We start from the raw sequence: 243,793 nt of genomic DNA on the forward strand, positions 1-243,793 counted from the left end.
AATGTCACGCATTGGTCATTTGGTTCACTGAAAAATGCAGAAATTTAAATGTTGACACATTTTATTGTGCTATATTGAGAAATCATATTGTTAACATTACTAATGAACTTTTCAGAAAATTCATTAAGTTTTCAGAAACAATCAAGCTCAGAATGCTGAATAAAATTTTCCCAAAATTCTGATCTTTGAAAATTTGATTTTTTTCATTGGCAACAAACATTGTCACTGATCTTCTTTGATGTGACAGGCTCACTTGACTCATTTTCAAGAAAATATCTGCCAAATGCTCAAATCTGTAAAACTTCAGTTTCTCTGTCAGTTATTCCTTTCATGTAAAGATGGTATTCCATGAACAAGGAGCTTATTTTCTTTGAAATAGCCATCATAGATTCATATTCAGTGGAAGTGCTTTATATGTAATTCCCATTTCATTGCATAGAATATTATAAAGACATGTAATCAAGGAAATAGATTCAAGTAAAATTAACAATGATTTCTGTTGTATTAAGATCATTCTTACAGAAAACTAAAACTGAGAACTTTTTTAAACTGTAAGTTTGTGGCTATGAAGATGACAATGATACCAGTACATTTTGGTGCCTTAATTCATGTTAAGGCACAAGCAGTTTTGGTCACCATTGTTTTTGTACCATCAATACAAATGTCAAAGCAATGAAAAAGCAAATAAGGCTTTAGCATTGTTATCAAAATAGTTTTCACCTTGCAGAACCCCTATAAAAATTCTCCAGGACCACCAAGATTCTGCAAATCACACGGAGACACATTATATTCCCTATAAAATTAAAAATAAACAGGTATAGTATGTATACCAATATATTATTACAAAAGAGAAAAAGGAAAGTGTATGGACTGAATATTAGCTCCCATTACCCTCAGATTTGTATGTTGAAGCCCTAATCCCCATTGTGATGGTATTTGGAGACAGGGCATTTTGGAGGTAATTAGGTTTAGATGAGGTCCTGAGGATGGCCCCTTATGATGAGATTAACACCCTTATAAGAGACATCACAGTGCTCTCTCTCTCTCTCTCTCTCTCTCTCTCTCTCTCTCTCTCTCTCTCTCTCACATCTTCTATGTGAAGATACAGAGGAAGGTGGCTCTCTGCAAGCCAGGAAGAGAGTCCTCATTAGAACACAAACATGCTGGCACCCTGATCTTAGACTTCCAGACTCCAGAATTGTTTCAAAGTAGAGAAAATAGTTTGAGTTAACTAATACAAAAAGGAACAGAAAAAAAAAAGGGTAGATGAATATTCACTAATCAAAATTATATATCCAAGCAGCAGATCAAAACTATAAACATATTATTATGAACTTAAAAAAAAACTTACACTATCGCCTCTATAAAACAAGATATCAAAACTGAGATAACAGAGTTTAGAAAATTAAAAGGTGAAATAAAACTCAAGACAAGGGAAATCAACGGAGAACAAAACTAACCCTAAAAGGAAGCCCATTCTAGAGCAACATGAAGGAAAATGCAGTAAAACACAGAGAACAAAGGACGGAGAAAGAAACAAGCAAAACAAAATTAAGATGCAGACAAAGTGTAAAAAGTTTAACTGGTGTCTCCAAAGATGAGAGCCAATATGATGAAAGAGGAAAAATAATGTTTAAAGATATGTTTAAAGAAAACTTCCCCAAATATAAAATAAATGTCTCTACAGACTAAAGGGGTTGATTATGTACAAGTAACCACTGGAATACAAGTTTAACATTGAAACTAAGGGTATTGAACATAAGTTATTTATCTTTGTGATAAGGAAACATTTAGGCAGCCAATATAAAAATCACATCAGCATAAGGGGAGAAATCTGGCAGGCCACATACTATCTTATCATTTCATATGAGGTCTAGAAGACGATCAGTGCAAGCAGGCAGTTGAATACTCTTTACAAAGTCCTAGGGAAAGAAAACATTAAACACAAATTATATACCAAGATATACTGCTAGTATTCAAGAATAAAGGTAAGAAACATTCTGGACATGTAAGGATTCAGAGACTAACATGCTCATTGGCTCTTCTTTAAGAAATTTCTTGATTTAAAAAAAAAAAGAAAACTCAGGAAAATAGTATATGTAGACAGAAAAAAATGACAGAAAAATGATTCAAGGTAAGCTTTAATTTATACTGAAGTACAGAAATTTACCAAAGACAAGCTATGAATGTAGAACAATCTGTACATATAATAAACCTCAACAATACAAAATTAAAAAAGAAGCCAAGAGGGAAAGTTGGAGAGAAGGTAGGATGGATATTTGAATACGCTGCTTTCCAATTATTTCATAGTTTGTGGTCAAAAAAGAATACTTAAAACCAGTAAGTCAAAAATAGGGGTATAAGTATAGATTTAAAGATATGAAGTTAAGCACTAAGAAAAACAATATATTTAGTTAAAATTAGATTGTGAAAGAAGGGAGGAAAAGGAGGAAGAATCAAATATTTACAAATTTCATTATTGTTCAATAGAAGGAATAAATTTTGTCTAACAAAATAGAGAATTAAGCGTATTAGAGAATAATATGTATTAAAGTAACCAATAGAAGAAAAATATAAACACATCACAAAAATATACAAAACAACAACAACAAAATTTTAAACTGACAAATTGTGTATCTGATAACATGTCACAACAATAGGAAATAATTGGATTTAGATTGGTAGGTTAACTAGTATCCAAGTAGGAAAAATTAAAATGGATCCCCACCTCATATTTTATACAAAAATGAAATCTAATGTAAGGAAGGTTTGTGTATAAAAAATAATAGTACTAAAAACAAAGAGCTTGGGGAATTTTCTATTTAATTATTTTTGCTGAGGATGACCCTGCAGGGGAAAAGCCAGGGGAATTAATACACTGTCATCAGCCTCTCTCACCACCCAGTTTCTGGCCAGTGCTCCCCATCAGCTGAAACCAGATGCTGCCAGAGGGCAAATGAGCCAGATGGATGTAATCTTCACTCCAGGGAAGGCTGGGGAGTGGATCAGGAGAGGTAACAATGTTCCACAAAGTCGCCAAGAAAACACAGTGGGGAAAGGATAGTCTCTTCAACAAGTGGTGTTGGGAAAACTATATATATATCCTCATGCAAAAGGATGAAATTAAACCCATTTTTGACACTACACATCAAAATCACCTCAAAGTTGATAAAAGACTTAAACATAAGAAGTGAAACTGTGAAACTCCTAGAAGAAAACATAGGAAAAATTCTTCATGACGTTGGTCTTAGCAGTGATTTCATAGATATGAAACCCAAAGCACAGGCAACAAAAACACAAATAAACAAGTGGGAGTACATCAGACTGAAAGCTTCTGTGCAACAAAGGAAACAACAGAATGAAAAAGGCAACCTATGGAATAGGAGAAAATATCTGCAAACAATATATCTGATAAGGGATTAATCTCCAAAATATATAAGAAACTGCCACAATTCAATGGAGATTCTTAAAAATAGTTTTTCCAAATCCTGTCTCAGATAGATGGAGGGAATTTTAGGGGAATTGTTTGTTTTTGTTTGTTTGTTTGCATTCACTACTAGGATACTCAGAGCCAAATATCAAGTCTACACTTAGTAAAGTGTTTAAAGATTTTTGGTATGGATCTTATTCATCGATTTTCCCTTCCTTTTATTTATTCACATATTTTTTATGTTATAATGTGTTCATCTGTAAGAGACTTCAAATTCTTTTGGAACAGGAGTAATATATAAACAAATAAACAAAAAAGATGAGTCCACTTTGCACAGACGGTTGTCTCTAAACCAAGACAGCACAAACTCTGGAGCCAGATTGCCTGGCTTCGAATCTTAGCTCTGCTACTTAGAATCTATGAAACTTGGGTACGACATGCAAGATTTTGGGCTGTCAGTTTCCCCATCTGTAAAATGAGAGTAAATAATTAATAGTGTTTCCCATAAACTCACAGTGAGGATTAAATCCATTACTGTATGTGTCTAGTACATTGTAATGTAAGTGCGACTTAATGTTGCATTAATGTTGCATAATATTGCATTTTGTAGTACAGGACTTGGATTTACAAATGATATCCAAGGAATCACAACTTGGGAAGAGCAGAGGGTTGGTAAAAAATAAGACATGATATGCAATTCAATGATACGTCAGACATTATCTTACATGGCCCATTATTCTACATGTGGGAAATCAAAGCCTAAAATCCCAAAAGGTTAAGTAGCTGGCCAGTTCACCCTTCCTCTAGGTGGCAAAGCATATGAGTGAGTGGTTCCAGGCATATAAGGAGCAGACTTACTATCATAAGAAGCAGGAGTCTAGACAGATGGAAATAATGCTGGAGTCCAGACCTGACCCTGTCACTAGTCCAGGAATTGAGGGCAAGTCACTGGATTTCTCTAGGTCTCCATCTGGGGAAAAAGTGTTAAAACCAATTTCTAAGGCCTTTCCTAGTTCTTGAAACTTGTAATTCTAGTTATTACTGTTCTCTTTGGGCACATGCCTGTAACTAAACTGGAAACATTTGCAATGTGGTAGAAACAAAGTTTCATAAAGTCAGAACAGAAGATTTAACGTTTCCTACATCCAGGCTTTGACCCTCCTCTGTAGTCTTGCCCAATCTTTCCCATGAAGAAATCTCTTTGAAGTCATTCTGGCTCTGTTGATTAAGGAATCAGTTGTTCTAATCCCCAGACTTTGATCCCTTCACAACCCAGATAGTTTCAAACAGATGAAATCCCCGTTCCACAGTCACGGACCATGCCTGCACCGCAGCCAGCAAAGCACGTGACCGCCCCCCAGCCCAGCCCTTGCTACTTACAAACTAGCGGTGAATCTCAGCAAGGTGGCCCAATGCCACAGCCACCACTACTCTAAAGCCAAATCATTAATTCATCCAGGAACTATTCATGGGCCCCCTCTACCTGAGGTTGTCCTAGGCACTTAGGGAACTTACAGTCTAGCAGAGACTCGACAGCCATTATTCATATAACACCCCAGTGAAAACCCAATTACAACTATGATACATGCTAGGGGGAAATACTCATGGTGCTACACAAGTAGAGTACAGTGTGGGGCTTTTGACCACCCTTTCAACAGCTGAAGATGTATTATCTATGTCATGAGGGATGGGTTAGGGATGGGGGACTGAGGACAGGAAGCTGGCACTGCTCCAGGCAGAAGAGACAATATGTATAAAGGAACCAGAAGGTGACCAGGACACTGAGGCACAGAAAACAATGGGACCACGATCAGCTCATCACGGATTTATTCCAGGATAACTCTAAGAAACTGTCTTCTCAGTTATATTAAGACCCAAGTCTCCCGTTACCCCTCTGTCTGCATTGTATTTAGCACTTGGTAACAGCACATTGTCTTGGTTCAGTTTCTCTGCACGAAGCAGTTGCCAGAAAATTTTACCAAAGGCTATCCATAATGGTTATTTCCAAATGCTCCTTCATTCCCTACTAAAAAACTGCTTTGATGATGCAGTTACCATCATCATTAACCTAGGAGAACACAGTCATACTGAAATGCGTTTTCACAAATTGTTTTCCCTCCAGATGGTATATTTTCCAGCAGAAATGGCTTTGTGTACTACCTGTTGTTAGTGAATATCTCATGCCATAGTGTGTCTTCTGGGAAGAATTTTCACCAGGGAAACCCACATTGCATTTGTTTTTGTTGTTGTTTTTCAGAAATTAAAAAGCCACAGAAGCAATTTTTCAATTACATGTATGGAATTCCATGTTCATTAACAAACATGAGAAAAATTTTGAAAGGAACTATGATTCCCAAATGAAATCAACACGAGAAGGTCGTTCTTGATATGATAATGTATTGAGATTACTACTTTCTTTTTTCTGTGTTATAAATATGTTTTCTTAGATTATAAAATACAGTTATAGAAGGGAATGCCACAGAACAAAGGCAGAGCTCTGATATCTCCTCACACCCCAGAAAAACAACCTGGTGGCAAATATCAACATCCTCTTTTAAAATTGGGAAACCAAAGATAAAATACTGAAGAGGAGATTATACCGAAGAACCAGAGGGCGTTCTCAGGCTGATATGTACGAAAATGCTGATGGCAGATAGATATAATAAGTCCTGAAAATTGTAGGTTTTCAAAAACTGAACAATAATTATGACACAATGGCCTACATTTTTAGTGAAGTTATGAAAATCAGCATCATATCTTTCAAGATTCATTGGAGTAAATGGTGTACGTTTGATTAAATGGCAGTGCATTTATAATAATGAAAGAGTCTGGGAAACAACCAAAGATCCAAGTATTAAGATCTAACTATGCCCAGTAGAGTTTTGGTTCTTTAAAAACAAAACAAAACAAACAAACAAACTATATATATATTCTAATTATTTGGATAGTAACACTAGACAGAGTGTACATATGGTAGCTCCCTTTGCCTAGAGCCCCTGATTCACGGTGGAGTCTACATTTCCACTATTGAACTCCCAGACAAAATATCAATATTTTAAGGAAACATCAAAAGAATGGTATATATTAGATACCCATAACCCCAATAATTTAGAGATACTCTCTTTCGTGTCACAGAAGATGCCACCCATACAGAGAATCGGGAGGAAGGAGCACCTTGAGTCTCAGTCTAAGTTTGTATAAAGTGGGAGAAATCATTTGATTTGGGGATGTCTCAGTACTTTGATCTAAAAAATTTTAACATCACCTGGTATTAAAATAGGTAAAGATGTCCAAGACTTTGGTAGATATTTCCTCTCTATCTTTTGTCCCTTAAAGTGGGCTCCAAAGGCATAATTTATTTTACCAAGAAGAAAGGTGCTGGCTTGACAAAGGTGCTGGCTTAGGAGAGAGCAAGGCTGCAGAAACATCCTTGTGACTTACCTGGATTGAGGCAGACCCTGGGCCAAGGGGGTTTGTTCACTTGAGCTGCTGGATAAGACGTGCAGGCTCAGGAGTCAAGCCACTTCCCTAGGATGAGGACACTTAGCAAATAGCTTAACTTCCTTCTACTATAAAATAAAGATAATAGTAGTTCTTTTTGTATATGGGCTTTGCAAAGCCCATAAAATTAGAAAATGACAGTAAAAACTTAAAGTCTGATACATGGTAAACACTCAGTAAACACTTGCTTCTAGTTTTACCTCATTTACATCTCACAGGATTCAGGTTTCAGATTCCTGATGTGCAGGGAAGAAAAGGAGGAGTGAAATGTATTTTCTGATCGGACCAGGGAAATACATTTGGGTGCCACAGCAGGGACTAAAAACAACCCTCAAAATTGTCCAGGGCAAGTTAAGCATCGTGCCTTTGTGAAAGGGGGCCCTATTGGGGAGGAACCATTCTGGGGTGTCACTGGCAGCACGGTGCTGGGGTGACGCTTTGAAAAGTCACTGATGGCTGGTCCATCAATAGCTACAAGACAGTCACTAAATTCTCAGGTCTGGACCCAAGCATGAGGCGCTCTAGTCTGCTGGAAAAGTTCGGGACCCAATCTGGGAGACCTAAAGGCCACGTGGTTGGACTGCAACCAGGTGGGAGTGAGTCAGGACTGTCCTTGGAACATGGAGATAAATCACAGGCTTTGGAATCAGACTGTTCCCAGTTCAGTCCTAGCTCTGCTTCCTAGTAACTGTGGGCTTCAGCCAAGTGCCTTAAGCGTTTTCAAAGTCAACTCTTCATCCATAACAAGGGAATCATAATTCCAACCATGTAAAGTTCTGTGAGGACTAAAGGAGACGATGCCTTTAAAGCACCTTACACCTCACATATGCTCAGAGGCGTTAGCTCTTCTGTCTTTAACCTCCACCCTCAGCCTCTGCCTATGGTGGAGTGCTTGGTGCAGCAAATGGGCAGTGTTGAACATGAATGAAATAACCTTAATCAGCATCATGCCCTTCACTGTCCCTCCAGGAACAAATTCAGGAAGAGCCTGCAAATGTGCTTTCCTGAGTTTCTTTTCTAGGATATTTTGATCCTAAAACAGAAATCCTAGAACACATTGCTTCCAATCCCATGTCTTAATGTTTAAATGTCTCCTGAAACAGCCCCCAAAGAGACTGGATATGTTATGATGTCAGTCAGATTTGCCTAAAAACAGAAAAGAAACTTTGGCGCTACCCAAACTATTAAGTTGAAAGCAATTGCAAAGCTTATTAACTTTTCAGAGAAAAGAAGAAAGAAAAAGTTTTCCAAGTCCTCTGATGGTAGCCCTTTGTGGAGAAAAAGGTGATTTCTAAAAAGGAAACTTTAATCATAATGTAACAAAGCCTGACCTTTAAAAGACAGAATTGAATAATCAGCCTGGAAAATAATTTTTAGAAATAAATTCTCCCAGCTGCACAGAATTACTTTGGTTGCTGGCCAATCAAATACTGTTATGGGTTTATCTTAACCGAGTGGCACTTGGGGTGCTATTTAAATGCTGGGGCAAGATGTGCCTCTCCACAAACAGGAGAGGAGTCTGATTCTTCAGTGTGGTACAGAGAACACACTGACGAGACAAAGCGAGACACAACCACATCACCTAGAGCTGCAGACATAACCACGCACCACAATCCCTGACTTATTGGCAAATCCCAACTTCTGGTCTTCAAAGGCTCCTTCTGTTTGTGATGTGGGGATTTTGGTTGCATCATACTAAGATGCCTGGAAAACACCAAATCCCAAGGAAAAGAACAAGGGGTTCCAAGAAAGGACTTGTGGGCATTGGCGTAGACCAGGGTTGGCCCAGCCTGGGAAACTTGGCTTTGAGAGTTGGCTAATGTCACACACAGAAATGGCCATCCTGCCTGCTTTGAACTTCCTATTTCTTTAGTTCTCAGACTGCTTTTCCCTCACAATCTCATTTCCCTCAGCAGACAACTCAAACCCGTGATTACCAGACACCAATGCAATAAAAGGAAACAACTATAATGGAGAAATGAAAGACAGGAAAAGGGCAAATCCAGAATTGTATCTCCTTGAAATGCATGTGTATTTAAGGACCATGTTAATTTTATTTCATAAGGAAATTCAAGAACTTAAATGAAAATATACTTCAAAGAACTGTCTGCTCTGACCTTGATAACCCAAACACAACTCTCGCTAGCCCAGAAAAACCAAGCCCAGACAAAGGAGGACTCCCCACAGAGGCAGGGGCAGAGAGCTTGATGAATTTGGAATTGAACTTTGAAGGAAAGCCCTGCTCTGCCCTTCTAAGCCATGAGCCCTGAAGTATGACTCAACATTACTACTTGCCTTATCATTATGGATGGAATTACAGCCCCACAAATTCATATGTTGAGGTTTTAATACCCAGTCTCTCAGAATGTAACCTTATTTAGAGCTAGGGTCATTCAGGTATAATTAGTTAAGATGAGGTCCTAATCAAATATGACTGATATCATTATAGAAGGGGTAATTTGGGGACAGAAACACACACACACACACACACACACACACACACACACACACACGAGAAGACCACATGAACATGAAGGCAGAGAGCAAGGTGATGGAACGGTAGCCAAAGAACACCAATGATTGCCAGCAAACCACTGAAAGCTAGGGGACAGCGTTCAAAGAGATTCTTCCTCACATCCTCAGGAGGTACCAACACTGCCAACACCTGACCTCAGCCTTCTAGCTTCCAGGAACTGTGAGGTCCCAGTTGCTTAAATCACCCAGTTTGTGGTACTTTGTTACAACAGCCCTGGCAAACTAATATGCTGACATCCCTGATGGAGCTGTTCGTGTCCACCATTTTATTCACCACACAAGCATTTTCCAGTCCCTCTTATGTGTCAGCCACTAGATGGGCTCTATAGGTGCAGAGAGAACAGGCCACAGTTGTCAACCCTGGGCTGTGCAGTCTTATACAGTAACACGAGTCAGATGTGGCTATCAAGCCCTTGATGTGTTAGAGAGTCTAAAACCTATACGAGATTTCAATGCATTTATACAACAATGTGAAATAGCTCATTAACGTATTTTGTATTGAGGTGTTGAAATGATAATATTTTAGATATTTGGGTTAAATAAAGGTTATTATTAAAATTCATTTCTTCTGTTTCTTTTTCATTTTTCCATTTGGCTGCTAGAAAATTTAAAATTCCACATGTGCTTGGTGGTATAGATATGCAGGAAAGCATAGCAATAGGAGCTCTCAGACCAGGGGTGGTCAACTTAGAAGCAAATCATAGCCTTGTGTCAAGGCAGCACTGCAGGTGTCTTTACAAGTCTGTGGGAGCTTCGGAGAAGGAGCCTGATCTTTAAAAGACAGAATTAAATAATTAGCTTAGAAAATAATTCTTAGTAATAAATTATCTCAGCTGCACAGAATTATTTTGGTTGCTGACCAGTCGAATGCTGTTACGGGCTTATCTTAAGAGAGTGGCACTAGAGATGCTATTTAAAAGCTGGGGAAAGATGTGCCGCTCCATAAAGAGGAGAGGAGTCTGATTCTTCAGTGTGGCACAGAGAACACACTGACGAGACAAAGCGAGACACAACCACATGACCTGGAGCTGCGGACGCAGTCATGCACCAAAACCTCTGCCTTATTGGCAAATCCCACCCTCATGGCGGACCAGGGAAGACAAGGCCCCGAGTCTGGCCTTTTTGGGGAACTGCAAAGAACTCTTTAGGCTACCCTATAAGTCCCTGTGAAGGAGTGAGAGGAGAAAGTGAAAACCCAATTTGGTGGCATTAACTAAACACTCTCAAGGTGACAGCTCTGAGCTAAGTGCTTTACATGTATTCACATGTTTAATTCTCAGTGCAGCTCTGTGAGTTAGCACATCTTATTCTCATTTTACAGATGAGGAAACTAAGGTCTGCGATGCTAAGTTCTTTGCCAAGGGCAATGCAGGAGAAGGGATTAAACCTGAGCCTGAAATAACAGGTGAGAGACAGATTTCAAAGGAGCTTATATATCATGCTAACATAAAATTAAAGAAGGAAGGCAGGAAGAAAGGGAGGGAGGACATTAATTAGTTTCTCTTGCACACAATGAGGACGCCATGGAAATATTTTAAGCAAGAGTCTGGCATAATCACGTTTGAGTTTTAGAACAATAGGAGGCCATGAAGAGTGGTGAGGCTGGAGACTCTGTGTTCACAAAAGAAGCTGATTCTCTTCCTCATTGGGAAATAGGTGAATAATCGGGAGAACTTCCTGTTCCTTTGGACTTTCAAGGATGCTGTGCTCTCAGGAGGCACTTAGCAGACAAAAGACAAAGTGATCTGAGGACACAGCTGGTCTGACTGAAGCCAAATTGTGGGTGATACCAAGTCTTCCCTCCTTTCTTCAGGAGCAACTGTTTCTTGACATCAACCCACTCCTGCCATGACACTTGCAGGCATGGGAAAGTCTTGGTGTCAATCGCAGGACTGAGACAGCAGGAGAAATAAGACTTCTGCCATGGAAGTCCACCTCGGGGGTGAGACTGATGCCAGGTTTTACCTTCAGTTTCCAGAGCATTTTGGCATCCCTCAGGCCCCCAGAATGAATTTTTATTACATTTTATGAGGCTGCCTAATATGTGGGACTCATCACACCTTCCCTTCGAGTGTAATAGAGAAGAAATGGCTCCAAGAAAATAATGATTTTGATTCTTTAAAACAATTTTTTATACAATAGCACGTAGAATGTGATGATTCAAAACTCATAATTGTTTTAGTCCTAAATCTGAAAGTTAGGCAAGTTTAGATTAGATGGCTCTTCTCCAAAATATGACGTTGGAGTTATCAATGGTCCCTCGAAGTTCTCTGGTGGTCCCCAGGTGCCCTGTTTTGGTTTGTGAAACATGTGGTGTCGTGTCCATCATCTCATATTTCATGTCTGAAAAATATACATTAAGAACCAAGATATGGGTAAAACTCAGAGCTGCTATTTTAAGGTGCATTGTGAAGAAGTTTCTACCCTGATAGAAACATGATCTACCTTCTAGAAAGATAATTATACAAAGTCACCTCTCTTGGCCAATGGATTACAAAAAGGTGCCCCTTCCTCAGGACCGACACCACTCCTGCTGCCAAGACACACGCTCTGCTGGAGGAGCAGGGACTGGTTTCCAGCGCAGCCTGCTTGGACCTCTCTCGCATGTGCACTTGGGCAGGACACAAGCTCCACTCTGTGTAGTCACTCTCAGAATCGCATAACACTCAGATGGAGCTAGCAGGATGGTCAGATTGCTAGTGGATCGCTGCAAATCAACCACACATTCACAGATCTGAAAAATTATAAAATGTAAAATTCTAAATACAAAAGAGGCCACTAAATGTAATGGACTTGTTATGTGATCTTAATGAGGCACAGAGCTTCTTACAGTGATCCATGATAACTTAGTGTCTTGATGATTTAAGGAAAAAGAAAACTAGTAGCAATGAGAAATTTACTAAATCTGGATGATCAGAAAACTAGTTTTAATTATTTTAATAGCTATGTTTCTAGGAGAAACAGAGTAAGTCACTTGAAGTTTTTGTTTTTGTTTTTGGTGGGTGGCAGTGGTTAAGAAGACCAAACATGTATACTAACTGAAGGGAAAAATGTATGTAAATGTTAAGTATTTTTTTTAAGGAATTTTATTACCTCCAACGGCTCTGAATCTGAGAATTGCATTAAACATCTGTTGCTTATCGGAGAAACCACTTTAATAAATAAAGAAGAATGGCTTGAAACCAGCACATCAGAGCCTCAATTTCAGTTGTACCAGCTTCTACTTACACTGAAATTACAATATGCCTAGTAAATTGTTATTTTAATATGCAGACGCAGTATTTTCCCAAGTAGGCAAACACTTCCAATAACAGTGTTATTCATTCCACTTATTTGCTTATTAAAAATAAGCATAAAATTGAGCTTTACAAGGCCAAACCCACAAGCTCCTAATTAGTTCTAAAATAATGAGGTTTTACTGTACTAATTTCTAGAAGAGTAGTACTAAATTCTAGGAAAAGCCAGGGCCTTTAAAATAGAGAAAGGCAGTAAGATATTTGGCAAAGTCTGAATTAAAGGCCTAATTCCATCCTAAGTCCCCAATTAAAATATTTTTATACCCATAATAGCATCTATATTCAGATAATCTAATTTTGAATATAATGAAAATTATTATTAGATTTGGTTTGCTGGGAAAAAATCAGAACCAGAGCCACTATGCTCATATTTATGATGAGCTTGGTTTTGGTTGATCGCAAATTTACATTAAAAAGTGACCCTGGACTGCAGTCAACTCTTGACTCTTCTTTATAAGTGAGTGCTTCCTTAAGTGTTTAAGCTTTGCCTCCAAAGGACAAAGAATATTCTGGCATGGCAACCAGGACCACATAATGACAGGTTTGAAAACAAGCATCACATTTTACTTCACAAATCTCATAGCGTTTTCCAGCGACCCAATGCCGGTCTAATATGTATGTTTAGATAAAGGGATAAAAACACTTTTATTAAGACAGCAGTTGTTCTATGAAGTAGAGACATGAAAGCATTGATTATTATCTATAATTTGATATGAAGGGGTTGAAAATATGCGTCCATTTTTGGATCACATCAGTACCTTCTTACAGGAAACTCTAAGCCAAGCTACTGAACTTAATAGGAACTCAAAACTATTTTTAAGTGAAAGTCCTAAGTTTCCTAAGCAAAAACTCTTCAGGTTCTTTTTTAATGACCAATTTTGGGTGCATAAGTAAAACCCAAGACACTGTTACTAGGACATTCCAAGAGAAACATTTCCCCCAAATCTCTTTGTGAATGTCAGCTTTAGTCAAGCATCCAAGAGTACGTCTTAGGTTCATTTTCAGCAAATTTAGTTTATTTGTAAATGTCCAAAATAAGATGGTTAAGATTTTTCTTCCTCTTAGCAATTTGCTTTAACTCATCCCGTTGTTTTTCTTTCTAAACTCAGGTTTTTGTGCTATACATAGTTCTCTTCTGGTGACTATTATCAGCTGGCACCTCTCTTCAAAAAAAGCACCCAAAGTTCTTATGTTGAACACTGCATCCCAAAAGCCAAATCTTGGCATCTCACAAGAAGTTTCTTGAAGATCAATATATGAATTTAGCAATAATGGGGGTCTTCATCTTCACTCCAGTTCAGTCCAGGGTATCTAGGAGAGGAGAAGACAGCACATTTTGGAATGCTCAAGAAATAGTAAGCTATGAAGAATCAAATTGTCACCATGCCCCATCTGACAAAAATAATAAAAAATAGGAGCAATTTAGGATTACCTGCAGTGTCCAACAATCTTGTTAAAATTTGTGCCAATGGATCATGAACCAAAACGTGATCTCAGACGTAGAGCATATATGCTCTTCTTTGCTAAAATCAGAGAAAGTGCAGAATGGTGTCATGTAAACAATTAAATAGTTAAGTTAGGAAAGGAGGGAAGGAGGAGGAAAGGGAAAGTGGAAAATAGCAGAAGAGAAGAGAAAGAAAATAATGTTTTTTAAAGTATAAATTTTGGGGGAAACCAGTCCAATTCATATGCTTCAGACAGAAAATAAAAATGCTCTGCCCCTTCACTCTCCCCTCTTCTTTTTCAGCAGCAGAAAGAAACAGAAACAAATGTATGACAAGAATTTGCAATCTACTAAATGCAGGCGTCTTAAAATACATTATCTGTTTCCTTCCAAGGGATCACGTTTGTTCTATTTTGATCAGGAAGCTGACATTGAACATTATTCTCCGTTCCATAAGAAGCCACCAAATCTTTCTGGAATTAGGTAAGGGATGATGTTTTCCTTCAGTAAAAAGCCATTACTCACCTTTAAAGAAAGTGTGCAAGAAGTCTCTACAGTTCCTTCCAGGGGTCTCGGATTCTGTGCCAGAGTTTGCAAATCAAAGGTTCACGTAGTGATTTTTCCTTCCATCTGTCTGTCCATCCTGCTAATAGAAACTTACTGGATTTTCCGTATGTGCCTGGTTCTGTGATAGAAACTGGGGATAAAATGTGAACCCAGGGGGCAAAATCCCCATCTTAAAGACGCTTTCTCCCGAGAAGCTTAAATAGATATTTCCATAATTATGCAAATAAATATATAATTGTAAACTACAATGAACGACATGAGGGGAAATACAGGCTGCGAAGGAATCCTTTAATAGAAGGATTTGAGTCAGAGTTTTAACTTGTCCTGAGAAAAACAAAATAAAACAGGCATCTTGGTTCTTAGGGGTGGAGAGAGTATTTTGTCCATTAATCACAGCCAACACAATACTTAAGCAAAATCTCATATGATTTGTGCTCAAATAAAACTTCCCGAGCCTTTGTTTGCTTATAAAATTATTTCTATAGCTATCAAAACTACTTCAAAAATGAATAGCAAAGGTTGTTTATTTATAGTGGTTTAGTATGTTCCTTTAAAATAAGCTAGAGGGTTTTAAGAGGAATAAAAATTTTTAAAAAATATCCTAAAGAGGTGGGTGTTGACCAAACAGAGCAACAGCCCTGGACCAGAATTCCAGGGGTTCTACTCTCCATCCCACACTTCCTTGCCATGCTGCCTTGGCCGAGGTAGGCAACCTCTCTGAACCTCAGTTTCCTTATCCCTAAAGTAACTGCCACACCCACCTATTGGATCCTTCTGAGTCAATGTATATGACAGTGCTTTGTGACTGACAGTATAGAAAGTACCCGTATAGTATAGAAAGGGAGAGAAAAAAGCATCAAAATATAATAAGACAGGTCTGAATCCACCCTCAGAGGGGATTTAGGATTGGCTCTTTCAAAAGACTTCATTAGCTTTTTGAAAGATGTCATTGTGTATTTATCCTTAAATTGTTTACTAATCATCTCAATTAAAAGCTCCTGCCAATATTATCAGAGCCAATTACTTAGCACGTTACAGTAAGTGCCCTGAAAAAAATACTGATGCCTGCTTTCTGCAATGTATTACCATATGTACTCTTGGGATTCAACTTTTACTGAGAGAGAAAATGGCCTTGTTTGGAAATATGTACCAGATGGGTTCTTTATTTCTTTTCCTTTTCTCTCCCTCTTAGAAGCATATTCAAGGACAATGGAGTAAAACCAAAATTGGAAAAAGTTCAACTTGAGAGAAAATGCCATTTTTATCAGAGGAGAAGGTAGTAATTCTTATTAGAGTTCATCTCCTCAGCAGGCACCCATATTTCCACTGCAGAAGCCCTTCTATTTGTTACTGATTCCATGAAGGGCATTGCTCAAGGCACACAGGCTCCATGGCCACCTGCCTCATTCGATTAATGGGGATTTCCTGAAAAATCATGACCTGGAGGAGACATTTTTAACGAGTGTTGTCAGACGGAATCACTCTGTGTTTACCTTCCAGGATTTCAGTGCAGGTTCTCTGAAGATGGAGGTGAGATTTTATAAATACCAATCATTTGCAAAATGTTCCAGAAGACTCACCTCCAAAATCAGTTGAACACACTAAATAACTCTTCCCATTGTTGACACATTACCATCTCAGTTAAGGTGCAGTAATTAAATATAAATTGAGTGTTAGAAAATAAAATACCATTTTTAAACACAATCAAGGAATGGGTTATTTGTGACCAAGTTTGAACATATTTTTAGATAGAATTTCCTACCTACTCAATTTGATCTATTTTTGTCCTTCAGGTTTTCATTACTTAAAAAAAGGAAAGACAAAGTACGAAACTCCTCAGCTTTATTAATGCAAACATATGTTTTATTAAAGAATGAATGCATTTATGCTAAAGAATAGTTTACATGTGTCGGAAAGCAGCAAGCGTATCTCCAAGAGGCGTGTTCTCCTCGATATGACTCCATGCTTATTCCACATGCCTTAAACCCGACCCACACGTGGGGGCACACACACACACACACACAAACGCATACAGGGACACACAGATACACAGACCAAAACACCAACACCATTGCTCTCCGGATGCGATTAGCTGTCACATAAGGCTGCTGTAAGGTGCCCCAGCACCCCTAATATTACCAGGGATAAGAACAGACTTTATAAACGAGCAGCATTACCTGGAAAACTAACCATCTGCTCTCGGCCTTAAATGTATGTATTTTAACAAATACTTTCAACTTCATTTAACATTGACTCGTATTGCTTACGACATTAAAAGAGCTATGAAACTGAAAAATCTCAGGTTCTCTCAGTGAGAACTTCTCATTACAAATAGTGAACACACTAGCAACCCTGCCCCTGAGATGTTACCAATTTTAAGATAACAAGGTCAGATTTCTCTTTAGATTAAGACGAACATAGGTGCTTTAGACAAGCCAAGTTGATTGAACTCATTCCCTCTTTGAGTGCGACATTGAGTGATGGGGGCAAGTCTTCCTTGGTGATACCAAACCAGATTTGAAGCTTGCTATGAAAGATTCATCAGAAAGGGCCATCAACTCAATAAGTTACCATATATCAGGGTTGAAAAAAGGACAGCCAGCATAGAGTTTGTTCAGTTGCTGATAACTCATTCCCTTTTTCCAAGGTTTCTGTTGTGGTGGTGGTTGTGTTAAACAGCTAGCTGGATTGATGGTTCATTTCATCCGCTTGGTTTTTTCCTTTCTTTTGGTGTCCTGCAGTGTATGTTAAGAGTCTGTCCTTGTGGGGATGTTGGCACGGGTTGGAAGGGGAAAGACGGTGGATGGGGGAGGAGAAGGGAACTACCATTTATTAGTAGTAGTTGCAAGGATTCTAAGAAAATAGATGAAGTGAATACACTAAGAGGGTACTACTTGATATATTTATGCAAATAAAAGCATTATCTTTAACTGTGAATTAATTGTCAACTATCAGGCTGTTAGTTGTAAAGCTCAATGAAGGCTGTGCTGATTTGCTTACTGAGGAGAGAATCTAAAACATGCCATAGGAGAGGAACTCTCAGGACCAGATCCACCTGAGGTTTTCCTTTAGCCCCGAGACTGCCACACTCCCCAACCCCTGCCATGATTATGGATCCAATAGATGCATCTAACATTCTTGTTGGGTCGCATAAGGCAAACTGGAATGGCCCATCAAATTACAGCCTCAGTGTATTTGCCTGAGAGTGGTGAAAATCAGCATGGAGATCTTCTACAGGGAGGCAATGGGAAATGAGGGGGGGGGGAAGAAGAGAGTCTAGAACTTTCCTCCCCATCCACACCCCCCCCTCCTCACAGTCACAGCAGCAGCAGATTTCAATGTAACGTAATTACTTTAATAATACATTTCTTTAGATTTAGAATCGCTCTTCTGAATTTAAAAAGCTTGGTCAGCCAATAGTTTGGCAGTCTTTCATCCCAAATTTGAATCATTGCTTATTCATCTATCGTCTGGAATCCCTTGACCAATGCTGCCTTTTCTGAAGCACCCTAAGTTCATTCAGCCATCATCGGATTCCAATTCCTGGGAAACCTCTTCGGATGAGCTGTTCCTGTGGATCCGACCATCACTCTTCATACTGTGGAAAGTCTTCTTGAAGGCCTCCATCATGGCGTGGGCCAGCTTCTTGGCCTCCAGCTTGCTCTCGCATTCGACAGCGTGGCAGTCCATCTGGAAGGACAGGTCATCATTGATCTCCCTGTAAACCCAGGCGAAGATATTGGGGCTCACATTATGGTCAGCAGTGCAGTAGGCAATGCGGGCCACCTGGAAGGTATCCATGTGGACTGTGGCCTCTCCTTTGTGGTCCAGGTGATGGAGCCACACTTGGAATGGTCGGATTTCCAGGAGGGCGTTGGCTGGAAAGATGTCTTCGCGGGCTAGTGTGTGCTTCTTCCAGAGCTCAATGACTGGCTTTTCTGTGCAGCCTGACAAAAACTGCATGCCTGTGGTGGGCACTTTACCCAGATAGGTAACCTGCAGAGGGAAGAGAGGAAGAAAAATGGGATGGTCAACCATAAGCTCTTCATCCCAGTTGCTCATTCGGATGTTCTCAGTCAGGATGTCACACTGGGAAGGTGGAGAGACATCTTTCTTGCTCCCTAAACAAATAACTGTCATCAGCATTTTTACCTTTTCTCCTTAACAAGTTGCCTGCTTGGCAAAGGTATTGAAATTCTTTCAATAGAGTTGGATTTTAAAAATCCAGTTTGTAGAAAACTACTCTTCCTCTTCCTACCACCCTGTTAAACCCAAATGAGAGTGACCAATTATGATCTTTTGCATAATTCAGCATTTCTTTAAAATTATAGAGCCCCTTGAAGTTTATTTGCAACCAAACAACACGCAGAATTTAATGATAGGAAGGAGTCAAAAGGATGGTAGTCTGAAAAGCAAAATCTTTATTAAACGTATCTCTTAGCGTGGTTCTCTTTCCAATATCTCTCAGTGCTTGATTTCACTTAAGCTACTTGCTTCTAGCAAATGTCACACATAAAAAAATGATTCGTTTAAATTATGGCCTAAAACATAACTATTTTCCATCTAAGATAATCTTTGAAAATATAGGTTTTACAACCTAAACAGTTTTTGAACTGATGGGACATCTGGTTATAGGGATAATATATGGAAGACCTACAGATGGGGTAAGACTAACATGCTGGCTTATCAAACAGCTAGACAGGCCATACTAAAACTAAGAAATGTAATTCCAAATTATTCAAATAGTGTCTTTTTAGAAGCCTGCTTATGATCTACCAAGATCATAAAAGCCCAAGAAGGGCTTTTCATTCTTTCACTCTTTTTTTCATTCATCAAAATAGATGTAACTGCTATCATTATGGAAATGCATAACATTGAAGAAATCATTTAAGAAACAATACAAAATAGTATATAATTAAGTTCAAAATTAGTAGAACAGATATAAATACTACAAATTTGAGGAAGAAAGGCTTGGAAAAAGGCCCATGGAAATGGTGATAACTGAGAAAGGATACTTGGCCGTAGGGATTCCAAATAAATATTTATATTTAGTGGGACTGTAAAGGCCATGTAGAAAAATTTCAGAACACAGAAGTTAAACACTGCTGCACATTCTTGTGCTTTGTCTCTTAAACAAGAGTTAATTGGATAATCCCTTGAAAAAGACAACTTCTTAGGAAAGAGTCATAAGTGCTGCACATTCTAGAAATATTTACTGGGAACCTATTATATACAATGGCTGTGTGCCAGGTGGGCACGTGGGAGGGGAAGAATGAAGATAGAGAAGACCAAAAATCAATAGGAAGGAAGTAATTGGATATTTGTTTCTGAGGCGGGGAAAATCGAGAATTAAACCCTAGCTCCTCAGGTCACCAGGTGTGTGGTTCTAGCCACAGCATTAACCCTTTACAAACACACAGACAGAACTATGATGCAAGGCAGACCATGAAAAAGGCAGGCAAAGGGTACCACAAAGCATCCTGAGCATTCATCAGAGGGAGTGATGGCACCCTGCTGGCACAAGACTGAAGGGAGGACAGTCTCTGGATTTCAAGGCACTGGGGCCTCAACACCTAGATAGGGGCCCGGCAAGTCAAGGTGGTGAGAAAAGGAGGCAACAGAAAGGGAAGGGCTGCAGCGGGGAAAGCCCCCACCTCTTCGGCAAATAGGCTACTTTGGCCTGACCACACATTCGGCTGTGGCAGGGCATCCCTGGAGAAGAGACAGAAGGTCCATGACCACTGGATAAAAACAGGCTGGACACTGGGATGGCCCTGCATGCAGTCTGTCTGAGAAGTGGGGACTTCTCTGCTCTTGATGGAATGCCACTGAAAATCTATAGTCCAAGCAGTACCTGGATTTGATCAAGGTTGTGAGCTCAGAGGACTTGAGTGATGCCATGAGGAAAGATGGGTGGGGAAGGCTGACTGAGAGCAGAGTGCTCGGGCAACCAGGTGTTGCAACAACACAGCCAGGAGGCAAGGGGGGCCTGCATTAGGAGTGGAAGGAGTGAGGAAGGACAGGATGAGACAGATGGGAGCCATACAACAGAGATAAAACTGACGACACTTGTCAATACATTGAAGGGGAAAATGACTCAGACAGACACTGTGAGCCTGTCCTCCCTGACAAGGACAACTGGTTGGCTCCTGGTCTGGATTAGAGTCAGATAATAAAGATGGCTTTGTGGGAAAATGCACAGTCCAGGGTCCTTGAATATAGTTACTGAAAATGCACTTTCTGTATACGGTACTTTATGATACCTTCATTATTTTTAACAGCTTTGTTTCCTTTTATTGAAGTGAAATTCACACCACGTATAATTTACCAATTCAAAGTATATCATTCAGTAGCATTTAGTAGTCAAAATGTTGTACAACTATCAGCTCTATTAGTTTCAAAATATTTTCATCACCCCCCCCAAAAGTGACATAGTACCCATTAAGCGGGTACTCTCCACGTCCTCTCTACCGGGGCCCTGGCAATCACCCATCTGCTTTCCATCTCTATGGATTTACTTGCCTTCATATTTCATATAACTGGAGTCACATAATATGTGACCTTTTCTGGCTGGCTTCTTTCACTTAGCATAATGCTTTCAAGTTCCATCCAAGTTGTACCATGTGTCAATACCTCATTCCTTTCAATGACATATTAACTTCTGGAAGTTTAAAAGCAAATGGGAAAAATTAGTTTCAGTATTGAAATGGAAGTATATTCTTTTTTACTATCCACTGAAACCAGAAGTAATTTTACATTTGATATAAAAATCCTTTGCAGGGAGGGACTCTCCTTTGATTTGCCCAAAGTTTGCATGCACTTCCCCTCACATACAATTTTTTAAAACTTATGCAGTGCCTTCTATTGTGACAAAACTAAAGGGTAAGTTTAAAGAATGTTATTAGAAGTTGTAAATGATTCACTGCCATGGAAAGCAACTTCATAGTAGTAAAATTTTGACAACAAAGACGAAAGGTATCCCTCTCTTATAAATATTTATTACTTAAGAACTAAAGATTTTAAGAGATAAAAAGTTGTATTTTAGAAGTGTGCTTGAGAGAAGAATGGAGCAGAGATTAGTAGCTCAAAAACTTAATAGAAAATGATAAAAGCTACTTAATAATATGTAGATTTCCATAAAAACAATTTTAAAATGCTGAAGTACAACATAACAGAGAGACGTCATCTCTTGGTATTAAACTTATTATGAAAGTAGTCTTTATTCAGTGGTCCAGTTTCACTGGTGTCACCTGAATAGCACACCACACCTCAAGCATAAAGCCAAGTCACCATTTGTGCATATGTCCACAGCCAAATCAAGCCACACAGATACTAAATAGTAATATTTGCAAAAGCACTTTGTATCTATTAGATCCATTGACAACCCTGTGAGTCAGGATGGAGTATTCTTATCACTAACCCATTTTTAAAGACAAGAACCTTAGGTCACTAGGTGGCCCTGGGATATGTAGTTTATACTGCAAAGGGTTGGGATTTCGGGAACATTTGACTATTTGTGAAGAAAATTGCATAGAAAAGACAGCCTAAAAAGACATCTATGGAATTCCTGAGCCATTTTGCCATTAGATGAGAGCTATTTACATTTGATTTCACTTTCCAGCCATTTATTTATTCATTTTCCCCCATCTTTGGACTGCAAAAGAAATTTTGGATTCATATGAGCATCAAAATACAGTGGGTACTTCCAAAGAATGAGCAGCATTCCTTTGTCTGGTACTTTTATAAACGACACCCTTTTCCATGACAATGTAGGCCTAAGCATTTCTTTAAATTTGTATTCTCGTTTCATAACTGCAGAAATTAAGATTCAGAAACCTAAAATTCTCAGGTAAAATAGAGCACAAATAATAAAATATTATTATAAATTATACATATTTAATATATAATATGTATATTACCTCTTTATAATATATGTTTTCTAGAACTAAAAATTAAATGCATAATAGATTTAAAATGAAATCAAAGAAAATAAAACTTAATCTCAAGAACTCCAGACGTTTAGCATTTTTCCAAAAGCTTTCTGGGAAAACAGAAGTATAAACATAGTTTACAGTACTGATTCTGAATATTCCATGAGCTTCATCTTGCAAAACATCACCAAGCCTGAAGATGGAGGAGAACTAACAGTGGGTTATGTGTCGACTCCTCTCCACTGAGATACTGACGAGGGCCGACAATTACACCAAATGTTCACCGGGGGGACCCACCATGTTCGTCTGCTCTCAACTGGAATTTGCAGTGGAGGCCACAGAGGCTGTGGTGGACAGAAGAGCCCTTCCTGCCAACACGGAACTAGCACATGTGCTCCTGAAATGCCAGAGAAGGGCCGATTCTCTCATGACAGCAGCTCCAGTCCTGCTGCCTGACTGCACTGAGGTCTCTCCACCAATGGCCTTGACAAGGCTCTTGTCTGAGTCTTCTGTTTGATTAAAAGGACCTTAGCCTTCCAAAACAGTCCCAATAATGAACCATTCTCTGGTTCCTGCAGGATCTGGTCAACACGAAGCAGGAGTCTGAGGCTCTAACTCACGCCACTGGGTGAACCTTGCAACTCAATGACATTCTTGTTTTGTTACCTTTGTGGAGTTGATAATGTTGCCTAAAATCCCATGAGATTGCATAAATACAAAGAAATAATGTTAACAAGTTGGCACTTCTTAAAGAAATATAGGAAAAAAAATATTTGAATAGAGTTTCTCTAGAAATGAAACAAAAATTGTACACCTGAAACCTATGTAACTTTATTAACAATTGTCACCCTAATGTGCTTTAACTAAAAACAAAACACTTATCTAAATAGTTTCCTTAAATATGGAATGCAAAATGATAAAATGATGTACCAAGCCAGTTTCCCCTAAGAATGAACCCTTTAAATCAGCTCCGCAACCATCCCTAATGGCCCGTGTTCTGGAATCCTGACTGTGCCTGTGTACTTTCCCTTAATAAGTCAATCATTTACTACCTGTCTGCATATTTTCTAAATCTCCCATTAAGTTCTCCAGAGCCTGGCATTAACCCAGATTGTTGACTATAAGTCACTGAAAAAAAAGAAATAAAACAAAAAAACTATTCACACACACAAAAAAAGGTGAGTGTGTACATATATGAATGAGGCTCAGAAGGGCCTTATTGAACCAGAAGACATTCACCTCTTTCACAGATGGGCAGGAGAGTAACGTTCTCATTAACTAGACCTGACATCGGTGTATAGCTACGCTGGTGGTGGGACCTCCTGAAGCAGCCTGTCTGTCTGTCTGTCTGTCTATCTATCTATTATCTATATTCTATCTATCTATTTTATCTAGCTATCATCTATCTATCTAGCTACCTGTCTCAGTAGAAATATAGTCTATGGCTCTGCTTTTCCAGGCAGATAGAGTAAGACCTTTTTTAAAATTAGTTGTCTCAAAATAACACAGATTCAGTTATGCTGTGCGTGCAGCCATGCTCTCTGTGGATATGGGACCACAGAGTACATGTGTCTCAATAAACAGAAACCCTGAAATAGGGACATTATTCCTGTATCTTTCTATGTCAACACTTTCAGGAATTTACTCTCAATATGCAGAGAGAGAGAGACCACTTTGCCAGAGTCTTCCTCATGTGGGAGACTTCCTTCCACAGCGCTCTGTGGGTACTTCCCCCGCTGTGAGTAAGAACACAGGACTCAATGTGCAAGGCTGCTTCGGGAGGTTCCACCACCAAGAGAGCTGGGCACCGATGTTGGGTCTGGCTAACGAGGGGTCGTTCTCTGCCCATCTATGAAAGAGGTGAATGTCTTCTAGATGAATGAGTCCCTCTGAGACTCATCCTTAAGAGCTGCAATCTTCCAGCACCACAAAGGAGACAAGAGACAGCGAGTCAAGAAACCGGTCACTAAATATCCAAAATCATACACAGATTTTATTTTAAGCTGTCACCACCCAGGGTGTCAGAACAAAGGGACTTGGAAGAAGACAAAAAGAGTCTTCAGAAGGAGTAACAACCAGTTGGAAATATGCAGTCAATAAATACTAGCATCTTTTCTATGGTTGCAGAAACAGGCATTGGGCAAGAAACTTATTAAGAATGAATCATTCTGAAAGAAATAAACAGAGCAAAAAAATGGAAGTTTTTCCCCATATGTCATTCAATGGCATAAAGATGCCCCAGACACAGAAGTTTGCAATATGTGTGAATGGGCTTTACCCAAATCCCAGTGGAAAAAAACTATTTGAGAATATTCACAGCGTGTGAAAATACATGGAGGCCATGGAACCAATGGGCCCGCCAGACTCAGCAGCATTAACACCATCAGGTCAGGAGAGACTAGTGTCCTCAGAATCTCTCCTTCCCACCCACAATTTTTCCAACACCCGAGCCAGCATCCCATGCCTGAGTCACCATTCCCTGCTCCTGTGTGGCAAAACAAACCTGCATTGCCTGACATGTGTCCTTCTGGCTAAGCTGGTGCCATTCCATTCCTTCCTCTTGGCGGCTCTTCCATATTTCATTCTGACCTGAAAAACCCTTATTTAGGACCATGGCTCACCTCACCCTAGAAAGGGCAGTGGGATGGAATGACTGGGGTCCCTAAACAAGGATGTGAGATGGGATGGATGATGACAGAAGACCCTCAGCACCCAGTTTCCTAGGGAGTTTCAACCTTCCCAGCTGGATAAAAACCTCTCCAACCTCACTAGCTCCGCTTTGGTTCAGTTTACTGTGGGGTTTCTCCAGGACAACTCATCAAGAACAAAGTCTCTCCAGAGGCATTTTTTGGGATATAAAAGGTCTTGGTGTTCTTTCATTATCTGTAAGAGACTTCCTTTCCCCAGCTGACATAAAATAACATGATATGAACACAGGATGGACAATTTAACTGGGAATCCTAAGAGCCTTCGGGTTACAAGGCAGAAGATGAGCAAAAAACTGCTATTAACCTGGGGCCAGATACCCCAGTCATGCTCTTCTGCTCCCTTATTAATTCCCACCTGCACATTTCAGAGAAAGGGGAAATGACAAAACCCTGAGATTTATGATCCCAGCTTGAAGCTACTCCTCCCTTTCCAGCTACAGAGGAACACAAACTCACTAGTCACTTTGGAGAGTGGGGATGAATCCACATGCCAAGTACCTGACCAGCCACAACGCAGACACAAATGTAACGCTAATCATGACCTTTAACCTCTATTACATCCTTTAAGCCATGAAGTATTGAATGCTGTTCACAGTGAAATCTATGAAGTCATTATGTGAAATGTAAACAGGATATAAGCTTTGGGCTTGAAAATTAAATGTCCTTAGCTGTACATTCATTTGATAAGAGTTTGTTGAGCACCTATGAGGAACCAGGTATATTAATGAACAAAATCGGTAAAGCTCTCTGCCCTCGTGGCACTTACATTCCAAGTGTACAGACGATGCCCACCATTAAATTTACAGAACTCAACATTACATAGGCAAGGCTGCCCTTAGGGAGATGGGCACACACGTGCTTCTGTGAGTACTTTCGATGAATTGGAAAACTTCTCTTGGGTTCAAAAGGTCTTTCCCCTCATAGGGCACAACTAGGACAAAAGTCAAATCCTCATTTGGAGTTTATTCTTTGGATCAAGCTGTGGCCCATGAAGGCTCATTTGTCTTTACACTCACTGTGGTTTGGCTTCCTGAGACGCTCCTGAAGCAGAAGGCCAGGCAGTTGAAGGGTTCTGGAAGAGGACAAAGGGAGAGGGAGGGACATGGGAGCTAAGAAGACATGGAGATAAGAGCTGAAAGCAGACACTGCCTCCCAAACAAGATGGACTGGCAGCTAGTATGTCATCGGTGACTTTACATTTGCCCTGTGACCGGACAGATGGAGTACCTGGCCACACTCGACACACGCATTTTCATTCTCAGGATGTTCCATGCACATCAAACCAATATGTCTTCTTTGTCATCTTGTAACAAAACTATAAATTGTTTTAGGCTGCCAGCATCTATTCCACTTTTCTTCCGGGTCTTGGTTCTTTATTTTGGGAATCTGATGAGCAAATGTTTCCAGCGTTTAAACTCAAAGTACTGATAATTACATTGCCATTAATTCCTGATGATTCAAAGGTCTATCATCAGCATTACAGGCTTTTAGAGCTAAGGGGTGCCATCCATGCCCAACGAAAACCATGTCTTTGATGCAGAGATGGTGATTCTGATATCCAAGGAGATGAGGGCACTTACCCCGAATCAGCTTGCTCAGAGAGCAAGACATGGAACAAAAGGGGGTCAAATATATGGTGATGGAAGGAGAACTGACTCTGGATGGTGAACACACAGTGCAATATATAGATGATATACACCTGAAACCTATATAGTTTTACTAACCAATGTCATCCCAATACATTTAATAAAAATAAATAAATATTTTTCGAAGAAAAGGAAAAATAAAACAGTCTTCCACCTCAAGACCAAGGCTCTTTCCACTACTGCAATATATCCCCCTGAAGAGTATCATCCAGACCCCTTACTTTTCATTTTTTTATCATCTACCTTCTCTTTGGCCATTTCTTCAAGTGTCCACCCTGAGATCATGGCCTGGTCAAGGACGGGGACCTGACAGACACTCTACCAGGGCTTGTTAAACATTTTGAAAAGGATTTTGAGTCAGAGTTAAAGTGTCCTTATCCTGAGATGTGTGCGCATAGCCCAAAGATTTAAATTCTGCTGCTAGCATCAATAATTAAAAGAGGGAGATAAGAATGCATGCTTAATAATCAGACATCACATTCCTAAAGAACTTGGAAATGGTGCTTTACAGAGCAAACAGTCCCTACTTCAAACAACAATTCAAAAGAGCAAACATTAAACATGTGCTAAGTTGGCCCCAACCCTGCTCTTTCGGGTCGTGTACCAACATGCCAGACAACATGGGATACAGAATTGCTCTTGGTGCCAAATGCCATGGTGGGCAGGATTGTCCCACCATGGTGGGCAGGACTTTGCACATTCCTGACAAAGGCAGTTGTGAGCCTTCAAGGCGAGCCTAAGAGGTCTAGACTCATCTTTCAGCAGACCTGGGCATCCTTTCTGGTTACAAGAGCTCCACAGTAATACTCCTTAGCCCCTCAGGCTTCTGGGGGTCATACCCAAGAAGTCCAGGTGATTCTGAACCGAAACTTGGTTTGTTATTTTTTTCCAGAGTGATTCATCAGGGTGAGACCTGACCCAGCTTTTCAGCGGCTAGACTGGATTAAGGACCAATTTTATTGTTCACTGTAAGGCTACCCGTCAAAGTCTTCTGCCTCATATCTGCTTGGCCTGGCTTGGTTGGCTGACCAAGGGGCAGCAGGTGAGCCTGGCTGCCTGAGGTAAGTCTGCTTGAACTTTAACAGCATACTTTTGTTAACCCCAAAGGAGATGGTAAGGCCCAGAAAGGCTTATAGGCTTAATTCTTAAAGTTTTGCTTTTTGGTTTTGGGTTTTTTTTTAAGTAGTAGCAACAATTTTGGCAGTAGAATGCAGATTTTCTAAAGTGCATATTTTCTGGGGCACATTTACACATATGCCTTTGCTTAATGATATATTTTTAAAATTCCAGTAACTTTCTGAAGGCCACAGATATTGAGAATATTTGTTATTGTTTAGTAGTTCTTTCCAAGTATTTGCATGGGCTATATTGATAACATCTATAAAATATTAATAGAAATATAACTAAGGGATACATTTTCTTTTTATGTAAATGTATATCATGGGGGGAAAAGCAAATTTATTACGACCCAATATTGAGGAATAATTAAGTACTATCTGCACTCTAACAGAGAGTAACATTGCTTCAGCTGTTAAATACAGCATGTGTCTCACAGTTGGGTATTTATGTGACAGATTTGTACCTGTTATTCATATTATAACTTAGTTCTAATGATGCAGAGTGATTTGAAATGGTGCGTCCCATCTTAAGCTTATCAAAGCAGTCCCAATGGGCAATTTGTCCTGTCAATTGGCTCTTAGCTGTGTGAAGCTTGAAAATATTGTCTTTGTCACTGTCAAAGACAGAAGTGATTTATCTGAAAGGCACCGAAGTATGCCCCTGAAGACAAAGTCACTTAATAAAAATGACACCACAATGAAACATACATTCCCTCATCTGGCCCCTTTTGGTGAGCTGGCCCAATGATGGCTAAATTTGGCATTCTTCCATTCAATGGCACAAGGATAATTTATTTCATGCTAAGTCTGATGTCTTCCCTTCTGCTTTCTAATCAGTAGAATATACTGGAAAAGTAAAGAAATTCAGTGGCGCTGTCTACATCATAAAATGTCCACAGTGAGAAAATTCTCTACATGATAAATCGATAGCAAGCACACTGCTTGAGCATTATCCTAACAAATGGATTTAAGGGACAAACAATGTGGTGGGGCAAAATGGTAACCAATTTTTGTCCTTATAGAACTTTATCAATTCATTTTCCTTAGTGCACAACTTGTTAGCAACAGATGAGCGAAGACACTAAACATTTAGAAAAAATAATATTGAGACAACCTTTGGTTGGAAGTAATAAAATATTGGCTACAAGTCTAGAGCTCTTAATAGAAGGTCAATAGAGGTTTGAAATGAGAAAGGTAACCTGGAGACTAACGAAACATGAAATTACTAAGTATTCCAGAGAAATGAAGACTTGCATTCAAACAAAAACTTTTACATAAATGTTTACAGCAGCCTTATTTGTAACAGCCCCAAACTGGAATCATTCCAGATGTCCTTCAACAGGTGAATGGTTAAATAAACTGTGGTACATGCAGTCCATGGAATACTACTCAGCAATAAAAAGAAATGATCCATCAATACAGGAAACATAATTGGATGAATCTCCAGGGAATTCTGCTGAGTGAACAATAAACAAACAAACAAAAAAACCCAACCCCAAGAGGTTACATACTGACTCCATTTACACACCATTTTTGAAATGACAAAATTTTGGAAACAGAGAACTGATTAGTGATTGCCAGGGGGTAATATGGATGGGAGTGACGGATGGGAAAGAGGTGGGTGTGGTTATAAAAGGGCAACAAGAGGGGTCATTTTTGTGAGAAACATGTTTAGTATCAACGGTGGGATGGAAACATGAATCTACACGTGTGAAAATTGTATAGAACTAAATATACACATGCATAAGCGAGTACAAGTAAAATGACAAATCTTAGTAAGATTGGTGGATTGTATGGCTGTGATGCTGTACTATAGTTTTGTAAAGTGTTACCATTGGAGAAAACTTGATAAAGTGTCTATGGGACCTCTCTGCATTATTTCTTAACACCTGCGTGCAAATCAATTGTCTCAAAAATTTCAATTAAAAAATTCATCTCATCCATCTCATTCAGAGTTATTTTTCTCTAATAAAACTGCCTTTTATTTATAATTATTTATCAAAATGTGTGATATATTTATATTGTTCTGATCAACGGGTATGTATACTAATTGTACAAATAATTCAAATCAGAGACATATCTAAACTTAATGACATACGGTCACAGAAAATAATTTTTGAAAATGTCAATTATTTATATTGTTTCCTTGCAGAGAAAATATGATCAGGTGGGACATAAATGATTAAATAACAGTTCTAGAATCCATTTCCTCCCTTCACTGGGGAAAAGGAACGTGATCCAGAAAGGAAAGAAATGGTCTGTGGTCTAATCTCCTTGTCAACTTGTTAATGGCAGACCCTCTGCTGTTTGCTAGCAAGTAAGTCCTTATCGAGAGAATGCTTTTTACAGGAAGTACCTGCTTACTTAGAATTGCTCATGGTCAACAAGCCTGAAATCTGTGGAGTTATGCAGCACATGGCTTCCAGCAAAACGTCTCATAGGCTATGTAAATAAGTAAAAAATAAAGGTGTTTCAAGATTAAAAGGGTTCTCTTCTGCATGACTAACAGAACTACATACAGTAGTAGGTATCTTCTGTGTTAATTTGGACTAGACCACTTATGACGCTGCAAGAAAGACCTATACTCACAGCCCTAGATCTCACCATGTTTTGCTGGTGCCTTCTGATTATTCGTTTCTCTGAAATTATTAGTAAAGTTTGGTATTCGATGAGATTTCTGATTTGAGAATCTAATTCCTTGGGTAATCTCATAGGGTAATCAATAGAAGACTTTCAAGCATACATTTATATTAATTTATATTAGGATGACTCTTTTTTTTTTTTTTTTTTTGGTGGGGGTGGCGTGGAAGGGAAACAGAAAGGCTCTTAGAGACCAGGAAAAAAAGGTAAAAGTTATAAAATTTATGGTTGTTAAAGAAAAGCTTGTTTGTGATTTTTTTAAAAAGGGCTGCTAGTTTGATATTTAGATTATACTGACTACATTTAAAAGATTAATGTAACAATGTTATTTAAAATTACAGTATTTAAAATACAATAGCATAGTCTTTGCAACTCTTTTAAACGTATGAGGGAAGTATTTGCTGTAGACTTAAAAAAATGTGTGGTCAACTAGACTACTGATATATTTTGTAGAAAACGAAAATGAAACTCCCAGAATGTGTCTTACCTGATTCTTACTTATAAGATCTACTTATAATTAGAGAAATGCAAATTAAAGTTATACTGACACACCTTTTTCACCCATCAGATTCGTGAAAATTAAAAAGTATGGCACATGTTGTGTTAGCAAGGCTATGGGGAGACAGATACTCTCATATATTCACCGTTTGGAGGGGAATTGGAAATATATAACAAAACTAGGCATGCCTTTTCACCCAGCAATGCCCGTCCTAGGAATTTACCCTGAAAAACCCTTCCATCAATATGAAAATATATAATTACAAGTTTATCCATTATAGCACTATGTATCATTATAACATGTGCAAAACAATCTAAATGCTTATACAGGAGAGCAGCTGAATAAATTACACATCCATCTCATGTACTATTACAGATGTGAATAAAAGAATGAGAAAAAAGTGTATGTGCTTATGTGGCGTGAATTATAGGGTATGTTATGTGAAAAGAAGCAAATTGAAAAAAACCTATCTATTTTACATAAGCAAAAAAGGTAAGTAAAAAAAAAAAATATATATATATATATATATATATATATATATATATATATATATTATGTCTGCCCCTTTGTGAAGAAAGAAACACAAGAGGGAAAACCAGGGATCGGTTACCAACAGGAGGTGGTTGGGAACAGGGCTGAAATGACGGCGGTGAGGGAATAGGGTAAAAAGATTGGAAAAGTGACATTTTTCCAAGTATATCTTTTCGTATAGTTATGATTTATAATCATATCAACAAAAGTAATGTAATCCAGAGGGATGGGAAGAAAAATTTAGAATGGAACAAACATAAAAATGAGTAAATCTAACCCACTGCAAATTAAAAACATAACTATAGTGAAGAGAGGAAAAAGAAACGCAAGTAACATTTTAACACAGTATTTTGACTATATGCTCTCAGGCTAAAAACAGAAAGAACTCTAAACCAATATTGAGATTTAGTTAGTAAACTTGTTTTCCAAAGTGGTATCAATTTGCAATTCTGAACCTACTTCATGTGTACTAAAGGATTAAGCTAAAAAATAACTCTGTTGTAAATATTGAGAACCAGCTTTCACACTGTTGGAGAAGGGAATTACAAATGTATATAAAAAGGAAGAAGGCTAGAAAGAATCCTGTGGCATTAGACTGGAATGGGAGTAATTGAAAGAAGTTATGGTTTTAAATATAGAGATAGGCAGACATTGACACGGACATAAAGGTGTGTTTTGTGTATAAATGCATTCATACACCCACATACATATATTTCTTAGCAGTGCCCACGGAGAGATTCTGTAAGCAGTGACATGTCAGTAGTAACGAGCATACCAAAGCTCAAATCCTGGTTTCTAAATATCATTCCCCACTGAAAGGAACCTGCTGTCCTTGGAGAAATAGTTGATTCCAGGGCTGGCACATGAAAAGTATGAGATGATCCCACAACACTGTGCTGTGACACAGTAGGAAAGTGTTCAAAGAGTGACAGAAACTTGTCCAAAGGACGGAGCATCGGCTTGAATGAGGCCCTGTTAGCCTAATTGGGGACAATTGAACACCAAAATAAATAATGATAGTAACGATTACAACCCCCAAATAAGAAAGAACCCATGAGTTATCGTTGATATAAGTAGGTAAACGGATAAAGTAATGGAAGGAAAATTTCTTAGACTGCAAAGCAATAAAGCTGGAAGAAATGATGAGATTAGAAAACCACCACTTGGCAACTACCAAAGTAATAGATATGTGGAGCAAAAGAAGCATCAATGAATGCTAACACCAAATGTTTCATAAAAAATTGGATTTTTATACAGCTTCAAAGTATCGCCCCACAAGACACCTATTAATTACAAATGGAGAATGATAAATCTCCAGTGGAGAAACCTAGAAGACTCTATCACAACCACATGATAAAGTCGTGAGGACCGTGAAGGATATGGCATCACTTCTGTGACCTCCCTGCCAATCACCTGAACCTAATTATGGAGGAACCCAAATGGAGGGGCATTTTTTTAAACTTCAAAAACATAAAGGCCAGAAAGACAGAGAAAGAGCAAGGATCTATTCTAGGTTAACACACACGAAAGACATGCGTGTAATCCTTGACTGGACGCTGGGCTAGCATTTATTTTTCTTTTGATTAAAGTCCATTATTTTATAATTGTGAAAATATATTTAAGGTCTATAGATTAGATAACAGTATTTTATAAATGTTAATTTTCTGATTTTGATAATTATATAGGAGAATATCCTCATATAAGAATACATAAGAATGGTTCCACAAAAGAATATCCTAGTTTGTAGGAATTATACTCCAAAACAAAGGGGCATAATAAATACTTAGGAAATATGGGTGAAAGGTACACATGGAAATATTTTAAATAGCGTTTCAACATTTTTTCTGTCTGACATTATTTCATACTAAAAAGTTAAAAAGAAGATCAATGAATAAATACATTTGCCCTTGGCTCCATGCTAATTTAAATGGAAAATAAAAAGATTTCCATGAGCATATGCAACTGACTAAATAATGTTCATATACTGAAGAGTAAATTTAGTTTTAAGATACATCCAGCCAAGATCCTGTTTGTGATCAAATCCACGACTTTACGCTGATTGGATCAATCTGTGTTAGTGATATGTGAAAAATCCTAGTCTAATTGTCCTGGTGCAGCTATACCCAAGAATTTAAGAGGAAGTGTGACAGGTTATATTACCCTCCATATGCAAGCAGCAGCTCTTATGAAGTAACACTGTTGGCAATTAAATTTGTCATCATTCAAGAGCTATACGTGTCATATTTACCTTTTATTTCTAAATAGAAACCAGTGCATGATGTGAAAGTAATTTGTAATGACTAGTCCCATCACATTTTTATATTCTTAGTTAAAAGTTATCTTGGGAGCATAGCTCTCTTGCTACCTAACTACTAAGCTCAGCCCAAGGAAATATTGTGACGATTTGATAATAGGTCACTATTTGTCTCCATATCAGAATTATCACATTGAAAAAATATCCTACAGGGTTCTCCTACTAGATTTAAGAAAATAAAATGATATCAAATATTTAGAATATACAGAAGCAGGTACTTAAAATATAGAGGCTTGTGTATCCTAGCTGTGAAGGATGTCTAGTTAAAGTCACAGCTGATAACTGTATTCTTTTTTTTAGCGTTTAGGTTTTATTTTTAATTTTTATTAAATTTATTGGGTGACATTTGTTCGTAAAATTATATAGGTTTCATGATGAGTGTATTCTTAGAAGAAGAAAAAAGAAGGAGGTTTCTTTCTCTTTGAATATTGGGAAAATAAGAATAAGAAATACAGCAGACTCAGGATTATTTTGAAATGAATGATCACTTGAGCAAGTGTATTTATTTTTAGGAAAAGGGCACTTGCTTTGGAGCAAAGGTTTCAAATGTTGATAGATTAAGGAAAAGCAAGACGTTCTTCCCTTATTTTTCAAGAAGCACCTGCTCAGCAGTCAAGAGAGTCTTACTTTCAGCCAAGTACAGCACTACTAGCAGTGAAAAGTGTGCAATTACTGTCCAGTAGAAAGATTCAGAATCGCCTCTCTGTGATTTGCTCAGCAGAAGGATAGAGCCATGGAGGCCATCAGCCCAGGTAAGCAGAAAATGCATCACAGGGTGCAGACCTGTGAATAGCATCCGAAAGGAGGTTCGTGTGGCCAGCAAAGGAACAAGAAAATGTCCAATCCATATCCTATAAAACCCTTTGAAAGATGACTGCCTGATGCTCTAGACCCTGGCGACTCATGCACCTAAAACAAAGATTCAGAAACCATGACTCACAGATTCAGACTAGGAAAGCACATCCCTTTTAAAGAGCAACTTATTGTCATTGTTTTAGGAAATCCCTCCTTACAAAGGTGAAAATCTTCCCTATAAATTCACTGGATCTTACATACAGGTCTTTGTAGGTTGACTTCTTTGAGCTTACCTGCTATCCTCCCAATAGCCTTCTGGTATACTTCCACATTTTCACTTTCTCTCCATCACCAGCCTCACAGGGAGGCTGAGATGCTTAATGGGATAAGATCTCCAAGGGCCTAAAGGACCTATATGGATCTGTCAGTGGCAGAGCTGATGCTGGTTCAGCTCATTCCTCCTTATTCTATCAAAGTGGCGTGACAGTTAATTCTGTGTCACTTTACTAAGCCATGGAATTTCCAGATCCTTACTCAAACATTCTGGGCCTGTCTGTGAGTATGTATCTGGATGAGATTAACATTTGAATCATGAGATGGAATAAAGCAGATTGCCCTGGCCAATGTGGGTGAGCCCATCCAACGGAGGGGCTGAATAGAATAATAGGTGGAATAAGGGAGAATTTCCTCTCCCTGCCTGACTGTCTTCAGCTGCGGCATTGGTCTTCTCCTATCTGTGAACTTGGACTCAGGCTGGAACTACACAAATGTCTGAAGCCCAAGCTCTGCCTCCCCAGCACTCTCCCTCATGGATTAGCTCTTCTCATCCAGCTCCTATCACCTTTTCTCTCAGTCACTGTCTGCCTAGCATGCCTTGATTGTGCAATCACAGAACTGGCAGATGAAGCTGCTTCTGTGCCAGGAAGTCCTCCACTGCCTGCCTCAAGTGTCCACAGACCCACTCAGACTTGAGAGATGTTGCCCATCTCTGTCCAGCTATTCTTCTCTGCTTGGTGGCAATTCAATCCAGTAGCTAAAGGAAAAATATGGCCCTTGAAGCTTCTCATTGATTCCATCAAAGAACTCACCCACCTTACCAGGAACCACACTGCAGCAAGACAATATTTCCTTCCATTGAACAAACAGATTCAGTTAAGAAATAAATAAGCTGGGAGAGATGCTACATTTTCCCAACAATCAAACCTTAGTCCTAATATATAGATATACAACTCCACCAACTGCCTAAAATTCTTTGTCTGCAAAGTTTGTGTCTGTGTGTATGTGTGTGTGTGTGTGTGTGTGTGTGTGTATGAGCACATGCACACAAATATGAGAGAGAGAAACATACACACTAAGAAAATGCACTTTGTGACACAAGGAAACATGTTCTACTTTTTCTTTTTGTACAAGTATAAAATGAGAAAATTAATAGATCTGGCTAAATCTCATGGAAAACACACCTTATTTCTTCTCTTTAATTTCTTTCAGAAAAATATGAAATAAAAACATAATAGAAGCCCTAGACAATGAAAAATTATTCCTAAACTAATTAAACTCACCACTACCCCTAATTATCCTCCAAAAGCAGAAGACTGCTGCAATATTTATTCTTTCAATGCTGGGAAAATCAGAAGGCAGCAGGAAAAGAGGAAGATCAAATATGAGATGGATTGACTCCAGGAAAGAAGCCACAGGTATGAATCTGTGCAGGAGCTGAGCAGGATAGGACCCTGTGGATGTCAGTCATTCACAGGGTGGCCATGAATCAGAGCGGAGTCAATGGCACATAACACACACAACTAGAATCCTAGATTCAAAGAAAGACTCAAAACAGAGTCGCCCCCGAAATACTTGATTCTTCTGTTTGATTTTGGTCTAGACAAAAAATTTACAATTTGATGATGTCATCTTGCTTTCAAAATGTAGAGGACATCCCACCAATTTAAGCCTTTCGATTTATTGTCTGATGTCTACTCACTCTTGACTTCCCATGAAACTTAAATCTCTCAATCCTCTCCAGCCTGTGGTTATAAAAAAAAGACAAACTCAGCTTATATATACCTAAATTAATTCAGTAACATCTCTATCATCCTGATCGCTGCAAAGTTGTTCCCAATAAAAGATTTTTGGTGCCCTCAAAAGATACCTCACAGATTCTGCAATTGACCACGTGGCAACCCTGTGTGCTTCCACCCCAGATCTGGCTCTCACGTCTTCCTGTGTGCCCTGACCATGGCTTTGTGTCCATGAGGCTAACTCCAATGTTCACGCCAATGGTACTACCGGGAGCTTCTAGAACCATGTGGGATTAGAATCAACTTGGGAGAAAAGGCTCACTTGGACCTACACAGCTGCATTCTGGGCTCAGAGAAGTGCAGTTGCTCTTGACTTGATCCTTCTATCAGGCCCTCACTTTTCCAGCAAAAGGAATTCAAATTCAGGCCAAAAGTCTGGACTGGATGAAGACATCATGTCATCCTCCTCCATTTCCTTCTGAGCCAAAATGCCCAAAGCAAATCTCTCCACCCAACTCCAGTTACAAACCAGAAGCCCACAGACACTGGACTGGGCAGGCAAGAGAGTGATTTCTGTACTGATCACATATGGGCCCCAGTTCAGCCAGGTATGGGTGACCTATTGACCCCACGATAAGATTAAAAACAAAACAAAGCATAACCTTCTTCACTTAAAGTCAGTGCTGCACTAAGCAATGATCAGATTAGGAAAAAAGGGGGGAATAAACACAAAATAAAATTTTAAAAAGACGATATGTCTTTTTATGTCACTAGGAAAGTAAATTAAAACAAATTTATCAAGACTTCTAATTCCAAAATGTAAAAATAATAGCACTAACGTTTATGGAGTGATAAGTATAGGGAAGTTTTATGTGTCTAACATATGAATTCAGTACATTCTCACAGCAGCCTTGTGAGATAAGCACGCTCATCATTCCTAGTGTAGAGAGAAGGAACTGAGGCACAGAGAGATTAAGTCACTGTGTCAGAAGTCACACAGGCAGTTTGGATTCAAAACCCAGCTCTTATGCACCTCTCACATCACTTCTTTGAATCAAAACGGGATCTGCATTCAAACACTCTCCATGTTTACTCAACAGCCTAAAGAAAAGTTTTGAAAGGCAGGGCTTTAAGACTCTGCTCTACTTCTTGGAGCAGGATCTCAACTAAAGATGGTACCACCCTACGAGGAAAATTTTAAGAAGCACTAGACTAGACTCTACATACTAAGATTGGGGATACAAAGAAACCAAAAGGCCCCTTATAATACATACTGTTGACCTAATCAGATTTTGCATTTCAGGGTGAGCCCTAGGGTGACAGGTTACATTTTGCTCGAGACACCAGGAATAATCACTCTAGAACTCTAAGATAGCTTCTTCCTATGTGTGAATAAATGAGTTGAAGCCACATGGAATAAGATCTAGCAATTTCCCCATCATTCACAAAGCCCTTCTAATTGGCCTAAGTCATAGAGTCTCCTAACCTAAGAGTGAGACCCTTTTGGGAGAGCACCAACAATGTATCTCAAACTCTTTAGTACTAAGCTTTGCTCCTACTTGTGTCATCTTGCCAATTTTCTTGCTTTTTTTTTTAATTAAAGTTTATTGGGGCGGCGATTGTTAGTAAAGTTACATAGGTTTCACACATAAAATTCTGTAATACATCATCTACACATCACCACCTAGAGTCAGTTAGTTCTCTTTCCATCTCCATATATTTGATACCCTTTACCCTCTTGCCAATTTTCATTGTAGCCTTCACTCCCTAAAAAATTAATCAAAGACTGCACCTGGCACTGGTGGGAGGGCCTCATGAAGGTCTCTCTCTTACAAAGGGAGTTAGAATCCTCATGGGCAGGCATTTATCTATTGTCTCACAAGTACTTTTCCTTGGTAGAAAAGAGGGAACAAAGCAAAACTTGTGGCTCTGAGGTGCTGGCCAGCGCAGAGCAGTGGCCCCTAGATTTGTCCTGAAAGCTCCACTGAGGGGCACTAACCAGGGCAGGAAGGAGCGGACAGCCAACAAGCTCTATGGAGGCTGCAGCTCAGGCAGGTGGAAGTCAGAGGGAAGAGCAGAAGCAGTGGCTAATAATGTGCATTAAACTGATAATATATGCTACACTTTTTTTATTTTTATAAAGGTAAGATTTTACTTTATGCTTAATTCTGGTAATTTTATGCATGAAATATATTAAAGATGTTTCACAGATTTTATTTTATGACTTCTTTATAATGTTTAAAGTAACAGTATTTGGGGTGTTATAAAAATTAATATTGCAGTATAAGGTATTGCCATTTTGCTGGAGTTTGGCAATCACAATACGACTTGAAAAAGTCAATGCAAACCTGACCGTACATTGGCATTTTTCCTAGAAAGGAGTCATCACTTTAATCAGATTCTCAAAGGGATTAGAAAGCAAAGAAGAGGCACTGCCCACAGTAAAGTCTTAGAAGTAGAACTATGAACTATGAAAGCAATGAATATGAACACTTTTTAAGATTTTGATGTATACATTGTTTTTCTTTTTTTAATTTATTGGGGTGACATTTGTTAGTAAAATTACATAGATTTCAGGTGTACAATTCTGTATTACATCATCTGTAAATCCCAAATTGCCTTTCAGAAACATTTTGCCAATTTTTATTCCCAATAGCTACTCATGAGACTCTTTTCACACACCAAACATTTTTTAATGCACATCTTTATTTCTTCCGTAGTAAATGACCTGTTCAATTTCTTTGCCCCTTTCTGTTGCTGCACAGGGTTACCTTCTTTCCAATATCTGTATCTCACCTTGTTTTACACATCACTCCATTGGCCAATAAATCCATAACGATGATAGATAATACCTGTGGTAATGGTAATCCTGGTCTGTAGCTTGAATTTATTTGAAATGCAGGGTAATTCCAGAACACCAAAAAACACAGCCCTGAGCAAATGTAAGCAGCCAAATGCATTTCAACAACTTCTGTGTTACCTAGTGATTGATTGTCAGTAGCTCACATAGCTGATAGCCAAGGGCTTACTACAGTATAAGAAAATACAAGAGGCATGTTTTAATTTCTTTCCCAAGTTTAACATCTCAGAAGTCCCGATGTTAATTTTCTAGCACTCAAAAGATCATAAGAAATTTTCTGACTGTGTTCATGCTGTTTTAAAATTCAAGGGGCAGTGTGAGGGGGAATCCGAAAAAGTCATCTACAAAGAACACACATAACTCTGGGAATGATTTGCTGCGTTAGAGTGTCATTATATTGAACAGCATTTCCCCAGAAGTATCTAATTAGAATCAACTTAGTTTATCACTATCTTAGGAAAAAATTTATACGCTGAAGTACATGCATATATACACATATAAGTATTTATACATACATATTCATATCTACATGCACACATTCATGTATAATTAACCTTGTGCAGTCAAAATCCTATAAATATTGATTATGGAAGAGGAAAACTATGAAAGAATGTCAAAACAATAAATCATTAGGCTATAGAATTTGTGCAAAATGATGGCTCCTGATTCTTTAGGTTATCTCTTTGTGAATCTCAACAGAAGTTCATTTCCTGAAGCAAGACGAGACTGTGAAAACATAACTAACCATACAAAAGTTACTGCGGCCATATCTGTGAACTCCCTATCTGTGAATGCCTGTAGCTCAGGCAGCCATTCGCTTCCCATCTCCCTCACATATTACAATGGAAAATGAGGGTCATGACTGATGGAAAACCTTGGAGATTTCTCTAGCTGTCAAAATGTAGAGCCTATCCGGCAGAGTTCTTAAGCTGCATCCATTCTAAACTGGGGAATCAAGGGCTCGGGACTGCTGTGGCAGCATATTCATTATGCTGAGATGAAACAGACTATACACATCAGGAGAGGCTATGCTGAATTGAGTCATGGGTCCTTAACAACATTTCGTACTAAACTCTCAGTTCACAGCACGGTAACTGCCAAATAATGGTGGATTTGGAAACTTCAGGAAGCCGTGGCCACTCTACATCAATTCCAGGTGTATAGGGGTTCATACAGTACACAGACGCTCCTAGACGTATGATGGGGTTACTTCCCGATCAACCCATTATAAGTTGAAAATATCTTGTCAAAAATAGTTAATATTCCCTACCTACAAAACATCATAGCATGGCCTAGCCTACCTTAAACGTGCTCAGAACACAATCTCTAAAAACCACTGGCAACACAACACACTGAAGAGTATCGGCTGCCTCGTGGTCACCTGCCTGACTGGTTGCTGAAGCGCTGTCACTGGCCAGCATCATGGGAGAGGACCATACCACATACCACCAGTCCGGGAAAAGATCTAAATTAAAACTCAAAATACGCTTTCTACTGCACCCGCATAGCTTTCACCTAAACTGAACCACTGCAAGCCAGAAACTGTCTGTACTTCTACAGGACTCTTTCAGAGACATACCTGTCCTGCCATTAGTCATGAAGCCACCCAGAGTCCCACCTCAAACGAGTAGTGAAGCTGAATGTAGTCACTGCAGGCCCTCTCATGAATAAGCGACGATACCCCCACTAGTTTGGCAGTGGGCTCAGGGCTGTAATTTAAGACCCCAAAAAAATCACATACTGAAATGCCAATCACTGCTCTTCAAATGATACGTCTTTGAGCATCTCCTGAGATTTGCTATGAAGAAAATAACCATTTTCTATCCAAAATAGATTAGAAAACTGTCAGGTGAGCAATGCATTCAATATACCGTAAGTCTAAACAGAAATTGGCAGGAGGGCCAATTGAAAAAGTGGTCTCACTCTAGTGTCTCTGAGTTTCTAACTTTCCTTTAGAGTTCTCTGCGTGCACTCCTTTCCAACTGTCACCACAATTCCTGGATACCTCAGGAACCGTAGTTCCACTGGGGGACTATTTCACATGCAAATCCTTTTTTTTCCCCCTTTTTCTTACTGCATGTAGGAAATACAATCAAACTGTCTATAGACTTTTATAAAAAAGAAAGGAATAGAAAGAAATCTTTAATCCGTTTAAACAGATAAATATACAAAAAACAACAGCTTTTGGATCCTAAGATATCTGAATCCTTATTGTTATCTTAATTGTGGACTTTATAACAAGTAGTTGGGCTAAATAACTGATGCATAGTCTTAGGCAAATAACTCCATCTTGGCTTCCTCATCTTCAAAATGAGGATGAATTCAACAAATGTTCATATGTCGACTCTGTCAGACTCTGAGAACACAGCAGTGGACAAAAAAAGACAATTGATGCTAACAATCCATTACGTAATAAAAATATCAATACTTATGGTATAGGATTGTTACAGAGAGGAAATTAAATGAGGTGACGTGAATACATGCCCAGGACACTGTAAAGTCTCAATAAAAACAACCGGCTGGAGCCAGTAGCTTTACGATTATTACAAATTGGTATGCTGTGGCTCAGCTTGCTGTCCAGCTCGGATTCTTCTCCAATTCCCAAATTCTCTTTCTCTTTGCCTTCTAGGCCATTTGGTAGCTAACATTTTCCTCCTGTAACATTGGCCTAAATTCTTCCCATCCTGTCTACAGACAGACTTCGACCAAATAGCTCCCTTCGGAAAAGCGCTGGCTGCCTAGTGTTAGCTCAGGAGTGTCCTTTAGTCTCCAGCTCAACTGAAGGGCAGAGAAATGTGTGGGCTCAGAATCCCACAAAGGCCCAGACTCTTCCTGACTCAGAATGCTGCTGTTGATCACATCTGGAGGATACTGGTTAGTTCCTGCCCACCATGCTCTACTTCTAAAAGATAATTTTGCTAAAATGGCTTAACATTCTTATAATGCCAAATATTCAGTGATAGGAATAAGCATAATTTATATATGTAAGCATCTGTGGATCCCAAGGTTACAACTGCCCAGAAGAATGTACAGACAGGAAGTCTTCTTCTCGAGGGTACTGGAAAAGTCACATAGAAATATTCGTATACATGTGAGAGTACTCATGTTTGAGCGCTTCTGTCAATGAATTTTTAGACACTTTTACAATGCTGGATATAGGAGAAAACTCTCCAGTTAAACTTTCTCTCTTAAAGATAGTTCTATTTTAACGAATGTATTTAGCAAAAATCATCTACATTAAGTTTGTATTCCTCTAAAGAGCTACCTGATCATTTCTACTTGCGACCAATGGCCTTTCTACCTAATTGCTGTTTTAGATGGAACTGGGCTCAGAGAGCCTTTTTTTCAACACATGGCAATCAAAAAAGCACTTGCTGCTTCGAAGACAAATTTGTATGTTGAGCCATCTTCTCCTCCAGAAGCCCTCATGCATGAAATAAATTTATTTGGCTCCCTGTTGTCTAATTTGACCTGTGGGAAATGCTCATTTCAAGCAGGAAAGAAAAATATCAGCCTGAAAATTACCTGGAGGCTCCTGGCATCTAGCTCACATGAGGGAAAAGGTATTCAGTAATAATTCCAAGCAGATATTGACAGTGGACTAAGAATAAGAAAACACAGAATTTTACTGTAAGCCACTGAAAGTTTCCTTGCTAAGTAGGAACTGTATTTAATGAAAGGATCTAATACTAAAACACATCTTCGTGTCAAACAATTTTTATTCTTTTATGTGTGCCAAATATAATTGTTGTGAAAATTGTATGTCAATAAGTAAATGATTTCAAGGGATATTTTAGTCAACTATGAGTAGGAGGAATAAAAGTCCATGCCACAAAAATCTGATAGAACATGCATTAGTAAACATGAACAAAATATTAATATAACCACTTCTGGGTAGAAGCCAGATTTCTATCAATTAAAAGATCTGTGAGTGTATCAATGTATACAAATGTGTAATACACACATGCCACAAATTGGTTCAAATTATATTAACTTCCCTTTTTCTTGTCCGGATATTTCTCATAAAACTGGGATTCTCTTTTGAGTTTCTATATCTATTAAGGGAAATAGATTAATTTGAACACCACCAAGATAGGATTTGCAAAAACTGTAAATTCAGAAACTATAAATATGTTACACTGATTAGAGGATGAAAAACAAGCATTTGTTCATTCAACATCAAACATTTTCTGAGCATCTAAAATATGCCAGAGGCAGTTATAGGCATGTGGAGTAAACAAGTGAATAAAACAGACAAAACATCTCTGCCTTCACTAAGGAAGAGAAAAATTGTACCTTATTTGCTGTAGACCAAACTAAAACTGGTGGCACCTGCCACCCCAGAGGCTGACGGGATGTCTACCACAACAAGCCCAGAGAGCACACCCTCTCATCCTCATGGAGTCCAAATTCACTTTATTTTATACCAAAAAAGTTGACTTTTTACTTTCTAAATTGGACTATCACTTTTGGACATAATGTAAAATGCAATTTTGTGGATAACAGTTACCTTGAACTGTTGCTCTGAATGGGGCTTAATAACAAAATATTAAGTGAATGCTCCTAAGAAATGCAGTCTTTCCAAGGTTAAACCAGTAGGGGCAACCCAAGCGAAAAGTCAAGGCACACCCGTGACCAAGGTTTCGGGATCTCCTGGGGGAAGGCTTAAGGCTTAAGGAAGATTCAGAAAATACCCTTAAATCTAAGAACAACTCTAAGAAATGGAAAATGTCTTCATCTCTCCCCATTTAATCAATTCTCATTGAAATCACACAAATGAATGGTAACCAGGATAGGATAATTACAGATCACTAGGTATATCATACATGGTCTTATATGCTCGTAGTGGTGCTAGGCAGGGTGGGGTCTAATCAAAGAAAGAAATGAGTTTATCATCAAGCTGGCCGGGGAAAACACGAAGTGATCCTCAACAGTACACGGTGATTAAGTGAGTGGTGGCTGTTTAGTAGAAACCATATACCTGACAGGAGGTCAGACGAGACAAGGTTTAACAAAGTTGAGGTGAACTCGCCTTCAACAAGGACTGGAGAAGTTAAAAAGGAGAGATTCTATCTAAGGCTCGGCTGAGGAATTAAACATATGCACATGTGGAGGGCAGAGGGTCGTTCGGCTAAAGTAAGGTTTGTATTTTGGAGAAAAGCGACATGTAATGATGGAGATGTAAAAGATTATAAAAGAACCTGATGACTAGGAAGGGATCAGACCAGACAGAATCAATGACAAGTAGCCAAGGAAAATTTGGTGGGGGTGAGTCAAATGAAGAAAGCGGTATTTATGGACATTTAATCTGGTGGAGGTGGCCAAAGTCAACCACAGTGCGACCAGGCAGTTATAGAGAAAAATGTGCCTCAGTGGAAAACTATGCATTGTCTAGACTCTAGAGAACAGCCCCCTGAGTTACTGGATTCTGGTTCTACGGAAGTACTTAACAACTCTGTAAGTTTATGAAAGTCATAGGAATGCGAAATAATTCTTGTGCATAGATGTGCAAATTCTGTCCTTTCCAGAAGCAGTTTGTATTCCCCTTCCACCCCACCCCAGCAGGGAAGATGATTTGCTGCTGTTTGTAGATTCATTTCAATAGTCCTGATCTACCAATGACCCCGATCTTCAGAATATCTCTGGCTATAACATCTGCCTGGTTCCCTCAATGATTGACGAGTAGCACGCAATCTGAACCCATGTTCATTTCCTGTCTGTATGAAAATCAGAATTTTGCCTTTTGTGGAAATTTCTACTTGAAGATAAAATCATATAACCCTGGATACCTTGACAGAGATCAGAGTCATTGAAAATGGTGAGAACAGAAAAAGCAGAGAACCCTATGATGTCACTGATATGTGGGATATAAACCAAAAACAAGACAAACAAATGAGAAACAAAAACTTATAGACACAGACAAGAGTTCAGTGGTTACCAGAGGGTAAGGGGGTGGGGGGTGGGAGATGAGGGTAAGGGGGATCAAATCTATGGTGATGGAAGAAGAACTGACTCTGGGTGGCGAACACACAATGGGATTTATAGATGATGTCATACAGAATTGTACACCTGGAATTATGTAATTTCATTAACAGTTGTCACCCCAATAAATTTAAAAAAATGTATTTGAAAAACCTGGAGCTAAAGACAAAAAAACTTGCAATACTCTTTAAAAAAAATGGTGAGAAGGGAAGAAACCAGACTCTTTGAAGCAAATGATAGACAAGACATGGTGACTGAATGGATACTGTGAATGATTCCCAACTCCTCATCGTGGTCTTTTATGCTTATCATTCATGATGCTCACAAAATGTACACATCTTCAATAGTGAGACCCTGCAGAGGTGCTTGATGTGTGGAGAGAGGCAAAGCTATTCAAGCTCCTCAGCTTCCTGCCATGTGTTCCTTTTGCCCCTGCTCCTCATACACCATACACCTCCAACAATTGATGTCAAACACCAGTCTCTACCTGTGAGTTATTCCTCTGTTTCAACCTACCTCAAGGAAGAACAGGGTGAGAAAAACAAGGGTAACTGAACATGTTCCCTTGTGTCCTAAGTCACAATTTGAAAGAGGGAATTAAAATATAAGCAGAGGAGAAAATATTGTCAGGAAAAAGATCAAAGGTAGAATTGCCTGAGGTATGCCCTTACTTGATGAATCTACATGTGGATAATCAGAAACCGACTCAGACCATAACTGTGACTCCTCCTAATCATAGAATCAAACTAAAAGAAAACAAAATATTGGTGTCTTTCAAATTATCTGTACATGTAATGAATTTTTGTTTCAATAGACAAAATACAGCATGTCATAAATTGAAAACAACAACATGCTCATCTAAACAAACAAACTGACCATTTTATCTACCAATTTTGTTCTAAAACCCAGGATGAGGCCTGAGAATATAGCCACCGATGCTGGATTTGAACTTTAATAAGCACACGGCCTGATTTCAATCATGACCACTCATTGGTAACACTTTAAAAGTTTGCAAAACATTTCCACAGAGGGTATTACACTCAGCTCTAATCTTGTGAGTCCAGGTTCCCATTTCACAAATAAGCAAGCTGAGGCTAAGAGGTTGGGTGGCTTGCCCAAGTGGCTACAACTAGTTGGCAAGACCTGGAATTTAAATCCAGAAAAATCTGAAATTCCAGTGAACTCTTAATTAACCAGAAATGGCAGGTTATCTGTGTACTGTACATAATTTTGAGTGGTCGGGCACTTCTATTCATAGATACCGTTCCTTATTCTCACGTGAAATCCTAGTGGTTGCTCTGAGGAATCTTTCTCAAAGTTGAATTCAGATCGGCCAGAGAATGTTGTGGTAGAATGAAAGCCACAGAGAAAGAACACCCTGTGGGAGACTGACTGGCTCATGGCTCGAAGTAGTGGCCAAACCCATTGTAGGTCCACGATATTGCTGTATAACCAGCCCATGAGTTTTGGGTGATTTGTTATGTGGTAACGACTTGATAGACTCTGTCCTTTGTTAGGCATGCTACCTGCCTGTCTTTGACCTCCGGACATACCTCTCTGGGAAGAAGGAGGCGTTTGTATGAGTAATTGGTCTCTTTTTAGGAAACTGGACTCTGAAATGCTCAGTGTAGCACATTAATAGGCCTCAGACTAATACAATATAAATGACTGTTTAGAAAAATAAAAATCTAGCCCTGACTACAGCCCAGAATGAAATTAATTCTTTTCCTCTGATTTGCCTCTTTTTTTTTCCTTTCCTGGTACAATGAACATGCCATCTGATCGTCAAAGATATTCACATACTTCTTGCTAAAATCAATTTCCTGGGTAATAAATTGCACTGCCAGCATGATTCAAATAAATTCACATCAGTGTCCCTAGCGGTCCATCCTCTAATGTACTCTAATATTAGAGACCTTTTTTTCCCGGATGTTCATGACCTGAAGGAAAGAAAAGACGGTAGAATCACCTGTTCCCTAAGTAGCAGAGAAGGAGCCATTTCTTCCTTTGTAGGAAGGAGAGACAAGTTGTCTATTCAGCCCAAGGACTGCCAGCTTCACTGGACACAGTATTTTTCCAAGAATTTTTTTTTTCCAAATAAGAAGGAATATACACAACTTTAACATAACAGACAGAGATTGTTATTTTTGCTGACCTCCAGATGTGCTGAACACCACTGTGGCAATACCACAAAGAGACAAACACAAACAAACCAGAAGAACACAAAAGTTAATAAAAACACTCATTTTTCATCTTTGGTTCTGGCTCCTTCCTCCTGAAAACTAGCTGCTGCTTTTTGCTTCATTGAAATAAAGGTAAATGCAGAAAACAGTTAAATCTGACAAAAGCCCCGACACCACGATAACTAAAATCATCTATGAAAAACGTAAGAATTCAGCAGGTAAAATTCTTAAACATTGTGTTAGAAATACCACCAATGAATGAGTCTGGTAAAAATGATAGGGCAGATTCTGTTGCTTGGTAGAATTGGTCAGCCTTATGAACTATCTGTGGACCTTTGTTTTAATTTTCCAGGGAGAGGTTGTGAAGGCATTGGAGAATTCACACATAGAATAATGCTCTCCTCAAAATTATCATTGCGTAATAGGCATAACCTTTTCCACCCACATTCATTAAGAACTGGATAGGAGAAGATATTTTAAATTAGTATTCAAAATGCATTGGAAAAGGGACAGTGATATTTTATTGACCCAAATGTTTACAAAATAATTAAAAGGCAATTGGAAATGCAAAGTCTTTCATCCTCTGTGGCAGGATACAATTAGCAAAGTCAATTATGCCTTGGTGAATGGGTATGTATCCCCTTGGTAAAGAGTAGCCAGAATAAATACAATTCCCATGGGCTTTTAAGGGCCGCTTCTTTGCAGGGACACCTAAATACTAGAAAACTATTTCCCAATCCTACTCTCCATTACATCATCTGAGGATGAATACACAATAGACTATTGTTGAATGTCTCCTTAGAAAATCAACAAAAACACATCCAGCATCTTTACCCACTACCTTTAAAGTGTTCTATTTCTTTAGTGGAAAATACCACATTTTGAAAAGAAAAAAAAGAGATGAGTTCACAGCAGAAACTCTCCAATGCTCTTCCTTTGTTTGTTTGGTTTGGCTTCTGGCGGTAGTTGTTTGTTTTCCAGCAGACAAGGCACCAAGTTGTATCATTACTAAATACAACTCAGGAGAGTGCTAGTGTGGAGAAAAAGGCTCCTCTTCTGGTTAAATGGATGTTCAAATTTATGAACTGGTTACATTGAGAAGATGCCCCTTTGCCAGACTCCCCTGCTGACTTACATTCCATAACTCTTTGCGTAGTTCTCTTGAGTGCATGTTTAAGAGCTACAGCTCTTTGCCAGCCATTGACCTTCTTTCGACCTTAGTGTCACTGGACTTTCAAAGAGACTTAATAAGAACGCCAAGTCAACAGAGGTGTCTTTGATCCTATTCATTAAGTTAATTAAGTTGAGAGTAAGTTTTAAAAAAAGGAGCTCCATGAGGGCAGAGACTGAATCTGTTTTTTATTCCTCCCATTGATGGGATCATATCCTTAAGATATATTCGTCAACCATATTCTCTGCCTACAGAGAATAAGGCTCCATTACTACTGATTCAAAAATCCATGAGAAGTGATATAGTAAAAACCAAAAAATGTGTGATAATAAAGGAGACAACATATAAAATTACCTGTAGGGTAATAACACTAATGTCTTTCGTTAGTGTCAATATAACTTTTTAAATATAAATTTGAGTCAGTCAAGATTCCTTAGCTCAAAACAAAGCTAACTTAGAAGCAGTTATTCCTCTCCTTGAGGCTAAACTGTACATTTTCAACAGGATACTATACAAAGGGAGAAATGGATGAGAAATGAAGAAATGGATAAGAAACAATAGAATTGATGAAAATGGTGGGGCTGTGTGTGTGTGTGTGTGTGTGTGTGTGTAAATTGGTTAAGACGGATTATTAATATTTAAAGTAAAATGAGGACACTACAAGAACATTGGTATAAATTATCACACAGTAACTTGAATTCATGTAATGAATACTGAAACATCTTGAACAAATGAAATATATTTCTTAGTTCTCATTCATTATGATACATGAAACTAACATTTACTGAATACCTACTATGTTCCAGGCACCAAGTTAGGTATTTTCACATATGAACACACAGGATCATTATCACCTCCATTTAACAAAGGAGGAAACTGAGTCTCAGATATGTCAATTGATTTGTCCAGTTACACAGTCTAAGGGATATCGCTAGGGCTCGAACTGAAGCATTTTTTAAATCTAATTTCAGTGTGCCTTATATCCAACCATGTTAAAGGACTTAAGAACCAAAGACTAAATCAAATTGTCCCAGCTAACAAGTTTACTATATAAGTGCCATACATGATGCTTTAACTTCACATGGGGATTCCAGCAAACATAATTTGATAAACCAACTGCAAAATCTTTTGAATGACATTTTTCATCTCACCATGTATCACCTTCCAAAAGAGAGATTTCCTTCATTTAACAGATATTTAGTGAGAATACCATGTGCCACACATTTTCCTAAGCGCTAAAGATGTAACAGGAAGCGAAGGCCCTGGTTTCATGGAGCTTACAGTCCAGTGGATGATAAGGAGACACACATATACACTTAACCACTTACAATCAGTGTGTTAGGTGCTGTGTTCTGGGAAACACTGGGTACCATGGAGCTCAGAGAAGGGCTCCAAACCGCAACTCAAGGAAATAGGGAGGCATCCCAGAAGAAGAGATTCAAAGGTGAGACCTGAAGAACTGCAAGGGATGAAAGAAAAAGTGGAGGCTAGAGAAGAAAACGGTGTGTAAGTCACATGAAGAAGTTTGCAATCCATCCTGAACTCAATGGTGTACCCATTGAAGGATTTCAAGCAGGCAAACAGCATTCACAGATATTTTTATTTGAGAAGTATCCTTCTGATTGCAATGGGGTGAACAGTTTGGGAATGGCAGCAGACAGACAAGGTAAGAGGTTACTGCAGTAGTCAAAGTAGTAGAGAGCACTGGTAAGAATTAAGGGGGTGGGGATGAGAAGAAATTGGTGGGAAGTAAAATCAAGTTGATTCACAAGTGACTAAGATGGTGGTGATCATGAGACTGATGACATTGGAAGAGATGTCCTCTAGGACACCTGACTGAGGGGGAGGTAGTGCCACTCACAGAAGACAACTTGGGAAGGGAAATGATGAATTCAATCTTGGATAAGTTGACTCTGTTTATCTACCAGGAAGTCTAGAGAACAGGAGGATGGTCTGGGCTGCATATAAATGATTAAGTTTTTCAAGAAATGCTTTTGAATAGCAGTAAACATTGCACTTTCTTTCAACTTCCTCAAAACATGAGTCATTAATACTCTCAGGGTTAATTCTTTAAATCTGTAAATTCTCCAATTTTTGACAAAGAGAAGTTGCCACATCAGAGAGAGGGGGAGAAAAAACCTTATTTTTTGGTGTTTTTAAGGAGCAATGCTGCAACTTCCCACTACTTATTAATGGCTTAAAATTATTTAGACTGAGGCCATTCTCTCTTTGATAAAGAGAAATTTTGGAAAGTCACAGGACATAATGATACTAGAATCTTCTACACTAATCTTTTACTTCTTAGATTAAAAACATGAAGACAAATAAAACCTACTTTACTTAGATGCTGACTGCAAAGAGAGCCCATATAATACCGTAGACTTTATAAAGCTAGCATAATGGAAAATGTGTGGGAGTCATGAAATGGTATGGTAATTCCGTGTAGTGAACAGATGGTGACTACGAAAACTGTGAAATGTAATGAGTCAAGAGTAGCCTTTCAAGTGAGCCGGGCTCCAGAGAGCCATAACCAGATGCCAATCACTGGCCCCATATCGATAGTTTACTTTTTGCTTTAACAGCTTGCACAGATGAACAGCACATTCCTCAAGGTGCTCGGAAAAAAAGACTTTGGCTGAGTGGTAAGTACTAGGGGCATTCAGAAACTGATTTCAGTTTAAACTACTCATTTGAGTATCCTAGGGGGGACTCTTTCAATGCCAGCAAGAACCCAGGATTCCAGAGTTGCTTTCCTGTAACAAACGGTGTTAAGTTCTAGAACACTCTTTAGTTGAGGCAGGACAAGAAAATATATATATCCAATCCTTTTTCCAAAGCAGAGTAGATATAACATACGTGACAAATAATAGTGGTGACTAGTTTTCTCCCTTTTGTGGCCAATTAGATCTTGCACAAAGATTCCTTAAAAAGTAGAAATGGTTGGCTTTGTTGTGAGTGGGTGGTATCTGCTGTCATGAGGATTATTAACTACATATGTGTTACAATATCTTAACTCCTTCCCCACGGTACACCCCCATCCAAGTAAAACACAAATACACACACATGCAATGACACAGATACACAAATACACAGCAATTTTTAAATCAAAAGAATGAAAACCATAAGGAGACTTTTCTAAGGTTTACTGAGGTCATTATTTCCCCTTGAGAAAAGATCATTTACATTATATTTCTTTTTAAACTAAAGTTACAAATGGGCTTTTTGTGATTAAAAAAATAAACAGCAAAAGTTAGAAAAATCAGAGAATTGCAGAAGGCATTAATCTGAATGATCAATTCAAGAGGCTGGAGCTACCTTCTCATGAACACCTCATAGTCTCTTCCAAAACGTTTCCAAGGATTCTGCTCTAGTGGTCACATGTATTCACCACTGGTGGATGAAAGGAATTTGCATGCTTCATGGTAAGCTATTAATGTAAGGATAGGCCCCAACTGAAATATTTCACGACTACAGAAACAGCATAATTTGCATTTTCTTCATGTAACCCAAAGAAATCCTCATGATTCACAAGCAAATTTACTTCCTCTAACTCCACTGCAGCTGAAGGGAAACAATCATATAGAACTATGTGTTAAGCCACACACACCCACAAAGGAAAAAACAACAACAACACATAAACAGAACTCAATGATCAAAATGAGCACAACAAGAGCTGGCATAGAGTGGAATCCAAGATTCTATCCATCCATTCATTTACGAACACCTAACCTATGCCAGGCACTATGTAAGCGATAAAAGCACAAAAATTAAACAGTTCCTGCCTTCAGAGACCTCGTGATTTTTCAGAAAAACAGGTGAATTCCAATTCCATCCACCACGTGTTATGTGACTGAGGGGAAGTGTTTCAGTGGGACTGGAGAGGTCGAAGGAAGCCGCTCGGAGGGGTAATACCTGAGCTAAGATTTAAAGGATACCCAGGAACTAGCCGAGGAGTTAGAACAGTCACTTCTTGAAACCCATTCTCGTTTTTAGACATAGAAGAATTCTCTAAACACTGGCAAAGTGACGGTGGCCTGGGTATCCTGGCTGAAGTCATAGGCACCATGACTGTTTCACTATGTTGAGTCATTTTTACAAAATGTGATGACACTTGGGCTAGATTTGAACAGACTCAGAATTTTCCACCCCTGCTCCTCTGGCCCTTCAGAGACAGACATTTGAAAAAGAGCAAGTTTCTGTTGGGGGATATATTACATGCCTACTGAAGACTCTTTCCTGAATATTAAATGATAATCCCTTCTCCATTAAGTTATCAAATGGCTGAAGTTTCATCATCGCCACACTGTGGGAAAATTACGGTCTCCATACCAACTGAGGTTTACCTGGCTCACCCTGGTTAGGCCCATTAACACCCAGAAACCTCTCTATAGGTTTTCTTCTAACTCCATAGAAGCCAATTATAACCAAATTTTAATATATATATATATATATATATATATATATATATATATATATATATATATATATATGTTAATTACCTTTAAATAACTCCTTTTTTTGTTTTAGGTTTAAAATTATTGCTGAAATGACAGGCTTACAAAAAACTTGCAAGGTTTTTAATTTCATGTGTCAGGAGCTGATGGGGGTTTTGGGAGGGGAGGAATATCAACTTTGTACTCAGTTGTTCTTCAAATGCAAAGTCCGGGCAACTGACTTCCTGTCTCTAGAGCATGCACCGTCCCCCTGCCCCCTCTGCCCTACCGCAGGCCCTCAGTGTCCCTCATGTGGAGGACAGAAATCATTTACTAGCTGGACACTGGTCTCCTTGCCTCTTTCCAACCTTCCCCCTTCTTCCCCCTTTTCCAGTCAATCCTCCATGAAGTCAGTGAGAGACCTAAAATGGCCCCCCTATCTATAGGGTAACGTCTGAGCTCCGTGACCTGGCGAACAAGAACTTCCTTAACCTGCATTCATTTCCTCTCTTGGTTGGGACCTCAGCCTGAAGTTCCATGATGCTCTCCCAGCCCCACCTCACTCCTGGGCATGCACTGTACCAGGTCCCACCTTCTGGGCCTTGGATCAGGCTGTTAGATCTGCTGGAAGGGCCTTCCTCACTCTGTGCAATGGGCTCTCTCTACTCACCCTTTTGAAGCCAACGTCAGTTCCAAAGCCTGCCCTGAAATCCCCAGTGGGACTCAATCAATCGTCTGTGCTCATGTAAATTCCCAGGCGAAACACTCCCACTGCACTTAGGCCACTTCATGAACACTCTTGCTGTCTTGCAAGTCTATATGTCTTGCTTCCACATTTTAGAGGGAGCATTTGGATAGCAGGATGTGGTCCTTTGTCACAGGTGAAGCTGCCTACCACATATGCTTACACTGCCATGTCACGTGCTTACAGAGCCAAGCCAACTGCTGCCCTGGTGCTGAGAAAGGGAGCGGTGCTAGAGAGGACTGCCAGAGAGGATGTGAGTGTGACCAAGGGAGGTACAGTGCGTCAGGCAGAGGATGACTTTAAGGTTTGTCTTGAATGCTTGGCACGTGAGGCTTTCCCTGGCTTTTCCACCTTTACCTGTCAGAGTGACACACAGCAAAAAACAAAATATTTTACAAAATTACATTTTCCAGCTGTAATACACACAGCAACTTCTCTTTGATTCAATATGGTTTCCTCTGCAAGACAAACATCCTTTATAAAAAGTGACAAGTAATTAAAGCAGGGTGTCAACCTTCCTTTCCACCGTGTTATTTTGTCAGTTATAGGTATCAAGATTGAATGGGTTTTTTTGTTGTTGTTGTTTCTCTTTCATTGCTGGGGAAACTGAGTAACAGAGGTTTCTATCTTAGTTGAGGTCAAAAGTGTGCCTGGGTCTGAATGTGGGCTAGCTCTTGTGACATCAGGCGTTGAAAGGGCGAGAGAGAGTTACGTTTCGTGGACACAGGGACCTGCTCTATTGGAAGGACTGCTGGCAGAGGGGCTGCTTCTGTGAAAATCAGGGGCTACATAGTACTATCCACTTCCCTCCTCACAACAACGCTGCAAGTAAGAATCCAGCTCTCCATTTTACAGGTGAAGAGAAAGAGGCCCACAGAGGTCAAGTAACTTGACCACAAAAGGACCTACTGCTTTCAGTAAAATACAGGCTGAGAGTCCAACCCAGGAATGACTGTCTGGCCCCAGAGTCTCAGCACTTTCCATGGTGTGGGCAGCCCGTACCAGCACCTGCCTCTGACAATTACTGGAAATTCTGCCTGAAAGCCCACTGTCTTCTGCCCTTTCCCTCCTCAGGCAGAGACATCTTTCTCACACTAACCATCCCACTTATGGTTTTAAAATGTTTTTTTTTAAATGCTATTCCCTAAATAACCATAATCAAAATTTGTTCCCTTCCTTGAACGAGAGTGGTTTCCATGAGATAGGGGGGAAAGTAGGTCAGGTGAGGAAATTATATAATCTTCTCCCATAGTGCATCTTTTCAAAAACAAAGCATTTTCAGGTAAGTTTACAATAAATGCAGCTGAATCCATGTAAAAAATCTTTCTCTCAAGAGATAGTAAGTGTCTCAAGACTTCAACTTTAGGTAGCAAGACGGAGTGGTGGCAGGCACAGCAGAGGGTATGGCTGTTGAACGACACTGATGGCTGGGAGTGAATCACAGTTCTAGAACTTACTACCTATGAAACCGCAGGCAATGAAGAAAACAGTCCTACCTTGTTGTAAGGACCAAAGTTGATTAGCACAAAGAAAATGGAATTGAAGGGTTGCTGTTGGCTATTTCTCCCAGGTACAATGTAAGCATTTTAGACACAGTTTGATAGTTCTTTAACAACCTAACCACAGTCACTGAGAATGGCCATGTGTGAAGGTCTGTGAGTGCAGTGGGTGACTGAGACTTCAGTAAGATGCTGTCCTTATATTCTCTGAGTTCACCATCTGAATGGGAAACCCGACACATACACAAATAGGTATAATTCCAGTGGCCTGCAATGCAAGCGACCATGGAAGTGCCAAACACCAAAATATCATTCCTGCTTTATGAGGCAAGGGATATATTGCTTTCGGTATATAATTGAAAAAAAAAAAAAGAGGCAGCTCTATTATTCAAACTGATTTCTGTGAGACCAACATTTCACTCATGAGCATAAATCAATAATTTGCTTGGTCAAATCAAGATAAATTTTTCAGAGTGGTCAAGAGGAAAAACAGAACACAGAAAGCACTTATACCTAAACTTCTCCATATTATTTCACTTCAAGAAACATCTGTTGGCCACCTGCCAGGCATAGGACCAGAGTCTGCAAGGAAGGACACCGGCCAGTTAAGCCAGGTCTTGCCCTTGGCACACGAGGATTTGCTTGAGACCCCTATATGTATAGAGCTTCAGATATGTGCTGTAATCTTTTTATAAATATGTGAGAGAGGGCTGAAAAAAAGGAAATGCAGGTATGACTTCCCCAGTGAAGTATTTCATAAAACTTGTATACGAGTTTTATACGAAAAGGAAGGCAACATGGCACAGGGCCTGGGTTTAAATCCTAACTCGGCTACTTACAAGTTATGTGACACTGAAATCGTTATTTAGTCACTCTAAACTTCTATTCTATTTTTGAAATTGGGATAATAAGGATTAAGTGGTTGTCATGGGGATTAAATGAGACAATTAATCCGTACGTAAAGGCTTACTGTGACACTTAGCAGAAAGTAAAGACTTTATTATTATTATTGTTACTTCCTTCTGACACTAATTAGAACACACAAATAGCATCAAATGCAGATGTGAAGCTCTGAAAAGAAACCTTATACCCAGTATTGTGGCCACTTGGCAGGAAGAAGATGGGCTTTCATCCAAAACTGGCTTTCAATGTCAAGACTGATAAGGCCCCACCCACACCAAGAGGGTAGGAAAGGCCTCTGGGAGAGATAGGGAGGCTTCTGGAGAAGGTCCAGCAACACCCAAGAGAGAAGGAAAAGAGACTGGCTTGGGATTTTAAAGTGGTGATGGGGTAAGACTGGGTGAGGATTCTGAGTGTGGTTTCTTGGTGGTGCCAAGGGAGGGGGCACCCAGGCTTTCTTACCAGCTCAGCCAGAAGGGGGCAGAAGACTTAAAAGCTGTTAGCAAACATCAAAAAATGGAGTCAGACACCTCATTACATGCTATACCAACCTTCCAAACAGCCCATATCAGGCTCAGTGAAAAGAAGTCTGCACATGTTTCAGACGTTGTGATTTTCAGAAATCTCCACCTACATTTAGACACATCTCTTCCATGAATGGAAGCAAATGTCCACTTTAATGTTTGATTTTCTTGGGGTCCTTTTGTTAAATAAATATTACTAAAAGTAAAGAAGAGAAGAAAATGATGTTCTTTAACTGCATCTTCACTGTGGTTTGAAAACACGAATCCTGGAGCAAGAGGCACCTGTGAGTTGGTCACTTTCATCCACAGACTTCCAGGTGGACTGTCTGCAAACTGGAAGAAAAGCCACCATTCCCACCTGCAACAGCCTAATCGATCACCTCAGAATCCTTGAAGCAACAGAATATATAAGAGACTACACCACACTCACTTCAAGTGAGAATATTTCTCCTTGTTGAGATTTTGTTGGGTTGTTGTCACTATTGCTTTTGTTGTGGTTATTGTTGAATATTTTCTGAGTGCTCACTGAGCTCCAGGCCCTCCGTTAAGGACTCTACACACATTATGTCATTTACCAACAACCCTATGAAGTCAAGACTGTATCATCCCATTTTACAGATGGAGGAAACGAGAAGCAGATGGAGCCCTGCAGGCTATTCTTTAACAGCTTCTGTATGTATATAAAACCAGGAATGTTTTGGTTTGTTTTTTAAACATTTTTTTCCTGCTTTACATGGATTCAGAGACATTTTAAGTTGTATTTTGTGTGATTACGCCCCCACCCCAGAGGAAATTATAATTCTGACTTTGAAATACTATAGAAAAGAAGAGCCTATTTATTGGGGAAAGGCCACAGTAAGAGAAAACTCTTCAGCATTTCTTAGTTTATAACTATATCCAGCGTTGTGAAACTACTGGAATCTATGGAGCAAAGGATGTTATGGTGAAAAATAAATGATGGCCCATTATAGGAAGCCTGTGTTTTATTTCTAAACATCATTTCTCAATGAATGGAAACATTTTCCCACACCCTCCATACAAACATAATTTAATTTCTGTAACTGCCGAGATACTGAAATTTTTCATTTGATAGTTTCAAATGGTCAGGATCTCTCTTTATCATTTAGAACACCCATGGGATCATACACAAATCTACACAAACAATGATGACATTTTTCTCTGAACTGGCATTTTCGAAGTCACAATAGGACTGAGTCCATCCGTACAGCGCTAAGTATGTCAAGGAATCAAATAACGCAACTCTATTTCATTCTGAACCAGACATTTTTTCTATACTTTTAAATGTTCATAAACAATAATAGGCTAAGAGAAAGTAATATGTATATGGAAATTGGAGCTTTAAAAAGTCTTACAAGCTTTACAATTATAATTGTAGTATCCAGATGTCTATAAACTTTGTATAAAACCACAAATGTTGGCTCAAATCTAGTGACAGTCTTTAAGGTTCACTGATGTTTTAGTAGCGGCTTTCCTTTAAAGTTGGCACATTAAAAACATGTACTCTTGAGGATTTGGCAGTTGTGCTTCTGCTGTTTTCAACCTAATGTACTCCCAAACTTAATGCAAGCTTTGCATACACCCGTGAGCACAGAGATGGGAGTTTAATCAGGTGGGAAAGATCATAACTGAGTGCAAAAAGATGTTCTGGGAAAATAAGGAGCTTCTAAAAGGTATCAGAGTACTTTCAACACTGGAATCCAAGCTTAAAAGCTCTCTCCATCATCCTAGTGCTGTAATATGAACAGCAAGATGCTTAAACTAAAATTGCAGGGCCTAACATGAGGTCATCTTCACAAATTGGGGAATTGCTGCCATCTCTAAATTGGCATTTGGTGAAATAACTAAAGGTGGCCTAAGAGACAATTTATTGTGAAAACTAACTTTTATCAAAAAATGGGAGGATTAGGCTGTGGTTTCATGAACTGCCCTGCTTCTGTTGCTGGAGTTTGGAGGAAGCATGTCTCCACAGGAGATCCAAACTCTATCCTGTCTTTAACAGAGCTAACACCATGCCTTCATGGTAGGCAGGGGGCTTGCCCTGTCCTAACTTGTAAATATTCAGTAGGAAGTACAAGAGAATCAGAATCCCACCTTTTAAAGAAATCAACAGCCCTATGGCAGATCCAAACAAACCTCTGCTGGATTTAAGCAAAACTGAAGTTAACATTACTCACCCCAAGTTGGTGAATACATTTTTATCATTTAAGGCAATTTTGAAGGAAGCCAGAACATATGCATTCTTAAAGACTTTGGCTATTGGAAAAAAAGCTGAAAGAAAGTTTATATAAAAAATAAGCCTCATTTTCTTCTTTCAGGGGCTGCAGAATAATCCAGGGGAGTTAGTATGTGTAAGCACATATAAACAATATCATTTATGGCTATTGTAAGAAAGCTCATGTCCCTCTATCATGAGGCCACACCGTGTTTCCCCGAAAATAAGACCGGGTCTTACATTAATTTTTGCTCCAAAAGACTCATTAGGGCTTATGTTCAGGGGATGTCATCCAGAAAAATCATGCTAGGGCTTATTTTCTGGTTAGGTCTTATTTTAGGGGAAATACGGTATTAACTCCCTCATCATACAGGTATTGTAGTGAAGGCTTTAATAGCATAGAAAGCATTGGAGCATAAATCAATGGCTACACACTCACAAACTAAGCTTTACATTTAGGTCTTACAGGGCTTGTCAATGGCAAATATGATGGTAAAACCTGTTTATAAAAACAGAACGAGAAGCTTCAGCAAGTGCTATAGTTTGTTCAGTTAAGGAGGTTTAAGATATCTGATTTCCGTCAAGGGCTATTCATTCTTCTAGGATTTGGGGGACACAGACCCATTCCTGAAAATCCAGAGCAAAGTACACCTCAAGGGATTCACTTAGAGGAGAAATAATAACAACAACAACAAAAGGGGGTGGAACAGCAGCAATAGGATGGACTTAAAATTAAAGGAAAGTGCAAATTCGAAAAAGAGAAAGGGAGAAAAGGGAGAGAGAATGGGTAGCAAGCAACACAAAATCAACAAACATGAGGGCATTTTTTTTTTAAATATGGTAGTGTTTATTAGTAAACCTAATATACATTTGTACAAAGAACTAATGAATTCAGGAGATGATTATTTTCTCCATTAATTACAAATCACCTGACTTTTCATAATTAAGGTACCTCGATGGATAGATGCCAAGGGTTAGAAAGCATTTTCCTATTTTTAATTATTTAAGGTACAAATGACTTGAGTAGCCTGGTTTAAAACATGTCCAGGATGTCACCTAGCTTGTAGGAATAGAATTTTGATGATAAACTATGTAAATGAGTTGTGAAACACAAAACCCAACAAGTCTATTTTCTGTAAATGACCAATAACCTGTAAACTGATGGCAAAATACTGAGATTTCAAGGTGATTTGAGCTTTCAGTTTAAGAAATCTCAGAAAAGCCAGGGACAAAACTAGTCCAATCACAATTTGCTTATGTTTTTAATGTTTTTCCGCCCATATAGCTAGGTATAGAATGTATAATTACATAATATATATGCACTGGGAGATTTTATCTATATTAATATTCTAGTAAAATATACTAGTACAATTTTTAGTCACTTCACATTTTTCAGAAAAGCCTGGCCCATCTGTCATGCCTACCACGAATTAGTGAACACTGATGGATTGCTTTTATCGAAAAGAACACCATACTCTTAAATGTTGGAATTTTGAAGTATAAATGCAATGAAATTCTAAAGACTGGCTTGAAACATGTCTGCAATCAAAATAGACACAAGGCTGTGCAAAACGTACAAAGAAGGAGAGAGACTGAACGCCTGCTGTATACAGAGCAAGGTTGCAAAGACAACAATCACAGGGAAATAGGTCACCATTCACTACAATTTTTGATGCTCTGTTCCATTCACTGTCACTCAAACTGGGCCCCAATCCTTAATAAGGATCAATGCAACGCCTCAGTCCTTCCTCTTTTCCTGAGAAGTATCTTTAGCACTCATACTTGTCCCTACCCTCCCTGGTGTCTTCCTTGCCTTCCACCACTGGTCCCTTTCCCTTCGTGATTAGATCAGCATCATTTCACCTGGTGTGTGTGTGTGAGGGGGGGGCACTGCATCTTGCATCACCTTGCTGTTATTTCCACCCACCACTTTGTTTCTTGCCTTCCTTTCCCTGCCTCACTTCCGGAAGCAGCAGGTTATACCAGTTGCACCTGCAGTAGCATTTCTCAAAAAGGGGTCTGCAGACCACCTACACTCCAGAATCAGGAGGGATGCTTAGTTAGAAATGCAGCTTCATTAATCCATGCCACACTTCATGAAGCAGAATTTCCTGGAGTAAAACCCAGGAACCTATGTTTTTAATAAGCTTCCAAGATGAGTCTTAAGTAAATTTTGAGAACCACTGCTCTCTTTTTAAGCCTCCCAGGTAGGGCTTCTGTTTCTGAAAATCCTTTGACTCTTTCCCTTGATCCTCAATAACTTTCCCATTATCAAATCCCAAATCATTTTTACCATTTTCTCTCTTGGACCACTTTGCTGCTCTTCGTGAAACTCTTATTTTTATAGATGATACACACCATTCTCGTTAATTCTCTCTTGTTCTGCCCTTGATTCCTACTTGTTCTTCCATTGTGGGTGGTCTCTGTGGCTGAATACTCCTTTTCTTTCATCCTGTTTCCCATTTTTCTTGAAATCTAAAATTTCTTCCTCAAGGAATTCATCCTCTTATGACTCCAAGACTTTCACATTGCCAACTGACAACTGTATATTTCCAGTACATACATACCTTTCCCTTAAACTCTAGCCCTGGACACCAAATGACCTATTTGACATTCACTTGCTCTGATTTATCTGCCATCCCCTCCCACTTCGTAAGTCCAAAATATATTGTAACTCCCTTTTTCCTTAAGCTAGTTTCTCCTCTTTGTAATTGAGAATTGTATGTCTGCAATTCTGGGCAATTACATTTATGAATTCCTTGAAGCAGTATTCCTGAATACCTACTTGACACAGAGTACCATTCAGGGTGCAGCCAGGTACCCAAAGAGCCTTAGATCTTGCCCTTGACAACCTAGGGTTAGAGTAGGAGATGCAACATGTAACATGAAGACAACATATTAATAGATAGTGGTACATAATCCAAGACCTGTACAAATACAATGATATGATTTTCAAAGGCAATAGACATAGATCCAACCAAATAGCCCTATTCATGTGGCATAATATGAAATGTGGTGATACTAAAGTTCTTCCAGGGAGGTAAAATTTAAAAATCCATCTTATTGGCTGATTGCTAAATTAAATGTACACTGATATCAAGTCATAATGAATTTTTACTCTGTTCCCCAACTCCTCTGCAGAGAAAAAAAAGTCACTTTGCAGAGCATAATAAGGAAAATTGATGAAAATGCTGAGGTAAGTGTAGTTTAAATAAAAATGCTTTTATAACATCAATTAAACAAAACAAGCAATGAATGCTAAGTTTCCAAGGTGAAATTGTTTGCAATATCAAGTACCTGTGGGAACACCGGTTTAAAATACAATAGGAGAAGATAAATTTAAAATAACAAAAAGGAGTTTATTTAAACTACATCTGTTTTTCTTTCTAAGTTATTGTAAATCAGAAAGCAAAACAAATTTATAAATCAAAGCCCAGGGGGAGCATGAGCATGAGGGGTGGCAGGACTGGCCCTAGAATTGTATTAAAAGCTCCAGAAAGGTTTCTTTGGAAGATTTCTTATTTGCCATGACAGCTATGAGGTTTGTTTTATTAAAAATATTTATTCATTATCTCTGTTTTTCTTTATTTAACAGGACTCTTCAATGATTAAAGGGTGTTTTCCTTTCCAAATAATAATAAAAAAAATTCTGTTAAATCGTTTTTCAACTTTTCAAAAATATATATCCTTTGATGAGCAAAAGATGGGAAAACTCTAAAAAGATTTCATGAAAGCACGTCCTTTGAGTCCCTTTACTTCTGTCACTCTATTACCCGTCATTTTATCTTCCTTAGCTCCATTGTGGTTTTTATAATTTGTTCCTCAAGTTCTCCATTCAGGCCCTTACAGTGCCTCTTATACTCAAGGCATGTGAGGGAAGGCTGAGTACTAGATGTTTCTTCCCTGAAGTTCAAAGACGGGATTTTTAGCATCTCGTTATTACATTTGAGGAAATAAACAGTGGCATGGAAGGAAATCAGATTTATTAATTCCAAAAATTAATAAATCCAGAAGTTGAAAGAACAGAGCCATGGATCAAATTATCAAATCTATCAACTATTTATTTTTCCCCAAACATAATGTGGAGGCGGGGCAGGGTGGGAAGAAGAGGACTTTTAAGCAGAAACAGAATTAGATACTCTGGAGCTGGGCAGTGAGCGTGAAGCATAGGAGACAGAGGAAGGAAGTGGATAATTTGAGATATTATCATAGAATTATCTAATCTATGTAATTATTCAGGTACCCAGGATCTTCTCAAGGCCAGAAGTCACACTGTATTCATCTTATATCTTTCAGCCACTAGCATAGTATGGGAATATAATAGGGGCTCAATCAATATTTATTAAATAAACTGTTGATAGGTACATGCAAGTAAATTTAGCCACCGTTTTCTGAGTACTTACTACATGGCAGACCTAGACCTACACAAAGCTCAAGGTTATAAAGAGAGGTGAGACATGGTTACTATGTTTAAGAAGCTCAAGTTCTCGCAGGGAAGAACAAATATGTACAGCCGTAATAATAATACAACATAAAATGTACAGTGCTAAGACACATAATAGGTTCAGAAGTAGTATATGAGAGAAAATTTGGAGATATAACCAGACGACAGCAGTTAATCTAGGGAACAGGGAGAAATGAATTTGACCAGGAGGCTTTGGGCTGATTTGGCAGCCAGCAGTGAGCCACTGAGGAGCCCGGGAAAGGAATGGCATACTGATGCGAATGGTGTTTTAGGAAGAACCATTTGGCAGTAACACGAGGAACCCACTGGAGCAAAGAGACGGTGCAATATGAGATCCCCTAAGCTTCTTTGTCCTGAATTACAAAATAAGACATTCTACTTTATAAAGCCACCTCAATTCCTGCTATTAAAGGTGTTTATTTCATCAAGGGGATGGCATGCTCCATAAAGTTACATGCTGGGCAAACCAAAGGAGGTGGTACATGCAGAAGGTGGTGCATGTCGGCACTTACTGGGCAAAACAGCTAAAAGCAGAAGAATTTGCCAAATGGCTCAGAAAAATACCATTGAATTCTGAAAGCCAGGAGAGATGGGTGAGAGCAAAGTACGCCAGAAGCACTTTCAGACTATAGTCCCATCTGGCTTTTCAAAGACACTTTTTAATCTTAGCAATACTTAGGGCAAATGAGGAAAACACAAAATCATCAGCTTAACCTCACAGAAAATGTGCACATGAAACCGCAGTATCTTTTAATACACCCCAAAATTTTATTTCCAAGTTTGGAGCTGCCACAGAGTCAAGATCAGGAGCTTCTGAAATACCGCTATGGCACTCTGAGCAACTGCTGGTACCTGTAAGCAACTCGGAGTCTCCTTTGGACTCTAAAAACAAAGAGGATGAAGATGAAAGGTGTGCGAGGTCGAAAAGGAGGAGATAACTCACACCGCAGCCAGTGAGTTAAAAAGACAAAACCTGCTAGGCAGAGTTAACCTGGTATTTACTGTCCCTCACCTCCTGTGCTAAGTAACACGAGCAAAATTCTAATTCTGATATGGAACCCCTGACTTCACGCTATGGCACTACTCCAGCGATGATGTTACATTACAGGGCAGAAGGGATTTTGCCAGTGTCATTAAGGTGACTTATCAGTTGACTTTCTTAAAAAGGGAAATTATCCAGGTGGATCTTATCATGTAAGTCCTTTCACAGAGAATATTCTCCCACTGTGACAGAGGGAAAAGTCAGTGAGATTTGAAACGAGAAAAGGATTCCAAGACTGCTGCTGTTTTGAAGATGATCCCCCCAAAACTGTTATTAAATTGATATGCATTAATTGATATACATGACGGTCTTAAAACCAAGCAAATACACCATCCTAAGGTGATTTCACAAAGCAGGTGAATGGTACAAAAAAAAAAAACCCAAAACACCCACAAAAATAATGAGGGAAAAGGAAAAGAGTACTGAGGATGGCAAATTTGGGAAAAGCACATAGGAGGAAATGTGGCCATGGGCACAATCTCTGCCCTGCTGTTCAGAGAACCCATTCCTTTCCATGGTCTAAACTAATACCATATTTTCTGATAATATGGGCCCCATCCACTTCATCATTCATTCATCCAATGTGCATTTGAGGGGTGACTTCATACCTAGCTAGGGAGGTAACACGACACTCATGCTAAGAGTTCCTGCCCATGAAAGCCCTTGCTATGCTTCAGTTTGTCACGGCCCAGGCTGGGTAAAAAAAAAAAAACAAAAACAAAAAAAACACACACACAAGATTCACTGTTACCAGCAAAGAGGATGTTAAATTAGATAAGGGAAAGGAGTCTCGGAGTCTGCCCAAAAGTTGAATCAATGTTGGCATAAACATTAGTGTGAAGGCAGAGAACTTGAGGCAATCACAATCAAAATGAAGGGCAAATATTTATTATTTAAAATACAAGTGAAAAGCATGATATCAGCAAACACATACTTGATTCAGAACCCTCTTTGGTGAAGCAGTCAAAATATGTGGGTGTTTGATCATCCTTTGGCGATGATCAGAAGTGATTCTGCTATGAAAAGATCTCTTGGTCCAAGGAAAGTAAAATTGACCCAGGGGAGATATTGGGATCCAAAGGTTATCTCTTCAGAGCCAACGTGTTTGTTCCAAGTTGAATCACTGCCTATAAACCCCAGTGAGCAGTCAAAGGTATTTCAGATTGCAACACCCTCGGTCACATGCATTTGCTCAAAGAGCCAGCGCCACATGGGACCTGCCACGAGGGACAACCCTTGTGGCAGAACGATGTGAAGGGTTGGCTGCATATTGAAGAAGATGTTCAACGGCTGCCAGATTTTTACATTCTTCATGTTACTTTAGCCAGGCAGAGAAGTTCAGTAACCTACCACATGCTGTCTGTATAATAGGAAACATTTACTTCAGTGACTGATTATAAACAAAAGGCTCTTGAAACAGCTCACTGCCACTCGGACCCTTTAAATATTTACATTCTGCTGGCTGGCATGGACCCAGTGTTTATCACTGTGGTTGCTCCAAGCAAGTCCCAAACGAGGTCTACAAAACTGAAGGTATCTGGATTTCCTGCTCGTGACACTGGCTGTCTTGGGGTTAAGAAGGCACAAGGTCAGACTGAAAGGCAAGGAATACTCGTCTTCCTGCGATCGGCCGCCTCTTCTGTTATTTATGATCATCATCATTATTTATTAAATGCCCACATGGCCATCACTGCATTTGAAGTGAAAATATTCTTTTGGCATATCTGTATGGGACATTTTTACTGTTCATCACGCCACTAAGTAGGAAAAAATATTTTCTTGCTAGCTGGTAATGGTGTTGACAGTTCTCTGCTTTGCCTTCAGGTTAACCTAAAATGATTGAGCTGGCAATAATGATTTGATTCAGCTGGTAGGTTTACAGCCGTATGAATTGGGACTGTCTCATCCTGGCCTGCCACAGTAAATGATTCCTTTCCCTTGCTCCAAACATAATTATGTTCCTGATTAATAACAAATGTGGAGACGCAGACTCTGAAGCAAGATTAAGGCAACCAATTCCCAACCATCACCACATTTGTTTTATAACCATTAAAAAGGGGTTCACCAAATTCAGAGCAGACATGGCAAACATTTCAACAGAGTATGATGGGGACTTGGAGGTAAACTCTAACACAACATCACATGTCAGATGAAATGCAAAGCATTGACTCTCAAGTCATCTTGCGAGAAGCACAGATTCTCTCTTTAGTGCATTAAAGCTGCATAATTTACAGCTAGCGAGCAGTTCACGTCTCTCTTAGGTGACAGCCCAAGAAAAATATTGCTTTATTTCCCTTCATAGTTCAAAGGAGGTGGTTCATGCTAGTAGGAAACCAAGTCATCTCTTCTTTTAAAAGATGTTTTCTTCTTCCACTTTCCTCTTTCTTTATCATTTCTGGATTCTGAATATCTCTCTTTAAAGAACTTAAGACAAAGCTCCCTAACTAGTAAAATGGAATAAAATAACATACCACATTTTCTTTATAAATAAACTATGCTAATTGCATCTATTTTGTTGTGATTATTTTAATGATATGGATAGGTTAAAAAGAAACACCATAATAAGCCAACTGCATATACATCTCTTTCATCCTCACACTATATATGCTTGCAAAAAAACAAAGAGCAAGCATTGTCTTCATGCAAATGAAGGAAACTTAATCACACAGTTTTGATGTGATTTCCTCAGTCCTTCCGGAAGTTCATGAACTATCTAATGGACTGATTCTGGATTTCTCTGCTCTCCATGAGAGTGTAAGTCTTTAAAGGCAGGAAAGCTATCTCATTCATCTTTGCATTCCTGCCATCAATTTCATGCCTTGTACTTTTAAGAAGTACTCAACTGAGGTGTGTTAAATTGAATTAAACCAAGAGAACACTGACGGGCCAACTAATCATGGCATTCAGGTTCTGAAATATTTTAGAAGCTTTAGGATCACATGACTAACTGTTGTGGAAACATCAGCCAAATGGTATTTAGAAGACACGCATGAACAAACATTACTTCAACTATATATTTTGTGATATCTTGATAACACAAGTAACCTGTGACATAAATGGAAAAGCAAATTTCACCAATCAGGCATGCTCCTTTGTCCTTTAATTAGTCAGATACATGGTTCATCAGACCACAAAATTCCTCTCAATTTGAGTTGATCTGCATTATACCAAATTGTATTAATCCATATGACACTGTAAATTGAGCAAACTTGAAATTACTGGAAGCAGGAGGAGGCCTTCAGAAGAGACTGATTATAGCTTCTGAAAATCAATTTAGGGTAAAATTGCCTTTTATTTCAAAAACACAAATTATATTCAGATCAACAACATTAAAAATAAGAGCCAATATTTTATAGACTCTATAATCCATATATTTTTGAGATGCTTAATTATATTTAAATTTAAGACCTATTGAAAAATAGAGTGGACATGGAAAAAAGCAATACATCTTTATTTTTTTAAGATAATTCGTTTTAGATGATTTCTTATTTGCATTTTCTAGGTATTAGTCTAAGTTTCTATTATTTTCAAAGATTTTGTAAAAGTAAAACAAACAGAGAATTTAAGTGACATCATTGTTAATGCAGCAAAAACTGATAGTTCATCTCTGTAAAAATACTTAACTGAGGCCTTACTGGGAGATGGAAGTCTAGGTAACAATTAAGGAAGATATACTAGCTAACAATGCCAATTAAAGCCCGGTGGTGGGAATGGCAAGACGGAGATAGTGATTTACACATAATATTTGTAAAGCTTACTCTTTGAAACAGAAATACCATCTTTCAGGGGAGCATATTTCCTATTTGCATACCATCTGTATGCACATGATATCCTTTCCATCACAACACCAAAACATACGCATGCATGTGTGCACATTCACACATACACATACACACACACGTGCACGCATGCGTGCATACAAATGCATGTTGAGAAGACAGCCAGTGATTACCATGCAACTTCCAACCATAAACTGTCAGAATGAATACTGTTTTAGCTTTCTATATAACTACAAATAATACCAGGTTAAGTAAAGAAGACAGTTTACGCATTTAAGTTTTCTCCGTTGTAAGCACTCACTGTTGATCAAATTCACTAGATAACTGCTTATCAAATTACATTAGATGTTTTTCCCCTGTGGGAAGAGTCAAAGATCATGATATGGTTATCACTCCAGATATTTGCTACAAAAAAAAGAAAAAAGTCTATCATGATCTAGGGAATGCATGCATTCTTTAAATTAGGTGCCGTGGAACTCAGCATAATTTTAAGAGTCACTGTTGAGGACATGATGGTAAAGAAAAGAAACCAGACACAAAAGAGGACTTGCTGTGGGATCCCATTTATATTAGTTCCAAAACAGGCAAACCAATGTCTGCTGTTGGAGATCCGGAAGTGAATACAAAGGGGTTTTGTCCTTTACACTCTGATTCTCAAATGTCTGTCATGACCTTAAACATTTACAACAGAGATCCATTCACAAGCCAAGTTTTTACTCCTTATTTAAATGTTTCAGTTATCATAACAATAGCTGTGCAGCCACAGGAGGCAGAGTCAGAAGGTTTAGTCGGAAAGTGGCCCTGGCCTCACAGCCAAGAGGAAGAAGAAGGTTTGGATGTCCCTGACCTCAAAGCCATTTTATGTGACAGCCCAATGGAAGCACAGAGGGAAAGTCAACACCTGCTCCAAAGGCGAGAATTAGGGAATCCTGTGGCCATTGGTCTAATCTCACTCAGTGCAGGATCCCAGAGTGGGAGCTATGGAGGGGTCTTCCCCTTCCATGACGTCTATGACAATGGCCAAGAGCAGGAACTACCCTCCAAGAGACAAAACTTGGTTCCTTTCACTAACAGCCTCTTACAAATACTTCTGGGAGTTTCTAAGCATCATATACTCTAAAGGTTACAAAGATTCTTAATGAAACAGGTGGGCCTCTATGAGAGGAAAGGCATCTGGGGAAGGTCAGCACTTACTCTTTTTTTTTTTTTTTTGCTTCTGTACATGTCTTGAGCAATTATTATATGATATGCCAGGCCCTAAGGATAGGATGTGGAAGGAAGCAATGCCTTGGACCCAAGGAATTGTCGCTAGTAAGGAGAGGAAAGGAATGCAAAGAAATAAGAATACTTGTGATGGAATAAAGGTGTGGACAAAACACAGGCCCCTAGTAGAAAGGAGAGCCCTAGAACAATAAGTACTCTTTTATTCTCAACTGTCCATCATTAGAGAAAGGGATTTGGTACCATGGAGCTGAAAGGGAGCCTAAATACATATAATGTAAGTGGCTAAATACATAGGAATTTGGCTGTAGTTTTCAAAATCACACCAATCCCTTAATTCCAGTTGTGTCTATTGTCCTAAACTACAAAATGGAAAAAAGCATATATATAGATATATAGATATATATATATATCAGGGGCAACAAATACACTGGAGCCTCATCCTTCCAAGAGCCTGAGTAATTGCCAAAAGCCAGTTCAATGGTTCCCATGAATACTGACGGAGACTGTTTTCTTATCTTCACAGACATTTATCTTTGTCAAGGTTCTCTTCTGCTTATATTTATAAGCCACATAATAACTTACAATATTAGAACCACCAAAATAAATCCTTTGCTTTTAAGATCAAAGTTTTGTTGGCGTTGGCAACTTCCATAATTTCCTCAGGAGACTCATAATCTTGGCTCTTGAAAGTCTGTTTGATATCTCAATTCTAACTTCAAATTGACACACGGAAGACAGAGGGGGAAAATAGCTTTGATTTTCATGCTAGAAGACATTCAAAAGTAAAATAAAGGAGTGAAGGGGAGAGAGAAGAGATTTTCTATTCCATCAGTAACCATAGTTGGTCATCAATGACGCCCCCTGGGTGCTTGCCTGCGGTTATTACTTGACTGGTACTGGTAGAGCTCTACATATTTAAAGATATCTGAAACCACTGGCTCATTTATACACTTTGAAAAGCACTGGTTAAAATGTATTTGGTACGTCCTGTTCCTCAGAGCTACATTTAGCCCTCAATCACTTAAGCCTTACTGGTTTAGTCTCTACTAAGATTTTTTGTTCTATTAACCTTGAATAGACTGGGCTACTTTAGAAAGAAAAGGAAGTAATAATCAAGCCATTGGAGTAACCTTGATCTCAAGACTCACATTTTCTTCAAGTGAGCAATTCTTACTGTCATACTAATTAAGAAAAAACATAAAGGCTTCCTCAATGCTTTACATGAGGGGACTCTTTTTGCAGACTTTATTTTATGAAATCTGTAAAGTGCTAGGAGGAATCCTAATTAACAGCAGCAATGCTAAACATACATGGAATATAGAATTAATTATCAAAAAGGATCCATTTAATACATGAAATACTAACGACCCCATTCTCTGTAATTTGTCTAGGGAAGGAGCTTTTGTTTCTAAAGAAAGGCGATATAGATTGGAGACTGCAGTGGTGAATTCTGTTTTGCCAGCTGGAAAATGTCAGTTATCAACAACTGAAAGGTATATTTCTGTGTGGACAGCAGTAAAACACTCCACAGTGGATAAATGGGGGCAGAGGGTAAAAAGAAGGAAAATAACGAGAGAGGGAGACTGAAATTGAGATTGATTGTGGCCTGTGGTTCCCTAAGTACGTCAAAGACCCATTTGGTTGAAACAATTTTGCACCCCAAATATGTAACATACGTGAGCAGTTCCTGCTGCTATTCCCTGGTCAAAGGTTGTTATTTAATTTATCCCAGTTAAATCTGATCTCAGCTACAATGACCATGCAAAGCTCAAACTCGATCCAGACCTTCAGTTCAAATCTGCCTAAAATAAAGACAATGGCCCCCAACAATTTTCTCGTGTGATTTCCAATCAGAACACTTGAATGCTGGCCTACTAGTAATGTGTTCCTCGTTGTTATTTTATGTCTAATCACATAAGTTAATCAGCTTAGAAATAAAAGAACAGGATCTATAATAAATGTTCAGATAAGACAAACCTGGAATGGGTGGAATAACAGATTCATTTAATTAATTCATTTTAACCAACTTTTATTGAATGCATTTGAGGCACTGAGTCAGGCATGATGAGAATTCGGTATTACCACTCTCTACGCTCTCCTGACATGTGGAAGGGTGGTGGAGATCACTGCCCAGTTGTTTTGGCTGTGTCTCCATCTCAACCTCAAGGAGGGTGGGTGGTTGTCAAGGGGAAATTACAGTGTCAAGGCTTGTAGCTTCCAGTTTCCGGATCCTTAGATCACTGTTCTCCAACTCAACAGTACAAGTGGCCTCCGGAATCCTGTCTCTCCAGCCACTCCCGCAGTTTTTAAGTACCCAATCCCCTGCAATAAGTCCTTTTTCACTTAAAATATTTAGTGTTTTTGTTGTTGTTGTTGTTTTGTCTTCTGCAATTAATCCTAGTTGATACACGAGTGCTGTATTTCAGTAGTTTGAGGTTGACATGGAAGCCAGGCAAGAAATGAGAGAGAAAAAGTCAGTTGATGAATTGTCATCAGTCATTTTATTCACAAATGCATTCATTACATGATTCATTCACACAAATATTTATCAAGCATTTGCTACATGCCAGGTACGGTGGTACTGACAAATAGCTTTGAACTTTTAAAGAACCAGGGTGGTGATGGGAGTAAAAGAGAGAACTTGGAACATCCACTCGCGTTAAACCCTCTTGCTAAGGCTCCTGGTGTGTACCAAGTTTGAAAGCTCTGATAAGTGGTTGGCGTGCCTCTATCTCTGTGTCTTTTACCCATCCTCTCTGTTACCTACTACAGTTTCTCGTGAGTAACACCTCATACAAAAGAAAGTTCTGTGTAGGGCTTTCAAAGAGATATTTATTTTCTATACTGAGTATCTATAAATAATTATTTTTACTGCATATTTAATAACACAAAAATAAACATACTCCCATTTAGACACAATTCACGTGATATTATTACCCATTAGGGATAAAATAGATTCTTTCATTCTAGAAAATAAGAATTCAATTTAAAGGGCGTGCAATTCCCTTTAAAAACAACAAGGTATTTAGGCTGACATGAATAACTAAGAAAATCTATTCCAAATAAGAATCACAAAACCTCCCTCTGGTAAAAAAAAAAAAAAAAAAAAAATGGTGATGAGTTATTACATTTTCAGGAAATATCAACACACTCTCCAAAATTTATCAGACACTTGCATTAACCAGACAACTCGAAGCTCAGCCTTGGTATTTACAATGAGTGGCAATCGTAATGCTTTGGCTGGAACCCTTTTGGATTTGTCGTTGGCACCTGTGAGTACCAAGCATTTGCGGCTTACGAATTACCCTTACATTCCTGACTTGCTCTGTCCTCCATGAACCTGTTACTTCTGGTATAAACAAATATGAGGATGCATTATTCCTCACTGCACGTGCACCTCAGTTTGAAAGTCCCAGGCCCACCTAACCTCTTCTTGAAGCCAATGCCAACTGTCCGGGGGCCCCGCTGATCTCTCGTCCTTATAAATGCCTATTGCATTCACAGACAGATCTAACAACTTTACCAAGTTCTTCCCTACTTGTTTCAAGTATAGGTTTATAATTCTAAACTAATGTCCAAATATTTAAGTCCTTACTTAGTGACTAGTCATCTAAGGGTCCCCACTGCAAGCTGATGGTCCAGCATGGAAAGAGTGTACCGTGACCTAAGGAGTATACAGGCCGGTAAGGGAGTCAGACAGCCGAGCACAGAGTATCTATCTGAAACAAGTGGCAAACAAGGATGAAAGACGCTTAAGCAATTCAACTAACTACCCAACCCTTGTGTGTTCATACCACAAAAAGAGAAAACAAAGGGAAAATATTAATGGAGTAAAACCAATTAAAAAAAAAAGACAGCCACGACTGATTCAGATGGCCTTCTTTGAAGAGCCGGACCCACATGCCTTCTCTCTCTAGTTCCTGTGCAAGGGTGGCACTCTCACCATGGTCCAAGTTGAGAAGTGCATCCGATTTCTCACTAGACTGAACCACTAGGGTCCTGTGCGATGGCTAAGACCCAAGAGTGCTGTCAATCATGTAACAGACAACCTTTCTCTTTTCTCCCAGTGCTGACTGGGAGCTGCTGAAGTCACATGCAACTTTAGTTCATGACTTGAGCTAACATTTGTATCAACAGAGCTCTTGGAGATGCCCTGAAAAACAAATCACTTAGATTGATGCCTAAAAATGTCCTTGGAAGAAATAAAATTGAATACACTGCTTCTGTCACCATTTCATTTTTAGTAACATTTTTTAGTGTCTGTCTATCTCTCTAAAACCTTTTCTTCCTTGCCCGACTCTGGGTAAGAACAGTCTACAAATCCTATTTAAGCTACTGCACAATTTGTTCACTTTCTTATAACCTGACTTTTGCTGCAATCCCAGAACATTTATTGAAAATGTTCTCTATCAAGGTTACAAACAATGCGTAAGTCCTCTTTGATGGCAGATGGTATTCTGCAGGTAAGCTCAGTAACAATAGCATAATTAAGTAGCACACCAAGCCACACAGCCAGGGAGTCACAGAGCTATGATTCCCTCCCCTTTCCAGCTTCAAAGGACAGAGAAGCTGCACTTCCAGTCCTTCCCTAGTCCCTAAGCCATAAAAACAGAGAGAAAACCCTGGTTTTTCCTCTTAGAGACACAACCATGGAAAACATTTAGGAAGATTAAGGTATTAAAGATTTGGTAAATTACCTCTATCTAGGTTTTTGCATCTCAAAGCCAAGGTGAGAGGAAAAAACTTGACACAAAGAGATAAAAACTTTCATTATCCAACGATAGAATTTAAAGCATCGCTGAGGCTTACATGTTGTGGTAGGTAAGCCTCCATCAAATTACAGTATTTAAGGAAAATTACCCATTTTGTATTTTGGGACAAAGGCTATATGTCTTCATTTTTTTGTTGTTGTTGTTGCACAAATTTGGAGTAATTTCTTGATTAACAAGTTACTTTTAAATTGCTTTCTATGCATGTTCTTTCAGGAATCCAATTACAATTTTATTATTGGGAGGAGTGAATTAGAAAGTGAGGGGACGCTTGCATAAGATTAACATATCAATGGTTTTCCCTTGCATTGACAAGCAAATTTCTTTTCAGATCAGAAACCATCCATACAAAGGTGCTCATTAATGACATTAGAATCTGTCATAACACACGTGCTGCACCCAACATTTGCTCAATTCCAGACAGACTCATCCATCAGTCCTTCATGAAGGCTACAGACTGAAAAAATGCTTCTTCTAGATGGAGACCTCATCCTAAAACATCTGATTTATCATCATAAAGTTACTCCTCACCCTTCAATGTGTGTAATTACAGGATTTTTCTGATCTATTTGGTTCTACTCACTTTGATTTCCAAGTTTTGATGTTCAGAAGAATAAAACATCTTTGCATCGGTCCAATGTGAGAAAAAGTAAATTATAAGAGCTTCATATTACATGTGACTTTTAATACTTGGGAAATCTGGAAGCATGTCTAACGATGCTGAAGAATACTCCCATAAATTATAAATGTATGTCTATAAGCAATGTCTATAATTTTGCTTATAAGCAAGATTGTCTAATTGTCTATAAGCAAAGTAGCCATATTTGCATTAGAATCACTCTTACAAATTTAAGCGAATATTCATTTAGGGGCTAGATCTGAGGAAGCACTGTGCTTTTACCTCTTTTGCTTTAGACAAATTCCGATTAATTTGAATTAGGAAAGAAAATCACAATGCCTGCATTTGCTAATATATTCCTTTATATTCTCATTTTATTGAGCAAAGGAGTATGGCACTTTGGGGACAGGGTCAGCATGAGCCTGTTTGGGAGGCAATAATCCTGGTAAATTGAGTGAAGATAATTGGTAGTCTTCACTCAAAGGAAACACTCTTTACTCAGCAATTTTCCCTTAACATATCATCCATAAAGACAGCTCACCCACTTAAGGTCCGTGTCATGGGGTAATTTCACTAAAAGCTGACCACGTGACATAAAGAAGACAGCTTTATGGTTACACACCTGACTGGGGACTGCATTACCACTCTTTACTTAAGTTTTAGAATTCCTTATCTTTCCCACCTAGGGATTCAGCTGGAAGATAATAATGTGATACTCTAATGTGAGGCATCAGATGGGTACTAGCAAAAGCACCGAAGTCTTAAGTACTCAAAGCTTTCAGAAATTCAAGTCTGGGATATATCGCCATGGGAGGAAAATATCATGCATATGTTTGGTCAGAAAAGAAAATAATTTCTGAACTGTGTCTCTTGACCCCTCACTAAGGGTCCCTGTAACATACCCTTGTACTAATAACCCCACAGTTGGATGTCAAGAAGAGAGTCCTGCTTACATGAAGGCATTCAGATGTGTTATGAAAAATAAACAGGTCAGGAGTGGAGAGCAGAGTAAGAACATATGAAACACACCATAAATCCCCAGCACTGAGAACTCAGCTGTGAAAATACCTTGTTCATATTACCCTGTTTGATTAAAAAATAAAATATTTCTACAAAAACAGCCATGTTTCAAATCTACCACTGCTGCAAGATAAAATGAAGCCTGGAAGGAACTTTCAAGATAGAAATACATGAAGTGTTTATGAAAACAAAGTTCCGCTGACTGTACAGGTGAAATTTCCCTAGATTCTGGGATACAAGTGCCTTACTGGAAACCTCGAGTTCAAGAAGCTTGACTCGTAGTAGAACACCACAGAAGTAACAAATACCTTGTCTTATATACCAATGCTCTCAGTTACCAATGGGAATACTGAGCTTTGAATGCTTTGAACAGTCAGACTAGATATAAATCAGGGTCCAGAACATTTTGACTAAAAACCTGAGCATATCAACTTGAGATTATCATTGCGAACATGAATGCCTCAGATTGTCTTTGTAGTTATGAGGGAAGACATATGCCTTTAATCAGAAGTTGCTGAGTTTCTTTCCCAATTACCTTCACCTAAAGCATAAGACTTAAATAACATTTGAACCCTACAGCTTTTTTGTCTAAAAAAAAAAAAAATCATGTAGTTCTGAAAAATAAAATAAAAATAATAAAAAATAAAACAGCATCTTAACATGGGCAGTACAATTAGGAATGGTCTCTAACTGTTGGAGCTACTTAGGTATATCAAGTCATTCTGTAGGAGCAACTTCTAATCATTGTTTTCTCCTATAAGTAGCACTTACAAATTCTTCTTTCCTTTTCTAACCTAAGAAAAAGCCTACCTCTTTCCTCTTTATTCTGACTAAAGAGGTATTGAAACCACAGTGGTCTGATTCGACAGAAAAGAGAAGCAATGGGAAATCCTCAGATGATCTGCTTTTAATAAGCAAAAACTTTGCTGCAAGTTAGATGGAACACAAGATTTATCTGAATCGTTCTGAAACGAGAGCTAGGAATTCTGGAGGTCAAGCTCTATGCCTCTAGGGCTTCTTGGGTCTCTTACCACAGGCATGAGCTTTGGGTCCAACACAAGTTTTGCTCAGTGCAAAACCATCCTTCAGGGTACCACTGAAGCATGAGTGTATGTTGTATGACATCCAAAGAGTGCTCCTGTTGGGGGCTAGGACTTATATCAGTATTACCGGCCAACCGCTAACAATGGCTGTGTTCTGTGCAAAACACGGGATTCTATTCTTAAGCTCAGTTCTTCCAGAGCGAGGAACCTTGAGCAAATACATTTTCATCTGGCCCATTCTCTCACTTGTAAAACGACAGACATAGACAAGCACTCTCTCTAAGTTTGTTTCACCAACCAGTGCCTCTGTAAAAAGCAAAAGATAAAGGGAGAGAAAGGGATATCATGGTTAAACACCTTTTGGAAACTGTTTCTTCATGACAGGACTTTTCAGTGCCCTTAAATTAAAAGTCTATTTGTCCAATGTACTTATATCTAAACTGTATTATAACATTCTTAAGGGGGCCAGCCCGGTGGCTCAGGCGGTTAGAGCTCCGTGCTCCTAACTCCGAAGGCTGCTGGTTAGATTCCCATATGGGCCAGTGGGCTCTCAACCACAAGGTTGATGGTTCAATTCCTCGAGTCCCACAAGGGATGGTGGGCAGCGCCCCCTGCAACTAAAATTGAACACGGCACCTTGAGCTGAGCTGCCACTGAGCACCCGAATGGCTCAGTTGGTTGGAGCACGAGTTCTCAACCACAAGGTTGCGGGTTCAACTCCCACAAGGGATGGTGGGCTGTGCCTCCTGCAACTAAAAATGGCAACTGGACCTGGAGCTGAGCTGCGCCCTCCACAACTAAGACTGAAAGGACAACAACTTGAAGCTGAATGGCACCCTCCACAGCTAAGATTGAAAGGACAGATTGAAAGGACAACAACTTGACTTGGAAAAATGTCCTGAAAGTACACAATGTTCACCAATAAAGTCCTGTTCCCCTTCCCCAATAAAAAAAATAAATAAATAAAAAATTCTTACATAGTTTCTACTTGTTGTAAGTACCCACTGTGTGCCCCACATTTTCTACTTCTTTCAGAAGAAACACCTTCCTTGTGGTTAAATATATATAGCAAATGCTCTTTCCTGGGACTGGTGGAGAAGACATTGGGATAATAATAGATGCCTAGTAAAATTTAATATGCAAGAGTGAAGTTCCTGTCTCCATTCATTGTGGACTCTCGCAGCCACCCCATCTCATAACTCTTCCCCTTTCTGCGTTCAAGTTCTTGTGGCCTTTTCAAAGCTCCTGTCTTTAATTCTGTCTTGACATAGCAGCTCTCCTGCTATTTGCACCACAGGTTTCCTATTCAAAGCAAGTTAGGAGTTAAACAGACTATTTTCTTTGGCAGCCTGGTGCAATTTGCTCTCACGGTGCTCATGCTTTCCAGTTTTCTTTATTTCTTTTCCCAACTGAATCTCATCATCATCAATTCTTTTTTTTTTTTTTTTTTTTTTTGGCTTTCTGTTCCACTGCATTTTTCTGAGGCTAAATGGATGCTGAGGACTTTATCTCTTCCTGCCAGAGCAGAGCAAGCAGCTAGGGGCAGGGGTCCTGCCCAGTGCACCGTACTGCACAGGGGAAGTTGGAGCGTGTCTGGGAACTTTCAGGAACCAGAACTCTTTCCCAACAAGTTTAGCATCATTCAATCACGGATGCAGCTTAAAAGGTCAACCTCCCCCCAAGCCCACTCCCCAAATCTTGCACTATATAATCAGTAATTCAGAAGCCAGCTGAGGAATTCTTAGAATATGTGTCTACAAGAGAAAGAAAATCAATTTTAATTCAAAGACGAATAAGGAATGGGGTGAGGTGGAGGGGTGGGGCAGAAACATAGAGTTGACTCCTACTTTATTGCCTACTTTCCTACCTATTACGCAGCAGGTGTGGTTTTTATTAACCACTTTACATGGGCAGATGTGCACCCACTGGCTTTGACGCAGACCATTTTGAGGCAGGAAAGTCAATACCAGGAGGCAGGACACAAACAGCTTAACTTACTGCAGGATGCCATGAATATTGAAGTAAACATGTATGAAGAAATTCCAAGAAGTGGGAGAGTTCATTTGGTTAAAAACTTGGGAGTAAGCACATCAATATAAAAATTGAAATCCCATTTCAGAATGGTTCTTGGATTGAACATGACTGTTCAACGTGAGTTAAAATGTGCCTGAGAGGCACATCATTTGACCAGAACGTGAAATTTGCGGTTCTTTACTAGAAGACCTGCCTCTTAATCAAGAAATCCTTTCGTTGCCTAAAAGGAACAAATTGAAAGGAATATAAAATGATTGGGGGAATAGACTTCATTGATCTCACCCACATTTGACAGTATTTGATCATCCCCTTTCCTCTTTATAAAACTTTTTCATCTTCTCTTGTAAAAGTAGAACTTCATACACTCATATTTAGTTTATACTTCAAACTCGATTTCAATAGGATTGTAATAGTTTACAGTAAGATCATATGTTAAGTTTAATGAAATGCTTACATATGCTAATTTACAATTTAAAATAGATTCCTTTTTCATCACATCAAACAACATTTCAGGGAAAGAGAATGAGAAAACTACACAGGAAATGATGACGCCTTAATGATTAAAAAAAAAATTGAAAAACCAGGCTTCTCATATATAACAGTGCAATTCAGGTAAAAAATATATACGTACATACATATTTTTTTCTTGTCTTGTTTCTGGCACAGGCAACAATACGATAATATTTAAACACACACACACACACACACACACACACACACACACACACCAGGTTCCTTCATCTTCTATCTACTACTTCTGTAGAATTTAGAGAAATCACTCTCTATGCTCATTCATAAGAGGTAGAACCAAGATCCGCTTACTCCCCAAGGTGGTTTAGTCCACCAAAAGCCCTGCTGCTCAAATAAAATCTCCCCCAGACCTGCTTTGGAAATGGGCAACTATGAAAATTGGAGGCAGAGTCCAGGCTCCTCTGTAAGAAATTATCAGCAACAAAAGGTTGAAAGTGAGAAACCCTTCCCTGCTCTTCCCTGCTCCTTGGCAAGCCAGATGCTCAGGGAAGTCTGACGTCACAGAATAATGTCAGCTAGACAGCCCTTCATTCTATCAAACAGACCCACTGCACTATCTTCACTTCTCAGAAAATACAGCTGCTCTGTTCCTACTGAGTACATACTCAAGTGGTCTGTTACCTGAGAGAGTCTGTGTTTTGAACAATCCAAGCAGTTGGTGAAACTGACTAACAAGGGCTTCCCTCCCAGAGAAACTTGGGGAGTATGGAAAAGCAGTGTGTGCCCTGGTGTGAGCACAGGATACTGGGCATAGCACGAAGAAAACAAGACTGTGCAATGTCAGGACAGGGTAACAGGTATCGGCAGAGTTTCTACTTCTAAAAGCACTTTCATGCTTCCAGAGAATACCTTCACCTCCACCCAGAGAATGCAAAATCCAGTACAGGTGTCTGCAGACACTGAGCTCACAGGACACAGCCATGCCCTAGGTGATCAACGATAATTCAATAATTACTAACAGCTAGCATATTACCTCCAACTATGGCCCAAACAGTATGCAAAATGTTTGTGTGTATTATCTCATTTAAAACCATGATGACTCTATGAGGGCAGTCCTCTGATCATGCCCATTTTATAATTCAAGGAACAGAGGCCCAGAGAAGCTAGTTTGCCCAAGGTCACAAAGAGGACTTTATGAAGGCAGAAATCCCAGGCCTTCTAATGCCAGACACCAGGCCATCACCAGCTTCAAGTGCCTCCTCTTAGTCTCAACCTGGTGCATCTAAGACCGAAGGGGTTTGTGGAGCCCATGGCAGACAGAAAAACGGCCTCCCAAAGATGTTTGCATCTTACGCTCTAGAACCCTTAACATTCCTGTACCATGCAATGTAACATATTCACAGATTGCTGCTAATCATCCAACTTTAAAATAGGAAGATTATCCTGAGTTATCCAGGTGGGCCAGAGGTAATCACAAGGATCCTTTCACATAGAACAGGACAGAAGAGTGAGTGCCAGACTGATGCACTATAAGAAGGACTTGATCAGCCATTGCTGGCTTTAAGATGGAGGAAGGGGCCACACAACAAGGGGTGCAGGTGGCCTTTGCACTCTGGAAAAGGCAAGGAAACAGGATCTCCCCTAGATCTTCCAGATTGGAATGTAGCCAGGTTGACACCTTGATTTCAGCTCGTCAAGAACCATTTCAGTCCTACAGAACTGTTCTATGATAAATGTGTTATTTTAAGCCATTAGGTTTGTGGTAATTTGTTACAGCAATAATAGGAAATGAATATAGAGCCCGAGACATAGTAATTGGGATCTTGAAGCAAATTGATCAAGAGGAAGAACCACATGGGTCCACAGGTAAGGAGAAAGGTGAGATCTAAGTAAAGACAGTTCCTCCACAAACTAGTTCAGAGCTTGCACCTTTCCTCAGGGAAGAGAACCAGAAGATGGATGAGAGATGCTGCTGGGCATCATTTCCGGTTCTGACAATAACTAGGCAGGGAGATGTTTGTTATTCTCATCACTGCTGAGGGCTCAGTCATCTCATCAAATCCCTCTGTCATGCTACTAGAATCCGCAGGAAAAGAACCCACTAGGTATTGTTACATACATATATATACACACAGTATCTGTCCTGGGAGGCCTCTACCTGACAGAGTCAAGACTGATGCTCAGATTGGGCAAAACCAGGTATAGAGCATTCTGAAAGGACTGAGGCCAGCAAAACTGATTTCCATCCACCAGGCAGCATGTAATACAGGATGGCTTCCCTTCAATAAGAAAATAGACAAAATGTCATTTCTCGGAGACTGGCGCCTCAGGGTTCCTCACAGTTTTAGCAAAGATTTTAGCCAGTCTCTTGGGACCAAGGAACCTGATGAAGAGGGAGTTAGCCCAATGTTCAAATTTTAGATCTGACAGGCGGGGAGAATAAACCTGTTCAACAAACACTAAATTATTAGCAGAGTTTAACCTCTTTAGGGCTTAGATTTCTCACTTTAAGGTGGCATGTGCTCCAGAGACAGTAGATTTCTATTAGAAACAACAACAACAACTCTAGGTGTGGGAGAGACTTCTGATGCCTGCCAACATCGATCCCTTGTTGGACCTGAACACGCTGCTGGATGACAGTCACCAGCCCCCTGTAGCAAGGTGGGGTCATGTGACCGGCACTTGCCAATGGGATGAGGACAGAGATGATGTAGGTCACCTTGAGGAGAAGGCACAGGGATCACACTTTCTCTCTCCCTTTGTCTGTCATCCAGACACAAAGGATTCAGGGGAGGAAGCCACGGCCCTTGGGCATGGTGAACAGAATGACCAGATGGCAAGAGCTAAGACTCTGGACCCTGGAGAGGAGCCCCTCATTGACAATCTATATTGGAATTTGCTGGGCACAAATAATAAAATAAAATAAAATAAATGTTTAAGGTATTAGTTACTGGCGTTGCAAGGCCACTGGCTTTGCAATAGCCTAGACTAATATGCTGGATTTTATAAACCAGGAACTTCTCCAAGACATGATTTGACAGTGGCTGAAAGCATTGCCTGCCCTTGGATCATCAAAGAAAGCAAGATGCTCTCCTTTTTGAGACTGATACTTATTAGGCTTTTTATCTCCATGTTCAAGAACTCTACCTTAACTAGATTATTTATATTTCCTACAAGAGGCAGCTATCCAATTTATCCTTCCACAGCCTCCTCTGAAGCAACATTACCGAATGTGTTGGACTCAATCAATGATGAAAAATTAATAAATTTGTATCTCCTGCCACAGTCACTTGCTTATTTGGTTCAGCTTCTGTGACAGACAACCTTTCAACTAAATTGCCTCTGAATGGCCCCTGCACATACAAGCTATTAATTAGCCTAACAAAGCAACACTGTAAATGTAAATGTTTTCAAGAATTGTTTCATTCATCTGAGTAGCACATATGACAATGCTACGAAGAATAATCAAGGAATTTACTCCCTGGTAGAAAATATAGAGGTTTGTGAAGCTACGACTATAGCCAACTAAATGTTTTACCTGACTTGACAAAACTAAATTAGGCACAAATGAGTCAAATTCTCATAGCAATTATCGACTATGTCACTCATTAGTAATTAATCATACACTATACTATGGCATCTCCCCAGTTGCTCTGAACCCATAGTAGGTTGTTAATTATCACAGTGAACTTCCAACTTACATAAACCTAATACAAGCAGGGCTTACACAGAAATGTCCCACTGAGATTCTCAGGTTCTCATTGTCTCCATTGCTTCTAGATACGAAACTTGGGTGAAGTGACTTCCCTCTCTGAGTTGAATTTCTTATCTATAAAATGGGTATAATATTAGTACTTAACTCATAGGGATGCACTACAATGAGATAACCCACATGAAGCATTTCACATCCCTCTTGGCCAAAGAGGCCTTCCACAAATGCTACCTGTAAATATCATGGGTGTGTGGTTTTAGACAGGTCTCTAACTCTCTCTATAGGCCTGAATTTCTTCACATAGAAAAATAAAGCAAAGCATAGACACAAATGTCTCTCTGGCATCACAGAACCAAATGCCCTGGCCCCACAAAGTTCCCAAACTGAATCTGTGGGAAGCCAGTCACAGGATGGTTATGTCCTGGGTGCATTTTGTAGAATAAAGTTTGTTTGTTTGTTTTTATTGGACAATGGCCTTTTGAAACATCTTTGTTTCAAAACAAGAAAGCCCAGAAGGTTGTAACATGTTATTGCTTAACTTATCTCAGTTTAGAATAATAGGAAGGAATTTCCATAAACCAGGGAGATGGGGGCACGTCCTGTAAGCTGGACTCCAATCTGATCTGGGCTCACTTCACTCCAACAACGACACACACATAGGAAGGCAGTGTCTCTCCCCGCCCCACCACCAGTGGAGATTCCATCAGCAACAGAGGGTTTCCTTCTGGCTACAGGCAGCTAAAAGCTGAATAACCAATTCAGCCACACTAAACCCAATCTCTCCCCTCAAGACAAAAGGAAATAGTCCATTTGAACATGGATTAGACCAGATCTCCAGGGATCTCAGATAGGGGAAGGGAAAAAAGAACTCTGATGTAAATGCGTGGGAGAGGGGGCCAAGGAGTGCTGGCTCTGGGAAAGTGTGTGCTCACCAGCTATTATAATTGTCCAAGGAATACTAGTGACTTAAACTGCTACAAGTATCGGCAATTCCCTGAGTCATCTAGAAGCACACACATATACCGGGCCCAGCAGAATGACAGGAAGGGAGGTCAGACTCTGAGCTAAACCCTTTACGGGCCTCATTTAAATCAGTCCTCCCAAAAGCCCACGCATGCACATATCATCCCAATTACAGATAAGGAAACTGAGACCCAGAGAATGCCAGTAAGCAGCTGGAGCTGGCACTTGCGTCTAGTGAATATTACTTTTTTATAACTTTTTAAAGTTATTAATTAATTAATTAATTACCTTAAATTTATTGGGGTGACACTGGTTAAAAATTATATAGGTTTCAAGTGTACAATTCTATATCCTCTGTATACTACATTGTGTGTTCGACACCCAAAGTCAAATCTCCTTCAGTCACCATATATTTGACGCCCTTCCCCTCTTCTACCTGCTCCCTGCCCCCTTCCCCTCTGGTAACCATTAAACTGTTGTCTGCGTCTATGAGTTTCTGCTTATTTGATTTCACTCATCTGTGGGATATAAAACTGAAAGCAACAAACGAACAAGACTGTTACTTTTTAAAACGTGCTCCATCCGTTATCCACACAGCCTGGCACAAGGAGAACGTGTACTCAACATGAGCTGCAGCTACAAAAATGCACTTTATTTCAAGAAAGAGACAGGAGAGGTTGGAGGCAAAGAGAAGACAGCACAGGCCCCTCGCATATTTCCAGGAGGAGAGTCCACTGAGGACAGCCTCTCCTCCATAATTTGACTCCATTATTAATAACCACAGCGCTCCCAGTCCCGTGGCATTTTGTATGTTACAGTCCATTTCATTATCAGTGTCATCCTTGGTTTTTATCAATAACACTGTGAAAGTGTTATAGCCAACAGCATCAACCGGTTTGTGGGTGCTGTCAAGTGATTTGCTCAGGACACTGCTCTGATTCTTGGTCTGTATTTTAAATCAGCTGGGAGTTCTGCAAGCACCCCCAGACCAGGGCTACACCCCAGACCATGTGAGTCAGACTCACTAGGGGTGGTAACCAGTGATCGATAAAGTAATACATCATATTAATAATCTTGATCCCATGTTGAAAGGACAATATTTTGAATGTAGTGGGTTAATTAAAATATATTATTAAAGTGCTTTTCACCTGTTTCTTTTCACTTTTTAATGAGGCTATTAAAAAATGTTAAATTACCAGTATGGTCCATATTACATTTCTATTGGATGACACTGCCCTTAGGGTAAGTCTGTGCTTATTATTTCACATTCATTTCCTTATTTAATCTTCCCATCCACCCTATAACATGGAGACTCTAAATAGCCCCATTTGACAGATGAGATAACTGAGGCACTGGAGGTAGAAGTACTTTGCCCAAAGCCACAGAGCTGGTGAGAAGAGGAGCCCAGATTTGTTCCAGGCAGTCAGAGTCCAATTTACCCTTAAATACCACACTGTTCAATGTGTTACCCCTTTTTTCTGTGCAGTGGAATTTGTGTAGGTTGGAAATGTTGGAAAGTACGTAAAGAAATAAATGGCTGTACGTTATTTTGCTGAAGGATCTATACTACCTACACCCAAATTTCAAGTTCATATGTCAGGACCAAATAATTTGAAAACTCAAAGTAGGACACTCTCTTTGGTGAACTTTCAATAGTAGTAAGTCTGACATAAGATACATATTCTCTGCTACAAAGGCAGCCATTTAACATCATGGTTTAGTTCGCACTGTTCACCAATCAATAGATTGTATATTCTTTTCTGTGGGCACAATTAGGGTCTTGGAACCCTGCATGCAATGATACTGATTCCTGGAATTTTGGTTTCAAATGATTCCAAATCCTGAAAGAAAGCCTAAAACAAAACAGCTAAATCCTGTGGGATGGCTCAGAGCCGACTGGGACTCAGTATATTAAGACACAGTGAACCATCCTTGATGGCACTAAGTACTTTGCCATCCATGAATTTTCCAGTGGCTGTTGATGAACTCATTTGTGATCCAGCCATTGCTATGAAAGATAAGACCATATTCCCTATCGAATGGCAAACAGCTGAACAATTCATTAACATCTTGAGGAAACTTTAGAGAAATGATACAATTAAGAATTTACTTCATATCCACCATCTTGCCCCCTGTAGAACTGCTAGCCAAGGAGATGGCAGGTGGTGAAATACGAAACTTACTTTACACGAGGGGAATACATCATTCTTTGTACAATCAGCTGGCACCAAAAAACTGCATATAAACTTTTTGACCAGTTGAATGATCTTTCTCAGTTGCCTTAGAAATACTTTATGTTCCCATTAATCAGTGTTGGCTACTAAATTTTTCTTACTATCTAAATAATTAATGAACAAAAAATCAAGACTTACAGGCATTCATAACCCATATTTTTAAAAAAATGCCTTAGTGCTTTCTGGAATGAGATGGAGTGAAAATAACTGAATAGATCAGTAGGCAGCTACGTGGACAGCTAGATAGCTTGGTTAGTCGGTAGTCAGAAAGGGAGGAGGGAAGAGTAATAAAGAGGCTGGTAGGAGGAATAAATAAAAAAAGGAAAAAAGAAGAAATGAATAAACAGAGGCTAATTATCATAAAGAAAACGTATAAATGAAAGACAATCTGTAATATCATTCAATAACAGCTATTTGAGTCACAAAGATTAAATGAAAACTTTTTAAAAATCCTTTGAACAGGATCTGCCACATATAAAAATCTAACACCTGTTAATGATAATTAGAGAAACACGGCTGTTTCTCTAATTATCATTAAAGTTCCTTGGAGGGCTGGAATGATGGTGTAGGCACCTTCCTGACCCCCTTCTCCACCCCCAACACACAGGTGCAAAGCGCCTCCCGCCCTGCTCTGCACAGAACACAGTGTTTACACATATTATTCTCTTCACCAATCTTGGGATCCTGGATCCACAGTGGATTCAGGCAGGGAACTAGGGGGCAGTGCATCCAATAGTACCCCCCAAATAGATCCAAGTCCCAAACCCCAGTACCTGTGAATGTGACCTTATTTGCAAATAGGGTTTTTCCAGGTGTAATTAGGAATCTAGGGATACAAAACCATGATTTAGGATGTGACTGGTATCCTTACAAGGCACACGGGAGGACCGTCAAGACACACAGACACACAGGAAGGAGGGCCATGTGAGGACGGCAGCAGAGATTGGCATGATGTGGCCACAGCCACGGAATTCCTGGAGCCACCAGAAGCTGGAAGAGGCAGAGACAGATTCTCCCCCGAAGCCTTTGAAGGGAGCGTGGCCACATAGCCCTACTGACACCTCGATTTTGACTTCTGGTTTCCAGAACTGTGAGATAATATATTTCTGTTGTTTAAAGCCACCGAGTGTGCCGTATTTTGTGGTGGCAGCCCTAGGAAACTAATGCACAGGGGTTTTCTGGAACCACTGGGAAAGGCCTCCTAATCTCCGGATACAAGGATACCCCCCTACGAGGATATTCTACCCCTTACCCAATGGGAATAGAGGCAATGCATTTGTTTAGGAAGTGCCACAAAACAGTCGAATACTCTTAGTGAAATTTTACTGAAGAACAAGGTGAGATATGCCTCCTTTCACTCTAAATCTGACCACCAGGAAACAGAGCTGAAAGACTCAGGATGCCTCGCATCTTGTTTACATGGCATGAGCTTGCCTAGACTCCAACACAGCCGGCCTAAGCCTACACAGACAGTCAGAGCTTCGCTCAACTTTCCTATAATCGAATCATCTGTGTCCTTTTTCATGTGAGCATTTTGAAACAGAAGGAAACAATTTAGCTTTAATAGTCTCGCCGGGTGAAAATACTGAAACACGATCTGAATGCCACTGCCCTGCGACTCTAAACATGGTCCACGGACTGGGACACTGATGGCCCCTGGAGGCTTATTAGAATTGCACAATCGCAGATCCCTTGCCAGACCTCCTGAGTCAGAATCTGCATTTTTAACAAGAGCCCCAGGTGTTTAGTTCGCACGTTCAAATTTGAGATGCTCTCCTCTAGGGTGTTGACTTGACAACTTTTGCGATGGCCATGAAATTATGTCACCTTAAAATAAGAATAACAAGAAACTCAGGAAACATGCACACGCACGCACACAAATGCTTTATCCTTCTCAGCTTTTTTACTTTGGCAAGAACTGTACACAGTCTTGAAATTAAAACAAATAAATAAATAAATAAAAGGGAAGGAAAAGGAAAAAAAGAATATTTTATGTGTTTCACTACATTTATTGAATGCAATTATTTTCTAACTGGATTAGACTCCTAGGGGAGGTCTAGACCCAAAACTCCAAGGGATCTGAAGCAGGATGTTTTTTAATTATCTTTTCAGCTGTGGTTTTGATCTATTATTAATTCAGTTTATTAGAAGAGCCCAATGCTCCCATGACAGCTTGGCTGCAGCCACCACTGATGCGCTCACTGCAGTGGGTGACAGATGACACCAATGCATTGATGAGCAAATGGTGGCCTCACCCTGCACAAAGCAGAGGTGAGAGAGAAGGGACAAGGTCTATTTCAGCATGGGGAAGAAGTGCTCTAATAGAAGGAGTCCCCAGGTGCACACAGAGCCCAGCGGGAGTGGGGGTGGGGACCAGGGGTCACTCCTGGAGGAAATGCTATCTGTGCAGTCTTAAATAATGAGTCAGAGGAATCTTGGCAAAGAAGGTAGGGAAAGGCAGTCTAGGGGTAAGAAACAGCATAAGCAAAGGCACAGAGGTATGAAAGAATTTGGGGTTCTGGCAACTATGGAGCACAGACTACGAGTCAAAGAGTGATGGAAATGAAGCTGGAGGGACAGGTAGAGGCCAGTCCATGGGGAGAGCTGTGTGGTCCATGCTAAGGAGCCAGGATACTGTTGTACAAGTGATGGGCAGCTCATCTTCCTGCTACTGCTGATGGGAAAAAAGCTTGAATTCTCCCTTTCTGGAGTGTCTCACAAATCACGCTTAATACGGAGTAAGGAAACTGTGAGTATTCTGAATGTAATACCAGCAAAAATTGGGATACTTCTAAAAGGGAGTCCTCTGTCAATTAAACGCTATGATGATAAAGTATAAAACAGAGGAAATGTTCAGGTCAGATACATTCAGGGTAATAATAATAATAATGACAGTAATTCAGTGTAATAAAATGTTATGAGAGGAGGCTCACTAATAATTAATACCAAGACTTATAGGTCCCGGTGATTATTTGGAGATAAATGCAGACAATGGATTTCAATCCTTGAAAACATTTTCTGCCAGAAAATCCTCATAACAGTCATTGTGGTCTTTCAGCAGCCAAATCACCTATTTGAGGAGATTCTTTGAACCTTTTTAAGGTAAGGCCATAGAGGCCTTTGGGGCATGTGCAAACTCAGTTTCTTCAGGCTGCAGAAACCCTTGGTTTCTAATACAGTCTACCTTTGTATGCTCATGGCAAGAAGTCAGAAAAATAACATGGAATTTTCCAGATGGTTAGGGAAGCAGAAGAGCCTGTGTGTCAGACACACACTAGCTGGCATGGGAATGTACTGAAGGTTATGAGGCTGAGTGGCGCATGGGCCAGTCCACAGATACCAACTTATCGTCACCTCCCGCCCGCTGCCTTGCAAGATGCAGGCTCCTCATCACAGAGGCATTAGGCAAGAGGTGATGGATAATTTAGGACCTCCATCAGTGTCACCCCCAAAATCAGCCCTGTGGGAGGATGACCGAGGGTGGGTCAGTAGAATGAGCCTCATGAATGGAAAATAGGATTATGATCTATTTCTGTTATGGTTACTTGGCATAATCACATTTTATACCTTTAACTTTCAAAGGAAACGGACGCCACACCTGGAATCAACTACACCATGGCAGTGTCCTGGGTGGGTTAAGGAACGGCAGAAGCAAAGCCAACCACTCCATACCTGGCGAGTAAGCGACAGCTGCACCTACTGTCCAGCCTGGGCTGCGGTGCCTGCTGGGAGCAGATGCGGTCACTGCCGCTGTCCTGTGTTACACACCACACTCCTTTCCTTTTCATACTCCAGCTGCTCATGGTTCTCCACCTCATCGTACAGAACATACTAAGCCAGACTCCAATGAGCTGCCCTATAACTGGAGGAGTTGCTGCACCTTCTCATGTTCCCTACAAAGATCTGCTGGAGTGTCCGTCTCGCCTGCCGGGCACATGCCAGGATTGTCACCCTGTGAGCCATCCTCACACCAAGGCCCTTTCGAGCACAGCAGCACTACTTGGATCGGTTTTAAAAGATTGATAACTGTGGTACCAAGATCCTTTGATTCCATGTGCTCTGTATCCTTGTTCCTTTTCCTGTGGCATGTGCTAGGGACATCCCAGCACCTTTCTGGCCGCTGGGGTAGATCAGGACCCAGCTGGGCTGGAGATCCTGGAGCCAGAGACGGGTGTGGGAGTGACAACAGTGCACCCACTGCTGGGAAACCCGGCAAAAGTGAGGACAGGATAAGGGTCCCATCTAACAGGAAGGGTCAGTACTGAGGGGAGGCAAGAATAAGTGAGGAAAGAGGAGGCAGGAGAGGATCCCGGAGAAGATGGGAGGCAAAAGCAAGGACATGTCCCCAGATACAGCAGTAGGGAGGACATTCTCACGGGCCGAGGAAGGTAGGAACAGTTCTGCCTGCTTGCCCAAGCTACCAGACCTGCAATCAAAGAGCTGCAAATCCTTTCTTAAAATGTGTTCATCTGACATGAAAACAGAGACACAAATCATTAACTGTATGGGATGAATAAGGAACCCCAAGTATCTAAATGCAAATGGTTCTATAATAATTATTATAAACAATATATATATATATAAAACATAAGGTAAATAATAATGGAATTGATAATTTCTATAAGGGTTGAACTTTCAACTTTCTCAACAAAAAAAATATCATAACTATGATACCTTGTTTACTTTTCCTGGGAATTAAAAAAGAAAAAAAGAAAAGAAATTTTAAATGCATTCTAGCCTCTCACATTTTAGAAACGGTCTAGTCCCTGCTGAAGTGTGAGAAGTAACCCCGATGGGACAGGATGGGTGGTCAATGCGATGGCACATCTTCCTCCTCTGGGCATCCCCTCCGTCCTGTCTGTTGTCCTTTATGCTCAGGTCCCCTGTGACTCACCTGGACAGTTCAGAGGGATCCTCCCCCAAGACCACAAGAAAAGATGGCAGAGCCACAGATGCCAGTGATGGAGCAGAGCTCCACCCCCGCCACCCCCCACCCCGACACTGGCACAGATGGGGTTCAAGTGGGGAAGAAGTTTCAAGTAAAAGTACTGAGGCACCCCCATGGATCTCCATAACAAAACTGACACTTCATTAGACTAAAATTTTTATTATCTCAGGAATTAAATCATGAGAAGTTATAGTGATAGAGTGATATTTTCTGACCCAGAAACCTTCAGTTGAACATTGGCTATTTATTTGAAATCTGCCTTCTAAAAGATAAAAAAGGATGAAGGAAAGATAAAGGATTAAGGCAAAGGAATTCAAACAGAGCCACTCTGACTGCCCATATCCCAACTTAAGTAATAGAAAAGAAACTATTTTCCTTATCTTTTTTTCTCTAAGTAAATTGAATACTCCGTGTCAACAAAACATTAGAAACAATATTCTAAAATGAAACAGAGGCTTAAAATTTTTAATGGACTTATTTTAAATCCGTTTAAGCCTTTTAATAAAGAATATATTGATTGAGAAGTAAAATAGATTTAAAATAGGCTGTCCAAAGGCAGCAGTGAGCCTACAATCTTGACAGATGATAAATCAAATGACATCAAAATAAGAATGAAAATAATCTGAAATAACTTTAAAATGATCTTTCAAAACTTGTCTCAAAATGTTAGACACAAAATTCTAGTGAACTTAGCATGGAAAGAGAAAAGCTGGCCAAAGTCTTCAAAGATGAATATCATATCTGAATTGTTGTGACTGCCAGAAAAGATTAGTTTCTAAAGGGCCTAAAATCTTGCCAGGTATATGACACTCCTCTAACTCTTAGATGGCATGGATCAGTAATTCAAAAATGTCCATTAGCCATGTGAAGGGTATCTCTTCTATTATTTCCATGCTAGAACTATGTCATCCATAGAAAGCTCTCAGCCCACATCGGTCCACATATACTTTTCACAAAACAAGACTAAACAAAATCTCCTCCTAAACAGGTAGGAAAGGACAAAAACAGTCAATTAGATGTTTTCCTAGTTTCTCTGGTAACAGGAAAATGTTCCCGATGATTATTTTTTGTTGATAAATGAATGTTAAGATTCACCGCTAAAATGTCTAAACCATCCTGACAAAATGCTCAGCTGTATCAATGCACTTCACATCTAGAAACACTTCTCTTAAATAGAAAGGGTAAAGTGTTTTAACATGTTTTAAGAAGAAAGAGCCGTTCTATCTCTAAAAGCCTCCCACTTGGAGGGGAGCAATGGAACCCTAAAATCAGCTCACAGATGTCAGTACTGTGCAAGAAATCCCACTTCCCCCAAATTGGTTAATTCAGCCTCATTACATGAACAGTATTTCGCTTTGTCTTTAGTGATGGAAGACTCTCTCCATGCCAAAGATGTCTACCACACAAAAAAATCCAATAATGTATGCTAACATCTGAATTCCCACCGGAACCGAGGTGAAGAGTCTTTTCAGGAGGAAAGCTTCTTAGCACATTTCAAACATGATTTAAGCTAGAGAAATTTGATTTAGTGCACTTTGGCAGAACATATCTACCGCACCCTGAAATGAGAGCAATGGAGTCACTTATTTATATGAATTAAGCAAGTCACCCTACGTCCTCATACATTTTATGAATGTGTTGGCATAGATACCAAAGGCAGCTCCCGGATCTAAAATGACAGAATCACAAAATAAATTAGGCAACACCCATTCTTAAGTCCGTGGTAAAGAAAAAACAAAAGTATTCTTGTTCAAAGCTAGAATGGATCTTAGATGATATCGAGTCCAATGTCATCATTTTATACATGAGGAAGCTGGAAGGGGACCCAGAAATTGAAAGTAATTTGCCTAAGGTCAGCTAAGCCTTTAGTTACTGCGACGGTTAATTGTATCTGTCAAGTTGGCTGGGCCATGGTACCCAGATATTGAGTCAAACGTCTTTCTGGATATTTCTGTTAAGGTATTTTTTAAATGAGAGCAACATTTATTTCAGTAGATTTTGAGTAAAGCAGATTATCCTTCATTATTGTGGGTGGGCCTCATCCAATCAGTTGAAGGTCTTAATAGAAAAAGGCTTGCCTCCCCAATCGAGAAGGAATCCTTCCAATAGACTGCCTTTGGACTCAAACTGTAACATCACGTCTTCCTTGGGTCTCCAGCCTGCTGGACGGCCCTGCAGGTTTTGCAAGATTCCACAATCATGTCAGTCAATTATTTTAAATAAATTTCTCTCTCTTCTCTGGAGAACTCTAATACAGTTACAAAATTGAAATCAGAACCCAGATCTTTTTCTCTCAGTCGTTAGGGATGCTTCTGAGAGGTGAGGCCATCCTTTCACTGCTCATTTTATCTTGTACTGCGTCACTCTGTTCTGCACTGGGCCACTGCAATAGTATCTTTTTAGTCGCCCGTCTGCAAACGTGCTTCTCACTCTAACCCTTGTCACTGGTGACCTCCCATCATACGTAAATTACCTATCAAGTAACTGCTTGAAATTCATCAACAGGCTCTTCACTTGGCTTGCTGGTCCTTCACCATCCAGGTCCCCTGTACCTTGGCATTTCCCTTCATTTCACTAGAGGCAAATTCCTGCGAAACAGACGAAATGACCTCTTCCTACCTCGAGGTCTTTACTCCTCAATGTTGACTATTCAGTGTGATTCAGTTTGCATTGTTATATTCTCTGTGCTTCCTTCCCTGTACAATTCCATGTTCCTCTTCTGAGTTCCTGAAACATATGTTTGTGATAGAAATCACGTCTATCTTATGTAACCATTTGTATACACGCTTCTCCTCCTGTTCATCTGTGAGCTCCCTGACACCAGGGCCTGTGTCTCACGAATCTGTACAAACTTGCACAGTCGATTATCCATAAAGTTTTGTTGGATATATAAAAAACAAGTATCCTGACTCTTAGTCAATGATAGACTTATTTAATTTGAAAGGCAAAATTTGGTTCTGTCCTTCCATATGATTGTTCACATATTATTGAGAGATTTAAAAACATCAGTTTGGATTTGCAACCATCTTAATTTTTTTGAAATAATAATAGAAAATCTGGAATTTACATCCAGAAGAGAATTCAGTTCTTACTTAATTCTTGTAGCATTTTTATGTGAACAATTTAACCCATCAACCAAAACAAGCCAGCTCTACTCTGTCTTCAACTGTGTAGTACTTAAGAATTAAAGAAGGTCCTATAAAACCAGTCAAAAATTTGACTCTTTTCAAAAATTTACTGTAAATTACACATTTCAAAGCAGGATTTAAAGCCTCTCTGTGTTTCAACTATGCCCAGATTCTTGCTGCCACAGGACTTTTGCTCACACTCCTCTTTGCCTGGACTCTTCTTGCCATCTCTGCCACTACGCCTCCACCACCTGCCACACTGCTACTCAGATTTCTAGTCTCAGCTAAAGGACATTCTTCAGGACACTTCCCTGAGCTCTCATGCTCAGCTGAGAGGCCCTATTAGAGGGGCTTTTGGTGCCCTGTACTTTCCTTTCAATTGTTTATTCTCATCACAATCACACTTACTGAGTGGTTAATAATGCACTGCCTGTCCATCTTTCTCTCCACAGGTTGGAAGTGCCATGAGGCTGAAACATTTCCTGTTTTCTTTACCCGTGAGAGCTTACAGAGCCTAGCACATCATAAGCACTCAAAAAATGCTTGATGAGTAAATAAATAAATGGAAGAATCAATGGGAAAGGAATAAGATTTGTTCAATTTCTTTTTCTGTTTTCTTCTGCATTCAAACCATCCATTTTCATTCTCCCAATGTAAATATAGATTAACAAAAGAATAAGAAAATTATCATTCCCACACACAGGATTAGTGATAATAAACAATATTATTTTAGAGGAGCACTGAAATTTTCTCCATTTCTCCAGACTTAAAGGATTTGTCATTTCTACTTATTCACACACCTGTATGTCAGAAGAATGACAAGAGGGAAGAAACTATCCTACCTCTGTCACTAACCAGCTGAGACTAAGGTAAGTCAGCTGTACATAATTGCTCTACATCTCACTCTTTCTTCTATGAAGGAGAAAGGGAATCCTATTGATCCCATCTAGTGAGATGCTATTATGACAATGCTTCGACAAAGAATGGGGGAAAGAAAGCACTTTCCATCCTACACAAATGAGAAAGGAGTTAAAAGCCACATATGTGTTTGCTGGCCTATTCAAACAATGTTAACATGCTGTTTGTTTGGAGAAAAGTGGGAAACATTAAAGGACTTTAAGTAAAATATATCCAGAAGGCAAAAATACCTTAATCCTACTGAAAAGGACAGTATCTCTGACTATGAAATGCTGTCTTTTTGAGTCAGCAAAACACTAGGATCTTGACCAGTATAACTATGAAAAGAAATCTGGTATATCTCAGGAGCACGAGTCATGAACAAAAGTATTTAGCCAATTTTATGAAAATACACTTATCTGCTCAAAAAAATCCAGTTGGGGCAGACTATTTCTCAAGTTGCTTTCTAATTTATTACACATAATTCATTTTCTTTACCTGAACTGCCTTTTTCACTCCAAAGGGAATATCATTTTCAGTTTCAGCTAGTAAGAAATGTCCTTGAACAGGAAGCTTGGGGAACGCATGTAGTCATTTTCTAAAGAAATAAAACTACCATAAAAATGTGTGCCTCGGCAATGGTGACATTATTTGCATTGAACCTTCTGTAACAAAGCAATTTTCCATATATTACCTCATTTAATTCTCACTACCCTATAATGTAAGTATTATTTTTTTTCCATTTTACAATCAAGAAAATTACAGCTTAAAGAAATCAATTAATTTGTCTAAAATTATATTGTTAGTGCATGGCAAGGCCAAGGTCCCCACCGAAGACTGTACTTTCTATTGTACTGTTCACCTCTATAGGAATACATATTATTTTATCAGGATAATGATGAATTTAGTACCCTAAAATGGTAGTGATCAGTCATTCAAATACTTAACCTCATGTTATCTATTCCTTATTTAAAGCCATCGCTGATGTAAGCCACTCTTGTTTCCTAAGGCAATGATATAATTTCTCCTTTGGTTTAGCAAAATATGTAGAGAGACCCCCATGGGAACAAGGTGAGGTGACAAAGAAACAGTACATTACAAAAAACGTGAATGACCTTGAACTAATGGGAAGGAAGTAGAAATACAGAACCACCTCTTCCTACACCTACAAATCTCTGAAAAGAGTATCACCCAGGAGATAGGAGCTCAGCCAGGTATTTTTGAATCTCAAAGGAGGAAGGTCCTTCACTGATATCTGGGTTGTAATTATAATATAATATAACCCTCACGGTTAGTAAGGAGGGCTAAATATTTCCATGTAACTTGAGTGTTTTTCTATACATTCTAATTTCAAGAACTATGCAACTAGGAATCACATCATCCAAGGTATGGTCTTCAATCTGTCACTCACTTTTATGGTGACCAAGGAAAAGCCCTTCACCACCTGGACACTTGATCTCCTTATTGGGAAAGGGAGTTGGATAAGAAGGCCCTTCCAAACTTTTACATTCTCTCTACTTTTTTCTACATGACAGACAATAGGTTTCTGGAAGCTGGTTGATGAGTAGGTACAGTTGAGAAATGGGCTTCATTTGCTATATGCTCTGTGGGGCTCTCTTTTCTCAAACTATTATATATTTGGGGGAGAGAAGTGTGTGTGTGTGTGTGTGTGTGTGTGTGTGTGTGTGGAGGGAGAGAGGAAGGGAGGGAGAGAGAGAGAGAGAGAGAGAGAGAGAGAGAGAGAGAGAGAGAAAGAGACAGAGAGAGAGAGAGAGATGGCATTTTTTTATTTATTAAATAAATTTTTATTGAGTACCTACAAGAAGCCAGACACTGATCTCGGAGCTAGGGACAGGACAGCAAATAAGATTAAGAGGATCCTGCCCTAATGAGGCTTACATTCCATGGAGGACATAAACAATAAAGATATAAATATAATAGAAAACAGGGAGTGATTGTGGCTGTAAAGAAAATAATGAAGGAAAAAGGGAGAGAAAGTAATAGGGACCCTGTGGTTTTTCACAAGCTCATCAAGGCAGGAGTCTAAAAAAGGTCCCATTTGAAAAGAAGCCTGAATGAAGTTCAAGAATGAGCTGTACAAATAGCTAGACTGTCATTTCTAATAAAAAAGCAATTTTCATAAACATTTTTAAGAGTCGGTATTTACTTTCCCTATAGTTTACAGTAAAATCCATTGAGATAATAAAGAATTTCTGTAGCTGAAAAGTTAATGGAAATGTGTACATAATTTATAACAATTCAGGGCTCTTTTGCAGAAAACAGGGAGATGGTTTCTACACAAATGTTAATTAATTTTAAAAAATTAATTATGTGCCTATACACATTATGTATTATGTGCCTACAGCGGTTAAGTAAATGTAAGCCGTACAATATTAGGCTTAATGGCTAAAAGAGTTGTATCCATGTGTGGCTCTGCTAGGGGAAAGTCCACTGGCATTGTCTAGAGTACAATGGCACACAGCAATGGCTGACAAGTTTTTCACTGAAATCCCAAGCAGGAATGTCCTCTTCCCTCCAAAAGGGTTTTGCAACTCTTTTCCCCAAGGCCACCATGCCTGGAAAATTCTGATTGACCATGGGAGTGTGTGCCACCCTAGAGTCAAACCAAGACACAGACCAATGGCATTCAAATGAGATAAAGCTCTAGAAAGTTCCAGCATCATACAGCCAATTGTGTTCATTGGTAAAGCATACAGCTAGCATTTGTAGAACATCCAGGAGGAAAGCATGTCTACCATAGTCACTAGTGGATATCAGGGTTGAGGGCTTACAGATTGTGTTTCAAGCAAGTCCATTAGTAAATATGGTGACATTTTAGCCAACTTCCTGTCCTGAAGCAAGAAATGAGACATGTCAGTGTAGATGGTGTGGAATGGAACCAGAAGGAGATGCTGAGAAGGTGATCATTGGAGCAGTTAGGTGCTATTACCAGTTCCTTAGTAGGCAGCTTGGAACCAAAAATTGGAACCCACTGTACAACATTATAAACTACTAAGCCAGCAAACCCTGCCAGGCAGGGTTGTGTCAATACTGGAGCTAGCTGAAATGCACCTTACTTTTATTTTTAAAACCTACTTTATTGAGATACAATTCACATAACATACACTTCACTTGTTTAACGTATACAATTCAATAGTTTTTAGTATGTTCACAGAGTTGTGGAACTAACTATAAGCTAATTTTAGAATATTTTCATCCCTCTAGAAAGAAACTCCATACCCATTAGTAGTCACTCGCCACTACTCACCCACTCCCACCCAACTCCAAGTAAACACTAATCTATTATCTGTCTGCAGATTTGCCCATTCAAGAAATGTCATATAAATGGAATCACCTAATGTATGGTCTTTATGAATAGCTCTTTCACTTACCATGATGTTTTCAAGGTTCATCCATGTGGAAGGAGGTATCAGTGCTTCATTTCTTTGTATTGCCAAACAATTTTCTATTTTATGGATACACCCCATTTTGTCTATCCGGCCATCAAGTGATGGATATTTGAGTTGTTTGCATTTGGGGGCTATCATGAATAATGCTACTATGGACATTTGTGTATGAGTTTTGAGGGCCATATGTTTTCATTTCCTTTGGAATTTTTTCTCTTTTGTATATATTACTAGAAGTGGAATTGCTCAGTCACATGATAACTCTAATTTAACATTTTAAGGAACTGCCAGTGTTTTCCAAAGTGGCTGTATCATTTTATATTTCTACCAGCAGTGTATGAGGTTTTCACTTTCTCCACATCTTCATCAACGTTAGTTATGATCTGTCTTTTTGATTCTAGCCATCCTAGTGTGTGTGAAGTGATATGTCATGGTAATTTTGATTTGCAGCTCCCTAGTGTTGAAAGACCTTAAGCATCTTTTCATGTGCATATTGACCATTTGTATGTTCTCTCTGGAGAAATATCTATTTAAATTAGTTGCTCTTTTTTTAAATTGGGCATTTGTCTTTTTTATTACTGAGTTGTAAGATTTCTTTATATATGCTGAATACAAATCTCTTATCAGCTATATGATGTGCACAAAGTAGACCAGTACCAGGTAATGAACTTCTCTTAGGGAATGTTACCTTAGCAGGTCAGATTTCTGTTGGGCTCTGCTGTATGTTACACAAAACACAGCAAGACTTGATGGTAGCATGAGAGACTTTCTCTGTATGAGTTTGATAAATTAAAACCCGGGGCAAAGGCAAAGTAAAATTGAAATGTTTGCTTTTCAGTCATCATGCTGAGTTAATTTTATTATTTTCTTTTTGACCTACTGAGGAGTTTGAAAAGAGAAGTCCGGAGTTTTGTTTTTGTTGGTGGCTGTGTTATATAGCTATTAACCAATCAAATTCCTTCATTATAATCTATCCATCTACTACAGCCTGGGGTGGCTCCATTTTATTGCTGTGGTGTTCCTTTTGACTTCTCCCAGGCAACTGGCGTTTTGCTTTTTTGGGTAAACAAGTTCTTTTTTAAAAAAAGAATTGTAACAAAAGATGAAAAAGGAAAAAAAAACCTGATAGATTATCTCGGTGCTTTAAGTAGTTACAAAAAAGAGAAAACAGAGGTTAAATCTGCAGCAGTAAATTCTGATAGCATCATCTTTAACTCTCTACGTATATGTTTAAAGTCTTTTTGTCATGGTTCATATTTGCCTTTAGTCTGTTCAATAGACCTTGAAAATGAAATTCAGGGAAAGTGTCTCACATCTGTGGATGTGTGTCTCACTGATATTTGACTTACTGTTTTAAAAGAAAATAAGAAGAAAAATAAAAAATTAGTCTGAGCTTTATTTATTTTTTAAAAAGACATGACTAAATTAAATATTCTCAGTTCAGGGATTATATTGAGCTGGTTTATAACTGAGTCTAGGGTGGAGGAGTGGCCCCTAAAACAAAATGTCTTTCCACTACCTGTCGACTAAAGATTCCTGAATCAGAAGAATCTGACTCTTTATGTATCTCCTATTCGAAGCTACATCCCCAAAATTGCCCCTAATGGGACGTCATTCTCCCTTGGGTGCCAATGTCATAATTGGGCTTAGGGTTAAACGTCTGTATGTGTGTGGTGTGTGTCCAATGGGATGGGACATGAAGTAAATATTACTACTATTTACTGATATCCAGTTTCTATTTCTAGTACACAGAACAATCACACTCCTCTCTCTCTTTGAAATTAGATTTGGCTATAAGACTTTCTCTTGCCAGTAAAATTGACCAGAAGTGATATGTGTCTCTTTTTTGCATAAGCATTAAAGAACCCATGTGTGGTTGTCCATGCTCTACTGCTCATTACTGTGCCCTGTGAAAATCCATATGAAGTAGTCTCCATAAGCCTGGGGCTCCTGCATTGCATTTGGTTACTGACATTTGGGGGAATGTCTGTTACCATAGCACAACATTCCATCCTGACTAATATTATAAGCAGCAAAAAGAGCTGCTTTCATTTTTGGTTCAGTTCTTCCTCAACACCCTTCAAAATTCTCTATTAATTATTGAGGCAACTGACAACCCAAATCAAACTTGATCTGATCATGTTGTAGAACCTGACTCTTAAAACATGAAGAAATCTCAAAGAGAAAAAAATGCCTAAAATATAGGTTCTACTTTACTGAGGTATATAAGTGGACTCCCCTTTCCTTTTCCTCCCATGCCCTAAAAACATATATTGGAGCCCTATATTCATGAAAATAAAATAAAACATGAGAATAGACATTTTTTTCTGAAAATCATCCCATTCCTCAAACATTTAAATATGGGCCATCGCATACTTACTATAGTTGACACGTAGACTCCATATACATTTACCCATGTGCATCATATGCCCGAGGGAGGCTGGTCTTCATGCAGGCAACTGGTATACCATTGAGGGTTTCTCCAGCAAAGTGTAGTAAGCATATTGAGCAAAATCTGAACTTTCTGTTTCTTGGCAACAAAGCTCCTGCTAGGTTCTGAAATGACCATGCACAACACATTCTCCAGGTGCTATTTAGGGAGTAATAGAGGATAATCTACCTCTAATGTGTTTGCCAGGTCAATTCTCTGCATAGTTACAAAGCTTAATTTCTCCTTACAGCCATCCCACAAAGATCTTAAAATGTGGCGACATCACGAGTTTGAAAGACTCTCCAAAGGAGCCCTGCCACCTGCCAGATGCAATGGCAAAGGTCTCTCAAAAAAAAAAAAAAATCACAGAAAAATAAAAAGTTTTCATAGAAAATGCTCCTGCTCAGTTTCCACAAAATAATAATTATGCTTCCCCAAAGGAGGTAGGGTTTTGGAGAGAGAAAAATAAAAGAGAAACACATTTGGAGCCAAAGCACTGAGTTTTTCCCATTGTGCTACATGAAAAAGATGGGTCTGGAGGTAATTTAGGAAGTTTAAATTACAACTTGGAGAGTAACAAGCATCGGCTCCTGAGATATGCAACCAATTGGGAATGGTCTGGGGGAAAAAATCTTTGTATTCCACGTTTCTCAGCTAAACCCCAAACTTACACGCAACATTTAGCATTTAAGGGATCATATGTTAATTTATAAATCTTCACGCTGGGTTTAAGAACCTGAAGTCACTAAAAAACTGCCTAAGATATTAATAAGCTTCCACCCATCATGTAAAATACTGATAAAGGGGTTTTAATGGCTACTTTGATTTTAAAACGTGATTCAAAAGACAGCATGTGTACATATAAACACTAGCATATATAGACGCACCGTTAATTTTGTACCTTTGCACGTGGTTGAGATAAATTTCTCCACGTAGTCTCAAATAGATGGCCACAAAGCAGTGTCCCCTCATGTTTGCACTTGTCTTTTTCATTGTTTTATTAGTCAGAACAGACTAACAACTTCTTTAATTAATATCCCACATTCTAGCGGCTTAAAAAAAATGAAGATGTTTAGCAACATCTCTGGCCTCTATCCACTAGATACCAGTAACATTGCCTGAGTTGTGAAGACCAAAAATGTCTCCAGACATTGCCAAATGTCCCTTGGGGGACTAAATCGCACCCCTCATCTTTGAGAACCAGTGTTCTGCACAATGAAAAAGTATAATGAACTAACCCAATCCACTATGTGGCTGGAAAACTCCAATATGCCAGAGACAATGCCTGTCTGTCTGTCTGTCTATCTGCTTTTTGTCTCTCTGTCTCTCGGACAGTCTGGAAAACACTGCCACCTACCTGCTCCTTGCCTTCCGTTTGCCTAGCTTCCGTGCAGCTCACACTCCTCTGAGGACAGATGTTTCCTTCAGAGGTGACGGTGCCACTGATGAGCCTATGCGTCCTTCCTGTACAGTAAGAGCAGTCAGGGGCTCTGTCTGTATTTCCCTCCCGCCCCCATCCTGGGACATCACAGTTCCACGTTTTGTTAGGGGGTAAATGACTAAGCAAGCTTCCAACAAAAGGTAAATGGATTGGGACTTTTACACGAGAGTCCCCCAAACTTCACGTAGTCTCAACAGCTACAGGTATATCCAAGGAGGCTATAAAGAGACTCAAGAATTGCAACCTCATCACAGAGCCCTCTTTGGAAGCATGACCAAGCTTAGGAAAATGCATTCCCTCTAAATTCCCTCTAGAAACTCAAACAGAAAAACATTTAAAAATCCTGGCCCAAATGGCAGCACTGCATTTTCTCCCTTTAACTAGCTGTAGCATTTCAGCAATTATGGAAAATCTGTCTGATGGTGGTATAACCATACAAAGTTCCAAGTGTATAAAGGTGAAATGTGCAAAGAGACTTCTTTATTACTTTCATTGCTAAAAGGAGAATCTTTGATGGGGGTGGGGGGACTTCAAAGCCAAAGAATCCTTTCATTTCAATATAGTGGACTTATTCCAGGATGACAATAGTTGGAAAAACAAAGGTATTTAATAAATATTCCACCAACACTGCAGTAAGAACTGTGAGCTTTTGCTTATTTCAATTAATTTTTAAACTAAAAACTAATAATAATAATAATAATCACCATCATGCATTGTCTATTATTTAATCTCAGATCACTTCTGTTCATTCTCTCTAATGCTTACAGATACACTGTAAATAGGTATTTACGTCATAGTTTTAAAAGATGAACAAATTGAGGCTTAGAAAAACTGAATGATTTACCTAGGAATGCAAAGCTAGATAAGTACAGAGCTGGGACTTGAACCCAAATCCCCCTGACTCCAAAGCCCACCATGTTTGTGCTAGCTCCACCAAATCCATGATGGCTCCATAGGAAGTTAAATTATTTAAAATTCCATATCAGTAAACACAGGGACTTCTACACACCCAAACTGAAATATTATCTCTATAGCAGTAGATATTTTTTTTTCAATTTTCATCTCATTGCCGTGTAGTTCTCTCAACCAGATGACATATGAAGTTGTACATAAGTGTATTAAATTGAATCCCCACTATCTAGAAAGTATTTATTCATTACTATCTTGGGATAGTTGCTGATGCTAACATTATGATGAAGAAGCACATTTGTAACAACAATCTGATTTGTCTTTATCCCCCAAGGTAGCCATGGTCTCCTCCCCATGAGGAAGAGCGGAGGGAACAATACAAAAGGGAATGCTTCTCTTTCTCATTCCATCCCTCTTGCAGTGGCTGCATGAGTGAAAGAGGGAGGTGGCTAGCAGTACCCACGGTTGGGTTATGGTGTTCACACTAATTATAATGAAAATCTGTCCTGCTGCCCAGTGGGCTCAAGTAACCATGGCAACCTTCCAGCAACATTGCTCGCACAAATTACAGCAAAGAACCAGACTGGCTCCACCCAGAAACTGAAGCGGTCACGTAAAGAAGAAGATATTTCTCAAGGACACTTTGCCCTTAAGTAGCCCTTGGCAATCCTGCATCTGCTCAGCTTTATCACCAAAATAAATGTCAGTGCGCTTTTATCAGCTGGTGTTAAAAGTTGTTAAACATCAGACACTCAAACCTTAGCTACAACTGTGACTAGAAGCTCTGACTCATGACGTCATGATGGGCAGGATGAGGTGTCCTCTCAATAGCTTTACAGCCCTCAGTGCATCTGGACTCCTGCACACACACATGTGCCCTCATGTTTCCCGGGCAGAACTTCCACTACTGAGTGTGCAAGTCCCAGTCATGCACCCGAGAGATGAGCAGCTCGGAGCCACATGAAAAGGGGCAAAGTGATGCCTGTGTCACATGGACAGCAAGAAAAGTAAACTGCCCTTTTGGAAAGGCCCTGTTTACTCTCTTTAAAGAAAATAACCTAAAAGTCTTTAAAAATATCATCTTTATAAAACATCACAAGAGAGGTAGTAGAAAGTTATTGGTTGAGTGGAGATGAGGACAGTGGTGACCTGAATAGTCACTATAGAAGGTGGTTAATGAGGGACCTATTTAGTAGGCTTCTTAGGTAATTTCATGTCTCTATTGAAAGTTGGGGGACTCTATGAATGTAGAGGGACTTCAAACTTCCCAATCCATTTCTGTCCACCTCTCCCACTAGACTGCGTTCCTGGAAGGCTTAATTCATTTTGTGTCCTTGGCACCGAGCTCAGCTTCTGGCACAATGTAGATGCTCATAAATGTTAGTGTCTGTAACAGCAGACGTATTCATTTCCTGGAGCTGCCATAATGAACTACCACAAACTGAGTGGCCTAAACAACAGAAGTTTATGATCCCACAGTGAGGGAGGCTAGAAGTCCAAGGTCAAGGTGTGGGCAGGGCCGTGCTAGAGAAGGAGCTGTTCCAGGTCTACTCCTAGCTTCTGGAATGTCCTGGGCTTGTGGCAGCGTAAGTCCAATAATTACAAAGCACTCTCCCTGTGCCTGTGCCCAAATTCCCCCATTTTATAAAAGACCGGTCATATTTGATAGGAGGTTCTCCTTACACCAATATAACCTCACCTTAACCTAACTAATTATACTTATAACAACCCTATTCCAAATAAGGTCACATTCTGAGATACTGGAGGTGAGGTGACATTAATTTTTTTGGACGGTGACACAATTCAACCCTTCACACGTGGGCATAAATAACCTTTATATAAACAATAGACTGTTCTATGCAAGCAAACAGAAAAATGTGAAAAGAGTAAAGAAATCCCATTCACACACAAAAATTACCATGATAGCCAGACTTCAGGAGTGATTCACTTTCTATGCAACTACAGGCCAGGCAAAATGTCCATTCTCTCAAAAGGCACCAGAAAACACTCATGCCAGCCACAAATCTAATTAATCCTATTCAGCAATTAAAACCAAGGTCTCAGGAGTCAACATTGCTCTGAATAAATCAGAAGGTCAATCAAGCAAAATTCAGTTCTTAAAGTGGTTCAGTGTTCTCTGAAAGAGGCACCAAGAGTCAGCCTAGGTTAAAAGAAGTACTAAATATTTATCTATCGCCAAATCAATCACTGTCAAACAACTTCGATAAGCATGGGGAGGTGAGTTATGTTCTAGTAATATCATCCTTGGGGCTGGGTGAAAACTCTCTCTGGAGGCAGAGGTAGGTGTCTTTGAACAGAACAGTTCAGACACGGACATCTGCATTGTTCTTGAATCCAGTCCTTGAATATTAACTTCTGTGTTATCCAGGAAGTCAGAGGATGCCCTGTTTTTCATTTACCTACTGGCACTTAGTAGGACCATCTCCTTTTAAAGGTGCACAGGCTGCTGACATCTGGGAGAAGAAAAACTTACAATTGGCTACAGGAAAGAAAGGATACACTCAGACAATAAAGGATCAGAAGAGGAATATGGCCGCTTCCCATCTTCTCAAAGTCACGTCTCCAGTGATTTTCTGAGGACCACAGCCTCCCTACTCCCAAGTATGATGACATTACGAAGAGGGACCCGCTTCACACTCTGGCCCCCCTGTACTCACGTGACAGACAGTCCCCATTCCAGAGCAATAAAGTGAACAGTCAATGTTATAAAACTAGCTTTCCAACCAACAAGTCAGTATAAATAAATAAACATGTGAAATCCAGCTTTTGCCCTCATTGTCACCGTATGCTTTTCTGGCCTTGAAAATTGTCACAAATCCTCATGCTTACTATTGGCATATATTGTGAAAACTTTGAAACAAAATGCTAGTTCCTCGCTGGTGTGTTCCATTTTGAATGTTGTATGAATGAGCTTTTAGATTCAGGATACCAATTAATCCAAGCTCATTATGTAATGAAATGTTTGATTAAGAGCAAGAATTAACATATTACACAGAGGCATATAATTTTATGAGACAAACTATTCCCAATAAAGAGATTCACCATAGTAACAAATTATCTGACCCATCCAACTCAACATGTAATTCAAAATGATTTTCTAAGTTATCTAAAAATGCAGTCATTAATAAATAGATATACCAAAATGTTTGCACTGTAATACATAAAATTTTATAAATACTTAGGCAAAAGATGAGGGCATTTAAAGTGTACATTTAAAAATATGCAGAGAGTAAAGATCAAATCTAAAATTCTGAAAAAACGATGAAATGCTGACAATATTGTTATGACAACCACGATGTGCTTTAATTTCTTTTTTTAAAAACTTGGTGACATTCGGAAATGTTGCATTTAATGTATTTTTAATGTTTCTGGTTATCTTGGTAAAATGGGACCGGCTGGTAGCATTCAAACCGGAAACAGATTTGTTTTAACTGCCAGATACAATCTCTATTAATCAACCCAAGGTCTTCAAGTACAATTGACTTTGCTACTTCAGGAGCTGGATGGCACACAGTGCTCACAGCTGTTTCTAATTACACCTTGATCCAATAATAACTAAATATTGTTTAAAGTACTGGCGGTAACTGCTTAAGAAAATGTGCAAAATCAATAATTGAAAGAAGCACTTCCAGGCATAAACCTGCATATATTAGAACCTGGAGAAAACACAAACACAATTCAGTAGGTGGCACTATTCCCTCAGTAAGAACTCTCTCTTTATTATGCATGACTTAAGGATTCTCTATGTGGCAATTACCTTTACTCATTTCTTTCATGAAATTCTGTGACCTAAATTAGTATCAACATACTAACCTCAAATATATTGCCTGGCTTCTTCTTAAGATAAAGAGCCCAGAATTAAAAACAAAAAAATACATCAGTCAGATAGCAGGTGTATGAGTAGAAAAACAGTTTGATTTTATCTCAAATCCTTAGATAATTAGGTCAGCATAGTGTCACTTGAAAGTAAATTAATTCTCTATACCCAGTAGAGACAACCCAAGTGATGTGACCTCTTCCACTGATATCATCCAATGAGCTAATTTAAAATATTTTAACTAGCCAATAAGCAGGTTTCTCATCCTTGGCACTACCCACATCTGGGCCAGATAATACTTCATTGATGGTGGGGAGAGAATATCCTGTGCATTTTAGAATGTTTAGCAGAATTCCTGGACTCTACTCACTAAATGCCAGTAGCACTTCCTTCATCGTGACAGCCAAAAATGTCTCCAGACATTGTCAATGTCCCCTGGGCACAAAATCATCCCATTTAAGAGCCCTCAGTCAGTGTGTGTTCTTCCTTTATGCTAAAGATTGATCTCTGGCTTCATGACCAAGGATTGAGCTAATCCACTAGCATACTTGCAATAACAATGCTTACTATCCTTTTATCTGATTCCAAAAGTTCATGTATGTGCATTGTTGAAAATTCTGAAGCTAGTGAAAACACAGAGAAGAAAACTATAAGCCACTAGTAACTATCCCCTGTGATAAGACTACTATAATTTTAAATGTAATACCTTATTTTTTCTGCATAAAGATGCACATAGAGTACATGTAATAATTATGTGGGGTATTAAAAATCTGAGGACCATGTAGCAGTATTATTTTGTAAAAAGGTCTTTTCATCTCTAAATATATACTCTGCCATTTAATACAAAATTAAGCATGATTTTCCATGACTATATAGTATTATTTCTAAGAGATATATCACTGTTTTTAATGCCCATTCCTTATATTGAACTTTTTATCTGATCCCAAACGTTTACCTAAATGATTTCTACTATGTCCTTGGGATAAATACTCACAAATAGAAACTTCAAGTCAAGTAGTAACTGATTGTAGTTTAGCCTTTACACAAAGAGAACAAAAGAGGGAATGAAGAGACAAAAAGGAAAAAAATAAATAGGTGAGAGTAAAGCATGGATGGAAGGGAGAGAGAGAGAAGAGGAAAAATATGAAGGGATGGGAAAAAAAGGGTAATGAGGAAGTATAAGAGAGGGAAGAGAGAACAATGGATGGAAAGGGTAGAGTGTTTAAAAGAAAGAAAGCTGTTGTAGTAAAAGGTGATTTAGAAATGAATTTGCTGGCATCAGTCCCACTTTGACTTTCTTTGTCTTTGGATGGCTCATAGGGTTTGTTGTCCTACAAAGATGATACTACCCACCATTTGGAGAGCACACACTTGGAATTATTTCCCTCATTTAATTCTTCCTGTGACTAGCATACATTGGTGAAACAGCTACATAAAATAAAAAGGGGAAACCTTGAAAACATTATGATAAGTGAAAGAAGCCAGACACAAAATGCCACATACCGTATGATTCCTTTTATATGAAGTATCCTGAAAAGGAAAATTCATAGAGACAGACAGTAGATTAGTGGTTGCCAGGGGCTAGAGTGTAGGGAATGGAGAGTGACTGCTTAATGGGTACAAGCTTTCCTTTTGGCGTGATGAAATGTTCTGGAACGAGTGGTGATGATTACACAACATTGTGAATGTACTAAATGTCACTGGCAGTGATACACTTCACAATGGTTAAAATGGTCAATTTTGTGATACGTGTTTTTTTTAAAAGTCGTGAATGAAAAAATAATAAAAGAACCGCTTTTTTCAAAACAATTAAATTGATTTAAAAAATAAAAATAAAAGTGAGAAAAGCAATAGCTATCTTATTGGGCACCCACTACCTGTCACGATCTTACTTAGGCTTCCAACAACCTCGCCAATCCATTTTACAGATGATATAAGAGAGACTCAGGTGGTTAAGTTACTGAAGGATAGGTAAAGGTAACTACTGAAAGGTAGCATCAGAAATTGCTTCTGACTCCAAAATCCTGTGGCCAGGGACCAAGTCCAGGTTAACTATGTGGATAAAATTCTTGACTATGGCCTCACACATGCGTTAGCCTAGTGAGTGGACTAGACACAGGTCATCCACATAGTCATTTAGGAAAAGAGAAAATCCCTACATTGTCTGCTTGATTGAAATTTCTCATCTCAAAAGAGGCACTATTTCTCAGCAGAAATAAATAAATAAATAAATGAATGAATAAATAAGATTAAAACACAGAACACACAATTCTAAATCCTTCATCCACAACCATCTCATTAGCAAAGTAAAGCGTTAAACTCCCACTTCTACCAAATGAGACATAATATTCCGAATTAACTAGAGAGGTCTTTGGGGCTGGGAGTGACCATCATGAAAAAAAAAAAAGCAGGAAATTTTATGCACATATAACTGACTTCAAAAATCATCTTTTCTCTTTTTTATCGAGTTTTATTGATACATAATTGATGTATAATATCGTGGAAGTCTAAGGTGTACAGTGTCATGATTTGATACACGTATATATTGCAAAATGTTTAGCACAATTAGGTTGATTAACACATCTTTCACCTCACATAATTATCACTTTGTTATTGTTGTTATGGTGAGAACATTTAAGATCTGCTCTCATAGCAACTTTCAAGTATATGATACAGTAAATTCTCTATAGTCACCAGGCGGTACCTTAGGTCCCCGAAATGTATTCATTTTATAACTGGAAGTTTACACCCTTTGACCAATATCTCCCCATTTCTTGCATGCCCCAGCCCTTGGTAACCATCAATCTTCTCTGTTTCTATGAGTTTGTATTTTTAGATTCCACATATACGTGAGGTCACACAGTATTTGTCTTTTACTGTCTGACTTATTTCACTGAGCATAACACCCTCACAGTCCATCAATGTAACATCTCCTTTACCCATTCTTCTTTCAACGGACACTGGGTAGTTTCCACGTCTTCTTGGCTATTGTGACTAATGCTGCAATGAACGTGGGAGTGCAGATATTTCCTCATGATAAAGAAGAAATATTTTTTCATGATGTCATAGCCAAATGGCAAACAGACAGGAATGGCTGATAAACCAACATACCTCACATACAGAACTTTCATTAACATTTCAAGAATGTTTCATTAGCTCACAATGGAGCAACAACTTAGTCAATTGCCTATTTCTTTCCCTGCTACACAAGAAAAATAATCTAGCGAATGCCTCCGGCATTGACTCGCTAGTTAAACGACACCAATATCTACTTCTGATGATTTGGACAGGGCTCTCCCACGTGGTTCCTGTTGGGTTCAGTCAATCATAAATTACACTAGCATCTCCCTCCAACCCTGATGGAAAATGGGAGCTCCACATGAAGAAAAACAATGGTACATCATAGATTCAGAATGTGAGCTGTGTGATCTTCAAATTTATATCCTGACTACCTTATGAAGGGGGGACATCCTCTTTGGGCACACTTGATGCAAAAGTACTATACACAAATGCTTAAGATATAATTAGAGCAAAAACTAGGGCTGTAGAAAGGCCAGTCTAGCACGTCCAACTATTCAAAACAACACTGAACTGGAGTGGGGGTCGGGGGAGGAGTGCAGGGTATGAAAGCATCTTAATGAATCAAGAAGGAACTTCAGAGCAGCAAGGAATACCTGAAGCTACAGATGGATATGGTTTAAGGAGGGAAAAGGGCAATCACGTGAATCACAGTACTTAGATTACTAGACTGTGAGCAACAAGTTCAATTTATGCTTGTTGATGAATTAGTGGAATGAGATCTGAAAAAGTGGTCAGCAAATGTGGAAGGCAGTTTCTAAAATGGCACCCAACTATCGTCACCTCTTATATCATCCCTTTCTCTTGTATAATCCTTTCCCTTTGAGTGCAGGCTGGATCTTGTTATGACTGGCTTCTGAGATGCCAATTCCAAGTTTAAGTCTTGCTCATCCTCTCCTGCTCTCTCACTTGCTTGTTCCGAGGGAAACCAGTTTGAAGGCAACCATAAGAGAGAAACCGTGGCAGAGGCAGCCAGCTAAGCTCCACTCAGATTCCTGACCCACAGAAATGGTGTGACATAAATGTTTGTTGCTTAAAACTTTAGGGTACTTTTTTTTATGCAGTAACAGTTAACGAGTACAATGGAGTTTTCCAGTATTTCACTGGTTAATGAAAAGAATCATTTCAGACATATAATTTCCCTCCCTTTTGGACTCAGCCACATATTAATGCCCACAAATGAATTTCCTATATATGAAAATAGCTTCTTCTGCCTCTTTACATGAATTAAGGATAATGGACTCTCTACTCCTCATTTAAAAAATCAATTAAGCATTGGCACTTTCTTTGATTTAAATCTATTGGCTGGTTTTCCTGGACTTAAGGGACAGAACCTAAGGAAATTATTGATACTATTTGACACCCTGAGAAAATTTAGACAAACATCCCCTCAAAATTCTCAATCTAAAACTATATGCTGCAGTAATGGAGAACACTGCAGTGATGGAAAACATTAAGTAGTAGGTTCATACATCCTATTCCAGAACTCATCACAAATCTTTATGGTAAACATGTTTCTCTTGGAGAAATGAGCCATAAACTAAAGTCTATGCAGCAGAAAAATGCAACTCCCTTAAGGCAAATGGGTATTTCCTACCACTAAGCTTTGCTCATAACAGTGAAGGAAAAGTGCAGAGGAGATGAGGGATTTCTTTTTTTTTTTTTTTACATTTAAGAGCTTTAATAAATTAAGTCCATGATCTCTTTTGTTTTAATCACAAGTCTTTGCATATATCATCAATTTCAAGTAAACTGCATGAGGCACTGCCCTTTTCTGATTCTTCATTTAAAAAAAAAGGTGCTGTAATTAATACAATTGAAGAGGTCCCAGGAACAAAAGAGCAGAGAGAACAGAATGATTTCTATGAAATACACTATGAATATTTGTATGGGTAAGTAGATTATTTGTGACATACATTATTTGTGACAGGAGTCCTGAACGTGTAGAAAAGAAATTATCATCATTTATTCTTTTATCATTCTTTACTGTAAAACATATTTAAGTTAATTTCTAACAGAAAAGATAACATTTATCTCATACCAGAGGACTAAATTTCAAATCAACACACTAAATTCAGTCTGAGTTTTCTAATTGGATGCTAACGGTTTAAACATAATTCCTGCATCAAGGCAGAGAAATGAAGAACGGCTTAAACTAAGTACACTGTAAAGTAAATCAATCTTCAAGGGCTAACAGACAAAAATAAACAAAGTAATAATAAAGACAAGCAGACACTTCCATGGAGGAATGGATGGAATAGGTGGGTTTATGTCCAATGCATCAGCTTTATGCAGGAAATTGAAGCTCCATAAACCAGCACGAAGAGTTATGCTTTCTATAAATGAAGCACTTGGCTTGGCTAATGCATAAATATATGTACATCAAGACCGCTGAAAGCTGCACTGCACGGGCTCCCCATTGTTCTGTTTGAGAAACCGGAATAAAGCGAGGCAGACACATTGCTGGAGCACAAGTAAACGCACCAGCTGTTGGCTACGCAAAGCAGACAAAGCTTTTCCTTTGTGCAGATGCCTACAAGACGGCTAGGTGCAAACAAAGGGGCACGGGTGTCCCTCACTACATTGGGCAGAAATCACGGGACCTTCTGCCAGTAGTAGTAAGAAACCATGTGCCTGGGGGCAGGCAAACAAGTTCTCAAAACCCTACAGGATAAGTGACAGCAAATGGCCTGTTGCCTCCATTGTCAAATCAGCCCAGAAAGCAGCCCCGGCCCCTTCTCATGGACTTTCTGCAGGAGGGAGAAGATCGTGGTAACGTCCACATCAGCAAGCGCCAAGGCTAGAGGACCTGGTGTGCAAGCTGTCTTCTCAACAACTTTAGTGCTTGTAAAAATGTTACTAAGCTGTGTTCGAGCTTTACTGGGGTACAACTGACAGATAAAAACTGTCTATTTACGATATACAACTTGATGTTTTGATATACGAGGATGCCCCAAAAATGTACACAAGTGGACACTTTGATCAACGCTCAAGCAGTAGTTCACCGTAATCAGAAGTGTCTGGATCCTGATGGGAACCACTTTGAGCACCTCTTGTAATTGCAGAAGTCAAACGTGACTTGTGTTCACCTTTTGTTATCAGTATATGAGTATATTGAGTATTACAATTTTAATACAGTTTTCCTTTCTTATAATGTGTACACATTTTTTGGGCACCCTCTGTATGTACACGATGTGAAAAGATCATCACACTAATGGTAATTAACATATTTGTCACCTCATAGAGCTTCTCTTTTTGTGTGTGTGGTAAGAATACTTGAGCTCTACCTCCCTAGCAAATTTGAAGTATCTGCAATACTGATATCTACAGATAACTGCAATACTGTTATCTATAGTCACTGTGCTGGGCATTAGATCCCCAGAACCTACTCATCTTGCATAAGTGAAACTTTGGATCCTGTGAGCAACATCTCCTCATTTCTCCCATCCCCTAGCCCCTGGCAACCACTATTCCACTCTTTGCTTCAATGATATTGACTATTTTAGATTCCACTTATAAGTGAGATCATGCAATATTTGTCTGTTTGTGTCTCATTGATTTCACTTCGCATCATATCCCCCCGTTTCACCTATGCTGTCACAAATGTCTCAGGATTTCTCATGAAGATTTTCTCCTCTACCTATCCATCACCAAAGCCCAACTGAAATCCCTTCTCTTGAAAATGGGTTCCAAGAGCCTGTTGTGAAGTTCCCTACATATCATCTCCACATTTACTGAAATACCCACTTGGCTGTTGGGTGATCATTGAACCAAAACTGGAGAGGAAACAAGACGCCTTGTGGCCTAACGTCTAACGCTCTGCATTGTCATCTTGCAGTATATAATTGTGTAAAAGGGTTTCCTCCTCAGCAAAACAAAGGTACTGTTGGCTGTGGACACTTTTTTGTTGTTCCGCAGTGTCCATGTCCCCTTTCTACCATCCCAACACATCTGACTTCCCTTTGAGAGTCCAGGTAATTAGTTCTGAGCAAGCTGCCCAAACCCAGCTCCACCAGAGCAGAACTTTCCAGGCTGGTATCGTCCACATCTGGACCCAAATGATTTCTTTAGGCTGGGCAGGTGGTCTAAACCCACCTAACCAGAGGACCTCCATGCTTTTGCTGGACAGATGAGATCCAGCGTGCAGGAGTAGGGAAGGAAGCAGGAAGTGGGGAGGACGGGGGTAGAGGAGAATAATGGGAAGAGGGAAGAAAGAAGAGGTAGGAGAGAAAAGAGACTGAAGGAAATGGTGAAATAAAGAAAAACACGGAGTGGACAAGAAAAAGGAGAGGAGGAGAAAAAAATACAGCTCCCCTACACCAAACACTCCCCTAGAAAGCTTCTATTCTTAATCTTGCTTCAACACCATTGTCAAGGCCCTTGGCCAATCTTTAGTTACACTTAACAAAAAAAAAAAAAAAAAAGGAGACAATGTCCCAAATGCCACCTCCTCCTTCACAGAGACGGCATAATCATTACTTAATGAGTCAAACGCTGAAGCCTAAAGACAAACCACGATGCATTCATAAGTTAGGTGAAGAATCTATTTATCCTGAGAACGCAATGAAAATAACATCCTGCCCCTTTCATAGACTCTGGACTTTTCCATATTTCACATGGTGCTGATTTTAGCATCTTTCTCATCCAGGAATATATGCTGTGACCTATCGAACAAGAATAAAAACAAGAATAAAAAATAAAAAAAACATAAAACACTGAAGTCTAAATATCCCAGCATTGAGAAAGTCTCTTTCTACTTCCTGAAAAGAAAACTTGATCTACAAATGTGGAGTTTGCCCTAGCTACTGAGCCATCTTGGCTATAACTGGCTGCTAGTTGTCAATGAATCTCAGCACTCAGCCAAAGCTAGAGGAACTGTATTCCATTTTGATGTCTTTAACATCCAGGCAAGCGATTATGATTTCCTTCCTTATCTCTCCCATGATATAATAAGAAAGAGCAGTGTCACTGGAAGATTAGTCCAGAAGTGAAAAAAGCTAAACGGTAATTCCGAATTTTCCATCCATTTGTTAAGAACGTCATTCAGCCTCACAGGTCTAGGTTTTCTCACCTACCCCATGGGGTATAAGAGAGGAATTTGGACTAGATCTAAACATCTGACAGCAGCCCATCACTTTCTCCTCACAAAACACTAATCATGCATCAGCGAATGATCTTGGCACACTCTTACACAGACCTTACACAAGCCAAGAAGCAGCCTCAATGTCTTTAGCACAATTCTCTAGATCCTTCAACTCCAAAGTATACTATGTACTCCCAGGGGGTCACAAGATAAACCCCCAGGTTAGGGATAGAATGCATTAGAATTTCTATTTTCAGTTGCTCTTATCTTCAAATAAAACATAAGTTCAGCATTACGGATTACAGACTCACACCGGCACCCTCAGCCAGGCCACATGTCAGATACCCAGCATTACACACAGGACTGGAAGTCTCATTAGGGTGGGAGTTCTAGGGTGGGAAACGATTGGGCAGGGGCACCTCACTCGCATGATTTCTCAAAACATTACAGTCCGTGTTTGCCCATCTCAGTGGATTGATGGGTCATCTATGGTCTGGTTTGAACAAATCCCAGCTGAGATTCTTGCCTATAAATGATAGGTTTCAGATAATATAAAGAATGTTCACGCAGTAAATAACAAGAAAAGGGTGGAGCTGATGCATGTTCTTCTCCTGGTGTGTGATCTTTTCTACCTCGTTCTGGGGAGAAAACTGATGATCCACTGGGTGAGCTAAACAATACTGAAATTATGAAAGCCACTTAAAATTTGGTTTTACATCCACTATTATTAAAGAAGAGCCTTATCTAAACTAATAATGATATAAGCCATCACAATTAACAATATATACATACACTATCATTTATTTCAGATCATTCTAAAATTTCCATTTTATGTATATTTAAAATATCTAAGTGTGTTAGTATCCAGTACATAAAACCTATATATTAATAAATTTACAGTTATCAGTAGTGAGCATTCATTTTGTTTAAAAGAATGTGTAATTAAAAGAGAAAAAATGCATAAAGTCCATAGTAGGCGATTTTGGTAACTCTGAACAAATAAACTAATTTTTTCTTTGTCCTAGTGGGTTGTTAAATTCCCTTCCTTTGACTCTTTTTCTCTGCAGGCTCTAGTATACATATGGCAGGATGAGTTATCTCCCTCCCTAAGCTCTTTCTTCTTTTCTGAGAGCTGACCTTTGCTAAGGAAAAACAAAATCAAGATTCTGTTGAATAAACCAGGTTTCTGCTATAAAAAGTACTCTATTTTATTAGCAAGATAAGGATGTGTTTATCTTCAGATTTATATGGAGAGTCCTGAAGCCCCCTCTCGCTTCCCCTACCTTCAAAGCAGGGACCTCTGTGGGTGGGGCTGCAAGGAAGAGCAAAGGAGTCAAAGGACTTCAAGAAACCTTTGGAATGAGAGAAGGGACTTTTATACACAAGAACGAACTGATGAGCTCTCCAAGAAGAAAAGTTAACTGTTTTGTACCATCCTGTGAACAGATAAATAGGAAAATGTCTTTACAATAATGGACAGCACCTTTCCTGCCCAAATAAATGTTACAGGCATAGCTAAATAGTAACATACGAGAATTCTAGCACTCTTCAGAAGCGTCAAAAAAACACGTTTTAAAGAGAAAGCATAATTCATCAATGTGGGGGGAAAGAATAATTTCAGTAGGATCTTTAGCTCATGAGGTAGCTTTCCTATTTCCTTGGATGATAAACTTAATTTATCCCCATTACCTCCAGAGTAAATTGTTTTATAACTCCTGGATTTGGCTTATGAAGATGGCTGGTGACTCATAAACGCCAATCTGACTAATGTCTCATTTAGAGAACTCGTATGCACAGAAGCCCAGACATCATTTCTCATGCCAAGAAATGAATGTATAATATTTTCAGTAAAAACAAAGAAATGAACAGCCAGCACACCAAGGAACACATCTGCACCTGTTGTTACAGTGTTTTTTATAATTTACTTGCTGAGCAGTCAAGAGCTGAAATACTCAGAGATGTAATAAGAATAGTTGTTCAAATTTAAGAGAAAAGTTTATGACCTTTTTTACGATATGGGCTATTTATTGCCACTTCCACAGCTATACCTCTTCTGCTACCATTTTGTCTACAGTTCATTGACCTTTCCATACAAACCAAGGGGAGCTATATTTGAGCAACAACAGTATTTTATTTATACAGCTATGCTCTTGCAAAAAGTTCAAAGTACTTTATAAATACCTCTTTAAACTTGAAGGTAAATTAAGGATCACTATTTCCGTCTTAGATAAAGATATAAAACAAGGAAAGTTCAAACAGCTAAAATTAGCCATTTAGAGAAGGTTTAACAATTCAGAGAGGATTTCTGGAGAAAGAGACCTTCAGTGTTTATCTCTTCTCCAAATCTCACTTAACTGACCACAATGGACATTTTTTAAGTCATAAGCACAAAAGGACAAAATGAATGGGAGAGGAAACAGTAACATGCTAGAGGTTTCAACAAAGATTTGGAAGCTTTAGAAAACCTAATGAGTCTACAAATCTAAGTCACATGCTCCAAAGCAAGTTTTATAAAACTGATACTTTTATTTAATCTATCTATACCATTTCTCAAATGGTTCCAAAATTAGGAGGGAACGTAGGAATTTTACTTAAGGTTTCCTAAAATGCCAAGAAATAAGAGTTTCCAAATTGAAAAGACCCACTACCTTCCAAATGGATGAATTCAGGAGAAAATTCACACCAAGACACAGAAGACAGAGGAGAAAGACAAATACCATATGATCTCACTTATATGTGGAATCGAAAGAACAGAATAAATGAACAAACTAAACAGAAATCGTCTCAGAGATATAGAGAAAAAATTGATGGCTGCTAGATGGGAGGGGAGTGGGGATGAGGGAGAAGGTGAGAGGATTAGAAAGCACAAATTGGTGGTCACAATATTGCCACATAGATATGAAAGACAGTTTGTGGAATATAATCAATAATGTTGTAAAGATTTTGTGGGGTGTCAGATGGGCACATGTCTTTTTAGGGAGACCACGTCATGGATGGTGTAGATGCCTGACCACTGTGCTGTACACGTGAAGCTGAATAATATTGGACACCAACTATAATTTTATATATATATATATATATATATATATATATATATATATATGGTCACAGAATGTGAAGTACAGCATAGGGGATAGAGTCAATGGAATGTAGCACCTATATATGATGTCAGAGGGGTAGTACATTCGGAGAAGGGGTTATCACTTTGTGAGGGGTGTAAGTGTTTAACTATTACACTGTTTTGTACACCTAAATCCAAAAAAGAAGTCACTGGGCAATGCTTTCACAGTTTTAAGTAGAAATTACTTCAATCTATATTTCTATCCTTGGCCAAACATTCCAAAAAGAAGGGTAGAATAAAGACATGTTCAGACATACAAGGAACACAATTTTTTTACTTCTTGAATACCTACTCCAGCCAAACAAAATATTTTCTAAAATGCTTCATTTAGAATGGAGTTTCTTACAGATATCTTTCCTGGCAAACTTCTTACCCAAAGAAAATATTTTTCTTTAATAATTACTTTTACAAACTTATTACAGAAGCAGTGTTTGCTCATTGATGAAAATTTAGGGAATGCAAAAAGCAAGAAAATCAAAAGTTTTACCCGTAATCTAACTATCCAGAGATCACTTCTGTTCATATTTTAGTGTGAGTCTTCTCTTTCAAACTTTGCATATAATTATTTTGGTTTTATTTTACAAAAATAGGATCCTAATAACATTTTGCAACTAGCTTTCTAATTCACTTAATACATTATGAATAATGTCCATGTCTGATAACTTCTACAACAATATTTTTAATAACTGCATGTTTTCCATAGTATTGTGGAGAAAAACTATTAGATCACTTTTAGACGTTTAAATTGTTTTCCCATTTTTTCACTAATAAATTTTGCCAATCTTTCAAGAGTTTTTAAAGCAGACAAAAGTAGGCAGTGACATCACAAATTTGGAGATTCAGAAAGATACTGTCTTTGACATGAATCCAAAGCTTAAGCTTCAATGCCAAATCTGATTCCCTAGAGTAAAATGGCTATTTTCGGCCCTGGGCTTCAGTGTGGGGGGCACCAGAAAATAAGTAGTTTGAGGGTGTCAGAATTCCCTAGGTAATTCCTCAATGGGGAAAATAACTCTACTGTGCCCATCAATGATGGGAAAAAGTGACCCTATAAAGAAGTTGGCACTCCCACTCCTAAGCATTCAGGTAGAATAACAACGTACATTCTGAACCCTTTTGTCAGCTGACATAAAGACACTTCCAGTATGAAAAGATTTTCAGTCATCAAATTAAAAGTGAGCTCACGAAAGATAAAAAATTGTGCAGAAGCCACATGCTATCAGTGGGAAGAACACAGTACAGAATTGAAAGTCATCAGTTGGGACTCAGAGCTAAGGAGGTCATATGAAAACCATAAGACAAAATATCCTTCCATGCTAGGTACCAGAGCAGCAGCCTGTTGTCTGTATCTCAAACATATACACAAAGACCAATCCTAAAACAATAATACTGGGGCTTCAGTTGTCCCTGTAGTTACAGCCATTTTCTCTGCTTGACTAGCTTCTGAGACAAGAGCAGATGGTCAGGAAAGTGGGTACAGTGAGGAGGATGAAGAAGGAGGAATAAAGCTGAGAACAGTTGCAGTGCCTGTGGGAGAGGAGGAACTTGTTCTGGTTTTCATCATGCTCCTTTTCCAGTGATTCTTCTTTCTTGCTCTGGTCATTAAATATTAGAGAGGGGTGCATGTTTATATGTGTAAGTTTGTGTGTGTGCACACCTGCCTCACACATCAGTCTTCTCCTGGCCCATTCTCCTTGAGGAAGCAGACATCTATGAAACTCCAAATTCATGTAGCAAGGTGCCCTTTAGGTGCCACCCCTTGGTGGTCCCGCTGATTATCTCAAATTTTGCAAGACTGAATTCATTATCTCTTCTGAAATCATGCTTCTCTTTCTCTACCCTTACCTTGAATAATGGATTGCCAAATTAGAAACATGGAGTGAAAAGCCTGAAAAGGGGGGACTCAGGATTTCTCCAGTGAATGAGAGCACCCTCCACACCAATAAGACAAAATCCCATAAATGCAGAAGGTCAAGCCACATGATACCTGATGGTCATCCATGATTACCTGTGCAGAGGCCCTAGAGAGAGTAGCCTGTCCTCAAACTGAGGCTCATTTCTCTACGCAATAACATCCTCCATAAGTATTCAGGGGAAGGGGTGAGGCTACAGCACGGAAGGGAAGGGCACCCTTGCCTTGAAGACCTGAGAACGCTGCCTTTCCCTTCACTGCCGGGGCCCTTCCCACACGGTGGACTTATCTCCCACTGGTCATTAAGCCTAGCTTTTCTGCAGTCAACACTCTTTTGTTGCCTCTCTAACATTTCTTTCTCTACTCCCTCCTGATGGATTTGCATATTTGAAAACAAATACATTTCAATGATTTAAGTCAATTCAAGTTAGGTTTTCTGTTATTTCAACACAAAGCATCCAAAACTAGTGCTTGTATTTGTGTTCCTATCAATACCTGGAACATTCTAAGGATGTATAGTATGTTCTGGTGGATGAAGAAAGAAATGAAAGAAGAAAATTAGGAGTCAAAAAGTAAAGAAGGGAGGGAGCGAGAAAGTCAGAAAATTTATAAGTCGACAGAGTAAAAATTGCAGGAAAAAAAAGCTTGTCTCTTAAACAACAGATGTCAGCTTGTATCAACTTTTACCTTCCTATAGTAGACAAGCAGAAATGATGTGCTTTGATGTTTACAAGGAAATCTGAGAAAGAATGGAGAGAAAAATAAATGAGAATTAAATATCATCCACTCTGAATTTAGAGGAAAATAACCAATAAAGATCATGGGCTTGCATCTTACTTTATATATTATTATTTTATTGGTATTCTGTTTTGATATCAAAATCAGAAACTTATTCTGCAGGGAGAAAGTATGCCTAATTGGCTTAATTGGATCCAGGCAATGCCCGAAATGACCTATACCAACATAGGGCTGCAAAGATGTGTTTGATGAGGATGACAACATGATATAATTAATGTTTCTCCCTTCTGTTAACGGGTAAAAGAAAATGGTACTTTGGCTAAAATGAGGGAAAAAAAATGAGAAAACATAACCAAAAATTCTCCTCAATTAAATACATAACTGATTAAATAAACATAAAGATATAAGTGTAGAAAATAGATACAAGGGATTCTAATTCTCAACAGATTTAAATTCAAATCAGGTGCTCTTCTTATAAGTGGGATCTGTGGAATTCACTTGTAAACTGGCCATGTGACACGTGCAGAAAATGGTATGGTTTAAGGATTGCCTGCCAAGCCTTCTGCTCAGAAATTTCTCCTCTCCATTCCATGAAACTGTAAACCTATCACATCCCTTCTGAGAACTAAGGGACTACTACTGACACTCCTGAATACAAAGAATCTCAAAAAGAGTCATTCAAAAATTGTTATGGTTTAAGAATCATGAATTCTTTCTTGGAAACTAGGTTGTTTCATGGTTTCTGCCCTCACAAATGGGAAGAAGACAGCAAGGGCCTTAAACAAGTTTTCTCAGGAGGCCAGGCCAAGTGCCTCACTCAGCAGGAGGCCACATTTGGAAACTATAGCATCCTAGGTGAGAGCAGGCCCTAATGCCCTTGCTTAGATGTCAGCCTCCTGGTCAGCTATGTGGCAAACCTGTTCTAACCCTACAAGTGCCACCTGCTCACGCATACTACTTCTCACTCCATCTCCCACCTAACAGGGTGTGTGCTCATTTATGTCACTTACATGGCTCTGTGGTTCAAGTCCTCAAACGCAAAGCATGGTCCAGGCACCATGTAAATTACACGGTCTGTTTTTATTAGGTTGGTGCAAAACTAGTTGCAGTTTAAAAAGGTAAAAATCATTACAAAAACCGTAATTACTTTTGCACCAACCTAATAAGTAGAGGCTCTTGTTCCCCACCACTAAGCTGAGTGCCTGAATCAAAATCTCTGGAAAGAAGGTCCAGAAATCTGCTCTCTAAGGGTTTCACACACACACACACACGAATATCAGAAGCCCTTACAATTTTTTTGGTACGTTCAACTTATTGCTTCTACTTGGCTATAAGTTGTATTACCCACAACACCTACTTTGATTCCTTTCCCCACAATTCCATGCACACAGTAGGTTTTCAAGGATTATTAATGAAACCAATGTTTGCTAACAAGCTGAAGCCACCTAGGATTCTATTGTGCCAGGCAGGAGAAGACATGAATGACAAGCCATTGCTGCCATGCAAAATCAGACACAGCATCTCTGATACTGCCAGCAGCTCCAGCCAGGGTACTGGTGGGAGCGACCTAATGTGATGCAGTGGGTGGTACAGTTAAAAAACTCCACTCCAGAAAAAAAAAGTGGCAGCAATAGAGGAGAACACACAAAGACCCAGCTGCCCGCAACATGAATAGCCTGGCAGGGCAGTCCACCAGGACCCACGGAGAATACAGATCAGAGGAAAATGGGGAATCTGAGACAGCCAGGACCTAGATGGCGCTAACCATAATCCATTTTCAACTCCCCTTTCCTCGGCTTCCTCCTGCCTCTGTCCCTTCCCCAAACCTAAAGTTATACAAACACAACTTGAGAGCTGTTAGGCAAAAAACAAAACAAAACAAAAAAAAGAAAAACGAGGACTGTGTGAAGATGGAGGGCTCGCAGGCTGGCCCTGCAGCTGGGCGGGCTCCACCGTGCTCATTATTCCTGGCAGGCATGCGGCCCGGACACAGCTCCTTCTGCAGCTGGCACTTTGTGAGCTCAGTTATTCGCAAGAATCAAAGAGGAAACACTGCACTTCGTTCCAGAGGATGATGGGGGGGGGAGGGGGAGTAAAGATTTTAAACAAAAATATCAAGCATCAAAAATTGAACTTTCTTTTGTTTTTCAATGAAAGAATATGACTCTGAATACAAATGCGATATTGTCCTTGAGAATTAAAGGCCGTAACTCCAGTATGTTTAGTTCAAATTTCAATGTATCTATGAGTTTTGTTTCTTTATTTGTTTGTCTTGTTCTTTTGTTGTTTTCAGTTTTATATCCCACATATCAGTGAAATCATATGGTTCTCTACTTTTTCTGTCTGACTTATTTCATAGATGAGGGTAAAGGGGATCCAATATATGGCGATGGAAAGAGAACTGACTCTGGGTGGTGAATACACAATGTGAGATATGGCTGATGTACTACAGAATTGTACACCTGAAATCTATGTAATTTACTAACCACTGTCACCCCAATAAACATAAACAAAAATTCAAATGTGTCAAGTGTGTTATAGTATACAATTTGAAGAACGAGGCTTTAGAGGTTTTCTCCCTTCACATAGAATCATAAACCTGGAAAGTACCTCAAGAGGTCTTGGCCCAGATCCGCAATCCCGAGATTATAATGATCTACGCCTGCAGTCTCCTCTTCAAGATTTCTAGGGATGGAGAGCTCATAAAGTGTGTCTAGCCCGGTGGAATGTGCTTTTCACCTGGAAGGCAGACGCTGTCCCTTGTGCCCAGCGAAGGCCTTGCTGACGTGCCCTTCTCTAGCTAGCCACACAGACTGATGCCAGGCCGACCCTCACTCTGCCTGCCGTGCTCTTCGGAATGCCTTCTATTTTTTTCAACATCCTTTTAGAAGTGAAATAAATGAACATGACCTAAGGCAGTACACAGGGAAAAAAGTTATGCCATGAATCCTGAAGCATATACTTCTTTTCAGAAAAATGATGGCTTTTATTCTCCTAGTCAATATTCTCTCTCTCTCTCTCTCTCTCTCTCTCTCTCTCTCTCTCTCTCTCTCTCTCCCTCCCCCCCCTCTCTCTCTACATATATATATATTATGCTGAGCCACTGGCAACTGCCCTTGGAAGGTGGATATCCACCTTAGCAAAATGACCAGTTAGAATCGCTTGTCTCAAAATGGAGCCACATATATAAAATATATTATATTATATAATACACACACACACACACACACACACACACACACACACCTCTTTCATATCTGGATTGGATTGCTAAGTCCCTTTACTCTGTAACTGTATTTTTCCCTCCCGTTAAAACATAATCAGTAGATTTTATCAAACTAAACTCTTCTCTTCATACTTGTCCCTATGGACTTCATCTTCCTTTGAGGGACCATTCTCCCCAACTGGAACAGAATTCAAAATGACTTGAGGAAATCTCTAAAGGAAGGATAACCCATTTGATTTCATATCACTTTTAAATTTAGTGAACATTTGTATTATTCCTTCACATCATCAATTCACCAAAAGTATGGCACACACTGTGACCTAAGGCCAGCTGTGTGGATCCACTCTCATCAGTTGAAGCCGAGCCACTGGCAACTGCCCTTGGAAGCTAGACATCCACCTAAGCAAAAGGACCATTTAGAATTGCTTTTCTCAAAATGGAGTCGCATAACACACTTGCCTAAATCCCTCTGATGGTTCCCCATAGTGAACAGAACAAAGTCTAAACTCCTTGCCATGACACTAAGGCTCTTTATACCTAGACACCCACCCGGACCCACCACACATCACCACATTCTCCACTTCCCAACTACAATGGGAAAGCAACTACATTGCTTTCCATTCTAAAATACACAAGACCATGTCCACCTCTGAGAATTAGCACTCCCTGTTTCTTCTGCCCAAAAGATTCTTCCACAAGTTCTTCACAGACTGGCTTTCTCATCAGCCGATGCTTGTTTACCTGTATTTTCTCCCTCCTCTTCCAACTAGTAGTTAAGCCCCATAAGGATGCCAATGGTCTTACCCACAATGCCCCCAGTGTCAAGCAGACAGTGAGCACCCAATGAGTATTTGTGGAATGAATGGACGTGTGTGATTGCAGTAGGCTCCAATCCCACCACAGCAAGGCAAGAACTGGGGAGGAAAAGGAACACTCTGACGAGAAAGAGCAATGGATCTTTCTTTGCTCCCCTAACCTGAAAAGCAATAAGGAAAGGAGTGTTCTTTGCTTCCCTAACCTGGAAAGCAATAAGGAAAGGAGTGTATCTCCAAAGTTATAAAAGAAATCCACATGCAAACATGCATTTTCCTGCCCCTCATTTTATTTTCACTATTCAAAACAAATTTCTGATGACAAAATATGCATAAAATATTTCCTTTATTACTTTTTAACCAACTTCTATATTCATCAACTCATGTGAAAGAGAGTATCTTGTGAGAATCCAAAAGCCTATCAAAATTATACATTTCATTTCTAGTTTTCTTTCTATGTCGTCATTATAGCTTACATAAATGAAAAATGTTTTTAATGGCTTGTGAGGCATGAATATTAGTATAATGTTTGAGAGTTGAAGCAAAACACAAATGCACAGTGGCTCCCCAAAGGACGCATAGAGTACAACTGTTGAGCAACTTGTTTTGTTTTATACTTGTTAAGATATGTATTATTCAGACTGCAAATACAAAGGGAGGAATTACCATTAAGGACAGAACTTTCTTGTGAAGCCCAAAGTGCCACAGGCCTGTAAAAACTATGGCAAGAACGCTATTTTAGTCACATATCCTTAAACTTCTGTCTTTAATGTGTAACCCAAAATTATGAATTATATCATTAAGAAAAATAAATGGGGATCTGGATTCATACTACCATCACTCAATGAGCTTATTTTGTTAGTCACTTTATATGTTCTTTTTCTTTTTTTTTGTTACCATTGCGAAAGAAGTGTCTTAGGGCTACATGCCCTTTGGTCTGCCCCACCGAGAGGCCTCTGCTGGCCACGTGCCACATACCTTGCAGCCACTGTGAGTCCTAGTTTTCATCAAGGGTGTGGTGGTGCACAGCTCGATGGCCTCAGGCTCATGGAAGATGACGGCTGGGAGGGGTTCCTTTTTCAGTGTTAGGACATTCAATTTAGACTTCAGCATGGTCTGAAAGTGCTGCAAAGCAGGAAAAAAAAAAGACAAAGATAGTTAAATCACTTGAAATTGTATGTGGTGCAATTGTACATCAAACCCAGTAGCAAAATCTTTGTTTTTATTAACTCTGTCTTAATAGAGGAGGTCAAAAGATATTTGGTAAAATACAGGGGGAGAAACTGTCAGGACATTACTAAAGGGAAACTATGGGAGACAGCCAACCCCGATTCAGACATCATGGGAACGTGGGGTAGTGGTGAAATCACGATCTTGTTCTGAGAAGTTCTTCCAAGGTGATATATACAGAAGAAATCCTAGAGATGTAATCCATGACGAATTCAGCTAAAGAAATGAAGATGTTCAAAAGAGGATGCTGTAGGAGCGATTTGGGGGAAAGTCTAGAGAGAACGGAAAATGAGAACTGATGAAAAAGAAAACGAAATGTCTGTTCTCGGTCTCCCCAGTTCTGCTATGCCTTGACTGTGGAACTCTGGGAAATTCACTACTTCTTAGTGAACTATTTTATTTGCTATCTCAGGACTCTAAGTAAATATCCATCCTACAGGCAACTCTTGTTGGCACTAGTTCTGAAATGTGAACAGAATCCAAGCATATTAATTACCACTATCTATCACACAGTCCAGGTTCTACCTTTGCTTGGTCTAACGGCTTTCAAACCGGTCCCACCACTTCCAACCTTGGCCTGTACAGAGTACTGCCACACAGCAGCCAGAGGGATCCTTCTAACTTCTAATCATGGAGTGTCATCCCTCTGCTAACCTCTCTCAAGCCTTCCCTCTTCTCACAGAAAAATCCTAAGTCCTTACCTTGGCCTCCAAGCCCACGCACGATTCAGGGACCCATTGCCTCTCTGATCTCATCTCCTACTCCTCACTCTCTCACCTACTTGGATCCTGCCACAATGGCCTCCTTACTTTCTGAAAATAAACAAAAGCCACATGTGCCTTGAAACCTCTGAACATGCTGCTCTCGCCCTAGGTATCTACAAATCTTGCTTCTTCACCTCCTTGGGGACCGTGATCAAATGTCGCTTTATGAGATAGTCCTTCCTTATCAGCTTTATCTAAAATAGCACACACACCCATACACACATGAACATATATACACATAGTTGATTTCATGGGCATGCAACCTATGTAGTCTCACAGGGTCCTGTGCTTTGGAGGGCTCTGTGCACGGTCTACCCCTTTGGTTTCATGTCACCATCTCGACAGCTTTAGTAACTTTACCTTTAAACTTCTGTTTTGAAAGCTAAGTCTGACGGAACAGTGAAGTACCTCGTGAGCAGAGGAGGTACTCACAATATGTGCACCCTCCACTATATAGAATTCAGTAAGACACAAACCGAGCGCAAGGTAAGCATGTTCAGTCTCTGACTCAGTACACAGGTGCTCTGATAGCCTCAGGAGGCCACGCTTTAGAACTAGAACTTGCTTCAAATGCAGAAAGAAGTCAGTTGTGTTCTAAGAAACAAGGATGATCAAGGAACTCTATCATATCCTTTCCATTTGTGTGACTTTCCTGTATTAGGCAACCACTTATATTAAAAATGAATAGGTTCCCCTCCTTCCATCCCTCTACACCAACCACATGGAATCTACCAGAACTCCAACTGGCCACCTGGATGGTCAGTAAACCAAAGGTAAAGGATCAGGGGAATGTGCACCTATTAGAACTGAAACAACAACAGGTGAGTTTGTTTTGTGGAGTGTTTCCACTTGCAGGAATTGAAAATTGTGTAAGTTCAGTAATTTAGCTCCGATATTTGTATGGACAGTGGGCATTTCACAATATAATGATGAAGGGTAAAATCATGTTAATAATCTAAATTTTAATTTTTCTTTTTTTTTTTACTTAGAAGAACATTAAGTATGGGGAAAAACAAACAAAACAAACAAAAAAACCACCATGACTATTTCAGAGAGAGATTCATGGAAGAAAGAACAAGTTTTTGGATTTAATACCTTTAATGACTCTTTTTTCTATTTTTTCAATAGAGGACACTGAATTTTCATTTTGCACTGGACCCTACAAATTATGTAGCCAGCTCTGCACATATATCTTCTCATCACTGTCTATTCCTTTACCCTGATTTATTATTCTTACCACTATGCATCGCCACTATAAGTTTATGTAGTTTATTTTATTGTCTGTCATCTTCCACTAAAATATGAATGCCATAGGAGCAGAAACTGTTTTACTCCATGAAGTATCCCAAGGGCTTACAACAGTTTACCAGTCCACATGGAATCTACTAGAACTCCAACTGGTCACTTGGATGGTCAGTTTTATGTGTCAACTTGGTGAGGTTATTCAACCAAACAGTAATCATAGTGTTGCTGTGAAGGTATTTTGCAGAATGACTATAGTCCATAACCATTTGAACTGAAGTAAGGGAGGTTATCCTACATAGATAATCTGGGTGGGCTTGACTCAGTCAATTGAACCACCTGAACAGGTGAGCTGAGGCTTCCCCAAAAAATAAATTCTACCTTCGGACAACAGCATCAGTCCATGCCCAAGAGTTCATCCCACCCTTCCTGACAGCCTACCCCAAAGATTGCAGACTTGCCTGGCCAGCCCCCATAATTGCACAAGCCAATTCCCTGAATAAATCTCAATATATATCTCCTGCTAGTTCTGTTTCTCTGATTTCACCCTGACTGATACAGCCACCCTTTAAGGTACAAAGCTGCTATCCCTAATACTGTTTTTAAATGGGAGAGAGACTTGCCCTTATTGTCCCAGTGAATATTGATTTGTATTTTTTTATAGATTTTATTGGGGAAGGGGAACAGGACTTTATTGGGGAACAGTGTGCACTTCCAGGACTTTTTTCCAAGTCAAGTTGTTGTCTTTTCAATCTTAGTTGTGGAGGGTGCCGTTCAGCTTCAAGTTGTTGTCCTTTCAGTCTTAGTTGTGGAGGGCGCAGCTCAGCTCCAGGTCCAGTTGCTGTTGCTAGTTGCAGGAGGCACAGCCCACCATCCCTTGTGGGAGTCGAACCAACAATCTTGTGGTTGAGAGGACCCGTTCCAATCAACTGAGCCATCCGGGAGCTCAGCGGCAGCTCAGCTCAAGGTGCCGTGTTCAATCTTAGTTGCAGGGGGCGGAGCCCACTATCCCTTACGGGACTCGAGGAGTTTAACCGGCAACCTTGTGGTTGGGAGTCCACTGGCCCATGTGGGAATCGAACCGGCAGCCTTCGGAGTTAGGAGCATGGAGCTCTAACTGCCTGAGCCACGGGGCCGGCCCCCTGATTTGTATTTTTTTAAATGTAGGGCAAGTCTTCATATTATTCTGGAAGATTCTGTCTGTGTTCTTAATCAAATCCGTTCCAACAGAGGGTGTGGGGTTTGGGATTGCAAAGTGGTCTGAGAGGAGAAACATGGATCACTAAGAGAGATGGCTGAAGATTGTTTGTCTCAGTGGGAAAGTGCCAAGGCCCCAAGATGAAGAGGATAAGGGGACAGTGACCCAGAAGATGACATAATGAGCAAGTAGGGACATTCTCCCCTGTCTGCCATTTTGCTGGGGCTCTACGAGAGGTACGTGAAACCACAGCACAACTCAGCCTGCCTTCTGCTATACATGAAGTTCCTGAAGATGGCACTAGAAGTGATTTTATTCTCATGAGGGCTAGACAACCACACTGCCCAGAAGTTCTGAGGCCCAGAAGTTCTGAATTGTCTTCCTGTCCCTGTTGTGGGAACCAATGTCCTAACTATTGGTTCAGTTGCTAAGCACACAGAGAGACTGAAAGTTGCAGACTGGCACACATACACACCCCCCACACACACCTTTGATTGTATGGCTAAGGAGCTAAGGAAAGAAAATAAACATTTCAAAAACCTAAATTGGTGATAGGAAGATAACAGAGTTCAAATTCCAACTTCAATATAATAAGTTGTGCAACCTCAGTTACCTAACTATTCAAAGCCTTGGCACCTCCAGCCAGGCAGGTATGTGTCGTGCGTTCACGCACCAATTCATTCCACGTGCCTCTACTGAACACCTACATTCAGCCAGACAGTGTGTAGGCACAGCTGGAACAGAAGTGAAATGTTAGTCTCTCCTTGAAAGGGTTTCTCACAGTAGGTAGGGACTGTGAAATCAAATGACAACTGCGTATCTATGTGACAAGTTGGTGAGAAGAGCTAAGGAGAGAGGGTAAGCCAATGTTTGAAAGTAAAATCGAGAAAATGATTCCTTTTTCAAAAAAGTGTTTTTTTTTTTTCTTTAATGGTTTTGTCCTTTATGCCTACTGCGAAAGGATAAAGGTAAAGAGAGAAATAAAATGTGAATTATTTGATGAATCATTGATTCTACAATAATGCATCTTTTTAGAGAAAATTAACATTTTTATGTAACTCTGAGTTGCTCTTATAAATCTTCAGGTGGTAGAAGTGTGATAGCTATAGCTGTTTATCATAAGAACCGTCGACAAAAACTGGGCCACATACTAAGCCTGACAAGCTCACAGGAGGCCAGCATGGCGGGCCCCACAAACTCAGAGACCCAAAGTAACCACATAGGATGGTCTGAATATAAAAATTCCTAACCAAATGCAGGTCATGGTGGGTAGTCACATCCTAGGTCCGTGGCTTCCTTGACAAAGGTCACTCATTACCGTAAGAGAGCCTGTCTGTGGTCTTTTTGCATCTAAGGTAACATACCTTGAAATGTCAGTGATCTCCTTTTCCAGACCTTTCAGGACACCCCACACACACACCAGAGCAGACAGAACCCCTCATTGGTGTCTTATTCCCCGATTACCATCTCCGTGTGCTGTACATGTTAATTATTAACTATCCTGTACCCACCAATGAAAAAGAAGTATGTGTCTCTTCATTTTACTTTTTATGCAATCCCAGAGATGTCCCTGCTTTGCTTTCTCCCACCCCCTTAATCTACCACCAATGGATTTCATGTAACCCTCATTATGTCTCCTCCTTTGACTCTAATATATCAAATGAGCTGCAAAACTATTCTCTGGAGCATTTTCTCAATCGTTGAAATTTTGCTTCCCAGAAATTGTCATCAGTTTGGCTCAAATAAACTCATAAAATTCTCCACAGGTTTGGGCATTTCTTACATCAACAGAACGCTCTTCTGCCCCCTTCCTTGGGGAACCTTCTTCTCTCCTCTTCACTGCTTTGTGGAATAGGGTTATGGGTCACAATCCCCCATCCCCTGACATTGGGAAGAAATATATGACACAGGCTGACCATCTGAGTACCACTTGTCCCCAGTCAAAGGTATTGGTTCAGAGGAAACTCAAAATTGGCTGAACACACTCTTCTGGGAGACTGACATACAGGGTTACTAGACTGAGGTTATCTCAGTGCAGAGCTGATGCTGACCTTCCTGTCCACTAAGGTCAGTCTGAGAATGCGACCACACAGAGACAAGGAGGGCTGAGAAATGGAGAGTCACAGATTTGACATTGCCGAGCCCTGGCCCCAGCTGTATCTGACTCAGACCCATCCATGGTCTTTACTGAGAATATGAACCAGTACATCCCGTTTTATGTTTAAGCGAGCTTGAGTTGGGTGTGCGATCCTTGCAACTAAAGGAATCTCGTCAATACAAATTACTTTTTAATGAAAAGTCATCTGTGAAAATAAAATGGGAGCCACTAATGAACATTTTAAAAAAGACTTCATAAATCTTAAACTGCAGCATGAATAGCAACATTATCTTAAAAAAAAAAAATAAGTGAATCTTGCACTTAGTTATTTGAACAAGCTGAGCCTTAATGATAAAGCCCCAAATAATAATCTGAAGAAGGTATTATAATCCCCAAGTGATTCATGTCTATGACAAAGCCCTCTGAGCTACTGCCAAAATGAGATAAGTTCCAAGTCTCGAGACAGCTACACAACGTGCGTACCTGCAGCGATGCCCGGTTCAGGTGACATGCTCTCCTTCAGGGTAACCAAGACACAGAGCTCCAACCAGCTCTGTCAGAACCACATGGCCTTGTACTGCCTGGGCCTCAGTTTTCTCATCGGTCAACTTTAAAAGGCTGTGTTATATCACGTCCAAAATCACAGTGCTTGTTCTTTGCACATGCAATGGCAGTAAAGACAGTGCAACCTAAAACATCATACATAATCCAGTGGCATTATAAAAAGAGGAACCTAACAGCGGAGCTTGGAAAAGTGACTGTTCCCAAATGAAAGACGCACAGAGTTCCATAAAGTAGATGTTTTATTCATTCTTAAAGAAGGGAAGTGAATGGTGTTGTAGAAAATTAGGGCACTGCCCCCAGACAAATTAAACAAAGCTCGGCTTTCTGCATTTGGTGCTTTATGTGTGATCCTAAAATAGAGCCTCTAAATCAAGCCCCGTTATGTGGATGGGGTGATCACCAGGCCCTGTATAATTTTACAGTTGGCCCATCCTTCTCCTATTCAGACATTAATCTCTGACAGTTTAGCAGGCAAGGATTTCCATATTTTACCAATTCAAATCAGGTGGCTCTCACCTTTGTATTGATTCTGTATCCAAAATATAAAGCATCTTGGGAAGGCAAATGCTGTTTCCTCTTTTTGGACCACTATCCTCACACAAAGGGAAGGCATTAAGGTTTTAATCCCTGGTTCATCCTTGCATTTTGAAGACTGGCTATAATGGTCATTTTTAACTTGCTAATTATGGTGTCAGTGATGCCCTAATCAAGCTTCAAAAATACCGCAGATGTTCTCTTTAAGAGAACCACAAGAAACAAGTGGGTGAATAAAATTAATGGAAAACCTCAGCACCCCAAATAACTGCCAACTCATACAAGCATACAAAAATCAGTAGGGCTTCGACATGAGTTCATTATCACACTTCCTTTAATTACTTTGGGGTATGAAAGAATTTACTCAGTTGGGGTTTCCTTATGTTTTATAAAACTTGTTTTTCAAAAAAGGTATAATCAGGTCCCAAATATGAGAAAAACAACAATCGTTCTATTCTTTTGAGACCTGTAATAAGATCTTTCTTGTGTTTATTGCTTTTAATGTAAATTCTTAGATTTCTTCTTTTAAATACTTCTATCATTTTCACATAAAAAAAGTAAAAGAAAAATATTTTTTCTGTTAAACAGCAAATGTGTTAAATGATTGAGAGTAATTAATCACGAGCGAAGAAAAGAAAATTCTACTTAATTAAATCAACGTTTATTTAAAAGTTTTAATGCAAATGGTTTTGTTTGTTTATTTTTGTCCTTTTTAAAAGTAAAACAGGGTTGGACAGTCTCCCCAAATCTAACAGGCATATAGAAAATTGCACTATTTGATTTCACGGATTAATTTTTTAATGTAGTTTGAGGTTGATGGTATTTCAAGAAAAGAAAGACCTACACCAACATGGTATTTGCCTTCTTCCAAATTATCCTGGTAATTGCCTTATTCAAAAAAGTTCCAGCTTAATTTTAAAGGCCGACCTCCAGACACTTATAAATGTAAAAGGCTGTCTATATAAAAATGATAGCTATTATTAAACTAACTGAAAATACTCATGTTCACATACCCATATTTATTCATGTAGTTTTAATTATGGAAGGTTTTTTTTTTAACATATCACAGATTCTCTCAAGATTATGTGGGAGGGGCACAAAAATAACTAACTCCACACCCACAGAATATGTGAAAAGCCCCCAAGGCATGTGAAACGCTCCCTCGGGGGAGTGTGCATAACACATATATGTATATATAATCACTTATTTATTTTTGTTACTGATCTGAAATACATACACACACTCACATGCTATATTCCTAGTTTAAGTTGTTTCTGTCATCTTCTAAACAATTTTTCTATATACAGAGGGTGCCAAAAAAATGTATACACATTTTAAAAAAGGAAAAAACTGTATTAACATTGTAATACTCAATATATACTGATAACAAAAAATGAATACAAGTCACATTTGACTTCTGCAATTACAAGCGTTGCTCAAAGTGGTTACCATCAGAGTAATTTTAATACAGTTTTTATTTCTTTCTTAAAATGTATATACAATTTTGGGGGCACCCTCTGTATTAACAGTTAAACGATTGTATTATAAAACACAGGTTGCAAGCTCTCAGCTCAAAGGCACATTTAGCCTATAAATAAATAGGTTTTATTTGATTCACAGAGTGCTTAAATTCGAAGTAGTATTCAAATATTGAGGTATATATGATTAAAATTTGCATTTCCACTTCTCATGAAAGATCAGAAGATCTACAAAAGCAACTTGCATTCCTTCCTGACAAAAAAAAAATAGCTCCTTATTTTCTCAGCAATTTGCCAGGGTCTCTCTTTCCCCCACTGCCAGCATTCTCTTCTATACTAAATACAAGTGACTGTTTTTATAGTCATCTTATGTGTCACCAACTTCACTCCTATATTACTTGTTTGACCCTTATAGGCCTTCAAATTTGCAACCCCTGATGTATAATGATAAATGCTACAGGCACAGAACAAAGATTTCACCCACTCATGGAAAACAAAAAAAAATTACACACAGCTGAACTAATTCATGCCTATATTTAAATTATGAAAATTCAACTAAGAAGAGAGTGAGTGAGTGAATGCTAGAGAGAAGTAATAATATAAATAGGCCAACATATCTGTCATGCCACACAATGAGTATGCTCCAGGAATTAGGACTCAATTCTTCTCTGTGCAAGGTATTCCCGCATACCCATGGTAGTGTATCTTATTGCACAGCATATAATTAAACTACTAAAGATCAATATTTTTTGACTTCCATTTTCAATCGAGATGGAGTAAAAAGGACCAAATCAACCCTGACACTTACAACAATTAACAAAACTGGAAAAAATTATGAAACAACAGTGTGTGAGACACTGGACAATGAAAGAGAGCAATCCCTGACAGATTTGAAACAAGTGAGGTGAGTGGCACAACTGTCCAGCTTACTACCTTTAAAAAGTGTGCAAATTGCAGTGCAGATAGAAATGCAGAAAGGTCCCAGCAGAGACCCAGAGTTAAGGAGACAGAGATGAAAATCTGGGGAGAAAAAAAAAAGAGGAGCAATCTGCACAGAAACAGAATCTACAGAGGGTCTCTTTAAATATTCAGCTGAATACCAATCAGAGCATGCACAAAAGGAAACTAACCAATGCAAGAAAAAGAACCAGTGGGAGGGATCAGAGATTAGAGTGCTGGTTCACACAGGGCCAATAATATTGCCTGTTCCTACCAGCAGACTGGAAAGACTCATGCGTCATGGGGCACTGGGTACAGTACTAAAGAAGGTCTAGTTTCAGTGGTGGGGAATAATTAGCACTAGACAAAGTGCCACTCTGCTTCCACCTGCAAGTCTTTAAAAAAAGATCCAAAAGGATCAAAGTGCTTTGAAATAAGTTAACTGAATTCCAGAAAATAAAGTTGAAGGATATTTATAGGAAAACAAAAATCTCCAGCAACCAACAAGGTAAAAGTCAAAACATCTCACACCCAATCAAAAATCCCCAGATATGCAAAAAAGCAGGAAAATAGAGCCCATAATGAACAGATGAATAAATTAATCAAAACCTACCCAGAACTGACACCAATGTTATAATGACCAAGCAATGGCTTTAAAACTATATTTCATATATTCCAAAAGATAAGTTGATATATTGAAGATGTAGAAAGAGCCAAATCTAACTTGTAAAGATAAAAACTACATGGTCAGATATGAAAAGCACATTGGGTGTGATTAATAACAAATTTCAGTACAGTAAAAAGAACAGTAAACTTGAAGACAAAACAATAGAAACCATTCAAAATAAAACACAGAGGGAAAAGATGGAAAAAAATTGTCAGTGAGCTAATAAATATATAACTGTAAAACTGATATAAAATTATCAGTGAGCTAATAAATGTATAACTGTATAACTGTATAGCTAATAAATGTATAACTGAAATACCAGAGAAGTAGTGAGAAACAGATAAAATATTTGAGAAAATAATAGCTAGAATTTCCCCAAATTTGAGAAAATTATAAATCCACATATACAAGTATCTCAACAAGTCCTAAGCATGAGAAATATGAAGAAAATTATACCAAGGCACTTCATAATGAAGTTCCCTAATACAATCAAAGGGACAAAGATGAAGATGACAGTTAATTATTTACTGAAAATAATGCAAGGGAGAAGACAGTAGAACAACACCTTTAAAATACTAAAATAAAATAAAAAGTGTGAACCTGGAATTCTATACCCAGGATTCTGTATACAAAATGAAAGTGAAATACTTTTCCAGACATATGAAACCTGAAACAATTCATGATCAGCTGACCTTTCTTATAAGAAATGTTAAAGGAAGCCAATCAGGAAGAAATAAAAAATCAAAATACAAATCCACACAAGGGAATGAAGAGCACAGAAAAGAGTAACTATATAAAAACTACAATTTTTTTCTTATTATTTAAAACTCATTGAAAGATACTTGACTGTTTCTAAAATTATTAACAATAATAATAATGTAGGAATTTTAGCATGTATAAAATAAGATGTACTACAACACTGGTACTAAAGTCAGAAAAGGTAAAATGGAAATATACTATTGTAAGGATCTAACAGGATATATGACATGGCTTAATATCATTTGAGGTATATTGTGATAAGTTAAATGTATATACTATAAACCAAAAGGTAATGATCAAAACAACAAACCAAAAATTTATATATACTAACAAAGATAAAAACAAAGGCAGAAATAGAAGGAAAAAATGCAAAAAAAGATAAGTCAAATTGAAAACAAGTAATAAGAGGATGGATTAAAATCTATACAATTAATCTAAGAGAGGTATTAAAAATACTCTTAATGAATGGCAAATATAGTGATATTCATTAAAAACAAGATCCAGCTCTATGCTGCTTGTAAGATATTCACTCCAAATATAAAGAAGCAAATGAAAACTAATAAGCCACAAGAATAAATAGACAAAAGCTACAGATATTATTGGAGAATTCAATACCATTCTCTTAAAAGTTGATAGGATGAGAGACAGAAAATCAGCAAGGATATAGAAGGTTTCAGTAACACCAAAAACCAACTTGATATAATTGACATTTATAGACCATTTCACCCAAAAACAAGAGAATTCAAGCGTACATAAAACATTTATCAAGACAGACCAAATTCTGGGTTGTATGAAAAACAAAAACAAAAATACCCAGTAAATTTAGTATTCAAGTTATACAAAGTAATAACAGAAAAATCTCTGTAAAATTTCCAAACATATGAAAACTGAATAACACACTTCTAAACAACCCATGCATGAAAGAATAAATCGAAAAGTATATAGAAAGTATTTTGAACTGAATGAAAATGAAAATGAAAATGCAACATGTCAAAAATGGGATGTCATTAAATCAGTACTTAAGGGAAATTTTATAGCACGAAATGCCAATATTACAAGAGAAAAAAGTTCTCTATTCAATAAACTCAGCTTCAACTTAAAAAAAAAAGGAAGAATAAATAAAACCCAAAGTGAGTAGAAGAAACCAAATAATAAATATTGGAGGATAGATCAATGAAATATAACACAGAAAATCAATACAATCAAAACAACAGTCTGTCTCCAAGTTCACCTATTCTTTCTATGGCTGGATTGAGTCTACTGATGAGCTCATTAAAGATGGTCTTCATCTCTGTTATTCTGGGGTTGCTGTTCTTGTTCTTATTTTCCCTCGCATTTTCATTTGATTCTTTCTTAGTTTCTCTTTGTTGAAATGTTCATGTATACTCTTCACTTTTTCCACTAGAGCCTTTAATATATTAATCACAATTATTTTAAATTCCATATCTCAATCATCTCTGAGTCCGGTTCTGTTAATGGCTTTGTCTCCTCACAATGGACTGTTTTTCTCTTGATTTTTTTTGTGTGTGTCTTATATGTTTTGATTTAATTCTGGACATCATGACAGTAGAGTCTGAGGGAAATAGCCTTTATACCTGAAATTGACCATATCTCTTTTGGGAAGGTATTTGTGCAATGTGCCAAGTCAATTTAGTCTGTAATCGGTCTGGGTGTGGGTTTTACTGCCATACCACAGATTTCCATTCCTCTAGAATTAGCTTATCTTTAGGGTGGGGTCTGGTTTGCTGAAAGGATATTCTTGCTCCACCCTCAGCTTTCAGATTATTCTGTATATCTGGGACTCAAAGAGGGTCTCTGTCCTCACTCTTTCCCTGTCCCCAGAGGTTGACTGCAATTGCTTCATACTAGTGCTTTCCAGTCTGGCAGTTGGGTAGGGGAGGAAGGCAGGAGAAGTTTCTTCTCTCTTGTTCTACTTCAGTCTTAGGCAGGTCTTGTATCCTTTAGTCTCAAAAGTCAGGCTTTCTCAGTGACCTTGATTTTGCCCTGCCTTATAGTATTTGTGCCTTTCCTCCAGACATAGAGATTTTCTTTCCTTTTCGTCTCCACAAGTTATAATGGGTCTTTACCTGTACCTGCAGAGCCCCAGGATTTGTCACTGCACCTTAACTGTGAAGTCTTGTAATCCTTAGGGGAGAAGAGTCCAGATGGTCTGTGTGTGTGACAACCACACTCCTCTTCCAGGCTTATATTATCACAGGAGGTTAGCGCTGGCCTCTAGCCTGGATCTCAATCTTTCCCATGAGCCCCTGTGGTGGTGGTCTGTTTAGAAGAGCCTATGAGTTGGTGTGAATTCCATTTGGGTATACAGCAACCAAAGGTTCTGTATTCTCATACTGGCCCACAATTGACCTTTAAAATTTGCTACTAATTTTAGCTGAATATTTTTTTATTCAATAAAATAATAAATTTAGCTGAATAATAATTTTACCTTCTTGCATTGCAGGCCATCTTCCTCCCAAGCTCTGCCACAAGTGAGCCGTAACTCACATGTGGTCTCTTTTGGAAGGCCTTGTTTTCTATCTCTGGCTAGTTGGAAGAACTAGGACCCTGGCTCTTTGATGGGTTCAAGAGAAGTTTTAATTGAGTAAATTGTCTTGCTCTTTCTGGTTGGTTGGATAAAAGTGATGTTCTTTCCAGCTGTGTGCATCCTACGCAGAAGCCAGGAGTCAAACTCATTTTAAATCAGTTAAAAACTAAGTGCACTAAAGAGTGCTTTGTGTTTGAAAGATACTATAAAATATTACAAAGGGCATATTAGCATTGTCTGTAATTTTCAAAGTTCCTTCCCCTCCAAGCCCTGTTTCTTTCCAGCTCAGGTATTTATGTCTTCAGGATGCTGACTATATCTGGTTTTGGTCAGGTTCCTAGCTCCCATCCCAGACACTTCTTCTTAGAGAGATATTGGCCCTATCAAAGGGAACTCACAATTTAGTGGAGAAACATGAACACTGAAACTCTCTCTAGAAGGAATTACCCAGAAACACACTGACTGCTTATCTTCCTCCAAGCAATAAATGAGGGCACAAAGCATAGAATAAAAACTAAACAGCATAAACACACTTTTCAAAGAATGAAAATGAGTCAGACCAAACAATTTGGAAACCAAACCAAATGTTATGAGTTTAAGATCCCAAAGACTGTTTCATATTTCCCTAAGGGAACATCATTTGGTCCCTGAGTTGAGCCCCAAGGGCAACTTGAAGCTCCAATTTGAAGGGCTTGGCTTTATGGTGTCAGTGAATACCGTGCTCTTCAGCAGATATGCTATAAACACACATTATATTCGCATCCACACACATCGGGTTTTATTTTCACTTCATTTTTGCTACACAAAATTCCTCTGTAGGACTACATTTTCGTTGATACAGGACTGAAAATTATCTTGGCAGGTTGGAAGGAAACTAAAAATAATTTTGTCCCCAGGCTTCAAGTGGTCAGGAAGGTGAGTGACATGCCAGAGCTTTGGCAAGCCAGAGTTCCCTTTATCAGGGCTCAGTGGAGAGCATTGTGTTGCAAAGTCATCCATAGAGGATGGAGAATTCATTTGCTATATGTGATATCTTTAGGAGAGAGAGAGAGAGAGAGACTTCCACATTGCAGGAAACAGGAACTCTAATCTTTTGTTGACATTCCTCCAATTATGATCGCACCTATAAAGACTTTTCTGAAACTGCTCACCTCCCACCTCTACCTGCTTTATGCCTAAACTGTACTTTGTACAATAATCAGTATTTTCATACTACCTATAACACCTGAATATACTGTTTATCTGTGGTCTCTTCTTTGTATCCCTAGTCTCGAGCAAAGCCCCTGACACAGAGTAGTCCCTAAATGAATGTTTAAGGAATAAACATATGATTAAGTGAGTGTAGAGAAACATTACTGGAATTAAAAAACAATGCCTTCAAAGAGTCAGTACTCCCTAACTCATTTTATGAGGCCAACATTACCCTGATACCAAAACCTGGTAAGGACAACACAAAAAAAGAAAACTACAGACCTATATCTCTGATGAATACAGATGCTAAAATCCTAAACAAAATTCTAGCAAATCGAATACAACAATGCATTAAAAAGATTATTCATCACGACCAAGTGGGGTTCATCCCCGGGGCACAAGGATGGTTCAACATTCGCAAATCCATCAATGTGATACATCACATAAACAAAATAAAGGACAAAAATCATATGATTCTATCAATTGATGCAGAAAAAGCATTTGATAAGATACAACATCCATTTATGATTAAAACACTTACTAAAATTGGTATAGAAGGAAAATACCTCAACATAATAAAGGCCATATACGACAAGCCCTCAACTAACCTCATAATTAATGGTGAAAAGCTGAAGCCCTTTGCTCTACGTTCAGGAACACGACAAGGTTGTCCCCTATCACCTCTGCTTTTCAACATAGTGTTGGAAGTCCTCGCCAGAGCTATCAGGCAAGAGAAAGAAATAAAAGGCATCCAAATTGGGAATGAAGAAGTTAAATTGTCACTCTTTGCAGATGACATGATGCTATACATAGAAAACCCTAAAGACTCCACCAAAAAGCTATTAGAAACAATCAATGAATATAGTAAAGTTGCTGGCTACAAAATCAACGTACAAAAGTCCATTGCTTTCCTATATACCAACAATGAAATCTCAGAAAAAGAGATAGAAAAAACAATTCCTTTTGCACAATTGCAGCAAAAAGAATAAAATACCTAGGAATAAACTTAACCAAGGATGTGAAGGATTTATATGCTGAAAACTATAAGACATTTTTGAAAGAAATTGAAGAAGACACAAAGAAATGGAAAGACATTCCGTGCTCATGGATTGGAAGAATCAACATAGTTAAAATGGCCATATTACCCAAAGCCATATACAGATTTAATGCAATCCCCATTAAAATCCCAATGGCATTTTTTAAAGAAATAGAACAAAAAATCATCAGATTTGTTTGGAACCACAAAAGACCCCGAATAGCCAAAGCAATATTAAAAAAAAAGAACAATACTGGAGGTATCACACTCCCTGATTTTTCCTTGTACTACAGGGCTACAATAATCAAAACAGCTTGGTATTGGCGGAAAAACAGACACATAGACCAATGGAATAGAATTGAGAACCCAGAAATAAAACCATATAAATATGGACAGATAATTTTTGACAAAGAAGCTAAAAACATACAATGGAGGAAAGACAGCCTCTTCAATAAATGGTGCTGGCAGAATTGGATAGCTACGTGCAAAAGAATGAATCTGGACTGCTATCTGTCACCATGTACCAAAATTAATTCAAAATGGATCAAAGACTTAAGCATAAGACCTGACACAATAAACTGCATTGAAGAAAACATAGGTACTAAACTTATGGACCTTGGGTTCAAAGAGCATTTTATGAATTTGACTCCAAAGGCAATGGAAGTAAAAACTAAAATAAACAAATGGGATTATATGAAACTGAAAAGCTTCTGCACAGCAAAAGAAACTATTGACAAAATAATGAGGCAACCAACTGAATGGGAGAAGATTTTCGCAAACAGTTCCTCTGATGAGGGGCTAATATCCAAAATATACAAGGAACTCATGAAACTCAACAACAAAAAAACAAACAACCCAATTGAAAAATGGACAGAGGACCTGAAGAGACATTTCTCCAAAGAGGATATACAAATGGCAAATAGACATATGAAAAAATGCTCAACATCGCTAATCATCAGAGAAATGCAAATGAAAACCACAATGAGATATCACCTCACCCCAGTCAGAATGGCTTTCATCAACAAAACAAATAGTAACAAGTGTTGGAGAGGCTGTGGAGAAAAAGGAACTCTCATACACTGTTGGTGGGAATGCAGACTGGTGCAGCCACTATGGAAGGCAGTGTGGAGGTTCCTCAAGAAATTACGAATAGAATTACCATATGACCCAGCAATCGCTCTCCTGGGTATCTACCCCAAAAATATAAAAGCATTTCTCTATAGAGACACGTGTACGCCAATGTTCATTGCAGCTTTGTTTACGGTGGCCAAGACATGGAAACAACCAAAATGTCCTTCGATAGATGAATGGATAAAGAAGTTGTGGTACATATACACAATGGAATACTATTCGGCGTTAAGGAAAGATGATATAGGAACATTTGTGACAACATGGATGGATCTCGAGAGAATAATGCTAAGTGAAACAAGTCAGACAGAAAAAGCAGAGAACCCTATGATTTCACTGATATGTGGTATATAAACCAAAAAGAACAAGACAAACAAATGAGAAACAAAAACTCATAGACACAGACAATAATTTAGTGGTTACCAGAGGGTAAGGGGGTGGGGGGTGGGTGATGAGGGTAAAGGGGATCAAATATATGGTGATGGAAGGAGAACTGACTCTGGGTGGTGAACACACAATGGGATTTATAGACGATGTAATACAGAATTGTACACCTGAAATCTATGTAAATTTACTAACAATTGTCACCCCAATAAAATTAATTAAAAAAAAAAAAAACAATGCCTTCAAACTAAACACATGCCCGAGTCACACTGTTCTCATCTTACCTCACTCCCTTCCATTCCTTGACTAAGTATCACTACTGGCTAGCATCAATGAGACTGCTCCATTCTGAAAACCACCTTGACAGTGAGCTCTGGTCCAAGTCCACAACCAGAAAAATACCCAGCCTTATTAGGATGCTGACAACTCTTAGCCACAGAGACCATGACTAGTGGCCTCCCTTGGGTTCAATGAAATCACACCAATTTCCTTGGAAAGGAAAGGCTCTGAGCCTGCAGCATCACAGGAAGCCATACGTAGGAGGTACAGGCCTCTCCTAGGCCAGTCTCACCCACTGCAATAGCAGAAAGGCTCATTCCCACTGGATCCTGGAAGAAATGGCAAACCATTTCAGAGGAAAATGACTACCTTTGAATAATAGCCAAAAGGTCTAAACATCTAAAGAAGGACTTCTCTGCCCTCTCCAGTAGCTTAAGAATGCAATGATCTTCTTAATCCAAGAGAACCGACAGGTAAATGTCAAATAATAATCAATGCAGTACACATAAGAAAGCAAGTGAAAAACAAAAAGAAGGGGGGTAGGGAACAACCATTTGGAAAGCTCTTTGTCAAAAAAGAAAAGAAAGTGTACTACTTTCCTAGGGCTTCTACAACAAAGTACCCAAAACGGGGTGGCGTGAAACAACATAAATGTACTGTTAAAAGTTCTGAAGTCTACAAGTCCAAAACCAAGGTTTCATCAGAGCCATGTTCTCTTTGACAACTCTAGAGGAGAATCCTTCCTTGCCCCTTCTAGCTTTTGGCGTCTGCTAGCTATCCTTGGCGTTCCGTGGCTTACAGATGTATAACTCCAGGTACATGGCTATCTCCTCTCTATGTGTCCTCACATCATCTTTCCTCCACTTATTTCTATGCCTGAGTTGTCTGAGTCCAAATTTCCCTTTTTTGTAAAGACACCATATTGGATTAGGTCTCACCCGAATGACCTCATTTTAGCTTGATTACCTCTGAAAGGAACCTATTTCTAAATAAGGTCATATTCTGATGCACTGGGGGTTAGGACCTCTCATACGTGTGTGTGTTTTTTTAGGGGTGGGTGGTGAGAGGGGACACAATTCAGCCTATAACAGAAAGGACAGGTACTCACCATGTGGACTCTCCATGTTCATAGGTATGTCACTGGCCACAGCTAGTCAATACTACTTGTTTTTACTGCACCTGAACCTAGGATAATGTTAAATGCCTCAGGACTAGACACCAAAGTAAGTGGCCTGGGCCTGTCTGAGTTCAGTGGACCTGAATCTGACTCTAGGCTGCTCAGTCATAAAAATGCCAATGGTTCAATAAGCAGCCCAGGGCACCCCCAGGAACAAATTCACCCTGTTGTGAGTTTGTTTTCTAAGAGGTCTTTAAAGAAAACAGTACCTGACACTTGTCAGCTTTCATTACCAGTTGTGTCTTACCTGCCCTGACTTCCCTTGAATTCCAACACAATAAAGAACACATCTCTTAAATCCTAGGGCTGGTTGATTCACCATTTATTCATTAATCCTCTTATTTATTGAGTCAGGGACTCTGTTGGGTAGACAGGTTTGACAGGCATGTTTCCTGTCTTCATGGAGCTGAACTTCAATGTCAAGGAGACTGACACTGAGAAAGTAAGAGTTGCCCCATTTCAAACAAAGACCGTTCATCACCTTTCTTCTGATGATTTTAGTCACAATGTTTTAAGGAAACCTACAACTGATTCTATTGGTGCCCTGCCCTTAGCCCTCAGGTCTCCCCACTTCTGGTGCCCCAAGTAACTTCCTCCATCAGTACCAGCTTTTCTCTGTCTGGGGCTTTGCCAAAGCCCCAGAAGCCAAGTGCAGTGAATGAACATACCTGGGAGGCCTCAATCAATGAGTGACAGAGTTAGAGTAAAAATATCCTAGCTCCTTAGCCCTACAAGAGGTTTAACTCTGAGTTGTGGGGCTTTCTTCTTTTGGTTGGGCGTTGCTTTTGGTTTTTTCCATTTCTGAGCATTTCCTCACAGGAGCAGTCCCTCACATGCAGTGGCTGACTTGACAGCATACCCTTTGTCAGCTCCCACCTTCCCTGTCCCACTTCCCTGCCCCCCATCTACCGCCCCCATGTTTCCTGAACATTCCAAAAGACTATTTGCACTTAAATCCTTATCTCAGCGTCTATTTCTGGAAGAACCCAAACAAGATAAAACCTAATTTCACCTTAGTCCATTTTAATTCAATTCACTAAATATTGATTACAGGCATTCTACAGGTCCATGGTATATGCACCTGCAAAGTTCACAGTCAGGTGAGGGAGAAAGGATCATACAACCAGCTGAAATACATTGCAGATATAGAAATGAAATGGCTACAAGTGTGAGAAAGGGGACAATTAAGTTTGTTGGAATTGGGTTGGGACACACTTTACGGAAGAGAGGATATAGATCTTAGCTGGAAGTAAAGCAGTGTTTCTTAAAGTTTTTTACATTATTGTTTCCAGTGAGCCTTTTCAAACTTTTATTTTTCCTAACTGCTCCCCTACCCCCATGAAATTTTCATATCACAGATATACTGAGTATATGTTTGTGTTCTGTGGTATAGCTAGCCCCATAGTAAAATCTAAGATTTGTTGCCTCCCCCTTCAAGAACCAATTTTTACCCCCAATCAAAACGCATGAGGTAAAAAACAAAAAAAAGGAAAGAGGACAATACAGGTAAAGAAATACCTTGAGAAATGCCAAATGGTATGAAAGTAAACAGTTCATAGAGGCAAAGGTAAGTAGTTCAGTTTGGTCTGTGATCAATTAAAGATGGCTGCAGGTTTTTGACACCCCTCACCTCAGAGGAAGGATCTATGCTGCTCCTAATTCAGCCTTTAAGATAATGTCAGCTTCCAGCTGCTGTCTCTTACAACACTGAGTCTTAGAATTCAGCCATTATGTTGTGAGGAAGCTCAACAACTCCAAGGAGAAATGCATGTGGAGGAGAAACAGGACGACCTAGCTCAGCTCCTAGATGACAACCATCACCAAGCCGCTAGCCATATGAATACGCCACCTTGAAGTAGAGCCTTCAGTCTCAGTGCAGCTGCCACCTCACCTGACTACACAGAGCTCTATTCAAGTTGTAGATCTGTGAGCAAAGTAAGTGATATTGATTTGCACAACTAATTTGGGAAGTGATTTGTTATACAGCAATAAATAACTGGAAATGCTGCTTGTAGACACTACTCCAACCAATGAGTCTCACAGCAAAGTCACTACAAATTCACAAACCAGTCTTAACCACGCTTTAGTCATTGCAACTGTGTCGGGTACTGAGAAACCCAAGCAAACATCAGATAAATAAGTAGTTCTCAAGGAACTAATTCATTGTTAGGGTCACAGGTCATACTTTGCTTGTCAAATATCTATTTTCTTTTAATTTTAAGTAAGGCTGTTCTTATTTATGAGTCAATTAGGTTGTCAATAGGAACCATCACAAGTCTCCGTGAACAACAGAACTGCATTTCCAAGAAGCAGGAAGACTCTTAATACAAACTTACAAAGAAAGAAAATAAACAGCCAGCCCTAAAGGAGTAGTTCAGAACAGGACAGAAGTGGAAAATATTTTCAGATACAATGGTGGGCAAACTGTTCTTACAGTTTGTTATCCTGGAGGACAACAGAATGAGGGATGAAGGAAAGGAGTAAATAAATAAGTGATTCTAATACACTCCCACTAAATTCCCCAAAGAGGGATTTGCTGCGCCAATCCCTCTATGAGGACCACTGATCTTGAACAAATTATCTTTTGATATAAAACAAGACCATTTCTGATCATTGCTTCCAGTCACCAACTTCAATCAAATATTGACCTAAACATGGGCCCCTGAATTTTATGATTCAGAGTTACCAGAATAGATACTTTTACAGTGCTGCCATGAATAACCATGGTATTACAACTATGTGATGCAAATGACACACAATTTATCATTTCCCCTCGCAGGAAACTGACCTAATGGGCTTTTCTGTATTTGCAACCACAAAGGCAAGTTTGGGAGAGTTGGGTGCAATTTCCCACATAAAATCTCCTATTGATGAGAACCGGAATTTCAGGAGGGAATTCTGTAATTGCTTAAGACGGATTTCACTATCCCCATGCCTTCCGTCATATGCCTCAAGTACAACACAGGCTCCCTGAACTTATTCCAAAAAGTAATACCAATCAGAGCTACAAATTCAAAACAGGTGCATGTTTAGCACGTAAATTTAGAACAACTTTACAGTTCCTTAGTTGCATTCAACATGCTCATAAAATCTGAATTTTTGCAGTTTAGTCCCAAGTTCCTGCAACCTCTTTCTTTTTTTAAAGACAATTGCAAATTAAATTACAAAGAAGGATAAAGAAACTTGACTTCCCACCAGTGAACGGGCTTACTAAACAACCTTAGGTCCACATCCAAGAGTACGTTGATTGGTTCCATTTGGCTCCAAGCTCCCCTGTCCTGCCTCAGCTCCTAGTCACACACCCAACAGACTCTGCCTTGGGGGCATATGATTTCCAGTTCTTGGATTCAGCACACATTCCCAGTACAGTGTGTGCTATATATTGTTTTTATTAGGTTACGAGGTTACCAAATTCAAAAGCCTATATTCCGGTAAGTTTAGAAAATTCTAGTTGACAGTGATAGCTCTGGTGATACTTACTAATGCAAGAGCTTTTCCTAGAACATACAGTCTGCCGTTTACCCATGCCTGACTTCAATTCTTGATGGAAGTCTCCATCTACCATGTCATTTGTTGCCATTAATGTTTTTAACCCTACCATGAAAAAGAGGAAGGAATTACATAAGCGCTGAGCACCCAAATATTTCATTTACATGACATTTTCATGTGTTTTCTTCCTAGTCATGTAATTAACAAAAAGGAGCAAAACTGGCTATTTTGGGCCAGGAAGAATCCACCAGTAGGTCAAGAACGCATTTAAGAAGCTCCACTTCTTCCACAACAGCAAAGGTTACTTGAATTTGAATCCTGGCTCCACCTCTTATTAGCTGCATGAACTTGGGAGCTCATTTAATCTCCCAAACCTCAGTTTGCTCATCTATAGATGTAGACAATTGTAATACCTACACTTCATAGGGCTGCATAAGGATTAATTGGATGAAACAGGCAGAGCAACCAGCACAGGTCCTGACACAGGGCAAGAGGTGGGATGTTAGCTATAATTACTACTTAATTAATGACATTCATTACTAGGATTGCTATTTTCTTTTCTTCTTTTGGTTATTACTTTGCTTTTGCTTTTCTCATTCTCTCAATTTGCCATCATGCTACTTTTCTACCCTTCCTTATTAAAACACTGACTTCAATATTTCTTCCTTTTACCTCCTAAAACACCAAGTGACATATTTCCACTAGTGACCTATTAATTGATGAGTAAATTCTGCAGACTGACATTTCTGATTTCTGGTAAGGAAAGGATTAACATGAAAAGATGCTGATCAGATAGGCCAGGGAGGACGACTACCCAGTTAAACCCCTGACATCTTACTACTTCATCATCATCATCATCATCACCATCATCATCACCATCATCTTCATCATCTTCATCATCTTCATCATCATCTTCTTGTTCTTCATCATCTTCATCACCATCATCACCATCATCTTCATCATCATTATCACCATAATCTTCATCATCTTCATGATCATCACCATCATCATCATCATCACCATAATCTTCATTATCTTCATCATCTTTATCATCATCATCATCATCATCTTCATCATCATCTTGCCTAACATTTATTGAGCTGTGTCTTAGGTGCTATATTTGTTGTAATAACTCAGGAAATGCTGGCAACAAGCTTCCGAAATGGAAACTGTAATTTAAACCCACTTTGCAGAGCTCAAAACTGAGAAAAAAGGAAGTTAAATAACTTAGCCTCTATGCAGCCCAAAGTCAAAATACTCAAAACTGAGTTATTTGTCTTCTCCAGGGCCCCTCCCCAGGAACCTTCTCATCTCCCCAAGGTGCCATTCTCGAACCCAGTATCAATGTAAAGGTCAAAGTCAGAGACTAGGGTTGCATTTTTATTTCTCCCTCTTTCTTAAATTGCATAACCACTGAATCAAAATATTCCACCAATTCTTTTTATCAAATCCCTCTACTGCTATGCTTTTATATTATCAGAATAACGGCAAAAAGGTAGTACCTCTCCTACTTGAGGGGATCACCAATTTAGGTTGCAATTTCCCCCTCAGGCTTCTCCATCCTTGGAGAGTGACCACAAAACAACCAACCATCACAGTGGGGAAGGCCATGAGCCTTCCAGCAGTCATGAGTCCTTGTCTACCCCAAACCAGTGAGCTGGTGATCCCAAAAGGTATCCTGATTAAACATTGGTACAGAAAGCTTTCAGCATATTTGCTTCCATTAGGTTTTGTTTGTTTGTTTGTTTTTTGTTGTTTTTTGTTGTTTTTTAAAGTACTGGTAATAATTCTTTGGTTGGTGATTATTCTATTTTCTCATCTTTAATTTTTATTGTAGATCCATCTTTCTCACTTACTCAAATCTTCCCTGAAATCATGCCCTATATATAATTGGCCACGATAAAAAACATTTTGTTCATTTCTTGTATATTAATTATATTCAATGAAATGTATTAACTATATGCAGCAAAATGTATTTTATTATTTACAAAGACATTTGAATTGCCCGAATTCAAATTCATTTTTACCAGTTCAGTTTCAACTACATAGAGCCAACCTATGAGCTTGAGACTATGCATGTCTAAACACTCAGAGGAGGAAAGGCTCTCTTGCGGTCTGGAGACATCAGAAAAAGGTGTGAAAGGGGAAGTGGGACTGTCCATGTGCACAGGGCACGAGTCAGGAGACGGAGGGACAGGAGGACATGTGCACTGACCATGCAGAGAGCCAAGCCGACTCATGGTGAGACACGGTTTGACTTAGACACTAAGGCCCCAACCCAAAGCTAGCCCCTCTCTGTAAAGGTCAGATACAAAAACTCTGTCCAAAGAAAGTGTGTGTGATCCATCTAACCACTGGCTCATTCCCATACTCACCCCTCTGGTTTGCACATGTTTGGAGAGGGTGAAAATTCACTCCCTACTTGGTCCCAAGACCTTCAGTAACGGCCTCTCTTTAGCTGTGCCTCAGCCTATTCACACAAGGGTGGGTTTGCAAATCCTTCATTTCCCACAAGCAAAGGCAAAAGGGAGGGAAACTGTCCAGAGAATGGGTGGTTCTAGAAGAGAGAGTCTGCAGACTGGGGACCCTCAAGGCTCCTATCAACCCCCATTGCGCTTTCAGAAATGGAGCTAATTCACTTCCATCTTTCCATCTCTTCCAGTCTGTACTCTGCAGGCTGCTGGTCTTATGCCCCGTTAGGAAAATGCTTTCCTTTCAAAGGTATAAAGTCAAATGGAGTGATGAACAGGAAACACCAAAGAGAGAGAAGTTGGGGTTGATAGATCACTCAGAAGAAGTTTTCAGTAAAAGATGCCTTGACATTTTTACACCATTTATGTACAGATGATAGCATCCCTTTAAAAAAACAAAAAAACAGAAACAAAACACAAAAAAGGAACCACTCTCATTACTAAGCTATCAGAAATTGTATTTTCCCTTTAATGTAACATTATTATAAAACAACCATGCAAGATTCCTAGCTTTTTTTTTTCTTAACTCTCCTAAAAGCAAAGGTCGCTAGATACAAAGTAAATGCCAGATTTTATCTAGCTGATGAGAACACAGTCTGCTGAGCTGATTTAAGTACAGGCAGCTGCGGGTAGGTCATTTGTTTGTCCTGGACATAGCCCTGAACGGAGCAACACAAACCTGCCAAAGCAGCTGGACCCCTCTTGACCATAAGGACCTTTGCTTAAAAACAGCCCAATCTGCCCAGACTCATCTTCTCCCTCTTCTCCTCAGCAGAGCCCCTCACAGGACATGCACCCACCCAGCCCAACACCATATCTGCACCAAACACAAGAGCCAGGTCCAAAGGACTGCTAAATCCCTTGTAGTTCTAATAAATGCCAATAATTACGTCCACGTGCCATTTATACACAAGTTCCAAACATGAAGTCTCCTTCTTTTAAAGCTCTGCTTGATCAGCTTTTGTAGAAAGTTCAAATGAGCTAATTTTTTCTAGAGTACCATAAAATTGTGATTGACATTCATAATAATACACCTTCTACAATGCATAGAACAGAGGTGCCTGTTGACTCATCCAGGATTAAATTACGTTCCATGTACTATCAAGTGTTGTAAATAATGTGGTTTGTTCGACATGAATAATCCAACCCACATGCATAATCTGTGTGCATACAGAAGGCATTAGATAAATAATTACTGCTTAATAACTATTTGCTAATATTATATTTGCAATGTGAGGGAATGAAGCTTTGGGGGGGGGGAAGTCTCGCAAATATCCATGTTACTGAGAAAAAGACTAACCCTCTAGCATAGTTCTCAAAACATGGATTCCAGACTCGCAGCCTCAGAATCACCTGGGAACTAAGTGGAGCTGCAGGTTCTCAGGCGCCACCTCAGATACTGACAAATCAGAATCTCTGGGGATGGGGCTCAGTCACCTGCCTTCTCACAGACCCTCCAGGTGATTCCAATATGAACTATGTTTGAGAATCACAAGACTAAAGGGAGGCCCCTTAAAGAGGTGTCCCTTGACTAGGGTCTTGAAGGTCAGGTGAGGTAAAAGGATATAGCGGACCAGGCCAAAAACAGGAAGAGGAAAAACCCAGTAGCAAGAAGCAAATCTTATTATTTGGGAACCAGCTTATTATTATTTGGCTGAAATACACAGTGCAAAGAGATGAACAGCAGAAGACAATGCTGGAAAAAGTAGCTATGGGTCAGGCCAGCAAAGATTATATACTAGATAGGCCATGAAAAGTCTATGAGACTTTGGCAGAAGGATATGACAAGATCAGCGTCTCCCATCAGTAAATACCTTCGGAAATTAGATTTGCTACCATATTATGAATAACAAATGATGACAGGAAAGCCAGGAAGTTACACTTATCTCCAAACAGTCCTCTAAGAAAGGAATCTCCACTGATAATCAAAGGATTCCAACTCATAATTACACTATCTTCAGTATCTTAATTTTTACATTTAGAAGTTACAAACCACTGAACGGCAATAGAGCAGCTCGGAAATGACATTCTGCTGCATTTTCTCTCTGTAAACATTACCAGAGCTGTCTCTCACCTAAGTGATAAAGAAATAGAGCCGGCATCACCAGTATGAACAGACTACTGTTTTGTAATGAAAATTAATAACCCTCTGAATTTGCCTAGGGCAAGGACATTGAATGTCATAGTTGAAAGTAATAAAGAGGCTCCCTAGAACAACAGTGGAATGATGTTAGCAAATTGATTTAAAATCTTAGGTACATAGACGCCACATTTTTTAGGTCCATAGAGTCCTTGGCTCCATGTTAAGCATCCAACTCTTAGACCACAATCTCTCGTATTTTCAGCTCACTGCCATGAATACCTTGGAATCCCACCATATTTAACCAAACAGGGACATCAGCCCATTCATCTACCACTTGTTCCCTGAGACACAACTCCTCACTCGACAGATATTTCCCCAGTTCTCTCAATCCCTCTACACCAAAACTCAGTTTTCTGCATTTTGTTGACCCTTTTTTCCAGTTCCACTCTCTCTTAAACCCACTCTAATCAGGCTTTTGCCCCATCACGCCATTGAACTGGCTCAGAAAATATGTGCTGAATAAAAAACTGGCACTATTCCATCACTGGGATGACTTTGACCCTTCACGTTCCTAGGCCTAGTATTGGCTTTTAAAACCATAGGTACCTCATCAATCATGATCTGCAGCACAAATTACGTTACAAAATACACATGATCACAACCACATGAGCTGTGTGACTGAGGTAAGTCACTCGTGCACTCTAGGTTTCTTCATCCATAAAACAGAAACAGTAAGAGTTGACTTTGAACCGTATCTGCTTTAACTTTCTATGAACAGCTTCCATTCTATTCTATTTTCCTTCTATATTAAGTTTATCTCAGTGACAGTTGCTGGTAACTGCTCCTCAGAATGAAGAGAAGACATCAAAGGCATACCTGAAAAAAATTGAGCTTCTCTGCTTAGTCCTGAATCACAAGAACCTGCAAAAGTCCTTTCCTTTCCCATCCACCAACATCTCCTTTATGCAGAGCAGCTTTATACAGAGCAGCAGGGTATGGTTGAGTAGGTTGTCCTCACGCAAGGATGCGCCTCAGCCAATGGCAGGTGGAGGCTGATATCCACTCACAGCCCTGCTCACCACGTGTGTGCCCATGGAGCTGCATCCAACCCTAATTCTCACCAATGTGACCTATGGACTACCTAAGGCCACCCATGGTCAATAAGGACACATCTTCATTCCACCATGCAAGTGACAGATAACCAGTGCTTGGCACCAGGACCACAAAGGGAAATAAGGAAGCTCAAGTGGTTGTAGTTGACTCGTGATGATACCCCATGGGGCGGACTGTCAAGGGGCCGAACAGGGAGGGGCTCAAAGCTAACTGGGCTTAGCCTAACAAGTGTTTCCAAAACGTGAGAGAGGCCTCCGGGGTACATGAGGTAATTTGAGTAGTGCATAGTATTTAAACACCTCATGATTTTTTTTTTGAGTGAAATGTTTACATTTATAATGAAATATGCACAAAAACAGAATGAATTCTACTAGTCAATGAAACTTTGCCAAAGCAGAATAACAAACTTCTCTTGGGGAAGTCCAGTCAGGTAGCAGCCATGATCCTCAAGGAGGAATACCAAGGAGAAGCCTGGGAGACCCCACCCCAAATATACCCACTTCAATACGCTTTCAAAGAATAGCAGCGAGAAAGTCTCAGTATATCTTGAACAATTTTATTCCATGCTAATATTCCTTTTTAGCCCAAAGGGTACTGGCTCCACTCTCAGAGCCTTCAGAAAACAATGTCTCGTGTACTTTTTCTCACTTTATTTTAATTGTTTCCTTGTATTTACAGCAAGTGATATTGGTTTCCCATGCAAGGTAGTGACATAAATATTTCTTTTTAAATAAACTTATTACCTCATAAGGTGTGTCAATTTAATGATAATAGACAGTAAATATTTCAGTTAGCCCACGGTTACATAAATATTGTGGAGGTGGCATAAGTATCGAAATGCTATTGATTGTGTTATGCAAATAACTAGAGTTGGACCAGCACTGGGCTCCACCACAGGCTGCTTGAGGAGCAGGTCCCTGTCTTCTGCCCCAGGGGCACACCGCCAGCCATTTAACAGATGTCACTAAGTACAGTTTAAATGAACCAACAAAAACAGAGACACTCGCTCATTGACCATCTACGAGGGAGATGGGCGCGCAGACAAAGGATGTGAACATTGTCCTGTAGATTGTTCGGGGGAAGGCAGAATTTGGGGAGCATTTTTGTCTGCTGAGAGGCAGGAGAAAGAGAATACGAGACTTTTTTTTAATCCACCTGTGTACAACTCATAGTTGATGATACTACACCGAGCTGACATTGTGTTTCTAAACATTCCCATTAATTTCCTAGGCTTGTCGGCTCTTCTTGCTTTTTTTTGGGGGGCGGGGGGTGTTCTGTCTCATGCAAGGATTTATTGTGGACTGGGTTCTTTACAAGCCTCTCACTTCCCAAGTGGTCCACTAGGACAGGTACTCTCTGTGGGGCGCCATCTTGTCCCCAAGGGAACAAGAAAGGGTTTTGGTGACTGAAAAAAAGTCTTAACTCTTTTTATGTATAAAGCACAGATGTAACACATTACATAAACCATTATATATTATAATATATTAAATTCACTGGGAAAGGGGTTATTGGGGGAAAATGTCTAACATGGCTCAAGGTCACAATAACAACAACAAAAAGATTGACTATTGCTGTTTGGGTCCGATAATTCTTTGTTGTGGAGCTGTCCTGGAGTTAGGTGTTTAGCAGCTGGCCTGGCCTCTACCCAGTAGATAATATTTGCATCTCCCAGTTGTCTCCAGACATTGCCAAATATCTCCTGGGAGGAGGGCAAAACTGCCCCATTCGAGAAATTGGGCTAGAGGAAACTGTTCACAGGTATAAAATGAAGGTAGCCAGCAACTCAGCCATGTGTCCTAGTACTCTCAGAAGAGAGTGCTTCCAATGATGAGAACATCCTCCCTCAAGAGAATGGAAAGAAATTTTTATATAACCAGGTTGCTCTCCCATGGTGCAGAGCCCAGCTCCACACAGAAAGCAATCTGCACTAAATCACATGAAATGATACATCCATCAGTGCCTCAACGAGATCTTCACTACAAATAAATGTGAGTTCAACAGCTAATCCACACCCTGCAACCAAGGCCTAACAGGCTTTAGGGGTATTTTTCAATCCACTCAGCATGTTCATTCCTGAGCTTACTTCAATACTTCAACTGAATGAAGGTTCAGAGCACCAGGAAATGCTATGCAATATGTGAATTGGTACTCTCAAATTGGATTAAGATTTTTTAAAGAACTGGAAAGTCAAATGTAAGTAAAATAAATCTCATCAACTAAAGAGCAGGCTTATGAGAGAAAGTCAAGTATACTGTGTTATCAGAAACAGGGATTTAGAGGATGGATTCAAAATCCAGTCCCACCTTTGACTAGCTATGAGGCTTAGGAAAACCCAATCAATCCCAAAAACTGAAATGTTAAATGTTTCAAATTTTAAACCTGCATACAGCATATGTGCTATGCTAATAGCAAGTGCTAGCACCTAGCAGAATGCGTGACAAACTAAAGTTATCCAAGGAATAGTAGTGGTTTTCCTGATTTATTTCCTCCCTCTTTCCCTTCCTTTCGTCTTTCTTTCCTTTCTCCCTTCCTTCCTTTTTTCCTTCAATGAGCATGACACACACTCTTTATAGATACAAGTATAAATAAAAAGAAAAAAATGTTAGAAGAAAATAGAGGACATAAACATACCAAAACAGAAAAAAATACTACAAATAGAGAAATATGTTTTCAACTTAAGATGAAGACATAGTTCTTTCTCTACATACAACATTTCACCCCTCGTCCTTGGTGTACCTTTTATATTCTTTTGGCCAAGATCCACTTTCATGGCCTATGTGTCAACTGTTGCATCAAGTACATATCCATGTATAAGGGTTTCCGTTTCTAGTGTGACTTCCTTACAACACTGAGTAAAGGCCAAAAGAAGAACCTTTTCACGTTTCTGGTTCTTTCTATCATCCCAATATATTAATTCAGAATAAATGGCACTGAATACTCTTGCAGTCTCTTACAGGACTGATTTTGTACTACTTTCTGACTATGAACTTTCTTTTTGTACAATAAAAAATATTCTTGAAATATCACAGGAAACTAACTCACAAGCAATAATTTGAAAAATCTTAAAAATAGAATATAGAAATTGGAGGTTAAAAAAATATTCCACAGAACATATATGAGTAGGTTCCTCATTTCTCTAAGCCCGTTTCCCCATCTGTAAACCGGTATAAATAATAATTATAATAATAATAATAATAATAATAATAGTAGTAGTAGTAGTAATAATAATGATATTGAGAATTTACAGGTTGGTATGGAGATTACATTTGACAATGCATTAAAACAGTCACAGTTCAATGCCTTGCACAATTGCATTCAGTAAGTATTTTTTCTTTTATTACACTGAGATTTATTACTTTTGTCCTGGTTTTCATTGTTATTTAGTTCAATTTTCTTGTTTTCAATCTAAAAAAAATAATAAAGTTTAAAGAAATCAGGTAATTTGCTCACAGCCACACAGATTATTAGGAACAAAACTGGAACTCAGACCTACATTGTCTAGCCCCTCACTCCATGCTGCTTCATTAATATGCCATGTATTCACCATATTCAAACTGCATTTAAGAGATTCGTGTACATATCCTATTCTGGTTATCATTTACTGCATAACAAATTACTCCAAAATTTGGTGGCTTAAAACAACATCCTTTTTTTTGGGCAGGGTTCAGTTGGGTGATTGTTTTCTTCTAGAAAATGCAGACTAGGATAATTAAGTGACATTCAGCTGATAGACAGGCTGGTGGAGATGGCTTCATTCATGTCTGATGCCTTGGCAGAGAAGGCTAGAGGGCTGGAATCAAGTGGGACTTTTAGCTAGAACCCTTGTACATGGCTTCTCCAGGAAGGACACAGAGAGTCAGTCTTCTTACTTGGTGACTCAGAGCTCCCAGAGAGCATGTTTCAAAATGCCTGGGCAGAGGCTGCTGCTACAAGACATCTGACCTAGCCTCACAAGTCTCATAAAGTCACTTCTGCCACATCCTGTTGGTCAAATTACTAAAGCCAACCCAGATTCAAAGGGAGTAGAATTAGACTCCATCTCCCAATGGGAGAAGTAACAACTCATTTGCAGCCATTGTAGTCTACCACACAGATCCCAAGCAAACACAAGTAATAATATTGGAACTCTTGTGAGTTAAGTCTCTAAGGTATTACAGAAAAGGGCTGTGTTTTGTTATTTGGCATGTCATGTGTGAGTAAGTGTGTGTGTGTGTGTGTGTGTGTGTGTAATGAACATGCAATAAATAGTATGCACTTAATAAAATTATATTGTATCCTTTTCGGAAAATGACCTTTTGGAGCAGATTTTACAGAAATAAAAACAAGTAAAATTGATGTTAAGACAATTTGCTCCCAGCCAAATTAAACATTGGTTTCACAAAATGAAAAGGAAGCCATATATTATTTTCAAAATGGCTTCCCAAGAGGGTGAGCAATGTTGTGAAGAAGCACGGAAGTTGCAGAATGGAAAGACACTGTCAAAGAGGACTTATTACCTGCATGCATAAAAAGAATAATCCCCAGTCCCTTGCCACCGAGCGATGGTCCAGAAAACCTAATGAAAATTCTAGGAGGGAATTAAATTTAATTTGTTGTTCTGGGCTTAGAGCAAACCCACAGCTATTCCAAGAGTCTATTGAACTTTCTGAGTTTTTGAAAAACAATTTCAAAATGGCTAGTTAATCTCAAGATCAGAAGAATGAAAAAATGACACATAAAAAAGCTAAGTAATTGGATTAAAGTAGCAGAAGACCTAAGATTTATTACTGGCTCAATTTTTATGAACTTGGGCATTTCTATTTAAAGAAACAAGAAATCAACACAGAGTCTTTGAAAAATATCCAAGAACAAGATAATGTCATTCTAAACACTTAGATGAAGAGGCAGGCTTCCACATATTGTTTACTGTAGAAATGAAAAAAATTTTAGAAAACCATTTTGCAAATTAAATAGTATATAAGATGACATCACTTCTAAGAAACAGAGAATTTAAAAACTAAGGAGAATATGAAATGAAATGAAATGACAATAGAATTACATTAAATACAGAAATATTTCAAATTCAAATTTAGAATTGCAGGGTTTACAATTACATTTAATTCTTAAAGTGAATATTTAGTAAAATCTTGGTTTCTTATTGACATTATTTTAATTATTAATTTGTTTTCTTTTACAATGTACACAGAGTGCATATAATAAAATATAATACATATCCTACTGTATATGTTAGTAAATGTGAGTATGAGTATATGAACACACAGGGTAAATGAGTAATACAGAAAAGGATATTGTACAATCAAATACATTAGAATAAAACAATGATTATTTATAAATATATACTATGCACACGAGGTGTGATCAAAATATACAGTGAATATTTATATTTAAAAAATTATTACAGTAAAAGACACATTGCCATTAATCCCCCTCAAAATACTTCCCCTCACTTCAAACACACTTATCCCATCAGTCTTCCCGCTTTCTGAAGCAGTTCTGAAAGTCCTCTTTCGTGAGTGTCTTTAGTTGTAATGCCATGGCTGCCCCTATGTTCTGAATCATTTTGACTTTGGGGAAGAGCCAGAAGTCGCACAGTGCCAGATCTGGTGGATAAGGTGGATAAGGACACACTATAATGTTTTTATTTGACAGAAATTGCCATATACCAGAAGCGATGTGTGACATGGAACCTTTCCGTTGTGGTAAAAAAAATACGGTGAATGCTGCTGCTGAGTGCCATCCAATGGAAAGGCAGGGATCTTCAATACAGGAAGCCATGCATTAAATCTTAGTAACAGTGTGTGACAAGTTTCAAATTGTTCAATGCAGTCAGTCAGGTGTCAGCTACAGTTGAGAGAAGGTATATTTTAAAGTATGCCATAAATCATCCTCCATCATGACAACACTCTGTGCCACACGTCACTTCTGGTATAAGACAATTTCTGTCAAATAAAAACATTACAGTGTGTCCTCATCCACCTTATTCACTGGATCTGTCACCGTGTGACTTCTGGCTCTTCCCCAAAGTCAAAATGATTCAAGACATTGAGGCAGCCATGACAGTGCAACTAAAGACACTCACGAAAGAGGACTTCAGAAAATGGCAAGAACGATGGGATATGTGTGTTTGAAGCGAGGGGGAACATTTTGAGGGGGGTTAATGGCAATGTGTCTTTACTGTAATATTTTGTTTTATTTAAACATTCACCATACTGTTTGATCACAACTCGTATATACATATTAATACTATGCACCCACATGCATACATATATACATGAATAGGCTCATAATAGCAATGCCAATATCATTACTACAAAAAGATCAGTATGCAAATGATTATTAAAAATATTTTAAGAGATCTTTACAGATTCAGGATTTGTTGTTGGTTTTAGGTTATATCTCACTAGTGATGGAAGTCAGATAAATGTACTTTAAAGTCATTTGCACTAATTGTTCTACGTGAGGTTAAATCACCAACTTGATACAAAGTTACCTGCATTGCTTAAATTTTCCTTTCAGTTTTTAGAGATTATATATTTTATTTTGCTTTAATTTTATCTATAATGATGTAAAAATATTTATATGTTTCCACCTTTTTTTTTCTATATTTAGAAAATTCTAGTTTCTATCTCTGGCCCCTCTACCTATTCCTCCTTCTCCAGTAGTATCCTATTTTTATGGTTCTTTGGTTTATCATATATATATATATATATACATATATATATATACATATATATGTGTGTATATATATGGTATATATGGATATATATACATATACACACACACACACATATTGGGCGTGCCAAAAAAATGTATTCACATGACTTGTATTTTGTATTCATCTTTTGTTATCAGTATATATTGAATATTACAACTTTAATACAGTTTTTTCCTTTCTTAAAGTGTGTATACATTTTTTGACAACCCCCGTGTGTGTGTGTGTTTGTGTGTGTGTGTGTCTGTGTGTCTGTGTGTGTCTGTGTATACATACATACATACCAGGGATGCCAAAAAAATGTATACACATTTTAAGAGATGTTATCTTATTTTAAGAGATGTATCTCTTATACATCTCTCATATATCTACGAGGTCAGACAAGTAAGTTCATGAACTCATCCTAGAAAAACGCTACATACCTTACTGCTGAATATCACTATGGTCACCTTCGAAGTACTCCCCTTGGGAAGCTATGCACTGATACCAGTGCCTAATTCACCCTTCAAAGCAATTCTGGAACTCCTTTTCTGGAATGGCCATGAGAGCTGTCATCATATTACCCTTGATGTCCTGAATGTCATCAAAATGTCCTGCTTTCAATATTTCCTTTATCTTCGGGTAAAGAAAGAAGTCATCGGGGGCCAGATCAGGAGAGTAGGGAGTAATAGGGAGTGTGTTCCAATACAGTTATTTGTTTACTGGCTAAAAACTTCCTCACAGACAGTGCCGTGTGAGCTGGTGCATGGTCATGAAGCAAGAGCCATGAACGGTTGGCGAAAAGGTCAGCTCGTTTTCGTCCTTTTCATGCAGCGTTTTCAGCACTTCCAAATAGTAAATTTGGTTAACTACTTGTCCAGTTGGTACAAATTCATAATGAATAATCCCTCTGATATCAAGAAAGGTTAGCAACATTGTTTTGCAACATCATTTTGCAACATCGTTTTGACTCTTGATTTGGACTGATGGCACATTTTTGGTCGTGGAGAATTGGCTGACTTTCATTGGGCACATTGATGCTTTGTTTCAGGTCATATTGGTACACCCATGTTTCATCACCAGTGATAATATGACCCAAAACATCATCTTGCCTCTCAAAAGGTCTTTGAAAACTTCGACTCTCCATTGCTTTTGTTCCTCGGTGAGCTCCTTGGGAACCATTTTTGCACACACCTTTCTCATACCAAGATTTTCAGTTAAGATTTTCCTTCTTCTCTGTCGACATATACTTGGTCTGCTATGCTTCTCACAGTCAGCTGATGATTTTGATGCACAATTCGACGAATTTTTGCAATGTTTTCATCAGTTCTGCTCATTACTGTCCACCCTGACCTCTCTTCATCAGTGACGGGTTCTCTCCCCTCTGAAAAACGTTTAATTCATTTGTACACTGCCATTTTCTTCATGGCATTATCCCCATAAATTTGGACTAACCATGTCCCTGATTTTACTTCCACTCTTGCCAAGTTTAACAAGAAATTTAATGTTTGTTCATTGCTCTAATTCAAGCTCAGACAATTCAAGCAACGGCACACAATATCAATAATGAACGCTACTCAGCAAGACACCACCACACGTCGACACAAACACAGCTGTGAGACACTGATATACCAAGGTTATGAAACCTTACCGAGCCGTTTGTACAGTGCTGCCAATGTAAGCACATGGTCGCAAGTTCATGAACTTTATTGCCAGACTTCATGTTTGTGAGTGTGTGTGTGTGTGTGTGTGTGTACATACATACATACACACACACACACACACACACACACAACACTAAAGGTAAAAGTCAAAACTATTTCTTGAAAGTGAAGATGTATAATGCAAGAACAAGAATTCGATCACAACAGCCTAGGTATAAACCCATTAGGTTGTATTTTCAAATACTAGAAAGTAGAGGGGGAAAAGAAAATAGAAGTTTGTTGAATTCCATCTTATACTTAGAGGGAGTAAGAACATACAATATCATTGTTAACTTCCATAAGAAAAGAAATACAGGTTAAACTTTTCTAAAACATTCTTCAAAGACAACCCAAAGATCTAAACTTTCAAAGATAAAAAATTATCTGTACTTTTGAAATTACTGGACAGAACAAAATTAAAAATAATTAATTAAAACATGCAGTATAGAAAAGCATGTAAAAAATAAAGCTCAAAATAAGATAACTGAAATAGCTATGAACACATCAGTGGTAACAATAAATCTACATGGATCAAATTACCTTGTTAAAGTTTCTCAGACAGGGCTATATATAACTTAATGTCATATTGCTTATAAAACTGCCTGCAGAGACAATGTAGAGCAAGCTTCAAGGTCAGACAGTCCTGATTTAAAACCCCAACTCCACCATTATTAATTACTTAATCTGTGCAAGTCACGTGTATGCTTTGAGTTTCACTTCCTTTATCCATATAATGGAATTCCTATCTCACAAAGTTTTTGTGAGGGTAGGAAGGTTGTATTTTGGCTGGAGGCTTCTCTCAGCCAATGACCATGAAGAAACTGAGCCCTCAGTCGGTCAGCATGCAAGGAACTGAATGCTGCCAACAACCACATTGACTAGGAAGCAGACCCCTCACTACTTAAGCCTCCAAATGAGAACACATCCCAGCCAGCACCTTTAATTACAATCTCATGGGATCCCAACCAGAGCACCCAGCTAAGTTGTGCCTGGACTCCTGATCCACAGAAAATGTGCCCTAATAAATGCGTATGGTTCTAAAAAGAAAGAAGGGAAGGAGGGAGGGGAGAAGGGAAAGGAAGAACATTATAGTAAGTAACATTGATATACTATTATATAAGTGAGTTAAAAATAAAAAAATGAACAAATAGACAAAAGGTAAGACAGTATTAATTGCAGAATACAACATAAAAACGCTTATTACTGTATATTGACAAAGACCACAATTGTCAATTAAACTGTAATGATCATGTATCTTTACATGTCAAATAATATATAATCAAAAGATATAACACAAAATACATTAGAATGCAAAGGAAAATGATAGACAAATAAAATCATGAGACACTAATCAACTACTTTCAGAAATTGAGGAATGAACTAGAAAAAAAGACACACAAGAATTTGAATTATATAAATAATAACGTTGATTTACTTGATACAAATCAAAATTAGTAGGCTTCAATGGTACATGGAAACGTTGCAGAAAATTTTATAATAAAATTACCATGGTTTAAAAAAAAAGCTTTTTGGACATGATTTTTTATTTTAAAGCCCTCTGGTAATTACATTCACTATATAGTGAAAAATCATTAGGCATTAATATACTAATCTGACTCCAACAAACTTGACAAGAAAAGATTCATTATAAGAATGTGGCACCACTTAACAGTAATTAGGGTTATACTTTACCTAGCTTATGTAATTGTATACTATAAATCACATATTTCTCTTTTTATAGCACCAACAAAACAAAATTTGCTATTATACATGTCAAATATAACATAATTAAAATTATAGAAACAATGAACACTTAGTGTTAAAACATATCATGGTGGATGGTAAACAATTACAACCTGGTACCATGACAAGATAAAAATCTCTTACCATAACAGAGGACAACTAATATAATTCATCTGCTTTTATTTCTGAGAATCACAGAGTGGGGGGATGAGAATACCAATGCTTTGCCTAAGCTGTACATTGTCTTTGTAATTCTTCCAACAATGGAATGTTGCTATTTATTCAATCATCATTTTTCCTTTTATGACTGTTTTACAACCATTTCAAATGCATTTCATTCTTTTATTAAAAACAAAAATACAACTCTGAAAAAAATCAATTCAACATCTAGTATTATGGCTCAAAATCCAAGGTTATAAAGTGGTGGTAGCCACTTTATATGAACAACTGAAATGAAATTTTCTGAGTCTTTGGTGCAAATCCAAACAATTACAAATAAAAATTCTGATGGCTTTCAGGTTTAGAGTAACAGAAGTCTATAAAATATTGGCACACTGAGAAAGCCATCTCAGCTTTTCAAACAAATATTTCTGGGAAACTATATGCACAAATCCTCCCCAAATTTATTACCCTAACCATTGTACTAGGAAGATACAAAGTAAAACATATGAGGTTATTGCATAAAGATTTCATAATTTATTAGGGATTTATATATGCAGCATAAATAGCTTTCAAACATTCACAAAGTGTAAGGCAATAATCTACTCTCAACATCTGTCCTCTGCAGCAGTTGGTATGGTAGCACAACATTTCAAGATCTAGTACAGTGCTCTTCAGACAGCCTCTCTGCCCACACTCTCTCCTGGGTAATCTCTATGGTTTTAAATCTCAGCTATCTTCCAACAACTCATATGCCTAGACAAAACCTCTCCCCTGTGACCTAGATTTGTAGACACACTTGCCTTCTCAGTATCTTTAATTTGGTGTCTGAATCAGTACCTCAAAATTAATATGGCCAAAACAGAATACACAGTTCTTTCTCCAAAAATACGCCACCATCTCCTCTCTGGAACCCTTCCCATCTCAGTGAATGGAACCACCATTCACCTGTTTGTGTAAGCAAAAATCCTAGGAAACACTCTTGATTTTCTCTCTTTCTCTAAAGGTCCACTCCCTAGCTATTGATAATTCTATTGGATCTATATTCAACATAGCTCCCAAATGCAACCATTGCTCACCATCTCCCCTGAAGAAGCATCATCTCTCCTGTAGACTAAGTGCAACAGCCTCATAACTGGCTTCCCTGCCTCCACTTTTGTTTGCTCCAGTTCACCCTCCAAAACAACAGTCAGACAATGATCTTTCTGAATGAATAGATCACACATCCACTCTCTGGGGAAGACCCACACCGGCTCCCCATCACTCATGGTATAAATTTCCAAACTTCTTGCCATGGAGGACAAGGTCTAACTCCTGACTGCTTTTCCAACCTCATTTTCCTCTTCTGTCCTGTTCCCTCCTAATGTTCTAGACACTCTGACCAAGCTTTCTCCCAACCTAATGCCATCGCCAGTACTGTGCCTTCTGCCTGCAATGTGCCACCTCTAAATAGGCATGAGACAACCACCTTTTCATTTTTCAAGTTTCAAAGGGCACCTTCTCACAGAGGCCTTACTTCTCTTCCTGAGCTAAAGCAGCGGCCCACCGAGTATCATGTCACCTCATTATTTTCTTCTACACAGTACTAGCACTACCTGGTGCTAGGTAACATTCGATTACGTTAGATTGTTATGCTACATTGCATTTTCAATTTTTGTTGTTATATTTATTTTATGTCTCCCAACATGGCACTATCAGCCCTGGAGAGCAGGGCTCTCCATCACAATTGTATTGGAACCACTGTTCTAGTATCTAGAACAGTGCCTGGAACATACCAGACTTTTAATAAATATGCATTTTTGAGGTTGCCTAAAAGAAAAAGAACAAAATTAAATTTTTCAAATAACAAGCACACAGATTAGAAAGGTTAAATGAGGGTAAGCTTCCTTAATCAGGAAATTTTGGGATTTATGAAATCTATAAACTAATTTTGTGACTGAATTTTAAGAAAGTGGTATAATGTTCCAAAGAAGATATCTTTTTAAGATGAATGGGAAACTTCTAATTAAAAATAAGAAAATATAAATGTATAAGCATATTTTTCATCAAAACCAATCAATTCTAAGAGTATTCCAGCAATATTTCAGTATCCTACAAGTTAGAGATTCTGTGTATGATGAAACATATATCATGTATCAAAGAAACTTACTTTTGATACCAAATAGCAAAATGTTCCCCCATATGCTACACAAACACACACAAACACACACACACACACACACGCACACACACAATTTTAAGAGATTTGTACTATTATCAGCACTTTTAGAAGGTCAACTTGAAACTCAGGCCCACTTCTCCTCATTCTAGCACGAGACAAGGATTCTACTAGGGGGAACTTGGAGAAGGGAATTTGATTAATTTGTGAAGCTGTTTAGCTAAGTAGTAGCTCTGCAGCTTCACTCCCCCAACTCGTCAGGAAGGAAGGCCATGGCCAGCAATGAAGTTACTATAATTCCTCCTCAGGTAAGCACAACTGCCTGCACCTCCCCTCTTTACAGAGGCCAAATAATTAAGTTAATATATACAAAAAGTTGTTTTGGGAAATTTAACTCAAAGTGTTTTTTCTTTTTTTTTCACCAAAAAGGCACTGTTCTAAGAAAATAGTAGATGGCTGAAACAACATCAATATGGGCCCTGTACCATACAGATGCCATAAAGAAACTCTCCCCTGTCTGAGGCCCATACCTCTTTTGCTAGCTGTTGAGAAGCTAGTCCAAATCTCCGTATATCATATATTCCCCTGCAGCATAACTGTGAGTGACTCTATCTGCCTCCCCCATTACACCAGCAGCTCCTCTGGAAAAAGAAAAAGATCTTTCCAACCCAATATCACCAGAGATAGCACACTGCTTACCACATGGTAGGAACCCAGGGCCTGCTTGTCAAGTGAATAAATGATTCTGAACCGCAATCTCTGACAAGGTTTGGCATCCAAGAAGAATACAAGGCCTCTGCTAGGTCTCCTGCCCCCAAACTTCCCACGTTTAGCAGCTGCCTCTGCCTGAGCTACCAGCTTGAGTTCCAACACCTCCCAAGAGGCTCACACTCTGCTGTGTCTGTCTAGTGCCCCCATCTCCTTGCACTTCAGCCATGTTGCTTCTTTTCCAGGACTTAATTTGCCTCCCTACCTTTAGAATGATATAATGTGCACTGTAACATCTAACAATCTCTCAAATTTCTTACCAGCCATTAAAAATACAAACCAAGAACAATTCATATTATCATGAAATTTATTCAATGACATATATTCACCCAAACGAGCAGGTCACAAAGCAGAATTCATCACCTGTTTCCTCCTTTATGAGTGAATGTGTGTAGAATAGACTGTAGAATAGATGCCAAAGAATTAACAGTAGAGCCTTCACGAGTTTTGCTTTCTTTTACATTATCTTTCTATACCGTGAAATCTCTTACTAGGAACATGCCACTGTGGTCCAAAAATTAAAAATTAAAAAAAACCCAGAAAACTAAGAGTATTACAATTATTTGGACAAGAAGGCCTGGTAGAAGTATAACGTTCACAGAGAAGAAGAAATGATACAGTTTTCAGTTCAACCCCATCCACATTTCATCCACACTTTGACCAACACCCTGTATGGATGTTGTTCATTCATTTGCTCAATAAATGCAGTAAACATTTCTGCATGTTGAATGTTCACTGAGGCCTCTTCATTGGCAGCCCCCAGCCTGACCTGAATCTCTGCACTCTGCATTTTCTTTTTAAAGGAGTCTCTGGCCCACAAAACACAGGGAACTAAGAAAACAATTTTTTTTCGAATTGTGTGAAAACACCTTTAAATCATATTTTTTTCATTGTGGGAAAACACATAACATATAATTTACCATCTTAACCATTTTTAAGTATAAAGTTCAGTGGTATTAAGTATATTCGTGTTGTTGTGCAACCTTCACCACCATCCATCTCCAGAACCCTCTTCATCCTGCAAAACTGAAACTCTATACCCATTAAACAGTAACTTCTCATTTATCCCTTCCCCAGTATCTAGCAACCTCCATTCTACTTTCCGTCTCTATGATTTTGGCTATTCTAAGTCCCTTATACAAGTGGAATCATCAGTATTTGTTTTTTGGTGACTGATGCTTCACTTAGTCATAATGTCCTCAAGGCCCATGTTGTAACATGTGTCAGAATTTCCATCCTTTTTAAAGATGAATAACGTTCCATACACATGCCACATTTTGTTTATTGATCCATCCATCCACCCACCCATTCATCCATCCATCCATCCATCAATGGGTACTAAGGTTGCTTCCGTGTTTTAGCTATTGTGAATAATGCAACAATAAAAATGGGTGCACAAATATCTCTTAGAGATTACTTTGAATTCTTTTGAAAATATACCCAGAAAAGGAATTACTGAATACTCGTAATTCTATTTTTAATTTTTTGAGGAACTGCCATACTGTTTTCCACAGTGGTTATATATTTACATTCCCACCAATCATGCATAAGGGTTCCAATTTCTCCACATCCTCTCCAACACTTGTTAGTTTCTGTTTGGAATTTTATTGTTGTTGTTTTGGATTTTGACAGCAGCCATCCTAATGGGTGTGAAGTGGTAGGTATCTCATTGTAGTTTTCATTTTCATTTCCATAATGATAAATCATATTGACTTTTGCTTCAACGGCATTTTTTTCTGACTCTGAAGATGAAGAATATTTCCTGTCTTAATCAGCCAAAGCCATGTTTCTGCAGTTCCCACAGTATTTTTAAACCTGTATTTCCCTCTCTGCCACCTGCTATTACGTGAAAAGACACAGAAGTGAAGCTAGTCCTTAAAGTATTTGTGTCTTCACTTGCAAAGAGCACCCTGACAAATTCAGGGAATAATTGTTAAATATTTTTAAAAGAGAAAAGTGTATTTCATCCCTAAAGAAAAACTACCTATTAATTTGTGTGCATAGAAAACGTGTCGGAAGAATATGAAATACTTATCGCTAGTCTGCAAAGAGCCCTCATAACCAAGAAGTGTTAGAGACCTGACCAAGCCACTCATTGGGACGGACATTGATCTGGCTTGTATTCACTTCTCTCTTTGAACCACAACATCAAATTGTTCTTGGCATTCAAGTCAATTACTTTCATCTATACTAGTAACATGTCTGCCCTGAGTTTTTAATGCCTTCTTACCATTCTATTCCTATGCAAATGAATGGCTGATGCCTGCTCTGGCATGAGTGAAATCTTCCAGGGGTATTGCGATGGGATAGTGAATTGTCTGAAAGAGTTTTCAAGTTGCCTATGCTACCAGAAGAACACAAAGTATCCACACATTCCACCACACCCAGCTCAGGTAAGGTATACATAAGGTACTTCTGCATCTATAACATCCACTTAATCTTCCTGCAAATGCCAACTGGTCATCAACCATTACTACCTTTTAAGTGCTATTGACAAAGTACATAAAATGGTATTTCAAATGTATACTTATTTTTTAGTTTAACAGTGGTCCAGTTAAAATGCGGTTTCATCGCCCTGCCTGTGAATTCAATCCATTTACCTCCTGAGCTCAAAATATAATAAGTATATGGTTATAATTATCATAGCTCATAAACTTTTTGGATTTCAGACCCCTTTGAGAATCTAAACAAAACAATGGGTTCCGTCTCCAGAAAAATGAGCAGAAGCCAAATTTAGAAAACCGTTTCAGTGATCTGTGGTCATTCCTCTATAAAGTCCATGTACATAGCCTAGACTTCATCCGAATCCTTAGGGTTGCTGGTTATAATAGAAGTTTCCTGAGTTAGAGAAAGGCGTCTCCATTTTTAATAAAAGCCCCCGGTGATTCTAATGAACACCAGTGCTCGAGAGCCAGTGTGCTTGAGGGCGACAGACCTTGAGGTTAATAGAGACAGGTGAAAAACTCCTGATACAGAGACAAGGCTACAGGCTAAAGGGATGGGTTTTTAGCTCTCTGCAAAATCAATCTTATTATAATCACATCTATGGAGGGGATAGGAAAAGGAAATCCTAAAACCAAGGTACATGAATATAAGAAAAATAAATAATCTAACTACATAGTCATTCTGTGCCATAGATCGTATGTTATACTGCTGTCATTTAGCATTTCTAGTAAAGGGTTCTTACCTTGAAATGTTCATTGTATAATTTAGCATTTCTAGTAAAGTGCTCTTGCCTTGAAATGTATCATGCGTTAACATTGAAGGGATGGAAATGAGAGCAGCGGAATAAGAAGGAACCACGCACACAGGTGAATCACAGTCTGTACGTGGGGGGTGGGGCATACTCAGCTCCTTGAGCAACCTGCCCAGATCTCATCCATCCTCTCCTCCCCACGCATGGGGAATAATTCCTTGTTCCCACTGGATGATCAACACATACCCTTTGGATTTAATTTTAACCTGTCTGCTAACAACTCTATTCCAAATCCAACCACTTGCCTAAGGATAACAGACTTTATTGTGGTCCATTACAGTATTAAAACGGAATTCAATGAAGTTGAAAATGTGACAAAACCATACTCATTCTTCTTTTACTTCTGGAATAGCTCTGATCAATACACAGTTGCCTTGTATTCAGTCCCTTCTAAGGTGATGAATTTTAGAATGGTCGGAAGAGGTCAAGTCTATATATCTGTTGCTTATTCCCATAGCTGCTGGTTAGCAGTGGAGTAAAATTTATATAAAGTATGACTAGTGAGGAATGAGAGCAACGTATTAATGAGTACTTAGCAAGATCAGTTTCTGAGCCTCAGAATCACATTTATACACACTCACTCACACACACACACACACACACAGACACACACATACACACAAAGAAAAGATGAAAACAACACATGTTCAATCACTCCAATATGATTAGACATGCACTGAAATAATAATTTGGTCTATGGAAAAATGCTCTTTGGGGGAGCCCAGACCCCTTGAAAGCTCAGATAAAACCCAAAGAGCACAGATTTACGCAAGACTTTCACATAGTGTCGAGGAGTTCTCTGATCCCTGGAGGACCATCTGAACCCACCATTTGTTTCAATATGATTCAGTAAATTCATCCACCTACCTGGGCAATCATGGTGGTAATACAGAGGGAAGAGGGGGACAGGCGGGATGAGGTCACATAGGCTTTGATCCTGTGATGTTGGACAACAGAAAGAACATAAGACCTGGACCCAAATGGTCCTGATTTGAAGTTTGACTCCATGACTTTATAACCACGGAATAGGACTACTGTTAAGATGACTTTATAAACACAGAATAATCACAACTACTGTAAATAGTCAGGGTGCTCTCTGGCTAGTAAATGCAGATGTCACTTTTATTAAACAAATATTACACATTTTTCTGATTATATATGAACCTAGATGTGAACATTCTTTAATTCATATATGCGGTATGAAATTTCTCAGGTTACAATTAGAACTTGATATAAACTTACTTCAGTCATTAAGTTGTTAAGACCCTTTGAATGTAAGTCAAGAAAAACTTGACTATCCTAATTCTATCCCAAAGCAAAAAGAAGTTAATATTCTCTACATAGATAGAATAACATTTAACTTTAAATTTCTTCTTAAGAGAAAGCCAATATCGGTATCACCATGTGTATAAAGTAGCTAGAATACACATCATTAAATGCCACTCACACATTTATACTGCAAGCCACACACACACAGACACACACCACTCACTCACACACATCACACTCACATCCCCTACACACACATATATTTTGACATCAACCTATCTAAGTATGTGAATATGAATCATTACATAATCTTAATTTATTATTCATTTCTAGTACTCTACCTGGCAATACTTGAAATTACCTACCAATTAAAATCTACTGCAAATTCATGTCTTCCATAGATTGACATGCACTTCAAAAAATAACTCATGCCGTGGGGTTGGTGGGGGACTGTTGCTCAATGAGAGATTTAATGAAATCATTATTGTCTCACAATCTTTTACAAAAAAAAAAAAAAAAAACAGATTCAATCCTAAAAAGATATTTTTTCTCCATATGATATCAAGACAATTAAGAGTTACAAGATAGCAACAGGCAGCGCAGGATTTTGTAAGGTAAACGCCACCATTTCAAATCCCCAAGTCAATTCACAGTAGCAATTTAAGAGATGCAAAAAGCCTGGCAAGAGTATTTATTTCCTCCGAGAATCCTCTGCAAGTAAACTAACTGCCCATTCAGCAATTCTACAGCTACTGTTTCACCATGCGACAGGCCCACTTATTCATAAACAAATCATTAACATTCTTGACATAAATCCATAGTGGACAGCTAATCCCAGCGATGATAATGTTTTTATACATTTGCTCTAACCATCGTGAATGGGAGTGCTGTTTCCCAAGACCATCCCTGACAAATAAGAGACAAATTATGCCCCGTGAGAAAACTAGGAGCATGAACGGCTCACACACCAATTACTGCCTCATTATCAGGCTGATACCGAAATAGACCCCGCGTGCTTTGGGTGAAATGGAGATTTTTCTTACTCAGACCAAAAAAGTACAAGTATATACCAAAAGACAACACTTACTAAGGTGATTTTGCTGCTCAACTTCATTTGTAAGCCCCATTCTGGGCACATGCCTCATAAAAGCAAGCTGAAAATTATTGCTTAAAAAATAATTATAACTACTAAGTTATTGTTAGCATAACTGCAGAATATACCAATGATCCTAACAACTATATCAAACAATGGTTAGCATGGCTTTTTTATTCAATGTTCATTATAGTCTGCCTTAGCATTATCAGGAAAAGAATCTGAGTAATAGAGAAACAATAGCCAGGGCATAAGAAACTTGTTTAAATTAGACTCTAGGATCTGACAAGTCTCTTAAATTTAGTTTATAAACTCTCCCAGCAAAAATTCAACAATAAACCTCTTCCTAATCAAAGAGCATTAGATACGCACGCACCCATAAGAAGTACTCTGCTGTATGTTTTTATATTCTAAGTTCAATGGATCCAAGTCTACCTCTTTAACCCTGACTTCGTAAGTTAAGTAAATACACTGACGACTCTGCAAATACGACCAAATCAAACATTTTATTTTCTATATCGGTACCCCTAGTTCTACCTACAAGCCATTGGCTGGGCTGAACCCCAGGCTCTGTCAACCAACACTTTACACATTAGCACTGGCAGAAATGGGACAATGAGCCTGTTTATTTCTTCAGGAAGCATCTGGTTTCCAACAGCTTCTGGGTAGCACAGCGTTTCTCAAATTGTATGTGTTTAGGAATCGCATGGGAATTTTGTTCAAATGCAGATTCTGGGTCCACAGGTGTAGGATGGCACATAATCATCAGCATTCCTATCAGGCTCCCCGGGTTATGCTGACACCCGGCCACACTTTGAGAATCAAGGTGTCAGATGACTGTTTGGAATAGGGTTTCGAAGATCAAAAGCATGTTTCTCTTTAGGTATAAAATAGAAATTCTTCTGTTTAATTTTTCTTTCCCTGTTACTAATATAATTATTAATTTAAATCAATAAACATGCTTTACATGACTTAGAGTAAGATTTAATGTGCAGACATCGAGAGAAATAACTTGTGTGGCATTGCTATGGGGTCACCCTACTGATGAGCTGGATTTGAATCCTATGCTACTGTTCCATTCAACAAAACTGTGGGGCCAAGAATGTGGCACTGGACTTGTCTTGGCCTCAGCATCTTGATCTACAAAAAGGGAATGGAAACTACTCACCCCGTGGTGTTAGCACAGGATGAAATAAAAGCTCATGAATAGCGCTTTAGCACAGAAGGTCCTCAACAAATCTGAGTTTCTTTTCTTACGGTCTTTGATTATTATCAAACATTATCAAACAGTCTAACTGTGGCTCCACCAGAATGAACTCAGTCTGGAGTAAAAGACGCAGCTAGGTGTGAACCTGGCTCTGCTATTAGCTACCTGTCCTCAGGCAAGTCACATCACCCAGCACTTCTCAGGTGTGGATTGTCAGACCCGTAGTACCAAGCTGGCCATGCAATAATCACTTCACAAAAATTCAAATTTCTCTGCCTGCCAGCAAGGCGGAGCTGTTTTCATACAACAGGGCTGAGATGGAACCTTGGAATCTGTAGTACTAAATACGTCCCTCATGATTCTGGTCTGCAGTGAGGACTGGAAACCACTGTCTTCATTTTTACAGCCTCAGATACTTTGAGTACAGCAGCGATGCCCGAACACCGACCACTGGGTTCTTACAACAGGACTTAGAAAACAGCAATCTGCTATCAGATATAAGACTATGAAGTCACTGTTACCTTCCTGTGGTGGCTCAGGGATTAACTCACTGCGGCTCCCCTTAGCTGGGGTAGTGCTTCCCCCAAATACATCCTCCATTTCACAGCTCTGGCCATATCTGGATCGAAAGCTATTGAAGGCTCCAGTTCCTGATGTTTTTCTCTTCTAATCACCACCACAAACTGCATCATGATGTAAATGGTTTTACTGAGTCTTCCTACCTGTGAGTTTAGTGAGTCAGCCCCCGCCAGGTGACTTCTGGACTCTAGTTTTCTCAAACACTTCTTTGCAAAGTAGGACAAGAGCCTCGTCACTACCCATGAGATGGTGCATGTCTGGTGCAGTGGCTGCATAGATCTTGGTGAGTGACCTTTTCAGTCAGAAGGGAAGGATTATCTCTCAGCTCACTGCTATATCTTATCTTTTACCACTTCCCACCTGTGTGTATATATATATATATATATATATATATATAATTGGTCAGGGTAACAACTGTCATGAAAAGAAACATTTATATTCCTACACTCTGGTTTTAGAGGATAAAGATCCCATTTCCAATTACAAATCATAGATAGAATAGAATAAGGTTTATAAAACATATTTATGCAGAGTGCAGGTAGGTTTTTATGCATAGACCTAGAAGTGTTTTTCAAAAGCATAGAATGCATTCCCTTCACTCTTTCCTTTACTTCTCTCCCTTCTTCCTTCTCCTCTCCCTCCTGTTTCTTCCTTCCTTCCTTCCTCCCAATAGCATGTGCACTTTCTAAACTCTCTAAAACCTTTCCTAACCAACCAGAATATTAATTCTTAGACCTACCTATCTAAGTTATAGATGAGTGTCTTCTATAACCTCTTTGGTATAATGAGAGACATAGAGCTAGAGCTAGAGCTAGAGCTAGACAGAGAGAGAGAGAGAGAGAGAGAGAGAGAGAGAGAGAGAGAGGAAGAAGAAAAAGGAGGAGGAGGAAGAGGAGGAGGAGGAGGAAGAGGAGGAGGAAGGGGAGGAGGAAGAGGAGGAAGAAAAGAGAGAAAGAAGAGAGATATCATAGCTGATATCATAGCTGTGAATCAGTACTCTGGTTTCCAACCCTGGAATCATACAGGATTTATAGAAGCCGGCTCCATGTACGATGATAAGTGGTACCTGATGCTTGGTCTTCTAGTGGAATGATAGGGTGGGGCCAGAACTGTGGCAAAAAAAAAAAGAGGCACACCCACTCTAAGGTAGAGCTGCCGCTCAAGTCTAGATAAGAGTGGCAAGCAAGAATATGAAATAAACACTGCCAGAGTCTCAAATTGTCCAAGAGAAGCCAGAAGGCCAGATATTTATATGAAATCTCCTGGTCTTTTGGTACTTGCGACAATTTCTAAATTCTACAAGCATTATGTTGGCCAAAGGAAATATATAAGCCCACTGTTGCTTACCGGCCAATCACTTGCAAACCTTCACCTAGATAGTCTATCTGGCAGGGATACTGGCTGGTCACTAGAATCTGTTTCCCTCTTTTCTGAGCACTTGGCTGGTCCACATTTCTCCACCTGCTTTGGAATTAGCTATGAAGAGATGACAGTTCTAGCACATAGAATGTGAGCAGAAAGATATGTGCCTCTTTGAGCAAAGAATTTTGAGAAGCAGCTACATATCTTCATTTCATCTTTCTACTTATACAAATAACACTGAGCCCACAGGGGCAGTGGCACCACAGCAGGGAAGAAGCCTGGTTCCCTGAATCACCACATGGAAGAGAGCTGCCCATTGCCCAGGAACGTGGCTTTGTATTGTGACTTGGGAGAACAAACACCTATAGTGTTTTGCACATTTTATATTTCAGGGCCTCTTAGTTATCGCAACCTAGTCTGACTTATTTAATACAATCCCTGGTATGTCTCACCTTTGGATTTAAAAAATAGTGGTCCTTCATCATCCTTGAGATGTCCTTACTTCAAACGTAAAGGGAATACTTCCATTTTTCTCTCCTATACATGTTTATCTTTAATTCGGATTATAATAGGTGCTCCATGCCTACTCAGATAAGTTTAATTTATCAGTTGCTTAAGGGCAGAAATTATGATTTTCCAGAGCACTCAGAAAAGCTCTTATGGTCAGATTCAGATAAGGTTAATCATCACATTTCTATTAAGGAAAGCTTACTATAAGAAAAAATGTACAAACATTTTGAAAAATCCTCTCACATAATCACTTTTTTTCAAACCACAAAATGTCTCCCAAAAACAAGGAGATTCCTTTTTACAGAGTCCCCTTCCATACTTTTGCTTATTGCTCTTCTTTCCATTTGAGATGATTTCCCAGAAAGTTCAGTATCAGGAAGAGAATAAATGAACTTTTTAAAAATGGTTAAAATATGGAAAGACATTAGGAAAATGAATATTCTAGAGTGGAAGGAAGGGTTTGCCACAAAAACCCAGAGTAAGAGGAGTCAAAAGAGACCAACATACTTTTCCCAATACCTTTTGCTACACAGGTAAAGATAAAAAGCAAAGAACATAGCTTTTTGTCTTAGAATGTTATTTTATTACGTACAGATAGTTTGTTGGAAAAGTGAGAAAAGGGGCTGAACACCATGTGCTAATATGGTGCTAGAAGCCAGTAGTGAATCATGGCAGATCAAGAAATAAGATCCTTCCCTCCAGAAAGGTCCTTGTATCTGCCAGCAGGAGGAATACCCACCACGCAGGGAACCTGAAAGCTTGGTGAAAACTGTTAAAGAGGGTTAATCACTTTTTCCATTTACTTTCAGCCAATAGGATTTAATTAAGTATACTTTAATTAAAATTTAATCATACTTTTTGTGGCTGTGGACAGCCCTGTGTTGAAGATTTCAATAACTAGTATTTTCTAAAGCCCCTTTCCAAACAAAGCTGCCTTATAATGAAGAAATATTTATTGTGGCGATGTATTCTTTCCTCAAAAGTAGGAGAAGGAGATGGTAGGTGGGTAGTGAGACAATTATATAAAAGAGATTATACAATAAAACGTGTCAACAAAATTGGAGGCTGGTTGCGGGGGAGTTCTCAATAAATCAGAGGGTTTAACAAAGGAGCATTTGCTAGATTTGAAATTATAGTAACACTTCATTTAGGCAAGAACTGAGGAATGAGGTGTTCTGTGTAATCTAATATCTATATTCCTTCTGTCCTTAACTCTTTTAATCATTCAGTACATTTATGGGCAGGCACTATTCTGGAGACAGTGGTCTAAATACTGAGCTAATGTCTCCAAGTACCAAATCTTTAGTTGACTGTGATGAGCAAAAAATCTTTATTTGCATACTTGTGACTTTCTTAGAGTGTGTAAAATCTAGCTGTTTATTGATCACATTTACTACCGAAGTGAACATCAATTATATTAATGGGCATAAATGGAGAAATGCTGTCATGGGCCATTGAGAAATACTATATGATTCTCTGTCTCTAAACCAAACAGTGCCACACTATATTTTCGATATAAGTTTGTGAACTCTTTATTGTTTCCACAGAATAGATGCATGGGCATTGTGGCAGATGTTTGAGTCCCAGGGGGTTTCTTCCTAGCTTCTGGCCAGACTCCAGTTGTGTTCTGGATGGATGAGGTTGTCAGAAAAGTAACTTTTCAAGAAAGAAAGCAATATTATACGTACCATCCAATGGTGAGACAGTGTAAAACGTTTGTCATTATTACCAAATTTCAGTTAATTGGAATTTTAAGAAAATTATATCTCAGTCAACTTGAGGTTGAATAAAATGCTTAAAGTAAGTGAAGATTTCTCTAATGAGCAAGAAACTTAATGGGTCTCAAGGTCACTCTTCAGAACTCAATTTTAATTTTATAGTTTCTCAAATATACAAAGTGTCACATTGGTATAATGTGTAACAACCCCGACCTGCTAAGTTTGTGTTTACAGTTAGACCTTTATTATAGCCTCTTTTTCTTAGAATTTGCATTTTCTTGGGGAAAAAGTAGAAAACAAAGAAGAAATACCTGGTTAAGAGTTCTACCCATTTGATTTCTTCTTTTCCCATAACAGTGCATTTCCTAGGTCATATTTAAAATAGATTGGTCCTCCGTGCCCTTGAATCAGGTGTCTAAAAGTTTCTCTGGGAGAAAATCATAATTCCCCTTCGAAGGACAACTTTTTGAAATTCACGTAAAGATGAAGCAGGAAGCCATCACAGGAAGATGTTTTCTAGCTGTCACATGTAACATGATTTATTTCTCCCTCCTCTGTCCAAAAAACACAGTCCAGGTTCCCATACAGCAGAAAGAGGACACTCCTGTGAGAACTGAAGACAAGTCTTAAGTAGCTCTCTTATGTTCCCCTTAAAATTGGAAAGGGAGCTAAATTTGGAGAAGTGTCCTTTTCAATGTGCGATTTTAAGTCTACTTCCATGCAAAGATATCCTTGGAAAAATGCTAATAGGAACAGTCCACAAATATATGCCAGGAGGTTTCTTTTTTAAGGGCTGGACCTCATGGTCACTGATGTCATCTGAAGGTTTATGAAGCAGAGCAGGGGCAATGGATTTGGCCAGAAATATGTGGGCCATTTTACAGGCTTCTGACATTTATTTCCACATAAACACTGCCAGACAGGTAATACTGTTCCCATTTTACATATGAGAAAACTGAGGCTTTCTCTTGTCCCAAAGCCCCCCCTCCCCAGGCAAGTGGGGCTGACAGAATCAGAAGGCAGGATTTCTAACCCCCAGATCACATGCGTTCTCCTTCCCTATGCTTCCCAGCCCACCCACCATTAAGTACAGTCACCTCACCCTCACCCCATGATCCTGAGCTCCTTTTCCAAACTCACTCTCAAATCTAATCCCTTTGTAACCAACAACACAACTTAATGACATCAGAGGAAGGTATTAAGTACATACTCTGTGGTTCATGAAATAAAACAAAGTTAACCAAGGAGACTAGAGGGAGAGAGGAAAAACGCATGAGTTGAAGAGCAAGTCAGACCTGAGCTCCATCCAATCCAGTCTTTGCGACTTACCAACTTTGTAACTTTTAGCAAGTAAATTAACCCCCTAGGCTTCCACTCTTCATCGCTAAAATGACCAACTTCCAGGGTATCTGTGAGAAATAAGTGAGATAAATAAGGCAAGCTCTGAGGCCCAGCACCCAGGGGGTGGCCCTTCTCACCCTCCTCAACACCTGACCCAACCACAGCTCTCATCCAACTCATCATGCTCCCCAGCCAGTCACACTGTCATTTCTCTCAAGGGATACATCTGTCTACACCATCTGTCTGCCTCAAGGGCTGGCTTTTTTAATTAGGAAAATTAAATTCAGAGGATCTGAGCCAAACAGAAAGGCAAAACTGAGAATCCAGAAAGGTAGAGAAACTGTTGATTCAGGAAAGGGCAATTTGCCCATCTGAAGCTCCAGGGCCCCTTGCAAGAATAATAAATCGCTCACAATTATCCTCTGACCACCTCTCAAACAATAACATGTTGACTGACATAGTCCATTTTATGGGCAGCACCTCCCCCAAATTCTACAAATCATATGCCCATGTGCCTCTCAAGAACAGACACTGTCTTCTTTCCATTCTTAGTCCTCAGCGCAACAAATACTTGACAGTACTAGGTAGAGAACATATATGATTTTTGTCAATGAAAAACAAATATCCATAAATCATGTAATGTGTCATCACTTAAGCTAGCCAACGACCTTTGATTACAAAATCAAGCCAGTAAATTCACTATCAAACACCGTAACAACTAGATACAATCTTAAGCCATGTAGGACTTAGTAAAGAGTATGTCAGAAATACAGATATCAAACCATTAAATTTTGAACTGGAAGAGACTTTCCATTTTATCTTGTCTAATGGTCTTAAATGAAAGAAAATTGAAATGTGGAGATGAGGTAATCATGCCTATAAAAATAAACTAAAAGAATAATATCTGAGTGATTAGGACTGTGCTCTAGACTCCCTTCTGTTGTATAAGAAGTATGACTTTGCATTCATGCAACCCAATGCAGGGGGTGTTAGCAATAGCCCCCTTTTACAGATGCAGAATAGAGGCTGAAAGAGGCGACATAATCTGTTCAACAGCATATCTCCAAAAGCTAGTAGAGCCAAGACTCAAACCCAAGTCATCTGACCTGGGTGTTCACTTTCATGACCATTTCTCTTGACTGAGAACCTGCAGCATGGATTCTGCCACTGGGAACAACCCTGTGTTCTTGTGCTCTGATGATTTCTGCTACTGACAGGCCAGGGAGCTGTCAGGACAAGACAGTCAAAACGTAATTACTTCTTTTTTTTTTAATTTATTGGGGTGACAATTGTTAATGAAATTACATAGATTTCAGGTGTACAATTCTGTATTACATCATCTATAAATCCCACTGTGTGTTCACCACCTAGAGTCAGTTCTCCTTCCATCACCATATATTTGATCCCCCTTACCCTCATCACCCACCCTTCACCTTCTTACCTTCTGGTAACCACTAAACTATTGTCTGTGTCTATGAGTTTTTGTTTCTCATTTGTTTGTCTTGTTCTTTTGTTGTTTTTGGTTTATATACCACATATCAGTGAAATCATAGGGTTCTCTGCTTTTTCTGTCTGACTATTTCGCTTAGAATTATACTCTGAAGATCCATTCTACTTTTAAAAAATCTTAATACTTGACATTAGGCAACCGTGAAATGAATCTATAGAAGGGAAACTGCTGTGTCAAAAGTGTGTGCCTTATTTTTCTTGACACATGTCAGCCAAACCCTCCAAAAAGGGATTGTGGAAGCAATTTACACTCCTACAAATAACAATAAGGTACAAAAGTGACAATTATCCAACAGCACTGGACTTTGTAACCATTACCTACTTGGCCGTGCTGGGGGAGTTTACTATTTATTACTACATTTTTCAGTTCTTTACCTGAATGAGGCTTCTTGCGTGCTTCCTAGAAGTTTGTACTGTCTTTGACTCAATTTATTTAAGTGTCTTGCCCGTTTTTCTACTGGATCACTTGTCTTTTTCTTATTGATTGTGAAAGTGCTTTGAATGTTAACAAAACAGACACTTCGCTGGTCAAATGTTTGCACTACATTTTCTCCAATGCATCACTTATCTTTTGGTAACTCTGCCTCAAAGTTTTAATGCTTACTTAATCAAATATACCAGATTACGGCATGCTTCTTTATTCTCACAAAACCACTTGACCATGAGCAGAATGTGCACAGGCAGGTACACCTGGACCCTCCTAGCATTCAGCTGAACATTCCATCATGCCACAGCCATGTGTTCTCATAACAAGGTTATATAGTGAACAGGTGCAGGCTTGAATTCAAAACCAACCTGTGCAGAGCTAACTTTAGTCAGGAAGACATCTTATCAGAAGTTCAAAATGTGTATAGACATGACTGGAACTTGTTATTGGACGATCACAAAATTAAATTAAAAACTAAAAACAACAAAAGAACAAGACAAACAAATGAAAAAACAAAAACTCATAGACACAGACAATAATTTAGTGGTTACCAGAGGGTAAGAGGGGAGGGAGGTGGGAGATGAGGGTAAGGGGGATCAAATATATGGTGACGGAAAGAACTGACTCTGGGTGGTGAACACACAATGTGATATATAGATGATGTATTACAGAATTGTACACCTGAAATCTATGTAACTTTACGAATAATTGTCACCCCAATAAACTTTAATTAAAAAAAAAACATGAACTGGAACTCGTGGTCTCCAATTAATGGGCTAGTGGTCACCACTTGTTAAAATGTAATCGATAATACAGTCAGCCATTTGTACTGCCTTGTTATTTCGGTTTCTAAGCAGTGAAAATATATTTTAAAAATATAACCCAAATCAAAACCACTCGTGGGGCACCTGAGTCACCTCTGCTGAACGTGGTTTGGAAATCACCGACGACCGGGAAGAGGCCAGCAGACCACTTTTCCTATGGAAGAGGACGTGTCCTCAGTGATCTGTCTTTGTTCCGTTTTGACAGCCAGAACTGGCTTTAAAAAGAGCTCTCAAAAGATGAAATCTTTAAAAGTTGGCCTTGTGACCCTGATTGCAGGCTCCTAGGCAGCTGAAGAACAAAGAACAAAGTGTTTTTAAAAAGTTAACAGCAAATATACTGCCTGTCACTTGGTCCCCTCTATGTGCCCTGGGACCACAAGCGTAGGCAGCTGTGAAGGAGAAGTAGACACTCATATCCACCTGAAGGTTTCTCCTCCAAGTTCAGGGTGTGATACTGCCTGCCAGTCAAGCCCAACATCCAGCATCCTTGTGCCTTAGAGATTCTTGTGGTTTTAGTTCCCCAAATGATGGAGCAAGAAAGCAACATAGGGACTCGAGAAAAAAGGATGTCACGCCATCAAGATAATCAACATCTAAATAACCACATGACCCAGAGAAGAGTTCAGAAAACTGATGGAGATGCTATGAAGTAAAGAGTCAGTAGATTAAAGCCTTTGGATTTGATCTTTCAAAAAAATGTGGGGGGTAATCCTCAAATTGTCGAGTTCTTAAAAAGTAAATAACTGTAACTCTTGCTGCTGTTGACCTCTTAAACTGTTTTTTACAAAGTATTCACTAAATATGATTCTACTGTGGAAGAAAAATAAGCTAGAAACAAGATTCAGAAGTAAAACCAAACACCTAGCATACCACTTTTCAAATAAGGAAACCAGTACACAGAAAATAGACATAACTTACCCAAAGCAACAAATGATATTATTATTGTTCCTATCCCTTTGGTTTTCAAAGTCCTCTCCTACAAAAATGCACCTTGATGGTCCCATTTTTAAAAAATGAGAAGAAAGATTTTTTTCCTTTTTTTTAAATTTATTTATTTTTAATTTATTAGTTTCAGGTGTACAAGACAAGGTAATACTTAGACGTTCATTTATATCCCTCACACTGTGAACCCCCCGCCCCCCATTCACTATCCCTCCGACCTCGCACCGAGCCATCACATTATATATATAAAATTACAGTTGGCATTCATTAATGTTTAGCTTCTGGTGTACAACACCATGATCAGGCATCCACAATATCCCTGAGGTGGTCTCCCAAATAGAAAGATTTTTTTTAAATAAACTACCATATTTTACTTAGAATTTTTATTGCCTTATAGTTTACAAAGAGTGAAATATACAGATCTCAAGTACAAATAGATTTAATTTTTAAATAGATAAAAGCATTATCCAACCATAGCCCAGAGGTCCATATTCCAGGCTCCTGGGACAGGCTAGCCATAGGTGTCCCTTACCTTCCATTATCTTCTCTGCTGGAGCAGCGTCCTGGGGACAAAGCCCACTTCTATCCAGGATCTACAGGGAAACCCGCCAAAGCTCCGGGACGACTGCAGAGAACTCTATACCAGACAGTCAAGCAAAGCCTGAAACACTCCATCTAATGAATGTCTGTACTAGGTAAGCTCCAAATTTAATTTATTTTATGCTGATGAGGTTTATGGGTCTTTGAAAATATGAAGCTCAGCTGTTTAGGATTTGCTTTGTTTGTTGGTGCTTTAATTAATGATAGTGCCTTTCTGGAGAGCAAACAGCACGTAGAAGAAATACAGTCGGAAACAATCTATTCAAAGCCTCTCCTTTGGCCCTGGCTCTGAAGTGAACAAGATTCGTTAATCTCCCTCAGAGTCAGACAAGAGGAGGAGACAGCAGGTGGGCATGGGTCTCCATCTGAAGACAGGGAGGCTGCCAAAGAAAAGGTGGGACCCAGGCAGAATGCCGGACCAGCTGAGAACCCCAATATATGGTGTGTGGAGAGGAGCCAAGATTACGGGTCTTATAAACAAGACCTTCAAAAGCTTCAAATAATACCGAGACACCAACATGAAACTATCAATAGCCATTTCCCAAGCTCCTCAGAGTCAAATCTCATTCATTTAGACTTAACTCATTCAGATTTTTGAATAATTCCCTATCACCACCAAACACTCTTCTTATCCTAGCATTCCACGTCTATCTCTACAGCTTCATCACCCACTTCTCATGTGCCCTCCAGTCACCCCAAACCTGTTCCTTTCTAAACATTCCAGGCAGACTTTCACTCCACAAAGCCTTTGAAAATGTTGTTTTCTCTACCTGGAAGGTCCTTCAGGATTCAGTCTAATGTCACTTTCTCTGGGAATATTCCCTAAGCCCCACTGCAGACAATTGGTTGTCTCCTCCACTGTGTACCCCAAAACCTTTGTAAACACCTCTGTAATAGCCCTTTCTTTTCATTACCTGATTATTATTTTCTCCTCCACTAAAGTACCAATTCCTTCCCCATGGCCCAAACGGGGCCTAAGGCAGTTCCTGGAATACAGCAGATGCTCGAAGGAAACAAATATTAATACAAAAACTCATGACATAGACTGGCAGAGAGTTTTTTGTGAATTGCATATACTGGAAATGAACTTCTCCACAATTCTTTTCCTGAACAAAAAAAGAGGGGAAAAAATGACAATAAAAGAAATGTAAAAAAAGAAAAACCACTGACAATCTCCTCCTGTTTCACTTCCTTTTGATCCTATTCATCCCACATCCACACATTGTCAAGTTGTACACGCTGTTATCACAGGGTAAATCTTGCTGCGTGAACTTGAGAACTCGATAATGGAACCATGCTGAAGCTTAGGCAGTGATAGAACAGGGCAGATAGAGGCCAAGATCAGGGTCAGCAGTTACCTGGAAGGCAGAAAGGCTACCCAAAGGCAGGATGGTACAGACAGGTCTTAGAGGACAGATGAGCAGACAGACTGCACGTTCAGGATTTGGGATAGAGTAGACAGGCCCAGCCTGGAAGCAGATTCCATCTACAGAGCAGCTCTGGGGCTCAGGGAGAAGAAGGAGTGAACAGATGGCTGAGGTCCAAAGGCACAGGCCAGATTCAGCAGTGGGGGAGAAAGAGCTGCATGACAAATGGAAAGATGGTAGCAGGGATACAGGCAAATAATGCCCATTTACTAATTCGCTGGACAGACGCTCTCTGTCTGGATCTCCACAGAGTCGGATTAACTTATCTTGATCCACACTCCCTTCTCTGTAGCCTTCTTAAAGTCTTTCTTCCTCGACTACATTCTCATTTTCAAACGTCAGGATGTGTTCAACCGAACCCTTCTCTTGAAGTCAGTCTCTCAAATCACTATATAAACACACAAATAATCCTCAGTCCAAGCTTCAAACTCTAGAAAAAATGCATTACTCAAGAACCGGACAAGTCCCTAGAGATCACCTCGTTCAGACCTTTTTTTTTTGTAGATAAGAAAATGAATTGTGAGGGACTTTTGTAAGGTCATGTGGCTAATAATAGTTGTGGCCACAACTAAGAATAATAAAAATGTGGGACAGACCTGTGCTCACCACTCTATAGATGGGATCGACTTGAAACCCCACAGTGTCTCGAAAGTTCTTTTACAGGAAAACTGCGGCCCAGAAACATTGGGTGATATGGACAAGACTAGCAAGTGGCAGGGGCCGTGTGAAGGAGTCCAGGACAAAGGGATGTCTTTGCTTCACAAACATTGCATTTCATTCTAACAAGAGGATTGCTCAACCAATGAGGAAAATGAGTCACAGAGAGTCGGAAGTCAGGACTCCAGTGGCCCATCCTCTCCAGTGAACCAAGAGGCAATGAGGCTGGGGACCCAGACCAGAGACTGGAATTCTAAAACCCAGGAGGTGGCAGCACTCAGGTCCCAGCCCGGCAAACAATGATTCCATATGTAACGTTGGCTCCGCTAGATAAGTTGGGTCTTTTCTAGGACCGGGGTCTATTAGCCCTCTATGTCTTTAAACTCAGCACTTTGACTTATCAAACAGCACATCACTTCTCCATTAATGCAAATGAATGAGGTGTTAGTACAGGTTTTTTTTATTTCCTGTCGTGTACAATTAAAACTAAATAAATAAAGCTGCAACTGGAAAACTCAAATAAGGAAGCCATTTCGTTTAAAACTGTCAATGTTTACACCAGTGCCTTACTTCCTACAGTTTTATTATGCCACTCTGACTTGATTTTTTTTTTAACTAAAAATTTAAAAGAAAAACAACTTTTTCTCCTCCAAATTTCACCAGATTGCTTCAACCCAAAAATATTTTCCAAAATATTCGCAAACTCTCCATCCCACTAAATTGGCAGCTTGGCATGGACTTGTTCCTTTGTGTTGCGACTTAACTGCATTATGTATATACATCTGCTCTCCTCATCCAGCTTGAATTTCTCTTTGAGAACAGATATTTTTGCTTACATGTTTTTGTGTAAGTAAGATGACCAATTTGTCCGGGTTGGCCCAGAACCTCCCTGAGTGGGACACTGAAATTTCTGTAGTCTTGGAATGCCCCCAAGTCTCAGGCAAACTGAGACAGTTCGTCACTCTATCTTTGAGCCACTAAAGTCTTGAGTATTTTAGAGTCACGTATCTACCTCCTCACTTCACTTTAGCTTCTCACCCCATAGTCACCTGGGTTCTGTCTCCCTCCTTCCCCACTCCACAGTCCACTATCACCTGTACTCTCCAAGCTCCAATGACCGACCCAAAGGCCTCCTATGGGACTTCAGCCTTCTGGACCTACAGCCCTGTTTAGCTCCATTGTCTGCTCCCTCCTTTCCCTGTTCCAGTTCCAATTTACCTCCAAGTGCTCCGTCTCCAGCTACTTCATCAATTCTTCTTTCCATCCATCTCTAAACCTTGGACCTTCCCAGGGTTCTGCCCTCAGCTGTCCTCTTTTTCCTGAGACACACATTCCCTGGGCATCCTCCACTCTTCCAACTTCCACTGTGCCACAAACCAACTTGTCCAAGTTCCACCACCAGCCATTCCCTCTCTCCTGAATGCAAGAGCTGTATTCCAACTATCTATGGATGCCTTATAATGACCTTACTCCCAACACATTCAAAATGGAGCCCAGCATCTTGCTTCTCATTCCTTTAATAGCACCCCCATCAAGCAAAACAGCAACAGTCCTCTTTCTCTCCTCGCTCTCCCACATCTGACACTTGACAAATGCTGGTGATTTGGCCTCCAACATTTCTCTCAGGTCGTTCCCTGCACTCCTCTCCATCTCCACACTGCCAGTCCTGATGGAGGCTCTCCTTACCTCCTGCCAAGGCCATTAAAAGTCCTCTTCAGTATCTCCCTCTCACTCTGAAGTTCTCTGGGTGCTGTCAGAGCTCCCCAAACATAAATTTAGCTATGACATTTTCTGTGGCTCTCAGGATAAAGTTCAAACTCTTTAGGATGGTATCTGAAACTTTATGCGACTTGGCTTCAACTACCTGTTTAGCTTGATCTTGGGACACTCCCCATTCTCATAGCCAGAACTCCACAAGCCAGTGCCACAAAAGTCCCACGCATTCACAGATCTCAGATGAGCCACCAACCTCCTCATCGTGTTACATCCATTATTTTTATTTTTCTGTATTTACTCTCAATGCTAATCCCTATGTAGACCTTGTTGCAGTTAAAGGCATAGTATAAATATAATTTTTCATTCCTTTTTCAGTTAACACCATCAGTATTCTTATATTACTGTATAGCTTCTGTAATTAATCTGATGACTACTACACAGACCCATAATTTACTGAATCATTTCCCTGTTGTGGAATCTTTAGGTGGCTTCCAACTTTTTGGAACTATTATAAACATGACCGCAGTGAATATTTTCTTACACATGGCTTTTGTGTCTTTTTAATAATCGCCTCAGGATAAATTCCCAGGAGTAGGATTGCTGGGTCAAAGGGTGTGGAAATTTTATGATTCTTTATAATTGTTGCCAAATTGCTCTTCCAAAGAGGCCATACAAATTCCATTGTCACCACACCAACAATCTCGTAATTTCCCTAATTTTGATCTTAGAAAACAAACAAATAAAAAACCGATTATTCATTTGAAACATGTAAAATACCTCCTCATTATTATTTTAATTTGCATTTCTTTCATTATTAATGAGCTTAATTTTTTTCAAAAGTGTTTACGAAGCATAGTCTAATGTTTATTCATACCCCTAATCCCTTTATCTATATGATGTTTCCTACATATCAGTTAACATATTTGCTATAAAATGTAATGTTTTGTCATTTGATGCAAATATTTTCCCAGTTTGCTTTACTGTTGGCTTTCAGCTACATAATTGTTCATCTTATGGAAATCTAACATGTTTTCTAGAAAATAAACTGCAAGTTTCATCCTTCATTGTGTCCCAGTTGCCAGGATGGAAATGATCCTACGACCTCACCATGGTTAACTGTGTTGAACCTGGAGTCAGAACAATGAAGGCTCTGACCTGCACCACTGTCAGCCAGAAGGCCACAGGCAGGCTTCTGAGCCTCAGTTTTCTCATCTGTGAAGTGGGGAGTAACCTCCAGCACCAGGCTGTGGGGAGACATGGATGAGAAAAGCCTTTTAAAGCCCCAACACGGCATTTAGCATCCAAGTAAGCATGACAACCAGCAACATTACTCGCCTCTATCACATCGCCTCCTACTCTCCTCTCCACACGTTAGCTTTTTTTATATCACTCTATAGCCTATCTGGAATTAATTTTGGTGTTTGATATAGCAAACAAATGTTAAATCAACTCTTTCTTTAGAAATGGCTACTCGTTTTTTTAACTATCATGCTCCTTCCTCATGTTTTCGATTCACACGTTATTTATTTACCTCTTTTCCGAAGGGCCATTACTGTTTGTGGGCTTTTCAATGTGGGCAAAATGAAATAGTGATCCATAAAGCAAAATGGAGACTGATATTTAGGTAGAATATCTGTATAACATGATTTTTTATTTGTTTTGCTTTGTTTTATGGCTTAATTTAATTAAACTGTCCAGTTGCCAGCATTTTCTAATTAGCAATGTGGTATGCTTGCCTCACCAATGGATTCAGAATCACAAAACCTATATTCAAATGCCAGCTCCGAGATGCTGTTTGTAGGAAGTCACTTGGCCTGAACCGCTGCTAGTTTTCATTAGTAGGATGAGGATAGTAATACCTAACCTTGTAAACTCCCAAGAATATCGTGAAGGTCTAATGCAATGATGTCTGGAAATGAAAAGCAGTGACATTCTTCCATTACGATGACACCTTTTACCATTAGGTTTGTTTTCCATATTTCTTCAAGTTCTTATTCATCTCCTCAGTCCCTCTCACAGCAGAGAAGAGCTTGGATGCCAGAGTCTGAAAACGGTTCAGACTTGTGACTTGGTAATTGACCAATGGTTGGATTTGAAGAAATGTGCATAACTTCCCTGAGCTTCAGTCTTCTCACTAGTGAAGTGAAGACTGTAGTGAGGACAGAGTTAGCCAATGCGTGTGCAAGTGTTTAACAGCGTGCGCCATTCCCCACTATCTGTGGTTGTATCTTTCACTGGCCTCAGGCTTCTGAGAGACACCAGGCAATGGTAGGCATAAGAAGGAAATGAGAACCAAGTGGAGAAAGCTATAAAGGTATTACTTTTCTTCGTAGTCTTCTAGCACCATAGTTTTCTCAGTGGTTACTCTCCCCCACCAGGAACAAAGCTCCTATTCAGTGGCCTCTCTTTCGAGGTCCAGGCACACTGGGTCCTTTTTAGACCTAGAGGCTGTAACAGCATCCTGCTAATTCTGGTCTCTCACGCTTCATTGTCTCCTATGCACCCCCTTCACCCTGTCCCCACTTCGTAGACAGTCTGTTCTTCAAGTCTCCTCAGTTAATCCTTTTAGTACACCATCTGTTTTTCAGCCCGGACACTGATACCAATCTTAGATCTTGCTTCAATTGACAAGCAAACTTGTCCTGTACTTCAAGTACTCTAGGTCTGGCATTTAAATGGTAACGTCCACATTGCACCCAGGTCTTGTGGTCCAGTCAAAACGCAAGCACTTCTCACACTTCCCAACCTTCTAGAATAGGTTTAAGGGTTGCCTTTAGGGGTATAGAACTTCACATCAGCAAATGGCAATACTCTTGTTCTGAATATCACAGAAAGCAAGGGACGCATCGTTGTTGAATGTAAGAGGAGCATAAACATTCTAACTTGGGGGATAAACTGACTTACTGCTGTCATGTTGCCTGACAAAACTTACCACAAAATGACAGCTCCCCATTCCACGTGATCCCACCCAAGATTCCAGACCTCCTAGCTCCAGTGATGTTTCCCATTAGTACATTTGAGGTCTGCACTCCTCCAATGTGGACATTTTCATTCCATCAGAACTTTGGCCAAAGAGCACTGCCAGAATGTTCACCAACACCCATGTAGACCAGGAAATCAGAACCAGGACGACTCCCAGTACTGAAAACTCCCTGGTCTTCTCGAAGATTTCTTTCTCATGAAACTTGCCAGGAATAAAATTAAATCCAAAGTAAACTCACATATTTCAGAAATGGGACCATTTCATGGGGAGAAAATGCATTTACAGTTTATACAACAGCAGACAACAAGGAGCTAAACTGTTAGAGTGACCCCCGTTAAGGATAATTTTGTTCCACAGTTATTGCAATAGTGCTGATGTGGACAAAATCAAGGTGTATAGAATTTATTTTTTTTACTTTGCATTGGTGTCATATTTTCTTAACTATAAAAGAGCAATCTCCAGAATGGAAATTTCCTTTTAAAAAAATCTCTGCTTGGTCAGAGAAAGTGATCTGTGTACTGACTTTATAAAGCAAAAATAAATAAATACAAAATAAACATGTACACATAAGGAAATAACCATTTTGCAACATGAATTATTTAATACGACCACACTTAAACACAAAAAGGACTTAACCTTTCAAATGTCAACGTTGCTCCCCAAAATTATTCAAATAGATTTAATGATAAAACTTGTGTTGCCCAATATGGTAGCCACTAACCTAGCCACATATGACAATATAAGTTTAAATGCAGTAAAGTTAAATACAATTTGAAAATCCGTTCCTCAGTCACAATAGCCTCATTGCAAGTGCTCAGTAGCGGCATAGGGCCAGTAGCTACCAAACTGGACAGAGCAGCTTACTGAACATTTTCAACATCACAAGAAGCTCTCTGGGAAAGCACTGTGTCGAATTACTTCACTTTATGCACTATGCCCATCGACATTTTCACTGATGGCAGAGCAGTAGCAGCAATTCCAGTATATTAATGTTGCCATCCCTGTTGGTAGCAGCAATTATCCATTCCCCTTTACCTCAACCTCCCTTTTCAGAGACTGGAAATGCTAAATAGGCTGGGTAGGCTTGAGATACAATGCCAGCCAATTAGATGTAAATAGAACTCTACTGGGAACTCCTGGGAAACCTTTCATATTCCTCATAAAGGTATTGCACCTTGTTCCTTTTTCATCTTTGAACATAACTACGACGACTGGATTGCTGCCACCATCTTGCATCCAAAAGGCAAATGCATGAGGATTTGCCAAAAGGCAAGTTCAACAGAATAGAAAGACAGAACCTGCAACTTTGATGGCATGGCTGAGAAGTGAATCAAACCGATACCAGCAATGACTCATCTCTACACTTGTTACATGAGGAAATTCCGTCTCTATTTGCTTAAACCACTGTTAGAAGTGTTTCTATTCGAAGCTTTCATATTCCTGTCATGATCATCAATCTACAAGGATAAGGTCTGTAAATTAAGTATACTAAGTTCTAAAATAACCCACGTCATTAGAACCATTAAAGACGGAACAATTCAACCACTAAAAGGAATTTGTTTACCTTCATGTCAAGGCCCACATATATTTAAGCAAATAGTATAACCACAAAAATTAAATTTTACACTTACTATTTAATATGTGCACATATATCTTACAAATATATAAACTTATATTTTTCAAAAGTATGACGACTAATTATAGGTCAAATGGCACTACACTGAAGAGTTTCAACAAACATCTTTAAGTCCAAACACATGGATAAATTTTCTGCTTTAAAAATGTTCTTTAATGAGCACATACTCCTTTTGAGTGTGTGTATATGTTTATATATGTATATATGTATATATACATATTTATGTATATGTATATATATATTTATGTATATATACATATATATGTGTATGTGTATATATATATGTGTATATATATATATATATGTATATATATACATGAAATTTATAAACACCCAGGAAATGTATGTGTATGAAAGTTTTCACAATCTTTCATATTTAAACAGAAAGGTATCTGTTAAAACTATGTTGGTAATCGTTTTCCTGAAATGATCTTAAAGATTAATGGAAAGATCCCTTTATACACAGAAATACCACTTGTTGGTGCCTGAACTCTCACCACAAAATATATCTTTCAATTTAGCAAAATGGGAGTTTTAAAGCCTGTTAAAAATGTAATTCTCCTCAAGGAGAGAACATGTCTCTTGCTGGTCCTTTATATTATTTGGTGTGAAAAATACACCATATCTCAAAGAAATGCTAGAATGTCCTTGGGGGGGAGAGGGGGCGGAGGATGGAAGGCAACAGCTTGAAGTCTCATCAAAGTAGAATAATGGAGGAATGGTCCGCTGTCTTCCCCTTTCAACCTAGTCCCAATGTCATCTAGTATGGCCTCGGGCCATCAATAAGTTTCTGGGTTTAGTAAAGACTGTGACCCACAATGGGACCTGATGAACAATTTGTGAGTGACGAAATGAATGGCTGGCAGTACCCCCCTCTACCCCACCGCCCCACCCGCCTTTGCTCTGGAACACATACTTTCTCCAACTGTACCACCTCATCTGAGAAAGCTACCGGCAAGCTAACCTTGAAGCTTTACAGCCCCCAGACGTCACACAGCAATGCATTTTCTGAAATGCATCATGGTTATTTTTACCCCAACTTGCGAAATGATTAGATGCCCTTGCATTATCCCAAACAAAGGGAATGTTTAAAAGTGATGTTACGGTCAGTTTATGATGATAAATACATTGTAATATAATTTTCCTCATAACAAAATGTTCCACCAAACAGACAACTCAAATGTAGGATATCCACAGATTTTCAGGTGGGCACCTCATATCTACCAACTAACTTCTCCCATATATGCCTCTTTCTTGCTGAAGCTGCATTTCACCTTCAAAATTTCAAAAGTGAGAAGCCCTCTTTGCTTCATGTAGCCTATATCATAACATGCTGATTCTACAAAGAGCACATGTGAGCTTGGCTTAAAGCAGATGTTTTATTCAATAACTTCACCCAGGTGATCTATTAAGTTTTATTTAGCTCTTATATTTACACAGATGGTACATATTAAGAGTTGTATAAAGACACAAGGCATGCTGGGAGAAAGCTCTGCTAAGACTTCATGAAGTAAAACAACTGACTGTCAGTGTACCCAATCATTTGATAATTTTCTGATGTTTTAATTCATTACTTACACACTTTTCTGAGTAACTGCAATGTTTAACCTTGGCCTGCGAAAGGGTGCCAATCTAAAACAGAGTAAACATTTCTAAAACCTAGTCAAGGAGCTTTAGATGTATCTCCAGGTAGTTAAATGTGTTTGGAATTGGAATTTGGTGTGAAAATCAGGTGCCACATTGTACTCCCACCATCAGGAAGAGAGAGAAAGAGAGAGAGAAAGAGAGAGAGAGAGAGAGAGAGAGAGAGAGAGAGAGAGAGAGAGAGGGTATGAATGAAAAAGGGCCACATACTAAGCCTGACAAGCTCAGGGAAGGCCTGCATGGCGGGCCTCACAAACTCAGAGACTGAAAGTAACCACATACGATGGTCTGAAGATAAAAATCCCTAACTAAAAGCGGGTCATGGCTGGTAGTCACACCCTTGGCCTGTAACTTCCTTGACAAATGTCAGTCTTTACCGTAAGTGAGCTTGTCTACTGTCTTTTGCATCTAGGATAACATGCCTTTGAAATGTCAAAGTAAACTCCTTTCCCAGACTTCTCAGAGCACCCACGGCACCAGAGCACAACATCACAGAACCCTTCATTATCTTGTTCCCCAAATACCATCTCTATGTGCTATAAATGTTCACTATTAATGATCCTATACTGACCAATGCAAAATAAGTATGTGACTCACTGTTTTACTTTTTATCCAATCCCAGAGATGTCCCGACTTTGCTTTCTCCCGCCCCCTTAATCTACCACCAATGGATTTCACATAACCCTCCTATATCTCCTCTTTTGATTCTAATGTATCAAATAACCTGAAAAACTGCCATTCTCTGGAGTATTTACTCAATCCATGGAGATTTTGCGTACCAGCAATTGTCGTCAGTTTGGCGACTCATAGAAATTCTCCACAGGTCTGGACATTTCTTACGTCAACAGTAGAAAAAGAGAAAAAAAATAACAAACGTGGTCAATGAAGCAGAGACCATTACAGTTTTAAAGTGCTGAAATTCCTTAGTAAATCCTACATTTTGCAATCTGAACCCTTCTTGGCTGTTATTGCATGCTCAGATTACACACCACTCAGATCCAAAGCTTGCTTATCTCTTTTACAATTGGAAGTTTCTCTGTGAATAACTTCCATAAACCCCTTTGAGATAAAGGCCCCTTAAGTCATCTGGTTTGTCAGCTGTAAGATTTCAACATTTGGTTCACAAGCTTGAACCCTAATGGGATTTAAACCAACAAGAGGAATTTATTGCCGCCTTTGGGGCTTTTATAATATCTGTGCATGAAGCCTTATATGAGTTACCAGAGATGAAAAAAGTTCATATTTTCATTTTTTTATATCAAATCACAGACTTCTTTTCAAAATACAGCCTATTATAATCTCAAAAAGGATATATTTTACACACATAAACATACCCTTTCTATATATTTTTTCTTAGGTATATATACATGTATAACAACATATGATCATTTCTCTTGATTTGTTTCTCTTTCTTTCACAGAACACTAAGCAGTGTTTATTAAACTGAAAAGTCTCATCAATACCTCCTCACCAGACAATCGTGGAGATCAGTAAATTACTCTTGCCTTTCTGACAAGGGCTGACCAACCATGGGGAAACACAGCTGTGTGAGGCACTGAGTTCTCACCCCCTCAACTGGTGTTTTAGCAGGAAGCAAACCACCAACATCAGGGACGACGGCACCTCGGCCCACGTGTCTGGCTAGAAAGCACATTCAAGGCCAAACCAATCTGTGTCCACCAACAGCCAAGGAGACCATACCATGCGTAGACGAGGTCTAGTTCAAGTAGAGCACACAGCCCTTAACCCAATTGACAGACCCAAACTGTCCCTTTGGTCTATGGGGAACGGTCCTCCACGCCCCAAATGTGGCCTTCTATGTAATTTACATATTCCGATGTTTCTACCCTCCTCAAGGCAGATCCCTTTGCACAGTAAGTCATCTGGGATATGTCATCACATGGATGTGTCACATCAACCTTCGGACAAAGCAATCCCTACCAATCACTTAATGTCTACCAGGTCCCAGGTGTTTAACTTATATTCTAACCCTTCAAGGCAAGTATTACTAGGCCCATTCTACAGAGGAGGACAATGCAGTGCCAGCGTTCTGAGAAAACTGCCCGAAATCACTCAGCTGATCAAGTAGCAAAGCCAGAAATCAACCCAAATCTGTGTGGCTGCAAAGCAGCCCACTCTCAGCTGTATCAAAGTTCCCAACCTTTTGTCATTTCTCTTCCACAATCATATTTTAATAACACGTATTGCCACTGATGCATCTCAATATTTCAGATGTGGGATGCCATTTTATATTCCCCACTTCCCACACCTCTTGTTTCACCTCCTCATGGATGTGCAGAGATGGAAATGAGAAGGCAATGCCTCCTAACTGCTCCCAGCCATACTCAACCTCACCCATCTACACCCCACCAGAAATATACAAATGTGCATATAGATATTCACATATGCACATTCACATTTGTAAGAAAGAACCTGCTGGAAAATGTGTGTGCAATATGCAATGCAAACTAAAGCAGCAGAAAAATCACTCTAAATTGAGATTGGAGGATATATTTATTAAGTCTGCTTTTCAATATCATCCTGTGGCCACTAAAACAAATGTGTGCCCCATTTATCAATAAAGCTGAGCTGTAAATGTTCCGATGGGAAGTGCCAAGATCCTCTTATGGACAGTAAGGGCAAGAAGAGAAGGCAGAAGACTTCCTCACAAACCACAATCCCTCTAGTTAAAATTTTAAAATAAGATTTTGTTACAAAACAACAAATGAAAATGGTTAAAATCTCCTATCCTTTTTTCATAATATAATAGGAATTATTTTAATCAGATTACTTGGTCAAAGCTGGAATGAGAGACTTTAGATACGCAGAGGAGAGCAACAGGATGAGAATAATAAAATTTAATAACAGAACTTTCAGAGGGTGGCAGATCAGCCGGAATGCCACCACAAGGTTTTCTAAACCACTTACTAGTTCTAGATATGCATGGGCAGGGTGTAAAATGAGAAAAAAGAGTCATAGAAATGGAAGGTCTTAAAGTCCCAGTAACCAAAAGAACCCAGTGTGTGAGATTTTTGACGGTTACTGTGCAACGAGAAAACCTCTCCTACCAAATATATGTCTCACTTATTTTTTGGAATCACTTTCGGTTATCCAATCAGCATTTAATGAGCATAAAATATGACACAACATGTTTAAAAATCCAGGAAAAATGTCTTTTCTCTCAAGAAGTACATACCTTGAGGGGGGCTCAGATTTACGTAAGAAACACCCAGAAAACAGTGCATGATGCCTAATAAATAAGTTGAATACTGTATGTCAAAGTTTACACAAGCTATGGGGAGAAATCGGCATATTGGCCAGAGTCGCCAGAGCTTCATGGATAAGGTGTGACTTGAATGAACTTTGAAAGATGATGAGGAATCAGATGTTGAAGCAAGACAAGTAATCAAGACAGAGAATAGAGAAGAACACACAGCCTTGGAGGGCCCGAGCAGAAACAGAAGGAGACCAGCTCAACTTCGGGTGCAGGATCTAAAGCTTCACAGGGGAGTTTTCACTGCTAGACTTTGATGTGGAACTTTGGACTTGCAACGGGGCAAAAGACATTCACTGTAGACATTGGACAAAAACTAGATGGAATAAAAGCAAGCTCGGAAAGACTCTGGGTGGTGAACACACAATGCGATGATGTATTATAGAATTGTACTTGAAACCTATATAATTTTACGAACCAATGTCACCCCAATAAATTGAGTAAAACTTTTTTTAAAAAGAAAGATTCATCCAGCAGCATTGTGCAAGTTGAACCATTTAACATTTTCACTGCTTGCCACATCTCTCTGACTCCAGCCAGAGAAAGTTCTGTTTTTAAGGGCTCATTTGATTCATTTGGCCCCATCTGTATGATCTAGGACAATCTCTCTATTTTAAGATTCATAACTTTAATTATATCTGCAAAGTTCCTCTTGCTATGTAATGTGGTAGGCGGTTTAATGGCCCCCAAAGATGTCCACATCCTAATCCCCGGAAGCTGTCAAGATGTCATAGTACCATGCAAGGGGGAATTAAGGCTGCAGATGAAATTGAGGTTGCTAATCATGACCTTAAAATAGGGAGAGTAGCCTGGATTATCCAGTGGGTCCAATGTAATCACAGGGGTCCTCACAAGGGAAACAGGGAAGCCAGAGGGTCAGTATCAGAAAGATTCAGTGTGAGAAAGTCTTGACCAATTTTGAAGATAAAAAGGAGTCATGAGACAAGAAATTCTGGAAGTCTCTAGAAACTGAAAAAGGCAAGGAAACAGATATGCCCCTTAGCCTCCGGAAGGAAGTCAGTCCAACGAACACCTTAATTTGACCCCACGAGACCCCTTTTGAACTTCTGATCTCCACAACAGTAAGATAGTACCTGTGTTGCTTTAAGTCACTAAATTATGAGCATTTATTACAGCAGTAAGAGGAAACTAACATGTAACATTGTTAAGTTTCAGGTATTAGAGTGCGGACATTTCTGGGGGTACATTTGGCCTCCTACAGGTGTGTGCTCATCTCTTTTACTGAACAGCAAAATAATAGGACTAGGTAGACAAGCCTGGAATTTCTTATGGCTATGTTGTTGTCAAACAAGGACCTGCTTTAAAAAGCCATTATTATTATAACAGATTGGGTATTTCAGGTACCTTGCATGGTGTGACTTATAACCTTTAATAAATATTAACTATTATTTTTACATTATTAGTGCCTATAAAGTCCAGTTTTCAGTATCCTGGTCATCCAGTATGCCATGCTTTCTTTTAAATACTGAAATACTAATTGTGATGCTGTCCTTTCATACTCTGATCAATAGTATTTCCCCACCTCACCCACCCTCCGCCCTCTCCAGGCTTTCCTCTCCTTCCCATCCTCAACACCCTCCCTTTAAGTTTTCTCTGCTCATCTTTACCGCTCAGCTACTACAGGCTCAGTTTTCCACCCCTGACTCCCCGTCATCCAAAGGTTAGTACCTTTGAAGAAGGAGCCCTTGTAAGCAGTGAAATCTCTCCACTGGGGAAAAAGAAAAGGCCAAGCTCAGGAGGAGAAATAAAGCAAAAGTAACACAACTCTATCCAGAGCGGCAGGCCGAGGAGAGGAACTGCCCAGAGGCTGTGGTCCTGAAAGTTACACTCAGGGGAGCGACTCGGCAGAAAATCCTGGAGTGGGCTGACCAAGAAAGCAGAGGCAGCAGCTTCCCGGGAGACATGGCAGGAAGAGAGGCAGCAGCCAGATGGTTGTTTCCCAATAGAGTTTTTTTATTTCCATTTGAAACTTCAGATGATTTTTCCTGACTTGTGAACACCTTTTTTTCAGTGCTGACATTAACCCTTGAAATAGCCACTGGAACACTGGAATTGTCCTTTTCCTCCACTGTGGCAACAAATGACCAGGGTTATCATTGTTCTTCAAGGAAGGGACAAGGTCATGACAGTGACACTGTAAACTAATGAGGTACTTCAAATGGATGGCATGCAAGGATAAGAGATTAAAATCATTCAAGGAAAACAGATAATAGTTATTTGTTGGAAGTGAGGAAACCTAAACCAGAAGGGTCTCCCTGAAAAGAGAGTCATTGTGATGGCTTCCAGGCATCCTGGGAGCAAGAGAAAAGGGACCTCGTGGTTAGCTGAATACAAGCAGCTTGTAGCAAAGTTGACAATATACAAGAAGACATTCTTCTTCAGGAGTTCTTCAACGGAGTGGGAAACCAAAGCCTGTATTTTGGAGAAAAACAAGATATGAGCATCATCTTGGAACAATACTCTACCTGTGAGAGCTAGTGACAACACATCGCCCCAAAGATGACCTGTACAGGCTGCAAACAATTTACTCTGCGACCATATCAGTAATAGGTGTCAACTTTTAAGAAAACGATGTACATGGAGACAGTCGCTGAAGGGGTCATTTCAGGTATACACTTTTAAAAGAAAGAGGCCCTCTTACAAGAACAGAGGTCCCCCTAACATAAACTCACCCCAAAGGAAAGCAAGTAACAGAGGGAAGAGGAGGAAGAAGCAGGAAGCATCTCATGACGATAGGTCCAAAAACTTCGAGGGGATTCAGAGGGACAGGGAAGGCCATTTCCAGACAGGATCGTCAGCCGGAGCTTCATGGAGATGGAGCAAAACCACTGCTTCTCCCCTTACCAAGGAAACAGCCTCCTGTACCTGAGAATATCATGCTTTTCTACTCAGAGTGCAACTTCAGGAGGGAGCTTCCTGAAATGGTGAAGGAGGAGCCTAGTCAAATGGTCAGACTAACTGAATAAGCCCTGGTTATTAGTGGCGAACAGAGGCTGCAGCCAGGTCACCTTCATATCCTAGGAAATTTCAAGGAGCAATATTCTGTTTGAACAGATAAGAAAGGATTCTAAGGCAGGAGGAACAGTTTGAGCGAAGATGGGGAAGAAGGAAAGTACATGGTCCTGTTCGAGGAGAAGAAATGGGCCAAAAGGTTGAAATGGAGTAAGGCAATTATGGAGGACAAATACTTCCACAGCTATTAATATCCAGCAGGGGTCAGCAAACTATAGCCCAGGCCAAATCAACCTGTTTTTATATATAAAGTTTTATTGAAACACAGCCATGTCCATTCCTTTATGTATTGCCTATGGTATTTTCACACTGCACTGGAGTAGAGTTATGGCAGAGAATGTGCCACAAAGCCTAAAATACTTACTGCTTAGCCCTTTGAACACATGCATGCACACACACACCCATACATATATTGCCGAACCTGATATATAGATAATGATCTTAATTTTTTTAAATATTGTAAAATCTCACCCTAACATAAATAAATTAAAACAGATAGAAGAACTCGGTGGTAGGTCATGTGTAAGAAAATCATCCACCCAGGGAACTAAGAAATACCTTTACATCCAGAGAATAATAACAGAAACTCAAATCAAGCTTTTACTCATTCTGTGAACGCATTAAAGAACTTAGGAGAAAATATTCAGTCATCAATACTTCTCAGTTTTGCAGAGGGAACAGCTGACCCGTAAAAAGAGCACTACAGTTCTAAATTACTTGGGCACAAAAGAAGTAAACCAATGTCATATGAACACTTCCATTTACCATTTTTATTCATTTAAGATCATCGCCTAAAAATAGTGCCATACCAAACTGACCTAACAAATATTACTTTCTAGATATCACACAGTTTTGATTGGAGAAGAAGCAATAATTTGAAATGACCCACTTTGTGCAATAGAAAAAAAGAACAGTCTTCAAATCTCAGGCAAGTGTTACATTGTTCATTTGTTTCCACCTACATGTGGTGAGAAAGAGAGAGAAATGGACATAGACACAGAGGAAGAGCAAGGAGGAGGAGTAACTTCTATCATTTTAAATGGATATTTTGCTTAAAATTAGAGGTTACCCTAACAGAAATTAGAATTTGGAGTATAAGTAACATTTCTTAAGTAACTGTACATTTTCGTGCCCTTCACTCCTTATTCTCCCCCAAAAACACAAAGGCTTTTTTCTGAATTCTTAGGAATGTCAGATTAACTCAATTACTGAAGCAAACCATGGAAAGGAGGTCTATGGAATTATTAACACTGGAGTTAATTTATACTGACATTGGAATTAATTTATTCTGACTTACACATAATAAAATTAATCATTCCAATTTTAATTAATGTCCTTCTTTTAGACTCCTCTACTAAATAAAATCTACATGTTGGGAGGCATGGGGCTAGCATCAAATGAATTAGTAACTTTGAAGGCTCATTCAAGTTTTCACTTTCATGTTTAAAAATGATGACATCAAATTTCAATTTAGAGAGCCCCTTTCTCTCTATTTAATATGGTTTGTCTTACTTCTTTAAAATGTTCTATTTCTTTGTTGGTCAAGAAAACAAAAATATCTGGGTGATAAAATAAATGCCTCATTTACCAGGAATGGAATTTGAAAGACTGCCTCTAATCACCCAATAAAGTTGTGTTGTTTTGTTTTGTTTTTTAAAGGAAGGACCATAACTCAGTAGGATAAGGACTTTATTCAGGCATTAATTACTTTCAAAATCATCCAGCTTGATACTGTATTAACTGTTTAAAATGCCAAAACACATCATTGTTCAGTTGATCTTGGAAAGCTTCAAAAACCACAAACTAGAGCCCAAAGATAAAAGGTCAGTGAATTGGTTATTTCCAGAATGAGATAAAATTTTGAAAGAAAACAGGCTATAAAAATTTATTTGCACAGGGCATAAAGTATAAGATTCACTCTACATGATCAAAGCCACTTTGGGTATTACTTTGTGAGAGGGGGTAAGTCACAAATGAGTAAGACACAAGTCTATCTGCAAAGACATGAACTCTGGCTCCACTGCTTCCATTTACAAATAGGTCCCTAGCTTCACAGGGGAGATATGGGCAGGGATGGAAGGAGACAGGCACTGTCAAATGTCACATAACATTACCACTGGGTCATGACATTGCTGCTAGTACAAATCTGACCAGCATCATCATCCTACTAAACATCTTGACCTTGGCCAACTTCTTCCCTAAACCTGTTTCCTGACTATAAAACAGCAGTCACATTAGTACGAACCTCAGCGATATGAGAATTAATGGAGATATGACATGCAAAGGGCTTGGCCCACAGGAAAGATGTACTCTTAATTTCAGGTTCTATTATTTTTTTATGAGAAGCACTTACTATTGTTACTATATAAAAGACATCATTTGGTTTGAAAGGGACTCATCCAAAACCCTGCCACAACGACCACCAGTGACTCTTGGGTTCTGCTTTACCTTTGTTGTTGAATAACCAGCAGGATGGAAAAACTATTCAAAAATGTTTCCTTACTGTAGGGCCATGGTTCTCAAACTTGAGTGAGACTCAGAACCACTCGGAGAGTTAGTTTAGGATCACAGATTGCTGGGCCCCACTCCCCAAGTTTCCAATTCAGTATGTCAGTGAGAGGGAGCCAATAATTTGCATTTCTAACAAGTTTCCAAGTAATTGATGATTAACGTCTTCCAACCACCAATTAGAGAACCACTGTAACATAAGAAGTTTTTAGTCTTTAGTTAGGTATCTTTGGTTTAGAGGGGAAAGAGACTAAGACTCACAGATTCCTAGAGGAAATGAGGGAGAAAGAGAGACAAATTTCCGTTATACTTTTAACAGCCACAAGCAAGAAGACAAGCACACTCTCATCTGTCAAACAATGTTAATGCAATAGGAGCCTCAATGTGGTCCTTGTGGAGAGCTCAAAGTCAGCCATAGAACAGGGGTATGTTAGACTTCCAGGGAAGCTGTGACTGGACTTAGGAATAGGAAATGAGGACAACAAATTCAAAACAAACCTTTTGAATGATGATTTCTTAACCTCCATTTTCTTTTCTTTTTAAATAGATATATGTATTTTTTTTTAATTAAAGTTTATTGGGGTGACAATTGTTAGCAAAGTTACATAGATTTCAAGTGTACAATTCTGTATTACATCATCTATAAATCCCATTGTGTGTTCACCACTCAGAATCAGTTCTCCTTCCATCACCATATATTTGATCCCCCTTACCCTCATCTCCCACCCCCCTCCCCCCTTACCCTCTGGTAACCACTATTGTCTGTGTCTAAGAGTTTTGTTTCTTCATTTGTTTTTCTTGTTTTTTTGTTGTTTTCAGTTTTATATACTACATATCAGTGAAATCATATGGTTCTCTACTTGTTCTGTCTTATTTCTATTTGTTCTGACTTATTTCGCTTAGCATTATAATCTCAAGATCCATCCATGTAGTTGCAAATGGCACTATTTCATCTTTTCTAATATACTCAAAGACAAGGTCATGTTGTTCAATAGCAGTGATATTTAAGTCACTTAATCCTTCACTGAATTATTTCAAGAAGTTTCAATTTTATTTTAACTAGATGGTTTAAGCCATTTACAATGTGGTTCTAGACTACCTTTACAATTAATTTCCTTTTTTGTAGCATTAATTTACAACACATCATGTTTAAACTCCACATAGGAATACACATAAATACCCGCAAGACAGAGACACAAAAGATAACGATTTCATTGTAATCCAACCAAACCTATATTCCTGGCACTATTATGCTCATAAAATATGCACTGAGAACTCTAGGTGGGAGTTCTATTTTCATCTACATCTAGGCAAGCTAAAGATGCAACACTGAACAATTTAGACCTACTGGAAAAATATTTCACCTGGCAGCAACCCAAAGACATTCAACCTTAAAAATGTACTATTAGAGTGAAGAAAATACAATGTAAGTAAAATTTCATTTACATTTTCATTGTTATAGATACAAACAGATATCCTGCCCATTATTTTCAAAATCACTTTATCCTGAGATACCATGAACATAAAAATGAAGAACAAATCATATCAAATGTCATTACTGGAGACATCCTTTTTGTAGAACTGCTCAATTTGCTGAGAAGTCATAAAAGTATAGAAACCTGTTTAACTTTGTTTAATTCAGAGGTTCCGAAACTAAGCAAGCAGAAAATGCTGTTCTCAGGTACATGGCATATCTCCTCTGGATACAGAGTTCTGACAGATTATTCTTTTCTTTCATCACTTAAAAGAAGTAATTCCCATTGTCCCCTGCTCTCCATTACTTCTGATGAGAAGTAGTGATAATCCACATCACTGTTCCTCTACATGTAATAGATTGTTTTCCTCTAGATGTTTTTGTTATTTTTTCATTATTTTGCTTTTAAGCATTCTAACTACAATTTGCCTAAGTGTAGTTTTCTTTGGGTTTCTCTCACTTGGGTTTTGCTAAAGTTCTCAGGTCTCTAAGCTAATATTTGTCACTAAATTTGGGAAATTTTTAAACATTCTTTGTCTTTTTTTTCCTGCCCTAGTTTCTTTCTTCTCTTTTTGGGACTACAATGAAATCTATCTTATATTTCTTGATGCATCCCACAAATTGCTAAGGCTCTTTTAATTTTTTTCAAACTTTTTTTATTCTTCTGTGTTATTCAATTAGATTGGTTTCTATTGATCTGTTTTCAAGTTCATTTCCCTATTCTTCATTCTTCAATCTTCTGTTAAGTCCATATAGCCTTTTTCTTTTTTTCAGGTGTTTTACTTTTTAGTTTTTGAGTTTCTATTCGGTTCTTTCGTATAGTTTATATTTTTTATTTTGAGATTCCCCATTTGCTCACTCCTTATGACAAAAACTTTAGTTCCTTAAACACATTTCTAATAGCTGCTTCAAAATTTTTTTCTGCTATTCTAATATCTATGTCCCCTTAAGGTCTGTTTTTATTGATTCCTTTCTCTCTTGGCTATGTGTTACATTTCCTGCCAGAATTTTTTTTTTACACTGATCATGGTGGATGATGCATTTTAGGACTCTGGATTCTATTGTCATTCTATGATAAGGAGACTATTGATTTTTACTTTAAAAAAGCAGTTAAGTTATTGGTTAATGACCTTGAACTTGTGGAGGCTTGTTTTTTACACTTTGACAAAATAGGTGTATTTCAAATTTGCCTTCAATCCAAGGGAAAAAATTCTTTTACCCAGGGGAAGAAAAAAAAAAAAGCCTAGAAAATACTGTTTACCTAGCCACAGAAAATCTGAGTGCTGCACAAAATTAAAAAAAAAAAAAAAGGAAAAAAAGCATTCTTTATGTGAGCCTCGGTTTTCAAGGTAACTAATTCTTCTATTACATTTCTGAAAGATACTCAAATTCTATTTTTTCTGAAAAGTTGGTAAACTTGTAAGTACTACAGAAATCACAGCACACTTCAATCAAGCTTTACTTTCTCCCATATGGGCAGAAAAGTTTTAATGACCAGCCTAAATGACCAAATAAGAACCAAAACACTTTATAATTTATCTGCTGCTATTAAAATAGGATCGTTTATTTTTTCAATAATCGTTTTCCTAAAAGTTATCATTTTTCAAGAATCAAATGTAAGGATATATTTGCATGTGATACAGACCCGATTTGATTCCATCTTCACCACTTTTGTCAAATTTTGTAACCTCTAGAAACATCTGTTTCCTCACCTGTGGCAAAATATTTGCAACAGGTTCCTCTTAAGCACAATAGCAGGTACAAAACTAGTACTCAGCAGTTATTTTTAAAGACAGAGATTTCTGCCTTTAGTTCATGAGGTAGAAAAAGAAACTAATCCAACAAGTAAAATATAGTTTTCCTATTCTGCCTAATTAGAGGCCAACTAAAGCCAAAACTCACTCTACTTGCTATGACTCAGTATACTCCACATCACAACTAGAACCCCATGCCCACAAGCTAAAATAGTTAGCTACAGATCCAAAAGGAAAACGTGAGATTCTTCCCTCACCCTGTCCGCCTGCCACCTGAAATCTGCTCCTTCTACTACAAAACCTGTCTGGTTCCCTATGTAGCATGACATTCCACTCAGCTGCCCAACTAGGAACTTCAATATCACCTTCCACATTTCCTCTCCTACCTAACCTGCTATCAGTGCATTCTGCCTCTTAACTCCTCAGGCCCTCTGCCACCTCCTCCCCTCCAACAGTCACTGCTTTAGATGATAACTTCATCCCCGTTTTTTTCTGCACCATTTCCAACACCCTCCTCACTTCACTGCTTCTCATTCATTTTCTATGCTACTACCATAATGATCTTCCTGAGACCAATATATCTGTGTCCTTTGTCTCCTATAAAAGATAAAGTCCTTGCTCAGAAATATCCCATACAAGACCTTCCCAATCATGCCCCATCTACACTTCAGCTTCCATATTCTTTCAGCCCAGTCCCTCTCCCACGCTCCAGCCTCAAGTGGCACACTCACTCTTGTTTAGAAAAGCCTGAATCCACAGCTCTCCACATGTTCTTACCTATGCCTAAGTCGTCATCTCTATTTGGCAAATGCCCACTCATCTCTGAATAGCTGACACCTTCTCCTCTGTGAAGGGTCCCCATCTACGACAGGGGTCACAACTGCCCCCTCTGTTTTTATGGTAGCACTCACTCCACTGTGCTGTAACGGCATGTTTATATGTCTACTGCATTCTTAAGACTATGAACCCCCTGTGCATTGTCTTAAGACAAAGACAATGCCCCGCATAGTATCTGGCTCACAGTAGGTGCTCAATAAATACGTGTTGAATTCATACATGAATACCACCTTTTCATTTCTGTACCTAACAGTCTACAGATATGTGGCGTTTGAATATCAAAGCTCAGAGATGGAAAGCAAGAATGGAACGCAGTATTTGCCTGACAGCAAATCCCACCATCCGAGGATAATAATCAAAGAAAACAAGAAACAAGGAGGCTTAGTATTAAGCCCAGTTATCTTTATCTGCATTTCTCTATTACCAAGAGGAAGGGATCTTTTCTTTTGACGAGATCAAGGTCATATCTTTACTGGTCAAAGCCCAATTTGGTAACTCTCAACTTTTCCTAACTCAGACATTTTGGTTAAAATTTCTTTTTAGATAATAGAAACAAAACAGAAAGAAACAAAACAAAGCTTTCTTTTTAGATAATAGAAACAAAACAAAACAAAAACAACAAACAATAAAAACCCCTTAATTTGGTTTTTGTCAAGCAAAGATTAATATTGGATACTTTAATCGCAAAACTCATGTTTGGCACTGAGTTTTGGCAGAAAGCCCCACGTGTGCTTTCTCTGGGACTAAATTACTCGTTTCTAATACAAACATAAGAATGAAGCAAAACCCAGCATTGTGTAAACAAAGTATGTTACTTTTTACTTCTCAACAGAAAATGAGTGCAACCTCACTTAACCATTATTTCCATGAGACAGGATTTTAATGCAAGGCAGAGAAACCAGGATTCCTTGTTCAGAGCTCAGCCGAGTCCAAAAGAATCTCGTACTCAATAGCCTTTCTTCCAGTCACATTTTTAAGTAGTCTGGCATCATTTTTTCCAAATTCAGAACCAAGTACTCCTGATTCTTTTGGTCATCCAAGCAACTGCAGCCAGCTGTGAAAACTAAAACTGGGAATCGAGGCTATCTGCAGGGAGTCCCCACAAAGCTACCAACCGGGATTGTTCTCATCAACAAATAGTCATGACCCTCTTTCCTGAAATTCCAACTCTGCAGACCACCTCGTGAAAAAAAATGTTTTTAATCAATCCTTCAAAATCCTTTAATTTTTCTTCATAATAACTCAATTAAAGTTATGTAACTGCTCCTAAAAAGACTGCTTATCTTTTCCTCCTTTTGGTTTGTATTTTGTATTCCCCAAAGAATGTATCTTTCCACCCCCTCATAATCTCAACATATTGGCTAACCAGCAAAAGCAATTCTCCATTCTTTTAAAGTAAAATAAAACTACATACTCTTCCTCTCTCAACCCTTCCTGAGAGCCAGATTCTGCTCTCTGAAGTCCCATCAGAAGGTTCCTACAAAATCCTCCTCAACCCAGGCTTTGCTTCTGGCAGTATTAGGCATGACATCTCCTGTGGCAATAGCCACTTTGGTGCTCAGAGATATAGGGAAATCTTCCCGGAAAACTTCAAAGCCCCATAACCAGAAGTTACGAAATGTTACTTGCTTTTCAACTAAGATCAAAATTCCACACATGGGTCTGTCCTGTAACACAACCCATCTCTGTCAGTAGGCATGTTTTCTTTTACACTTAAAAGAGCTGTTCACCCTAATTATGGTATTTGCGTCTTCTCCTTGACAACACTTTTAAAAACCCACCTGTTTTTGCATGACTAAGTCTCTTACACTCCATTTTTCTCTGGGTTGTTTGGAACACACTACCTCATAAAGTTTCTCTCTTGGACACATGCCTCTCTATTCCAAGCAGGGCCAAGTTGAAAATGATGCTTCTTGTAACACCCCAAGCTTCCTGGTAAATGCGCCACAGTTGTCTATCTACGCTCAAGTGCAAGGGAGAAAGGCAACTTGTTTTACTTTGCCTATTTTCTCTTTCATGAGCTTTCACTAGCAGTAATAAGCCTGAGGGCACAGAAATGCTACTCATTTAAATCAGAATACATTTTTGCACATTATATAAAAAGTCTGACAAATCGTTAACAATTACTATTACCTAGAATACAAACTACAGTGCTCCATACCAGGAAAATCAGCATTGGAGGTCTGGAGAGGGTATATCACTCCTTTAATTAACTGACTGCTAAAAAATATATGAACGTATTTTCCAGTCTACAAAATACTTTTACATATATGATTTCATTTCACATTCAGAAGCACTCTATTACCAGATTCATTTTACTGTATAAAGAAACTGAAGCTCACAGGTGTGTGTAAGTTGCCCAAGGTCATATAGAGAGAATCTAGTAGGGCTGAAACTTAACAAAAATGTCTGATTCCTAGCTCTGCTCTGTTCCTATTATACCAGGCTGGTTCACTTAGGCAGAGAGACTACTTCAGTCTTTCTTATCAGGCACCCCCCTACAATATGGTTTTAGTTTGTTCATTTGTTCGTGGGTTATCGGTTTCCTTTGATGTATTCTTTGTTTTGTTTTGCAGACAAAACTGTGACATAGACTTCTTCAGTTGACCCTAGGCAAATGAGTTATTTGTTCTCTTTTCTATGGTAATAAAATCAAAATTTGCATACAACAGCAATCCCTCATTCCTATCTAGCTAATTAGAGTGTAAAGAGCTGGAAGACCTCACCCATGGCAATTCCAAATATAATCCTTTACATTCAAGTGATTATCAGTTATCTTTCAGATTCATATTAACCAGGGCATGTAGTCAATACAGCCCACCAGAAGGAAAACAGGCTTCAAACAGAGCCACCAGGTCAGGAAATAACGTTACTATGGGAATCATGAAACTAAATACAACCTTCATTCGTGTAACATTTCTTTAAAAAAAATATATACATTAAAGGAAATAACTGAACACCATGCAATATCCTCACAAGGTCCATTTTAGAGTTCCCAAATTTCATGGAACAGAAACACATATACACGTAATTGCGACCTTAAGCCCCTTGCTTACATACCAGTCTAACAATAAACAAGCTGGGAGTCAGTTCCTCTATTTATGTTGTGCTGTGGGCACGCACAACCAGTTATTATCTGTGGGACCAAATACACCACAAATCTTAGTGACAATAAATAGTTCCAAAGGAAGAACTGTCCGCTGAACAAGTAAAAACATGAGCAGATTCCAAAAAGTACAAAGATTTGCTAAACAAAACTCACCAGGCAGAAGGACCACTTTAAAAACCTGTTCCGAATCTTTCAACTGAAGTAAAATGTTTTTGGCAACTGGAAATAGTTAAAATTTCCTATTTTCTGATTATTCCAAACGCTTACCTCTGCACATCCGGTCTCCAGCTGGGCCTGTCAGGATAAGAAATCTCCCAGGGAAAGCCAGTTCTCACAGTCCTTTCAGACCAATTTAGCAATTTGCAAAATGAAGAAGGTTTGCCATGACAGAGGAAAAAGGAGGGTACTTTTCAGCATCCTAAACCAAGTATCCTAAACCACAATAACGAATCCACCTGCTCAAGGACCGAAACAGAATCATTATCACAAGAGTCTACTCCAGGAAAACAGAAAGAAGAAACAGGAAATTTTTTAAAAGGCCTGAAAATTTCTGTACTGTGTGTATGGGACAAAATGAATACAAAGCTCGAAAAGGAACAAAAATCAAATAGTGATGATTTTTAGAAAGTACAGTGTATCATTTAGGATTAGCTTCTGTTGCAGATGAAAGAAAAAGCAAAGTAATAGTGGTTGAAAAAGATAGCCGCTTCTTTCTTTCTCAGGTAAATGAAGTCTGGCTAAGCAGCCTGAGGCTAGAGAGACAGCTTCCTGGCATCAAGGTCCCAGCTCCATCCTTGACCCATCCTTAGTACAGGGCTCTCCTGAGATGGTCTAAGAGGGCCTCTCAACTTCAGCCATTCTATTCACATTCCTTCTGCCAGGACAACGGAAGAAGCAGCAGAGAAGCAGGCCTCCTCGCTGTACGATGCCATTCACTACAACTAACTTGCTCTATGGCTATAACTAGCTGCAAAGGAACCTGAAAATAGCAAAATATGTACTTGTAATTGGAATTTGCAATTGTGCAAAGATCAATATTCCAGAGCTCAAGAAACTCCAAGGCCCTGGGGTCCAAGCAGCCACCAAACAAATACTTAAGAACTGCCTACCTCTACCAGGCACTGGGTTCTGTGTTGGGTGTGTGGTGAGGAACAAAATAGAGCAGCTCATGTCCTCCGTGACCATTGCTTCCCAAAACCACTAGAAATGACATTTGTGAACATGTGTACATAATGTGTTTTTCTTCAACATTTTGTTTTGAAACATTTTCAAATTTACCAAAACATAGCAAGAATAGTTATAGCCTTTACCAGATCTACCCCCCATCAACCCATAACCACATTTGCTTTTTTAATATCTTCTTGTTCTCATTCCTTCACTTTCTCCTTTCTTCCCTCTTCTTTTCCCCTTGCTCTTGTCTCTTTCCATCCCTTCCTTCCTCCCTCCTTCCCTCACAAGCATTTGAGAGTAACATATAGACCACAGATGGCATCCCGCCTTCATGCCTAAGACCTTCAGTATATATTTCCCAAGAACAAGAAGATTCTCTTGCATAACCATAGTACAATTATGTCGCCAACCATCTCAATGAAGTCCTATTTTACGGCAATTATTTTCCTGGTCCAGTACCCAATTCAAGACCACACACTGCATTTGGTTCTCATGTCTGGACAAGTGACTTGGCCTTTCTTTGTCTTTCTGGGCATTGATATTTTTTTAAGAGCACGAGCCAGTTATTTTGTAGAATATGGGCACCTGGGATGGGAATACCATCCTTCTCAGTGCCCATTTCAGGAGGCACATGATATGGTTTGCCCCATTCCGGGTGATGCTGACTTTTCTTACTTAAGGTGATGTCCACTTGATTTCTCCACTGAATGGATAATTTTCAATGGATAATTTGTGGGGAGGTACTTTAAGATGATGTACGTATCCTGTTCTACGTTAAACATCTACCCACTAGTTTTAGTATGCATTAATGATCCTGGCCTATACCAATTATTATGATGATGGTTGAAAAAAACGGTGATTTTTCTAACTCCATCATTCTTGCCTTATTTATTAGTTGACATTGTATAACAAAGAAGCACTTTTCTTCCTCACCTATTTGTTTGTTTATATCAGTTTATTACAGTATGGCCTCATAGATACTTATTTTATTCAGCAGGCGATAATCCACTGCAGGTTATTTATTCTGAGGCTCAAGGTGTACCATATTTGGCCAATGGAAGCCAAATATGAGTGTCCTTTCGAAAAAAAGTTTTTGAGAACTTCCTTGTTTTATAGCACAACAAATAATGTATTTAGCAACCCTGCAACCCTCCAGGTTTCTTGATGACGCCCAAGTATAGTTCAGTTCAGTTTATCTTAACACAAAGAAAAGCAACCTAATATTATTTCTCCCATCTAAAACTCCACCATAATCAATTACCAAATAAAAAGAAGAAAAAAAGAAAAATAGATGTAACTCTAAACAAGACACATTCTATACTTTATATTTTAATTAAGTATGTTTTATTATGAATAGCTCTGTTGAAGTCTTTTGTATTCCTGAAATTCCTGAAATACAATAAAGATTATATCTCTACCATAAACAGGCAATAACTTGGGTACAAGATAGATACATTGTATGATATTTTCACTTAAATGTCAAGGAGATCCAGGATATGTTCCAAAGAGCTTAATATGGGCACAGAACTGTGGGCATCACCTTTAATAGCTGGATCTAAAGATAAATACAAGAGTCTCTCTTTCCCTCCTCCTCTCCCTCCATCCCTCTCCTTCTCCTTATACAAAAGTCAACCTCTACTTTTCACACCCTCACTGATTTACAAAGGCATGCATGCCAAGTTACCTTTCACCTTTTCTTCCACAGAAATTAAGAGAGATGGCAGATAAATTATAAAATATTATTAGTTTACTGAAGCACTATATAAATAAATACATTTATTGGGCTTGTATTGTGTTCCCAGCTTTACATTCCAAGAATTATGGTAGGTGCAACCGGACGTACAATGAGGAACCCAGACCCCGTCCCCATCCTCTGAGGCTTTAGAGACTTTTACAAGGTGGCAGTCCACAAATAACTTTAATAAACAGAAAAACTAGATGGGTTAAGTGGTACAATGGCAGCATAAGAACAAACTATGGACACCCAGAAGAAAGGCATGATTGATTGCAACTGGAGATCAGGAAAGGCAGAAGTGGGGCAGTTTCATCTGCTATGGCAGGAGGATGGTCCCCTGGGCAGAGCATGTGGGGTTAACAAAGAATATTTCAAACTAAGGAAGCAACACTAGCAAAGGCATCAAACATCAAAACAGAGAAGGGTGGAAAATAGTCCAGGATGCATGAAAAGATGGAGAGGGAGATAAGGATGAGTATATGCCTTTGAACCCAAGCATCAAAGCAACTTCTTAGCATCTGATAAGGACACTTCTTTACAAACACTGACCACAGAAGGGGGAAAGACGGATTCTGCCTAATCAACGGACATTTAATTCATTGGCTTTAGTCCATACAATCGTCTCACATCCAATGTGCAAAAGACTGCAGAAAGAGGAGGAAAGAAAAAACAAGAGAGATAAAGTAATATTTTCCCAAATAAGAAATTAGCCAACTAGCATCTGTCCAAACAATCAAAAATTCTAAACTTCTGAACACTCAGATACGTTTTTCATTTTAACCACAGTCTCCTTTTTTGGTAGTCTTGGCAATTCTCGACACATGTCACTGGACAAATGCTTTCATTGAAAGGTGGGCTAGAAAACCATCTGATACCATATCAGACCCACATCAACTGATTGTTTATGTCAGAGGACTTTGTCAATTTCAACATGATTGCAACAAACTGTAGGGGGAAAGTTGAAAGGTTCTAAGGCAAATAAAGTAACTCGCAGAATCTGGGGGGACCATATTGTCCACATCTGCCATTATTTTAAATTTAGCACCTGTGGTAAATGTAATACCTGCCATTTTCCTCTTTGGCCTTGCTAACAGAACTCCAACTCGATTTGGGGCAAAAATGTGATCGTTGAAATATTTGCTTTCCCAAGCAATATATAGGCCCACGTGCCATAGTCCTCATTCCTGAGATGTTAGAATCCTGGGTAGGACTTGAGAGATGCTGTTGTGTTCCTAATAAAAAGGGACAGATTATCTTTTGCCATTTGCAGCATCTTAGGATGGAAGTTTCCTCCATAATAACAATCTACTTTATATTTAACTCATGCAAACCTTTTTGAGCAGGTAGAGTTCCTGTAACCACTTCTTTGGGCCCACCTTATAGTTTGGCTCCTCATCCAAAAATGAAAGCTCAATAAACATTTGTTGAAAGTAACGCCTGTGAGAAAGGGACATAAGGAGAAGAACTGGGACAAATCGCAACCAAAGTCAATGTATTTTTACCCCTCTGTAATCAGCATTAATCAAATTTATAGTGCCCAACTCTTCCAAATATCAAGGTCCCTTTAAAATCCAAAATGCTGCTGGCTTACACATAGTACTTTGGTTTTCACTAATGGAAAATATGCATACACTCCAAAAGCCACCATGAGTCAATAAAATGAATTTAAATAAATATTTCTTTTGATAAAACACACAGGATTTGAAAAGTAGTCAATATATTTGCAAGGTATATGTTTCTGGCTATAGGAAAGGTATATAAAATGCACGAAGGGTTCACAGATGTCTTGAAATAATTCTATGACCCTCTTGAGTCCCAAGATCCATAGGTCAAGACTTATTAATCCATAATAAGAGCATTTTCGTTGGGTCTATTCCACTGTCCGTACATTACGCAGAGCCCCAAGGATGTGAGTTGTCACAGAACTATGACTTTGCCTTCTGCTTTGGCCAACTTTAATCTAGTTTTAAATTTCCAAAGCAGGCTTCTGCTCCTTTTTATACTGTGAAGCTTTAAAAAACAAAAACATGTTGACACTTATGAAATTGTTATGCTACATAAAAATTCCCTTGAGTCTGAGATGCCCATAGAAATGCAAGAGATCCAAAACAATTTGCTGGAGGACTCATTTTTTATTTACCAGTAGGCATTAGTAGCTTCAAATCAAAGTTAAATTTCTCACTTAAAGGGGCCAATGATTGAAATAAAAAAAGATAAATAGCATTAGGTCCTTAATATAGAGAAAGCAGATATCTGATAAGTTCCAAGACAGACTTTTTAAAGTTTATTTTGCAAGAAATTAACAATATGGCAATTTCTTCCAGTCGTTGGATCAAAATGAATCCATTTGTTCTCTAATCCGCAACCTAAGAAGTGAGTTTTGATGATCATCTAATGCAAAGATAAATGCCCTCTTAACCATAAGCCAAAAAAGAAAGAAAAGAAAGAATTGTTTGTTAAGAAGCCCCAAGAAAGCAATGGCTTTGAAGCAACAGCCAAATTTGTCTTTGTCCAATTCAGTTGTGACTTCCAGACCACCAAGAGCCCACAGCCGCTGAAAAGGAAGATGGGAGAAAGGAGAGGTGGTGATTACCCCTTGGGAAAGCTGTAACAAATGTCTAAAAGACTCAGCAGTTAGCAAGAGAGTTCCAAGAAACTCAGAAATGGAAAGAACTTCACTGTCATTAATTGTGAGGAAAGGAGTAAGAGAGAAGCAAGAAAGGAAGAGGGTCAAAAAAAAAGGGGGGGGAGAAAACACAGATGTTGCCTGAAATTGCAGAGTAAGCCTACCTTATGTGTAGAGTTGAGATCCTTGCAAATTAAGTTTTATTTTCAAAAGACTCCCTCCAAGTTTTCATTGAATGTTTGCCCTGCTCTTAGGTACCCTGCCAGCACATGTCCCCCGCTCTCCACAGCACACACATAACTTGGGGTCAGCCTCTGTTCAACAAGGACATTAAATTACATTATGGAAAGAAAAAAAATGCCAGTTCTCTGGGCCAAGGAGTAAAGAGATCAGCACTGAGTCTGTGTTATTTCCCATTAACATAGAAAAGAGAAGGAAAGACCAATAAGTAAGTTTTCAGAATCTGCATTCTTCCTTCCCTAGACTGCCTTACTTCCAGAAAACCATTGAGCTGTATCATTCAGACAGTCTGTCAACATCCCATAACAGATATCGGCTGTACTCTATACGTGCATATTTAAATATAATTTCAACTGCCCCAAAAGGATCCCCATAGGGGGAATACTAATTTGAATTTTCTTTGGTTGTACAACACTCTCCCAAATTCACACTTCTGCAAAGCCATTCATTTTCTACAAAGCATGGAGCTCCTAGAGAAAAGATATGGGGAGGGGAGGAGAAAAGGGAGGGGGAATGCCCAAGCTAACTGATGCCAGATGAACTTTCCTGGATCCAGAGAGCTTTGTTTTCAAGATTTCCGCCTTGTATTAAATCAAAGTGGCAAAGCAGGTCTTGAAGACAAACTAGGGAACTACATTGTCTACCCAGAAGGTCAGGCCTGCCAAAGTTGGAGGTATTTCACTTTCTGGGCTAAAGAACCCACATTGTCCTAGAGTGAACTTATGGAGCCACTCACATTTTTAACCAACAGCTACAAATGTGTCTCAAGAACTGAGACTCAGACAGCCTGAGACTGTGTCTTTTCGGCTATTTTGGCCAAAACAGCTGTTTGCTTCCCTGACACCATTTCTACCCCCGACACAGAGACAAGACAGATTCATTTTATAATGTGTACCAAAATTACTTTATTTATCTTGGATACAGTAAAAGCGTCATTACTTAAAACGACACTCTGCTTTTTCAGTACAGAGATTTGGCAGGGAGGTGAGAGTGACATCCAAGTTATAAAAACCTTAAAATTTATCGCAGATGCCAAAGCAGGGCTACACCCTTATAAACGACAAAGACAAAAGCCTTTCTCCAACGATGGGCCAGAACATGGAAGCTGGGGACAAAGGTGATGGTATCATCAGGATTATTTTTGTCCAGTGGCATTTACTAAAGTAAGGGTCTGTGCATAAAAAAAATTCCAATGCAAAAAATGTCTGTATACTTTCTTCTTCCCCAGTTAAGCATGCACACTTTTTACAAGGAAAGTAAACCCATAAAAAGGGACCCATGGGTTTCTGGTTGGTATCTTGGAGTTCCTTCAAGCATGACTCCCTCACTTTTCTCCGCACATATGCTCTGCTCCATGCCTCACACTTTGGGAAACAGAATTTGAGATTTGAACATCATCAATGGGTTCATGGAAAAGTCTACCTGCATGTCAATCAGAGTTTGGGGCTGCAAGTAACTGACACCAACATTGGCTCACACGAGCATAAAAAACAAATAAAATTACTGGAGTGACACTGCATTGAAAGGAGAGCAGAAGGACCAAGCTCAGAAAGGACAGGAATCAGGCAACTTTTGGGGGTCTATACGGCAGGACCACAGAGTTTCTTCAGATCACATTGGTCAAAATTACCAGTTTGGGCAACTGTCAGTCTTTTCTTCACCCTGCTCAGGATTCCAAATTCTGGGGAAAGTGTGTGATTAATCTAGACATTTGGGGCATACATCGACCCCATAGTTAAAGTAGGGCACACTGATTGACAGGCCCTTCCCCTTAAACTGACTAAAGACCCCCAGTGGAGTGAGGTAAGAACAGCCTCCAAAAGCGACACCAAGGTGCTATTACAAGAAGATGGGAAATGAAGCGGGGCAGAGAAAAACACAGATGTTCACTTTCACTTCTACATAAACACTCTTACGTTCCTATTGAATTGTTTACTTTTACTACTTCTAGGGAAAACTTAGACAAAAACTACAACTGATGTTATTGCCCAATAGTCTGTTACCATGTCCCATATAAAGAACCACATGATAATCTCCAGGGTCTTCAAGTTAAGAAAAAGTTGGGGCTCCAGCTAAGCAGATATACCTTCTTCTATTACGGTGTTTCCCTGAAAAATAAGACCTAGCCAGACCATCAGCTCCAATGCGTCTTTTGGAGCAAAAATTAATATAAGACCCAGTATTATTATATTATATACATTATATTATATTATGTTATGATATCATATCATATCATATCATATCACATCATATTATAGTAAAGACCAGGTCTTATATTATAGTAAAATAAGACCAGGTCTTATATTAATTTTTGTTCCAAAAGACGCATTAGAGCTGATGATCCGGCTAGGTCTTATTTTTGGGGAAACAGGGTAGGTAATGAGGATTAGGTAACTCATCACATTGTTTTTCTTATTTAGGCTACTAGGAAGCTCAGAGCTAAAAGTTTCAATTTCAGGCTCAGTTACAGTAGCTATCCTTAGCCTAAGTTTTCAGGTACAGTTAAATCCTTTCCTTTCTGATATAATTGGTATTTGAGGGGCTTTATTTCAGCCTTGTTTTAATGTTTCAGTGGCATGTCTATCTTTTATTGAAGGTATTTCAAAAGCATTTGATTTTTTTTTTCCTTACTAACCAAAAGCCAACCTTTTCAGAGCTGTGTATGGATCTAAAGTATAATTGTGTTTTCCGAGCTTTTTGATTGGCCAGGACCTTTGTGCTCTGCAGCCAGGCTCACCTCTCCTTGTTTGCTACTGCCAAGTTAACCTTGTGCAGTGGAAACTATTTCAGATGAATTTCTGATTTTAAATGGTGCTATAGGAAAAACAGATCAGACTAGATTAGATTAGATAGAAGAATAACTAGGTCGATTAGTAATAGATAGACCTAACTCTGAGTCTGATTATAGTGAGAATTTTTAAAGTAGTTGTCAGTAATGTTCATAAACTTTTATTGGGAGGGGGAAAATGAACAAGCAATGGGCAACTTTCTCAAACCTATAAGTTGGAGAGCCTAACCCGGAGGGATAACAGAAAGCGGGGGACCAGCAGTGCACAGCTCTGGGCTTTCATGAACGAAGCAGAGTGGTTAGAGTGGGAGGTCTGATTCATCGAGCCACTTTCTAGCTCATTCCATGTACATTTAATGCTGGAAATGATCAGAATCCCATAACTGCAGGAAATGGGCAGAGTTAAGTAGGACAGTCATACCTGGAAAGGTAAGTGAAAGCAGCAAAAGCAGCAGCAGATCTGCTCCCAGGATGATCAGGAAACATCTGCAGAGTGCTTTTGAGCAGGTTTTTTTTTTTTTTTTTTTGGGGGGGGGTGGATAGAGATTCTTAAAAATACAATTGTGTTGCCACCATTATGGATGTCTTTCAGTTTGCAAATGAAATAGCATTTGAACAGTTCTTCGTAGGCTGATAATCTGTGAGGCAAACACTGAAATCCATTGAATTAAAAACTACTCTCCACCTTCTAAAGTTCCCCCTTTTTTGGAAGCAATGTGTTCCAATGTTTGGCAGTAAAAATGCCCCAAATGAGCCAATACCATAACAATGAGAAATTTTAGTTGCCTGGCATGCCACATGCAGGAAACAGATTTGCATTGAGTGCAAAGTCAGTGAAGCCTCCCGCTTCTGCCTGGAAGCCCTCTGTGGGGACAAAGCCCCAAAAAGCAGTTTCCAGGCTCTCGGCCTCACATAGAAAGGTCCTGGCTCGGGTAGTAAATGGCCATTAACTGTGATCAGATGGCCATCAGCTGTGGCTAGTTGGCCATCAGCTGTAACCCGTAAGCCATTGGCCACTAATATAACTGCTGTGGCTATGCTAGCAGAGAATGGGGGCTAGCAAGAAAATGGTGGCTGGCAAGAGCGGACTGCTGTTAGGCAGATTATGTAGATCCTGCTTCCTGTGTCTCCAGCCTAGCCACCAGTGAGAATATATTGGTTTGACTCCCCTATCTATGGCTCCGTGGGTGTTCCTTTTTGGCCTTACCGTGTCCTGTGTTCTTGTGTGGGGAGTGGGAGCTGAGACCCCGCAGGCCGCCCCGCCGGACACCCCGCACGACACCCTCCCCCAGGCTCAAGTTCAGAAAATGAGAATCTGCAGTTCCTGGGTATCTCTGCCCAGGAGAGAAGGGGCGGTGGTGTCTCCCCACTCTAGACCCACAAACTCCAACACATGGCTCGCCAAAATGAGGGGAGAGAAACTCAGTTCCAGGCAGCTGAAGGTGGGCTACCAGGGTTGTGCCTGGGGAGCAATGAATGGTGCTAAACAAATAAACTTAGTCACACTACTATGTAGTACCTTGGCCTTTAAGAGTCAGGAGACCAAGGATCTGGTCCGGATTCCAACACTGCAGGAACTTGGGATTCAGTTCTCCCATCAGCCAAATGAAGGAGCTAAACAAGCCCTGGGTCCCAGCCTCATGTACCCTCAGGGCCCCTCAGGTTACACGCATTAAGGAGACATGCTGAAATGAGCTGGAGGCCACATCCCATCCCAATGGAGCAGCGGCCGCTCAGTGGTCACTAGTGAGAATCCAGGTCCACTGTGCTTTGACCCTCCAATATTTTAAGAGAATTGGAAAGCCCAGATTTTCTTATAAATTCCTCTAATTTTTCAATCCTAGAGACTAATTTGTAAAGCTTTTATACATCCTGGACGGGGCCAAAGGAAACATTTTTGTAAGCAAGAGCCAAACCTCAGGCCCACAGTTTGTCAACTTGAATGAGTTGAAGTTCTGTACTAAGAGCCCTGGACTAGGGTGGAAGCGCCTTTGCAAAGGGACTGGGATTATCCTCTCCCCTCCCCTGGAAATTCACGGGGCATTGGCATCTTAAGGCTACGAGAAGTCCTACGGTAAACCAGACTCCCTTTGTTTCACCTGGTGCCTCCCAGAGCTATTTAAAGACTGACCCCTGCATGGCAAGGCTCATATGAGCAGCTTGCAGAACTCGTGCTCCGTGGAACACGCTTTGGAAAACACCAAACCTCGCTTCTCTGTCTGGCACTATCCGTGGATCTGACGTAAGTGAGGCTGCCTAGATTTTATCCACGATTGCCTGACTGAAAACCCCATGGCCTCTCCCACTGTTCACTAGTCCATATGGGCCACAGGTAGCTTGACTTGTAGCCTAAGGAAATAGTCTCTCATCCCCTCCCATTTCTCCCAAACTGCCCACCCCCGTGGTTTGGGATATGCTTTATGTTTCCCCTCAAAGTTTCCAGGCTCTTCATCTGAAAAACATTACTTTTCCCAGAAAGCCGATAATCCAGTAAAGCACTCAGAAACGCTGAGCAGGCTGTGAACATCTGATGCTTTTGCTCAAAGGAATGATGTATATCAATGGCCAACAGCTGCTTCAAACACGTGACGGACAGCTGACGTGTGTGGGGCCCGCACACACGCGAGGGGCCATGCTCAGGGCCTGTGGGACTCCCTCCTCCCTCCCATTTCTTCCTGAGTTTCCATCAGCACACCCTTTACGTCCTTGGCTCCCTAATGTCCCCTCTTCCTGGCTTTCTTGCCCCATCTGCTGCCCCTCCTCTCAACTATTCCATGTCTTTCCTCCACCCTCAAAGGGAATACCATTAGGAAAAGAAGTCTAGAATTTTACCCGCCACACTCAGGGGTGACCTCAACCCTGGTTTGCCAGAGGACGCCCGATTTACGCCTGCTCTTCCCGTTCATTATCAGTGGTGGCCCCATCCCCTCAACTGGACTTCAGATGGGACGACATGCTACACGATCACCCTATGTGTACTGAACAAACGCTTATTCTCCTTGCCCTTTCCTTTAAAAGACGTTGAGCCAAATACCTCCAATTTTCCTCCTTGAGAGGAACAACATTTTTAAACTAAGTTAAAGTTATTTTTTGTGAATGCTTCTCAATAGCTCTTAACCAACGTTCAATGGCCATTGGTAAAGCTGCTGCATCCTATCTAAATTTTTTCGTTGCCATATTCACGAGCAAAAGAACTGTTTCATAAGAAAGCCAGACCCTACACCCGCTAGGCATAGGACATCCACAAACTAGAATCAAGACCCACACGTGCTTCTGCACGGTGAATTCTGTGTTTTCTATCATGAGGAGAAATGGCAAGAAGGCAGCCCACTCTGGCACGAGCCATGATCCCAGGAATTCTCCCTTTTAACAACAAGGCCTCCTGAGTCTCCAGACCACTTGGGCTGGAGCTAGGTTAGGTGCTGGGATGCAGGCTGAAAAAGGCCTCAGAGGACTACGCCAGCTAAACAACCAACATAGTAGAGAGAGGTCAGAAACGCACCACTGCGAGCACAAACAAGAAAGGGGCCATCCCGGGGGAGGAAGGAGCAGCTAGGTGCCCACTTTCCACCTTTTGGTGTACATTTCTTCCTATGCTCACCTACTAGTTTCACCAAGTCCTAGGCAAGCTGAGATTGATGGAAAATGTCATTTCAAGAACTAAGCGAAGGAGTGTTTGAAAAAGAGGAAACAGAACTCTAAGAAGAATATAGAGTTCCTTATTTACATTCTGGATTAGAATTTTAATTTCCGGTTGAAAGAAAAATGAAAGCTATAGAGAACTCACAGCTGGGAAGGCAGAAACTATATAGTGTTTAGTTTCCCCAGAACCTAGCACTGTGCCTAGCAGACAATGACTATTTCACATACACTCTAACAGCTTTATGTAGATATAGTTGACATAGAATAAACTGCATAATTTGAGAGTTTGACATATGTATCAGCCCATAAAACCGTTACCATCATCAATGTGATAAGCGTCTCCATCACCCCCAAACATTCCTTCAAACCCCTTCCTCTCATCACAGCGTCAGGCAACCATTAATCTGTTTTCAATCATTTTACATCCCTCCCCACAGTATATGAGAATTCCGGTTCCTCCAATTCTCACCAACAGTTGGTACAGTCGAAGCCTTTTTAATTGTAGCTATTTAGTTGTGCAGTGGTGGTGTCTCCTTATAGTTTTAATTTGCATTTCCCTAATGTCCAATGATGCTGAACATCTTTTCATGTGTTTACTTCCTATCCATATAACGCTTTAGTTCCAATTACTGGCTCAATTAAAAACAAAATCAGGTTATCTTATTATTGAGTTTTGAGACTTCTTCATATATCTTGGGTACAAGTCTTTTCTTATAGATATCTGATTTGCAAGTGTTTTCTCCCAATCTCTGTCTTATCTTTTCACTCTTTTATAAATATCTTTAAAAGAGCAGAACTTTTTAATTTTGATGAAGTTCAATTTACCCAACTTGTCTTTCATTGAATGTGTTTTTGTTATTGTTCTAAGAAACCTTTGCCCAAACCAAAGAAACTTTGGAGTGTGATGAATCTGTTCGTCATCTTGATTATTTACACAGATACATACGAAGTCACTGGTTTTCTGGTGTTTTTGTCTAGAAGTTTTATGGTTTTAGGTTTTACACGTACATCTATGGTGCATTTTGAATGAATTTTTGTAAACAGTATGGATGAGGCAAGGATTGAAGTTTGGGGATTTGTTGTTGATGTTGTTTTGCATATGGATATCCAATTGTTCTAGCATCATTTTGTTGAAGAAGACCATATTTTCTCTGGCGAACAATTTATTTTTTTTTTGCACCTTTGTCAAAATCACATACACTTATGATCAAAAAGCAGAACTCTCAAAAAAGGTCTTCTGCTGAAATTTAAAATATGCATACACTTTGATTCAGCAACTTTGATTTTTGCAGTTCCATCTAAAGAAACACGAGCATAGGATAAAGTTCAGATCCTGGTAATAGTATTATTTACAGGGGAAAAACAAAAGAACATGGACACAACCTGAATATTCCCTGATAGAGGGAGAACTGAGTCAATTACAGTTCCACTGCACCTCAAAATTCTATGCAGGTACTAAAAGAAATGACCTGGACCTACCTGTACTGAGCAGAAGAGACATACATGAAACATTTTCTGGATAAAGTCTTTAAAAGAAAAACTGCAGAGCGACTATATACATATATATATATATATTCTTGAAATATGTGAGGAAAGCATAAATGTTTATCTTTATATTGGTATATTTTTGCAAAGACCTGGGGAAAGTTTTGGAAAAAAAAACTAACTGATAGATCACACGAGTTTCCCTCATGGGTAGAATTGAGAATGAACAAGATTATGATCTTCTTTACATCCTTCTAAACTGAGTTGTTACCTTGTTACCCTAAACAGATATTATTTTATAACTGTTTAATCAAATCAAGTATAAAATAGCAGTCATGACACACAGCAGATGTGCCATTCATTGCAGGACTGCAAACATCTGTGTCATCCATTTCACATTCTCATTGCCTTTTCTGACGGTTGATTCAAAAAGGGAGAAATATACTGATGAATGAAGGACCCTCCAAAGAAAATTCCATACTAAGTGTTATGGGTTGAACTGTATCCCTCAAAAATACATATGTAGAAAGTGTTAACCCCCAATACCTCAGAATGTGACCTTATTTAGAAATAGGGTCATTGCAGATGTAATTAATTAAATGAAAATGAGATCATACTAGATTATGGTGGGCCCCTAATCCAATATGACTAGTCTTTGTTACAAAAAGGGGAAATCTGGACACAGAGACAGACACACAGGGAGAACATCCTGAGAACACTGGAGTGATGCTGCCACAAGCCGAGGAATGCCAGAGGGCCAGCCAACCAGCAGAAGCGAGGAGCAAGGCATGGAACAGGTTCTCCCTCACCGCCTCAGAAGGAATCAAACCTCCCAACACCTTGATTTCAGACATCCAGCCTCCAGGACTGTGAGACAAATTGCTGTTGCTTAAACTACTCAGTTTGTGGTACGTTGTTATGGCAGCCCTAGGACACTAATATATTAAGCTACCTAGAAGTTCAGTCAAAAGCAAAGTAGCCAACCATCAGTACGATGGTCCCACAGCCCCCACTCGGTACCTAGGGAACATCCTCAGAAGACTTAGAAAGTAAACAGCAGTTTCCCCTCCCCTCCCCCTGAGGAAAAGCTGGCCCTGTCCTGACATAAAGGCATCAAAGCATGTGATGGGCAGAAGGGGCTCCGGAATCTATGTGTTTATCCTCAGACCCACAATTACAAAGAAACTGTGAGAAAGACCTGTCATGAAAGGATTAGGGTGGATCTACTCTTGAGGAAGGATGGCAATGCAGGAGCCCCTTTCTCTTGGCAACTCTCCCTCCACTCCTTCCCCTTTCCCGTGCACACATGCAGTATCCACTCCCTCCCTAGGAGGAGAATGAAAACTCAGACTGCATTTTAAAACTTGAGTGATTTCATTCTCAGAAACGCAGACCCAAAGGACAGCTCTGTAGGAATCCAGGCTCTCACCCATTGCAGGACTGCAAGCATCTGTGCCCTCGTGGTGACTGCATTAAAGAGGAGCTGGCCCAGGAAGGCAAGAGTTAAGATTCCTCGTGACATTTATTTTTTGTCTGACAAGTGAGTTGGAGGCTAGGAATAGGTTCTTCATTAATGTATACTATTACCCAGTGAAAGTCGAAACAAAAGAGAGTATTCAACTAGATACAAATCATCCATCAGGTTTAGATTGTCCTGGAGGCCGAAATGGACTCTAAAGTCAACCATATATTTCCCTGTTTGGGAAGAGCAAACCCCAGAGGCCTGTGACTCGGACTGTTTGGAGGATAAATCCCAGCCTTCCTTTGGACTCCACCTGTCTGGAAAAGTATCACTGAGATCTGCCATAAAGTGACTGTCTCACATCCCAGCCCATAATTTTAATTACCAAAGTTAACTATCTCTTGTAGCAAATTTACCAAGGCCCTCCTCAGTAATTTTACTGTAAATTTACCCTGTTTTCTAAAGGCCTTCCCTTTAGCAGCACAATCCATGTTACACACAGGGCTTTCCGCCTTTGCCTCAGATATTGACCAGAAGTAGATGAGGGAGAGAGAAGAAATAGTTTAGTTGTTCTCTAATGTCTGTTTTCATGTTTTTACAAATCCACTGTATGTAAATAAATTCACACAGCATAAAAAGAGTACACTATATGTACACATTCATTTTGTCCCAGCATACGAAAATTCGGCATACCTAGATTTCTAGAAATACAGAGACGGAACAATCGAAATGCAGCACAGTTTCATAAGTACCATATCTTGCCATGTATAATGTGCACTCTTTTGCCCAAATTTATGAGGGAAAAATAAGGATGTGCATTATATTATACATGGGTAGTACATGGGTAATTCCATATATATATATATATATATATATATATATATATACATGTTTTTAATTCTTTTATTTATGCTTACAAGTTAAAAGTGTAACTCTAAAAATCAATAACAATATTTGTATGCAAACTAATACCTTGGTATATGAAAATTGGTTTTGTTGAACTTATGACAAACTTGCAAAGATTAAGAGTTCTTGGCCTTCTATGATGGGTAAATATCATAAATCTGTTAACAGTATAAAGAATTTCTTGTACCTTGTATCTGTTCTTGTGCTTTGTAATTATTTGTTACATAAAATTTCTTATACCATAATATGTTAAAACGTGAATGCTAAAATTCTTTTAAAATACAAAAAACAAGTACCTAAATGTAGACAAATAAAAATTTGAATTAAAAAATTAAAACGAAAGATTTTTTCCCCTGAAAGTTTGGGCCAAAAACAGGGATGTACATTAAACATGGCAAAATACAGTATATTCATTTTCTAGGGCTGCTGTAACAAATTACCACAGATTGGGTGACTTAAAACAACAGAAATTTATTCTCTCACAGTTCTGGAGGCTGGAAGTTCAAAGTCAAGATGTTGGCAGGGCCATGCTCCCTCCAAAGGTTCTGGGCAAGAATACTTCCTGGATTCTTCTCGTTTCTGGTGGTTGCCAGCAATCCTTGGCATTCCTTGGCTTGTGGCAGCATAACTCCATTTTCTATTCCATCTTCCCATGGCTTCCTGTCCTGTGTCTCCTTTGTGTTTTCCAATCTCTCCTTAGAAGGACACCAGTCACTGAATTTAGGGCTCACCAGAATCCAATATGACATCATCTTAACTCGATTCCATCTGCACAAACCCTATTTCCAAATACAGCTACATACCCAGGTAATGGAGTGAGGACTTCCACATATCTTTTGGGGGGATCAACCCACAACAATGATGAAGACATGGAGCCCAGGGTTTGAATCTGAATCTTGGTCCATTAGTAGCCATGTCAGTTAGGAATGCCAAAGGTGCAAGTGATAAAATCCCAACTAATACATAGGCTTCAACAAGCAAAAGGAGGTAGTATTTTCCTCACTACTGGAACGTCCCTTATCAAAGTAAGACTTCAGTGGCCACAAATGAGGGAAGACAGAGGGGCCTTGGGTCAACAGGCATGAGTAGAGACCTTGGGAAGATGAGTGCCCAATTTGCATCAACATGAAGTGACAGAGCTCGCTGAGACTTTGTCAGCATTGAAATATGCCCAAGGCACAGAGCAAGTCTGTGCCTGATCCCTGATACCGTCCTTTTCATTTTTTGGCCTGCAGGCTTGGACCAGTGAATACGCTTTACCACCAGTTAGCAGCTAAATTGAGATCAAAACTTTTTTTTAAGTTAACATAAAATGATAGCAACGAATTCCACTAGATCTCTAAGGAGGTCCATGGACAAACATCTCAACAATTTCTTCTTGCTCTACTTGAACAAAGCCTCCGTTTAGATTTGTGCCCAAGGGGGCTGAGCAAAGCACACTGTAGTCATTGAAGGTTTCTGGACTAGTTTTATTTGCTGACCACTAACGAGTTCCTGAGGAGGAAAATAGCCCTGTGGAAAGAAGCCTGATCTCCAGTAGCCTCCGTGCTATCCAGGGCGGACTCTTCCAGGGTCCAGTTTATAGGACTAATTTACATGGTAGAATGGAGTCAGTACGGAGGGAAGGGGGAGGAGAGGACAGATGAACCTGGAACATCAAACGAAATGCAAAAGTTGCCTAACACCCCAAGATAACCTAGTGCAGTCAACATGAAACAGCCCCATTAGGCAATGGGTAACCAAAGGCAGGGAGGTTTTTTCAAAGGCTAGAATTTTGCAAGTCACTTGGTAGAAATTTTGCTGACAAACTCAGAGAAAGACCCAACAACCTACGATAGCATTTTGCTTCTGCGAGACCTCAAATTAATAATAACTCCAAGTTTTCTTTAGGAACCATAAGCCCCAATGCTATCTGCTCACTCAACTATGAAGGATGAAATAAATAGCAAAATCCAGAATAGATTTAGTGAGAAACCTGTGCCTCTGCATGAGTAGTTATTGCTTATTTCTAAGCAATTGCTCCTGAACTTTCCAACCTCCTCCCTTCCCCTCCCCCCGCCCAAATTTGGTCTAAACATGGAATGACTGCAGCCATTCTCAGGCTTGATTACCAGCTTTCAAGGCCTCTAGTTTGAATAAATGAAGAGAGTCTTAAATGCCACTTGGGAATTTCAGCTTAAGTACAACACAGCAGCTTACTTCCCCCAGAGATTTGGGCCACCAAAAAGAAGGTAGGTAGCATTTGGTCAACATAGGCAAGCACACTGCTTCAGTAAGAAACACGAAAGCAGCCTTTCTGAGCCAATGAGACCTCCACCGTTCTAATTCTATGTATTAATCACAAGAGTACCAATATGGGTATAGCATCCAGCTTTGTCTTATCCTTCCACACTAGAGAGAAGCGGTTAAAAAGTAAACCTAAATTCCAGCTCAAATTCCAGCTCCATTCATTTCAAGCTGTCCAACCCTGGGCAAACCATGTGAACTCTCTAGCCTTCAGTTGATCCCTAAACAGACATAAAGGTGGTCCTGGGAGGTAAGTGAGCTTTATAAGTCAAATGAAACTCCTTAGCACAGTACCTGCTCTGTGCACTGAGCCTGCTCCATAGGCAGGCTGTGGTCATTGTCTTCTTTGTTCTGTGTTCCTTTTGCCAATCTGGTCTGCCTAGGACTGGTCATATGTGCCCAGGTGTCCTCTCTGCCTGATCAGCCAGGTCTAACAGTCTCCAGCTGATGTTTTAGAGGGTTCTTCCGTCTCACTTCTCAGGGGGAAAGTGGCAGTGGCATAATAATAGAGAAATAAATCTAGAACAATCCACACTGTAAACCATGCCAAGATCTACCAGTAACGATAAGGCAAAGAAAGGGCAGGATAATCCTGGAGGAAGAAGAACTCTGTCCTCCTAAACCTCCAAATATTATTTGGTTAAAAACTTTTTTATCAGCCAAAAGCTTAACAAGAAACCAAAATAAATGTTCTTCAGGCTCTGATTTTCTCCCTACCCTTCCTCTTTTCATCCCGTCTTTTGGAAGTGCTAATGTATAGCCATTGTCCAAAATGCGAGTAAAAAAGAAAGTGGTGGCAGAAAGAAAATGGCCCAGTCTGAGAAGCCAAAATCTAGTTATGATAGGTAAAAGCTCTGTATTTTGGGGATCTGCCATTGAGAAATTTTAATCTCAGGGAAGACAATAAAATGATTAAATTGGAAACTTTACCGAACGTCTCATGATACGATGATTTACACATAGTCTCCATAATTAGAATTTGCTAGAACTTGTTTCCCACACACTCTTACTATCCCATTTTACTCCATCCATGTAATATCCACGCCACGGGCAAGGATATGTTGGGCTCCCTTGTTTCGAATTCAGTCTACATCTTTCTCCAGCTCTCCTCCTTTCCTGACTTCCAGAAAAAATATATCTCGTAGCTCACTGAACACATAGGCTCAGACAAATACATGTTCCTTACGTCTAAGTGAGTCCACACTCTTGCATGGATGTGGCTGTCGCTTCTAATGGATCCACGTAGCCCACTAATTAAGACAATCAGGAAATTCACGCAAATTTTAAACATCAAGGCCAGAAGTAATCTCATCTCTATTAAAAAAAAAACAACACAACATACTTAGCCTTTTTCTACTGAAGAGCCCTCTTTACTCCTCTGAGTAGAGCCTATTTCAAATCTGCCTCTTTAAAACTGGATGACTTTCCTGAGTCCCTCCAAGAAAAAGAAGTCTGCTGCTCAAAGGAGACGGTAAAAGGGAAGAATTCAGATGTATTCATTTTTAAAAGTTGGGGTGTTGACTTAAACCCTCTCATATCCCTTTTGCTCCTATTGTATTTTTCACGGCAGAAGCTCCCAGCGAGGGCTCGAGTGGGACGCGACAGGAGTTTTAACATTCAAGGGAGCAGATGAACTTGCTGCGGTTTGTGTATCTGAATGAGAAATTACCCAGCTCGGGCCCGCTTGGGGCAACAGGTCTCTTCGCCTGTACTGGATTTGGGTCAAACAGCAAAACCTCAAATCACAACATATCAGCATCGTTTTGTTTGGCAAAGAAGTGGGTATCGATTAACGATAATCCAACAAGATCAAAGATGCCATCTGCTCAATTCAAATTAGTTAGAGGGTGACTGTTTGGCCTCAAAAAAAGTTCTGCCACACTCCCTGGACCGCAGACCCTTTGAATGGCATCATCTAATAGGAACTAATGAAATCGGCTAAGAAAAGATGTCATTCTTTTCTTCCCGCACCTCTTTTGTTTCTAGGTATTTGTACAATAAATTGACTCCTTAGCTCTAATAGGAAACACTGGGAAAGCGTCCTTAGAGCATTTTCTTTACTCCGGCTCATCTAAATGAGAACGTTTGCATTAAAAATTGATGAGGAAGAAAAATGAATGAGGTTGTACGAGCAGGTCAAATAGATTTGTGTGAGGAGGGTGGGGCTCCTTTATGTCCCCACCAAACATGGTTTCCGTCCTCATCTCCATGGCCACAGAATCTGGGCAAGCTAATGCCTCCTATTCACTGAGGAATCGGAAACCCACGTTCCTATATGGTGGTGCCTTGAGGGCAAAAAGGGGAAGAAAAAAAATCCCAGACGTCAGAGACCGTGACAAAGATAACCACAAGGAATGTAAATAAAATATTATTACAAGCAGCTCACTCACCACCTCACACTCAACAACTCCCTCCCCCACAGCAAAAAGTAAAAACATACAAAGTGTGTGTTTTAAAGAAGTGTGGAGCTGCCCTTTGGGAAGAAGCCATGCGTATGAAGTTTTTTCTTCGTTTGGCTCACTTTGACAATCACGGGGCTTGAGATGTACTTTTAAAAGAGTATTGGGCCTGTTTGCTAATTTAAATTTGGGGAGCATGAGGCTGTGCCCCATGTTGATAAGTACCTTCCAACAATGACTAGATCTTGGTCAGTGATAAGCCATGTTTACCTGAGTTTCCAAAAGCCAAAACCCAGGCTGTTTCAACATGACACTTTGAAATGAAATAAGTGCATTGCAAACACAAACTGTAATAAGCCATGCTCTTGCCAAATGCACACGTGTACGTTTCACAGAAGAGCCAGGAGGACATTTCTAGCAAGGAACGATCGCCATGCGGAACACAGCCAGCGCTCTCTCCTGCCAAGGGTCACAGGCGCTTGGAGCACACAAGAGTCCCTAGAGGAGCAGGCTGGTAGAAACAACTTCAAGATACGAAATCCACAAACTGCCAAGGCATAAGAACCACCTTAAGGAACTCTGGCCTCAGCCCTAAGGACTTCCAAGAGCGACCCTCCTCATTTGCTGGGGAACCCCCCATCCCTCTGTCACCCTCTCCTTCAGAACAGAATCTATGCTCCAAACTGAAAGAGGAATTCAAATGCACAACTGGCAACTGGTGCCACTGCTGAAATACATTTCCATCACCTCTGGCCCATGATTCAGAGCCCGATGTTGATATTCTCTTAATAATACAAGGAAGGGGTTAGAGGCTGGTCACCCAGCAACCCATCTCTAAGGCTAATGGTCCCTTTTCTTGTTTTGTCTGTTTGAGACCCTGGAGGATTGGCCTGGTGGCTCACGTTCTGTTCATGTGAACCCACCTATACCCCCCCACACACACAAATTGCAGGCCCACAGAGGCGTGGACAGGGGCCATAGGGCATTTGCTTCTGCTAAATGCAGTGCCCTACGCAGGTTAATCCTGAGTCTGAGAACTCACAGGTTAGTCTCTCCCTGCATCTGACAGACAGTCTGGAGCTTTGAATTTTCACTGAGAAACCTCCCAAGCCAGGCAGGGCCCCTGGCCTTCCAGGTCCTAACTCTTCAGACGCCCTCTGCCTCCAACGGTGCTGTATTTTCCCACTTAAACACTTCTTCGAAGTTTACTACAGAACACTGTGGCTCTGAGCCTGCCAAATGTCTAACTGCAGGAATTAGTGGATTTCATCTGGCAGAGTACCTGCCCTCCCTCTTGAGAATACGTGCAGGCAAAAAGAAGTCATCAAACCTCAAGTCAGGGCAATCCCAAGGGTCCCAAGTATCCCCTCTGAAAATGCAGCTTTCTCATTTTGACCCCCTTCCCAACTCTATAGCTTCCGAATCCAAAAGAAATGGATTCCAGTAGACAATGAAGAAAACTTTTGAGGGGATGACCCAGCATGTAAGGATTCCTATCTGAACTTAACTTTTGATTTTCAAATATCTGGAGGAGCTTAGGGTCAAGGCAGACGAAGGGAAAGCACCAACGAAGAGGAAAAAAAAAAAATAAGTAGCATACCATGACCAAGCCAAACAAAGCTTGATGTTTCCAAATTATATTGGCAAATGGATGCTTTCACAAATCATCTGTTCTGTCTTTCCTGGAGACAAACAGAAGGGAAAAAAAAAATCTGGATGCAAAAATCCCTCACCCCAGACCAGCAAAATTGTGTCAGTGGAATGCAATCTAAAATTGCTGGTCAGAAAGTCCATTCTTATAGATTCCCACACGCACAGCAGCACCCCCAAGACAAAAGTTGTGACGCCCGAAGCGATGCGTTCAATTTTACCACCCCCGAGCCCCCCGCCGGACGACCGACGCTGGGTTCAGCGGACAGCATCGTGTTGTGTGATCTGTGCGTCTTACACGATGGCTTTGGGCAAATCCCTGCAAGTGGGCAGAGGCGCTCCCTGGGCTCCTCCGGCCGGGCCACCTCCTCCTCCAGGCTGGCCCCCGGCCGGCGGGGTGCCCCTTACCTGCAGGCGCTCCGTGGCCGGCTGCCACATCTTCCAGCCGCGGGGTTGGGCAGAGGGGACGCTGGCGAGACTCAGTAGATAGCGCCTGGGGTAGAGGGGCTGCTGTCCCGCTTTACATCTGGGGTGGGTGTCCGCGGGATGCGGGTCCTGGAGCCGGCCACCGCCGCCGGGCAGGCGCAGGGGGCTGCGAGCGAGAGGCGGCGGCGCGCTCGGCTGCCGGCAACTTGTGGGCACGGCCGCGCCGGCTGGGAGAAGACTGCGCAGCTCCGCCCGGGCCGCGAGCGCACGGCGGCGGCAACCGCTCCCTCCTCTTCCTCCTCCCCCACTGCAGCCGCCGCCTGGACCTGCGCGCTCTGAGCATGCCCAGGGCGGGCGACAGCCAACACCCCGGGGCTGCGGGGGGTCAGGGGACGCGGTGACTACAGCCCCCAGATCCGGGCGAGGGGAGAGTGGGTAGGCCAGAGCCTGCGACCCTACTCCCCGCGGGAATTCCGGTGGGATGGGGTCTGGGAGAGGGGACAGACTGGCTGGGAAAGACGGGCCTGGGGAGTGACACATCCAGAAGACAGACACTGGGTCCCAGGCTTCTGGGCAGCAGGGATTTCTGCACCGCCTGTGACTTGCCTGGCATTGTGCTGGGCGGCAAACTTCCATTCATTCCTCTCACTGGAGTTAACTGAGCACCTAATATGCTCCAGCCCTTCTGCTGGGTGCTGAGGCTAGAGTCGCGCAGAATGGAAGACAAGAGAATGTTCCTCCTCTCCTGAGCTTTCAGTCGAGTTGGGGAGAGAGTCGACAACCGAGAAAACACATGAACAAGTGCTAAGTCCGGTGGTGATACATGTTGGGAAGAAAGTAAATCAGGGCTGATGAGCCAAGAAGCAGAGAGGAGAGCTCCTTACAAGGGGCCCTGGGAATCTAGGGAGTAAGATCCGCAAGATGGGTGTGGTGAGGGATGGCATGCGGACAGGAGACTGGGGCGCCTATAGCTGGAGGAGGACAACACAAGATCCCCATCCTTTATCCCTGAGCTCAGCCAGGTACTGCAGGAGGCGTTGCTGAACCCGGAGAAGCCAGGGGCCACCCACCTCTGAAATAACTACCTTTCCTAAACTGGCCTGGCTCTTCACGTCCTCTTGACAACTGGGCAAGATAAGTAGCAATAGTCCCATCTATAGATAGAACAACTAAGGCTTGTGGAATTAGGTCACTGTCCAGGTCACTCTGTGCATGGCTTAGAGAGTGCACACTCAGATGTCATTGAGGTCAGAGCTCTTGTCACACACCTCTAACTGCTCTGTCCATGGAAACACCTGGGAAAAGAGCAGCCATCTGGGGCTGGGGGCAGGTAAACTTTGCAGAATGGGGATGCCCAGCTGCTTCTGGGTGGTTGGTGAAGAGTGTGGGCGAAGGTGGACAGAAGGACTGGAGCGAGAAGGAGAACACCGTGTATGTGGGGTCCTCAGGGCTGGCAGAAGAAGGGTCCTGATAGCACACCACACTGGGACATGTGCACAGCCTGTGCACTGGCAAAATCAACACCCCCTGTCCAGAAGGCTCTATCCATCATCGAGTGTAGGTAGTGATATCAGAGCAATCCAGAATCTGGCGCCCCGCTCATCAGATCCTCCCAGCAGTGTCTGAGGGATAGAAACCCATATCTCCCAAGATGTGGGGGGGCAGAAGATCCGTGGAGACACCCAGAGAAGAGTCACCCAGGGGTGATTCAGATCCAGGTCTCTGGGCCCCCATGATGCCTTGCACTTCCCCAGGGCCCCAGGCAGCTCTTTCTGGACCACACACACAGTTGTTGGTTGGTACCACCCGCCCAGACAGGCCCAGGACCCTCAGTGCCCTAGGAATATCTGGCAAGGCCAGAGAGATGCTTCTGAGAGGCTGGTCTCTGTCTCCCCAGATGACCACAGGACTCCTCCCCTCCACCTCCCACACACCCCTAAACCCCCTCCTGCCTAAAGCCTTTGAGGACTTACTTTCTCAGGTCCTTCCCCAGTCCCTGCCACTTGCTCTAGACCTGTCAGTAAATTCCTTGTCGTGAGGTGTTGATGTGTCAGCCCCACGTGGAAATACTTCTCACATGCTTGGTCATGTGGTCTCTGTTTTGAGATGATATTTTTACTTTTCCAATAACTCATGCTGCACACCTCCCACACCTAGAAAATTCCTGATGAAAATAATAGACTTTCTCAGCCTCCTAGTTCTCTTTTATCAAATCCCAAAGCAGAAAGAAATGCATTTCATGACGAAAATCTAGAAAACCCAAATGTGCATAATAACCTCTCAGGAAGCTAAAACAGGAATATTCAGTTGTCTTCAGACTTAAGCTTTGAAACCTTCCTTAGTTGCATATGCCTCGATGGAAAAGTGATTTTGCTTTAAATAGCAGTGGGATGAGATAACAGCGTAAATTCACATCGCATTAGAGCGTTAAATCCTGTCTTCTCACCTCTGAGTGTAATTAATTGTGACTCAGTAATACAGCATTTAGTTCAGAGTATGATGCTATTTAAAGAGAAAAGTCTTGGGCTCTGTAGAGATTCCTTTCAGTTACCAGTCCCACTGAAAACAGATTTGGTAAAGTAGAAAATGTGTTTAAACTCAAACAACACTCCTGTTTCCATTTCCTTTATGCCACGAATCAGGAAACGGGGCGGGGAGTGGGGGGAGAGGCGGACGTGAGAGTGGAAGTGGAGGCTGGTGGAAGGTGACAAAAGGGATGGGACAACCTCCCACCCATCAATTTTGCTCCCAAGCCTTCCCATTCAGGAGGAACCTGCAACAGAGGGTGAATGAAATAGAGACATCTACTGGCGAGATGCGGGACTGCATTGTGATCTCTCAGTCCTGCTCAGGGACCTGGTGACCTCCTAACCCTCCTGCTGAGACTGAAGTTGCAGCTTTACAATGGAAACAGGTTTGCTCTGAGCAAGGAGTCATTCTTGAAGTAAGCAGGTGTCTGAGTGCTATGAATGGAAATGTTAGGAACATAAATATGTGCCTAACTTCAGCTACTAATCCTCCATAATTATCTAAGCAGGTCTAACCTTAATAAATACCATTTCAAGGAAAATGACAAAAAATAAAAATAAAACATTCACAAGGCCCTGATGAATTATAAAAATAATGTTTTGCCCAGGGAAAGAATTACAACCATCCCTAGAAATTTTTGTAAGCCAGATTAAATCTACTTCACGATTCTGAGCCCTAAGATAAGCAACTTAAATGTCTAAATCAGGAGAACGGTGAATGAAATCATGTCCAACATATCAAAGAAATATTAAAATATTCTGCAGCTATTAAGGAGGAAAATTATGAAGCTGTGTTGCAGCTGAAAAATGCTTATGGTTTAATTATAGATTTTTAAAGGTAGGCTAAAATGCATAATTTGAATACATACATAAAACATGTATCGAGCTTAATAAAAATTGAAAAGGATCTAGGACAATGGGGAGACTCAGATTAAATTCCAGCCTTTGAACTATCTAGGTGATGAGTTTTGACAAGTCGTTTGCTTTACAGAACCTCAGATTTTTCATCTGTATAATGGGTGATAATACTACTTAATACTTAGAATTGTTGGGAGTCATGAATGAATGAATATGTGCAACATGCCTGGCACACAGTAGGTGTACAGGAAACATTCGTTTTCATCCCTTTACTCTTCTCCTCTTTATAATTATTGAAATGATAAAATTCTTACAAAGTGGCCCATGTTTCTTGTGGTTATTTCCATTTGGAATAGTCATGGATTTCAATTATTTGATTTATTTTCTCCAACAAAAGTGACAAGCCGTATTTAAGCTCATTTACTTTTCTAATCAAATCAAATGACCAGAAAATTTTATTATGATTGTATATTTAGCAGAGCAAGCATTGGAAAGTCTTTCTGATGGTGTCGTTAACCCTTATTTCAAAAAGCACCAAAAACAGCTTCAGATAAGCAATATACAAAAGTCTGAAAAGTTACTAAACCATTTAAACCTTTCTGTAGTGATGGAGTCGCTGGCCCTTGTCCCTACATAGTGATAGGTGTTTTTAGGGTGTTAAGATAAACCCTTTCCTCCCTTAAAATGAAATCTTCATAGTTCATCTGCCAACTCGGTTAAAAGGCATATGGCACAGGACTGGTTAATGCCTAGGATGTGTGTTGTCATTCTAGGCAAAACTTCCTCATCTCCTCACCCACCATGGAGACATGGTAGGTTAATTTCAAAGATGGCCACACATATCCTCCTCCCCAGAAGTCGTGCCCTTGCCTATTTTTCTCGTGATGAGATGGAATTTATCTGCACCCTTTCAATCTGTGCTGGACATTGTGGTTTGTAAACCAGCCCCCATGTAGAGAGGTCAAGGAGAGATGGAAGAAAGAGGCAGACCACTCCAGATGGGTAGGTGGCAGGTGTAATAAGCAAGGCAGCTTATATACAAAGCTTGTAGATTTCTGCATCTGCCCACCAGAATCTTAAAAGTTTATATAGAGACTGTAATGGGGTTCAGTCATGTATTCAGTCCAGATGGTCTCAGTAACACATTGGTCTCTCAGGGTTGTGTCCTTGAAAATGGCTCCCACTGTGGGAAACGGTGGGCAGCGTGTACATTCCAAAGACAAGGGAGGGGGTGAGGAGGCTCTCATTGCTCAGGCCCAGCTCTGGGCTAAGCTGGCAGGCATGTCCTCTTCATAACCTTCTCCAATAGATATGTGACTGGCTTTGATCCACACAATGTAACACCTGTGACACTGTGGAAGTTCCAAGTGTGGGCCACAAGAGACCTTGCATCTTCTACTGTCACCTTCCTGGAACCTGAAATCATCACAGGGAGAAGCTGGACTAGCCTCCTTGAGATGAGGACTGTGTAGAGGGGGCTAAGCTGACAGCATGTGAGTGAGCTCATCTTAGAACAACCGGCTCAGTCACACTGCTACAGGATAGCAGCCACATGGGGACCCAGAGAAGACCAGCAGAAGAACCACTCGGCTGAGACTAGCCCAAATTGCTGACCCATGAAATCATGAGCGAATACTATGGTTGTGTTTTTTAATCCCTAAGTTGTGAGGTGGCATGGTAGGTAGTGGTAGATAAATGACCCAGAAAAACATCACTAAGTGTTGGTCCTTCCCACTAAATTTCACATCATTCTCATTATTTCTTAATGACTGATTTATCAGAGTTGGCACTCAAATGAAGTCCAACTGTCTAACATAAAGACCTACTTCTTTTTTGTTGCTTTACTCCTGCTTTCACGCTTCCCTCATGCCCACCTCTGTCTTAGTCTCAGCATATGTGGGTCGTGCTTCCATGCTTGCTAAGTTTTCTTGTAAGCCCTTTGGAAAGGAAGACGGGCTGTGGACTAGGCTTCAGATGTATGATGATCAAGGTAGGTATTTGGTCTAGCAAATTTGCAACGAACGTGAAGGTATCTGCTTCGTTGCAGCCCTTCTCATTCTCTCCGAGACACTGTCCATGTAAACGACATTCTGCTCATCATTTTGGATGGGCAAACACAGCGTCTATTCCAACAAGAGCCTGGGGAAGTGAGACCAGAATGGAGGGTGGTGGTTGGATCTGCTTTCACCACATTTAGTCCTGACAGGGGCAACTCTGTACTGCTAGTGTTCTTTGCAGACTGGTTCCTAAGGGCCCTTGGTGCCCTCGTACTCCTGGCTAAAGGATGAGCAAATGTATCCTCACCAGGTCTGGTGAGAAGCCATGCCTTATGCTCTCTTCCTGACTCTTAGCTTCTCCATCTGAGCTGATTTCACAACAAACCCTCTCTCTCTCTGCATTGCCTTCAACCAAAGACATGATGTGCCCAAGGTTATGCTCTCTCCCTGGGGGCAGCCCACTTCCAATGCCCAGTTAATGTGAAGTGCAGACACCTCAGTGGAGGACAGTGGCCAGGGCCACCCCAGAGGGAGGCCTCCTACTGGGTCAGCCAAAGTGTTGGTTGCAGCCACCTCACAGTTTGCCTTCTCTCCTTGTCCCAACCTGCGTCCCTCACCTCCTTTCAGGCTCTCAAGTGGGGATTTTGGAGCTGGACCACCCACTGGATGGCAGTAGATAGAGCACTGATCGTTTCTGGAATGCTGTAGCTGGGTGACTGTTAAAACTTTCACAGTGGTAATGAACTGAAATGGAATACAAATGGGATGGAATGCATGGATGGCTGCAGTGTCTCGGTCATTAGTGAGGTTTAGGCGAAGTAGTAATTATGAAGATTATGGAATCAGATGGCTATTCTGAGTACTGTGAATGCATTGGAGAAAGACAAAGAAATTATGCTGGTGACTGTATACAGCATAATTGTGTGTGAAAGCCAGGCTACCTCCTTCCTAGCACATAAAGAGACTCATGTCTCCGGCATTTAAATGGTGGGGAAAGCTGAAGATTGGCCGGAATTAGTTATATGGGGAATGCAGCTCCAGAGGAGATTGAATTCTCCACTCCAAAAAGTACTGGGTTGAGTGCAAGACCCTTAGGGGAAGGAGTGAGATCCTGAGTCTTGCTGGGAACACAGATCAATGCCTTTGGAAATCTGGAATCCCCAGATTCACTGACCCCTCTGAACCAAGAGAAGTGTGTACAATGGAATATTACTCAGCCATAAAAAGCATGAAATCTTACCATTTGTGACAACATCGATGGACCTAGGGGTTACTATGCTAAGGGAAATAAGTCAGACTGAGAATGAAAAATACCCTGTGATCTTACTTGTATCTGGAATCCAAAGAACAGAATAAATGAACAAGCAAAACAGAAACAATGGTTCGGTGTGGGGTCGGAGGGATGGTGGATGGGGGGAGGGGGGTTCACAGTGTGAGGGATATGGATGATGAACGTCTAAGTATTACCTTGTTTTGTACACCTGAAACTAATAAATAAATAAATTTATAAAAATTTAAAAAAAAAAAAAAAAAAAACAGAAACAGATTCATAGATACGGAGAAAAAACTGATGGCTGCCAGAGGGGAGGGGGTTGGGGTGCTGGGTGAAAAAGGTGAAGGGAGTAAGAATTACAATTGGTACTTACAAAATAGTCACAGGAATGCAAAGTACAGCATAGGGAATACAGTCAATAATATGGTAACAACTATGTATGGTGTTAGATGGGTACTAGACTAATTGGGGAGATCACTTCCTAAATTATATGTCTAATCACTATCTGTACACCTGAAACTAATATAAAATAATTGAATGTCAACTGTAATTGAAAAATAAATAATAAAAGGAAAAGAAATAAAATAAAAGGAAAATTAAAGTATTAAAATCATGCAGAATATGTTCTCTGACAACAACAGAATTAACTCAGAAATCAACAACATAGAAACGCTTGGAAAATCCACAAATATTTGGAAATTGAACAGCACGTTGTTAAATAACCCATGGATCAAAAAAGAAATCACCAGGGAAATGTTAAACTAATTTAATTAAATAATAATAAACATCAGCCTATCATTATTGTTACACATAGCTAAATAAGTGTTTAGAGAGGAATTTATAGCTTTAAATGCTTATATTTAGAAAACAAACGATGTCTAGAATGAAATATCTAAGCTTCTACCTTAAGAATCTGGGGGTGGGGGGAAGGGGGATAACTGGGACTCACCAACATTGCTGCCTGGGGTGTAAAATGGCACAACCATTTCAGAAAACAGTTTGTCAGTTTCTTATAAAGTTGAATATATGCTTATTATATGACCCAGCAATTCCATTTCTAGATATGTACCCAAGACAAATGAGTAAATATGTCCATGCAAAGACTTATACACAGGTGTTCCCAGCTGCTTTATTCATCATAGGACAAACTGGGATCCAAATATCAATCAACAAGTAAATGGTTATGTACGTTGTGGTATATCCTTACTGCAGAATGTATTTCAACCACAAAATAGAACAAACTACTAGTTCAAGCGATAACATGGGTGAATCTTTGAAAACAGTCTGCCAAGCAAAAGAAACTAGACACAAGAGACTATATACTACATAATTCCACTTACATTAAATTCTAGAAAAGGCAAAGCTTATCTATAGACACATCATGACAAAAAGAAGATCACTAGTTTCTTAGTGTGTGTCGGCGGAGCAGTAATTGAAATCAAATGGATATGAGGGAGCTTTCTGGCATAATGGAAATATTCCACTTCTTGATTATGGTGGTAATTGAGTCAAAAGTCAGCAAACCGTACTCTGAAAATACATGCATTTAATTCTGTGTAAATTATATCTCAAAAGAGTTTAATTTCTTAGACCATGTTTTTATTTTTTCAATTACAGTTGACATACAATATTATATTCATTTAATGTGTACTACCTTGTTTCCCCAAAAATAAGACCTAGCTGGCTCATCAGCTCTAATGCATCTTTTGGAGCAAAAATTAATATAAGACCCAGTCTTATTTTACTATAATTTAAGACCGGGTCTTATATAATATAATGTAATATAAGACCGGGTCTTTAATATAATATAATATGATATGATATGATATGATATGATATGATATGATATGATATGATATGATATGATATAATATGATATAATATAATATACCAGGTCTTATATAAGACCAGGTCTTATACAATATAATATAAGACCGGGTCTTATATTAATTTTTGCTCCGAAAGAAGCATTAGAGCTGATGGTCCGGCTAGGTCTTATTTTGGGGGAACCACGATATACAACTTACAGAGTGAGTTGCTCCCTCCTCTCTGACTATTGACTGTTGACAGCTCACAACTGAGTCCTGGCCTGAGCCAAAGGAAGCCGACTTGCCCAAGGTTATGTCTCTTCCTTGGGGACAGTCCCCATGTGCTAACTAGTTGATGCAGGGATACAAAGGCCTGTCTCAGTGGGCAGCATCTCTGAAGAGCCACCCCAGCTCCAGAGTGCCCTCCAAACCAGCCAAGGCTCTGTTACAACTCCATTGCTGCTCAGCTTCTTCCTGGGCCCAATCCTGCTTCTGCCCCTTCCACGTGTGGCTCCGTAGTAAATGCCCCAATAAACCTCCTGAACATAAATCTTCACTCAAAGTCTGTCTACCAGAGAACCTGACCTGAGATACGAGATAACCTTGAAGTTATAAAGCTGTGAATTTAGTGAAATCGATTTCCTCTTACTCAGACTACATGCGCCCTTACTGCTGGGGTTAGTATCGCCACGTCCTTTCCTGCACAGCACAATCCTCCCTCCTTCCCTCCCTCTCCCCCTACACACACCAAACAGCACCCAGGCTCCAACTCAACATTTCAACAGAGGATATTTCTAGGAGCTTCCAGAAATTTAAGTTTTACAATGATGTTCCTCTACCATTATCCTGTTCTGTTTTCAAATATATTGATGCCATTTTTTGTAATGGCAGGAAATACCCGAGTTGTTTAATTACAGTGAAATGCATTAACTTCCAAGGTTTTTAAAGGGAGCAAGAAAGGAAATAGACAGCAAGGGGTTACTGTCGCTAATAGGTGTTTGGGGGATGGTCGTCATGTCATGGGAACATTGTTGAGTACATGTACATACTTGTAATTGTATAGAGTCGAGTTACAAAAGAGAATCTTTCTATTGCTTGCTCATGAAATAAGAGAGAAATCGTGAGAATGGTATCCAGACACACTGAGCAATGGTCACAATCCCGCTGTTTCACGAGCTACCTCAGGGGGCTCCGGGACAGTGGCTGCACCATTGAGGTCCTTAGGGCTTGTGATTGTGTAAATGCAGAAGGCTGGACAGCAGTGGCCACTCTCAACCTGTTCCTGAGGTGGGCTTTCAGAGAAATTAAAGATGCTTTTAAGATTAATTGTGACGATCTCCTCTTATAAAACATAAGGGCAATAAAGCATTAACATCTAAAAAATCATTAGGGGAAAAAAAACACCTTTTTGTTTCTGATTATAAAAAGAAATACGTGCAGAATTTTTTTTTTTTTTTTTTTACGTGCAGAATTTTTAAAAGCTGGAAAATGCACAATAGTATCAGGAAGAAAATAACCATTTCCCATCACCAAGTCAAGCCATGAAACCAGTGTTTTAAAACATTTGGGTATATCTTTTTAGGCATTTGAATAAACAGCTAGAAAACTGATTCATATAAATATTTATATAGTTTAGATTATACTATATATGCAATTTTGAACCCGGCCCTTTTCCCTTAATGCTGTATGCTACGTATGTGTAAATACATTTCAGCTGAAGTGCCACGAAGGGTGAATGTGCACAGGTCACTGGAACAGCCACTCTGCTTACAGAATTTACCCTGGATGTGTGACAGCCCAGTCCCCTTCTGGGCACTGCAGTACCTCTGACACTCCAGACCACGGAAAAGCACAGTGCCAGAATGTTAACATATGCTAATATCTTCCTAATATCATTCTTCCTCTTCTCCCAAATGTTTCTGTGTTTACTTCTCATAGCTGAAACAAAAGTTACAATCAATGTGGAAAGGAGTAAAACGCAAAATTGAACACACTATAGGATTTCCATTAAGGTCGGAAATGTAGCCCAGCTGCTGGCGGGCACAAGGGAGGTGGTTTGGAAGTCAGGGCTTGTCCCCTGTCCCCCTCCTCATGTTGAGAAAAGATACATAAAATGAGGGAATGCATGTCCACTACCCTCTTTCTACCTGACCACTTAGGTTTCTTACTTCCCCTAATCAGGGTTTCTCAACCCATTTTTCATAGGTTGTGAAATCTGTTTAGTGAGTCAGGATCAGCATTGTGAAAAATTAAATGGGATAGAAAAGATAAGAAGAGCAAATATCAGAGTATGCCACACATAATAAAGTAAGTATTGCTTCACAAAACATTTGTTTCAGCTCTGTGTGTGTTTGTACATGTGTGTTGAACACATTTTGATGCAATCT

General features: G+C 39.5%; 1 protein-coding gene across 1 annotated transcript; it reads right to left on the reverse strand.

Moving 5' to 3' along the window:
• Positions 1–16,597: 16,597 nt before the first annotated feature.
• PID1 (phosphotyrosine interaction domain containing 1) lies at positions 16,598–233,223 on the reverse strand. Its single transcript, XM_081051213.1, has 3 exons — positions 232,925–233,223; positions 126,823–126,969; positions 16,598–18,769 (listed from the first exon to the last, which is right to left on the reverse strand). The coding sequence occupies exons 1-3, from the start codon at positions 232,952–232,954 to the stop codon at positions 18,293–18,295; spliced, it is 654 nt and encodes a 217-aa protein (XP_080907339.1). The 5' UTR covers positions 232,955–233,223; the 3' UTR covers positions 16,598–18,292.
• Positions 233,224–243,793: the final 10,570 nt, after the last annotated feature.

This window comes from Rhinolophus hipposideros, assembly GCF_964194185.1.
Source record: "Rhinolophus hipposideros genome assembly, chromosome: 6".
Classification (NCBI taxonomy): Eukaryota; Metazoa; Chordata; class Mammalia; order Chiroptera; family Rhinolophidae; genus Rhinolophus; species Rhinolophus hipposideros.

Bases quoted from the DNA above. Each gene is read 5' to 3' on its own strand.
- PID1 (XM_081051213.1), bottom strand. From the start codon at position 232,954: ATGTGGCAGCCGGCCACGGAGCGCCTGCAG. The intron at 126,970-232,924 runs GTAAGGGGCACC...CCTGCTTTGCAG, and splicing joins CGGCCACGGAGCGCCTGCAG to CACTTTCAGACCATGCTGAA. The intron at 18,770-126,822 runs GTATGTGGCACG...TTCCCTCTGCAG, and splicing joins GGACTCACAGTGGCTGCAAG to GTTACCTATCTGGGTAAAGT.